Source organism: Manis javanica, chromosome 1, assembly GCF_040802235.1.
Source record: "Manis javanica isolate MJ-LG chromosome 1, MJ_LKY, whole genome shotgun sequence".
Classification (NCBI taxonomy): Eukaryota; Metazoa; Chordata; class Mammalia; order Pholidota; family Manidae; genus Manis; species Manis javanica.
Window position 1 is genome coordinate 56,193,380 of NC_133156.1, and position 286,584 is coordinate 56,479,963.

A 286,584-nucleotide genomic window follows, 5' to 3' on the forward strand; every position below is an offset into this window, starting at 1 on the left:
CAACTGGTGGGGAATGAGAAGATATAAGGGCTGGAGGAGGATCCTAACAGCCCTTCCTTTTCGTCACAAGAATCCATGTCCCATACTTTGGGTAGGTCCTACCTAGGACTATAGTTGCTAATATACTGGCCACTTTATACTGAGCATGGGCTATGTGCCAGGAATTGGCATTGAGCTTTACATACATCATCACACTGAATCCTCACAGAAGAGCTATTATTTCCATTTTACAGAAAGTAAAACTGTCAGGTTACTTATCCATGGTCACAGAGTTTTCAGGATCCAAACTCCCATTTGGCTGACTCTAACACCCAAGCTTTTGCCATTCAGTTGCTGTCAATGCACCACTATTTTGATGAGCCGAGCCAAGCTAGACCTCCTAAGGGCCTGTAGGAGAAGCCAGGGTAGAAAAGGGTTGAAAAAAATAGTAGGTAATAACAATTGTCTATTCTGAGTGGCAAGTGTATGATATTACCCTCTGTGCTTTTTCTGTATTTTAAAACTTTCTCAAAATAAAAACTATTTCAAAAGAAAGATATGAAGGAAAGAAGACAAGAAAGCACAGGACTGGATCAGAGGATGGGGCCAGGGCTCAGACCAGGCCTAGGCTGGAGTGGGGCCTGGGCAGAGGCTCAGAGCAGCCCTTGCACACAGGAGCTCCAGTGTTCCCTGGGCTCGGCTATCATCCAAGAGCAACATGGTCATGGGCAGCACCAGGTGATATCCATTACCTTTCCCCAACTCTGCACCCAGGCAGGTAGGGAGTAGGGCACGGCCTCAGGAGTTCCTCCTGGCCCAACCTTGCACTCCAGGAGTCCAGAGTCTGCAAATCCCTACCTAGGGCCTGGTACTTCACAGGTGCCCCATCAGTATTGGCCAAATGGGCAGTGAGAGCAATGCCCAGACCCAGCCACCCCACACCTTCACCTTTGGGTAAATCTCTACCTTCCTGGGTGGCAGTTATGGATAGGGGCAAAAGGTAGGCTGACATGGTGGGATCAATAATCCCAGCTCTGTGGAGAATCACCCTGAACTCTCCCTTTGTCCCAAAAGATTAGGGTTCAAGTCTCAATTCTGTTGTTCAGTTGCTATGTGACTTCAGACAAGTCATTCCATCTGCCTAAGCTTCTGTTTCCTGACTTGCAAAATAGAGCTAAGAATTCCTACCCCATTTGGCTTGGAGGAAGGAACTAAGGATATAATGCATAAAACACCTAGCTTAGCATGGTGCCTGGCACATAGTAGGAGCTCAGCCAAGGAAAGGACTTCTTCTTTCCTACTTTCTGTTCTGGTGAAACGCATTCCTATCTCTCTACTCACTTCCTCTTGGGGAAAAGGAAGCAGGAGTATGCCCATTTTCTGGAGGGAGAAACAGAAGCTGAGGCAGTCTACAAAAAGGATAAGATGTCAGGTTCTTGAGCCCCTGCGAGGGGTGTGTGAGTGATGTGAGTCTTCAAGAGGCTTAGAGACTGCAAATGTGACTATTGAAAGACTATTAGCAAGAGGGTAAAGCCTCTCCCAGTCTCCTTTTGTGCTTTGTTTACTTACCTCTCCCTACTACTATGTCAGCAGGTCCTTCAAGAGTAGAAGCTGGGTCTATTTACAGCTCTATCCCCAGAATTGAGAACAGTGCATGCCATAAAATGACCCCTTAATAAACACTTGGCATAAGTGAATGAATGAATGACCTTGTGAGAAAGCAACAGATTCTGCAGAAAGGGTCAGTGTGAGAAGTTGTGAGTGTACGTGTGTGTGATGGTGGTGGGGGGGGCAGATAAGGAGTGTGTGGGTGTTAGGGTGGAGGTGTGGGGGCATGAGCTTACCTGTCTAAGGAACTGGGCATCTCAGGAGGCCAGGAAGTTGCATAACCTAGGCTATGGACGCTTTTACTCGCCTTTGGCTCAGGTAAACTGGAGAAGCCCTGGGAAGTTGAATGAAAGCTGTGTGGGGTCCAGCTCCTGCTGGCAGCTCACTCAGCACCCCCATCCCCACCAACCAAAAAAAACTACCCACATTCAGGAAGGGAGGTCAACAGAGGACAAGAGATGGGGGAGTCTGAGAGGTCTGGTGAGGCCCCTCTGAGCAGGAGGCTCCAGTTTGCTGAGCATCCCCAGTGCCAGGAGTGCTCAAGGAAGGACCTGAAAGAAGGGAATCAGGACAGGCTATTTTTAAGATAGTCAATTATTTCTTGGTTTATCTTTGGGAGGAGACCCGTTCTTTTGTTTGAGGAAAGAGGGGGAAAATTGCCTTAATTAATGGGCCTCTTAGTTATGCAAAGTAACAGCCCTATCCCATTGGGAGTAAGGGTGGAGAGCTGGGCACCTCTGCATAACAATGGGAAAGGAAGCTTCTTCCTCTAGGGCAGGGTCTCCACCCTGCAGAGGGATAACTGGGAAGTGAGTCTGAGACCCTAGGTGAGCAGTTTCCTTTCACCTCGAGGAGCCTTCAGAGTGGAGAGGTTGGACGTCAAGTGAGGGTTGGGTGGAAATCAAAGGTCAGCAGACATAATTTGGCCACTGTCTAGATGTTCAGGAGAGAGGTGTTCGCAGGTAGGCCTGACCCAGGTGGGGCAGATCTATCTGGGGGGCACCTATTGTGTGCCGGGTACTTGAGATATAATGGTGAGTTCTGCCTTCTACTTTCAAAATTGTTCAGTTACGAGTCTGGAATGTGTGAAGAAATAACAGGTCCTAAATAATTATAGTTAACATTACAAAGCAAATGCTATATGCCAGGCAGTGTTCCAAAGGCTTACATATATTAACGTTTACTTTTTGCAGCAATTTGTGAGGATGATACTATCATTATACCTATTTTACCTATGAAAGAATGAAGGACACAGAGGAGTAACCTGCCAAGGCCGTGTGATGGTGCTGAGATTTGAGTCCTGAAAACTGTCCTCTGAATCATTTCACTCCCTACCTCTTTCTCCGTGTTTATAGGAGCCAAGGCATCTAAGAGGAGCCTGGCAGGTCCACAGGGCTTCTCTGAGTGGGCCAAGACCCAATATGATGTAGAACTAAGCAGACCTGGAGGGGAAGGATTGTTCCAGGTGGAGCGAACTGAAAGGGTATCTCGCCACGACCCTCCTTACCCCAGAACGACTCAGGAGACACGGGCCCACGCAAGAGAGTTTATTATCTGAAAGAAAATGGCTGCCCCCAGAGAGAGGGAGCAGCAGGTCATGGGTGAGGAAGAGCATTTATAAGGACTGGGGGTAGGGTGTGTTCTGCGTTGGTGGTTGGATCTTAAGGGGTGGCGACCATCTGGTCAGTGGTGATTGGATCTTAAGAGGTGGGGGTCTTAACGCGCCAGAATTTGCTTTCAGGAACCATAAGTGCAAAGGCCCAGAGGTAAGGTTAAGAGCAAGGAATAAATGGATGAAGGATTCCTCTGGAGATGTGGGTAGGGGTCAGTTCATACTAAGATTATGGGAAGCTAGTGGAAAGTTTTAAAGGCGTAGTTGATACAGCCAGATTTGTATTTTAAATGATCACTTTGAAGGTTGTGCAGAGAACAGATGGGTATGGGAGCAGAGGGATCTCCTAGCCACTCTACGGCCATTGTGCAAAACACAGTGGTGCCAGGTTGGGCCAAGGTCTGAGGATGATGGCAGATCAGACTGCTGGGTCTTTTTCCCTGCGGGGTGAAGAGCTAGGGATAGAGTAATGGACCAGAAAACTCGGTCTGGGTGGGGCAAAAGAGGCAAAGTCTGAGGTTGTGTGTAACAGACTTGGTCGGGGCCCTGGAATTGGGTGGGCAGTGTCGGCGACTCGGCTCTGTTGGGTTCGGGGAGTGGTCTCCAGGTGGGCTGGACGCTGTGGCACCCGCAGCCACGCCGCTGTCAGAGTGGCGCTGGCCCAGGAGGGGCGGGCCTCGAGGTGGGCGGGACCCGAGGTGGGCGGGTGCTGGGCTGCCTGGGGCCCAGCCGCTGTCGCGGTGCTTTCCTACCTCTCCCGCCCCGGGCGGAGGAGTTCCCGGCCTGAGTCGGCTGTCATCGCTGGGCGCGAGGTCGGGGCTAGCGGGAGCTCGGAGCCGGGCCGCGGAGGACCCAGGTGAGCCGGGACTCGTGCCAGGAGCCGGGCCACTGAGGCTCGAGGGGAGCAGCGACTCCGTGTAGGCCCAGGCTATGCTCCCAGCCGCCAGGGGGCGAGCGGCGGCGGGGTTCCAGGAGCTGCTCCCTCCCAGCCCTGGGGACCGGAACGTCTGCTTGGCCGGGGGTGAGGGGAAGGTGATAGGATGGGTGGTGGGTGGAGGGGACGGTAAATCAGTAACCAGCAGCACACACAGGGCCTTTTGTCCCTCACTGTCCAAAGAGCACCCTGGCCGCGGACCTGGTTACTCATTGCCCACCTGGGCGGGGTGGGCCGGCGGTCTGCAGCTCCCCCTCGGGACGCGTGACAACTCGCACCTCCCCTTAGGGTGGCCGGGTAGACGAGAGGGAAGAGCCCGCTTGTCTCTCGGCTGCTGGATTGGATCATCCGCACGCCCGGAGTAGAGATGAGGAAGCTGAGGCTCCGAGAGGTGCAGTCATTTGCCCAGGGTCCCCCAGAGCTTGAGTGTGGGAGGCAGTAGGAGAACTCAGGACTGTCTGATGCAGTCAGGCTCTTTGGCTCCACGGTTGGTTGGTCAGCGGCCATGTGTGACCCTACTAAAGGCTGTGAGGTTCTGAGGGCAGGGCAGCCTTGGGACGGGAATAAAAACCCTGGGGCTCCCCAGTCCACTCCCAACTGGAGCAGTGGACTCAGAGAGCTGCCCTCTCTGTAAAGCAAAGCAGGGTGATGGGATTTTAGAGGAAGGACTCTGGAAATGGGCTGGCACAGAGACAGTGGCATCTAAGCCAGGTGGAGAAGAGAAAGAGGGGGCACAGAGGTGTGCACGGGAGAAGACCTGCCTAGTTTTGAAAGCCAATGGCTTTAGTGCTGAAGAGGCTGAAGGGGCAGATGGTGTGACCAAAAAGATTGACAATGGCAGGAAGGGAGGCCCCAGACGCTGGGTAAACAGTGTGGACTGAATCCTAATGGACACAAACAGGCCTTAAGGGCATGTAAGCTGGAGGAGGAGAGGTGGGTGACATGGCAGATGTGTCATTTTTAAAGCTCCTCTGGAGACCAGAGACTGGAGAGCCCAGGGAGATGTTTACAAAAGCCCAACCTAGGGACGACCGGGCCTGCCCTGAATCTAGGCAGGGGAGGTAGAATGGACAGGAGAGAGACTGAGGAGCCAACAAAATGGACTGGAAGTGGGGGAGGACTGAAGAGAGGGGACAGAAGTGATGTCCCAGCTGTGGGGGCAATCCAAGGATGGAGCAGTTTAAAGGGGCTTTGGCCAGGACCAGCTAAGTGCCCCTGCCTCAGACCAAGAGCTGGGTGGGGGCTCAGTGGCTGAGGAGAGAGGGTGCGGTGGGCTTCTGGACAGGGTAGATCCAGAGACACTAGTGCCACCTGTTACCCAGCCCCAGGTTAGGAGCCAGTAGGCCCTTGGAACTGCACTGGTCATCCTCTTCCCCTGCTCTAACTGGGGCTCCGTTTTGGGTGTTCGTTTTGGGAGATGGAGACATCCTTGGTGGCATGTGAAGGAGGGTAACTGGATGGGGTGGGCATGTACATCACGCCTGACGGGAACAGTGCCAGAACTGGAGGTGACTGGCCGAGGGCAGACCCAGGGTAACAGTCATGGAGAGGGCGAGGGGGAGAAGAATATTCCTGCATTCTGTGTGCCCACCTCTACACAGGAACTTTCATTCTCAAAGCAGTCCTGTGAGTACAGAGTCCAGAGAGGGACAAGGACTTGCAAGTTGGTAAGAGTCAGGATTTGACCTTGGCTGTGTCAGATAATAGAGTCTACATTTCTTTACAAGAGGCTGTGTTGCCTCTGATGGAGTTGTGGGGGCACAAAAAAGCAGAGATATCCCCAGGATGCAATTCTGGTTCAGCATGAGGAAGAACTTCTGCTTGCCATGGAATGTGCTGCCTTGTTAGTAGCGAGGACCCTGCCACTGGAGACATTCAAAGGTGGTCATGGAAATGTCAGCAATGCTATAAGGAGTGGGGCTCAGATCAGATAATATCCAGATGCTGTAGTTTGGCCTTGTATTATATTTCAGATGTTTTTCTTTTCTGGCTCTTTAGCAATAAATCCATTTATTCAGCAAAAAATAAATTATGTGTGCTGAAAGCAAGCAGAAGATATGTCTCTGTTCTCAGCTTCCCTCTAAGGAAAGAATCTCAAAACTGCCCTTTCTCTGAACTTGTGCCAGGGTCTCAGCAGGACCCAAGGAGAGCAGGAAGCCCAGCCCTGCCTCCCTGCACAACCTCCTGTGGGGAGACCTTGGGCTCTGGCAACAGCAGAGCTGGTTCCAGTCTCTGCCCTGCTGCTGCCTGGCAGGGGGCTTGGACAAGTCTGCTGACCACTTCCTATTTCAGTTTCCTCATCTGCAAAATAGGAGAATAGTACCAGTAAAGGTTCACACGTAGTAGGAACTCTTCTCCCTCCCTGTTTCAGGAAGGCAGTCGGTGGGAAGCCCAGCCTGGGTCCCTGTGAGCAGCAGGAAGGAGATGCGGCTGCTGTTGGCCCTGTTGGGGGTCCTGCTGGGGGCGCCCAGGGCTCCATCTTTGTCCCTTGAGGCCTCTGAGGAAATGGAGCTGGGTATGGCCTCCAAGGAGGGAAAGGGTGGAAGGGGTGGGCAGCTGGAGGGGCTGCTGGCTGAGTGAGGCTGGAGAGGATCCTGGCCCAGGCCCTGAAGAGGTGGCAGCAGGGCAGGGTCCAACCATTGAGACTCAGTTTCTGGCTCCCAGCAAGCATCTACCTATCTCTGTGTCCACAAGAGAGGATTGGCTTTGCAGGGTGAAGGACCCTGAGCTGGGCTGCACAGCTGGTGGTGAGCCTTTTCAGCTGTGTGTGTGTTATGTGTGTATATGTGTTCTGTGCACTGGATGTGTGGCTTGGGAGGCCCAGGCAGCATGTATGGTATTTGCACTATGAGTGTGATGTGCCCTGGAGGTGTGTGTGCCTTATTTGTGGCAACTACAGCATGTGGCATGTGTGTGTGTATCTTGGGCAGTGGCATGTCCAGTCCAGCTATGCACTGTGCGTGTGATATGTTTCAGAGGCATGGCATTTGCCCTGCCTGTAGTGTGTGTAGCATTTGACTCTGTGTGTGTATGTGTGTGTGTGAAGGAGAAGTGGGTATCTAGCATGTGTCAAGGGGTGCTTGTGCACTGTGTGTGCAGCATGTTCTCCACAGTCAGGTTGCTGCCTTAGCTGAGGCCACAGGGCTCACTGACCTCTGCCCTCACCCCACAGAGCCCTGCCTGGCCCCCAGCCTAGAGCAGCAAGAGCAGGAACTGACCGTGGCCCTTGGGCAGCCTGTGCGGTTATGCTGTGGGCGGGCTGAGCGTGGTGGTCACTGGTACAAGGAGGGCAGCCGTCTAGCGCCTGCTGGTCGGGTACGAGGCTGGAGGGGCCGCTTGGAGATCGCCAGCTTCCTACCTGAGGATGCTGGCTGCTACCTCTGCCTGGCACGAGGCTCCATGCTTGTCCTACACAATGTCACCTTGGTTTTGGATGGTAAGGGGGTCCAGCAGGGGCTAAGGGGTACCTAAGGAGCTATACTCTCTTCATCCTGACCTTAGATGCCTCCCTCTGTCCCTAATATAGACTCTTTGACCTCCAGCAATGGTGATGAGGAACCCAAGGCCCCCAGAGTCCCCTCAAATGGGCACATTTACCCCCAGCAAGGTCAGTATGAGTCCTCAAGGACCCATTTCCCTACCTTCCAGCTGGGTCACTGAGAAGAGACCCATGTGGAAATACTTGGGGTGCTAAGTTCTCCCTTCCCCTTCCCTCCAGCACCCTACTGGACACATCCCCAGCGCATGGAGAAGAAACTGCATGCAGTGCCTGCTGGAAATACCATCAAGTTCCGCTGCCCAGCGGCAGGCAACCCTGTGCCCACTATCCGCTGGCTTAAGGATGGACAAGACTTCCATGGGGAGCATCGCATTGGAGGTATTCGGGTGAGTCTCTGGGTTCCCAGACCGTCTGCTCCTTCATTTTCACTCCCCCACTGGTCTCCTTATACCTATATATGATTCCTTCTCTAATAAGGAAGGTAACTGTGGGCCCTAGAAGGAGCACTAGACTGACTTGGACAGCTCTGGTTCAAGTTCCCACTCTGTCACTCTCCAGCAGGTGACTTAACCTCTCAGCTTTAGTTTTCCTTGTAAAGTGGGAAGAATCATTGACTGACAGGTATCAGATAAGTTTTCGCAGCTCATTCTCATGATGAGACCCTGCAGGTCAGCTTCAGGTTGTGGTGAGGAAGTTGAAACTCAGAGCAAAGACTGACTCACGGTGGTACAGCTAAGAAGAGGTTGAACTAAAAGACTCAAACCCAGGGCCCAGACACTTCTTAGAACTTTCTCCTTTTGCCTCAAGGGCCCTGGCCTAGAGAGCTTAAGAAGATCCCTGTGTGGCAGTATCTAGCTTCCTTATGCCCTGGCACCCTGAGTGGAGATGGCCCCTAATAAATAATTCCCCTGCCCCCAGCTGCGCCACCAGCACTGGAGCCTGGTGATGGAAAGTGTGGTGCCCTCGGACCGTGGCACATACACCTGCCTCGTGGAGAACTCTCTGGGAAGCATCCACTATAGCTATCTGCTGGACGTGCTAGGTGAGCACATGGGCAGGAAGGTGGTGTATGTGGAAGCCCTAATACCCTCAGGTAGGGCCCAGGCTGTCAGGTAACTTGGACTTAGTCTTGATGACTCAAGTTACTCAAAGTGTCCAGCTGGTGGTCAGAGGGAAGCACAGGGCATAGCATGGGCCTGGAGGAAGAGGGGTTGGTTGAGAGGAAAAATGGGAAAGATGTGGAGGCAGAGGGCACAGGCTGAGTAAAGGCCCTGGTGTAATGGATGCAAAGCATTTGTGGGGAGGTATATACCCGTGGTGTGGCATTTAAGTAGGGAGCCAGGCCATAGAGGGTTTTGAATGCTAGGTTGAGATGTTGTCCTTGACCCCAAGGGTAATAGGGAGTCATGGAATGTTTAAGTAGGATAATCAGGGGATGGACAAGGTCTAAGCTGCCTATCAGGAAGCTCCATTCCTTGAGCTAGGTGGGGAGGGCACTGAAGGCAGGTGACCAGGGTGATTCTGTAGGTGCCACTGGTCAGAGTTGATGACCTGTCCTGGCCCCCAGAGCGGTCCCCGCACCGGCCCATCCTGCAGGCAGGGCTCCCGGCCAACACCACAGCTGTGGCAGGCAGCGATGTGGAGCTTCTGTGCAAGGTGTACAGTGATGCCCAGCCCCACATCCAGTGGCTGAAGCACATCGTCATCAATGGCAGCAGCTTTGGTGCTGATGGCTTCCCCTATGTGCAAGTCCTAAAGGTGCAGCCCCCACAGGCCCCTGAGCCTTACTGTTCTCTCACAGGGGGTGGGAAGGTGGGCCCCAGCTCCCTTTCTGTCTACAGTGTGGCCCTTGCTGGGACTCTGAGTGTGTCTCCCATCCCAGACAGCAGACATCAATAGCTCAGAAGTAGAGGTCCTATACCTTCGGAATGTGTCCACCGAGGATGCGGGAGAGTACACCTGCCTGGCAGGCAACTCCATTGGCCTTTCCTACCAGTCAGCCTGGCTAACGGTGCTGCCAGGTGAGCACCTGAGGGGCCTACCAAGAGAGGCTGTGGGAACCCACTCCAATCTAGCAATGAACGGTATGACCTGTTAGGACAGTCTCCTTGGCCTGTAAGGTCTGGGTGAGATGTGATATGTGGATTTGTGTGTCTGATTCTGCATGTAGCAGTCCCTCTGTGCATGTCCATGTGTGACTGTTGGTGTAACCCTCAAGAGCAAGGGTATGAGGGACTGGGTATACCCATAGCTTTCGTGGTGTGTTCCTTTGTGTACTGGGAGCCATAAGGGCTTGAGTTAGGGGGGATGGTGCTGGCCATCTGACCACTGACCAGTCAGTTATCTGTCTGTGTGTGTGTGTGTGGGCAGAGGAGGACTTCACATGGACAGCAGCAGCACCCGAGGCCAGGTACACAGACATCATCTTGTACGTGTCAGGCTCTCTGGCTTTGATTGTGCTCTTGCTGCTGGCTGGGCTGTATCACGGGCAGGTGCTCCGTGGCCGGCACCCCCGGCAGCCAGCAACTGTGCAGAAGTTATCCCGCTTCCCTCTGGCCCGACAGGTACCATGCCATGCCCCACCCCTGTGTCCCCATAGTGAGCCTCTCCGCCTGCCTCCCAGCTCTGCAGGCCGACCAAGCCTCCCACTTTGCAGTTCTCTCTGGAGTCAGGCTCCTCAGCCAAGTCAAGCTCATCCCTGGTGCGGGGTGTCCGTCTCTCCTCCAGTGGCCCCCCCTTGCTTGCAGGCCTCGTGAGTCTAGACCTACCTCTTGACCCACTGTGGGAATTCCCCCGGGACAGGTACACTGCTTGGAGTGAGGGTGGGAATGCAGGCTCTGGGCAGCAGTCATGGCCAGACAGCTGAGGTCGTGGCTTTCTCACATCCAGGCTGGTGCTCGGGAAGCCCCTGGGTGAGGGCTGCTTCGGGCAGGTGGTGCGTGCAGAGGCTTTCGGCATGGACCCTGCCCGACCTGACCAAGCCAGCACTGTTGCCGTCAAGATGCTCAAGGGTGAGTGTGGTGGCCTGGGGGAGGTGCTATGGCCTTGGGACTAACAGAAGGGGCTCATGGTGCTATCAGGTAAGCACTGGAGGCCAGGCAAGGCCTAGGACACAACTCTACCACTGACCCTGGCAAATCAGTTCTGAACCCGTTTCCTCACATGTTAACATGATAGATGCTACCCCTCAGCTGAGGTTTGTGGAAAGTGCTTGATGTATAAAATCCTAACTGTTGGGATGATGATGACTACTAGGATTTGGGTTGATGGGGTTTGATATCCCATGTCAGCCTTGGCCTCAAATAACCTTGCCAGCTTCTCCGGTGTCTGCCTCATTCCTCATGATTCCCTCCCAATCACACCCTCAGCTCCCCCTGGTCGCTTACCCAGTCTGTCCCCATGTCCACCACTCTAGAAGAACAGCCCAAGCAGCAGCCCCAAAGTGCTTAGGACATACATGAAACCTACCGTCAGGGCCTCTTGCTACTGTCCCTCAGCCCCCTCTACAAGAGCAGCCCAAACCACTGTTCTGCTCCCCCGCCTCCCTCCTCTCTGCACAGCTGGGGCCACCTGGCACATTCTGGGAGACAGGGGTTGAGAAATGTGCATTGTACAGTCTGGGGGGGAGGATATGTCATTGGCCCAGGGCCACAGGTCAGCCCTTGGTCCTCAGCCTCCTCAAAAAAAGCTGGAACAGCTTCTTTATAGCCTTCCTGAGCTGTACCCCACCGGCAGCTCCCTCAATTTTCAGGCCAGATAGCTGCCAGGCCCTGGACAGACAGACCTCAGGGCGCCAGCCTGCTTCCAACCCCCAGGAGCTCTCACCCCATTCAGGGACTAATGCCAAGCCCTCCAGACAGAGCTTCCTTCCTGTTTAGGGCTCTTCCTTCTCTCTGTCCTGTTTCCTCGTGCCACTTCCTGGAGGGCCTACCTCTTTTAGATCCTTGATCTTATTGCTTCCTTACAACTGCTGTAAGAGGTAGGGCATGATCTGTTGTCTCATTTCATATAAGAAGAACTTAAGGTTCAGGGAGGTAAGGAAACTTTCAAGGCCATATGGCCTAGTAGAGCTTAAAGCCCAGACCTTCCTGACTCTGCATCCAGCTCTCTGTGTGCTGTCCCCAGTCCTGCAGCCTCTCTTGTGTAGTCACCCTGGCTCTTGTCCTTGCAGACAATGCCTCTGACAAGGACTTGGCAGACCTGGTCTCTGAGATGGAGGTGATGAAGCTGATTGGCCGACATAAGAACATTATCAACTTGCTGGGTGTCTGTACCCAGGAAGGTAAGGCAGGGTGGGTTTAGGTGCAGGGGTGGTTGGAGCACAGAGCCACAGCCTCAGCAACCTCCCTGTACCCCCCTCGCTTCCATAGGCCCCCTGTATGTGATTGTGGAATGTGCCGCCAAGGGAAATCTTCGGGAGTTCCTGAGGGCCCGGCGCCCCCCAGGCCCTGACCTCAGCCCTGATGGGCAGAGGAGCAGTGAGGGGCCACTCTCCTTCCCCATGCTGGTCTCCTGCGCCTACCAGGTAGCCCGAGGCATGCAATATCTGGAGTCAAGGAAGGTATGCACAGTCGGTAGCACTCTAGACCACTCCAACTGCTCAATCTGCATACTTTCTTAACCCAGCATTAAATGTCCCCTAATCTCCCTCTTTCCCCTTTTTGTATTACCCTGTCTAAATGTCTCCAAATCCTTCTGTACCCCCTCATAAATACACAGTTGACACTGCATGTCCCCATTCCTCACACACTCCCTAACTGATAGACAGGGCTAGGGAAGAAGCGATGCAAGAGAGAGGGGATGCAGGCCTTGAAGTTCGCCAGTGTAGGTCTCCCCTCTCTGAACTCAACTTCTTCATCTGTAAAATGAGTAGCTGATCCTTACCACACAGGGTCACTGTGAGCGAGGTAGTATGTACCCAGCTCCCAGCCATGTGTCCTAATAAACAAAGTCCCCTGCCCTGCCCCCAGTGCATCCACCGGGACCTGGCTGCCCGCAACGTGCTAGTGACAGAAGACAATGTGATGAAAATTGCTGACTTTGGGCTGGCCCGTGGCATCCACCACATTGACTACTACAAGAAAACCAGCAATGTGAGGGAGACGGGACAAAGGTGGATGGGGTGGGGGAGCACCAGGATCTGTGGGACTTGGAAGGGCACCCATGCTTCCTCCCCCTGTCCAGGGCCGCCTGCCTGTCAAGTGGATGGCACCTGAGGCCTTATTTGACCGAGTCTACACACACCAGAGTGATGTGTGAGTCCTGGATGTTGAGAGTCTGGAGTGTCTGCCAGCAATCACTGTCCTACCCCACGGAAAGGGTAGAGCACTTGCCCAAGGCCATGCAGCCCTGGGGCCTGAGTGAGACCAAACTCCAAAAGAAGTCCCACCCTGCACCCATGGGCTCCCCAGCTCAACCCCAGGAGCAGGGAGTGAAGCTCTGCCCTGCTGAGCCCTGGTCCTGCCTCTAGGTGGTCATTTGGGATCCTGCTATGGGAGATCTTCACCCTCGGGGGCTCCCCGTACCCCGGCATCCCTGTGGAGGAGCTGTTTTCACTGCTGCGGGAGGGCCATCGGATGGACCGGCCCCCGAACTGCCCCCCAGAGCTGTGAGGCCCTACCCTACTTCACCCACTTCCCAGTCTTCATTCTCCGCCCTTACCTTGGCCTCAGGGTCTGGCCCTGGGGAGTGGTCAGCACCAACTCACTGTTGCCACCTCCTCCCTGACAGGGCCAGGAGGTCCTGGCCTGGCTTCTGTGCCCTCCCACTGAATGGCCCCATCTGCTCCTCACTAAGCCCTGCCCCTTCACACCCACCCTGCAGGGCCATGAGCTCCTCCCCTTACCTGGAGCTTCTGACCCTCTACCCCACCTCTTCCAGGTATGGGTTGATGCGTGAGTGCTGGCATGCAGCTCCTTCTCAGAGGCCCACTTTCAAGCAGCTGGTTGAGGCTCTGGACAAGGTCCTGCTGGCCATCTCAGAGGAGGTACTGCTCCCTTCTTAATTCACGATGCCCCTCTGCCTGCTCCCCTCTGGGCCTCATCTAAGCTGACTACCAGAGCTGACCAGCACTGTTCCCTATAGTACCTTGACCTCCGCCTGACCTTTGGACCCTACTCTCCTGCCAGTGGGGATGCCAGCAGTACCTGCTCCTCCAGTGACTCTGTCTTCAGCCATGACCCCCTGCCACCGGGGCCCAGCTCCTACCCCTTCCCCACTATGCAGACTTGAGCAGGGGCTCTAGGTTGTACAGGCAAGCTGGCCAGTGGCCTTGGCTGCCTGGCTCAGCTATAGCCTAGCAATGCTCAACCTTGGCAGCCCTATGCCATGACCTCAGGGTACTGTCCCAGATCTGTTTTGGTTTTGGAGAAGTCTGTCCTTGGTCTTGGTCCCTAGTTGAGGCCTCCTGTTCCCGAAACTGAGTAAAGCCCCAATCTCAAGACCTACCCTTGCTCTTGGAGTCATGGCCCCAGGGTCCTGATGACCTGAGCATGAGGGTACTGCTTGGCCTTCTGGGCCTTGGCACTCAGTCCTGTTCCAGGGGTTTGGCTGGACCAGGCTGCAGGGCTGTTCTAAACCCCCCTGCTTCCTTATACCAAGAGAGGTCTTGGGTCTCTGAACCCCATTTCCCTAGGCCTCCTGTGCCTCCCTCTGCTGCTTGTCTCAGCATCTTGGTGGGAGGACATTGGCCCCTGTGCTCCTAGCTGAGAGGCTGGAAGCCTGCCAAAGAGACGAAAGCAAATGGCTTTTTATAAATTATTTTTTCAAAATTAAGTCTCTGTGTGCCTGCCATCTTCCCTGCTGCGGATAGAGGGGGAACAGAGTGGAGGGATTTTCCAAGCTTGAAATTTTACCTGGTGACACAGACTGAGGGGTTGTATGCCTTGGGTATACATTCACGTTCATCTGCCTCGGTGAACCCAGGAGCCTGCATGCACCTCTGTCTTGGTCTGCCTGTCTTACCGGCACCATCTTGTGTACGTGATGGTGTTAACAAGCACTAATGGGCAGAGGGGTCCATTTGGAACCATCCCTGGGCAGGACTCTTGTACCCTCTGTACATGCGTGTGTGTGTGTGTGTGCGTGCGCACACATGCCCTGGGACTATCCCTCTCACAGTACCCCTCCCCCATCTGCTCAGCATTAACCAAGCTGACTTTTATAACACAGCATAAAAGTCTGAAACCCAGCTTCGAGGCTGCTGCCCGCTCCCACGCCCTCCAGCTCGGGCTGGGGGTGGGTGGGGGCTGTGCCCGCCCCGCTCCACCCTGGCCAGTCTCCCAGGCAGCAGCTGGTTGCCGCCAGGCTGAGCTGCAGCTGTCCCTGTGTGCCTGGTCATCCCCTGGGGAGGCCATTATGGCCCTGTTCTCAGACACCCTTTGCAGGGGTGGGTGATCAGCTTCCCAGGGCTCTGAGCTTGGAAACTTCCCCAGCTCCTTTACAGCAGTTGCCGCTCTCTAGCCCTGACCCCGGAGTGGAGGTACCTGCCCCAGTGTCTGGGGCTTTCTCCTGCCCTGTCTCCTTGGGACAGGAGAAATGCCCAGCCAGGCAGATCCTTTGGGGACAATGCCTGGATTGCCCCATGACCTCCCAGGGGGTGACAGCTGAAAATATATGCAGGGTCAGAAAAGACTGCATGTAAGAATTTGGGACTAGAGCCCTCCTGGAAGACTGAGCAGCCGCTCACGGCCATGCTTCTCTTCCTGCTCTGGATCCCCTCACCCTGACTATGCGCTCTCTGACTCACTCATGTCCCCCGACCCCCTAAACTGCATATCCTCCACAACTCCATCTCAGAGGAGGTACCAGGCCAGAAAACAAGGACTTGTCCCTGACCACTTCCTTTCCCTCAGGAAGCCAATTCCTTAATGGAGTGGAGAGAACACTGGATTTGCAGCCAGCCACACACTTCAAAGCCTGCTGCTTCCTGTGTCCTGAGGCCAGGTGCTGTCCCTTCTCTGGTGGTCACATTCTTCACCCATATGAGTAAGGTGCTTCTACCTCCCAGGGCTTAGGGTTTAGGATGAATTGAGTCTTGGATGAGCACATATTTGGGGAAGGACACCATGCAGCATTCACATGGGTTATGCTGAGTATCCCACTGAACTGTGCATGGGCTTCATAGCAGCCCTAGTGTCCCCCTCTCAGGCAAGGTCTCCTCTGTCTCCTTCCCTCCCATTCTGTGCATGTTGCTCCAGAGGCAGCTTCCAAAAGCTGCTCTTAGCTTATGCTCCTCCTGCTCTCAAAGACCCTCACTGGCTCCCTGGAGCCCCCAAACTTTCTGACTTGAGCCCCTCTCCCAAATTTTGAATCTTCCCCTGGTGGTCACTGGCCAGTGTATGTGTTCTTCACCAGCCCAGTCAAAGGACAGGCAGATTACTCAAACCCCACCTGGAGAAGGAAAGGGTTGGGAGGCTAGAGCAGTAAGTACAGGGGATGACGAATGAAAGCCCCCATATTCCACTTGCCCACTGTGAGCCCACTGCCCTGCCTGGCTCAGCCACCTACTGCTGTGCTTCACCATATAAAGATGAATCTTCCCAATTTAATGGAGAAACCGAGGGTATGACAGGCACAGGGTCACAAGGATGGGGGACTAAGGAAGAAGCTGAATTGATTCCCTGGCCCAGGTTCCCTTCAGATCCTGTACATGTAGAGGCCAGAGTGACAGGGGCAGCTGTTGCATGGTAATTCCCAGGTGCTAGGAGGGGCTCGGCTGCCCACCCTGTGCCCCCTCCTTGCCAGCATCCCTGGCAGCGCACACTCACTAAGGCCCTTCCAAATTCCCCATGTCCTGTGTAAGAATGAGACAGATGCTGCTAATTCCCCCACATGAGTTTTGCTGCTCCATCTCCCCTCCCTCAGTTTGCTCTGGGCAGCATGGCAGCATCTGGAGCCTGGTACTCTTGTTCCACCTGGGTTCTGAGTAGCTTCCTAGCTAGTAGTGCTGGCCTCGGGAGCCTGTAGAAAAAGCACTGTGTCACCTCCTATCTGCCACTTACTGTTTGCTAGTTGCCACTTAGGGCTCTGGTGGGAGCAACAGATGGCCACTCTAATCTGGGAATTCGGTGCCAAGGGGCAAGAGGTTGCTGGGAGGAAATAAGCACCTGGGAGGCAGGTTAGATTGCCCTGTGTGAGTGTGTGTGTGTGCGCGTGCTATGACCAAAGTTACCCTCTGTGAGCCTGAAACAGGAATGATGATAGGCCTGAGTGGTTATAAGTGCTCAGTCAACAACGGCTGTTGTTGCTACAGCCCAGGGATTAGGAGGGAATGGCCCCCAGGGCCAGGTTGCCATGACCTCATTCTCTCCTTGTGGCAACCCTTCTAGGAAGGCATTCTTGGCCCTGTTGCCCAGATGAGGCTCAGGAGGAGGAAGTGACTGTCCCAAGGTTACACGGGGAGTAGTCGGGGGAGTAGGAGAGTCAGTGCTCCAGACCAGGTGCTCTGTCCCACCGCAGAGCTCATTCCCACAGCCCTCGTGGTCGGCTGGACCATTCCAAGGACCAGGACAGTCTCTGAGTTTGCAAGAAGCAGGGGACATCTGTTAATGGGATGTTCACACACATGGTGGACAGACATTCACAACACCCAAACACAGATGTATGTGCTGGGTGCCGCCCTTTTGAGTTCCAGACCGTGGCCTTCGCCCCTGCCATCTCCGGGCCCTGACATGGATCGTTCCTTCCTAGAGAGCACTCTTTCTCCCTGCCTCACCTGGCCAAGCCCTACTCACCCTTTATATCTCACTCGAACCTCATTTCTAAAAGTGGCCTACCCTGGACCCTGCTTCCAGCTTGGGCATCCCTTCACATTGAGCACCCCCATTCAGGGGCTCTCATCGCTGTAGAAAAGAGATGCTCTCAGTAGTGTTCTTCCAAACTGAGCACCAATAAGCAACCACTGCTTTGATAGATATTTTAAATCAGTAGTTCTAAAATCTTAGTATATATTAGAATCTTCTGGAGGGCTTGGATTGCTGGGCCTCACCCCAGTATTTTGTGTTTGGTAAGTTCAAGGTGAAGCCTGGGAATCTGCATTTCCAATGGATGCAGTTGTTGCTGGTCTGGGGGCCATACTTTGAGAACCATGATTTTAAAGAGGCATAACATGTACATAGTTTCAACAAATTAAACGAAAACTCCAAGGCACAAAACCTTTTCAGTGAAAAACAACATTCTTACACCTACTCTCTCCACTCCCCAGGGGAAACTTCTGCCCCCATCTACTGAGTCTTCTTGTATGGTCACCCCTCCCCTGCTTGCAGTATAGTAGTTACTGTCCTGGCACCCAGTCTGGGACCACACCTGGCAGAACTGAAGTGGAGAAGACCCATCCCCAGGTACAGACACACTCATGTGTGCACACTCAGCTGCCACCGCCCACCCCTTCCCACACTCCAGGACTCTTAACTGGGAGTCCCCCTCCCACCCCTCCACCTGCTGTAGGATTTAGCCTAATCCCAGAGTATGTGCGTAGAGGCAGCTGCAACTCTTTCTGGGGGGAGAAGGCTTCCCTCCAAAGGAAATCTCTTTTTATTCTCTTGCTACCGAAATTTGACCTTCGGCACCTGGGCCCAACTGCTGGAACCTGTCCCCAAGAAGTGGCTGAGGAGGGGGCGTGAAATTGCCAACAGCTGAACTCACCCAGCCTTTCCCCACATCCTCTCCAACCCAATGACTGCTCACATTCCACAGCAGCAGCCCTTTCCGGGCCCCCCAGTGCCAGGCTCAGGTTTGTGTACTGGTACTTGGGGCCCAGCCTGACCTAGCCCTACTGATCTCACTACCTGGCTCTGTGGGGTATGGCTTCCAAACCCCCAGGACTCAGCTCAGTTATCCCCTCTTCCAGGAAGCTCACACTGACCTCACTGCACAGCCTAGGCATTCCACATCTATGCATGATTGGAATGACCCATTTATGTCTCTCTCTGTCCCACCCATGGCAGGAGCCTCTTAGCTTCCACTTCAGAACTAGGCCCAGTGCAGAGCAGGCCACCCTAACGTTTGTCAAGCAACTGAATGACATGGTAAGGATAATTCTGAGGCTTCTGGCCTTCCCTTCCTCAGCTGACACCCTTAGAAAATCAGGTTCCAGGAAAGGAGCGTTGGCTGGCAGGGCTGGAAAAAGGAGACCCATATCAGACAGCACAGCCCTAGAATCTTTTTAAAGGTGCATCTTTCAGGTCCTGGGGTACTGAGATTATTATTACTGCTGGGGGACCCATTGCATGTGCTAAGGAGGGCTTAAGCAACACAGCTGAGCTTTTGCTCCCATGGGCATGAGCCCCTTCCAAGCAGCCCCTAAAGAGACAGGTTTGAGATAAATGATGGATGGCAAGGGTTTTCTGGAGCTGCACTGACCAACAGAACTTTCTGCAGTGATGGAAAAGCTGTGTGTCTGTGCTGCCCAAGGCAGCAGACACTAGTCACATATAGCTATTAAGCACTTGAAATGTGACTTATGTGACTGAGGAATTGATTATTATATGTTAATGAATTTAAACCTAAGAACTATGCATTGACAGGACAGCTCTAGAGCCTGCACAAGTACTCTAATGGGGAATTCTCTCCAACTTACACTGCTGAGGGGAAAATTCGAAGTAGAGTGGTGTGCACAGTGCACTCACATCTGTGTGAAACGCATGCCTAAGCTCGTGAACAGTATGTGATCACAGTGGTGCTTCTGGGGAGGAGAACTAGGTGACTGGGGTGAGAGGGAGAGGACCTTTGTTTCTTTTGATTTTTGTTCCTGGTATGCATGTCACTTATTTATAAAAACTAAAAACTGAAAATTTTTCTGAAAAAATGCCAGAGAAGAAAAGTATCCCCTCTAAGTACATACCAACTTCCAAGGGTGCCTCGTCCAAACCTCAGGCTGCACCAGAGCCACTTTCAGAGCCTTCTGGGCTCAACACCCTCCTACACAGCCACACTGTCTTCCTGTCCATTTTTACACACCAGCCCAGGACCAAGGACTACCAGACGCAGCCTACACTGACCCCTGCACACACTCGAAACTCATCATTTACCTCTCCCCCATCTAGTCTCCAGCCCCAGTGATCTTCTTTCTCTTTTTCTACCACCTCAAGCTCATACACACCTCAGGGCCTTTGCATCTGCAGGCATCTGCCTGGATACTAGTCCCCTGGTTCTTCCGGCTGGCGCTCAGAACAGAGGTCGCCTTCTAAGAGTAGTTTCTCCTGACTACCCTGGCTAAAGTCCTCCCTCTGCTATTTCATTTTTAGCCCTTTATTTGTCTTCTTTTGTAATTATCTTACTTGTTTACTCTTTACTGGCTGCCATCTCACTAGAAAGTGAGCTCTGTGAAGCCTAGGGTCTGTCCTATTCATAGTTGTACCTCAAATGTCTACAACAGTGTCTGGCACATAGTAAATGTTCTATAGATGTTCATGGAATGAATACATGTTGAATGATTTTCCCAAATTCAAAATTCAAATCCAAGGCTGGCGATATGATCTCAAAGAGACTCGCCAAACCCTTTAGGAGCTGGGACAGTGCCCCCCAAAATATACATGTAGTCTCCTGAGGGGACAGTGGTAATCCCCACGGTGTCCACAGAGGGATGGTCATCCCCACCCCCATGCTCTGACCTGGGGCCCAACCCTTATGTGGAGCTGGGAACCCAGAGAGGGCTCAGGACTGCACTGCCCTTAAAGGACCTCCACGCTTGGTGTGCCTTCTTGTCAACCAGCATGGGGACAAACAAGGGGCCAATATTTAAGGAAGGCCTGAAATCTGTAAATAAAAGACAGATGATACCTGAAAATACAAACACAGAGAGCATATGACAAGGCAACTGACTGACAAGAAAACACAAAGGTTAACAAGCATATGATGAGAGCTTGACACTCAGGAAGAGTCCAAGAGATGCTCTCATTTTGCATCTATCAGACTGGCAAAAAGTGAGAAAGCTGGAGAATGCCCATTGTCAGCAGGGATATGGGGGGGCCCTTCTGGACTATGAATGAAGCCATCCCAAATCCATCTGGGAGCCATCAGCTAATTATATAAACATATACCCTATGATCTAGCAATTTTGCCCCGAATATATACCCCCGGCCCAAATCCTCACGACCACATGGGGAAGGTTGAAAGAGGGGTAGGAGGCAATTAGGAGTCCATCACTGGGAGGTGGATCAGTAACGATAAGGGGGACCCAATAGACGTGGAGGGACCTCACAAACCTAGTACTGCTTGGAAAGGGTTAGAAATGGAATGAGCTCTAAATGATAAAGCCATTTGCACAAAAGAAATGGTGACACGACCATCAATAGATGAATGGATAAAGGAGATGTGGTACATATACACAGTGGAATATTATTCAGCCATAAAAAGAAAAGAACAACATGGATGGAACTAGAGGGTATTATGCACAGTGAAATAAGCCAGGTGGAGGAAAACATATAACAAATAATTTCATTTACTTGTGGAGTATAAAAACAAAGCAAAACAGAAGGAACAAAATAGCAGTAGACTCACAGACCCAGAAGGGACTAGTGGTTACCAAAGGGAAAGGGTGGAGGAGGGGGTGGGGAAAGGGGATTAAAGGATACAGTAATTAGCAATCACAATATAGGTCGGTCACGGGCATAGTAGTACAGCATGGAGAACACAGTTAATGATTCTGTAACGTCTTACTTTGTTGATGGACAGTGACCGCACTGGAGGGGGTGAGGACTTGATAATATAGATAAATTGTTGAACCACTGTACTATGTATTTGAAACCAACATAAGATTGGTTTCAATATATCAGTGATACTTTAATAAAAAAAAAAGAAATGATGACACAAAAAACACATGTTATAATGTTACAAGAACATACACAGTCATAGCAAGACTGCCTGAGGGGCAGGGTAATGAGTGGGGAATGAGGATCAAAGGGAATTAAAAAACAAAGGAAGGAAGCCCAGGAGCAGTGGGCACCCAGTGGAGGGGTAAGTGGTGCTTTTCTGCACAAGGTGACGTGGGTGCCCATGCTAAAGAATGAACTCACCAGCAAAAGGAGGAGTTAGTATGTGGTATTGGGCAGGTGAGTACCAGGGGCCAGAAGGCATAGTAAAGCAACAAACATTTATCAAGCACCTACTACAGGCCAGGTACCATTCTAGACCATGGCTATACCATGATGAAGACAGACCCCTGCTCGGAGGAGTTTAAAATGTAGAGGCAGAGACAGATATTAAACCAACACCCGCAAAAGTACTGACTATAATTAAAAACAGACTCTGAAGGTCAATTGGCCACAGCTGTGAGTGTCTATCCAACTCGCTCAGGGAACAGCTCCATGAGGAAGTAATATTTGAGTTGAAGGAGGGGAGTGCTTGGCCTTCTGATGAGTGGTAAGAAAAATGATAGAGGCAGAGGGAACAGTCTCTACAAAGGTCTGGAGGCAGGCAAGAGTGAGGAGAATCTGAGGCCTCTCCAATCCGACCACGTGGGTGAGCACATACAGAGTAAAGGAGAGCATGGTGCCAGAGAAGACCACACTACAAAGAGCCCTGCAGGCTGCGGATTCATTCCCAGGGGAGTGAAGAGACCAGAGATCAAGGGGCTGCTAATGCAGATATGGGGAGATGCGCAAGGGGACCATTGCAGAGTCTGGTTAGGCAGAGCTGGGAACAAAATACACATGTGGTCTCCCAAAGGGACAGAAGTAATGAGCCCCAGACCTTCCACAGAAGGACCGTCCACTTCCCCTCCCATCCTCTGGCCTGGAACCAGCACATCCTATAAGCCAAATCACAGGCCCCCAGTTTGGACCAGAGTGTGGCCAGGGAATGGTGGCAACTGGAAATTAATCTGAGATGTTAGAATCAGAGGGCTTGCTAATGGTGTGAGAGTAAGAGGAATGCGGTTAGGAACTTGCAGGTAGGGCAAGGCGGTTGACCACGTGAGTCCACGCTAGTGTTTCTGGGGCCTTAGGAGAGGCTGCAAGGAATTGCTCAGGGCAGATAATAATGAAAATCTAAGTTAGACCCACAAGCTGTGTTTGACCCTGAAAAAAAAAAAGCCAGCACCATCCTAACTCCCCCCCACCTCCCCATCCCATCCTTGCACCTAGCATCTCAACCACCCTCAGCTCCTGTCCCTTGGTTTCCTCTTCTTTCCTCACCCATCTCTTTCCTCTCTGGTCTCTCCCTTTAACTGCACCCTGGGAGGGATTTCCAGAGAAGGGAGCAGAAGGCAGGGGACATGCTGGGGGTGATGGTGCCACCTCTTGGCGGCCACAACAAGTGCAGCATCCCCCTTCAGCCTGCTGGGATGAGGGGTCAGGGAACCTTAGGCTGTACCCATAGAGGTTTCAGGCCGGCTTTCTGTGAAGAGATGTCTTCCCCCTGCTGGGGGTGATCAAGTCATTCCTGGAGGTCGTTCAGTTGTAGGTGCTATATTTTTTAGAGCAGTGCTGATAAGCCCATTTCCACCCTACCGAAGGGAATTGCTGATGGACAAAACTACTACAAATACCCCTGCTCAAAACCCTCCTACAGCTTCAGATTGGGTCCAAGCTCCTTAACACAGCAGACAAGGATTTCACCCTGGCCTTAGACATGCCTCATTCCTATTAATTTCAAGTCCTACCTCCCCCATGCCGCACTCCTCTCCCCACAGGTGCACCTTGCACTTCCGTCCCTTTGCACAGGTTGTTCTCTCTTCCTGGAACACTCTCCTGTTCCCTATTGACCTTCCAAACTCCTTTCTCAGGTCTCAAATGCCCCATCACTCATGAGGAGACCTTCTAGCACCTCTATATTAACTAGGCAAAGAGGGGAGGGAAAGTGCTTTCAGGCAGTGGGAACAGCATATGCAAAGGCCTAAAATGTCTTCATAGAGCCAGGAGGGGTCTAGAGACCAGAGAGGATGACAGGGCTGGAAGGGCTGCAGTGAGAGACCTCATAGGGCTCACAGGCCCTGGTGAGGGTTTGAGTGCTCAGTAAATGACAACATTTTCTGCGGCAAAGACATGATCAGATGAGTATTTGGAAAGGCCCACGCGAGGTTGCCATGTAAGAAAGGCACTAAAGAGGCTTGAGTGGGTGTGGTCAGAACAGGTAGGAGTTGCATAGGTGAGAGATGATGGGGGCTTGAACCCTTGAGCCCCTATTTCTTCTGGTTGGGTCCTGAGCTGGGGCTTCCAGTCATTGGCTCTAGCCTCCCTGTCTTACCACAGTGTGCTCCACAGAAGCTCTGGCTGCCTCCTGTGACCCACCCCTCACCTCCATCCTCTGCACACACACTTCTCATCCCCCAGTGTTAGGCCCCCAAACACTGCCTGCCTCTTGGAGCCAGCATCTGTGCCTTGGGGGAGCTGCCATTTAATTCTAGAGAACAAGATGCTTTGGCTCAAAGTTGGGGTGTCAGTAGTGCGTGGGAGAGATGGGCTTTGAATCAGGGTCTGTCTGCCTTACTCATCATACTAGGTAGCCTAGCAGTTACAGGCTGGGCTCTGTCACTTGATAGCTGTGTGACTTTGGGTGGGTCACTTTTCCTTTCTTTGCCTCCTCTTCTACAAAATGGGAGTGTCCTCTTCCACAAAATGGAAGCAAGCATAGTAACCTGTTCTATGGGGTTTGTGAAGAATATATGGAATAATGCCCATAAGAGGCCAAGCACAACACCTGGCACACACAGTAGGTTCTCAATAAATGGTTGCTCTTCACATGAATACTGTCCCAGGAACTGAACCTGCTCACTGGAGAAATGTGTTCTGGCTCCTGAATCAGGGGATCTTCAGGAGGGCTGAGAAGGAAGGAGAAAGCATCTTGGGGTAGGTCCAGAGTTAAGCTGCCCTGAGTTCCAAGCCCAGAGCAGGTGCCAAGGGCACCAGCTCTGAAAGACCTTGAATGCCACATTGAGGAGACACCAAAAGTTCTGGAATCTGAGAAGGCACAGCCAGTATCCTAAACCTAGGGATGGGATGCTTTCTCCTCCAAAGGTGCCAGCACTGGACTTGGCGGTCTGAGGGAGCCTGGGCAGCAGAGGAGGGCACTGGCAGCAGGGAGCACATCCACGCTCAGTCTTCACAGAACTCCAGAGTTCAGGTAGCCTTTCCCAGGCAGGAGAACCTCTCCTATGTAATTCCCCAGATAGTCACACGGTGGCAATAGTGTACCAGGAAAGTCTCTTTCCCTGCCCTGTCTTCCAACCAAAATAATAGCCAAGTAACAATACCACCTAGGTGCCTGTAAGAGCTCTAAGAGAATCCTTACATCCCAATGAGATAGAGTTTATTCATACCTTCAATTTACAGGTGGAAATGAGGGCTCAAAGAAGTCCAGAGAACAGTATTGTCAAAATCACCCAACCAAGCTTTGAACTCTAGACTGTATATCAACCAGTCTGGCTGCAGTCTGCCTATCCAGGATGGGCAGCACTGGCTTTGCTGAGCTGACAAGTGGAATCTTAGACAGGGAAAGGAGGACTTTTACTTTGGCTTTCTCTCTGAAGTTTAGCCAACTTAAGTAGCTTTTGCATTTGGGATGAGGTAATGGGACAGTTTCCAACCCTGGGATAAAGAGGAGCCAGGCTGCGAGGCAACTAACTGAGAACCTCTTCTGTGACAGGGACTGTGCCAGACATTCGTTCCTACATGAATGCAGCACACAGTGACAAGGCACCCACTGTGTGCTGGTCACAGTACTCCCAAGCTTTCAGCAGACAGCAATAAATTCTAAATATTTACATATTTATTTTATACATAAAAGATACATTTAAAAATATATTTATACTATAAATGAACACAGAGTTTAATAGATATTTATTGAATGAATAACCTTCCTTGAGCTTGCAGTAACCATGAGACACACAGATGGTAAGTTTGGAGCTCTGGGACAAATCTAGGCTACGGACTAAGACTTGGGCATTTAGGGGATGCCAGTGACAAATGGATTAGATCCTTTAGGGAGACTGGGTGAACAATTAGTAAAGTGGGCCTCTGTTTGCCAGACAGGAAAGAGGAGAGGGATGCCAATAATACGGATGCATAAGAAGAGCTTGTGAAAGAGGTAGAAGGGGGCTAGACAAGGGTGGTAGTCCCTGGAACCTTGTCAGCTCGAAAAGATCAACAGAATCAAATGCTGCCCTTAGTGAAGCAGCAAAAATTATGAAATGCCATGAGATTTGGCCAGAGCACCACTGTTGGTGACCTGAAACCAGAAGACGGCAGTGGGATAAGGAAGGAAAGCCATGGCAGTGGAGGGAAGAAAAGAAAGAGCCTGGCTGCAGGAGCATTGGAATTTTTCTCGTAAGACAGCAGAATCTGTACCATTTGTGGGCCACTGGGAATGAGCAAAAAGACAGGAAGGGTTGGAGGTGCACAGGACTAGGAGGAGAAACATGCACAAAAGCCTAAGGAAGCAAGGAGGAGCCAAGATGGCAGCATGAGTAGGACAGCGGAAATATCCTCCCAAAAACATACATATTTTTGAAAATACAACAAATACAACTGTTCCTAAAAGAAAGACCAGAAGATACAGAAATACAAAGAATTATTAGAGAATACTACAAAAAATGATATGCAAACAAGCTGGAAAACCTAAAAGAAATGGACAGGCTACATCTACACCTGCAAGAATCCAGCGCCTCGCAAAAGGGCAACTGCACGGAGCTCCACAGTGGCCCAGGCAAGAATCAGAGACCCTGTCTGCGCACAACTGCCCAACACAAGCCGCTAGGGGTCACCGTTCTCGGAGAGGAATGCGAGGTGCAAGCAAGAAGGGATTTTGTTCTCCCAGCTGACAAACATGCATCTGCCCATCGCTGTGAAAAGGCAGAAGAAATTGATTCAGACGAGAATCACACAGACATCCCCTGAGAGGGAACCTGGGGAGACAGACCTAACCAATCTTCCTGAAAAAGAATTAAAAATAAAGGTCATAACCATGCTGACAGACTTGCATAGAAATATGCAAGAGCTAAGGAGGGAGAATACAGAAACAAAACAATCTCTGGATGGACTTAAAAGCAGAATGGACGAGATTCAAGAGGCCACTAATGGAACAGGAATCAGAGAACAGGAACGCAGAGAAGCTGACGCAGAGAGAGAGAGAAAAGGATCTCCAGGAATGAAAGAATATTAAGAGAACTGTGGAACTAATCAAAACGGAACAATATCTGCATTATAGGGGTACCGGAAGAAGAAGAGAGAGAAAAAGGGATAGAAAGTGTCTTTAAAGAAATAATTGCTGAAAACTTCCCCAAACTGGGGGAGAAAATAGCCTCTCAGACCACAGAAGCACACAGAACTCCCAACAGAAGGAACCCAAGGAGGACAACACCAAGACACATAATAATTAAACTGGCAAAGATCAAAGAGAAGGACAGAGTATTAAAGGCAGTCAAAGAGAGAAAAAAGGTCACCTACAAAGGAAAACCCATCAGGTTATCATCAGACTTCTCAACAGAAACCTTACAGGCCAGAAGAGAATGGCATGATATATTTAATGCAATGAAACAGAAAGGCCTTGAACCAAGAATACTGTATCCAGCATGATTATCATTTAAATATGAAGGAGGGATTAAACAATTCCCAGACAAGCAAAAGTTGAGGGAATTTGCCTCCCACAAACCACCTCCCTCTACAGGGTATTTTAGAGGGACTGCTCTAGATGGAAGCACTCCTAAGGCTAAACAGATGTCACCAGAGAAAATAAAATCATAGCAAAGAAAACGGAACAATCAAATACTAACTAAAGGCAAAAAATAAAATCGACTACCCACAAAAACAGTCAAAGGAAACACCAAAGAGCAAAAAAAAAAAACACCTAACACACAAAGAATGGAGGAGGAGGAATAAGAAGGGAGAGAAATAAAGGATCATCAGACTGTGTTTATAATAGCTCAATAAGCAGGTTAAGTTAGACAGTAAGATACTAAAGATGCTAACCTTGAACCTTTGGTAACCATGACCCTAAAGCCTGCAATGGCAATCAGTACATATCTTTCAATAATCACCCTAAATGTAAATGGACTGAATGCACCAATCAAAAGACACAGAGTGGTAGAATGGATAAAAAAGCAAGACCCGTCTATATGCTGCTTACAAGAGAGTCACCTCAAACCTAAAGACATGCACAGACTAAAAGTCAAAGGATGGAAAAAGATATTTCATGCAAACAACAAGAAGAACAAAGCAGGTGTTGCAGTACTAGTATCAGACAAAATAGACTTCAAAACAAAGAAAGTCACAAGAGCTAAAGAAAGACATTATATAATGATAAAGGGGTCAATCCAACAAGAGGATATAACCATTATAAATATATATACACCCAATACAGGAGCACCAGCATATGTGAAACAAATACTAATAGAATTAAAGGAGGAAATAGAATGCAATGCATTTATTTTAGGAGACTTCAACACACCACTCACTCCAAAGGACAGATCCACCAGACAGAAAATAAGGACAGAGAGGCACTACTGAACAACACACTAGAACAGATGGACCTAATAGACAGCTACAAAACTCTACACCCAAAAGCAACAGGATACACTTTCTTCTCAAGTGCATGTGGAACATTCTCCAGAATAGACCACATACTAGGCCACAAAAAGAGCCTCAGTAAATTCAAAAAGATTGGAATTCTACCAACTAACTTCTCAGACCACAAAGGTATAAAACTAGAAATAAATTGTACAAAGAAAGCAAAAAGGCTCACAAACACATGGAGGGTTAATAATATGCTCCTAAATAATCAATGGATCAATGACCTAATCAAAATAGAGATCAAGCAATATATGGAAACAAACAACAACAACAACACAAACCCCCAACTTCTGTGGGATGCAGCAGACACAGTCTTAAGAGGAAAGTATATAGCAATCCAGGCATATTTAAAGATGGAAGAACAATCCCAAATGAATAGTCTAAAGACACAATTATCAAAATCAGAAAAAGAAGAACAAATGAGGCCTAAAGTCAGCAGAAGGAGGTATGTAATAAAGATCAGAGAAGATATAAATAGAATGGAGAATAATCAAACAATAGAAAAAATCAATGAAACCAACAGCTGGTTCTTTGAGAAAATAAACAAAATAGATAAGCCCCAGCTAGACTTATAAAAAGAAAAAGAGAATCTACACACATCAACAGAATCAGAAATGAGAAAGGAAAAATCACGACGAACCCCACAGAAATACAAAGAATTATTAGAGAATACTACAAAAAACTATATGCAAACAAGCTGGAAAACCTAAAAGAAATGGACAACTTCCTAGAAAAATACAACCTTCCAAGACTGACCAAGGAAGAAGCAGAAAATATAAACAGACCAATTACCAGCAAAGAAATTGAAGCAGTAATCAAAAAACTACCCAAGAGCAAAACCCCAGGCCAGATGGATTTACCGCGGAGTTTTATCAGACATACAGAGAAGATGTAATATCCATTCTCCTTAAAGTTTCCAAAAAAAAGAAGAGGAGGGAATACTCCCAAACTCATTCAATGAAGCCAGCATCACTCTAACACAAAAATCAGGTAAAGACCACACCAAAAAAGAAAATTACAGACCACTATCCCTGATGAACATAGATGCAAAAATACTCAACAAAATATTAGCAAACTGAATTGAAAAACACATCAAGACGATCATATACCATGATCAAGTGGGATTCATCTCAGGGATGCAAGGATGATACCACATACGAAAATCCATCAGTATCATCTACCGCATAAACAAAAAGAAGGACAAAAATCACATGATCATCTCCATAGACACTGAAAAAGCATTTGAAAAAATTCAACATCCATTCATGATAAAAACTCTCAGCAAAATGGGTATAAAGGGCAAGTACCTCAACATAATAAAGGCCATATATGAAAACCCACAGCCAACATCACACTGAACAGTGAGAAGCTGAAAGCATTTCCTCTAAGATCAGGAACAAGACAGGGATGCCCACTCTCCCCACTGTTATTCAACATAGTACTGGAGGTTCTAGCCATGGCAATCAGACAAAACAAAGAAATACAAGGAATCCAGATCGGTAAAGAAGAAGTCAAACTGTCACTATTTGCAGATGACATGATATTGTACATACAAAACTCTAAAGACTCCACTCCAAAACTACTAGAACTGATATCGGAATACAGCAAAGTTGCAGGATACAAAATTAATACACAGAAATCTGAGGCTTTCCTATACACTAACAATGACTTAATAGAAAGAGAAACCAGGAAAACGATTCCATTCACAATTGCATCAAAAATAATAAAATATCTAGGAATAAACCTAACCAAGGAAGTGAAAGCCCTCTACCCTGAAAACTACAAGACACTCTTAAGAGAAATTAAAGAGGACACTAACAAATGGAAACTCATCCCATGCTCTTGGCTAGCAAGAATTAATATTGTCAAAATGGCCATCCTGCCTAAAGCAATCTACAGATTCAATGCAATCCCAATCAAATTACCAACAGCATTCTTCAACGAACTGGAACAAATAGTTCAAAAATTCATGTGGAATCACCAAAGACCCCAAATAGCCAAAGCAATCCTGAGAAGGAAGAATAAAGTGGGAGGGATCTTGCTCCCCAACTTCAAGCTCTACTACAAAGCCACAGTAATCAAGACAATTTGGTACTGGCACAAGAACAGAGCCACAGACCAGTGGAACAGAATAGAGACTCCAGACATTAACCCAAACATATATGGTCAATTAATATACGATAAAGGAGCCATGAACATACATTGGGGAAATGAAAGCCTCTTCAACAGCTGGTGTTGTCAAAACTGGACAGTTACATGTAAGAGAATGAAACTGAATCATTGTCTAACCGCATACACAAAAGTAAATTCTAAATGGATCAAAGACCTGAATGTAAGCCATGAAACCATAAAACTCTTAGAAAAAAACATAGGCAAAAATCTCTTGGACATAAACATGAGTGACTTCTTCATGAACAATCTCCCCGGGCAAGGGAAACAAAACCAAAAATGAACAAGCGGGACTATATCAAGCTGAAATCTTCTGTACAGCAAAGGAGACCATCAATAGAACAAAAAGGCATCCTACAGTATGGGAGAATATATTCATAAATGACAGATACGATAAAGGGTTGACATCCAAAATATATAAAGAGCTCACACACCTCAACAAACAAAAAGTGAACAATCAATTAAAAAATGGACAGTGGAGCTGAACAGTTCTCCAAAGAAGAAATTCAGATGGCCAACAGACACATGAAAAGGTGCTCCACATTGCTAGTCATCAGAAAAATGCAAATTAAAACCACAATGAGATATGACCTCACACCAGTAAGCACTGCCGCCATCCAAAAGACAAACCACAACAAATGTTGGCGAGGTTGTAGAGAAAGGGGAACCCTCCTACACTGCTGGTGGGAATGTAAATTAGTTCAACCACTACGGAAAGCAGTATGGAGATTCCTCAAAAAGCTCAAAATAGAAATACCATCTGACCCAGGAATTCCACTTCTAGGAATTTACCCTAAGAATGCAGAAGCCCAGTTTGAAAAAGACAGATGCACCCCTATGTTTATCACAGCACTAATTACAATAGCCAAGAAATGGAAGCAACCTAAGTGTCCATCAGTAGATGAATGGATAAAGAAGAGGTGGCACATATACACAATGGAATATTATTCAGCCATAAGAAGAAAACAAATCCTACCATTTGCAACAACTGTGGATGGAGCTAGAGGGTATTATGCTCAGTGAAATAAGTCAGGCAGAGGAAGATAAGTACCAAATGATTTCACTCATTTGTGGAGTATAAGAACAAAGGAAAAACTGAAGGAACAAAACAGCAGCAGAATCATAGAACCCAAGAAAGGACTAGCAGTTACCAAAGGGAAAGGGACTGGGGAGGATGGGTGGGAAGGGAGGGAGAAGGGGGGTGAAGTAGAAAGGGGCACACCATGATTAGCATGTATAATGTGCGGGGTGCATGGGGAGGGCTGTGCAACACAGAGAAGACAAGTAGTGATTTTACAGCATCTCACTAAGCTGATGGACATTGACTAATGGGGTATGTGGGGGGGACTTGGTGAAGGGGGTTTCTAGTAAACATAATGTTCCTCATATAATTGTAGATTAATGATACCACACAATAAAAAAAAAGCCTAAGGAAGGAAAGGGCTGGACTCAGAGCACACAAGGAGGGCCGGCACATTAGTCTTTCTCCTAGTGCTGGGGCAAGGTTGGTGGCACAAAGGGCCTGCAAGGTTGCTGGCTGGATCCGGGGAACGCAAGACATTACCAGGTATTGGCGGCCTTTTCCCAGCACATCCCACGTCACAAAGATCACCTTTGTCAATGAGCTGGCAGCGCAGTCCTTTTAGCCCTCGGCATGGACGCTGCTGATTGGCCCGTGGGACCCACCTGACCAAGCCGGCCAATCAGAGGCGCCCTTCCAGGACTGCGGGCCCCAGTTGGCGGCTCGGAGGAGAATCCGCAGCTGCAGAGGAGCGGTACCTGGTTCCCGCCGATCTGACAGCCAAGAATCCGAGTCCTTTCACGGAATCTCCCTCTTCTTACCAAGGTCTGCTGCTCTGCCCATGTCAGTCCGTCCCCGTCTGTCATGACTGGCCCAAACTGGTGATTTAGTGGAGGATAGAACGAAGTTCAAGCCACTCGCTTACTATGTGATTTAAGATAGGTATTTAACATTGTTGAGCCCTAGGTTCCTCATCTGTAAGTGGGACTTTAAATACCTACCTAGTTGTCTTCGTGGGGATTGTAAAGCTCAGTGCCTAGCCCACGGAGAGCTTCCGAAAGTCATTGGTTTTATTTTTCACGATTGTTGATGTTCTTACCCTCAAGAAACTCACAGTCCTCTTCACACTTGGCCTTATGTTAAGGCTACTTTTTATTCCTATTCCTTTACTAGAATGTAACCTGCTTGTCAACAAGAATGTGCCATATACATTTTTGGTCTTCTAATTCCACAATCCTTTTACTTGGTCTCATGAGGAATTTAACCTACAGAAACAATAATAGAACAAAGTATATACAATTGTGGGATTTATAGTATGGAAACTGTCAGTGGTTAGGTGGGTATACTGGAAAAACATCTTAGAAGGCCAGCTCCATGAGCTCAGGCAGATCTTGACCTCTCTGAGCCTTATTAGAACAATAATCATGACTATAACCACTGCAGGACTCTGCAGGTGCCAAACACTATTTGAAGCTCATATTTATTCTCAGCAACCCCACTTTACATAGAGGACACACAGGCACAGAGAGGTGAGTAACGTGCCTAATATCACCCAGCTATTAGGCAGCCAAGCTGGGGGTTCAACCAGACCTTCTGGATCAGAGTCTGTGCTCATAACTTTGCAGTGTGCTGCCTCTTAGACACCAGCACAGGCAGTTGGCACACTAAAGATCTACCACACAAGAATAATGAGAGGGCTGGGCCTAACAGGGCAAGTAAGGGCTTCCTCATCTAGGAACTAAAAAACACCAGCGTGGTTGAAGGATAGAGAGGGAGGAGAACAGGGTAGGCAATAAGCCTGGGCTTGAAGCAGGACCACATCTTGAAAGAGTGAAGTCATGTGTTCATAGTGAAGAACTGGTGTCAGCACATGAAAGCAAGTGACAGGGTGTTTGTTCTGTGGGTGTTTCTGATCCCTAATTGGCATAGGCCTGGGATGCAGAAGGCAGCAGGGTCTTCTCTCTTAATATGGTTTAGCTAAAGTCCCTGCACATTTGAGAGATACCATTGCCCTAGGTCCCCTGACCACCCCCTGGGATCTCTCCCTGGGCAGGGTTGGAGAGGTCACCAAGTTGAGGACCTTTAGTTTGTCTTTCCTGGTTTCATTTTTTACCATAGGCTCATTAATACAACTAATTAGGCCTTCTGAAGCCAACTGCATCCTCCTATTGGCTTTCTAAGCCCTATGCTTCCAGTTTTGATTATGGAGATGCCCTATTATTTAAGGCTTCTGCAATTCTGTCCTGGACGCTTGTCCACTCTACCCTCATCAAATGGCTCCAAGTGAGGGGCCTAGGATTTTTTTTTGGAGGGGCCAGGCTGAGCTTTTCTTGACTATCAGGCCTCCAGTGATCATCTCATTGGTTTTGTCTTACTACTGACTTCTCTGGAAACTCTGCGATTCTCCCTCTTCAGATTTTCTGGGTTTTCTCACCCACTTTCCCAGTCCCCAAAAGGCTTCAAGTTCCATCACCTCTATGATGACCCTCACAATACTCTCTTATCTGGTTCTTCTTCCAGATCTTCAAACCACAGGTATGTCCAACCGTTAAGCATGATGTCTGCCCAGACGTTTCTCAAGCTCCTCAAACCTAACATGTCAGAAAACTAGTAGCTGCCTTACTTAAAAGCATTCTTTCAAAAACCATTAACCTAAATGAAATTAAGCCCCTGACCTAATGTTTAGTTTGCAGGAAATGCAGGGGCAGAGAAACAGGGTAAATGACACCATGAGGAAGTATCACCCATCTGCAGAACATGGAGCATTCTCTGTCCTGGTCATTTCAAAAGTTAAATGTCATGAAAAACATGAAGTGAAAGCATTCCAGATTATGAGACATAAGAGATACAAGCACCTATATAATATGTGATCCTTAGATTGGATTATAGTTCAGAAAAACCATCTGCCAAGACTTCTTGGGGAAATTTGAACACAGAAAGAGCATTAAATATTAATTAGGAAATTATTATCAGGTGGTATTGTGGTTATGTAGGAGAACATCCTCATGTTTTGGAGAAGTTTGCTAAGTGTTTAGGTAAGAAATATCAGAATGTCTGTAATTCACTTTGAAATGGTTCAGGAAAAGAAAAGGCCTTTTTATCTATAAAGCAAATATGCCAAAATATCAACATACATTGAATTGAAGTGGAACTGGTCATATTTTTCTTTTATCTTTTTCTGTATATTTGAAAAATGTCACAATAAAATATTAACAACAACAAGAAAAGAACATATTTCCCATCCCTGCCCCAGTTATATTCCTTCTGTCTCCCCACCTTGGCGGCTAATGCCTCCATCCCTCTAGCCACCTCATCTGAGATGGAAATCTGGATCCCACCTTAGCTCTTCATACTCTTATGCTCCCATCCACTCTCCAGGTCCTGCGCATTCTGCCTTCTGAAACCATTCTTAGTTCATACTTTATCCCCATTTCCCAGGTCACAGCTACCTCTTGTTTCATGGCCCCAGGGTCCTCCCAGGTCCCTCTGCCCAGACTCACCCTCCACATAGTCCCAGGGCTGTCTTTCTCAATGTTATATGTGATCATGGTACTTCCCATGCCAGCAAATTAAACCCCTGTGCTACGTCTGCTCCTGATGACTTCTTAAAACTCTTCTCTCTCCCTTTCAGCCACATTCAACCACTTGATCCATTTATATCTCCTACATATCCTTTAAGAATATCTTCCAAGACCTTCTGAAAGCTTGAGAATATTACACATCTGCAGATAAAAATGTGCAGCTAGCAAGTCCAGAGACTAGTCAAACTCATGGGGGGCAAGCATGTTAGTTCATTTAGCTGGATCTCACATCTGCCCCCAAGATGGTCTCATCGCTTGCCTTTGCCCCCACCCCAACCATGTTGGCTAGGTAAGCTACCACAAATCATTCCAGCCTCAAAAAGTCATCCATTGGAAGTAGCCCTGCCCAACCGTCCAGCAGCATTCCACACTTTCCTGTGTGTGTCCAGGGATGGCTGGCACTTAGGGTTTAGGAAATGTTGCCTATGGTCAGAGGCCTGTGTTGTGGCGTCTCTCCTGCCTCTGCCAGCCTGGATCCCAAGGCCACAACCCCGCATGCACTCTCTAGTACTTCAACCCTTGACCCTTCATCTGGTACCCCTTCCCAACAGAACCCTGAAAGTGATCCAATCATGAGGAGGGTGCCCACTGCTTAGGTGCAACCCTTGGGTCAGGCCCCAGGGTCACTCAGCTATCCTTAGCTTCCTTGAGTCTGCAGCCCCTCCCTTCCCTCCTACTTCCTATCTCTCTGAGAAAACAGAGGCACTGGGTGGGACCTCCCTCAATTTCCTTCCCTTCCCACTTAAAATATAGCTGAGGCACTACCTTCCTTTTCCCTAGTCTCAGAGGATGTGGAATTTCTCCTCTGCTCTGGGGCCCATCCCTTCACCCATGACCCCATTCACACACCTTACACCTCCTTGATCTCAGTGACCTGTTGGCCCTGTACCTTTAACCTTCCCCTCTCAGTTGGCTTCTTCACAACAGCAATATTTCTTGATTCAATCTACAAATATTTATTGAGCACCTATATTGAACCAGGCCTTATTCTAGGCATTGAGAACACAGCAGTGAACAAGTGCTAACTTCTTAGTGCTTCTATTCTAGACAGTGAGAAAGATGGCAGTAAGGACGAAAAAAAATCAGGCAATCAAGGCTATCTAGTACCGTCATAAAGACAGACTTATTGATCAATGGAATAGATTGAGAATTAAAAAATAAGCACATGCTTTATGGTCAACTGATTTTTCAGCAAAGGTACCAAGATAATTCAAGGGACAGATAGTCTTTTCAATAATAGTGCTTGGACAACTGGACACCCACATACAAAATAATGAAATTGAATTCCTATCTTAAGTATAAATTAACTCAAAATGGGTCACAGTCCTAAATTAAGGGCCAAAACTATGAAACTCTTAGGAGAAAACATAGGGGTAACTTTCCATAGGATTAGGCAATGGTTTATTTGATATTACATAAAGAATAGCAACAAAAGCAAAAATAGACAAATTGGACTTCATCAAAATTAAAAACTATTGTATTTCTAAGGATACTCTCCATAAAGTGAAAAAACAATCCACAGAAAGTATTTGGGGGAAAGTATTTGTCAGTCTTATATCTGAAAAAGGAGTTGTATTCAGAATTCATGAAGAAACTTTTAACTCAACAAGAAAAAAAGACAAATTTCCCAATTTTAAAAATGTGCAAATAATCCTAATAGACATTTTCCCCAAAGAAGATATATAAATGGCCAATAAACACAAGAAAAGGTGCTCAACATCATTAGACATTAGGGAAATGCAAATTAAAAGCATAATGAGATACCATTTTATATTCACCAGGCTGGCTATACTCAAAAAGATATATAATAACAAATGTTGTTAAGATATGATGAAATTGGAATCCTCATACATCGCTGGTGGAAATGTAAAATGGTGCAGCCACTTTAGTAACAGTTTCAAAAAGTTCCTCAAAAAGTTAAACATGGAGTTACCATCCAACTCAGCAATTCTACTCCTAGGAATTTCCAAGAGAAGTGAAAACATATATCCACACAAGAAATTGTACACAAATGTTAAAAGCAACATTGTTCATAATAGTCTGAAAGTGGAAGCAACCCATATATCCATCAACTAATAAACAAATGATCTAGCTATACAGTGGAATATTATTCAGGCATAAAAAGGAAGGCAGTATTGACGCATGCTACAACATGGATGAATGTGGAAAACATTATGCTCACTGAAAGATGTCAGACATAAAAGACAACATATTGTATGATTCCATTTATATGAAATATCCAGAATAGGCAAATCCGTAAAGATAGGGAGATCAGTGGTTGCCAGGCCCGGAGGGGAAGGCCAGGGGTAGGGAGTGGCTGCTAATGGGCACAGAGTTTCACTTCAGGGTGATTAAAATGCTCTGAAATTAGATAGTGGTGATGGTTGTACAACTTTGTGAGTGTATTAAAAGACCACTGAATTGTATGCTTTAAAAGGGTAAATTTTATGGTATTTGAATTGTATCTCAATAAAAAGAAATAGAGAAATAAATAGGGGGAAAATAAGATAATTTCAGAGAATGATAATTTCTATAAGTCACTTCAACAGAAAGATGTGATAGAGTGACTTGGGATGGATGGGGTCTTCTCAAGATGAGGGAAGAGTCAGGTGGGCCTGTATGAACAGGGACTCTTCAGAGTCATGGGATAGCTAGGAGGGGAGTCTTTCAGGCAGAAGGAACAGCAAACACAGGCCCTGAGGTGGTGGACTGCTTTACACAAGACCAAGTTTCGCCTGCCTTCAGAAAAAGCCTTCCCTTCATAGTTCCTCTCTGACAACTGCTGCCTCCTGTTCTACACAGCCATACATTTTTTTTTGGTATCAATCTACAATTACTTGAGGAACATTATGTTTACTAGGCTCCCACCTTCACCAAGACCCCCCCACAACCCCCATTACAGTCACTGTCCATCAGCGTAGTAAGAGGCTGTAGAATCACTACTTGTCTTCTCTGTGTTGCACAGCCCTCCCCGTGCCTCCCCCCACATTATGCATGCTAATCGTAATGCCCCCTTTCTTCCCACACCCCCTTATCCCTCCCTTCCCACCCATCCTCCCCAGTACCTTTCCCTTTGGTAACTGTTAGTCCATTCTTGGATTCTCTGATTGTGCTGCTGTTTTGTTCCTTCACTTTTTTTCTTTGTTCTTATACTCCACATATGAGTGAAATCATTTGGTACTTGTCTTTCCTCGCCTGGCTTATTTCACTGAGCATAATACCCTCTAGCTCCATCCATGTTGTTGCAATTGGTAGGATTTGTTTTCTTCTTATGGCTGAATAATATTCCATTGTGTATATGTACCACCTCTTCTTTATCCATTCATCTACTGATGGACACTTAGGTTGCTTCCATTTCTTGGCTATTGTAAACAGTGCTGCGATAAACATAGGGGTGCATCTGTCTTTCTCAAACTGGGCTGCTGTATTCTTAGGGTAAATTCCTAGAAGTGGAATTCCTGGGTCAAATGGTATTTCTATTTTGAGCTTTTTGAGGAACCTCCATACTGCTTTCCACAATGGTTGAACTAATTTACATTGCCACCAGCAGTGTAGGAGGGTTCCCCTTTCTCCACAACCTTGTCAACTATTGTTGTCTTTTGGATGTTGGCTATCCTAACTGGTGTGAGGTGATATCTCATTGTGGTTTTAATTTGCATTTCTCTGATGACTAGTGATGTGGAGCATCTTTTCATGTGTCTGTTGGCCATCTGAATTTCTTCTTTGGAGAACTGTCTGTTCAGCTCCTCTGCCCATTTTTTAGTTGGATTATTTGCTTTTTGTTTGTTGAGGTGTGTGAGCTCTTTATATATTTTGGATGTTAACCCTTTATCAGATCTGTCATTTATGAATATATTCTCCCATACTGTAGTATGCCTTTTTGTTCTATTGATGGTGTCCTTTGCTGTGCAGAAGCTTTTCAGCTTGATATAGTCCCACTTGTTCATTTTTGGTTTTGTTTCCCTTGCCCGGGTAGATATGTTCATGAAGAAGTCGCTCATGTTTATGTCCAAGAGATTTTTGCCTATGTTTTTTTCTAGTTTTATGGTTTCATGACTTACATTCAGGTCTTTAATCCATTTAGAATTTATTTTTGTGTATGGGGTTAGACAGTGATCCAGTTTCATTCTCTTACATGTAGCTCTTCAGTTTTGCCAGTACCATCTGTTGAAGAGGCTGTCATTTCCCCATTGTACGTCCATGGCTCTTTTATTGTATATTAATTGACCATATATGTTTGGGTTAATGTCTGGAGTCTCTACTCTGTTCCACTCATCTGTGGCTCTGTTTTTGTGCCAGTACCAAATTGTCTTGATTACTGTGGCTTTGTAGTAGGGCTTGAAGTTGGGGAGCGAGATCCTCCCCACTTTATTCTTCCTTCTCAGGATTGCTTTGGCTATTCGGGGTCTTTGGTGGTTCCTTCTGAATGTTTGAACTATTTGTTCCAGTTCATTGAAGAATGCTGTTGGTAATTTGACAGGGATTGCATTGAATCTGTAGATTGCTTTGAGCAGTGTCACAGCCATACATTTTTCAACTATGGTTTTTGCCTAAGGTTTTCACCTTGGGGATATGAAGATTTCCTAGATTATTCTGAGCATGTTTGTTTTTCCAGTCACAGTTTTTGCCTAAGTTCTACACCTGGGGTAGGGTGAAGATTTTCCAGACTGTTCTGAGCATGGCTGGAATTAAGGGAACAAGTTCACAGATCTTTAACTTCCTTGGTCTGCCTCAAAAAGCACCTCTTTCCAATTCTTTCAGATCGTTTCCCACTCAGAAGAGAAAAGCCACATCTTACCCAAATGAATCTCCCAGGTAGGGCACCTCAGAAGAGAGGGTGCTGGGAAGGCCCTCAGAGCTCTCCAAGGACTTTCATCACCAAAAATTCAGGGAAAGATTCTGGCTGGCCTTGTCTATCTATCCTAGAATTAGAACCTAGCAAGGGGATGGTTGTCATGGCATCTGGTTTTGCTTGTAAAGTGGATTCAGATCTTTTCCGTCAGTCAGTTGGCTGAGGGATTTGATGATAGGGCCTGGCTTTGCCATTTTAGACACAGGGGGAATGTTTTCTATAAATCAATAGAGCTGAAACTACAGCCCCAAAGTTTTGATTAAGATGTATTTAACGTGCACAGACAGAACACCAAGAATTGTATTATTTGTAATATATGACTTAAAAGAACAAAATTAGATGCCAACTTTCAAATGTGAGTGGGTCATATAAATATTGTCTTGAAATTATTTAAAGGGGTACTTAATGAAAAATCTGGAAGACCATGTATTTCACTGGCCCCTACCCCAAAGTCTCATCTCTGCCTTTTCTTATCTGATCCTTCTTTTAGTATTTATCGAGCAACTATTAGGTATAAACTCTGTACCATTCTACCACTTGCCACAGTGGGATCTTTCACAAGCCACTTCTTTCTCAGCCTCTGTTTTCATCTGTAAAATAGGGTACTATCTAATCATTACAAGGAGACATGAGTGGGTGAATATAAAACAGTAACCCTCATACAGGCAGGAGGTACAACATCTCTCCTGGCTACACACTGCAACCACCCCCTTTCCCTGACAGCTTTCCCCCAGAGCCCAGCATTCTTCCACTTCCCCCTCCTCCCCTTGGAATCAATATGTTCAGAAATGCTTGGTGGACGCCAAGAGTACATTGAACAATATCTGCGCATGTCTTTTTTTTTTTTTAATCTGTGAACAATATCATACACCAAGAGAAGAAGCAGATATGGGGCATGGGAGGAAGACTGACATGTTGGTTTGAGGAGCCTGGTGGCACCCTGAAGGAGGCACCCAGGGAACAGTTGCTGTGTGGAGGGCCTGGTGCCTGGCCCTGTCTACAGTCACATATTAACCTGTATAACCATCCCTTTTGTGTGGCTCAGGGAAGGAGAGGCACTTGGCCTGGTAAGTAGCTAGCTGCTGTCAGAATCCACATCTATCTGACTTCAGATCCTATAGATTCTTTTATACTTTCTGAAAGCATTGTATGGCACAGGGGCCTGTGTGTTCCCCAAGCATCCCTGAATCCTTTAAGGGAGAGTTTAAGTTTTGCACAACCCATTTGGTGTATAATTCAAACCACAATTCTTCTGTCTGATGGAGACACAAGCTTGGAGATGGGGGGAGGGACATAAGCCTGTGGTAAGAGGTTCACCGAATGGCTGGGACCAGATTTGGAAGCTAATGCTTACTATAGGGGCTCTTTCAGGGAAAGATGACTGCCTGTCAGGGTAGGATCAGGGAAGACTTTCAGGAGGAGTCTTCCAAACTGGGCCCTGAAGGATGAGTCGGAGTTTGCCTGACAGGAAAAAAAGGCAGAGGAAACAAAATGAGCACAGGATGGAATGTGGCCTTTGCTGGCATGGTGAATACACTGGACAGCTGGAAAAGTGGTAAGGGCAAAAGCCAACACACACAGGGCTTTCAAGAGAAAAAAATGTGAAAGAACACTTGAAGGTAGATACTTGAGTCCTTGGGACTGGGGCTACACTGTCAGGTTAGCAGACAGAAGCCTGGTATTTGGGTAGGAAGGAAGCTGATGGAGGGCTGGTATGGCTTTGGATATGGCTAAGTCTTCCTTGATCTTAAGTGAAAACCTGATCTTCTTCTGGTAAATTGCTGGGTGGGGAGAGAAAGGAAATAATTGCTGGACCCCTCCGAAGGGATGGTTGTGGTGTTCACCAGCAGCATTTGGTGATTTGGTAATTACCAAAGGCCTCCCTTCTGCTCCCAAAACTTGGCTGATAGCTGGAAAGCAGATGCTGCTTCTCTCCACTGGGTATGAAGAGCCTGAGCTGGGAGTTAGGGTTGGGAGTTTGGCTCTGAGTTAAGGCATGCTTTCTCTCTGGAAGATGGGGATAACAATACTACTCATTTAATCTCAGGATTAGATGAGAGGGTGTCTTGGAAAGTACAGAGCACAGAAGAGAAGCCACAACTATTATTGGAACAAGATAGTCCTAGCATATTGCAGAGGCAAGACCCTTGGTCATGGTTGTGTTTCTAGAGGAAGTATCGATTTCTTCTGGACGCTGTTGGCAGAGTGAACTTCCTACTGCACAGGTGTGATCCTTAACCTGTTCCTTAACTTTCCATGGCTCCCTACTGCCCTCAAGATAACACCTAAATTCTTTAACTTGACCAAGAAGGCCCTGCATAGGCAGGACTCTATACATCTGAGCACACTTAACTGCAGTAAGTTGTTCCAAGGCCTGTGTTTCTCTGGACTCTTCCATTGAAAACTTTACCTTGTCGCCTCTTTTCCTGGCTATTCCTGCATATCCTTCAGGACTCTACCTAGATGTCACTTCTATGGGAGGCCTTCCCTCACTGCCCCTGAAGCCTCCCCAGCTCCTCCATCTTCTCTCAGTACTCAGCTCTCTACCGTGTTAGTACTTATCTGTCTTCCCCACAAGGCTGTGAGGAGGAGCTCAGTAAATATTTGTTGAATTAGTGAATGAAAGGGGGGGCAATTCTAAGAAAAAAAGGGGTCATTGTATACTGGTCAAAGGTCTTGACAGGTATCTATCTCTTCAGGGTAAGAATTATCAGTAACCATAATTTACAGATCAGAAGACTGAGGCTAAGGTAATCTCACTTTACCTGACACTCCAATTCCTGAGCATCTGTGGGCAAGACATTGTACTGGGCCCTTACAGGTGGTATCTGGGAGGTATGCTGGCTAAGAGCAAGTGATGTGAGGCCAGTTATACCAGGTGACAGTTAAGGCTCTGAGACTTTGCAGAAGAGCTTAAACTTTTAGATCTTAGTTCTTTGTAGGGCGACTAAAGGGTCAAAAGAACTAATGTGCTTCAAGTGCTCAGCATGGTGTCCAGTACAGATTCAGCAAGAATTTATTGATTCTAATCTCTGTCTTAAGGATGGGTCCTTGAGCTGAGATGAAGAGGAAAGGAAGAGTCCTATTCTTTCTTCCCCTACTTTGGACTAAATGTCCTTGTGAGAATATGCTGGCACACTTGTGGTGCTTGGCTAGGGCCTGCTGGATGCGGAGGCTCAAGGGGACTGCTGTTGGTGAGATCTCTGTAGCTAAGTTCTACTCTTAAGAGGCAGGAAAGGCCCCCTGAGGTCTCCTCAGGGAAGTCCAAGAGTTTTTTCCTGGGGTTTCAGTCTTCTCTCTGAGACAAGTCAGTCACCTGTACATCCCCAACTGCCTGTCCCTCTTTCACCCTTACTCATTCATCTTCCAAGGGGGACTGGGAGGTTGGAAAGGTTTCCAATAAGTGCAGTGATGTCTAGAGGTCAGCTCTCGGAGGAACCATTGTATTGTCCCAAGACCCTCTTCATACTTTAGCAGCTTTATGTAACTGTCTTTTCCTTGGGGCATCTCATCCTTTGTTTTCCCAGCACTCAGCATATTGCCTGGAATGCAGGAAATGGTTGCTGGATGGAGCAATGAATTACATTTTAGCATTTATCAAATGCTTAGTCTGTACAGGTCCCTAACACTTACCTTTACCTTAGAGGATTCTCACAGATGGTCTGTGCACTGGAAGCCACAAGTGAGAAAACAGGCTTGGGGCTGGCTGTTAAGTGACTGACTCAAGGCTGTAGAGTGGCAGCTAGTAGGCGCTCAGAGTGGTGGTCCCTGGGAAAGTAACAGGTTGAGAAGAACCTTGATGAATTGTTACAATTGGCAGGGGGTAATTGTCAGCCAGAAATGATTGGTGCAAATTATTAGGTGTGAAGAAGGGACCAGTCAGAGCTTTCCCACTGAACTGCCCAGATGGGGTTAGCAGGTGTGTGACTCCTTAGCAGAACAAAGGGCTTGTTCCTGTAGAGTAGGACTCTGGGATGTAGACCACACAGAACACTGCTGATCTGACTTTGCATCGGGGAACCTTCAGGGTACCTCATTCTCTTCAACAGAAGGAGGCTCCCTGGGGTCACAGTGGCCCCCCTCATCTTTTTGGTTCCAGGGGGCATCTTCTCTCTGAGAAAGTTTGCTTGCTGTCTTGTCAGGGCCTGCATTCCTGCACTCAGGGTGAGCTAAGGACCTGTTTGCCTCCACGTCTGGACTGTGGGCCTTGAGAGCAGGCAACTAGGGGCATCCTGAACTCCAGGCCTGCCGGGGACAGTTTCAGGATCGAGTTTAGGGAACCCTGCAATGGCAAACATGGTCTTTCTCCTAGATGGGCTCAGAGTTAACAGAATCGTGGAGAGTAAACACTCACTGGGGCAATAATATGCACATTTACTAAGCCCTGGGAGGAATGGTAGTCACGTGGCTCTCGAAGGCGGTGCCCTTAACTTTGAGATGAAGTTTAATCACAGAAGGCTTTCTGGAGGAGGCAGAATTTTTAAGGCGGCAGGTATTGGTTTCCTGTGGATAGTGAGGATGTGCTTAGCACCCTAGGGACCAGCTAGTTCCCGAGGTGAGCTTTTTGCAGGGAACAAGACTAGAGTGTGGCTGGGTCGAACCGGGTTGGGGGAAGGGCCTGGGGGGCCGGAGTCACGAGGTCAGATTGGGCTTGTGTTCTGCGACCTGCCCTAGCGCAGTCTTTTATGATTGGATGCGCCACAACCGGGCTAGGCTGGTGCTCCGGGGCTCCCGGACGCTGGGTGCAGGCCTCAACATCTCAGGTGCCTGGGAGCAGAGCGCTCCAGGCTGGGGGTTAGGCCCGCAGTCTTGGCTGGGCGAGCCTGGCCGTCCGCCCTCACAGCGCAGTTTCAGCGCAATTCCGCTGGGGTCCCTCTGCCTGGCCCGCAGGGGCGAGGCGCGGGCTTCCCCGTGAGCTCTGTGGAGCCGGCGGCCCGCGCCGGTGGCACGAGAGGGCCATCTGCCTGGGTGCGGAGAACTGCAGTGTCCGTGGTGCGAGGCGCGTCCCCTCCGGGCCCCCAGTCCGCGTTCCCTGCCCCGCGCGCACACACCTACAAGACGCCCGCCAGCGCCCGCGGCCCGAGTCCCCGTGCCAGGCCCAGACCCAGACTAGGCGGGGGAGGCGGTGCAGGGATTAGTGGACCCCTCCCCCCAGCGCTCCCCTCGCCCCGCCCGAGGCAGCGAAGACCCCCTGGGCCCGGGGGTGGTGAGGGAGCTTCGTCCTGGCGGTGCCCGGGCAGGGGACTCGACCTTACTGGGTGGGGGGCCGCACGGCGGCAGGTCGAGGTGCAGGCGCGCAGTCAGGTTGCCGCTCGGCTTGGGTGCGGGGGGGTGGGCTCAGGGCGGGGGTCGTCTGGTCTTATCCCTCATTCCGAGGCCCCGGCCGGGCGGACAGTGCCCGGGCGGGTAACCCGACCCGACCCGGCTCCCGGTCGCCGTTCACCCCGTGCGGCTGGGCAGGGGGAGGAAGAGGAATGGGGGGGAGGGGGAGGGGAAGAGGTGGTGGGTGAAGGGCTGTGGGGACTGCAGGGCCGAATCCCCGGCCTGTCTGCGCTGCTCTAGGGCGGCAGCCCGCGGTGGCTGGGACGAGCCAGCTCCTTGCCTCGCGGGCGTCGGGCCTGCTGCAGGAGGGAGCCCTGGGGCTGTACAGGCTTGGCTCGGGGAAGCAGACCCGAGCTGCTGCCTCCATTTTGTTTCCTGCTCAGCTTGGTCTGTGGTGGTGGTGGTGTGGGTTTGGGGTGCGGCCGGGCAAGGGGTTCACCTGCAGCTGAGCCTGCTCGGGGCCCGAGGCCTCGAAGACCCCAGCCCAAGCCCCCAGGTGAGACCAGCGGTAGGAGGGGGATTGCCTTGGCCTCGGTCCGAGCCGAGCGGGGCTGAGGGCAGGTGCCCAGTGGATGGGGAGCCCGGGCTGTAACCTAAGATGGAGGCTGGGGCTGACGCGGGCCCGAACGGGGCTGGCGGGGCGGTCGGACAGGCCTCAGCCGGGCCAGGTGTCGCCGGGGTTGGGGCCCGAGACGGATAGGGTGGTGCAGCCGTGTACAGCCCGCGGCCGGCGCAACACCCCGAGGTAGGTGAGGGGATCGGAGTGCCACCCACGACGCCCGCAGGCCCGTACTCTCTCGGGAGGCGCGCGAGGCCTCTGGGGAGCTCGCCTCAGGCCCCGCCCGGCCAGCTTGGCCGGCCCGTAGGCCCAGGCCGCGAGCGGGCGCGCAGAGGGAGGGGAGGGGGCGACAGCGGCGGCTCCGCTGATTGGGCGGCGCGTTCGCGAGCCTGACTTCACCCGCCTTGAACCCCAAAGAGTGAGGCGAGGGAGCGTGCGCGCGGTGGGGGAAGGGGAGCGCGCGCACTCGGGGAACCAGCCGCACGCGGACCGGCGCGAGGCGCTCCGTCGCACGCGCCGCCGCGGGGGCGCGCGCGGTGGGGGTGTGAGGAGGCGGCGGCGGAATAGGCCGGGGCAGGTCGCGCTGGCTGCCTTCTACTTTGAAGAGAGACGCGGGGGGAGGGGGGTGCGGCGAGCGGCTCCGCTCTCTCCCCACCGCTCCGCTCGCGCCCCAGTGTAATGAGGGTCACCCCCTCCCCCCAGCCGGCCCGGGAAGGGGCTCGGGGCACGGTAACTAGTGCGCTGGGCTGTGTGGCGGGCTGGCGCGAGGAGGGAGGCGGCGGCCGGGCGGGGAATATGGTGGTGGCCGTGAGGTGAGGGGCGCGGGGGAGGGCCGGGCGCGGCGCGGGGTTGGTGGCCGGCGGCATTGCAGCCGCGGGCCCCCTCCCCCTCCATCACTACTAGCCGGGCTCAGGCCTAGCCGGCCTTGCTGCCGCGAACTTCCTCCCGGCGCGGCCCGTTCCTTGCCGGCCTCCCGCGCGCACCTCGGCCTCCGCCTCCCCTCAGGTAGCTGGCTGGTGGGCGCGGGGACGGCTGCCCTCCCGCCGCAAACTTTGCTTGCTGCTGAATATTGATGAGTGCGATCGGCCGGGCCCAGAGGTGCTGCCGCGAATGCGGGAAGGAGCGCGGCCCGGGCAGGCGGCAGCGGCGTCGGTAGCAGCCATGTTTGTCAAGCTGTAGCAGCTGCTGCTGCCCAGAGTCGGCTTCACCGGCTGCCTCTGTTTCTCCCTCTGCCGCGTCCCGGCCTCTGCGCCCAGCAGCCGTGGACCGAGCAGGCCTGCAGCCAGGAAGGCGAGCTTCGCGGTTGCATCCGTTTCAGCCCGTCTACCTTGCGGCCTGAGCACGGCCGCTGCAAACGCGCCGGCTGGGCGCAGGGTGCAGGGCTATTGTGACCGCTGCGCCCGAGCGAGCCAGGAAGGGGGGGGCCTTTTTGTGCAGCGTCCGGGAGCCCCCCCTCGAACCCCACCGCTCCCTCCCTCCGTGAGATCCGGCCGCTCGACCCCCAGCGGGGGAGGGGAAGGATGATTCCTGTTTGAGATTTGGGAATTTCTATTGCCGGATTGATTTTAATTTTAGTTTAGCCCCACTGTCCACCAGTCTGCAGTGCAGGAAAAAAGGACGGGCTGTTTCCATGTGGCAAGATCTGCCTGTCCGGGAAGGTGGAGTTTGGGGAGGCTCACCGAGGCCATTTTTTCGTCGCTAGCTGGGGAACTTTTTCCACCCATGAAAGTGTAGCAAAAAGGCATGGAGGCCACTAGGCCTTGAGAAATGGCTGCCATTTTGAAGATAAGAGGCAAAAGGCCTGCTAACTCAGATTAATTGCTGTGTGTTTGGATTCCAGGTTGATGCTGGCCCAGGATGGATCAGATCTGCGAACTACCTAGAAGAAATTGTCTGCTGCCCTTTTCCAATCCAGTGAATTTAGATGCCCCTGAAGACAAGGACAGCCCTTTCGGTAATGGTCAATCCAATTTTTCTGAGCCACTTACTGGGTGTACTATGCAGTTATCGACTGCCAGTGGAACATCCCAAAGTACTTATGGACAAGATTCTCCATCTTGTTACATTCCACTGCGGAGACTACAGGATTTGGCCTCCATGATCAATGTAGAGTATTTAAATGGGTCTGCTGATGGATCAGAATCCTTTCAAGACCCTGAAAAAAGTGATTCAAGAGCTCAGTCGCCAATTGTTTGCACTTCCTTGAGTCCTGGTGGTCCAACAGCACTTGCTATGAAACAGGAACCCTCTTGTAATAACTCCCCTGAACTCCATGTAAAAGTAACAAAGACTGTCAAGAATGGCTTTCTGCACTTTGAGAATTTTACTTGTGTGGACGATGCAGATGTAGATTCTGAAATGGACCCAGAACAGCCAGTCACAGAGGATGAGAGTATAGAGGAGATCTTTGAGGAAACTCAGACCAATGCCACCTGCAATTATGACCCTAAATCAGAGAATGGTGTAGACGTGGTCATGGGAAATGAACAAGACAGCACACCAGAGAGTAGACACGGTGTAGTCAAATCGCCATTCTTGCCATTAGCTCCTCAAACTGAAACACAGAAAAATAAGCAAAGAAATGAAGTGGACGGCAGCAATGAAAAAGCAGCCCTTCTCTCAGCCCCCTTTTCACTAGGAGATACAAACGTTACCATAGAAGAGCAATTAAACTCAATAAATTTATCTTTTCAGGATGATCCAGATTCCAGTACCAGTACATTAGGAAACATGCTAGAATTACCTGGAACTTCATCATCATCTACTACACAGGAATTGCCATTTGTAAGCAGTTTTTGGTACAACTTAAATATATACATAAATGTATATATACAGGCAACTTAAAGGGAAACTTGACTAGTTGGTTTTTAGCTGCTTATCAATTGACAGCTGAAAGCCTATTGATAATGACAGGCTTTTTGGGGAAATTTTGATTCATTTATTGTATGAGTTTGATTATTTTCAGATTTTCCCAATTAACTCTCCATTGAAGAATGGCTAAGAAAACTTTTAAGAGTGTTTGAGTTCAGATTGAATTTTTCAAGATGGAGATATATACATTTGCTAAGCTTTTTTTTTTTTTTCAGTGTGCTTTGGCTTGCTGGTATCATGAGTACATGTGAACCAATTAATTTCCTGGAGTCCTATTCTCTGCTAAGTCATGGCTTTTTTTTTGAGTTGATGAGGTGACTCTTGCTTTAGATTGAAGTGCATTTTAGGCACAAAATGGAAGTACCCAAGATGAGATGGCTTTCTTGGACATCAGTTAAAATTTAAATAAGTTTTTTTTCCTGCTGAAGGTACAGCATCCTGTGCTCTAGACAGCTACTACTATCAGAGTAGACTCTTGAATCATTTCTCATTTTTAATTTTGAAGTATATATATATGTGTGTGTGTGTGTGTGTGTGGTATGTGTGCAGAAATGGAAAAAAATCTTGAGTTAGTGTGCTATTAGTGGTAAATGACAGTTTTTTAATTTGATTTTATGCAGAATTTCTTAGCTGTCTCTAGTTAGCTAAGTGATCCGTTGATTCTCTTAGCCTCAGTTTTATCATCTTTAAAATTTGAAACTGCTTGATGAAAGGTTCCCTTCAGCTTTAAATATTTGATTCAGATTTTGTTCCTACCCAGCCATAGTGTCAGAGTCACCTATAATGTCAGAGAGGATTCCCCGACCCCCCACCAAATAAAATGCCTCTGAAATACTGTGTAAAGATTTAATCAGAAAAAAATTTTATGGTGTTCATTTATAATTTTGAGTGCATTAGACATTCACTCTACTAATAGCCCTGCTGTTCTTTAAAGTTAAGAAAGAGAGACTGTGGGTGTGTTGGTTTTGTTTCTGTTGGTTCATATATTAAATATGTTTTAGTATTCCTTGGTTTCTTAGCAGTTGCAGATTTAAAAAAATTATTTGGCACTTATCTTGAGTCTGTATGGTCCTAGAGGTTTTTTAGGGTGGATACCAATTGGCAGTTGTGTTAGCAATCTATTGGTAGCTCAGAGAAATCCTTTTTTTGGGGGGGCTCACATTGAAATCTGTCTTATATATATAGTTTTGCATTTCTGTTTACATCAAACAGATCTGATGGTGGAGATAGATGTTTCTAGTGGCATACAAATACAATTAGAATTAAAAATCTGGTTCTCATCAAATTGATGTAGTGGATATTGGTTTTTAATAAAAACAACTGGGAATATTGGATCCTATATACAGTATGTTATGCACCTAAAATGGGAGTTAGCAAATCTTTGTAAATGTAGAAATGCTTTTTTTGGGCAGAAAATCTAAATTGCTCATAGACTTTATGGGCTTGAAGAAGCAAGTATCTTTAATTTGTTCTAATAGGCCTTAATTCAAGATAGTGGATAAAAATCTATTGCTTTGATTTTTGCTTTTGATATTTTCAACTGAACTTAAAGTGAAGTCATCTCAGAATGCAAGGTTAGCTGAACAGTGTAGGTTGGGAAAAGTATCATGAAAAATATTCTGTGCAACCTCACACTATTACTAGTCACAATTGATTCATTGATGCAGCTGGTATAGAGCACTTAGTCGGTAATGTGCTCAGAGCTGGAAATTTAGAAAATCTTTAGCGAATGTTGTCTTTTATTCTGTCTGTAATACTGTGATAGAATGTGATTCCCTTGGCTTGAGTAAGAGTAGTTAATAGGGTATAAACCCCCATTGTGGAGTTAGAGAAAGACAATTTAAGATCATATTGTCTGTTGTTTTTTATATCTAGCTGTAAGCAGACTGTTTTCCTCCTCATAAATGAGTAGCCTCTTCAGTTTCCCTGCATGTGCTCTTCAGTTATTTTCTCTGCATACAGTGATGTGAAATGATTGTCATTATAATTAATTCTGACCTGGTGCTTTCATACTTAATTGGGTTGATTCTAATTCTTGCCAGTGTACATATACAGTGTACAGAGTTTTGTACATTGTAGGTGCTTGATAAAATTGTGAAGGAAGGTTGGTTCCTACAGCTCCAAGTTTAAACAGGCAATAACTTACAGTTTATTGAGTGCTCTGGTCTGTTTTATCTGATTGGGTCTTCATAGCCTTGTGAAAAGCCTAGTTAAAAAAAAAAAAGATACAGAAGACATAAGTCATCCTTCACGGCACTTGAGATTATTGGAGATAAGACTGAAACCCTTGATACTATCTAATTACTTTTGGTTTTCAATAGTGACTTCTGAAGGGTCTCTTGACATTCTTGCTTAGGTAATTCCTGGTTTTCTCACTTGCAGGTTGACTTGCAGCAGTTTGTTTTCTACTCTTCTTTGCTTAGATATTTCAAGGAGAATTTACACTATGGCAGTATTCATGGATGTGGGGATCCTCAAAATGCTTAATATGTAGTTAGCCCCAGGATGGTATGATGTACATACTGTATTGGTGGTTCTCTTTTTTTAAAGAAGACCACTGAAAATGAATCCCTTTAAAATGGGAACTAAAATTTCATAATAGAGAGAAAAAGGTTTATTAAAGATTTTATGTTGAAAAGTAAAATTAAGATTAAGAAAATAAGTTATTAAACCTCAATCAAAATTTTGGTTATGATAACTATTTGTTATAATGCAAGAATCAAATAGATTTTAAAAATTTGTCGAGCAAAATTGTACAATAGGGAGATGACATACTTTATTTTGCTTGACTTTCTCATCATGATGGTGAGGAAGATAAGATTTTGTAAAACTAAGGATTTAATCAATTTAAGATTCTCTTTTTATAAATGTCCACCATGGAACACTTCAAGCATGTACCAAAGAACAGATAATAATAGATATCCCCATGTACTTGCCACTCAGCTTAAAGAATTACTGCTATTTTGCCAGTCTTGTTTTATCCTTCCTCCATTATGTCATTCACTAATATTTCTTAAACCTTTGATGTTTATCATAATACTCTTTGAAGCTCCTGTCTTGTTACCCTTGTCAGTGTCACTTGTTTACTGGTTGACCTAGATAATCTTTTCTTTGCCTGTAATTGGAGTGGTTCTTTATTATTTACATTGATGTTAAGAAACAGCATCTTTTTGCCAAATTTGTTTGCAGTTTTAACTTGTAATTGATTTACACTGTTATACTAGTTAGTGCCTCATTAGGTAGCGATAGATACTGTATTTTCCATGGGATGGATGTTGAATAGAGACATTTTTGCTGCTTAAAAATAACTCGTTGTTGTAACAATGTTCTCCTTTTCTCTACAATCTTGGGGATTCAGAAAATACTCAGAAACCACCCCCTGTTCTAAGTTTTGTGCTATGGATGTTTAAGTGGCTCAGGAATTTGAGTGGAGAGATGAGGAAATCTAGAGCAGTCAAGGCTTCAGAGAAGTGGGACTTGATTGGCCTTGGCTGCATTGGGTTTGGTTAGGTTTAGAAGGGTGCTTTGGATATGGAGAATTAAATTAACAGTATTTTCAGAAGATACTTATTGGGAATTGGTTGGATAGGATGGGTGTAATCAGGTAATAGGGCCTGGAAATCCAGATTGTGGCATTTGTTACTAATGTGATAGGAACTGGGAGCCAGCAAGGGATTTTAGCTAAGTGATATGATGAAATCTGTGTTTGGAAAACTGGCTGAGAGAGAGTAGAGGCAATGTTAACATGGAGGCATCTGTTGGCAATGATAATTAAAACTTAGACTTGAGCTGAATGAGTATAGAAAGAAAAGGGGTAAATCCAAAAGTTATTTCAGAGGAGGGTAATTGGCAGCCCTTTTGGGGTTGCTTGGATTTGAGAAATGGTGGAGAGAGATGAGTGTAGATTATGTGTACAAGGCTTGTCTTACTGGTGCCTGGGACAAAAATGTTTCCTCGGGGGTTCTTTCCTCTTATCATCATCAAGCAATTCTCCATTCCCTCCTTTCCCCTCTGAGAGGAAAATTGATCCTATCTCCATACTTCTCAGGTTCTGCCCTCCATCTAACTCCTTCCTTCCCACTGGAGGACTTTGATTCATTCATTACTTTTTCCTCTTTCCCTCTGGGGTCTTAAGTCTCTACTATTCCGCTGAATCATTTTTACTACTTAAAAAACAGGATAATGTTTTGCTGTTCTAAAGGAATTTTCCTGTATTCTGTAACCCCTGCAGTGGTGAATTCCTGGAAAGAGTTGTCTACTTTGTTTACATTTCCTTAAAGCTCTGTGGATTGGCTTCTGTATCTTCTACCGTGCTGCAACTGTTCTTTCAAATTGACAAGTGACACTTTGATACTTATCTATTAGAGCTGCAGCAATTTGGCCACCACGCCTTTAAATGGTCATTTTGAAGTGCTTTCTTTTCTTCCTCTTTCCATCATTTTCTACAGTCTCATCCACTTTCACTGATTGGCTTTACAGCTACTCTGCTGTGTGAATACTCTCTCAGCCTGACTTCAGAGCCTCAGACTGAGAAATACTGAATGCCAACCAAGCTTCCACCTGTATCACATTCATTTTTGAACCATCTCTTACTTCCAAACATGCATTTCCTTCTGTTAATGATGGCGTCATCCTCCTGTTGCATCTCAAGGCTGGAAACCTTGGAGTCACTCATTTATATGATCAAAACACATTTGAATACCTTCTCTATGCCAGACACTGCTAGTATAAAGAAAAAGATAGTCTGTTTTTAAGGAACCTTTGCTGTGTGGGAAAGGTAAGTGTAAACAGTGATAATGCAGAATACTAAGTGGTCTGGTAGGTGTTACAGATGCAGTGTTGTGGGAATGTGGAAGAAGGCATACTTAGAATAATCAGGGAGAACTTTACAGAAGGCTTATGTATAATTTGAGCAGAAACATGCCAGTAAGTAAGAAGGAATAGCATATGCAAGTGGAAGAAATTCCTTGATAGGAATCTGTGAGGAATGGGGTTGTTAGATTATAAAATAGAAAGCTGTATAGGCCTTAAATGCCATTGTATAGAGTTGTTTTTTACGCTATTTCTGAATTTTGCAAATTCCTCTTTTTATTTCTTCATTCCCATTCTATGAGGTGTTAATCACTGGTCTTCATACAGTTTTTCTTTCCAGTCTGTCTAACACAAAATTACCTCTGGCCTCCAAAATAAGAAATAATAGGTCTCTAGTTAAAGCTTTGCCTTCAGTGCTTCACTCCTCTCCCCGTTTGCCTAAAAAATAAAGCCCAAATTCAGCATCTTTTTGATAAGACCCCCCCCTCCTCCTCTTCTAAATCTCATCTACTATACCCTGGGCACACCCTTGGTTCAACCAAACTGAACTGTTAATAGTGCCGTGCTCCACATTCTCCCCGGCTTATGCCTGTCTCCTGATTTATCTTTGCATCTCAACTGTATATATAGCATGGTACCTTCTTTGTAATGGACACTCATTTGTTGAGTGAAAGAGTGAATGGTACTGTTACAGAGGTACAAGTTGTGGAGCGGAGTAAATTTTAGGTAGGAAGGTGAGAAATTTTATTTTTTTCGTCTCCCCGTGTACTCAATTTCTAAGGGCTTTGATTTTGAGCTCCTAGATATCTCAAGCATTCATTTTTTTCTTCTCCAATCTTTCAGTCTTTAGTTAAGGGTATTAAATCATAATGCTTTTAAGTTGGACATACTTCTTGAGTGTGTACTGTGCTTCCTGTTTAGTTGGAGAAGCCCTTTCTGTCTCAGAGGCCTAGTTGCTCATCTGTAGATTGGGTTGTACCTTACATGCACGCTTGTTTGAGGGTACAACAAGGTAATTTATAGGAAGCAGCCAGACAGTGTTAGTTCTAAAGTTAGCGTTCAGTAAGTGATGTCTGTTATTATATGCCAAGAGCCAAACACATTTGGAAGCTACTTGTGAATTTTGAAAAACATCTTGGCATTTTTGCTTTTTTCTCTATTCCAAACTCTTTTCTTCCCTAATTGGTCAGATAAGGAAATTACTGTTGACAGTTTCAGTGTTTGTTTAAAAGTCAGGGTAATTTGATCCATTTTGTTTGGTAATCAGGAGAATTTAAGTGCAGTAGGATCAGTATCTTTTTGTACCCCAACTATTAAGTAGCATAACTTTATTATATTGTTGTTTTTTGTTAGATGTCCTGTGTCATGGTTATAAATGTTTCCTTTCTACCCCTTGGTTTTCAGGGTGGTCCACTGAAAGGAGACACCACCTCTTTTCTAGTGGCAGGTTTGATTTTCATTGAACAGTTGTTTTGAAACTTTTAAAATGATCTCAAATGTAGCCTTTTGAAGAAATTGTGAATCTTTTTAGTTAGAAAAGTAATAAATATTCATGGTTAAAAAAAGTCAAACTTGAAAAGGGAATGTAAAAGTGTATTTCTTTATACCCCTCATAGCCTCATTTCTACCCTTGGTATATTGTTAGAATTTTCTTTATGTATACCTTTTTATTTTTTATTGTAAGAACTTCAAAAAAAATTTACTTTGATATTATTAATGTGCAGTTACATGAGCAACATGTTTACTAGACTCCCCCTATTATCAAGTCCCCACCACATACCCCATTACAGTCACTGTCCATCAGCATAGTAAGATGTCATAGAATCATTACTTGTCTTCTCTGTGTTATATTGCCTTCCTATGTACCCTCCTACCCCTGCTACATTATGTGTGCTAATTGTAATATCCCTTTTTCCCCCTTATCCTTCCCTTCCCACCCATCTTCCCCAGTCCCTTTCCCTTTGGTAACTGTTAGTCCATTCTTGGATTCTGTGAGTCTGCTGCTGTTTTGTTCCTTCAGTTTTTGCTTTGTTCTTACACTCCACAGATGAATGAAATCATTTGGTACTTGTCTTTCTCCGCCTGGCTTATTTCACTGAGCATAATACCCTCTAGTTCCATCCATGTTGTTGCAAATGGTAGGATTTGTTTTCTTCTTATGGGTGAATAATATTCCATTGTGTATATGTACCACATCTTCTTTATCCATTTCATCTACTGATGGACACTTAGGTTGCTTCCATTTCTTGGCTATTGTAAATAGTGCTGTGATAAACACAGGGGTGCATATGTTTTCATGAATCTGGGATCCTGCATTCTTAGGGTAAATTCCTAGGAGTGGAATTCCTGGGTCAAATGGTATTTCTATTTTGAGTTTTTTGAGGAACCTCCATACTGCTTTCACAATGGTTGAACTAATTTACATTCCCATATGTATACCTTTTTTAATCTTTTGGTAATGCAAGTGGCCTGATACACATATTATTCAATACCTTGGTTAATGTGTTACAGACACATTTTCATGTGAGCATGTAGATGTCCATTCTTTTTTGTTTTTGTTATGAAATTTTTATTGAGATAAATGTAGACTCACATGCAGTTTTAAGAAATAATGCAGAGAGATCCCTTGTATATATTGCCTGATTTTGCAATGGTAATGTTTTTCAAAAATGTTGTATCATAGCTAGGATATTGCCATTCATATAACCGACCAGTCTTATTGAGGTGTCCTCAGTTTTTGTTCTCTTGAAGTTTTTTTCTGAGAAAATTCTGTATTTCTGTTAAGGTACATTCCAGATGTCCCCAGTTTTACTGTACTCTTTTGTGTGTATGTCTTATAAGTTCCTTACCTTTTTGTCACCTGTGTAGATTTGTATATACACTACCGCAGTCAAGTACATATTGAACATAAGAGGATCTCTCCTGTGGCCCTTCTCCTTTCTGGCAGCCCTTCTTCCAACCTTTACTAACTACTAATCTGTCCTTTGTTTATAAAATTTTGTCATTTCAAAAATGTTAATGTGAACGGAATCATACATTATGTAGCCTTTTGGGATTGAGTTTTTCAATCAATATTGTATCTCTTTATTACTAAGTAATATTCCATGGTATGTGTACATACAGTTTAGCCATTCACCTGTTAAAGAACATCTGGGCTTATTCTAGCTTTTGGCTTTTAAAAGTGCCATAAACATTTTGTGTGAACGTAAGTTTTCATTTATCTGGGATAAATGCTGAAAAGTACAATTGATGAATCATATGGGAATGGCATGTTTGGTTTTATAAGAAACTGCTAGCCTGATTTCCTGACTGACTATACCATTTACATTCTCATCAGCAGTATATGAGTGATCCTGTTCCTCTGCATCCTTGTCATCATTTGGTGGTGTCACTATTTTTATTTTAGCTATATTTGTAGTTAGTAATGATACTTCATTATGGTTTTAATTTGCATTTTCCTGATAGTTATGATGTTGAACATCTTTTTTGTGTGTGCTTTATTTGTCATCTGTGTAGCCTCTTTGGTAAAACATATTTGTCTTTTGCACATTTATCTAATTGGATTTTTTTCTTTTATATGATATTGAGAGTTACTTATATATTCTAGATGATGACCTGTATTCTTTATAATGGCTATATATGAACCATAATTTTTAAATACTCCTTCCACTTTAGATAATTGGAGAACCAGTAAAATCATACATACTTCTGGTTTCCCCTTAATAAATTAGAGCAGATTATAGTGTTTTTTGCTATTACTAGGTGAGATTATTTTATTAAGCCTCTTCAAGTTCTTTAGAACCTCCAGTGACTTATGTAAAACGCCATAATACTCTGTTAAAGATTGCTAGGATAAAATCCATTTTGGAAGATGAACAATTATATTTACACATTAGATTAAATTAAAAATAATTACTGGTTATATGATACCCCCTCGTATACCAGGAAGAGTCTGAAGATAGTCTTTCTTTGTAAATTATGAGGAAATATTCCCCTTGTCATCACTGATTTCTCTTGATGCTGTAATCGGAGCTGTTGGGAATCCCTCATGAAAGTAGGCAATGTGCAAGTTATATCTGTACCCAATAAAAATAACTGATATTAATGCCATGCTAATTGTCATTGGAATTCTACATCCAAAGGCATTTCTTTAACATTGCAGTTGGTTCAATTGACAGTTTATTGAACCTGTTTTTATAATTAGTCTACCCAGGAATAGTACCTCTACCATGCCATGATCTGTAAAGAACTGCCGAGTATTGTTAAGAGGTAATAAAGTTTTACATTTAAAGTGTTTTTTCAACATACCAGTTTTCAATCAGAAGTGTTAAATACATGTAATTAAACCACTGAAATTGGTTCTTTGGAGTAGATTAGAGTTGTAAGTCTTGATAGGCACCTTATTTATTTCATAGTAATGTCTGAAATTATTTCTTAAGGATAAATTGCTGTTAGTGGAATTGTCAGGGCAATTAATTTTTTTGTGTCTCTTTGATGTACCTACTTCTTTATGGCTTTTCAAAATAATTGTACCATTTTGCATAGTTTTAAACAGTTTATAAGTCTAGCATTTGCTCCAATTTGATAGCAAAGCTAACTTTGTGTTAATGTTCTAAGTTTTTATTAAATGAGTATATAATTCTTCCACAAGATTGATTTAATCAATACTTTATTTTTGACAATGATTTGTTTACTGTTTGAGTTTTTCCTGTGACCTTTGTGAATATCCTTTGTTGATTTACCTATTTGAATTTTAATGTGTTATAAGTATTACCCTTTTTCTCATTGTTTATAATATTCTCAACCTCTTTCTCTGTAGATGTACAGCCAAATTTTCACTTTTCAAATAGCCGGATCTGTGTTTTGGAGATATTTCTTAAATTGATTCAAAGCTTATTTTACTTAAATATTTGATAAACCAACTTTACAGACTTGTGAAAATGTGGAGAAATCATATCTGCTACAGTATTACTGATTTAATAGGGATTTTATTGTAATATCCAGCACTATGCTGATGATTACTTTTATAGTGCCTTTAATATCCTTTTTGAAAACAAATTCTTAGCTGTGGAAGGAATATTTCCCTCTGTAATAGATACCTGTTCTGCCTAACAAATTATCTAGAAATTTAGCAGCCTAAAAGAATATTTATATCGCAGAGGGTTAGAATCAGGGAGTGGCTTACCTTGGTGTTTCTGGCTCAAGAGTCTCATGAGATTGCAAGCAAGATGTTGGTCTGGAATGCAGTAATTTGAAGGCTGTAGGGTTACTCACATGGCTGCTGCCTCTTTGTAGGAGGCCTGAGTTCCTTGCCAGGTGAATCTCTCCATTGTGCTGCTCACAGTATGTAGCTGGTTTCCCCCAGATTGAGTGATCCAAGAGAGGTTGAGAGACCCAAGGGGATATTATGGGAAGAAAATATGCAAAAACATGACTACAATGAAATGGGATCATTGGGGACCAACCATCTAGGGGGCTGGTTACCACACACACCCAACAAGAAATAAATAGTTTTAATTAAGAGGATAAAGCTTAAATAAGTGTATAAAATAGACCACTTTTTATTTTAAGTGAGCTAGTGGACTTTGTTTTTTCAAATTGAATTTTGAATAGGTATATGATTCAAAAGTTATTGATGTGAAAAATAACCAGTGAAGTACCTGTACCTGTTTGCTCAGTTAACACCTTTAATTTCTGTGGCTCTTCCCACTTTATTGTGCAAGCTAATTAATCTAGCTTTTTCACTGAATATATTGTTGAGATCTTTCCCTCTTAGAACATAGTTTTCTCATTCTTTTTACACCTGGATAGCATTCTATTGTATGAATGTTTGCGCATTTTCAATTCAAAATTCCCTTTGCTAAAAGTGAACAACCAACCATTCACATAAATAATTTTGAAAGTATGCAAATACATCTGTAGGATAAATCTCTAGAATTGAAATTTTGGGTCAAAGTTAAATATGTTCATAACTTTAAAAAATATTGCCAAGTGTAAAAGAGTACAGTATTTGTGAGGGATATATTCCAAGACCCCCGGTGGATGACTGAAAGCACAGAAAGTACCAAACCATATGTATAATGTCTTTTTCCTGTGTATACCTACATATGATAATGTTTAATTTACAAATTAGGCCCACTAAGAGATTAACAATAATAACTAATAGAACAGTTATAACAGTATGCTGTAGTAAAAGTTACGTGAGTGTGGTTTCTCTCAGAGTATGTAATTTATTATATTCACCCTTCTTGTGATGATGTGAGATAATAAAATGCCTATGTGGTAACATGAAGTTTGGTGAATGGTAGGCACTGTGAGTAGTAGCATTAGGTTACTATTTAACCCTGATTCATCAGGAGGAGGATCATCTGTGTCAAGCCTGCTATTTAGCTTGGGTAACTGAAACTTCAGAAAGTGAAACCTTGGGTAAGGGGATATTTACACTCCCAGCCAATAGTATATGAATGTGCCTATTTCAGTGGGCATTCTTTAGTTAGTTTTTATTGTGGTAAAATACACCTAGCATAAAATTTACCATTCTAACCATTTTTAAGTACAGTTAAGTATATTCATATATTTGTGCAGCCATTCTCCAGAACTCTGTCCATGTGGCAAAACTGAAACTATACCCATTAAGCAACTTTCCACTTCCCCCTGCCCCCAGTCCTGGCAACCACCATTCAACTTTCTGCCACTGAATTTGTTTTAGATATCTCATGTAAGTGGAATCATACTGTATTTATCTTTTGTGACTGGCTTATTTCCTATGTATGTATCATCTGTCAGAATTTTCTTCTGTTTAAAAGGTACTCCATTGTATGTAAGACACATTTTCTTTATCCATTCCTCAGTTGATGGATACCTTTTGGCTATTGTGAATAATGCTGACATGAACATTTGTCTACCAATCTCTCTTCATGATTCAGTGGAGCCTCTTTATAAAGATACTTCTTATAGCTGAGGGGGGAAAAGGAATAATAAACATTTATTTGATACCTAAGTAACCCAGCATTTGGATATTCTACTTTTTTCCTTTTTCCCTTTTTTTTTTTTTAGTTTTAGTTTCTTAAGGTATTTTTTTCTTGATTAGCATTGACTTTAAAAAATCAGACACCGTTTATATAATTTTACATAGGAATTTTTTCTACATTTCATCTTTGAATGTATGCATGGTAACTGTATTTTTAACATAATTTACATATTTTAAAATTAACCCTCTTAAAGGGTACAACTCAGTGACTAGTACATTTACAGAGTTGAATAATCAGAACCAATATCTCATTTCAGAGCATTTTGTCACCCAAAAAGAAACTCCACATTCTTCCCCTCCCTTAGTCCCTGGCAGCCATTAGTTTACTTTCTGTCTTTATGGGTTTATTTATTATTGATAATTCATGGCCTTTTATATCTGCCTTTTTTCACTTAGCATAATATTTTCAGGTTTATCTATGTTGTATGTATAATTGTCAAATAATACTGCATTGTACAGATATGCCACATTTTGTTTATTCATCAGTTGATGGAATTTATTTCCACTTTTTGACTGTTGTGAACATTTGTATACAAGTTTTTATATGAAGATACATTTTCAGTTCTCTTGGGTATATTCCTAGGACTGGTATTGCTAGGTCATACAGTGATACTATGTTTAACATTTAGAGGAATCACCAGACTGTTTTGCACAGAGATTGTACCATTTTACAATACTCTTTTTAAAAAAAATTTTTAAATTTTCTTATCATTAATCTACAATTACATGAAGAACATTATGTTTACTAGGCTCCCCCCTTCACCAAGTCCCCCCTACACCCCATTACAGCCACTGTCCATCAGCATAGTAAGATGCTGTAGAATCACTACTTGTCTTCACTGTGTTGTATAGCCTTCCCCATGCCCCACCCCATATTTTACATGCTAATCATGAGGCCCCCTTTCTTTTTCCCCCCCTTATCCCTCCCTTCCCACCCATCCCCCCTAGTTCCTTTCCCTTTGGTAACTGTTAGTCCATTCTTGGGTTCTGTGATTCTGCTGCTGTTTTGTTCCTTCAGTTTTTCTTTGTTCTTATACTCCACATAAGAGTGAAATCATTTGATACTTGTTTTTCTCCACCTGGCTTATTTCACTGAGCATAAGCTCCATCCATGTTGTTGCAAATGCTAAGATTTGTTTTCTTTTTATGACTGAATAATATTCCATTGTGTATATGTACCACATCTTCTTTATCCATTCATCTACTGATGGACACTTAGGTTGCTTCCATTTCTTGGCTATTGTAAATAGTGCTGTGATAAACATAGGAGTGCATCTGCCTTTTTCAAATTGGCTTCTGCATTCTTAGGGTAAATTCCTAGAAGTGGAATTCCTGGGTCAGATGGTATTTCTATTTTGAGCTTTTTGAGGAATTTCCATACTGCTTTCCACAATGGTTGAACTAATTTACATTGCCACCAGCAGTGTAGGAGGGTTCCCCTTTCTCCACAACCTTGTCAACTATTGTTGTCTTTTGGATGTTGGCTATCCTAACTGGTGTGAGGTGATATCTCATTGTGGTTTTAATTTGCATTTCTCTGATGACTAGTGATGTGGAGCATCTTTTCATGTGTCTGTTGGCCATCTGAATTTCTTCTTTGGAGAACTGTTCAGCTCCTCTGCCCATTTTTTAGTTGGATTATTTGCTTTTTGTTTGTTGAGGTGTGTGAGCACTTTATATATTTTGGATGTCAACCCTTTATCGGATCTGTCATTTATGAATATATTCTCCCATGCTGTAGGGTAGCTTTTTGTTCTATTGATGGTCTCCTTTGCTGTACATAAGCTTTTCAGCTTTATATAGTCCCACTTGTTCATTTTTGCTTTTGTTTCCCTTGCCCGGGGGGAGATGTTGATGAAGAAGTTGCTCATGTTTATGTCCAAGAGATTTTTGCCTATGTTTTTTTCTAGTTTTATGGTTTCATGACTTACATTCAGGTCTTTAATCCATTTAGAATTTATTTTTGTGTATGGGGTTAGACAGTGATCCAGTTTCATTCTCTTACATGTAGCTCTTCAGTTTTGCCAGTACCATCTGTTGAAGAGGCTGTCATTTCCCCATTGTACGTCCATGGCTCCTTTATTGTATATTAATTGACCATATATGTTTGGGTTAATGTCTGGAGTCTATTCTGTTCCACTGGTTTGTGGCTCTGTTCTTGTGCCAGTACCAAATTGTCTTGATTTCTGTGGCTTTGTAGTAGAGCTTGAAGTTGGGGAGCGAGATCCTCCCCACTTTATTATTCCTTCTCAGGATTGCTTTGGCTATTCGGGGCCTTTGTTGGTTCCATATGAATTTTAGAACTATTTGTTCCAGTTTGTTGAAGAATGCTTTTTGTAATTTGATAGGGATTGCATCAAATCTGTATATGGCTTTGGGCATGATGGCTATTTTGACGATATTAATTCTTCCTAGGCAAGAGCATGGGATGTTTCCATTTGCTAGTGTCTTTAATTTCTCTTAAGAGTGTCTTACAGTTTTCAGGGTATAGGTCTTTCACTTCGTTGGTTAGGTTTATTCCTAGGTATTTTATTCTTTTTGATGCTGTTGTGAATGGAATTGTTTTTCTGATTTCTCTTTCTATTAGTTCATTGTTAGTGTATAGGAAAGCCACAGATTTCTGTGTGTTAAATTTGTATCCTGCAACTTTGCTGTATTCCAATATCAGTTCTAGTAGTTTTGGAGTGGAGTCTTCAGGGTTTTTTATGTATAATATCATGTCATCTGCAAATAGTGACAGTTTAACATCTTCTTTCCCAATTTGGATTGATTGTATTTCTTTGTTTTGTCTAATTGCCATGGCTAGGACCTCCAGTTCTTGTTGACTAACAGTGGGGAGAGTGGGCATCCCTGTCTTGTTCCCGAACTCAAAGGAAAAGCTTTCAGCTTCTCACTGTTCAGTATGATGTTGGCTGTGGGCTTATCATATATGGCCTTTATTATGTTGAGGTACATGCCCCGTATACTCATTTTGCTGAGAATTTTTATCATGAATGGATGTTGAATTTTGTCGAATGCTTTTTTAGCATCTGTGGAGATGATCATGTGGTTTTTGTCTTTCTTTTTGTTTATGTGGTGGATGATGTTGATGGATTTTCGAATGTTGTACCATCCTTGCATCCCTGGGATGAATCCCACTTGGTCATCGTGTATGATCCTTTTGATGTATTTTTCAATTCAGTTTGCTAATATTTTGTTGAGTATTTTTGCATCTACTACCATACTCTTAACAATCTATGAGAGTTCTAATGTCTTCAAATTTTTGACAACCCTTCTTTTTTCATTTTTAAAATTTTAGGTAGCGTAGAGAGTGTGGCATAACCTCATTGTGGTTTTAATTTACATTTCCTGGTGAATAATGGTATTGAGTATCCTTTCCTGTCCTTATTGACCATTTGTATAGCTTCTCTTAAGTTTGTATGTAAGTCCTTTGCCTTAAAAAAAAAAACAATTGGGTAATTTGTGTTTTAATTGTTGCAATATTTCTTTATATATTCTGGATACAAATCCTTTATTAGATGTGATTTGCAAGTTTTTATTTCTTCTGTGGAGTGTTTTACTTTCTTGATGGTATCCTTGAAGCACCAAGGTTTTAATTTTAATGAAGTCGAATTTATCAGTTATTTGCCTTTGCTTGTGTTTTTGGTGTCATATTTGAGAAACCATTTCCTAATCCAAGATTAGGAAGATTTCCTCCTGTGTTTTCTCCTAAAAGTTATATTTTTAGCTCTTACATTTAGATCTTTGATGCATTTTTAATTTTTGTATGTGGTGGGAGGGAGGGGACTAACTTTTTTGCATGTGGCTGTCCAGTTGTCCTGGCACCATTTATTGAAAAGACTTATGTCCTTACTGAGTGGTTTTAGCACCCTTATTGAAAATATATACTGATTTATTTCTGGACTCTGAATTCTGTTCTTCTACTGATCTCTATGTCTATCCTGCAACTGGCACACATTTTTGATTGATGTAGCTTTGTCGTAAGGTTTGAGATTGGGGAGTGTGTGTCCTCTAACTTTTTCATTTTCAAGATTGTTTTTGGATATTCTGTATTTTTATATAAATTTTAGGGTCAGCTTATTAATTTCTGCAAAACAGGGAACTGGAATTTTGATTGAGGTTGTGTTGAATTTCTGAGATCGTTTCGGGCTTATCTTTGCAATATGGTCTCCAGTCTAGAAACCTGGGATGTAGCTTTCAGCATAGAAGTCTTGCATTGCTTTTAAAACATTTCTCCCTAAGTATTTTATTTTTTTGATGCTATTTTAAATAGAATTGTTAATTTTGTTTTTGGGTGATTCATTGTTGGAGTATAGAAATAGAGTGGCTTTTTATATATTGATCTTGTATCTTACAATCTTGCTGAACTCATTTAATAGTTTAAAAAATTTTTTGTAGTATTTTCTATAAATAAGATCATGTCATCTGCAAATGGAGGTAGTTTCGCTTTTTCCTTTCTAAACCTAATGCTTTATTTCTGTTTCTTGCCTAGTTAATCTTGGCTAGAGCCTGCAGAATAATGTTCGGTAGAAATGGCAAAAGTGGACATTATTCTTGTAGGACTGATACAGGGGAGAATGCACTCAGTTATTCACCATTAAATATGATTTGTCTGTTAGTTTTTCATATATGACCTTCAGATTGAGAAAGGTCCTTTTTATTCCTACTTTGTGGAATATTTTTATCATGAAAGGGTGCTAGGCTTTCTCAAACGTTTTTTTCTTCTATTGAGACAATCATGTTGTATTTTCCTCCATTCTTTTAATAAGGTATAATATATATATATATTGATTTTTTTTTTTGGTATGTTGAACCAGCCTTGCATTCCTGGGATAAATTCCATTTGTTCGTGGTAAATTTTTTATACGTTGCTGTATTTGGGTTGCTAGCATTTTCTTGAGTTTTACATCTTCATGCATAAGGCTTTCTTGTGATATCTTTGTCTGGTTTTGGTATCAGGGTAATATTGTTTAACAGAATGAGTTTCACTATAGCTTTTGCGTGATTATTTTTAGAGTAGGAATTACATTCTAAGTTTTCAGTTTTAAGTGACTTTACCAAGTGCATCTTATTGTAATTTGTGTTTGAAAATCGCTAACATTAACTGAGACAGTACATTCATTCATTCACCACTCAGTTACTTTTTATGTGCCAGACATTTTATAAGACAAGAATGTGGTGGCAATTGGTGCAAGGCAGTGTGTGCTAGCTAGGTTGAGAGGAGTATCATTTAGGGTTCTAAGAATTAAAGTAGCTGTTGCTTTGAGAGAGTGATTTCAGAATAGCATGATTAAATAGATGGCTTAACGTGGAAGGGTGGGACAGGATGGAATGATACTGAAGAGGGTAGTCAAAGTGTGGATCTTTACCTAAATTCTCCCACTTTTTTGTTTAAATGGTTGTAGTAACATTTTTTTCCTCTTGTATTTGATTGTGAACTCTGATTTTTGTTATCTAATATTTATCTGTTTCACAATTTTGGTGTCTACTCAGAAAAATGCACAGACTAAATACTATTTAAAAAGGTCATGAATCTTTTAAAACTGTTACTGTGAATTTGTTAAAGTTGACCAAACTGGAAGTCATTACAGTTTCTAAGAAAATGATAGCATTTCTTAGTATTGTATTTAACCTTATTATGTTTGTAGTTTTCTGTAGTAAGTGTGAATTTAATTAACTTCCCCTTCAGTTGACAAATAATGAAAAAGTGATAAAGATGAATGAATGAAGAGTCTTACAGAAAAAGGCAGCTTGGTACTGTAGAAAGAATGTGGGCTTTGAAGTTGGACAGATCTCCCTTGGAGAATAGTCCTGACTCTGTGTTTGCCTTAGACACAAGTGACCTCTCAACTTTATTAATCTGTAGGTTTTAAAAATTGGCTCCTAGCACAGTGCATAGCACAGGGTAGGTATTTGCTATTATTGTTGATTATCATACTTAACATACAGTGACTACCACATGCAGGCAGCCAGGTTCTCTACTATACACATAATAAGTATTATCTTACTTAGTCCTCAGAACAACCCCATGAGTTTCTAGATACAACCATTATTTCAGGTTTACATATAAGGAAATAGAAGCTTAGAGGAATTAAGTTGTTTCCCAAGTGGTGGTGCTGGTAAACCAGCCAGGGATATCTGGCTTCAGAGATTTTTTCTCTCTACTGCGCTGCTTCCTCTGTTGCCAAGGACTATGGGCACTGTTCATTATGTGATATATTTTAAGTAGACTTTTGTCTTGTTGTAAATAGATTAAAATGAGAGGTAGGTATTTGCATGTGAGTTTTTTTTCAAGTTTTTACATGTCATTTGGGCCTAAAAACATGAATAGAAAGACAAGTGTCATCTGCAAATCTGTTCCTGTACTTTAAAGTCAGATGTCAACTGTATCTAGTATGAGGATTTGTTTCTTATTTTTGAGATATTATGTTTACTAATAAATAACCACAATATAAGTGTGACTATGTAGTGAAACCACCACATACCCTATGTTTTCAGATTATACCAGATAGGAATGTTCTATTTAAGAAAGTTGCCTTAAGTAACAGTTTTTTAAAAATGGAGGTAAAAAATAAGTAACAAAATTCACCATTTTAACCATTTTGAAGTGTACAATGGCATTTCTTATATTTATAATGTTGTGCAAATATTACTGCTAATTTCAGAATGTTTTCATCAACCCCAAAAGAAACTCCTTATATATTAAGCATTCATTTCCTATTCTCCTCTCTGCCTAACCCTTAGCAATTACTAATCTGTCTTTATGCAAATGCCTATGCTAGACATTTCTTATAAATTGAATCAAGGTATGTGGCTTTTTATGACTGACTTCTTTCACTTAGCATCATGTTTTCAAGGTTCGTCAATATTGCAGCATGTGTCAGTACTTGATTCCCTTTTGTGGCTGAGTAATATTTCATGGGGTGGATATAACACATTTTGTTTATGCATTCATCAGTTTATGGACATTGGTTTATATCCACTTTTTGGCTATGATGAATGATGGTGCTATGAATAGTTCGGTACAAGTTTTTATTTTAATGCCTGTTTTTTTATTTATTATGGTATAATCACATGAGGAACATGTGGTTACTAGAATCCCCCCATTATCAAGGGCCCCCACCACCACATACCCTATTACAGTCACTGTCCTTCAGTGTAGTAAGATGCTATAGAATCATTACTTGTCTTCTCTGTGTTATACTGCCTTCCCCGTGTCCCCCACACCCTGCTACATTATGTGTGCTAATTGTAATATCCCTTTTTCCCCCTTATCCCTCCCTTCTCACCCATCTTCTCCAGTCCCTTTCCCTTTGGTATCTTGGTTCTGTGATTCTGCTGCTGTTTTGTTCTTTCAGTTTTTCTTTGTTCTTATACTCCACATAAGAGTGAAATTTGATACTTGTCTTTCTCTGCCTGGCTTATTTCACTGAGCATAATACCCTCCAGCTCTGTCCATGTTGTTGCAAATGGTAGGATTTGTTTTCTTCTTATGGCTGAATAATATTCCATTGTGTATATGTACCACATCTTCTTTATCCATTCATCTTACTGACAGACACTTAGGTTGTTTCCATTTCTTGGCTATTGTAACTGGGCTGCTGTATTCTTAGGGTAATTTCCTGGAAGTAGGATTCCTGGGTCAAATGGTATTTCTATTTTGAGCTTTTTGAGGAACTTCCATACTGCTTTCCACAATGGTTGAACTAATTTACATTGCCACCAGCAGTGTAGGAGGGTTCCCCTTTCTCTACATCCTCGCCAACATATGTTGTTGTTTGTCTTTTCGATGATGGTGATCCTTACTGGTGTGAGGTGATATTTCATTGTGGTTTTAATTTGCATTTCTCTGATGACAAGTGATGTGGAGCATCTTTTCATGTGTCTGTTGGCCATCTGAATCTCATCTTTAGAGAACTGTCTATTAAGCTCCTCTGCCCATTTTTTAATTGGATTATTTGCTTTTTGTTTGTTGAGGTGTGTGAGTTCTTTATATATTTTGGATGTCAACCCTTTATCGGATCTGTCATTTATGAATATATTCTCCCATACTGTAGGTTACCTTTTTGTTCTGTTGAACCACGTTCTTTTGATGTTTTGTATTTATGTGTGGTGCTCTCTTGTGCGCAGAAGCTCCAGTCTCTGGAGCTGTTCAGTCCCTAGAGTGAGGTTGGGCTTTGTAGGGGAGTAGAGCTGGTACCTAGGGGGAGGAAAGGTCTGTTCCTGATTCTCGTCTGCGGTGCCTGTCTCCAGTATCAGAGCCAATGGGCTGAGCACACAGGTGTAAGCCTCTGTGCTTCGCATCTCTAGCTGTTGTAGGCAGGGCCTCCCTGTGGCTGTCCTGACGCTAGTGCAGTGAGTGCCGGTTTATGAATTGGTGCCGGTTTATGAATCGGTGCTGGCAGGCTAGGACGAAGCCACAGCAGGCTGCATATCACAGTGGGGGGGGGTCTTGGAGCTGAGTAGCCAGCCAGGGTGATGGATCGCCTGAAGCTACACAAAGTTCCCAATCTGCTGGGCAGAGCGCGCCCAGACAACTTTGTCCCCCTATCCCTTCTCCAGCGCAGCAAGCTCCGTGCAAACCCCGCCCCTTCATTAACCCTCTAACTGCTAGGAAGCCTCTCAGACCACCTGCCTTTCCCTTGTCTCAGAGCGGCTGTGTGTGGATCCCTGTCTTCTACAGACGGCTGGAATCTCTCTCAAGCACTCTGCCTGTCCCAGCTCCCCATCCTCCAGAGCAGCACACAATGTAGGTTTCTGCCTCCAAAGCAGATCTCCAGGGCTAGGTGTTCAGCAATTTCAGGCTTCCACCCGCTCCCTGTTTGGTTTCTCTTCCTCCTCCCAGTGAGCTGGAGTGGGGGAATGGCCTGGGTCCCACTGGATCAAGGGTTTGTTAAATTATTCTGGTTCGTGAGGTCTGCTCTGTTAGTGAGGTCTGTATGCAGTCTGATGCAGCCTTCTCTTCTGTTGCTGTTTTAGGGTTAGTTGTATTAACTATATTTTCATACTGTCTGTGGTTTTGGGAGGAGTTCTCTGTGTCACTTCTCACGCCACCATCTTGAATCTTTTTCCCTCTTTCCCATTTTTTTTTAATTGAAGTATGGTTGATATACAATCTTACATTGTTTTAAAATGTACAACACAGTGTTTCAGCAGTTACCCATATTATTAAGTCATTATCTCCTCTAGTGCAGTTACTATCAACATAAAAATTTGTTACAGAATCAGACTATTATTCTCCATGCTCTACTACTTTTCCTGTGACCAACTTATATTGTGATTGTGAGTTACTGTGCCCCTTTATACCCTTTACTCTTCCCCCTCCCACCTGCCCCAACCCCTTTAGTAACTGCTAGTCACTTCTCAGTACCTGAGTCTACTGCTGTTTTGTTCCTTCTGTTAGGCTTTGTTTTTATATTCCACAAATAAGTAAAATCATATGGTATTTGTCATTCTCTGCCTGGCTTATTTCACTGAGCACAATACCCTCTAGATCCATCCATGTTGTTGCAAATGGCAGGATTTCTTTTCTTTTTATGACTAAATAATATTCCATGGTATATTTGTACCATATCTTTACCCATTCATCTATTGATGGACACGTAGGTTGCTTCTGTATCTTGGCTATTGCACATACTATGGTGATAAACATAGGGGTGCATGTATCTTTTTGAATCGGGTTTTGTTTTCTTAGGGTAAATTCTTAGAAGTGGAATTACTGGGTCAAATGAGATAAAAATTTCTTTTTAGTTTTTTGATGAACCTTCATACTGCTTTCCACAGTGGTTGTACCAATTTACATTCCCACCAGCAGTGTAGGAGGGTTTCCATTTCTCTGCGTCCTAGCCAACAGTATATGGTCTTTTAGATAGTAGCCATTCTAACTGGTATGACATGGTATTTCACTGTGGTTTGGATTTACATTTCCCTAATACTTAGTGATGTGAAGCATCTTTTCATGTGCCTGTTAGCCATTTGTATTTCTTTGGAGAAATGTCTGTTCAGGTCTTTTTGCCCGTTTTTTTTTTTTTTTTTTTTTTGAGAGGACATCTCTCATATTTATTGATCAAATGGTTGTTAACAACAATAAAATTCAGTATAGGGGGGTCAACGCTCAATGTACAATCATTAATCCATCTTAAGCCTAATTCTCGTCAGTCTCCAATCTTCTGAAGCATAACGAACAAGTTCTTACATGGTGAACGAATTCTTACATAGTGAATAAATTCTTACATGGTGAACAGTACAAGGGCATTTATCACAGAAACTTTCGGTTTTGATCATGCATTATGACCTATAAACAATCAGGTCAAATATGAATATTCGTTTGATTTTTGTACTTGATTTATATGTTGATCCCACATTTCTCCTATTATTATTATTATTTTTATTTTTAATAAAATGCTGAAGTGGTAGGTAGATGCAAGATAAAGGTAGAAAACATAGTTTAGTGCTGTAAGAAGGCAAATGTAGATGGTCAGATGATCAGGTGTGTGCCTATGGACTAAGTATTAATCCAGGCTAGACAAGGTCAGCAAGACATCCACGGATGCAGAAGATTTCTCTCAGAGCAGGGGGGGTGAGGTTCTGCGCCTCACCTCTGTTGGTCCCCAAATTCTCACCTGATGGCCCCCCTGCGACTGTGCCTGTCTTAGGTTGTTCCTCCCTTGAGGAATCTTACCCGTCTCTGGCTAACCAGTCATCTTCCGGGGCCATACAGGGAAATGTAAAGTTGGTAAGTGAGAGAGAAGCCATATTGTTTGCAAAGGTTAGCTTTTTACTTCTTTGCAGATTTATGCCCTGTGGCTTCTATGCCCAGCACTTGTCTCGAGGTATCTTTACCACCTGGAGGAATTATGATACTCGGTAAATTCGATATGAGACACGAATTCTATTTAAGGGTTGTAATTAGGAAGGAAGAAGAAAAGCTATAGATGTAGCATATGAAGGAAACATGGGAGGATTGATTATTTCTTTGACATATCTTGTATAGTACCTTAAGTATGTATAGGTTTTAAACTACTAACTAATATCTTTTGCCCGTTTTTAATTGGCTTAGTCTTCGGGGAATGGAGGTGTTTTAGTTCTTTACATATTTTGGATGTTAATCCCTTATCAGATGAGTTGTTTACAAATATATTCTCCTATACTATAGGTTGCTTTTTCTCTTGTGTCCTTTGCTGTATAGAAGCTTTTTAGTTTGATGCAGTTTCACTTGTTCTTTATTTTGTTTCCCTTGCCCGAGGAGATGTGTCCAGGAAAACATTGCTGTGCTTATGTTTAAAGCAGAGATTTTTGCCTTTGTTTTCTCCTAAGGGTTTTATGGTTTCATGACTTGAATTCAGGTCTTTGATCCATTTCAAGTTTACTTTTGTGTATGAGTCACACAATAACCCAGTTTCTTTCTCTTACATGTAGCTGTCAAGTTTTCCCATCACCAGTTGTTGAAGAGGCTGTTTTTTTCCCATTGTATATTCATGACTCTTTTATCGTATATTAATTGACCATATATTTTTGAGTTTAGATCTGATCTCTCTATTCTGTTCCATTGGCTAGTATCATACTGTTTTGATTACTGTAGCTTTGTAGTAGGGTTTGAAGTCAGGAAATGTAATCCCCCCAGCTTTGTTCTTTCTCATGATTCCTTTGGCTATACTTTACGCTTTTCTTGATGAAATGTTTGCATGGTTGCTGTGAACTTTATAGTAGTTTGCCCAGTTCATACAGTTGCTTGTGATAGTTTATTTGCTACTTTTAGGGAGGGACTGGCCTTTGAAGTTCCTTTTACTGCGTTTCATCTGATGTCACTGTAGACACTTTTGATTGTGGCAACCTTTGCTCAAATATTTTGGAGTTTATTTTTTGTACAGTTGATCCTTGAACAGTGTGGGGGCTAGGGGTGCTGACCTATGTTCATTTGAGAATCTGTGTATAACTTCTGACTACCTAAAAACTTAACTTCTAATAGCCTACTGTTGACTGGAAGCCTTACCAGTTACAGTTAACACATATTTTGTATGTTACATGTATTTTATACTATATTCTACAGTAAGCTAGAAAAAATGTTTTTCCAAATTGTTGCAAATTTCCAAAAATGTTTCCAATACATTTATTGAAAAAAAAATTCACGTGTGGGCAGACCTCGGCAGCTCAAACCAGTGTTGTTCAAGGGTCAACCATAGTTGTTCCCAGACTTTCTTAATTTTATGAGGTGAAATCAAATTAAGAATTGAATCTGGTGAAGTTAAACCGGTAGCTAACAGTTTAGTTTCGAAGTGTGACCTGAAATTAACATGAATGGTTTTTACCACGTGATATGTAGAGTCCACTTCTTAGTGGTAGAGTTCGGCAAACTCTGGCCAAATCTGGCCACCATCTTTCTTTGTAATAGCCCATGAACCAAGCCTACTGTTTCCATTTTGAATGAGTGAGAGAAAATCAAAAGGAAAATACTTTCTGTTGGAACATGGCTCTTTTATGTGTTGTTCATGGTGACTTTTGTGCTTTGATAGGAGAGTTGAGTAGTTGGGAAAAAGATTGTATATTGTACAGCATCCAAAATATTATACAATTTGTTACATGGTCTTTAACAAAAAAGTTTATCAGCCTCTTGTGTATACTATCCTGAGTTATTAAATGGTCTTATAAGGGCAATAGTTTATACAAGTTCTGGTGTGTATGTCAAAACACTATTTTGTTGATAGGAACATCCAAGAGTTTAAGTTTAAGTGAATAGAAACAGTAATTTGGTAGTTAAATTAGAATTACAACTTCTGTGGCTAATGGAAAGGATGTTTATAGATAATCTGGTACTCATATTATTATTTTGATTAGTATTTTTCAGTTTTCAGAAGAAGGGTAAAAAGTTCTGTGTACCCAAAATGCTGTTACAACACTTTTCGTAGTATGTTTTGATTATTTTGTGTCCTGTATCCCTCACTAAACTTAAAACTCCAAGCTTGGGATTGTGTTGTCTTTGTTTTGTATCCTTTAGGCCTGGCCACAGTTCCTGATATGTACTTAAAGCAATAAGTATTTGCAGGAGGAATGAATGAATATTCTGTGTGATAAATATCTATACCATTTTTCATTTTGGTCCTCCTGCAGAGAGGAAAGCTAGACAGGTATTTTAGAGATGTAAAAAGAAAACAAAGATTTACCAGAAACTGATGAGTTGTGGATGATTACTATATTCAAGGCACTATTGCCCCAAATAGTTTTCTGCCTTTTAACTCATCAGAGTATATATAGCTTATACATATTTATTATTTAATTGATATTGTTTTGGGGCTATATCATCATAAGTGTGGTCACAAATGATTATGGTTAATTTCTGTGGTGAGTAGAAAGTAATTTGAATACATACATAAGTTAGTTACAGAAAGTAATAACATTTTGAAAGTCTTGGTTACAGGTTATTCCTGGAAGCCAAATAATGTGAAAGCTTTGACTATAATATACAGTATATCATTTAAACCACATGGAGAAGGATACTTTGTATGTCATTAAAAAAAACTACAGGGTAAAGTTTAAAAAATTAATCTCCAGAGTGGGAAATGATAAATCCTGTCTGCAATTTATAGCAAAGTTTGTAATGTGAACATTCAAATGGGAAAATTCTATCTTTTCATCATTTCAGTTACTTCAAACTTGGGAAGTTTGAAATTGAGGGTTAAAAACTAAATACCAGACTATTATATTAGTTTTCAGACTATTATATTAGTTTTCATGATTGTATATCCATTATGGTATCTGCATTTGCTTGAAATGTTTCAAATTGTCTCTTGTTATTACCTTCCCTGATTAGACAGTAAAAATCAAGAAGAGCTCAGTTTTGTAAAGTATATCATGCTTGGAAGAGATATAACAGCTTTTTTTTTTTTTTGTATTTTGCTAAAATGCCTCTGGGTGGTGATCTCAGGATTCTTTTAACTCCAGTGCTTGTCCAGAGTCCACATCCAACCTTTTGGAGAGAGCAAGATGGTAGATACAGACTTTAGGGATCATTCAGAATTGAGCTCAGCAATTAATGGTGTCATGTTGGAAACTTTCAGTTCTGGGTTTCTCAATAGTAAATGGAGGTAATATCTACCTACTAAATTTTTGTGATTCCATATATATTACATGTGAAAGGGCTTGGCACACAATATAAAGTTCTCAGAAGTATTACTTTTCCTTCAGCCTGGTCTCAGTTTTTTAAATGTCAAGGTTTTTTTTTTTTTAATTCAAATACTGGCCCCCAAACATTGGGTTTTCAAATTAGATACATTACTGATCAGTTCAACATACTTATTTGACTCAGTAGACGTAAGACCTCTTGGTTCTTCTTTCATCCAGTTGGTATACAAGTTCATAGTTCACCAGAAACTATGGATACAGAATATCCATAAACCCAATAGGTTTGTTTAGCTTTGAGAATCTAAGAAGTGTGGCTAAACTGGAATACACTGTTTCCTAGTCCCTTCATATTTGTATCAGGGAACCCTTAGCACATGCAGTTGCTTTCTTTTCTCAGTTGCTCTTTGTACTGTGTCATGCCTACCTCAGTCTGGGATTCAAACACTGTACCACTGAAGGAGACTAGTTAAATTTCTGGAATGTTCCTATTAGACTATCTGGAAACTGGACGACAAAGTGTCCATTGGCTACAAAATGCTCATTGGCTACTATTGGTTTTAAATGTGTATGTCACATTCAAGCTTTCACTTTACATTGTGTGCTCTGTTTTCCTACCTACATGTGTTTAAAGTTCCCTTATGTTATTAGGACTGAAGCAGAAAATTAAAAAACTTTCACATTTACAGTATTTCATGAAGTTTTCTTTTCTCTTTCATTTATTCATTCAGCAGCCAACAGATACTGAGCATTAATAAAGTGCCAGACAGTATTCTAAATGCTAGGAACACAGTGATGGGCAAAACATACATACAAGGTTAGCCCTCATGGATCTGCCAGTCCAGGGATGAAGACAAACATTAAGCAAGTATCCCGCAATAGTTAAGGAATTGCAGTTAAACTGAGGATGAGGAAAAGGAAGAGACAGGAACTTTGGACATGTATCTCGTTCTAGACCTGATCTAGTTTGGTTCTCAGGGAGACTTGCCTAAGAAGGTGATAATGGAGACTGTCATCCAAAGATTGAGTGAGTGAATTAATTTGGGCATAAAAGGGGCTGGGAATGTGGGAATGGAAGAAAGGAATTGAAAACAGCATTTTAGGCAGAGGGAGCAGCCTGAGTAAAGGCTAAGGCATGTTAAGAGTAGTTGTGCTAACTTCAAAGGCTGTGAGTTTATGGTTTGAATCCTGCATACCCTGAGGGTCAGCCGTTTGCTTTTTTTCTCTTCCCTTTTCCCTTCCCCCTTCCCTCTTTTCTTTTTTTTAAATTCAGTGTTAGGTTGTGTATTCACACTGAGGGGTAAGAAAAAACTTTTCATAACAACCAATGCTTAGATTTTCTTTTCTGTTCTAATTATAGCTTCTTTCTCTCAAGGTGCCTTTTAAATAAATACTTTCAGTGAAGATTTTAGAGCTATTCGTTTTTGTTTCTGGCTTGAAAATGGCATAACCTAACTAAATTTTTAACACTTACGGGCTTCAAGTTTAAAAGGATTTATAGAGAAAAGCCTTTAAATCACCCAGTTCCCCTCCCCGGCAATTGGTTTTCAGTTTTTTTGTGTGTTACCCTTTCAGATAGTTTATGCATATGCAAGAAAATGAATATACACTCAACCCCAGGTTTTTTTTTTTCATTTACAATGGTAATACACTATACCACTTTTGCACCTCATTTTTTCTCATGTATTATATTTGATGGATCATTCTATATCTGTACATAAAGAACTGCCTTGTTCTTTTTTTTTTATGGCTACAAAATAGGTCACTGTATATTTCTTAATTTAGTCCCTTAGAAATGGATGTTTAGTTTGTTTCACAATCTTTGGTATTGCAAATAGTACTGTAGTGATTATCTTTGTATGTACCCCATTCCATACCATAATGGAGCATGTGTGTATGTAAAGTATAAATTATTTGTTTAAACACGTACTTACTGAGCACCTGCATCGTCTTAAGCTTTGTTGATGATAGTATTTGAGCAGACTTTTTTTGAATGCCTAGTAAGTGCTGGAGTTTAAAAAATGAATGAGATTAAAAAAAAAATATACTGTCCCTGTCCTTGAGACTTTTAGAGTCTGGGATTAATATCAATGTAATGTGTCATTTGTACTCACAAGAGGTATGTACAGGGGAAGCCTTAGGTAGAAGTAATGCAAACTCAGAGAGAGGTTTCTTAGAGTCAAGTCTTGAAGTGTAGGTAGATACTAGCCAGAAGGGAAAGGAAAGCATGCCTTAGAAAAGCAGGATCAAGGGCCTGGAGGTATAACAGCATGAGATTTATGTGTAACTGCAAAGAATAACATGTGATGCAGGTTGTGGTGGGACCAAAATTTGGAGGGTTGAATAGGAATTAGGTCAGGAAGGGTTTTATTTGTTAGCCTAAGAACTTGGACTTGGCTTTGTGTTTTACTTTTTAATTTCAAATGAGACTCTCGTAGGAATGTAGAGTAAAATCCAGTGTAAAACAGGAAAAAAATGGAGCCCCTTTGATTTGGAGTAGAGCAGGCAGGTTTTCTTCTTACTCTCTTGGGCAGCCCTAGAGAGACTACAGAGCACTCTCTTTGAGGAACACAATTGAAACTACCTCTGGGAAAGACTTTCAGCAGAAGGATTTGAGAAGTCCAGAGGGAGAGATCTCTTAAACCAATAAATGTAAAATCCATTGTTAGGGGAAACGAATATGTGTGAAAGAAGGCAAGGGGGAAGGAAAAACCAGTCACTTACATTTGGGCTGTTCTGAAACTGTTCTGTTCTTGAGTAGTCTGCTAAGAGATAATTAACATTAATTTTAAAAAATCCTTTTATAGATATATACTGAAATATTATGAGTGAAATTATGTATTTTGAGATTTGCTTCAGAAAATCCAGGTATGGGGGCTTTGGGATGAAAGTAGATGGGGTTGTAAATGAACAAATTGGGCCATGAATTATTATTATTTGTTGAAGCTGAGTAATGGTTGCATGGGAATTCATTGTACTATTTTTTTTGTATATATTAGATATTTTCCATAAAAATTTTAATAAATGAAAGAATTTGTGCATTTTTTTAGACAAGTGGGAAATTGATTTTTTTACTGATTGAGAATTATGAGTAAAAAATATCAGTATTAATGCTTTAAAAATTTTTTTTAACTTTTATTGAAGTATCATTGATATATAATCTTGTACTGGTTTCAAATATACAATACAGTCATTTAGCAGTTACCTGTATTATTAAATCCTCCCCTGCTCTGGTGTGGTTACTATCTGTCAACATAGAAGATGTTACAGAATCAATGGCTATATTCTCCATGCTGCCACCATCCCTGTGACCAACTTAAATTATGACTGAGAATTTTTGTGCCCCTTTATCCCCCTCACCCCACCTTCCCACCCCAACTTTATGTCCTTCCTGCCACCTCATCCTCACCCTCATGGTAACCGGTAGTCACTTTTCATTGTCTGTGAGTGTTCTGCTATTTTGCTCATTCTGTTTTGCTTTTTTTTAATATTAAAGTATGTCATTGATACATAATCGTATATTGGTTTCATGTGTACAACACAGTGGTTTCAACAGTTACCCATATTAAATCCTCATTCCCTCTAGTGTGGTTACTATCTGTCAACATAAAAAGATGTTACAGAATAATTGGCTATATTCTGCCATCCCAGTGATGAACTTACATTGTGATTGTGAATTACTGTGCCCCTTTATCCCCCTCTCCTGCCCCCCCAACCTGTCCCCACTCCCCGAGTAAGCACTAGTCACTTCTCAGTATCTGTGAGTCTACTGCTATTTTGTTCCTTCTGTTTTGCTTTATTTTTATATTCCACAAATGCGTGAAACCATATGGTATTTGTCTTTCTCGGCCTGGCTTATTTCACTGAGCATAATATCCTCTAGATCCATCCATGTTGTTGGAAATGGCAGGATTTCTTTCTTTTTTTGATGCTGAGTAATACTCCATTGTGTGTGTGTACAACATCTGTAGCCATTCATCCACTGATGGACAGTTGTGTTGCTTCCATATCTTGGCTATTGTAATAATGTGGTAATAAATATAGGGGTGCATGTGTCTTTTTGAATCGGGTTTTGTTTTCTTAAGGTAAATTTGTAAAAGTGGAATTACTGGGTCAAATGGTGTTTCTATTTTTGTTTTTTTGAGGAACCTCCATACTGCTTTCCACAAGTGGTGGTGGAATTTACATTCCTAACAGCAGTGTAGGAGGGTTCCTGTTTGAGATACGTATTTTTAGAAGTGTTTAAAATCTAATTTCAAACTATATGTGAAAAAGCCCTATTGTTTTCTAATGCTTTTCTTGGAAGGAAATTTACTGTAGTTATTTAAAATATCTAGGCATAGTGCTGTATACCTTACTATGCTTTTTTAAAGTAAGCCATTATTAGTAATTATGAAGGAGGATATGAGTAATTGATTTTTTTATATTTTCAGGTGATTGACAAGTTTATTTCTATTGTCAGTTATAAGTTGTATTAGTAATCAAGGGTAAACAGATTAATTTACTGAAGTTTGAGTTGCTTTGGAATTGGTTATAATTCATTAGGAAGCTTTGTTCTAATACTGGCTTAATGTGACTGGCATTTTGATTAAAGTTGTACAACCTTCATATATTGAGTACTCGTAGGAATTTTGACATTAGTTAGGAACTAATCTGGTGTGTTGGTGTTATATATACTTTATAAATTAGCTCAAAGGGAATTAACTGAGTAAGATTACACATCTCTGGTTCTAGGAAATGAATGCTGTTGTAGAGGTTTCATAGGACCTGGAATATCACCACTGTTTATTTGAAGGTCAGGTTCCATAATTGAACATCCCATTCAAATTAAGGCTGGCCTTATTATTGTATAATTTGAGAACAGATTTATACTTTATGCTAGACTTAGTTTTTTTTTAGGAAGTTACTACATCTTAATCACCTCTGTAATCCCAGAACCTAGCCGAGCCAGTGGTCAGTAAATACTTGTAGAGTGAATGACTGAGTGAGTGAACTGAAAGTGCTATTTTGCAGGCTTATCACACTTTAGTCTTATAAAAAACTCTCTCGAAGGAAAACAAAAACTGTACAAAAGTTAAGCTCATTCTTTTGTCTTTGTGAGTCATTTCTTTTTCTTATATTTTTCTAGCTGAGGCAGTAACTGATGTGGAGCAGCCCAGGAGGGGTTCAGGACTTCACAGTCCTGGCACAGGTTGAATCACAGAGATGCTGAAAGTGGATTAAGTGTCTTACCAAAGTTTATGTTTAACCTTATCAGTTATTTGAATTACAAATTGTGGGTGAATTTCAAAAATATTATATGCCAATCATTCATGGAGTTCCCATTTTGTACTGAGCTGTGTGGGACCCTCTGTAGACATTTTTTTCTAATTACATTACCTGCATTTTACAAATGGAGGACTCAAGGTTCAGAGAAGTAACTTGTCAGAATATATAGTCAGCAAGTTTGAGAGTCAGGATCCATTCTTAACAATTTTAGTAGAACACCACAGCCTCTGTCAAAATTCTTGTGTCCTGGGCCTCTCTATTGTATGAGAGGGATCGGTATATATAATACTAAGATGGTAAAGATAGTGTGGCTTTAGGGAAAGTCACTATAGAGTAGAAGGTTAGTTGTACTAGGCATTTTGTTGTCTTGAGGAAATCACTTAGGTGTGTCAGATATCATTTTGTTTTTTTAAAGGTAAAAGTTTAGGTTAATATGAAAAATTGCCTTATTTAACTTGAAAGATTTATATACAGGTTTTTTAATTATGTTTTCTGAAGGCATCTTTGTTTTAAACATAAGCTAACTTCAGACTTGTTTAGTAGTACTCATTGGTGACTTGCCTTTTAACTATATTCATTGGTTTAGACCCAGGTTAAGAGGTATAGTGGAGCACAGATGTATACGATGTGTCTGGAAGAGATCTGGGGCATCCTCTGTTGGTTGAATTATAGTGTAAAGGTGTTGTGAGGAACATTTGCCTGTTGAGAATTTATAAGCAGAATTCCCTAATTGAGCAACAGAGTAAGATCACTAATGCCAAGGTTAAGTACAGTTACCAATATTAAAAGCTAAAACATACTAATGTTTTTATTGTCTTTCTGTATGCGACCTAGAGGAAAGAGCACAGGCAATTGAGGAAAGCACAGACGTGGCTCTCTTTGGCATTTGACCTGCTCGGTTCCCATTTCCTAGCCTCAGATTCTACATCTGTAACAAGGAGATAGTAATTAATGCCTGCCTCATTGTACTATGAAGTTTAAAAGCAAAATAAAACATATTCTTAGAAGTTTCTGGCACTTGGTTATCTAATAAATGCTTCCTTTTTCCACTAGATAGCTCTGTAATTATGTAGCCCGTTATCTCTTCTTGTGTCAGGATCTTACCTCTTTAGATCGTTGTTCTTACCCATTCTTCCAGAAAGAAACTCACTCAGGGCTGTAATTACATTGAGTATTAACTAGCTATATGATGCATTTGTTTTCAAACTTGACTGTTAATCACAATCACCCATGGAGCTTTTAAAAAACTAGGTGCCAAAAGCCTCACCCCAGATGTACTAATTCAGAATCTCTAGGCCCATGGAGTACTGTTGGGGTATCTGTATTATCTTATAAAACTCTTCAGGTGATTCTGATGTGCAACTAAGGTTGAAAACCATTGATTTGCTTCCTCTAGCACTCAGGAAAAAACACCCTAAAAGGCACAGAGTAAAGCAGAAGTCAAAGAAAAATAAACCTCAGGTCATACCCAAAATTGCATGATAATGTAATGATCAATGAGAATTGCTGGGTGTGCTTTAGGTTCTCAAAACACTAAAAAAAAATTACAGGCAGAAAGACTATGAAGAATAAAATTGATTTATGTTGGAATGGTTTGTCACTAGATTTTCTATTGTAGGGAAAATGCCTATAGTCAGTGTTACGAAATTCCCCAGATAGAGAGCCCAAGGAAGGCCCTGAACTAATGTTTGAATCATTCAGTTCCAGTATAACATACAGGTATAACTGCTGCACAGTTGTGTAGCCTTTTGTTGCCTCACACCAGAAGAGTATAGCTTTCCAACCTCCTTTAAACATCCTGTGGTTAAAGAGAGGTACACCATTTCAGGCCTGTCTTCTGCACTACCACCAAGTCTGTTTTATTGTGGGTCTTAGGATATATAAGGCATAAGCCAAAGGTCTGGTCTAGCAGGAATGCCTTGGCCTGCAGGTTTGGTTTCTCTTACACCTCTTGAGCAGGCTGCCCTGTCTGAGCAGCTTCATACTCCAGGCTGGGCTTCCCTAGATGGATTGCTATGTAGTTCTCAGTATACGAGTTTCCATGACCACCCTAGCAGCTTTTCTGTTTTCAGCTTTCACTGTACCAATACCCTGCTTTTCCTCTGTCCTTTTCCAAGACTTCAGTGATTCTCTTTGATCTATTGTCCAGGCTTTCTATTTGTTCTATTGTAGTGGGATCTAGCTAGTGATCAAGGATCATTTCTTACTCAGTAACAATTAACTTTTACACAATGATCTTTAGTCCTTTGCCTTAGATAGCTGCAGGCTAAAACCATAGTGCAGCCTGAGATCATTTATCTAAACTACTCCTTGCTAGATTTGTTTACCTGGGTACCAGGTTTGCTTTGCTTCTCAGTAGAACTTAATACAAGACTGAGCTGCTCTCATACCACCTTTGTCAGAAAGAGAGGATTGGTGGGAGGAGACTTCAAGTGCTTTTTAGTTCACTTTTTTGTTTTGTGGTTGGTGTGTTGGGAGTACTGCTCAGAAGGTGCCTGTACCCATGCTTTTTGCTAAAGGACTGTAGACCTCTGACATGGACACTGTGATCCTGTTGCCCTGTCTGTAAGTAAATACAAGATAATTTCTGTTCTGCCTACCTCACTGGTTGCTTTAATGGATGTTAAGAGCTTTGACAACTAGAATACAAAGTGCATATATTAGATTATGTAGTTGTGAGTGTGGTGGGAGAAACGCACATGGTTATAGTAGTGTTTTAATTGATCATACCATTCTAGAACATCTTTGCAATTTTGAGTGGGACTGGGAAAGGAAATTGACAGTTCTTGTCAGGTAGCAAATTGTAACTACCAAGTAAAACTAGCTACCATTTTTTATTTTTATTTATTTATTTTAAATCTCTAAATTTTTATCGAAGTGTTGTTGATATATAATCCTATATTGGTTCCATATATACAGCACAGTGGTTCAACAGTTACACATATTATTAAATCCAAACCCCTTCTAGTGTGGTTACTCTGTCAGCATAGAAAGATGTTACAGAATCATTGACTATATTCTTCATGCTGTATTACCATCCCCAGGGCCAAATTATATTATGATTGAGAATTTGTGTGCTCTTTTAGCCCCCTCAACTTCCCCATCCACTTACTTCAACCCCTCCTCCATGGTAACTCCCAGTCACTTTTCAGGGTCTATGAGTCTACTGTTATTTTGTTCATCTTGTTTTGTTTTTAGATTACACAAGTGTAATCATATGGTATTTGTCCTCTCTCTTCAGTTTATTTCACTTAGAATAATACCTTCTAAATGTTGTTGCAACCCATGTTGTTGCAAATGGCTGGATCTCTTTTTTTTTTTATGGCTGAATAACATTCCATTGTGTATATGTACCACTTCTTTATCCGTTTATTTGTTGATGGGTTCTTAGGGTGCTTCCATATCTTGTTTATTGTAAATAATGTGGTGACAAACATAGGGGTGCATCTGTGTTTTTGAGTCATGGATTTTGTTTTCTTTGGGTAAATTCCTAGAAGTGGAATTACTGGGTGAAATAGTATTTCTATTTTTAGTTTTTTTAAGAACCTGTATACTGCTTTCTACAGCAGTTGTAACAACTTATATTTACCACTAAAAGTGCAGGAGGGTTCCCATTTCCCCACATCCTCTCCAGCACTTGTTATTTCTTGTCTTTTGGACAGTGGCCATTCTACCTGATGTGAGGTGATATCTCATTGTGGTTTTGATTTCCATTTCCCTGGTGATTAGTGATATGGCCATTTGTATTCTTTGGAGAAATGTCTGTTCAGGTCTTTTGCCCATTTTTTAATTGGATTGTCTGTCCTTGGGGTTTTGAGGCTTGTGAGTTCTTTTTATATTTTGCATGTTAACCTCTTATCAGATGAGTTCTTTATGAATATATTCTCCCATATTGTAGGTTGCCTTTTTGTTCTGCTGGTGGTGTCCTTTGCTGTACAGAAGCTTTTTAGTTTGATGTAGTTCCACTTGTTCATTTTTTATTTTGTTTCCCTTGCCCAAGGAGATGTGTCCAGGAAAAAAATTGCTCATACTTAATTAAGTTCAAGAGAATTTTGCCTATGTTTTCTTCTAAGAGTTTTATGGTTTTATGACTTACATTCAGGTCTTTGATCCATTTAGAGTTTACTTTTGTGTATGAGTTACACAATAATCCAGTTTCATTCTCTTACATGTAGCTGTCAAGTTTTCCCATCACCAGTTGTTGAAGAGGCTGTCTTTTCCCCATGTATATCCATGGCTCCTTTATCGTATATTAATTGTCCATAGATGTGTGGGTTTATATCTTGTCTCTCTATTCTGTTCCGTTGGCCAGTACTAAACTGTTTTGATTACTGTAGCTTTGTAGTAGAGCTTGAAGTCAGGGAGCATAATCACCCCAACTTTGTTCTTTCTCAGGATTGCTTTGGCTGTTGGGGATCTTTGGTGGTTCCATATGAACTTTAGAACTATTGGTTCGAGTTCATTGAAAATGCTGTTGGTATTTTGAGAGGGATTGCATTGAACCTGTAAATTGCTTTGGGTAGGTGGCCATTTTGACAATATTAATTTTTCCTATCCATGAGCATGGGATAAATTCCTATTTATTGGTGTGGGTGTCTTTAATTTCTTTCAAGAGTGTCTTACAATTCTCAGAGTGTACTGGTCTTTTGCCTCCTTGGTTAGGTTTATTCCTAGGTATTTTATTCTTTTTGATGCAATTGTAAATGGAATTGTTTTCCTGATTTCTCTTTCATCCTTATTGTATAGAAATACAACAGATTTCTGTGTATTTTGTATCCTGAAACTTTGCTGAATTCAGTTATTAGTTTATAGTTTTTTGGTGGAGTCTTTAGGGTTTTCTGTGTATAATGTCATGTCTGCAAACAGTGACAGTTTAACTTTTTCGTTATCAATTTGAATGCCTTTTTTTTCTTTGTGTTATCTGACTGCTGTGGCTAGGATCTCCAGTACTCTGTTGAATAAAAGTGGTGAGGGTGGGCATCCTTGTCTTACTCTTGATCTTAGAGAAAAAGTTTTTAGCTTTTTGCCATTAAGTATGATGTTGACTGGGGGTTTGTTGTATATGGCCTTTATTATGTTGAGTTACGTACCCTTTATGCCCATTTTGTTGAGAGTTTTTATCATGAATGGGTGTTGAATTTTGTCAAATGCTTTTTCAGCGTCTATTAATATGATCATGTGATTTTTGTTCTTTTTGTTAATGTGTATGATACTCATTTATGAATATTGTACCATCCTTTAATCTCTGGAATAAATCCCAGTTGGTCATGATGGAAGATCTTTTCGATGTATTTTTGAATTCAGTTTGTTAATATTTTGTTGACTATTTTTGCATCTATGTTCATCATGGTGATTGGCCTATAATTTTCTTTTTTTGTAATGTCTTTGCCTGGTTTTGGTATTAGATTGATGCTGGCTGGCCTCATAGATTTAGTTTGGAAGCATTCCCTCTTGTACTTTTTGGAATACATTAAGAAGGATGGGTATTAGCTTTTCTTTAAATGTTTGGTAGAATTTAGCTGCGAAGCCATGGACCAGGAGTTTTGTTCTTAGGTAGTTTTTAATTACAAATTCGATTTCATTGCTGGTAATTGTCTGTTCAGGTTATCTGTTTCTTCCTGGGTCAGTCTTGGAAGGTTGTATTTTTCTAGGAACTTGTCCACTTCTAGGTTGTCCAAGTTATTGGCATATAAGTTTTCATAGAATTCATTAATAATTCTTTGTATTACTGTGGTATCGTATCCATTGTGATTATTCCTTCTTCATTTCTGATTTTGTTTATGCATGTACTCTCTTTTTTCTTGATAAGTCTGTCTAGGGATTTGTCTGTTCATTTTCTCAAAGATCCAGCTCCTGGTTTCCCTGATTTTTTTTTTCTATTGTTTTATTTTCTATTTTAGTTACTTCTTCCCTCTGTAATTTATCCTTCTCCTAACTTTGAGATTCATTTGATCTTCTTTTCCTAATTTCTTTGTGAGTTTAGATTGCTTATTTGGGATTGTTCATTTCTTGAGGTAGGCCTGTATTGCTGTGTACTTCCCTCTTGGAACTGCCTTCGCAGTGTCCCACAGATACTAGCTTGTTGAACTGATCTGGTGTCTTATCCTGTATTTTTGTTTGGAGCATATTCATCTGCTCCTGCAGTTGACTGGGTTTTCTGTTTTTTTTCCTTTGTGTTAGATGGATCTGCTATGCTTCCTGGTCTAGAGAGTAATGACTTTGCAAAGCAGGTGTCCTGTGGTGCTCTTTACTGTCCAGTGCCTGGTTCTTCTTCATGATATAGCCCACCATGCTGTTGATGGGCAGTAGGAGGAGCTGCCTTTCTGTTTTGGCAGTGGTCTTAGTCCCTTGCATCTGGCAGTTTGCCTCAGCTGGCCCTCTCTGATCAGAGAAGTAGCTTCTGCTGGGGTCATTGTGGATGGGGCTGCCTTCTGCTTGTCTTACAGTGGTGGCAGGGGATGCTGCTGGGCCAAGTGAGCTGGTGTGCCAGGGGTGCGCAGGGAAGTGCCTCCGGGCTTAGCTGCCAGCAAAGGGATATGGACATCTGGAGCTTCTCAGAGTGCCCGAACTGTTGGGCTGAGGGGAGGGCAGGGGAGATACGTCCACCTGCACTTTCTCCTGTGGAGAGAGCTCCATCCAACCCTTGCCCCTCTGGCACCCCTCCCACTGCTGGCAAGTCTTTCAATCTGCTGCCTCTGCTTTGGGTCTTAGGACCAGCATAGTGTGCCTGTCCTCCACAAGTGGCTGGAGTTTCAACCTCCCAGAGTTGTTCCAGTTGTCCCCGGTGTCCAGTCCTACTAATCACCAGAACCCAGTGCACTGTGGATTTGTGTTCCTGGAGCAGATCTCCAGAGCCAGGTGTGCAGAGTTCGTTGAAGAATGCCTGCCCACCCTCCCCACACATGTGTGCACACACACTGTTCCTCCCACTTGTAGACTAGGATGAGGGAAGGCCCTGCCACTTCACCCCTTTCTGTGGGGGGGGTGCCTCTCTTCTTCCCCAGGTGTAGGTGGTTTGTTCTGCAGTCTTCAGGTTGTTTTCAGGTTTAGTTATATTTGCTGTAGTTGCTTCCTTGGTGCGTTTGTGGGAGGTGGTTTCCTCCTTGCCTTCCTGTTCCTCCGTCTTTTTCCATTCCCATTATCATTTATTATTAAATCCCTGTACTAGGTTAAGAATAATCTTAGAATGGATTTAATCAGTACACATAACCTCCTACAAAATAGGAGGCAGTGTTACCCACTTTTACAAGAAAAAGCTCAGAGAGGTAAAGTGAATTTCCAAAATCTCATGGGTAAAGGTAGAGAAGGAATGAAGCCATGTATTTCTATTATAACACAGAGCTCTGTTCCACTGGCATAGGAAGTGTGATTCAGTGTGTATAACTTAATTATAGGCAAATGTAATGAATGTAAGAGATTAAGGAGTTTAAGGATTTAGTGCTTTGTGAGTGAATGCACAGAATAATGTGGATATTTATCTTCTTACCCTGCTTACCCCATAGTCTTGGGCAAGTCCTTCTTTTTTCTTTTGGTCTCTCTGCATTTTACTTCCTTTGTTTTGGAAAATAGTTTATTTCTCAGAGAGGACATTCATTTTTAATAAATTGTAATGTAATGCAAATCTTGTCATTAGATTTCAGCTTGCCTAAAAGTAAAGGAAGTGATATGTAAGCATATTTTGGGTTTGATGGTGTTGACTTAGTGTGTGTACCTATTCTTATTATGTGTTGTAGTTTTCTTTAAAAAAATGATCCAAGATAAGTCATTATAACAGTGACAATAGCTGCATCTCCAATGCAACTAACACACAAGATAGCAAATCAACACCACCAGAAGGGCAACATGTTGTGGCACTAGGTTATTTGAAGAGACAATTGTTTGTCCAACCTGAGTCTTGAAGGAAGCAGGGACAGATTTAGACATAGTGTAAAGAAGGTGTAGGGCACCCAGAAGCAGGAGGAATGCAGTATGAGGAAATATGTGATGCAAATTACACTCTGGTTTGATTTTAAGATGTAAAAAGGAGACTGTATAGGAAAAAAGGTAGGGTGGGCAGATTTGGGCCAGTTTATGGAAAGCTTTGAGTACTGTTTGGGTAAGTGGTATGTACCTGATTTGATTGACTAACAGGGAGGCATCAAGGGTCTTTAAGAAAGATAGTACTTGCAAACTTGTGCTAAATTGTGTTTCCTATTTAAATATTATTGTTTAGATCATTTATTTGGAGTTTTGAATATTTTTCTGTAAACATAATATTAAAAGGAGGTCAAGTTCCTGTATTGTCATGGTAGTTCTTTAAATAATTGAAATAACATACCTCTGTGAAGAAATATACTGAATAATATTCTAACAGTTACTTTTTGAGTTGATACAATGTGCCAGGCACTTTATAACAACTTTATGATATATGACTCCCAAGAGACTATACTTTTAACCATTGTACTAGAAAGTCTCTCAAAAAATGGTCTTATACTAATAATAAGATAAAAAGTAAATAGAACCTTGAATATGCTACTTAAGGTAGAAAGAATCAAGCTCAAATAGAGGAGGACAAACAGGTTTCCAATTTCAAGGCTTTGGAATAATACAGTAGTACCCCCTTATCCATGGAATATGTTCCAAGACCTTCAGTGAATTCCTGAAACTGCAGATAGTAACTATGTATACACTGTTTTCCTATACATGCATACCCATGATAAAGTTTAATTTATAAATTAGGTACAGTAAGATTAGCAACAAGAGCAATAAAATAGAACTATAGCAATGTACTATAATAAACGTTATGTGAACTTGCTTTCTCAATATATCTAATTTAGTGTAATTTAGTCACCCTTCTTTTGATGACATGAGATGGAAAAGTGCTTATGAGATGAAGTGAGATAAGTGATACAGGCATTGTGATGTGGTAGTATTAGGCGTAGGATCTGATGAGTCAGGAGGAGGATCATCTGCTCCTGACTAGGGTTGGCCACAGATAACTGAAAGCACAGAAAGTGAAACTGGATAAGGGTGGCACTTAAGTATTAATGTTTTTACATATTAGTTTATTTGGCACTTAGAAAAAACCCTATGTTGTCGCTACTATTTTTGTCCTCATCTTACAGGTGATGCAGATGAGGCACAGAGACAAGGCACTTTCAAATTCTTTCAAGATAATTCAGAGGATGATAATGCTTATTGCTTTGGTGCATTTTTCTCACTATTGCTAGGAAATTCTGTCCTGTTGCATTTCTCTTCATTTTATTGTGCCTTATAAAAGGAAATGTGTGTTAAAATTTACTTAAAAATACTATGCTAGATAATACTAAAAGTCACTGAATCGGGTACTTTAAAATGGGTAACAGTGACTTCTTGTGATGTGAATTTTATCTTAACATAAAAAAAATCTACTTAAAACACTGTGTATGTGATACATGTTCAGTGTACAGAAACTGGAAAATGTAGATAAGCCAAAAAATCTTGTGGCAGTATCCAGAGATCCAGTTAGCATTCTGACCTCTGTCCTTCCATATTTTTTTCTGTGTATATTTGCATATGAAAATGTGTATTTTTATAAAGTTAGAGATCATTCTATATATGCCTTCTTGTAACTATTCCCCACATAGTATGTATGTGTGTGCATAAAATTTCTGTATAGCATTCCAATATATAGATATTCTATAATGTTTTTTAACCAAGTCCCTTTCATGATACAGATTATTTCCATTTCTTGGCCATTTAGAAAGTGATGAGACTAAGACACATTTAAAGTATTGTGTTTCTAAACTGTGCCATGTTCTCTCAAATTGTTTCTGAGATTTTAGTAATTGCCCATCTTTGCTCAAGAAAGGCTGTGGCAAACTGGGAAATGTGTTGACAGAGGCAAAAGAACAGCTTCAGTGGCGTTCCCTGTGTGAAAAGACTTTTTAAAGTTCCTGTTTGGGGAATACTTGGATTTCTAAAATGTTTGTGAGAATGTGAATTATATTTAAATATGTGGAAAATTCATTTGTAAAGTATAGAGTCCAGTGTAAAGAAAATATTGGATTACTTTCTGGGAATTAGACTGGTGCAGTGTAAAAGACATGTTTACTGGAGTCAGGTTTGAATCCCTGCATTGAAATGTGTATTTTTATAAAATTTTGTTACTAGTTTTGTGACCTGCGCAAATGACTTAATGTCTGCCTCAGTTTTCTTACCCATAAAAAGGAGAAAAATACCCTTATAGCCAGCCTATCCGTAGAAGCTTCTGTTAAATCATGAGATAATTAAGCATTCTATTAAGTGTTCAGCCTAGTGCCTAATAATTTTTTTTTTAATTATCATTGATAAACAATCGTATGAAGGCTTCACATAAATAACATTGCAGTTTTAACATTTACCCATTCTATCAAGTGCTGAACCCCCATTGCAGTCACTTATCAGTGTAGTAAGATGCTATACAGTCATTACTTGTCTTCTCTGAGCTGTACTGCCTTCCCTGTGACCTACCTACCTATATTGTGATTGCCAGTTATAGTGCCCCTTAATCCCCATCTCTCTCCCCACTCACCCTTCTCAACCCCTCCCCTTTGGTAACCACTAGTCCCTTCTGGATGTTTTGAGAGTCCATTGCTATTCTGTTCCTTCTGTTGTGCTTTGTTTTTGTTTTTGTTTTTTTCTTTATCTCAAAACTTTTATTTCCTTTTATTATCTCATCCTTGACCTTGGCTTGTTAAATCTGCATTCTTTTTAAGCCCCATTCCCCTTGCCTTTTCTTTTGTGAAAACTCTCTTAAATCTTCCAACCACCCACTTAATATTCCCTCCTGTGAATCCTGTTCTCTATCTTTTTTTAAATTATAATTAATCTACAATTACATGAAGAACATTATGGTTACTAGACTCCCCCCTTCACCAAGTGCCCCCCACAAGGCCCATTACAGTCACTGTCAATCAGCGTAGTAAGATGCTGTAGACTCACTCCTTATCTTCTCTTGTGTTTGTTGTGCTTTGTTTTTTTTTGTTTTTTTTTTAGAGGGCATCTCTCATATTTATTGATCAAATGGTTGTTAACAACAATAAAATTCAGTATAGTGGGGTCAACGCTCAATGTACAATCATTAATCCATCTCCAGCCTAATTCTCGTCAGTCTCCAATCTTCTGAAGCATAACGAACAAGTTCTTACATGGTGAACGAATTCTTACATAGCGAATAAATTCTTACATGGTGAACAGTACAAGGGCATTCATCACAGAAACTTTCGGTTTTGATCATGCATTATGACCTATAAACAATCAGGTCAAATATGAATATTCGTTTGATTTTTGTACTTGATTTATATGTTGATCCCACATTTCTCCTATTATTATTATTTTTATTTTTAATAAAATGCTGAAGTGGTAGGTAGATGCAAGATAAAGGTAGAAAACATAGTTTAGTGCTGTAAGAAGGCAAATGTAGATGGTCAGATGATCAGGTGTGTGCCTATGGACTAAGTATTAATCCAGGCTAGACAAGGTCAGCAAGACATCCACGGATGCAGAAGATTTCTCTCAGAGCAGGGGGGGTGAGGTTCTGCGCCTCACCTCTGTTGGTCCCCAAATTCTCACCTGATGGCCCCCCTGCGACTGTGCCTGTCTTAGGTTGTTCCTCCCTTGAGGAATCTTACCCGTCTCTGGCTAACCAGTCATCTTCCGGGGCCATACAGGGAAATGTAAAGTTGGTAAGTGAGAGAGAAGCCATATTGTTTGCAAAGGTTAGCTTTTTACTTCTTTGCAGATTTATGCCCTGTGGCTTCTATGCCCAGCACTTGTCTCGAGGTATCTTTACCACCTGGAGGAATTATGATACTCGGTAAATTCGATATGAGGCACGAATTCTATTTAAGGGTTGTAATTAGGAAGGAAGAAGAAAAGCTATAGATGTAGCATATGAAGGAAACATGGGAGGATTGATTATTTCTTTGACATATCTTCTTGTATAGTACCTTAAGTATGTATAGGTTTTAAACTACTAACTAATTTGCACACACATATTAACATAATAGGAATACGGTGACATAAACACAGCAAATCTATAATTACCATCCATCTCCAGTGAAGCCAAGAAAACCATTTAGGCACCCTAGGCATTTGTGAAAATTTATCTATGATATGATGGATATTGTCCAACTGTACTTGAACCATCAGACAAATTAAAGCAGCCCATTTCTGGGATCTGTTCACATCCCATATGTTCTTTTAACCATAGATAGTCTATAGTCATGAGATTTTGGAGTGCTACAACTTGCACCCCTCCCAACTCCTGGTTGAGTTCCAACAGTACAGATCCGGTCAAATTCGTTGTCTCCACTGTATGCACATGCCCGCCTAGACATCTCCCTCCTCATTCCTATGGCAAGTCCAGGAGACGGTGGGCTGGATGCAGCCACAACCGCAGCATTGTCCGGATCCCTGTGGAGGCTTTTTGATGATCATCCCCCGGCACAAGTCCTCCAGAGAGTGCTGATGCTGGAAGCTCCTCCTCATATCGTATCTTAGTTCATTTTCTGGGTATCCAAGCTAGGCCTTGATCTTCTGCATAGAAACAAACAGACCCTTTGCCCACACTTTGACATGCCCTCTATACCACTGTGCAGAACTCATTGGAGGTCAGCACACAGTAACTGCCTTTTTTTTTTTTTTTTTTAATTAAGAGAAAGGAATATTATCAGAAAAGAGTACCTCCATAGCTGATCATCTGACACCCTTTAAGTGATCAACATTAAGGATATTTAAAGCATGTGTTGATCTTTGATTTACCAATAGTTTTATCCTGTTAATGTTAAGGAGTAATCCCCTTTTCTTTCTTTCTTTTTTCTTTTTTTTTTTTTAATTTTTAATCTACCCTTACATGAAGAATACTATGTTTACTATGCTCTCCCCTATATCAGGTCCCCCCTAACAACCACATTACGGTTACTGTCCATCAGCTTAGCAAAGTGTTGTAGAGTCACTACTTGTCCTCTCTGTGTTGTGCAGCCCACCCTCCCCTTTCTCCCTCCCCCCCATGCATGCTAATCTTAATACCCCCGTTCTTCTTCCCCCCGCTTATCCCTCCCTGCCCACCCATCCTCCCCAGTTCCTTTCCCTTTGGTACCTGTTAGTCCATTTTTGGGTTCTGTAATTCCACTGCTGTTTTGTTCCTTCAGTTTTTCCTTTGTTCCTATACTCCTCAGATGAGTGAAATCATTTGGTATTTCTTTCTCCGCTTGGCTTATTTCACTGAGCATAATACTCTCCAGCTCCATCCATGTTGCTGCAAATGGTTGGATTTTTCCACTTCTTATGGCTGAGTAGTATTCCATTGTGTATATGTACCACATCTTCATTATACATTCATCTACCGATGGACATTTAGGTTGCTTCCAATTCTTGGCTATTGTAAATAGTGCTGCGATAAACATAGGAGTGCATCTGTCTTTCTCAAACTTGATTGCTGCATTCTTAGGGTAAATTCCTAGGAGTGGAATTCCTGGGTCAAATGGTAGGTCTGTTTTGAGCATTTTGATGCACCTCCATACTGCTTTCCACAATGGTTGAACTAATTTACATTCCCACCAGCAGTGTAGGAGGGTTCCCCTTTCTCCACAGCCTCCCCAACATTTGTTGTGCTTTGTTTTTATACCCAACAAATGAGTGAAGTCATTTGGTACTTGTTTTTCCTGCCTGGCTTATTTCCCTGAGGGTAATACCCTCTAGCTCCATCCATGTCGTTGCAAATCACAGAATTTCTCTTCTTTTTATGGCTGAATGATATTCTATTGTGGATACTTAACCACAGCTTCCTTACGCAATCATATATTGATGGACACCTGGGTTGCTTCCATATCTTGGCTGTTGTAAATAGTGCATTGATAAACATAGGGGTGCATATGTCTTTTGAATCAGGTATCTTGATTTCTTCAGGTAAATTCCTAGGAGTGGAATTACTGGGTCAAATGGTACTTCTATTTTTAGTTTTTTGAGGAACCTCCGTATTGCTTTCCACAAGATTGAATCAATTTACGTATTCCTACCAACACTGTAGGAGGGTTCCACTTTCTCTGCATCCTCACCAGTATTAGTTGTTTCTTATCATTTGGACAGTGGCCATCCTAACTGGTGTGAGGTGATATCTCATTGTGGTATTAATTTGCATTTCCCTGATGTGGACCATCTTTTCATGTGCCTATCTATTTTGTTTATTTTCTCAAAGAAGCAGCTCTTGGTTTCATTGATTTTTTTCTATTGTTTTATTCTTCTCAATTTTATTTATTTCTTCTCTGATCTTTATTATGTCCCTCCGATTGCTGACCTTAGGCTTCATTTGTTCTTCTTTTTCCAGTTTCGATAATTGTGACGTTAGACTTTTCATTTGGGATTGTTCTTCCTTCTTTAAATAATGCCTGGATTGCTATATACTTTCCTCTTAAGACTGCTTCTGCTGCGTCCCACAGAAGTTGGGGCTTTGTGTTGTTGTCTTTTGTTTCCATATACTGCTGGATCTCCATTTTAATTTGGTTGTTGATCCATTGATTATTTAGGAGCATGTTGTTAAGCCTCTATGTATTTGTGAGCCTTTTTGCTTTCTTTGTACAATTTATTTCTAGTTTTATACCTTTGTGGTCTGAAAAGTTGGTTGGTAGGATTTCAGTCTTTTTGAATTCACTGAGGCACTTTTTGTGGCCTATTATGTGGTCTATTCTGGACAGTGTTCCATGTGCACTTGAGAAGAATGTGTATCCTGTTGCTTTTGGATGTAGAGTTCTATGGATGTCTATTAGGTCCATCTGTTCTAGTGTGTTGTTCAGTGCCTCTGTGTCCTTACTTATTTTCTGTCTGGTGGATCTGTCCTTTGGAATGAGTGGTGTGTTAAAGTCTCCCGAAATGAATGCATTACATTCTATTTCCTCCTCTAATTCTGTTAGTATTTATTTCACATATATTGGTGCTCCTGTATTGGGTGCATATATGTTTATAATGGTTATATCCTCTTGTTGAACTGAGCCCTTTATTATTATATAATGTCCTTCTTTATCTCTTGTTACTTTCTTTATTTTGAAGTCTATTTTGTCTGATACTGGTATTGCAACACCTGCTTTTTTCTCTCTGTTGTTTGTGTGAAAAATCTTTTTCCATCCCTTGACTTCTAATCTGTGCCTGTCTTTGGGTTTGAGGTGAGTCTCTTTTAAGCAGCATATAGACGGCTCTTGCTTTTTTATCCATTCTATTACTCTGTGTCTTTTGATTGGTGCATTCAGTCCATTTACATTTAAGGTGATTATTGAAAGATATGTACTTATTGCCATTGCAGGCTTTAGATTTGTAGATTTGTACCAAAGGTTTAAGGTTAGCTTGTTTACTACCTTACTGTCTGACTTATCTCGCTTATTGAGTTGTTATAAACACAGTCTGATGATTATTTCTTTCCCTTCTTTTTCCTCCTCCTCCATTCTTCATATGTTGGGTGTTTTGTTCTGTGCTCTTTTTAGGAGTGCTTCCATCTAGAGCAGTCCCTCTAAGATACCCTATAGTGGTGGTTTGTGGGAGGCAAATTCCCTCAACTTTTGCTTGTCTGGGAATTGTTTAATCCCTCCTTCATATTTAAATGATAATCGTGCTGGATACAGTATCCTTGGTTCGAGGCCCTTCTGTTTCATTGCATTAAATATATCATGCCATTCTCTTCTAGCTTGTAAGGTTTCTGTTGAGAAGTCTGATGGTAATAGCCTGATGGGTTTTCCTTTGTAGGTGACCTTTTTTCTCTCTCTGGCTGCCTTTAATATTTTGTCCTTGTCCTTGAACTTTGCCATTTTAATTATTATGTGTCTTGGTGTTGTCCTCTTTGGCTCCCATCTCTAGGGAGTTCTGTGTGCCTCCGTAGTCTGAGCAACTATTTTCTCCCCCGGTTTGGGGAAGTTCTTGGCAATTATTTTCTTCAAAGACACTTTCTATCCCTTTTTCTCTCTTCTTCCTCTGGTCCCCCTATAATGTGGATATTGTTCATTTTGGATTGGTCACACAATTCTCTTAATAGTTTCATTCCTCTCCATCCTTTTATCTCTCTCTGCGTCAGCTTCTATGCGTTCCTGTTGTCTGGTTTCTGTTCCATCAACGGCCTCTTGCATCTTATCCATTCTGCTTATAAATCCTTCCAGAATTTGTTTCACTTCTGTAATCTCCCTCCAGATGTCATCCCTTAGCTCTTGCATATTTCTGTGCAGCTCTTTCAACATGTTTATGATTTTTATTTTGAATTCTTTTTCAGGGAGACTGGTTAGGTTTGCCTCTGCAGATCCTTTCTCAGGTGTTGTAACTATCTTGGACTAGACTAAATTTTTTTTGCCTTTTCATGGTGATAGCGGGGGCTGTAGGCAGGTTGCAGGTGTGTCTGCTGGGAGAAGAAAGTCCTCTCCTGCTTGCTGGATGCCTTGCCCTTCTTCGCCTGTGACGGTTACCTGCACTCCTGGAGCAGCCACTGGGTTAGTCCCCTAAGCTGCTGTGGGTAGGGTCTTCGTCAGAGCAGCATGGAGCCCTACGGGGAGTGACAGGCACGCCAGGTGCGCTCCTCCATGTTGGCAGCACTCCTGCCAGGCAGCTGTGTGGCAGCAGCGGCCTTTGGGTTTGGCCCGGGCGGCTGTGCATTGGCTGGGATTCTGGTCAGCTGCTGAGAGCGCACCTGCTCCCTCTGGCTCCGCTGCAGGTGCACGCAGGCCTCTACCAGGCTCCTCTCGCTCCACTGCCGCTGGTGCACGCGAGCTGCACCCAGGCTGTTCGGTCGTGCTGCTGCTGGCTCACACAAGCCTGTCCTGGTCCCCTCTGGCGCCATTGGCGCACGAATCTGCTCCTGGTCCCTTCCGGCGCCTCCTCTCCCGGCGCATGCCACCACTCGCCTGCTACTGGACCACTGTGTCAGGGTCTGCGCCATTTGGAGGAACGACTGGCAGGCTGCTTAGTGCCGTGAGGGGCTTCAGAGCTGCACTGCCTCCCCGGGGTTTAGGGCGCCTTAAGTTTCCCTGGAATTCCCATCTGCTGGCTGAGTGTGCTGGGGCAAGTTCATCCAGCTAAGGGATCCCTGTCTCTTTAAGACTTGCAGAAAGCACTCGCTTTTCTTTTGTCTCAGGGGCGCCGGTTGTGAGGACCTGCCCACAGAGTTTGCTTTTCTGTTTCTCTAATATCCAGCACCCCGTGCACCTTGTGTCTGCGTTCCAGGTGTGTATTTCTAGAGCTGGTTGTTTAGCAGTCCTGGGCTTTCACTCCTTCCCCGTTCCGACTCCTTTCTTCCTGCCAGGTTTTGGGGTCGGGGAGCATTCAGGTCCTGCCTGGCCGTGGCTTGTATCTTACCCCCTTGATGTGATGCTGAGTTCTCACAGATGTAGATGTATCCTGGCTGTTGTACTGCATCCACTGGTTCTCTTTTAGGAATAGTTGTATTTATTGTATTTACATAAATGTATGTGTTTTGGGGAGGAGATTTCCTCTGAACTACTTATGCCGCCATCTTCCCGTGATCCCTAGGATGGCCATTTTGACAATATTAATTTTTCCTAGCCCAGAGCATGGGATGAATTTCCATTTATTAGTGTCGTCTTTCATTTCTCTTTAGAGTGTCTTGTAGTCTTGAGGATATAGCTCTTTCACTTCCTTGTTTAGGTTTTTTTCTAGGTATTTTATTCTTTTTGATGCAAGTATGAATGGAATTGTTTTCCTGATTTCTTTTTCTGCTAGTTCATCGTTCGTGTATAGGAATGCAACAGATTTCTGTGTATTAATTTTGTATCCCGCAACCTTGCTGAATTCAGATATTAGATCTAGTAGTTTTGGGGTAGATTCTTTAGGGTTTTTTATGTGCAGTATTATGTCATCTACAGACAGGGAAAGGTTGACTTCTTCCTTGCCAATCTGGATGCCTTTTAGTTCTTTGTGTTATCTGACTGCAGTGGCTAGGACCTCCAGAACTATGTTGAATAAAAGTGGGGAGACTAGACATCCTCGTCTTCTTCCTGATTTTAAAGGAAAAGGTTTCATCTTCTTGCTGTTAAGTATAATGTTGGCTGTGGGTTTGTCATATATAGCCTTTATTATGTTGAGGTGCTTGCCCTCTATACCCATTTTGTTGAGAGTTTTCATCATGAATGGGTGTTGAATTTTTTCATACACTTTTTAGCATCTATGGAAATGGTCATGCGGTTTTTGTCCTTCATTTTGTTGTAGTGCATAATGTTGATGGATTTTTGAATGTTGTACCATCCTTGCATCCCTGGGACGAATCTCACTTGATCATGATGGATGATCTTTTTGATGTATTTTTGAATTTGGTTTGCCAATATTTTGTTGAGTATTTTTGCATGTATGTTCATCAGGAATATTGGTCTGTAATTTTCTTTTTTTTGTGGTGTCTTTGCCTGGTTTTGGTATTAGAGTGATGTTGGCCTTGTAGAATGAGTTTGGAAGTATTCTCTCCTCTTCTAGTTTTTGGAAAATTTTAAGGAGGATGGGTATTAGTTCTTAAGTAAATGTTTGATAAAATTCAGCAGTGAAACCATCTGGACCAGGTATTTTGTTCTTAGGTAGTTTTTTTGCTGGTAATTGGTCTATTCAGATTTTCTCTTTCTTTGTTGGTTAGTCTTGGAAGGTTATATTTTTCTAGAAAGTTCCCATTTGTTCTAGGTTATCATATTTTTGAATTTGGTTTGCTTATATTTTGTTGAGTATTTTTGCATCTATGTTCATCAGGGATATTGGTCTTTAATTTTCTGTTTTTGTTGTGTGTTTGCCTGGTTTTGATATTAGAGTGATGCTGGCCATATAGAATGAGTTTGGAAGTATTCCCTCCTCTTCTACTTTTTGGAAAACTTTAAGGAGGATGGGTATTAGGTCTTCACTAAATGTTTGATAAAATTTGGTGGTGAAGCCATCTGGTCCAGTTTTTGTTTTTAGGTAGATGTTTGATTACCAATTCAATTTTGTTCCTGGTAATTGCTCTGCTTCTTCCTGGGTCAGTTTGGAAGGTTGTATTTTTCTAGGAAGTTGTCCATTTCTTACAGGTTATCCAGTCTGTTAGCATATAATTTTTCATAGTATTTTCCCCTAATTCTTTGTATTTCTGTGGTGTCTTTAGTGATTTTTCTTTCTCATTCCTGATTCTGGTTATGTGTGTAGACTCAATTCTCTTTTTTTCCTGATAAGTCTTGCTAGGGGTTTATCTATTTTGTTTATTTTCTCAAAGAACTTGCTCCTGGTTTCATTGATTATTCTATTGTTGTATTCTCCCATTTTAAAAATTTCTGCTCTAATCTTTATGTCCCTTGTTCTACTGACTTTGGTCCTCATTTGTTCTTCTTCATGTTTCACTAATTCTGAGCTTAGACTGTTCATATGGGATTGTTCTTCTTTCCTGAGGTAAGCCTGTATTGCAGTATACTTCCCTTTTAGTATGGCCTGTGCTTCATCCCACAGACTTTTGCAATGTTGAGTTATTATTGTCGTTTGTCTCCATATATTTCTTGATCTCTCTTTTTATTTGGTCATTGATCCATTGGTTATTTAGGAGCGTGTTGTTAAGCCTTCCTGTGTTTGTGGGCTTTTTCCTTTTCTTTGTATAATTTATTCCTAGTTTCATATCTTTGTGATTTGAAATGGTGGTTGGTACAATTTCAATGTTTTTGAATTTACTGAGGCTCTTTTTCTTGCCTAGTGTATGATCTGTTTTCGTAAATGTTCCATGTGCACTTGAGAAGAATGTGTATCCTGCTGATTTTGGGTGGAGTGTTGTGTAGATGTCTGTTAGGTCCGTCTATTCTAATGTGTTATTCAATGCCTCTGTCTCCTTATTTTCTGTGTGGTTGATCTGTCCTTCGGAGTGAGTGAAGTGCTGAAGTCATGTAGAATGAATACATCGCATTCTATTTCCGCCCTGAATTCTGTTAGTATTTGTTTCACATATGTAGGTGATCCTGTGTTGGGTGCATAGATAATTACAATGGTTATATCCTCTTGTTGTACTGACCTCTTTATCATTACGTAATGTCCTTCTTTGTCTACTGTGACTTTCTTAGTTTGGAAGTCTATTTTGTCTGTAACAAGGGCTGTGACACCTGTTTTTTTCTCCCTATTAATTGCATGAAATATCTTTTCCATTCTTCCAGTGTATGTCTTTGGGATTGAAGTGAGTCCCTTGTAGGCAGCGTATAGACGTGTCTTGTTTTTTTATGCTTTCAGTGACTCTGTTTTTTGATTGGTTCATTCAGACCATTTACATTTAGGGTGATTATCGATAGATATGTAGTCATTGCCATTTGCAGGCTCTGGATTTGTGGTTACCAGTGGTTCAAGGGTAACTTCCTTACTTTCTAAGAGTCTAACTTAACTCATTTAGTATGCTATTGAAACACAGTCTAAAGGTTTTTTTCCCCCCTCCTTTTTATTCCTCCTCAGTTCTTTATGTATTAGGTATCATATTGTGTACTCTTTGTCTGTCACTTGGCTGTCTTTGGGTGTAGTTGATTTAATTTCGCATTTTCTTAGTAATTAATTGTTCTACCTTCTTTACTGTGGCTTTATTACCTCTGGTGACAGCTTGTTTTGCCTTAGGTACTTTTCAAACTGTAGCAGTCCTTCCAAAATGCACTGTTGAGATCGTTTGTAGAAGGTACATTCTCTCAGCTTTTGCTTATCTGGAAATTGTTTTATCCCTCCGTCAAATTTAAATGATAACCTTGCCAGGTAGAGTATTCTAGGCTCGAGGCTTTTCTGCTTCATTGCATTAAATATATCATGCTACTCCCTTCTAGCCTGTAAGGTTTCTGCTGAGGAGTCTGATGATAGTGTGATGGGTTTTCCTTTGTATGTGATCTTGCTTCTTTCCCTTGCTGCTTTTAATAATCTTTCCTTATCGTTGATCTTTGCTATTTTAATTACTATATGTCTTGGTGTTGTCCTCCTTGGTTCCCTTGTGTTGGGAGGTCTGTGGAGCTCCATGTCCTGAGAGACTATTTCCTTCCCCACACTAGGGAAGTTTTCAGCAATTACATCGTGAAAGACAGTTTCTATCCCTTTTTTCCTCTCTTCTTCTGGCACCCCTATAAGCCGAATGTTGTTCCATTGGAATTGGTCACACAGTTCTCTCAGTATTCTTTCAGTTCTAGAGATCCTTTTTTCTCTCTGTGCCTCAGCTTCTTTGTATTATTTTTCTCTTAATTTCAATTTCATTTATCACGTCCACCATTTCTAATCTGCTTTTAAATCCCTCCATTGTATTTTATAATGATTGGCTCTCTGTCCTGAATTCATTCTTCTGTTTCTGAATATTTTTCTGTACCTCCATGAGTATGTTTATGATTTTTATTTTCAAATCTCATTCGGGAAAATTGAGTTCAGTTTCACTAGACCCTTTTTCTGGTGTTTGTTGCATTTTGGTTTGAACCTGTTGATTTTTGTTATTTCATGTTTGTATGTGGTGCTCTCTAATATCCAGAAGCTTCACTCTCTGGAGCTGCACAGCCCCTGTAGTGATTTCGGGAGTCGCAGGGGATCGGTATTGGTGCCTGGGGAGAGGAAAGAGTTGTTTCCTGCTTCTCGGCTGCTATGCCTGTCTACACTGCCAGAACTAGTGGGCTGAACACACAGGTGTAAGCCTCTTTGCCTTTATAGCTGTCATAGGCAGGGCTTCCCTCTGGCTAGCCTGATGCCAGGGCACAGGCTGCTGGTTTGCGAGCCAGGTGCGGGCTGGCTGGCAGGGAGCAAGGTGCAGCAGGGTGCATATCATGGTGGAGGGCCTTGGAGCTGCGTAGCCAATGAGTGGGGTGGAGCGCCTTAAGCTTCTGAATGTTCCCAACCTGCAGAGCTAGTAAGCCTGGAGAATTATGTGTACCTGTCCATTTTCCTGAGAAGTAAGCTCTGAGGAATCCTTTTTCCTTTAGCAGCCCTCTTACTGTTACAAAGTCTCTCAGACTGCCCACCATTCTTTTGTCCCAGAGCAGCCAGATAGGGATTCCTGTTTACCACAAGTGGCTGGAATCCCAGTCTCTCCAAGTTTCCTGCCTGTCTTAGCTTTCCAACCCCACTAATCACCATAGCACCATGCAATGTAGGTTCATCCTCCCAGAGCCGATCTGAGCTAGGTGTTCAGCAGTCCCAGGCCTCTACCCCCTCCCCGCCCCAATTCTCTTCCTCTTGCTGGTTAGTTGAGGTGGGGGAAGGCCTTGGGTGCCACCAGATTACGGCTTTGGTATGTTACCCTGTTCCGTGAGATCTGTTCTTTTTTCCAGGTATGCAGTCTGGCGCAGCCTTCTTTCCAGTTGCTCTTTCTAGATTAGTTGTATTGATTATATTTTTGTATTATATGTGGTTGTGGGAGGAGTCCTCTGTCTTACCTCTGACTCCGCCATCTTTAATCTCTCTCTGGATATTAACCTCTTATGAAATATATTATTTGCAAATACTTTCTCTTATTCTGTGTTGTTCCTTTTACTCTGTTGCTACACAAGATTTTAAAATGTTAATGAATTCCACTTTGTTTTTTCATTTGTTACCTGTGCCTTTGGTGTCATTTTAAGAAATTATTGCCAAATTCAGTGTTGGAAGCTTTTGTCTTATGTGTTCCTCTGTTTTACGTCTTACTTTTAGGTCTTTGATCCATTTTTAATTGTTTCTTGTGTATGGTGTTAGGTAAGGGTACAACTTCATTCTTTTTCATGTAGATAGCCAGTTTTTCCATTGCCAGTTGAAAAGACTGACTTTTCTCATTGAATGGTCTTTGTTCCCTTGTCAAAAACATTTGACAGTATGTCCAATAAATCCAAGGATTTAATTCTTGGTTCTTCAGTCTATTCCATTGGTTGATACGTCTGTTTTATGCTAGTAGCACACTGTTCTGATTATTGTAGCTTTGTAGTCAGTTTTGAAATCGGGAAGTATTAGTCCTCTTTTTTTTCTTTCATTTTCAATATTGCTTTGACTGTTTGGGTTCCTTTGCATTCCAAATAAGTTTTAGGATATTTTGCATTTCTGCAGAAATTTTAATTGTGTTTATGATAGGGATTGCGTTGAATCTATAGATCACTTTGTATAGCAAGTGACATCATAACAATATTAAATCTTCCAGTCCATAAATGGGCTGTTGCCTTGTATTTATGTTTTAATTTCTTTCTGCAGTGGTTTATAGTTTTCATTTCCTTGGTTAAGTTGATAATCAAGTATTTTATTCTTTTTGATGCTCTCGTACATGGAAGTGTTTTCTTCATTTTTTTTTTGAAGTGTTATAGGAATTCAATTGATCTTTGTTGGCTTTTTATCTTGCTACTTTGCTGAATTTATTGACTGTAAATTTTTTTTTGGCATCGTTTTGACTTTCTACATATAAAGATCTGTGAATAGAGATTCTTTGCTTCTTCCTTTCCAATTTGGTTGCCTCTTCTTTCTAGCCTACTTTGTTCTGGGTAGAACATTCATTACTATGCTCAGTAGAAATGGAGAAAGCAGGCCTCCTTGCTATGTTCCTGATTTTAGAGGGAAAGCTTTTAGTTTTTTACCATTAATTCTGAGGTTCTCCATGGGTCTTGATACATGACTTTTATTATGTTGAGTTAGTTTCTGTTCTTAATTTGTTGAGTGTTTTTGTAATGAGTTAGCATTGAATTTTGTTAAATGCTTTTTCTGCCTCAGTGGTGATGATCATGTGATTTTTATCCTTAATTCTGTTAATGTGGTATATTAAATTTATCAGTTTTCACTTATTGAAAAACCCTTGCATTGCAGGAATAAATCCTTGGTTGAAGTGTATGTTTTTGTTGTTGCTACTGTTTCTGGTTTTTTTTTGCAATATAATTGACATATAAGAGTGTATTAGTTTCAGGTGTACAAAAAAAGATATTTCTGTTAGTGTTTTAAAGTAGAATGTTCTGAAGTTTAGTTTGCTAGTATTTTGTTGAAGACTTCTGCATCAATGTTCATAAAAAATATTGAGATCTAGGTTTTTTTTTGTGTGTGCGTGTCTTCCTCTGTCTTTATTTATCATTATATATGTATTTTCTATTTTGGTACCATTAATATACAGTTACATGAGCTACATTGTGGTTACTAGATTCCCCCAATTATCAAGTCCCCACCACATACCCCATTAGAGTCACTGTCCATCAGCGTAGTAAGATGCTATAGAATCACTACTTGTCTTCTCTGTGCTATACTGCATTCCACATGTCCCCCCTGCTACATTATGTGTGCTAATTGTAATGCTCCTTATTCCTTCTCCCTCCCTTCTGTGAGTCTGCTGCTGTTTTGTTCCTTCAGATTTTGCTTTTTGTTCTTATAGTCCACAGATGAGTGAAATCATTTGGTAGTTGTCTTTCTCCGCCTGGCTTATTTCACTGAGCATAATACTTTCTGGCTCCATCCATGTTGTTGCAAATGGTAGGATTTGTTTTCCTCTTATGGCTGAATAATATTCCATTGTGTATATGTACTGTGTATTCTTTATCCATTCATCTAGTGATGGACACTTAGGTTGCTTCCAATTCTTGGCTCTTGTAAATAATGCTGCATTAAACATAGGGATGCATATGTCTGTTTCAAACTGGGCTCCTTCATTCTTAGGGTAAATTTCTAGAAGTGGAATTCCTGGGCCAAATGGTATTTCTATTGAGTTGTTTTGAGTAACCTCCATACTGCTTTCCACATTGGTTGAACTAGTTTACATTCCTACCAGCGGTGTAGGAGGGTTCCCTTTTCTCCACATCCTCACCAGCATTTGTTATTCCTATTCTTTTCTATGTTGGCCATCCTAACTGGTGTGAAGTGATTACTCATTGTGGTTTTAATTTGCATTTCCCTGATAATTAGCGATGTGGAGCATCTTTTCATGTGCCTGTTGGCCATGTGAATTTCTGCTTTTGGGGAAGTTTCTGTTCAGCTCCTCTGCCCATTTTTTAATTGGTTTATTTGCTTTCTCTTTGTTGAGGTGCGTGAGCTCTTTGTGTATTTTGGATGTCACCCGCTTGTTGGCCATGATATTTATGAATGTATTCTCCAATTCTGTAGGATGCCTTTTTGTTCTATTGATGGTGTCCTTTGCTGTACAGAAGCTTTTTATCGAGTTTACTTTTGTGTATGGAGTTAGACAGTAATCCAGTTTCATTCTCTTACATGTAGCTGTCCAGTTATGCAATACCAGATGTTGAAGAGGCTGTCATTTCCCCATTGTATATCCATGGCTCCTTTATTATATATTAATTGATCATATATACTTGGGTTAATTAATATCTGGACTCTCTATTCTGTTCCACTGGTCTATGGGTCTCTTCTTGTGCCAGTACCAAATAGTCTTGATTACTGTGGCTTTATTGTAGAACTTGAAATTGGGAAGCGGATCCCCCTGCTTTATTCTTCCTTCTTAGGATTGCTTTGGCTATTCGGGGTCTTTTGTGATTCCATATGAATTTTAGAACTAGTTGTTCCAGTTCATTGAAGAATGCTGTTGGTATTTTGATAGGGATTGCATTGAATCTGTAGATTGCTTTAGGTGGCAGTATGGCCATTTTGACAATATTAATTCTTCCTACCCAAGAGCATGGGATGAATTTCCGTTTATTATTATCCTCTTTAGTTTCTCTTATGAGTGTCTTGTAGTCTTCAGGATATAGGTCTTTCACTTCCTTGATTAGGTTTATTCCCAGGTATTTTTGATGCAATTGTGAATTGAATTATTTTCCTGATTTCTCTTTCTGTTAGCTCATTGTTAGTGCAACGGATTTCTATGTACCTTGCAACTTTGTATTAATTTTGTGTCCTGCCATTTTGCTGAATTCAGATATTAGTTCTAGTAGTTTTGGAGTGAATTCTTTAGGGTTTGTTATGTACAGTATCATGTCATCTGTAAACAGTGACAGTTTGACTTCTTCCTTACCAATTTGAATGCCTTTTATTTCTTTCTGTTGTCTGATTGCCATGGCTTGGACCTCCAGTACAATATTGAATAAAACCGAGGAGAGTGGGCATCGTTGTCTTCTTCCCGATCTTAGGTGAGAAGCTTTCAGCTGCTTTCTGTGAAGCATAATGTTGCCTGTTGGGTTGTATATGTCCTTTATTACGTTGAAGTACTTGCCTCTATAACCCTTTTTGAGAGCTTTTATCATGAATGGATATGGAATTTTGTCAAATGCTTTTTCAGCATCTATGGAGATGATCATGTTGTTTTTGCCCTCCTTTTTGTTCGTGGTGATGGATGATGTTGATGGATGTTTGATTGTTTTACCATTCTTGCATCCATGGGATGAGTCCTCCTTGATCATGGTGTATGATCCTCTTGATGTATTTTTGAATTTGGTTTGCTTATATTTTGTTGCATCTGTGTTCATCAGGGATATTGGTGTGTAGTTTTCTTTTTTTGTTGTATCTTTACTTATATTTCATCTTAGAGTGATGCTGGCTTCATAGAATGAGTTTGAAAGTATTCCCTCCTCTTCTATTTTTTTGGAAAACTGTAAGGAGAATGGGTATTATGTCTTCTCTAAATGTCTGATAAAATTAAGTGGTGAATCTATCTGATCAGGTGTTTTGTTCTTGGGTAGTTTTTTGATAACCGATTCAATTTCATTGGTGGTAATTGGTCTGTTTAGATTTTCTGTTTCTTCATTGGTCAGCCTTGGAAGGTTGTATTTTTCTAGAAAGTTGTCCATTTTTTCTAGGTTATCCAGTTTGTTAGCATATAGGTTTTTATAGTATTCTCTAATAATTCTTTGTATTTCTCTGGTGTCCATTGTGATTTTTCCTTTCTCATGTATGATTCTGTTTATGTGTGTAGATTCTCTTTTTCTCTTAATAAGCCTGTCTACAGGTCTTATCTGTTTCGCTTATTTTCTCAAAGAATCAGCTCTTGGTTTCATTAATTTTTTCTATTGTTTAATTCTTCTGAATTTTATTTATTTCTCTGATCTTTGTTATGTCTATCCTTCTGCTGACTTTGGGCCTTACTTGTTCTTCTTTTTCCAGTTTCAATAATTGTGACTTTAGACCCTTCGTTTTGGATTGTTCTTCCTTTAAATAGGCCTGGATTGCTATATACTTTGCTCTTAGAATTGCCTTCGCTGTGTCCCAAAGAAGTTGGGGTGTTGTGCTGTTGTTTTCATTTTTCTCCATATATTGCTTGATCTCTGCTTTGCTTCAGTAATTGTTCCATTGATTATTTAGGAGCATGTTAAGCCTCCATGTGTTTGTGAGTCTTTTTATTTTCTTTATAAATTTATTTCTTGTTTTATACATTTTTGATCTGAGCAGTAGGTTGTTAACAATTTCAATGTTCTTGAATTTACTGAGGCTTTTTTTGTGGCCTAGTCTGTGGTTTATTCTCGAAGATGTTCCATGTGCCCTTGAAAAGAATGTGTATCCTACTGCTTTTGGATGTAGAGTTCTGTAGATGTCTGTTAGGTCCATCTGTTGTAGTGTGTTGTTCAGTGCCTCTGTGTTCTTATTCGTTTTCTGTCTGCTTGATCTGTCCTTTGGAGTGAGTGGTGTGTTGAAGTCTCCTAAAATGAATGCATTGCATTCTATTTCTTGCTTTAATTCTGTTAATTTGTTTCACATATGCTGGTGCTCTTGTGTTGGGTGGATATATATTTATAATGGTTATATTCTCTTGTTGGACTGCCCCCGTTATCATTCTGTATTGTCCTTCTTTGTCTCTTGTTACTTTGTTTTGAAGTCTATTTTGTCTCATACAAGTACAGCAACACCTGCTTTTTTCTCCTTACTGTTTGCATGAAATATCTTTTTCCATTCCTTCACTTTTAGTCTTTGTATTTCTTTGGGTTTGAGATGAGTCTCTTGTAAGCTGCATATAGATGGGTCTTGCTTTTTTATCCATTCTGTTAGTCTGTGTCTTGATTATTTCATTCAGACCATTTGCCTTTAGGGTGATTATTGATAGCTAATGTAGTTATTGCCATTGCAGGCTTTAATTTGTGGCTACCAAAGGTTCAAAGGTAGCTTCTTTACTATCTAACCGTCTAACAACTCACTTATTATGCTATCATAAACACAGTCTGATGATTCTTTATTTCTCTCCCTTCTTTTACTTCCTCCTCCACTCTTTATATGTTGAGTGTTCTGTACTCTTTGTGTTTCACTTGACTGATTTTATAGATAGCTTATTTTATTGTGCATTTAATTTGTTTTTGGCTTGTCTGCTTTCTTTGCTGTGGTTTTATTTTCTCTGGTGACATCTGTTCAGCCTTGAGTACTTCCATCTAGTGCAGTCCCTTTGAAATACATTGTGGCGATTGTTTGCGGAAGTTTAATTCCCTCAATTTTTGCTTATCTGGGAATTGTTTAATCCCTCCTTCAAATTTTAATGATAATCTTGCTGGATGCAGTATTTTTAGTTCGAGTCCCTTCTGTTTCATTGCATTGAATATATCTTGCCACTCCCTTCTGGCATGTAATATTTCTGCCTAGAAGTCTGATGATAGCTTGAGGGGTTTTCCTTTGTTAGGTGTTCTTTTTTCTCTCTGTCTGCTTTTAATACTCTGTCCTTGCCTTTGATCTTTGACATTTTAACTATTTTGTGTCTTGGTGTTGTCCTCCTTGAGTCCCTTTTGTTGGGAGATCTGTGGACTTCCATGGTCTGAAAGACTACTTCCTTCCCCAGATTGGGGATGTTTTCAGCTATTTTTTCTTGAAGACACTTTGTATCCCTTTTTCTCTCTCTCCTTCTGGTACCCCTTTAATGCAAATATTGTTCTGTTTGGATTGGTCACACAGTTCTCTTAATATTCTTTATTTCTAGAGATCTTATCTCTGCCTCAGCTTCTGTGTATTCCTGTTCTCTGTTTTCTATTCCATTAACAGTCTCTTGCACCTCATCCAGTCTGCTCTTAAATTCTTCCATTGTTGGTTTCATTTCTGTTATCTCCCTTCTGAATTCATCCCTTAGGTCTTGAATATTTCTCTAGCTCCATCAGTATGCTTATTACTTTTATTTTGAATTCTTTTTCAGGAAGATTGATGAGTTCAGTCTCACCAATCCCTCTGGTGTTTGAGGGAATTTGGACTGAACAAGGTACTTCTGCCTTTTCATGGTGATGGGAGTGGTCGCCAGCAAGTGGCCCGTATGTCAGCTGGGATAGCAAAGTCCCTTCGTGCTTGCCAGTCTCTGCTGTCTGTGCCATATAACCGCACACAGTGAGCAGCCTCTGGGTCAATCCTCTGAGCTGCAGTGGGTCAGGCAGCCTTTGGGATGGCCTAGGGCACTGGCGGCCATTGCAGGTGAGCAGGGCATTTTCACCACAAGAATGGGGCCCCTTTGTCCCTCCCAGACTCTGCACCAGTCTCCGCTGTCTGTCCCAGTCAACTGCACACAGGGGGCAGCCTCTGGGTCTGGGCCTGCTTAGCCTTGCTCAGGGAGAAGCCTCTGTGTGATTGCTGTGGGTTGACTGCTCCCCATTGTTCTGTAGCAAAGGCAGGTAAGCCAGTTTGCCTCCAGTGCCAGTTGCGGGGAAGGAACTGCAGGCTGCGGGTTTGCTGAATTCAGTTAGTTCTAGTAGTTTTTGAGTGGATTCTTTAGGGTTTTTTATGTACAATGTCATCTGCAGACAGTGACAGTTTAAATTTTCTTTACCAATCTGATGTCTTTTATTTGTTTGTGTTGTCTGATTGAAGTGGCTAGGCCCTCCAGCAGTATGTTGAATAAAAGTGGTGAGGATGGGCATCCTTGTCTTATTACCAATCTTAGAGGAAAACTTTTAGGTTTTCACTTTTAAGTGTGATATTGGTTCTGGATTGGTCATATATGGCCTTTATTATATTGAGGTACTTGTCCTGTATACCCATTTTGTTTAGAGTTTTTATCACGAATGGATGTTAAATTTTGTTCAGTGCTTTTTCAGTGTTTATTGAGATGATCATGTGATTTTTGTCTTTTCTGTTGATGTGGTGTATGATGTTGATGGCTTTCCTAATATTGTACCATCCTTGAATATCTGGAGTAAATCCTACTTGATCATGCTGGATGATCTTTTTGATGTATTTTTGTATTCAGATTGCTAATATTTTGTTGAGTATATTTTCATCTTTGTTTATTAGGGATATTGGTCTGTAATTTTCTTTTTTTGTGGTGTCCTTGTCTGGTTTTGCTATTAGTGATGCTGGAATACTCTCATAGAATGAGTTTTGAAGTATTCCCTTTTCTTCTTACTTTTTGGAAAATTTTCTGGAGAATGGGTATTACATCTTCACTAAATGTTTTATAAAGTTCAGCGGTGAAGCCATCTTGCCCAGAAATTTTGTTCTTAGGTAGAGTTTTCATTACCAGTTCAATTTAATTGCTGGTAATTGGTCTGTTCAGATTTTCTATTCCTTCCTGGGTTGGCCTTGGAAGGTTGTGTGTTTCTAGGAAGTTGTCCATTTCTTCTCGGTTATCCAATTTGTTAGCATATAATTTTTCATAGTATTCTCTAATAAATCTTTGTGGTGTCTGTAGTGACTTTTCCTTTCCCATTTCTGATTCAGTTTCTGTGTGTAGAGTCTCCTTTTTTTTTTTTTTTGACAAGTCTGGCTGCAGTTTTATCTGTTTTATGTTATTGAAGAACCAGCTCCTGGTTTCATTGATTCTATTGTTTTGTTGTTCTCAATTTTGTTTATTTCTTCTCTGATCCTTATGTCCCTCCTTGTAATGACTTTGGGACTCATATGTTCTCCTTTTCTAGTTTCATTAATTGTATTTACACTGTTCCCTTGGGATTGTTCTTTCTTGATGTAGGCCTGTATTGCTGTATACTTCTTTCTTAGAATTGCCTTTGCTGTTTCCACAGGTTTTCAGGTGTTGAATTGTTTTCATTTTTCTCCATGTATTGCTTGATCTCTGTTTTAATTAGGTAATCATACAGTGATAATTTAGGAGCTTGTTGTTAAGCCTCCATGTGTTTGGGCTTTTTTGTTTTCTTTGCATAGTTTATTTCTAGTTCTATACCTTTGTGGCCTGAGAAGTTGGTTGGCACAATTTCTATCTTTTTGAGTTTACTCAGGCTCTTCTTGTGACCTAGTATCTGATCTATTCTGGAAAACTTTCCATGTACACTTGAGAATATTGTATATCCTGATGCTTCTGGGTGAAGTGTTCTGTAGATGTGTGTTAGGTCTAACAGTCTGTCTCAACTCACTATGCCATTTCAAACACAATCTAATTGTACTTTTTTGTTCCTTCTTCCTCCTCTACTCTTTATATATTCGGTGTCATATTCTGTCCTGTTTGTGTATCCTTTGACTCACTCTGTGAGTAGTTGATTTATTTTGCATTTGCTTTATAGTTAATTGGTCTACTTCTTTTACTGTGGTTTTATTTTCTCTGGTGACAGCTGTTTAGCCTTAGACACACTTCCATCTAGATCAGTCCCTTTAAAATACACTGTAGAGTTGTTTTGTGGGATGTAAATTCTCTCTGCTTTTGCTTATCTGGACATTGTTTAATCCCTGCTTCAAATTTAAATGATGTTGTGGAGTAGAGTCTTCTTGGTTGGCAGCCCTTGTGCTTCATTTCGTGAAGTATATCATGCCACTCCCGGCTTGTAATGTTCCTGTTGAGAAATGTGTTGATAGCTTGATGGGCTTTCCTTTATAAGTTATCTTTTTTCTCTCACTGGCTGCTTTTAATGCTCTCTCCTTGTCTTTGATCTTTGGCATTTTCATTATTATGTGTCCTGGTGTTGTCTTCTTAGGGTTCTTTGTATTGTAAGGTCTCTGCACTTCCATTACCTGAGAGACTATGTTCTTCCCCATATTGTGGAAGTTTCTACCAATTATTTCCTCAAAGAGAGTTTTTATCCCTTTTTCTCTCTTCTTCTACTGGTACCCTTATAGTGCGAATATCATTTTGTTTAGATTCATTGCACAGTTCTCTTCTTTTCATTTCATTTCTAGAGATCCTTTTTTCTTTCTGTACGTCCCCTTCTTTGTTTTTGTATTCTCTAATTTCTTTTTCATTTTCCTATACCTCAATCTGCTTTTAAATTCCTCCATTGTATGTTTTATTTCAGATACTGTGTTTTTCAAAGTTTCTGTCTCTTTCTTGAAGTCCTCCCTGAGACCTGAATGTTTTTCTGTGGCTCCTTGAGCATATTTACTATCTTTATTTTGAAATCTTTGTTAAGAAGATTGGTTATTTCAGTTTTACTTAGTGCTTTCTCTGGTGTCTTTTCCTGTAGTTTTGTTTGGACAGATTCTTTTGCCATTTTGTTTTTTAGTGATTCCCATGGAATGATAACTGTAGGCTGCACCCTCTAGTGCCCAGAGGCTCTGTTCCCTGGGGTTGCAGGCGAGCTGAACTGGTGCCTCCTGGGAGGAAAAGGCTCTATCCTTCCTTCTCAGCTGTGATGCCTGCCTTCACTGCCAGGTCCAGTGGGCCGAGTGGGGTGGGAGGGCCTCTCTGCTGTGCCCCAAGGCTGCCATAGGTGGGGCCATTGTTTCATTGGCCTGGTACTCTGCGGGACTGTTGTTTGCTAGGAGGAAGGAGCCTGGAGGCTGCATATGCAGTGGGAGTCTGGGGACAGCGTTGCTAGTCAGTGGTATGGAGTATCTGAAGCTCCTGAGAGCTCCCAACCTGCTGGCTGAGTGTGCCGGGAGGATATTGTCCACCTGCCCTTTCTCCTGACCTGCAAGATCTGTGTTATCTTTTCCCCTTTAGCACCCCTCTCACTGCTGGGAAGGTTTTCAAAGTGCTTGCCTTTCTTTTTGTACGAGGGGGCCGGTTGTGCTTACGTGTTCTCCACAAGCACTTGCAATCTCAGTCTCTCCCAGTATTCTGCCTGTCTTTGCTTTTCAACCCCACTAATATCCAGAGCACCATGTAATGTGGGTTCGTGCTCCAGGGCTGGGTGTTCAGCAGTCCTGGGCTTCTACTTCTTCCCTGCTCCGTTTCTCTTCCTCCTGCTTGTGGGTTGAAGCAAGGGAATGTCTTTGGTACCACTGGAAAGCAGCTTAACTACTTTACCCTTTTCTGTGAAGTCTTCTCTTCTCCCCAGATGTAGGCAGGCAATTGCAATCTTCAGGTCCTCTTTCAGGATTAGGTTTTTTTGCTGTATTTTCATGTTCTTTGTGGTTTCGGGGAGGAGGTTTCTGCCTCACTTTTCATATGCCATCTTTTTCCTAGTACCCTGTATAGATAGGTATTTTTTAGTGGGTTTGCATATATTTTGTTGGGACATCATGATAAATCAATCAAGATAGTAAGGAAAAGTTTCAGGTTTATGAACATCCTTATACATAACACCGTTAGTTTTATAAAATTGTCTCATTTATGTTTCTCAGTGACTTTATTTTTTTGGTCACCATTATAATTTTCAGTATAGTTTGTGAATGTTTGGTATATTGTATGTGTGTCTATGTATTATATTTTTAATACCCTGTAACTGTCTTTTTCATATTTCATTGAGTTGTCAGCATAATTTGTTAAATGTTGTCGTTGGATGTCAGTTTTTTGTTGCTGTAAATAACAGGTTTGAAATATCTTTTTCTATTCTTTTACTTGGATTAAAATACGAGGAGTGGAATTAGTAGTTATTTAAAACTTTATTGTGATAGAGCAGTTATTTTTTTTCTGATTTTTGTGGCTTCAGAAACTGAGGTTGAATAATTCATTAAATAAGATGACACACAGTTTGTAATGGAGTCAAAATACAGAACTCATTACTATTTTGTTTGGTTTTGTGATTCTGGCTTCTGGCTTTACCTGATACCATTCGTGTTCTTTCCTGGTTGTCTGTTCAAGGCATGTGTTTTATTATGGCTACACTTCCTGGATAGTACAATATAATGAACTTGTACTAATATGAGAGGAAGACAGAACTGCCACCGTGTCCTCTGGGATTTTATTGTTATTCGATGGAAAGGCAGCAGTAGAGTTGGGCTTCAGTGTTGTATTGTCCAGGGTTGAATCCTGGCTCTGCCACTTACTAAACAGGTAATTATATGACCATAGGCATAGTAAAATAAATAATAATATAATTATCTACCCTCAGAGGATAAAAGAAGGAACAGTGACTGGCACATCAAATAAATGTTAGTTACTATATTTAAAGTTATTTGGGACTTGAATAAATAGGCCAATTCCATATTGAGCAGAGATTGATGAATGATCACAAATCAGATTATATCAGAAATTTAGGGGAAACTAATGAAACTAGTTTTCAGTACAGGCAAATTAAGACTTATTTTGTCTTCGTTTCTTGGTTTTCAGAGCTAACTGGCTTTGAATTTGTGCTTTTTCTGATAACTTACAACTGGTAAGACACAATAGTGGCTCTTTGGAGCTTTTTTAAAAAAACAAGATGCACTTTCTCAGTTTTTAGTAACTTATATGTAGAACTAATTGCCATAGTTTTAATAAAGGCATTCTATGAGATTTAACTTACTTCTGTCTGAAATCAGAGTATTAAAGTTGAATGGTAAGTTAAGTATCTTTGAGTTGAGCCCAGTCCTTTGATATCCGTGAGCTAGGACATGATTCATCATTTATTTGAATTATTTCAGTTCATTCAGTGTACTGTTTATTGAACACTTAATCTGTTTTAGGCATTATGGGAGGAAAATGGAGTTTGAGGAAGGATCTCATCTTTTTCAAGATACTTCATTTAGAAGAAAATCATATTTGTGCATCCCCTTGAAGTAATTGAAAGAGGTTGTTTTTTGAGTAATCCATGTGCCTGTTTTTGCTAGCCAGAAAAATCTCAGCACACTCGCAACTCCTTTGTGTGATATGCCAGGTAGGAAGCTCAGTCCTACTAAACACAAAGCTTTCTTTCCATCAAGGTAGGAGGTCTGTTTATGGAGTGTTAAAGACACGGACCTGTGTTTGTAGCTAAGAAAGAAGTTGGATATCAGATCGATTTAGGCGTATTTTTGGAGAAAAGCTGCAGCCAGGGTCTCCGGCATTGGATAAGTTGAAGGAACTTGATTTATATTGTATTCTGCACAAACGTTGTCCCTTGGAGTTGGTGCTGTGCACTGTTCTGCATGCAGTCTTTCTTGCATATCCTGGAAAAAAATGCAGGTCTGTTGCACTGACATTGCTAGTCTAGCCAGCAGCTTTTAGGATTATTTCATTAGAGTCATTATTGTTGATTAATTTAAATGAATGTTTGTTTTTGTTTGAGAAGGTTGTAGAATATCACCTGCAGAAGGGACCATAGCACACGTGGGGGTTCCTGACCACTGAGTTTTCCTGGAATGTTAATTGATGTACATCATTGTGTTAGGACCACAGCTTCTTGACATTATTACAAATTCTTTTTTACAGTTTCCTCTATTTTTTCTCCCCTTGATGTTGTGTTGTAATCCAAGGACTAGGGCAAAGATATCTTTTCCTTGGGATGATTCTGTGTGTTTGTCTTAGTCCTCAGCTTTTTATAAATCAAAATAGCTTATTTTTTCCCCAAGAATATAGATAGTTAGGTTACTTAAATAAAACAAATATAAATTGAGTTAAAGGGCTGTGTTATTAACAATTAAGACAAAATAATTTAGTTGTATTTATTTTGTGGTTATTGTTAAGCTGGAGTGTTTTCAACCGTATTTTATTTATTTATTTATTTATTTTTTGAGAGGGCATTTCTCATATTTATTGAACAAATGGCTGTTAACAACAATAAAATTCAGTATAGGGGGGTCAGTGGTCAATGTACAATCATTAATCCATCTCAAGCCTAATTCTCGTCAGTCTCCAATCTTCTGAAGCATAACGAACAAGTTCTTACATGGTGAACGAATTTTTACATAGTGAATAAATTCTTACATGGTGAACAGTACAAGGGCATTCATCACAGAAACTTTCGGTTTTGATCACGCATTATGACCCATAAACAATCAGGTCAAATATGAATATTCATTTGATTTTTGTACTTGATTTATATGTTGATCCCACATTTCTCCCTCTATTATTATTATTCTTTTTATTTTTAATAAAATGCTGAAGTGGTAGGTAGATGCAAGATAAAGGTAGAAAACATAGTTTAGTGCTGTAAGAGGGCAAATGTAGATGATCAGATGATCAGGTGTGTGCCTATGGACTAAGTATTAATCCAGGCTAGACAAGGGCAGCAAGACATCCACGGATGCAGAAGATTTCTCTCAAAGCAGGGGGGGTGAGGTTCTGAACCTCACCTCTGTTGATCCCCAAATTCTCACCTGATGGCCCCCCTGCGACTGTGCCTGTCTTAGGTTGTTCCTCCCTTGAGGAATCTTACCTGTCTCTGGCTAACCAGCCATCTTCTGGGGCCATACAGGGAAATGTAAAGTTGGTAAGTGAGAGAGAAGCCATATTGTTTGCAAAGGTTAGCTTTTTACTTCTTTGCAGATTTATGCCCTGTGGCTTCTATGCCCAGCACTTGTCTCGATTTTCAACCGTATTTTGTAGTCATTTTTTACTCAGAAGGCTAGTAGGAGGATGATACACTGTTTTAAAAGGTTGATTCTTAATTCATGTCCCATGTTTTGTCTGTCTTAAAGTGTCAACCCAAGAAAAAGTCTACACCACTGAAGTATGAAGTTGGAGATCTCATCTGGGCAAAATTCAAGAGACGCCCATGGTGGCCCTGCAGGATTTGTTCTGATCCACTAATTAACACACACTCAAAAATGAAAGGTAATACATGTAGTTGCTTATACATGATAACATACAATATGGAATTTTAAACTTGTAGTTGCCTTTAAATGTAATAAAATTCTTGTGCCTTTAGTTTTGATCATTCTGTGAATGAATTGTGGTTCATGTATTTTGCCTTTTTTGATTTTTTTTTTTTGAGAGGGCATCTCTCATATTTATTGATCAAATGGTTGTTAACAACAATAAAATTCTGTATAGGGGACTCAATGCAGAATCATTAATCCACTCCAAACCTAATTCTCAACAGTCTCCAATCTTCTGAAACATAACAAACAAGTTCTTACATGGTGAACAAATTCTTACATAGTGAATAAGTTCTTACATGGTGAACAGTACAAGGGCAGTCATCACAGAAACTTTCGGTTTTGATCACGCATTATGAACTACAGACAATCAGGTCAAATATGAATATTCGTTCGATTTTTATACTTGATTTATATGTGAATCCCACATTTGTCCCTTATTATCATTATTATTATTATTATTATTATTATTATTATTTTTTATTTTTTTATTTTTATTTTTATTATTTTATTTTATTTTATTTATTTATTTATTTTATTGATTTTATTTTATTTATTTTATTTTTGAGAGGGCACCTCTCATATTTATTGATCAAATGGTTGTTAACAACAATAAAATTCAGTATAGGGGAGTCAACGCTCAATGTACAATCATTAATCCATCTCAAGCTTAATTCTCGTCAGTCTCCTATCTTCTGAAGCATAACGAACAAGTTCTTACATGGTGAACGAATTCTTACATAGTGAATAAATTCTTACATGGTGAACAGTACAAGGGCATTCATCACAGAAACTTTCGGTTTTGATCATGCATTATGACCTATAAACAATCAGGTCAAATATGAATATTCGTTTGATTTTTGTACTTGATTTATATGTTGATCCCATATTTCTCCTATTATTATTTTTATTTTTAATAAAATGCTGAAGTGGTAGGTAGATGCAAGATAAAGGTAGAAAACATAGTTTAGTGCTGTAAGAGGGCAAATGTAGATGATCAGATGATCAGGTGTGTGCCTATGGACTAAGTATTAATCCAGGCTAGACAAGGGCAGCAAGACATCCACAGATGCAGAAGATTTCTCTCAGAGCAGAGGGGGTGAGGTTCTGCGCCTCACCTCTGTTGGTCCCCAAATTCTCACCTGATGGCCCCCCTGCGACTGTGCCTGTCTTAGGTTGTTCCTCCCTTGAGGAATCTTACCCGTCTCTGGCTAACCAGCCATCTTCCGGGGCCATACAGGGAAATGTAAAGTTGGTAAGTGAGAGAGAAGCCATATTGTTTGCAAAGGTTAGCTTTTAACTTCTTTGCAGATTTATGCCCTGTGGCTTCTATGCCCAGCACTTGTCTCGAGGTATCTTTACCACCTGGAGGAATTATGATACTCGGTAAATTCGATATGAGGCACAAATTCTATTTAAGGGTTGTAATTAGGAAGGAAGAAGAAAAGCTATAGATGTAGCATATGAAGGAAACATGGGAGGATTGATTATTTCTTTGACATATCTTCTTGTATAGTACCTTAAGTATGTATAGGTTTTAAACTACTAACTAATTTGCACACACATATTAACATAATAGGAATACGGTGACATAAACACAGCAAATCTATAATTACCATCCATCTCCAGTGAAGCCAAGAAAACCATTTAGGCACCCTAGGCATTTGTGAAAATTTATCTATGATATGATGGATATTGTCCAACTGTACTTGAACCATCAGACAAATTAAAGCAGCCCATTTCTGGGATCTGTTCACATCCCATATGTTCTTTTAACCATAGATAGTCTATAGTCATGAGATTTTGGAGTGCTACAACTTGCACCCCTCCCAACTCCTGGTTGAGTTCCAACAGTACAGATCCGGTCAAATTCGTTGTCTCCACTGTATGCACATGCCCGCCTAGACATCTCCCTCCTCATTCCTATGGCAAGTCCAGGAGACGGTGGGCTGGATGCAGCCACAACCGCAGCATTGTCCGGATCCCTGTGGAGGCTTTTTGATGATCATCCCCCGGCACAAGTCCTCCAGAGAGTGCTGATGCCGGAAGCTCCTCCTCATATCGTATCTTAGTTCATTTTCTGGGTATCCAAGCTAGGCCTTGATCTTCTGCATAGAAACAAACAGACCCTTTGCCCACACTTTGACATGCCCTCTATACCACTGTGCAGAACTCATTGGAGGTCAGCACACAGTAACTGCCTTTTTTTTTTTTTTTTTTTAATTAAGAGAAAGGAATATTATCAGAAAAGAGTACCTCCATAGCTGATCATCTGACACCCTTTAAGTGATCAACATTAAGGATATTTAAAGCATGCGTTGATCTTTGATTTACCAATAGTTTTATCCTGTCAAGGAGTAATCCCCCTTTTCTTTATTTCTTTCTCTTTTTTTTTTTTTTTAAATTTTTAATCTACACTTACATGAAGAATACTATGTTTACTATGCTCTCCCCTATATCAGGTCCCCCCTAACAACCACATTACGGTTACTGTCCATCAGCTTAGCAAAATGTTGTAGAGTCACTACTTGTCCTCTCTGTGTTGTGCAGCCCACCCTCCCCTTTCTTCCTCCCCCCCATGCATGCTAATCTTAATACCCCCCTTCTTCTTCCCCCCCCATCCCTCCCTGCCCACCCATCCTCCCCAGTTCCTTTTTCTTTGGTACCTGTTAGTCCATTTTTGGGTTCTGTAATTCCACTGCTGTTTTGTTCATTCAGTTTTTCCTTTGTTCCTATACTCCTCAGATGAGTGAAATCATTTGGTATTTCTCTTTCTCCGCTTGGCTTATTTCACTGAGCATAGTACTCTCCAGCTCCATCCATGTTGCTTCAAATGGTTGGATTTTTCAACTTCTTATGGCTGAGTAGTATTCCATTGTGTATATGTACCACATCTTCTTTATCCATTCATCTACCGATGGACATTTAGGTTGCTTCCAATTCTTGGCTGTTGTAAATAGTGCTGCGATAAACATAGGGGTGCATCTGTCTTTCTCAAACTTGATTGCTGCGTTCTTAGGGTAAATTCCTAGGAGTGGAATTCCTGGGTCAAATGGTAGGTCTGTTTTGAGCATTTTGATGCACCTCCATACTGCTTTCCACAATGGTTGAACTAATTTACATTCCCACCAGCAGTGTAGGAGGGTTCCCCTTTCTCCACAGCCTCGCCAACATTTGTTGTTGTTTGTCTTTTGGATGGCAGCTATCCTTACTGGTGTGAGGTGATACCTCATTGTAGTTTTAATTTGCATTTCTCTGATAATTAGCGATGTGGAGCATCTTTTCATGTGTCTCTTGGCCATCTGTATTTCTTTTTTGGAGAACTGTCTGTTCAGTTCCTCTGCCCATTTTTTAATTGGGTTATTTGTTTTTTGTTTGTTGAGGCATGTGAGCTCTTTATATATTCTGGACATCAGGCCTTTATCGGATCTGTCATTTTCAAATATATTCTCCCATACTGTAGGGTTCCTTTTTGTTCTATTGATGGTGTCTTTCGCTGTACAGAAGCTTTTCAGCTTAATGTAGTCCCACTTGCTCATTTTTGCTGTTGTTTTCCTTGCCCGGGGAGATATGTTCAAGAAGAGGTCACTCATGTTTATGTCTAAGAGGTTTTTGCCTATGTTTTTTTCCAAGAGTTTAATGGTTTCATGACTTACATTCAGGTCTTTGATCCATTTTGAGTTTACCTTTGTATATGGGGTTAGACAATGGTCCAGTTTCATTCTCCTACATGTAGCTGTCCAGTTTTGCCAACACCATTTGTTGAAGAGACTGTCATTTTGCTATTGTATGTCCATGGCTCCTTTATCAAATATTAATTGACCATATATGTTTGGGTTAATGTCTGGAGTCTCTAATCTGTTCCACTGGTGTGTGACTCTGTTCTTGTGCCAGTACCAAATTGTCTTGATTACTATGGCTTTGTAGTAGAGCCTGAAGTTGGGGAGTGAGATCCCCCCTACTTTATTCTTCTTTTTCAGGATTGCTTTGGCTATTCGGGGTCTTTGGTGTTTCCATATGAATTTTCGAATTATTTGTTCCAATTCATTGAAGAATGTTGCTGGTAATTTGAGAGGGATTGCGTCAAATCTGTATATTGCTTTGGGCAGGATGGCCATTTTGACGATATTAATTCTTCCTAGCCATGAGCATGGGATGAGTTTCCATTTGTTAGTGTCCCCTTTAATTTCTCTTAAGAGTGACTTGTAGTTTTCAGAGTATAAGTCTTTCACTTCTTTGGTTAGGTTTATTCCTAGTATTTTATTCTTTTTGATGCAATGGTGAATGGAATTGTTTTCCTTATTTCTCTTTCTATTGATTCATTGTTAGTGTATAGGAAAGCTACAGATTTCTGTGTGTTAATTTTGTATCCCGCAACTTTGCTGTATTCTGATATCAGTTCTAGTAGTTTTGGAGTGGAGTCTTTAGGGTTTTTTATGTACAGTATCATATCATCTGCAAATAGTGACAGTTTAACTTCTTTACCAATCTGGATTCCTTGTATTTCTTTGTTTTGTCTGATTGCCATGGCTAGGACCTCCAGTACTATGTTAAATAACAGTGGCGGGAGCATGGGCATCCCAGTCTACATCCCGATCTCAGGGGAAAAGCTTTCAGCTTCTTGCTGTTCAGTATAATTTTGGCTGTGGGTTTATGATATATGGCCTTTATTATGTTGAGGTACTTTCCCTCTATTCCCATTTTGCTGAGAGTTTTCATCATGAATGGATGTTGAATTTTGTCGAATGCTTTTTCAGCATCTATGGAGGTAATCATGTGGTTTTTGTTTTTCTTTTTGTTGATGTGTTTGATGATGTTGATGGATTTTCGAATGTTGTACCATCCTTGCATCCCTGGGATGAATCTCACTTGGTTATGGTGTATGATCCTCTTGATGTATTTTTGAATTCGGTTTGCTAATATTTTATTGAGTATTTTTGCATCTACATTCATCAGGGATATTGGTCTGTAATTTTCTTTTTTGGTGGGGTTTTTGCCTGGTTTTGGTATTAGGGTGATTTTGGCTTCATAGAATGAGTTTTGGAGTATTCCCTCGTCTTCTATTTTTTGGAAAACTTTTAGGAGAATGGGTATTATGTCTTCCCTGTATGTCTGATAAAATTCTGAGGTAAATGCATCTTGTCCGGGGGTTTTGTTCTTGGGTAATTTTTTGATTACTGCTTCAATTTCATTGCTGGTAATTGGTCTGTTTAGATTTTCTGTTTCGTTCTGGGTCAGTCTTGGAATGTTGTATTTTTCTGGGAAGTTGTCCATTTGTCCTAGGTTTCCCAGCTTGTTAGCATATAGGTTTTCATGGTATTCTCTAATAATTCTTTGTATTTCTGTGTGGTCCGTCGTGATTTCTCCTTTCTTGTTGTGATTCTGTTGATTTGTATTGACTCTCTTTTCCTCTTAATAAGTCTGGCTAGAGGTTTATCTATTTTGTTTATTTTCTTGAAGAACCAGCTCTTTGTTTCATTGACTTTTTCTATTGTTTTATTCTTCTCAATTTTATTTATTTCTTCTCTGATCTTTATTATGTCCCTCCTTCTGCTGATTTTAGGCCTTATTTGTTCTTCTTTTTCCAATTTCGATAATTGTGACATTAGACCATTCATTTGAGATTGTTCTTCCTTCTTTAAATGTGCCTGGATTGCTATATATACTTTACTCTTAAGAGTGCTTTTGCTGTATTCCACAGTAGTTGGGGCTTTGTGTTGTTGTCGTTTGTTTCTATAAATTTTTGGATCTTCATTTTCATTTGGTCATTGATCCATTGATTTTTTAGGAGCATGTTGTTAAGCCTCCATGTGTTTGTGAGCCTTTTTGCTTTCTTTGTAGAGTTTGTTTCTAGTTTTATGCTTTTGTGGTCTGAAAAGTTGGTTGGTAGGATTTCAATCTTTTGGAATTTACTGAGGCTCTTTTTGTGAGCTAGTATGTGGTCTATTCTGGAGAATGTTCCATGTGCACTTGAGAAGTATGTGTATCCTGTTCCTTTTGGATATACAGTTCTGTAGATGTCTGTTAGGTCCATCTGTTCTAGTGTGTTGTTCAGTGCCTCTGTTTCTTACTTTCTGTCTGGTGGATCTGTCCTTTTGAGTGAGTGATGTGTTGAAGTCTTCCAGAGTGAATGCATTGCATTGTGTTTCCTCCTTTAGTTCTGTTAGTATTTGTTTCAGATATGTTGGTGCTCCTGTATTGGGTGCATATATATTTATAATGGTTATATCCTCTTGTTGGACTGAGCCCTTTATCATTATTTAATATCCTTCTTTATGTTTGGTACTTTCTTTATTTTGAAGTCTGTTTTGACTGATACTAGTATTGTAACATCTGCTTTTTTCTCTCTGTTGTTTGCATGAAATATCTTTTTCCATCCCTTGACTTTAAGTCTGTGCATGTCTTTGGGTTTGAGGTGAGTCTCTTTGAAGCAGCATATAGATGGATCTTGCTTTTTTATCCATTCTATTACACTGTGTCCTTTGATTGGTGCATTCAGTCCATTTACATTTAGGGTGATTATTGAAGGGAATGTACTTATTGCCATTGCAGGCTTTAAGTTTGTGGTTACCAAAGGTCCAGGGTTAGCTTCTTCACTATCTTATTGTCTAACTTAAGTTGCTTGTTGAGCTATTATAAACACAGTCTGATGATTCTTTATTTCTCTCCCTCCTTATTCCTCCTCCTCTCTTCTTCATATGTTGGGTATTTTGTTCTGTGCTCTTTTTTGGAGTGCTCCCATCTAGAGCAGTCCCTGTAAGATGCCCTGTAGAGGTGGTTTGTGGGAGGCAAATTCCCTCAACTTTTGCTTGTCTGGGAATTGTTTAATCCCTCCTTCATATTTAAATGATAATCGTGCTGGATATAGCAGTCTTGGTTCAAGGCCCTTCTGTTTCATTGCATTTAGTATATCATGCCATTCTCTTCTGGCCTGTAGGGTTTCTGTTGAGAAGTCTGATGATAGCCTGATGGGTTTTCCTTTGTAGGTGACCTTTTTTTTCTCTCTGCCTGCCTTTAATACTTTGTCCTTGTCTTTGATCTTTGCCATTTTAATTATTATGTGTCTTGGTGTTGCCCTCCTTGGATCCCTTGTCATGGGAGTTTTGTGTACGTCTGTGGTCTGAGAGGCCATTTCCTTCCCTTGTTTGTGGAAGTTTTCACCAATTATTTTTTCAAAGACACTTTCTATCCCGTTTTCTCTCTCCTTCTGTTACCCCTATAATGCAGGTATTGTTCCGTTTTGGTTGGTCACTCAGCTCTCTCAGAATTGTTTCATTCCTGGAGATCCTTGTATCTCTCTCTGCATTAGCTTCTCTGCGTTCCTCTTCTCTGTTTTCTAGTCCATTAGTGCTCTCTTGCATCTCGTCCATTCTGTTTTGATGTCCTTCCAGAGCTTGTTTTATTTCTGTATTCTCCTTCCTTAGTTCTTGCATATTTCTCTGCAAGTCCACCAGCATGGTTATGACTTTTGTTTTGAATTCTTTTTCAGAAAGTCTGGTTAAATCTATCTCCCCCGGTTCCTTCTCAGGGGAAGATGTAGCAGATGCCAAAGCTGTCTGGGTTAGTCTTCTCTGGATCAAATTTTTTTGCCTTTTCATGTTGATATGTGCTATTGACTGTCAGCTGGGAGAGCCAAACTTTCCACTTGCTACTGGCCTTTCTTTACTGGGGCATCCACGATCCCTAGTGGCTTGTGTTGGGCAATTGCGTGTAGACTGGGTCTTTGTGTCTTGCCTGGCCGGTATGGAGGAAGCTTCCTTGCCGAGGGCGTGAAAAGCCTTAGGCTGCTTCTCTGCTATGGCTGCACCCCGGAGAGGTAATGGACGGGGGGCTATTTGGTTGTTTACCTCTGTGAGGGGTCTCAGAGCTGTTGCCCAGGGGGTTAGTGCGCCCGGGTTTCCTTGGAATTTCCAGCTGCTGGACTGTGACCTGGGTTGTTTCCGTCCAGCTGTTGCATCCCTGTCCCTTTAAGACTTTCAAAAAGCACTCGCTTTTCTTTGTCACAGGGGCATCAGCTTCGGGACCCACTCAGAAGTCTTGCTGCCCTGTTTCCCTAGTTTCCAGCCCTCCATGCATGTACTGTGTCTGCGCTCTGGTGCTGATGGCTAGGGCTGGGTGTTTAGCAGTTCTGGGCTCCCTCTCCCTCCTGGCTCTGACTCCTCTCCTCCTGCCGGAACCTGGGGTGAGGGGCGCTTGGGTCCCGCCGGGCCAGGGCTTGTATCTTACCCCTTTCACCAGGCGTTGGGCTCTTGCACTTTTGGATGTAGTCTGGTTGTTGTCCTGTGTCTTCTGGTCTCTCTTTTAGGATTAGTTGTATTTGTTGGAGATTCCCACTGTCCCACTCACGCCGCCATCTTTGCTCTGCCCTCAATACTTCATTTCTTTTTATGGTGGATAATATTCCATTGTGTAGGTAGACCATATTTTATTTCTGAATTCACTCAATGAACATTTGGTTTGTTGCTACCTTTTGTCTCTTAGGAATAGTGCTGGTATGAATATTCACATATAAGTTTTTGTGTGGACATGTGTTTTCATAAATTTTGTGTATATAACCAGGAGTAGAATTGTTGGCTCACGTGGTAACTGTTTAGTTTTATGAGGTACTGCTAAGACTGTTTTTGAAAAGCTGCTGTACCACTTTACATTCCCACCAGCAGTAGATGAGAGTTCTGATTTCTCCACATGCTCACTGACAATTATCTGACTTGTGTGTGTGTGTGGTAAAGTATACATAACATAAATTTACCATTATCTACATTTTAAGTGTACAGTTTAGTACATTAAGTAAATTCACTTTGTTATGCCATTATTACCACTATCCATCTCCAGACCCTTTTCATATTTCTAAACTGAAACTGTATCCATTTAAGAATAACCTCCATCCCGTCGTAATTAGTGTTCTACTTCTCTTTCTCTATGAATAGTCAAATTCATATGAGGCATGAATGGAATCATACATCTTTGTTCAGTTGTCTCTGGCTTATTTCACTTAGCATAATATCCTTGAGGTTCATCCATGTTGTATTATGCATCAGTATTTCATTCATTTTTAAGGCTCAGTAATGTTCTGTGTATGTATGTATGTGCCACATTTTGTGTATTCATCTATCCTTCAATGGACATTTGGGTGTTTCCACCTTTCGGCTATTATGAATGATACTGTTATTAACATTGTTGTTCAGCTATCTGTTCTTACTTTTTATTATATATAATTTCCTTTTGATAGGTCTTTTTAAAAAATCAAATTTTGTTCTTTTAATTTGCATTGCTACTTCCCTTGTTTAGATTCTAGTCATCTTGGGTGTATACACTGTTTTGGTTATCTGGTCTACCAGGTCTCTTCTCTGTTTTCCTCTTAAATGTGTTATACAGAGATCAAGAAGATTTATCTTTCTAAGGTGCTAAACTGAATCTGTGGTTCTGCAGTTTAAGTGAGGCTCCTCATTGCCAACAGGGTAATAGTCAAACTCTTACATGGCATCAGGCTCTTTTATGTCCAACCACTGTTTACCTCCTCAGTTTCCCTTTCTTTCCAGTTTATGATTTCAATTTCGTTTTGGAACTACTAGCTCCCAGCTGTTTCGTTTGTTTTATTCACTCATGCCGCTACAGGGTCTGGGACCTCATACTGGAATTCTCCCTGTAATAAACTGTTTACCTTTAAAAATTCTGCTCTGATGTTCCATTTGTCTTCCAGTTAATGATTTCCACTTTTTAGTGCTATTTTTAAAAGTGAATGTTTATGTTATCGTAATTATCATGCCCTTTTAATATAATTTGTCCATATATCTCTTAACGCACCCAGCCGATCTTTTCTGTCCTCTGATTGTGCCAGTGTATCTAAGTGTTAAAGTCTATGTTACCTGAGTGTTTTGGAGGATGCTTACTTCTCAAGTTGACCTTAAGAACCTCTATATAGGTACATATATATGTTATTAAATTTTCATCCTCCTTTATAAATAAATGGTTTCTGTTGAAGGATTTAATTTAGTAGGTACAGACTAAGGAGTTCAGTTTTTCACAGAACTGATTTTTAAAATGTACTTAAAAGCAGAAAAGTAAAGTTTGTAGTTTTATTGTTAAGCCATATTTTTATAGAAAAAACAGCCATTTCAGCTTAAGTGTATGAGAGTTCATAGGTACTTCTCATTTTTTAAATGAATAATTTTGAAATTACATTTATAAAGAGGCTGCCATTGAAGTGTATTTGATACTTTGGTTATTCTTGTAAATTCTGTGGAGACGAGTTTTGAAAGTATTCATAGCTCTTTATACTTACTCTAAAGCTCAGTTTTTAAATCTGTTCTCTCTTTTTTCATTCTGAAAGAAGAAGGCTTATAAAGATAACAAAATGAAAACAAACAAAAAAGGCTTTTCCAGTGTTTTTCAAAGAGATGTTTAGATTCTTTTTGTGTTTTGAAATAGGACATGGTTATTGTAGGGGCATTACATAAGATGATTTCCTTTCCTAAAATGAGACATTAAACTGGAAGCCCTCACTATGTATATATTTTATATATTAATTACTCTTGTGACGATTTTTGCTGGTATGAGAAACGTTAAAATACTAAGTGTATGGATGATTTACTAGATAAATTTAATTATCTTTTCTAAACGAGCTTTATATTGTTTGTATTTTTGGTAATTATATGCATAGAACTTTGAATAACCAAGATGCTGTTAGAATAATGGTATTTCTTTTGTTTTTATTGCTGTTGGGATTTCCTTTTTCTCTTACAAATTTTCATATTTTGGAGTATCAAGTTCCACTTTCTTTTGCACAGCCATTGTTGATTCTGCACCTGTCCTGTCTCATTGGGTTTCTATGTCTGTAAAATGGGGATCATATCACTTATTTCTTAGAGTTGGTTGTTGTGAAAAACCCATGCAGAGCACCTAGTGTAGTGAGTGCCTGGCACAGAGTAGCCATTCTGTAAGTGTCAGCACATCATATATGGCATGCTATTGAAGCATTTCTTCTTCCTTATATTTTAGCATAATGTTTTTTAGAATTGATGGTTAGTTGTTGTTACTGTGTTTTTGGAGCTGCAGCTTAGCAGATGCCCTTTGCATTTTCTGGTAACAAGGATATAAGACTTTACAGACTGATGACAAAAGGAACTTAATTGATTGCTATACTTGTTATATGATTAGTGAATCAGCCTCTAACTGGATTGAAATACATAGCGTATCGCCACATCAAACCATTGAGTCCTTTAATAAATTCTTAAAGCATTTTCTTGCCATGTGAATTAAATATTTAAGTTTTTCCTATTTTCTGACCTACCTCATAGTTTCTTATTCTGTAGAATGTTAGCTTGATTTCTGTTTCTTTCTTTCCCTCTCTTCTCCCTCCCTCCCTCCCTCCATCCATCCCTTCCTCCCTCTCTCTCTCTCTCTCTGTAAAGAAAGACTTCTTTGGCAATAGTACAGCTGTTCTTGATGATGAACAGCCACTTTTTAAAAGTAATGACACTGGTTCTTATCCTTATCTAGTTTCCAACCGGAGGCCCTATCGACAGTACTACGTGGAAGCTTTTGGAGACCCTTCTGAGAGAGCCTGGGTGGCTGGAAAAGCAATTGTCATGTTTGAAGGCAGGCATCAATTTGAAGAGCTACCTGTCCTTAGGAGAAGAGGGAAGCAGAAAGAAAAAGGATATAGACATAAGGTAAAAAAAAAAAACTTTCAAATTATCTTCTTGGATCTGGGCAGGGAGGAGGAAAGGGCTAAGTGTTACATTTTTGAAATACAAGTTACTTCTTTTGGTATAGTTGGATATTTGTGAGAAAATAGGTAGAAAGCAAGTTTTTTTGCAGGAGTGATAGGGCTAGCTTTCCAACTATTTATATTCAGTTTGAAAGATGATTTCAGCTACCTTTTGCCATGTCACTTATATGTGATAGTATAAAATGGCATTACCATTCTTCTTTGGTTATATTTTATAAAAGAAGAAAATGACCATCAAAATGAAATATTATAGTTCTCACTCTTCTGGATTGATTATTTCTCTCTAAAAAATAGAAGGCTTTACAAAATTGAAGGAAGAAAATAGCCGCAGACTCACAGACTCTTAAGAAGGGACTATTTGTTACCAAAGGGGAGGAGTGAGGGAGAGGGAGGGAGGGAGAAGGGGATTGAGGGGGTATCATGATTAGTGCACATGGTGTGGGGGGGGTCACGGGGAGAACAGTATGGCATAGAGGGGACAAGTAGGGATACTGTAGCATCTTACTACACTGATGGACAGGGGCTGCAGTGGGGTATGGCGGGGACTCGATAATCAGGGTAAATGTAGTAACTACACTGTTTTTCCTGTGAAATCTTCATAAGATTGTATATCAATGATACCTTAATAAAAAAAAAAGAAATACAAGGCTTTAAACATTTTTGTTTGAATTGTTATTTTTTTGTGTGTGTTATTAATGCTTAAGGTTGCAGTTTCACACCTGGTTGTGTTTTAATGAAGAACATGATGTATTTGTTTTGTTTGATATTTTGTGTTAAAGTTAGCTGAGTAAAGTTTTGGCTTATTTCTTATAATATTCCTTTATAGTCAGTTCTAGAAGGGGACGTAGTTTCTCTTAAATTGGTGTTTCATACTCTTCTGTGTACAATTATTTGTAGACTATTTAATAAAAGTGATAATTAGCATAATGTACAGTCAATATATAGTCTTTGTTATTTTTAACTAGAGTTCTCTGAGGATTAGTGTTTTCATCTCTAAAAGTAGTATAAAATGTACCTTGTAGAACTGTTGTGGGGATTATAAATAATTATAGATATTTAATGTGTTGTAAGATTGATGCTCCAAAAACAACTGATATGTGTTGTTAGGATGAAGGAGGCTAGCTGCATCCTTTCTAATACTTTGGGTGTTAGGCGGCAAAGAGGTGTCAAACCTTTAACTATGTAAGAATAACAAACCACGTTTTCAGAGAGGTTCACTATGTCTTTTCAGGTTCTAGAAAATTGGTTTACTCTGGTCACAGTAAGAGAGTTTGTGTGTGTGCATGTCTTTGTGTGTGTGTAAAATAAAACAGATGGTCAGTTTATTGCTTTTAAGAGGAGGCTACTTATCTGGTGACCTAAATTTGTACATGCTCAGCAGAACATCCCTTTCAGAAGTGTTGAAGTATTTGTGAACACTAACCAATGGTTAAAACCTTGAAAATAACTGATTGTGGAGCCAAGAAAGAAAATAAGAGTATAAAAAATCACGTGTGTTTCACAGCCTCAATGTTCTCCTGTTGTGAGGAATCAAGAAAAGAACGTATGTTATTTCTTTATTATATATGTAATTATACCCAGGGTGTTTTGGTGTCTCTGGTCTACATGATTAAGCCCAGGAGATTAGTTGGTTATAGTCCAGATTGCATATAACCTGTATAGAAGAATCTTAATTAACCAAGGACCTAGTGATACTCAGAGGTTCAAATTTCAGGTCTCCTGTCCTTGTTTTTCCATATTCATTTTCTTTAGCATTTTGCTTTCTCTTTTATGCAACTGAGCAAGTTCTTGGCTTTCATAAGTCAGGAAGAAAATACATCCCTATTTTAAGTTGTGGAGAGAGAAGTAGGAAAGGTCTGGTTATTTCTTGTTTAGTAACATAACTGTGATTAGTAATGTAATGTCCCAATTTACACTCCACTTTTTTGTGCTTATAAAGGCAGGTAGAGTGGAGGGTTTATGGGGTTTATATCTTCTCTAATGATAGATCTGAATGGTAGTGTTGTAGGTTAGTTAAACACTAGGTAAGCTGTGGGTGCTAACCATCTGACTGGTCCTATAAAAGGGCCTTGAAGAAGCACAAACAAGGCTTGGAAAAACTTCTGTTTTGAGAGGTATCTGATCATCTCCCTGTTTCCTCTCTCCTTTTTATGAGAAGTGATCATTTTTTCTCCTTTAAATTTAGGTTCCTCAGAAAATTTTGAGCAAATGGGAAGCCAGCGTTGGTCTTGCTGAACAGTATGATGTTCCCAAGGGATTGAAGAACCGAAAGTGTGTCACCAGTTCAATCAAGTTGGACAGTGAGGAGGATATGCCATTTGAGGACTGCACGAATGATCCTGAGTCCGAACATGACCTCTTACTTAATGGCTGCTTGAAATCTCTGGCTTTTGACTCTGAGCATTCTGCAGATGAGAAGGAAAAACCTTGTGCTAAGTCTCGAGCCAGAAAGAGCTCTGATAATCCAAAAAGGACTAGTATGAAAAAGGCCCACATGCAATTTGAAGCACATAAGGAAGAACGGAGGGGAAAGATTCCAGAGAACCTTGGCCTAAACTTCATTTCTGGGGATGTATCTGATACACAAGCCTCTAATGAACTCTCCAGGATAGCAAACAGTCTCACAGGGTCCAACACTGCCCCGGGAAGTTTCCTGTTTTCTTCTTGTGCAAAAAACACTGCAAAGAAAGAATTTGAGACTCCAAATTGTGACTCCTTACTGGGCTTGTCTGAGGGTGCCTTGATGTCAAAATGTTCTGGGGAGAAGAAGAAGCTCCAGCGAGGTCTGGTGTGCAGTTCAAAAGTGCAGCTCTGCTATATTGGAGCAGGTGATGAAGAAAAGCGAAGTGATTCCATTAGTATCTGTACCACTTCTGATGATGGAAGTAGTGATCTGGATCCCATAGATAATAGTTCAGAGTCTGATAACAGTGTCCTTGAAATTACAGATGCTTTTGATAGGACAGAGAACATGTTATCCATGCAGAAAAATGAAAACGTAAAGTATTCTAGGTTTCCTGCCACAAACACTAAGGTAAAAGCAAAGCAGAAGTCCCTTATTGCTAACTCACATATGGACCACTTAATGGATTGTCCTAAGACAGCAGAGCCTGGAACTGAGACATCTCAGGTTGCTCTCTCTGATCTTAAAGTGTCCACTCTTGTCCGCAAACCCCAGATAGATTTTAGAAATGATGTTCTCTCTCCAAAATTCAACACACCATCAAACATTTCCAGTGAGAACTCACTGAAAAAGGGTGGGGCTACAAATCAAACTCTGTTGCATTCGAAAAACAAACAGCCCAAGATCCGAAGTATAAAGTGCAAACATAAAGAAAATCCACTTGTAGTAGAACCTCCAGTTACAAATGAGGACTGTAGTTTGAAATGCTGCTCTTCTGATACCAAAGGCTCTCCTTTGGCCGGCATTTCCAAAAGTGGGAAAGTAGATGGTCTAAAACTACTGAGCAACATGCATGAGAAAACCAGGGATTCGAGTGACATAGAAACAGCAGTGGTGAAACACGTCCTGTCAGAATTGAAGGAACTCTCTTATAGATCCTTAAGTGAAGATGTCAGTGACTCTGGAACATCAAAGCCATCAAAACCATTACTTTTTTCTTCTGCTTCTGGTCAGAATCATATACCTATTGAACCAGACTACAAATTTAGTACATTGCTAATGATGTTGAAAGATATGCATGATAATAAGACCAAGGAGCAACGGTTAATGACTGCACAAAACTTGGTCTCCTATCGGAGTCCTGGTCTTGGGGACTGTTCTACCAGTAGTTCTGTAGGGGCTTCAAAGGTTTTGGTTTCAGGAGGCTCCACTCGTAATTCAGAAAAAAATGGAGATGGCTCAAAGGACCCAGTCCATCCTAACCCTAGTGGTGGTGACTCTGCACCATCTGGAGAGTTGCCTGCCTCCCTTCCTGGCTTAGTGTCCGACAGAAGAGACCTCTCTGCTTCTGGCAAAAGTCGTTCAAACTGTGTTACTAGGCGCAGCTGTGGGCGATCAAAGCCATCATCCAAATTGCGAGATGGTTTTTCAGCCCAGATGGGAAAGAACACAGTGAACCGTAAAGCCTTAAAGACAGAGCGTAAAAGGAAACTGAACCAGCTTTCAGCTGTGACTCTTGAGGCTGCACTGCAGGGAGACCGACAGAATGGAAGTTCTGAGAACAGCTTCTCAAGAGGTGGGGTGGAAGACGCTGGTAAAAAAGAACCCCTTCAATTAATGGGCCATTTAACAAGTGAAGATGGTGGCCATTTTTCGGATGTTCATTTTGATAGCAAAGTCAACCAGTCAGACCCTAGTAAAATTCATGAAAAAGGTCCCTCTTTTGAAAACAAAAAAGTCCCAGAACTGGATTCTGAAATGAATAGTGAGAATGATGAACCCAATGGCATAAATCAAGCAGTGCCTAAAAAGCGGTGGCAGCGTTTAAACCAAAGGCGCACTAAACCTCGTAAGCGCACTAACAGATTTAGAGAGAAAGAAAACTCTGAGGGTGCCTTTGGGATCTTGCTTCCTGCTGACTCTGTAAAGAAGGGGGGTGAGTTCTCAGAGCACAGACCCCCTCCTTCAGTGAACATACTGGAGGATGCACTGACAGACCCAAATCATGCCAGCCGCTTAGATCCAGTTGGGCCACAGTTGAAGGTTTGTGAAAAATCCAGTGCCAGCATTGAGGAAGTGGAAAAGGAGCCAGGGATTCCCACTTTGACTCCTCAGCCTGAGCTCCCCCAACCAGGTAAGGACTCCTGAACTCCTGACTGTGATAGGGATTAGAGAAAATGATGATAATGATGCCCTTCTAAAGTTGGTCTGTTTTAAGTGTATGGGAGGGGAGAATTACTGCTTGAAGTGGAGAAAGGACTTAACATAGAAGAGTCTGAATTTTGAGGACCAGGTTTCCATATACTTTGAGAAATGACGTTTTACCAGAAGCCTCTTGCTTAAGTCTGAAAAACATTGTTCCTGTTCCCCATTTCCTATCTTTTTAAATCTATGAACTTTTTGGATTCTGAGCCTAAGATTTGAATCCAGTTGTTAGTTTACAGAAAGCAAATAGATTTTATTGAATGTTGGCTTCCTTTGACCACAACTGAAGGAAGGTGCACCTGTTATGTAGACAAAAAGGATATACGTTTTTGAAAACATGGAAGTGTTCTGTAGCACTGATTTGAAGTCTTTAGATGTCTTATTCCCTTTTGGAATGAAGTTTGAGAACACTGAAGTAACTAGGGTGTTCTGCTTTATGAGCAGAGGGAAAACAGATGTTTTTCAAGATACTAATATTATACAGTGTAGTTCTTGATAAAAATTATGAACTCAGGTTTTGTTTATTTTAGAAAGTCTGCTTCACCTTCACTTTTGAAGAAAAATTATGTTGGATATAGTATTCTGGTTGGCAGTTTTTGTTTTTTTTTTAAGTACTTTGAATTTATCATACCATCCTCTTTGGGCCTATAAGGTTTCTGCTGAGAAACCTGCTGATGATCTAATGTGAGCACCCTTTTCCTTGACAAGTTGTTTTTCTTACTGCTTTCAAGATTGTTTTTGTCTTTCGACAGTTTATGTTTCTTGGTGTGGGCTCCTTAGGGTTCATTCTGGTTGAAGATCTTGAACTTCTGAATTTGGATGTCCAATCCCTTTCCCAGATTTGGGAAGTTTTGGCCATTTATTTATTCAAATAAGCTGTTTGTGCCTTTTTCTCTCCTTCTTTGGGAACTCTCATCATGTGCATATTAATCTGCTTAATGGTATCCATAAGTCTCATCTTTCTTTTCTTGATTCTATTTTCTTTTGGCTCCTATGACTTGGTAGTTTCAAATGACTTATCTTTGAGTTTGCTGTTTCTAACTGCGGTTGAAACTCCCTAGTGAACTTTTCGATTCAGTTATTGTATTCTTTAGCTTCAGAACTTGTTTGATTCTTCTTTATGGTTTCTGTCTCTTTGTTGATGTTCTTATTTGTTCATGTTAACATTGTCCTGATTTCTTTTAGTTATCTGTGTTTCCTTGTAGATTGTTGAGCTTCTTTAGGATAATTATTATGAATTCTTTGCCTGATAATTTTTATATATCTCTGTTAGTTTGTGGTTGGTTTCTGAAGATTAATTTTGATCCTTTGGGCCATGTGTCCCTATTCATGTACTTCTTAATTTTTTCCCCGAGTTTTATGCATTTGAATAAGTAACCATTTCTCCCAGTTTTTATGGACTGGCATCATGCAGGGGAAGACTCACTAGTCAGCTCGGCTAAAGAGTCTGGGGACCTGTGGAACCCTTTTTGGAGGATGGGCTTCTTTGGGCTTGTGTGTCCAATTTCCTAATTAGAGCAGTTTATTCTTTTTTAGAGGTTTGTGATCTCTTGCTCCCTCTCCTGTTTTTCTGTGGTCCTGCAGGTTCACTGATGCTTCTGCAAACAAGCTTTCTCACTTTTTCTTAGTGTGGCCCCCAGGTGTTCAAAGCATGCTGGTTCACCGTCATCTCCCAAGAACCAGAAAAGACAGATACTAGTCCCTTGGGCAGTTCTCAAAAAATCTGAATTGCTGAGTGCTCGGTCCACTCTATATCCTTCCTATGTAGAGAAAAGCCAACAGTTTAGTGACTTCTGAGCTGGTCTCTGTCTCATTGCAGGTCTTCTGGTTCCAGTATGCTACTCAATCTCTCCCTTGTTTTCAGCACCTGGAAGCCTGTGTGTTCTGTTAGTGCTCCCAGTTGGGTTATACAGAAACTGCTCCCTCAAGTAAACCTATGAAAAGCTAGAATGTTGGACAAATGCTTCATCCCCCGGGAACTCAGCTGCCATTCTTTGGGAGTGGTGCTGTCACATAAAGAGAATGGGCTCTTTTGACCCCTGTCAATGCTATTACTGGCTTTGTACTTGCTTGGTGTATTGCATCTTCTTAACTGTTTCTAGAGTACTCATGAAGGTATTTTAGTGGATATGTTTTTGTTAATTTGATGTCTCTGTGAGGGAAATAGTATGGGCCCTTCCTGTTCTGTCATCTTGGTGTTTTCACTCTTGTTTCAGGTCTTTGTAATGCCAGTTATATTCCACTGTATGATAAATTATATCTTATTTATTCTTTCATCAGTTGATAGACATTGGGTTATTTTCACTTTTTGGCCTTATGAATAATGTGCTGACACTTGTGTGTGATGTTTTATATGGATATGTTTCCATTTCTACTGGGTATATACCTCGGAGTAGAAATGCTGGATCATTTGGAAGTGACATCTATAACTTCTGAGGAACTATTTTGCAAAGGTGTTTTACCATTTTACATTTCCTCTAGCAGTGTTTGAGGGTTCCAGTTTCTCTACCTTAGGCACACCTATTTGATATAGCTGTCCTATTTGGTGTCAGGTGGTATCTTCTTACTGTGGTTTTGATTTTCATTTCCCTGATGGCTAATGGTGTTGAGCATCTTCTCATGTATTTAGTTGTCAGTTGTAAATATTCTTTGGAGAAATGTGTGTCTAGATCCTTTGCCTATTTTTTAATTAGGCTATTTGTCTTTTTACTACTGAATTGTAAGTATTCTTTATGTGGTGTAGATATAAGTCCATTATTAGGTATAATTTGCAAATACTTCTTCATTTTGTGTGTTTTCCTTTTACATTCTGGATTGTATATTTTGAAGCACATTTTCAATTTTGATGAAGTCTAGTTTGTTTAGCTGCTTGTGCTTTTGGTGTCATATCTAGGTAACCATTGCCTAATTCAGTTGTCTGAGCACCATTTGTGGAAAAGGCTATTTTTTCCCCATTGATTTGTCTTGACACTCTAGTTGAAAATCATTTGTCTATAAATGTGATGGTTATTTCTGGGCTCTCAAATTCCTTTCTTTTGATTGATTTGTCTACCTTTATGTCAGTATAACAAACTGTCTTTGTAGTAATTAGTTATTGGAGCTTTAGAAAGCTTGAGTCCTCCAGTTTTGTCCTTTTTCAAGATTGTTTTGGCTCTTCTGGATCTCTTTGCATTTCTATATTAATTTTAGGACCAGCTTGTCAATTTCTGCAAAAAAAAGCCAGATAGGATTTTGGTAGGGGTGGCGCTGAATCTGTAACTCAGTTTAGGTTATGTTGCTATTAACAATATTGTTTTCCAAACTTGAACAATGGATTACTTTCCATTAATTTATGTTGTCTTTCACATCTTTCAGTGATGTTCTGTAGTTTTCAGTATACAAGTCTTAAGCTGCTTTTGTTCAGTTTCTCCCTAAGTATTTTATGCTTTTTTTGATGGAAATAAAAGTGATACTATTTTAATTCTTAGATTGCTCATTGCAGGTATATAGAAGTACAGTCTATTTTTGTATATTGATCTTATATGTTGTAACCTTGCTAAATCCATTTCTTAGCTTGAATCATTTTATTGTAAATTCCTTAGGATTTTCTATGTGCATGATCATGTCATCAGCTAATGGAGATGATTTTACTCTATCCTTTCTAATATGAATGCCTTTTATTTCTTTTTCTTGCCTAATTGCCCTCACTAGAGCATCCAGTGCAGTGTTGAGGATAAGTGGAGTGAGTAGACAACCTTGTCTTGTTTCTGATCTTGGGAAGAAAGGGTCCAGTCTTTCATCATTAACTACAGTGTTAGCTGTGATTTTTGATAGATGGCCATTCATATTGAAAAAGTTCCCTTCTATACCTTGTCAGATTTTTTTCTGTGTCTATTGAGATTATCATTCCTTTTTATTTCCTTTATTCTGTTAATATGATGTATTCATTTCATTGGTTGATTTTCTTATGGGAGTTTTAATTTCCTGGCCCACGAGACCACAAAGCCAAAGGAGGACCAGTCACAACTTCTCAGTGATTTGTTCTTCCTCCTGCTGCTCTGCTCCCTTTCTACTTTGCACCTCCTTATGGTCTCCTGGAGGTTGGGCATAGCGTAGTTCTGCTTCCCTGTAACTCAAGATAGAGCCCTTGGGGGCCCTAGTTTAATCTCTTTTAAATTTCTGCCCCTTTCACTTTAACAGGATTGCCAAAAACCCTTCAGGACAAAAATCAGTTTCAGCATTCTGTTTATTTCCCTGGGTTTTTATTTTCCATTAGTTTTTAGTTTGTAGTTCTTTATAAGCTTGTCAGTGCTTCGCTTCTTTTTAAGTAGTTTTTAAAACACTGTACATTTTTATTTGTTTTCAGCAGGTTTCTGCTGAGTAACTTGCCATTATTATATAGAGTTATTTGGGTTTTCGTGTGTCCCCACCCTGACCCCCCACCCCCACTTTTACTGCCCTTTAACTCTTGCCTCTGAGCTTCCAGAACTAGAGAAATAGAGATATGACAAGGGCTAATAATCTGTATGTGAGGAGTGACGTTTCTCTTGGTACTCCAGGTTTCTGGGAAAATTCACCATTTTGGTAAAAAGGAGAAAACTATAATTCAGCCTTTGAAGTGACTTGATGTTTCTGTTTTTATAAAACAGCTTTATTCAAGGTATATTTTACATTTTAAGTGTACAAGTGAATGACTTTTAGTAAATTTACTGAATTGTGTAACCATCCCCACAAATAAGTTCTAGAACATTTCCATCACTCCAGTAAGACCCCTTTTATCCCATTTATAGTTAATCCCTTTTTGTACTCCTAGCCCCAGGCAACCGCTATGTATCTAGTCTCTGCATATATACATTTGCTTTTTCTGGACGTTTCATATTAATGGAATCATACAGTACGTGATTTTTGTGTGTGTCTTGCTCTTTTCATTTAGCATAATGTTTCTGTGGTTTGTATTACAGCATGTATTAATATTTTCTTTTTTATTGATGAATACTATTGTGTATAGATAAACTGCATTTTATTTATCCATTCATCAGTTGGTCATTTGGGGTCAATTCAACTTTTTGGTTATTAATTTTAGTTGGCATATGTACACTCCATACTCTAAAGTTACTGCTAGACCTGTCCTGTGTGAGCAATATATTTCCATTCTCCACAGTAGGTCCTGACTCTATGCTAGGAATTGATGTGTATTTCCCAAGAAATTTAGTGGTTGGGCTGGTGGGTGGTCATACTTTGGCTCCTAGTCTGTTTCATATTTGCTTAGTGCCATGTGTTGAATTTTGTGTGATTTATGCCTTTCTCCATTGGCTTTTGTAATTTTCTAACTTTTAATATTTCCCCTGCCCCCAATATCCCAAAAGGGCATATCCCTCTTTTGTTTTGTTCTTGACATTCTTTCCCTCACTTTACAAATCACCTTTTGGTCCCAGCTTACCCATTTGTAGAGTAGTTATATTAGGTGAGTTCTCCAGGCCCTTTCAACCCAAAAGTGGTTTGACTAGGTGAGCATGAACAATCTAGTTTAGGTGAGAACATAGGTAGGGGTGAGAGTGGGGGTTGTGGTGGCAGGTGTGGTTAAGGAAAAGAAGAAACAGGAGCCTAGGAACAGTGAGGAAGCATCTTCAGTTTTAAGTCATTCCATTATGGCCAGGCTGTTTTCATCTACAGTGTGTTATTCTATTGTTCATTTAAGTGGGAACCTGGTGAACTTTTTCTAAGAAGGACATACAGTAAATATTTTAGGCTTTCCAAGCCATACTATCTTCTGTTACTCTCAGCTCTGCGTTTGTAGCACAAAAACTATAGGTCATTTGTAAATAAGTGAACATGGCTGTATTCCAATAAAACTTTATTTACAAAAGGTCCCACTGGTAGTTTGCCAAATGCTAAAACTTTAACAAAAGAATTGTTCTGTATAACTGTGGTAAGGATCAATGCATGTGTTTGTGCAGGAACCTAATAGGTGTGTCAGATGCAGAGGTTCTCACATTGATTTCCAATTATTTGTGCAGTTTGCTGATTATCTTGTGGGTTTTGGGGCAATAGCCCCAAACACCAAAACTGTTAGTGTTTGAAAACTTGGGTGCCATGTGTATAAGAAGAATATATTAAAGCATAATATATTTCACTCTGACTATAAAGTAATTATTAACCAGCAATTGTCATAGGTACAGATGCATATATTTATCCAAGATGAGTTTTGGCTTGCTTCTTTTTTTCAAGAGAGATTTTTCCAGGCATTCTTATTTAAGGGGAACATTTTAAGTGATTGCTTGGCTTGTGGTTTTAACTTCTTTTGAAGTACCTCTGTGGGGAAAACTCCAGTTTGGGTTACTTAAGGTTTATTGTCTAAAACTGAGAAGTAAGGAAAATTCAAGTGGTTGCAGGGTTTAACTATCCCCATAATGATATTCGTAGCTCTTAGGTATACAGTTTGATAATTACTTCAGTTTCTATTATTAAATTTTAATTTTTTATTAAGACTTCATTGTTTTAGATCAGTTCTATATTCATAGCAAAATTTGAAGGTAGAGAGATTTCCCATATACTCCCATCCACACACATACATAGTCTTCCCAGTTATCAATATCCTGCACCAGAAGTGGTACATTGTTACAATTGATGGACCCACATTGACATATCATAATCACCCAACAGCTGCAGTTTACCTTAGGGTCCACCCATGGTGTTCTATATCTGTGCTTTTGAACAAATGTATAATGACATGTATCCATCATTATGGCATCATACAGAGTATATTCACTGCTCTGAAAATCCTCTGTGCTCTCCCTCTCTCCCACTTCTCCCCCTTTCAATTCCTGACAACCACTTTATATTATCTGCATAGTTTTGCTTATTCCAGAATATCATATAGTTAGAATCATATAGTATGCGGCCTTTCCAGATTGGCTTTTTTCATTTGGTAATCTGCATTTAAGGGTCCTCCATGTCTTTTCGTGGCTTGATAGCTCATTTCTTTTTTGTGGTGAATACTTTAACAATGTCTGGATATACCATGGTTTATTTACCCATTTACATACATCTTGGTTGCTTCCAGGTTTTGACAGTTATGAATAAAGCTGCTACAAAAATCCATATGCAGGTTTTTGTGTGGACATGGTTTTCAACTCCTTTTATATTAGCTTTAAGTAAATTAAATGGTATATCACTCCTCTGTTTACTATTATGAAATTATAACAGTTAAAATTAGTAAAAAATTATTCTATACATCTTGTCCTAATGCTGGTTTTATGGTTTGTTTCCATATGTGCTGTCTAAGGAATAAGAGTTTGCCAGATTGCTGTGCCCATGACCTTTTCTTCTTGGTCTCAACTTTTGTGTTACTTGTGAAAGAGTATCAGTATTGCCAACTTGAGGCAGGAACAGCTTCCTCTGAAGTCATTGTGTCATGAAATGCCTCTGCTCCCAGAGAGCTTACAGTGTAGTAAAATGACTATACCATATTAAGTGTATTAAAATCAGTACAGAGTTTTATAAGAAAATTATAATTGATATTTTTTTCACCATTTAAATCAAAGAAAATGATTTGATACTGTGGCATTTTGACTGGAAAATGACAAAAGTTTTTTGTTTTTTAAACCGAATACCCAAAATTGTGTATTTTTATCTTAATTCTGTCTTTGGTATACATGGCGTATATCTTTTATGTCATTGAGGTAATGATATATGTATCATTAATTACATATTTTTTGATGCTTCTGTTTTAGAAATATTTCTCAGTTTTCTAATGTGATATGAAGTATGTGTGTAAAGTACTTCTGAAATTCATGTGGTAGGGCTGAGTAGGTAAATATTTTACCTGAATATCTGTCCAGTATTCTACATAGTCTAGAAAAAGTTACTTAAAATAATTCATGGTATATTTTTTTAATTGACCTGATTTAGAATATTTATTTTAATGTTAGCTGTATCTGTCACTATAGACACTATTTTCAATTTAATCTCCCTAAGATTGGATGGACTGTATGTGTGTATATAGAGCAACAAGTCTCCCCACTTCCAACTTTTGCATATGATAAACCATAGCAAAACATTTTTAACCTCTGGGAGTTGAAGCCCTAGTGTTTTTAGGTTTCCTATCTATGTACTTTTGGGAGTGTATGGATCGTTGACATGAAAACAGTGAGTTTTCCTCTGGTTTTTTGGTTAATACTGAACTCCTTCTCTTTTTAGCTGTGCGATCAGAGAAGAAGCGCCTTAGGAAGCCAAGCAAGTGGCTTCTTGAGTATACTGAAGAATATGATCAGATATTTGCTCCTAAGAAAAAACAAAAGAAGGTACAGGAACAGGTACACAAGGTATGTTCCAACATTTTCATCGATCCTTTTAAGATATTGCAGTTTTTGCCTTCAATATCATATTTTGTCTTCATGGGACAATAATTTCCTTAACTGGAATCTTGCTTGTTCAGTTTTTTATCTCCAGTTTCTGGCCCAGTACTTACCATATTATTTATACAGGAAATGTTTAAATGAGTCTACGTACTGTGTGTATATAGTGTGTGTGTCTATCTCCCACTTTGCTTTCAAAGTGTATTTAATGATTTAAGGATATTGTTATAAAATGTTTGTTAAAAAACATAGGATAAATGCAGGATGAATAGTAAAAAATTTATAGTATATGATCCTAACTTTTTAAACAAATGTTATGATACCTTATTTGCTTTACTTTAAAATTCAGTTAGAGACATTTTGACTTCCTATCCCTAAATAATATGCATCTCTAAAAAAATAGAACATTTTCCTTTGTAACTAATTTAATATTCTCACATATAATAAAATCAGTTAACCTAATAACAAATCCATATTCAGATTTCCTCACTTGTCCCCTAACCTTTATATTTAGCTTATTCAAACCAGGATCCAGTCTAGGACTACTCATTATATCTGGTTGTTATATTTCTTAAATCTCTTAAAATCTAGAACAGCCCCCTTTTTTCATGACTCTACTTATCTAAGCACTAACAATTGGATAGATTCAAGGTAAACGTTCTTAGTGAAATTATATTGTATGACATTAGAAGGTATTTAACATCCAGTTGTCCGTAGTAGTGACTGATTCCTTTAAGTTATATTTTACCCCTTTTGATCAGGAAGCACATATTTGGAATTACTTTGGCTCCAAGACAATGTCCTGTTACCCATCAGTTACTTCCCTAAATCAGTTGAAAATCCTTGCCTATATCAGTAATTTCATTGGGGGTACAAAATTAAGACTTCTCAGGTTTTATTTTATTATTTATTATTTCTTCTACTTTTATTAGCTGACAATCTCTTCCAATAACTGAATCGTCTTACTATTCTGAAATACATGAAAGACTAAGTACTTTTATTTCTTTAACTTAACCATTAACTTACATTGAGTTCATTATAAGCTGCTTAATTGGTGACGTGTTAGGGAATCTACCTTTCTTTGTATTATCACTATGGCCTTAATGAAGTTATATAGCTTCAGTGCATCTCAATCAAGTGCTATTTTTTCCCTTTTTAAAAAATTACAGTAAAATATATATAAAATAAAATTTATAATCTTAGCCATTTTTAAGTATACAGTTCTGTGGTATTAAGTACATTTACATGGTTGTGCAACCATCACCACCATCTATCATCTCCAGAACTTTTTCATATTCCAAAACTGAAACTCTGTACCTATTAAAAAACAATTTCTCATTTCCCCTTTTCACCAGCTCTTGGCAACCACCATTCCATTTTGTGTCTCAGTGAATTTTACTATTCTAGGTACCTCATAAGTGGAATCATACAATATTTGTCCTTTTTGTGTCTGGCTTATTTCATTTATCATAATGTCGTCAAGGTTCATGTAGGATGTAGGCTATAGCATGTGTCAGAATTTCATTCTTTCTGACACCCAAATTAAAACAACTTTGGCCTATGGATTCTGTTTTTGTTTTTTGCTCTTAGGTAAGTTCCCACTCTGAAGAAGAAAGCCTTTTAGCCCGATGTCGATCTAGTTCTCATAACAAGCAGGTGGATGAGAATTCTTTGATTTCAACCAAAGAAGAGCCTCCAGTTCTTGAAAGAGAGGCTCCGTTTTTGGAAGGGCCCTTGGCTCAGTCAGAACTTGGAGGTGGACATGCTGAATTGCCACAGCTGACCTTGTCTGTGCCTGTAGCTCCAGAAGTCTCTCCACGGCCTGCCCTTGAGTCTGAGGAATTGCTAGTTAAAACATCAGGTAAGATGGGGATGGGGGTCTCAGTATGTAAGTACATATGGTTAGAGGAAGTAGGATCTCTTAGTATGTTTTGATGGAAAGCCAGTAGTGTATCTATACAACAAACTACCTACTTTTTTCCTGGGAAAACCAAAAAATTCTGGCTAATTGGATGTAATTACTAACCATAAATTGGTTGTACACTGTCAAGAAGATGTTTTCAAAAACTATCCTCCTCATTCCATTGTTGCTCTTCATGATTGTTGATGAACATCAACACGCAGGATAAGAGTTTTGGGGAGAGGCACCACACGCTAATGGAGTAAGCACATAAAACTTAGGCTTCAGCTACTGGCTTCACCAATCATTGTGTTTACTTGGGAGTTGTTCAGTCTCTTTGTTTCCTCACGTATAAAATGGACATATGTAATAATATAAAATGTTATTTACCTGACACATAGTAAACAACTAAGTATACCAATACTGCTTTTTACCTTATCATTTTTTTATGTCACCTGGTGAGAGATGGATCTAAATATCCTGTCTCTAATTCACCTTTTGACTATTGTAATCAGCTAAGGAAAATTTGGGGTATAACTTCTTTACATTCCTAACGATGGCTTGTGATGTTACTCCTTAACAAAAAATATCCCAATTGTGCTTAAGTAAGGCAGAATCAAAAATACTTTTTAAAGAATAATAATGATAGTTACTGTTTCATTACCTATTATTATTAAACTTTTTTTCATTTTTCTTATTTTTCTTTTTTCTTTCTCTTTCCCTTTCTCTTTTTCTTCTTCCTCTTTGTTTCTCTTTCTCTGCCTCTCTGTTACCAAACTTTCTAATATAATTCTTGAGAGCAATCCTGCAAAGTAAAGAAATGTCATTTATTTAGGAACAAACAAAAATTCTATTTCTGGTCCATTTATGCCTAGAATTCTGATTCTACTTCACTTTAGTACTACTGTCCTAACCACCAATTAATTGCTATAAAGGCAGTTCTGCCCTTTTGATTTCTCTCTTAGTTCTTTTGATATATAATATATATGTTGACATAAGAACCTCTTCATGATAGTTTGTGTCTGTATTGAGATCTATTGTTTTATGTTAACTCATATTTTTAAGTAAATTTCTACTCCTTCCCATAAGATGATGTGAAAAACAAAATATGGCAACTCATTTTTTTCATGGTATACAGATTTTTTTTTTAATTAGCTTGTGCCATTTCTAAATCATCTAATGAAAAGATACATGCATTTCAGGAAATTATGAAAGTAAGCGTCAGAGAAAACCAACTAAGAAACTTCTTGAATCCAATGATTTAGACCCTGGATTTATGCCCAAGAAAGGGGATCTTGGCCTTTCTAGAAAGGTATGTTATTTTAATCAATTCTAAAGTAGAGTTAAACCCAGGAAATACGGGATTTTAAAAATAGACCTTTTAGTAATACAACAGTGATAGGAAATTACAGAATGTTAGTGTACTTTGTCAGTCTGAGAGATGAGTCTAACTATGGGAATGTCCTGTCTCTTTGTCAGCATACACTGTCAATCTGAGAACCTGTAGTAAAAGACTTCTTTTGGCATCTGTATGGACCTGTGTATGTGTTTTATATTTTCTTTTCAAATGAAAATGTAAAAAGCTTTTAAAATTGAGAGTACAATTTGTGTTTGTTACTTATTTTGTGGGCTCAAACCCTCTTACCTGATTTCTACTTCACCTCTGTCTCTATAAGCCACTAACCTACTCTATCCCATTGCCCTGCCTGCATAACATCTCAGAAAAGGTCCAGTTCAGCTATAATCCAGGCAGAAACATTTGAACTTAAGTTTTTGAGTTGCAAACTTGGTATCATTAGCCACAAAAGCATCATTAAATAGTAAATGGAAATAGAAATTTATTTTCTAATTCTATAATGGATAGTAGCTGGATATTAATTCCTTAGGAAACATCCTGCTTCCCTTATGTGTAATTGAATAACTCAGGGTAAATGTTAGAAATTTACTTGTAGGATGGAAAGATTTCCTATTTAAATTTTTTCTTCTTTAAAGAAAAAAATACAGATTGTATCACTACAAATAATTTTTTTTGATTTTTTTTTTCCTTAGCTCATGCAGACTTTTTTAATCCTGTAGATTTTTTGTTAGATATACACCCATCTGGATTAGCATCAGCATGTAAAATTTAATTTATGTTTTCATGCCTTACTTAAAAAGCTGCATTATATGACTAACATCTTACTATGTTGATAGTGACTGCAATGGAGGGGGTAAGGACTTGATAATATGGGTGAATGTTGAACCACTGTGTTGTGTATTTGAAACCATCATAAGATTGTATATCAATGATACTTTAATTAAAAAAAATCTTCCTTCCCCTAAAAAAATTAATGAAATAAAAAGCTGCAATATATTCTTTTCTGTTGTTGTTATTATCATTAATCTACAATTACATGAAGAACATTATGTTTACTAGGCTCTCCCCTTCACCAGGTCCCCCCACAAACCCCATTACAGTCACTGTCCATCAGTGTAGTAAGATGCTGTAGAATCACTACTTGTCTTCTCTGTGTTGAACAGCCCTCCCCATTCCCCGTGCCACATTACACATGCTAATCGTAATGCCCCCTTTCCTTTTCCCCCGTCCTTATCCCTCCCTTCTCACCCATCCTCCCCAGTCCCTTTCCCTTTGGTAACTGTTAGTCCATTCTTGGGATCTGTGATTCTGCTGCTGTTTTGTTCCTTCAGTTTTTCTTTGTTCTTTATATTCTTTAATTCTTTTATTCTGTTCAAAGCAGTCTTGCGACATGAACTGCAGTTATTCTGAGGCTCATCTCCTGTCCTCTGAACTTTCTCTGTGGTTGATCATCATCTTCAGTGACAATATCATGTCTCCAACTTGCCATCCTCACTATAGATTACATTCTTGTAAAGGCTGTAATAAATTCCTATAGTGCTTTTTCTCCTAGATTTGTCAAAATCAAATCTTAGCCACTTTGCAAGATTGTTGGAAGAGGTATATGGGAACAGCTAGGGGAACTGGGATTCAGTTTGAGAAGAAAGTAAGAATTTGGGTCAGATAAGTGAATGATTTTTCCCCATTTTACTGAAATATAGCTGACATATGTAAGTGAATGATTTGAAGGAATAAGGTGAGTCCTCGATGTTGAGATTGGATTACTTAAAAAATAGTATTAGTTTGTATAATTTTGCTCTATCAAATGTAGTTTTCTAATCTAAAATGTGACTTTTCCATATTTGTGGGTTAATTTTTTTCCTAAGGGAATAATAATCATGATTTAATTAATATGCTTACTTTTAATTTATGTAGGTTAATGTATCCCAGAATTTTCTTTTTTAAAATTGAGATGTACTTTACACAATAAAATGCACTGATCTTAATTGTTCTTTTTGATGGCTCTAAACAATTATATGTATCATGTAAGTATGCCCTAATTAGGTATGCTCTATATCCATCAACCTTGAAATTTCTTATCCTCTTTTCAGTCAATTCACCATTCTTATCTTTTCCAGAGGCATTGCTTTCTTAACTTCTCTCGCCATAGATTAATTTTGCGTATTATTATTATTATTACTTTTTTTGAAACAGAGTAAAAGCTTTATTTAAAGTTACTTAGAGAGAAAGAAGTGCAGGCGACCTCAGAGAGAAGAGCACCCTGAAAGGTTGGGGTTCCCTCTTCTAAGGATTTTTCAGGAATGTGACAAAGGCTAGGGTGTGGGTTTGTTAAGTGGTCTCAACTATCTTTGATGAGGCATTAAGTTTCTTACCAGTCAGTCCTCTAGGTAAATCTGCAAAATTAGCTTATCAATCAAGACTGTCTGCCCTTCCTCCAAGGGGGGCAGAGTTATTTGTTTGCTAAAGAGTATGGTAAGAATCTTTCTTCTTAAACTCCCTGGGTTTTTTTCAAAATGCAATTTTGGCTTTAAGGTGGGATCTCTTTTGTCTTTATTATGCTTTTTATAGGTGGGCCTTTTAGTAGGCTACAGTAAATCTTAAAATGATCTAATTGACACAGTGAAGACATGGGCTGTGTTCAGATACTTTTCTTTATCTGGGGAATATTCAAACGTTCAAGGCCAAGTTGCTCTTGCCTTTTGAGCTTTAACTGATTGACTTTAACTCTGAGTCTTCTGGCTTTCTAGTTTTAACTGGTTAACTCTGAGTCCTTTCTAGTGGGCTTTACTGACCTTGTTGTTCTCTTTTCACCCGACTCATATCTATCTTCCTGCCTAACATTCCCCCCTTAAGCAGTTGGGACCCAAGTCATTGGGGCTAGGGGTGATGACCACTCTGGCTACTTCCTGCTTGTGAGGGACAGTGTAGTTATTTGGGTCCCCCTGCTTGCTGACTGTCGGGATGGTGGAGATTAGGACAGTAAGGGCACCCAGTTAGGGGTTTAGCTGCTTGCTGTTTGGTTTGTTGAGGCAAGGAGGACTCAGACTGGCTGTAGGGGTGTCCATCAAGTGGTCCTATGAGGTTGGAGGTGTTGTCATTGGAAGGTACAGGTTGGAATCCTTGTCTTATGACCATTTGCAGTTTGATTGCTTCTAGACAAGAAGACACAAATTGGATTAGGAGCTTAAGTAAGCAGGGTCTGAATATGAGAGCTAATACTATTACTCCAAGGAGGGGGATGAAAGGTGCTAGCCAGGGCCACACCCACCCTGTGAGGAATTTAAAGATTTGGTTTAGTCAGGAGAGGAACTAATATAATAAGGTGAGGGTTAATAATAGTAATGATGGCATGTTTAAGGCAATTTTCTTTTTAAGGTTTAAACCTAACAAGGGTAGAAATATTGCTGGCTAAAGGAAAGGGATTTCACAATAGCACAGGAAATGAATAATAAGTCCCACCCTCACAAGGATGCCCAGAAAGAGTTAAGGAACTGGAGTTTCGGAGCACTTATCTTAGGTGGCTGTCCCTTGAAGAGATATTTTAGATTTTCTACAGTCTTACAGGTTTAGCTGGATTCTTGGGTCTCATGATTTTGCACTGCTGGATTTTTCCACCGCTTTACACAAGAAAGATGGAGCCACAGCAGGCAACTTTAGGGACCTTGACAGCTGAGGGGTAGACATAAGAACTGGGTAGAGTCCTTCCCAAATAGGCTGCAATTGAGATTGGGGCGACCTGTATTAGATATATAGGTGTGGCATATTCTGATAAGGCACTGGCCTCAGGAAGTTGGCCGACTTATCAGTTGGTAGGGGCTTGAATTTCCAGGACAACAGGACTTTAATCTCAAGGGACTGTAGTCTGGAAGAAATAAATTTAGTTAAGAGGTTTAGTAAGCATGGTTTACACAGTGGGGCTAGTAAAAGCATTAGGAGTTTAGCAGAGGGTAGTAGCCAGGATGCCCAGTTCTAAAAGTGGAACTGAACTCCTTATGATTCTGAGAGCCTCTGATGAATCTGAGAGACTTGATCAGCTAGTTTCTTTGCTGTTCACTGCTTGTCAGAGGTTGAAATCCTGTCTGAGCAACATCTGGAGTTGGACTTTCCATTCTGTAAGAACAAACGACAAGGAGATTAAGAAAGCATGGCCAAATACAAGGATTAGAATAGTAAGATTTTTAACTGAGATGGGAGAAAACTGGGAACATTTGGAGAGTTATAGATAGCTATTTAAGGAAACTAGAGTTTAGGATTTAGTTTATTTCATAATGACTAGTATTAGAATCTAGTATAGATAAAGCTGTATCATTGAAACAATACTTTTCTCTCTAAAGTTACCCACATTTTTATTAGATGTAACCATATTAAGAAAATAAGTTCAGCTTCAGAACACTTGGCTTGATTATTTACATAAGTGCAGCAAGAAAAGCAATTGATCACATGGGATCTTTTAAATGTGCTCTGCTGGAACTTTTCACAAGGAATTTCAGATTGAGCTTTTAAAGGCCTCTTGAGGCCAGGAAAGTCAAGCCAGATTTACCATCAGGTTTTGCCTGCAGTTCCTATAGATTTGGGTGAATTTTTCTCTTCTTGAGGTCCCCAAAACATTCTGAGGTTCCTGCACTGCCAGACAGTGACCTTCCTTACTCATCTGGTAAGGCTGCTGGGAACCTGGTAATAAGCAAGGTACCAGGCCAGTTCTTCCAAGGGGCTTTGTTGGCTCCATAAAGTCAATCTTAGTTCCTTAAAGCTGTCTGATCATATCTGAGTGTATGTATGTGTCTCAAATGACATTCCAGTCAAAGCCTTGACAATAACCAGTGTTTTCAGTTGTGTCCTGTTACAAGGAGAGCAGATTCTTATTGAACTTATGCAAATAATAACATTGCCATAAAATATGAAAGTAGTTACTGAGAGTTTCTAAATTCTGGAGGGATCAAATAGAAAGAGAAAGATAAATGTTTCAATTTTGCTTTAAAGGTATAATTTACTAAACTGTTGTAAGCCAGATTAAGAGTTTAAAACACTTTTTCTGTTCAAGAGATTAGCAACATTTGAAACAAAATGTCATGAAAGTTGAAGTTATCCCCTTTAATTCACACAGTCTTAAGTAATTCTTGCTTGGCTTGAATCTAGATATTTTACTAGTTTTAGAATAAAACAGCAATTATAAATGATAAAAGACTTAGAAATGGCTATGGTTAACACAAATGACAAGGAAATTTGGTTATTTCTATAACGTGTAACAGTTTAATCATCTAAGTTTAGCATCATTCATTTGACAGTGGTTCCCGAGTAATTACATATTAAATGTATAAGCTGAATTAGCTGAAACATTTTCCTGTATGAGGAGAAAATTTTCTGACTTTTAGAAAATCTTGGAGTTAACTAGAGGTAAAACTACCTTTTGAATTTGATTTTGGGAAGAAAGTTTTTAAGGCACTTGCTTAAAATAAGATAAGTTGTTAAAGAAATAATATTTAGTTATTCATATAACCAAAGTGATAATAAAAGATTTTAAAGGCAGATACAGAAGGTCACATAGTTGTTAGCAGAACTTAGCTTTTTTATTATTAATACTTTTGTCTTTTCCAGTATGGAAACATATTACTGAGACATTAAGCACAAGAATAAGCTGTTGTAAACTGTTACACTAGAGTTCTTCAGCCCTGTCTTACAACTTCAGTTAGGATTTACTGAGGGAGCAGCAGTCTTTCTAATGGGAAACTTAGTATCAGACAAGTGAAGGCTGCTAGGAGACTTACAAGACTCTTTAATTAACTCTTGCTCAGCTAAGTTTAGTTTGTAAGCAGACATTGGAGCAGAAGTAAAGAAGGGAGAGGAGCAAGGAGAGATTTGTATCAAGTTTGCAAGCTTGGCAGAATTCTTTCTGGCTTCTGAGATAGAAGCAAGCCTGAAAGTAAGGGACCTCTGCTCAATTGCCCACCCACTTACAGTTTGAGAGTCTCAGGGTTGAATTGGGATCAGTGGCAGAGAATGCAGCCTGACAGTGTGGCTCACCTAGGAAGAAAGGAAATTTAACTCTTCCTGTCTCGGACATCTCTGAGAGCAGGACAGGACTATACTGAGGAATAGGTTAGAGAGCCCAGTGTCCCAGGGTCTATTCCAGAGGTCTTGGCACAGCCAGCTGCCCAGGACCTAACGTATCCCGCCTCAGACGTCTCTGAGTGGGATATGGAGTACTAGAGTCTCATGGCTTCCTAGTGAAGGTTTAAAGGGGGCTTACCACAGGTGGTCCCATGAGACTTGACAAAGGCTGACAGCGAGGTCTTATGGGAGCCTGAAAGAGGCCCAACCAAGCTAGGCAAATAGCTAGAAAGCTGACTTGTAATAAGCAGGCTAAGGGAAAGGCCAATGAGAGAACAGTGAAGGAGGTGCAAGTGCAGAGGAAATGGGAGGATTCTAGAGTAGAGATTTTTAAGGAAACTTTTGTCTTTATACTTACTGAGTCTTAATTGGTTAAGGTTTTTTAGTAGTAATTACAGGTGCCAGGATAAGGGTGCAAGAAGGGAAGAGCGGCAGCTCTTAACAGCTTTTAGGGTTAGCAAAGGGCATAAAGAAGTGTTCTGGCCAGACCAGCCTCCTGGAGATTTGAGAGCCTTCTCAGGGGACCATAGGGAGGACAAGGTCCCTGGGGAGGCTACTAAGCTAGTTAGGAAAGATCATCTCATGGTTGCTTGAGTTGAAGCAGGCATCTGTGAAGGAAAAAAAACCTGCTTTGCTGAGGAAGAGGTTTTGGCCCTAGGCTATGGTGCTCCTGCAGGCTGCAGGCTAGGCCTGAGAGGTAAGTCCTAAAAGGGGGGTCAGAGTTAAGTCAGACCTGCAGATCCCTTCAGAGTAAAAGTCTGTTTCCCTCTAAATGGAAAATAGGACAGACATGATGATAGAAAGAATTTAGTACAAAAGGGACAAATGGTCATAGAATAGAGGCAAGTGAGAAGTCTCTTAGCTCCTGCAGGGAGCCGTTGGAGAAGAAGAGAGTAAAGGGAGAAATCTCCTGGTTGCTCTGGGTGACGTTCCCTAGGACCCCGTGACTTGCCTCCTCGGGAGTGGTTCCCTGCAAGGCAAGCACAAGTGGGTGCTTCCTCCAGCTGGGTTTGGTGGACATCTCATGGCCAAGGAGATTATGAAATATGGGGGTCCTTGAGGTTTGCCCCAATTAGCTGACCAGCAGATAATGTAAAAAGCTTGGAGAAGGAAAGAAGAGAAATGCAGCGAGTAGGAAAGAAATCTGAGAACACAGAAAAGAAAGCCTCTGCGTGAACATATTAAACCTTGCATGGGGACTTGCTGCGGCATTGGACGTGGGTGGTTTAACAGTGTGCCTCCGTTGCGTGGACATTGTCTTGCGGTTGTTGGAGTGCCTAATGCAATCTTCCCTGGTCCACGACCAACTTACCTGTCACGGAAGTCTTTTGGCGAGTGCCCCCTGGCCTTTACTGCTCAACATGTGCCCCGAGTGCTGCTGTTTTTGGTCCAGGAGAGACAGAGGAAGGGAAGGATTCTCAGAGAAGAGGTAGATAGTGAGTGAGTGAGTGAGTGAGTGAGTGAGTGAGTGAGTGAGTGAGTGCCTCCAGCTAGGGGGCGAGGCACATCTGGCTTAGGGGGGTTGGAAATCCATTCGAGTTGCGCAGTACCAAATCTGTTTTTGGGAGAGGTCCGTTCGGCTTAATGGGGATGGAAATCCATCCGAGGCAAGGCACCAAATATGTTGGGGGGGAGACATTGTGTATTTTCCTCAGTTCTTGTCCCCGCCGTGACAAAGAATTGAAAGGGCAGAGACACAGTAGTGAAGCAGAGTAAAAGTTTTATTTAAAGTTACTTAGAAGTGCAGCCGACCTCAGAGAGAGAGAGGAGCTCCCTAAAAGGTTGGAGAGAAAGAGTTTAGGATTAAAAGGTTACACACTTAGAAAGTGCAGGTGACCTCAGAGAGAGGAGTGCCTAATTTTCCTTGTTCTTGAATATCATATATATTGTTTTGTTTTTGTTAATCTGGCTTTTTTTGTTTGACTTATGTTTTTGAGATAAATCCACAAGAATGCTATATCAATAGTTCATCCCTGTTTATTTCTGAGTAGAGTTCCAAGTACAATTTACTGATCCCTTCTTCTGTTGATGCACATTTGAGTGTTTTTATTTTGGAGGTGTTAATCTTGAGGCTGGTATGAATATTCTCTGAATCTTTCTGAATATATTTTCATTAATCATGGTATAAATACTTAAGAGTAGGATTGCTGGCTCATGTTTAAAGAAACTGCCAAACAGTTCTCCAAAGTGGTTTTATAACTTCACACTCCCACCGGAAGTATTATGAGTGTTCCAGTTGATCCGCATCTTTACTAGCATTTGTTTTTTCAGTCATTTTAAATGTTGCCATTCTGGTGAATATGAAGTGATATCTAATTACGGTTTTTAATTTGTATTCCCTAAAGATTAATGATGTTGAGCCCCCCTTACTATGTTCTTGTATTGTTATAAAGCAAATATTCAACCATACTTGTGTTTTTGATTGGGCTATTTATCTTTTTTATGGTTGCTTTTCAAGAGTGTATTTTATATTTGGGTTATAAGTTGTTTGTCAGATGCATGTATTTTTTTCCTAGTCTGAGGCTTGCCTTTAATTTTTTTGGGAGAGGTCCGTTCGGCTTAACGGGGTTGTGTCTTTGATGAGAAGAAACTTTTTAATGTATTAGGTTTTTTTTTTCTCTTTTTGTGTCTATTTCAGAAAATGTCTTCCCTATGGACACAAAGATGTTCTTCCTGTATTTTCTTATAGGAGTTTTATGGTTCTGGATTTTATATACAGGTCTTTGTTCCATTTTCATTTTTTGAGATGGAATTTTGAATGAATTTTTTTTTACTTATATGAATGTCCAATTGTTTTAGCACCACTTGTTAAAAATCCCTGATATGTATCTAACTCTTTGTCTTTCATAATTATGGGCTTTTTAAGCATTAGCTATAATTAATGACTCTGTCACTGCTGCAGTTAAGCTTTTTTTATTGGGACAAGGGCATCAGATAGGACAAGTAAAACCAGGATTACTGGTGATGGCTAGAACCAGGCTCTAGAGAAGAGGAGACGTCTTTTCTGTTTTAAGGTAACTTTATCTGACCTGGTCACCTTGATAGTCCTGGTCACTCTGTGGTATATTTTGTCATTGAGTTGAAGCCATGATTCACTTCTTGGGACTACACCATGAATTACCAGGCAGGCCATCCTGTCTATAGATGGATCAATTACTGGGTTAGAGAAAGGATTATCCACTGAGATAGTAGTACCCTAAGGGCACACTGGCTTTAATACATATCCACACCAGACTTTGTATAAAGTAAGTTACTGGCATCTTAGTCATGTCCTCTGAGGCAAAGTTCTATGATCTTTTTCATTCTGTGCAGAATAGGTAGATTTTTATTCATGTAGTGTGATTTTTTTTGTGGTGTGTGTGTGTGTGCTATTATGTGTGTTTCAAAAACTTGTAAAATTAATGAGGTTGGAAATGATACTTTCTGCATTGTTCTCTGACTATAGTTTTGGGAATTTTCTGATTGTTTTTGCTCCACAGCATTTGGATAAGTATTAAACAATGAATTGTAAGTTGGTTATCTAAATAATATAGATGCTATTTTTCTTTAAATTAACCAGATCTGTTTTGTGGGTTTGTCTACTAGTTTTTTTCTTCCATTCAACTGGATGGCTAATATTTGCCCCTTCATTTTATTTGGCGTTGTAAGATTCTGGTCTACATTGAACATGAGGAAAGTTGTCTTCATATTCATTAATACATGTAGTGGACATTTGGAAATTCACAGCAAGAATTTTGTAGCAAGGATCACATCCATTATGTTGACTTCTGTTTTGTTTTACAGTCAATGAAGAATATTTTTCTTATGGGAAAAGGCTTTTTCTTGGAACTAACTCATACAGGCATTAGTAATAGAAAAATAAAATGTGTAAGAAATTGCTCTTGATTTCGTAAATATTTTGTTGCTTTAATTTATATTTACTTAAATTAGAAAGACATTCCATGAGTCAGCTTTTTAATATTTAGAATTATCGAGTAAAGTCTTTAAAATCTAATGGCTATAAATAACAGTCTTAAGAAGATAGATTTTGAATACAGGGTGTTGTGGAATAGAACTCAAATGGTGGGTCTCTGGGTACATAGTTCTTCTCGTTATCTCCCACTTCAGTCACAGAAGCAAGCATTCTGTATCTGTTTTAGATATTGGGAGTCTTTGGGTAAGCTTCCCCTTCCCCCACTTTTTTTTTTTTTAAAGGAGTGTGTGGTGGTCATGAGTCTTTTGCTGGAATTTTTTTGATTCTGTATCTATGGCACTAGACAGTTCAGCTTTTGGCATATATTGTAAAGGTTTTATTTTCTTTTCCTTGTAAATCATCTTGCATTTTACTTATTTGTAGTGTTACGAAGCTGGTCACTTGGAAAATAACGTTACTGAATCATGTTCTGCATCTCATTGTAAAGAGTTTGGTGGAGGTGAGTATTTTTAAAAAATACAGTGCAAAAATAACTAAAGCGTCTTGTCAGTTAATTAGAAAAGTTATTACGTATTTAAGCAAGACTAGTGAGGTTTTGAGTTCCAAAACTTATTTCTCTAAAAATGCTTCCTGAAACTATGCATGACACTAGAAAATTGTATTTTCATTTTCAGCCTTCTGTTGAAATTAGTTAAATGGAATTAGAATTACATTAGAGTAAGAATATGTTAGAACCAATAGAAAAAAATGAGCTGCTTAATTTTTCATAACAGATAATTCTTCAGACTGTGTCGTTACTTTCTTGGCTTTTATTCCATTTTTATTTCTATAGGACAGCAAATATGGAACCTGAGTTGAGAGGGAAATTACAGATCATTTAAGCAAATCTTTCAGAAACGGTCTTAGTTTATTTTAACACATCTGTGACCATGTGCTTGAAAAAAAGAGCTTACATTTGAGCCTAGTTAGTTCGTTTATTCGTTCATTCGTTCGTTCGTTCCTTCCTTTCTTCCTTCTTCCTTCCTTCCTTCCTTCCCTCCCTTATTTTTATTTTTATTTTTATTTTTTTATTTTGGTATCATTAATCTACAATTACACGAGGAACATTATGTTTACTAGACTCCCCCCATCACCAAGTCCCCCCCACATAACCCATTACAGTCACTGTCTATCAGCATAGTAAGATGCAACAGAATCACTACTTGTCTTCTCTGTGTTGTACAATCCTCACTGTGCCCCCACCCCTACATTATGTCTGCTAATAGTAATGCCCCCCTCCTTTTCCCACCCATCCTCCCCAGTCCCTTTCCCTTTGGTAACTGTTAGTCCATTCATGGGTTCTGATTCTACTGCTGTTTTGTTCCTTCAGTTTTTTTCTTTGTTCTTATACTCCACAGATGAGTGAGATCATTTGGTACTTCTTTTTCCACCTGGCTTATTTCACTAAGCATAATACCCTCTAGCTCCATCCATGTTGTTTCAAATGGTAGAATTTCCTTTATTCTTATGACTGAATAATATTCCATTGTGTATATGTACCACATCTTCTTTATCCATTCATCTACTCACGGACACTTAGGTTGCTTCCATTTCTTGGCTATTGTAAATAGTGCTGCGATAAACATAGGGGTGCATATGTCTTTTTCAAACTGGGCTGCTGTATTCTTAGGGTAAATTCCTAGAAGTGGAATTCCTGGGTCAAATGGTATTTCTATTTTGAGTTTTTTGAGGAACCTCCATACTTCTTTCCACAATGGTTGAACTAATTTACATTGCCACCGGCAGTGTAGAAGGGTTCCCCTTTCTCCACAACCTCGCCAACATTTGTTGTTGTTTGTCTTTTGGATGGTGGCAATCCTTATTGAGCCTAATTCTTAAGAGCTTTGGAATCTTCTAGATTAAATTAGAATCTGACTTCTGGAGCGTCTACTTGTTGATCTTGGGTCTGCCCAGAGAAGGAATGAGCAACCCTTTTTAGTAACAGGTATAATGACGATAGTTTGAGTATTTAACTCTAGTAAGTCTTTGTGCAGGTCCTTTGCTTAGGACTGTTACTTCTAATCCATCTAAAGCATTACAAAGAATTTTAGAGTTTCATATTATTCCTGTTTTAGATAAGAAACATGAAGGTGAAAGAGGTGGCAGGGTAAGGAAGCTAAAACCAGACCTCACCAGATTCATGGCCACACTACTGTCTTTGTTTTCCACTTTACATTTTCTCCATGCCGATTCTTTCTACTACTTTGGTCATTTGTCTGTGAAGGCCATTCATTGATTAATGTCATTCCTGAAATAATAGCCCAGACTTGAGCACAATGTGCATCAGATATGATCTGCCAGCGAATGAACACTTCTTTAAATTTGACCTGTGATTAAGTTTTCTGACAAGTAAATATAGTAATATGTTAGCTTCAGATAACCTATGGCAATTATAATCCCATAGGTTCATCAATTTTGCTTGCTTTTGGAATAAAAACTGCTTTCAAAATAATACCATCTCTTTTCCTATACTTTTGTACTTCAGTTTTTATAACACAGCCTGAACTCTACCCTTTGTAAATTTCATCTAAAGTTTAAGCTCTTGAGAATTTTGAACCTTTATTCTGTCGTCATATTAACTCTTCCTTTCCTCTTAGATGGCCAACCCCTTTGTTAGCAGAGTTCTCCATCAGTATCAGGCAGTCCAAGAAGAGAGCACTGTAAAGCTGTTTCCCACGTCCAGTCTTCATTTTGATACCTAGCCTAATAATCCTGGGACATTTTAGGAAATACCATTTTGGATTTCCTCTTGATGTTTCTGTAACAAAGAGTTGAAATACATAAAATATAGAAAATGACGAGGCTGGAATTTGAATTTCTAAATATGCCAGGTTTTAGACCATCCACTAATTATATTGAATGTTCAAGGTTATAGTATCAATGTAGGAATATCTGTTAAGCCACTAAAAATATTGAGAGAGGTCTTTTCCCCTCCTCCTGTAAGCCAATACTTAACACATTTCAACTTTTTGGTTTACCTTAATCCTTAAATCATATAGTGATATAATTTACTGTCTTCAATCTTGGAGGCCAAGTTTTTATATCTTTTCCTCACTACTAACTGCATTTCCTCCCCATGTATAGGATACTGAAGTCCTTTGAGGAACTAGAAAATCTTGTCATTTCAATTATGTAAAATGAAATTGCTTTAATAATAACCTTCCCACACATTACTATTTGATCTGTCAGAGGCAGAATATATATATATGTAGCAATTTCCTCAACTAGTTACAGTGTCATGGGTAAGTCTCTCTTCTTCACTGCTTCTGTTCTCCTCATCTACAGAGTTGGAGAATTAAATGGGTTTTCAGGTTGGTTTTTATTCTAACATTCCATAATTCTTTGAGGACCTTTAGTTGAGAATAGGAGTTCTTGGAACATGTGCATGATTAGCCAGCAGGTAACACCTGTTTTCCTGTCATAGGCACTACCAAGATATTTGATAAACCAAGGAAGCGAAAACGACAGAGACATGCTACAGCCAAGGTGCATTGTAAAAAACTGAAAAATGACGACTCATCAAAAGAAACTCCAAGCTCAGAGGTATTACTCAGTTCTTCATCTTCTGGCCTTCCAAAAGCAAAGCTCCGTTTCACAGTAGAAGCCATATCCCTCTTTCCCTTGAGTTTACTTAAGGATAGTATTTTACCGAAAGAGCTAAAAGCCTTAAGGAATCCTGGAGGAAAAGGAGAGCCTGATCCTAGTAAAAATAAGGCAAGGCACATATGGCAGTTGTGGCTATGATCTTTTCAAAAGGTCACATCCTATGCTCTAGGTACCAGATGAGTTACATAACTGTTTCATCATGAAGTAAACTTTTTCTAATACCAGAGGGGACAATATCAAGTAACCATATGATCTGAATGATCTTGGATATTGCCCTTTAAAAGTTGAGACTGCTGTGATTAAGGGGAAACTCATTTGCATAATTTTTTGAGACTGTCAGCTGCTCAATTTTAGAATAATGTCTATAAACATCAGCTTTAAGGAAACAAAGATGGATTTAAAACCATTTCCTGACAGAGCATCAGTGCATACATTGATGCTCTCTCTGGCTTTCCAACTCAGGTTAAAAGAGAATTAGAACAAGTCAGGTCAGCATCACACATTGTGATACAGAGTGTTTCTTTCCAGGACAGTTTGAATAGAATGCCCAATGGGGGCATTATTTAGGAAACACTGATCTTGGAAGGACAAATAAGTAATCAAATAAACTTAAGAATGTTTTCTCTCCCTTAGTGAAACCTTAAAATGGAACAGCTCAAAAAGTTCCAGTGGAACAGCCTCAGAGCAGTTAGTGGCAGGGATGAGGCGCCCACTACCCGTCCAATCACAGCAGGGTTAGAACTAACATTGCATGCAGTCCGCCCACGTGATTGGCTGAACATCTGTAAGTGCTTAATGGCTAGACAAATAGCAGCCCAGAGGGAGGGGGTCAATAATACAAATGTGGAACATTATTTTTTCTCTGCAAGGGAGAACTGATGACACATGGGACGGCTGCAAGCCCCAAGGAAACTGTTGAGGAGGGTGTAGAAAACGACCATGGGATTCCTGCATCTAAAAAACTGCAGGGTGAACGAGGTGGAGGAGCTGCACTCAAGGAGAATGTTTGTCAGGTAGAAAGTTTTGCCCACTTGCATTTTGATTGCATTCTTATGTTTTGTGAGAGGCCCTCTCCATCTCTTGATGTCCCAATCATGGTTAGAATAAAAATTCTCTTGGATGATCCCAGGGGAGTCACTTCCCTTTAAGGATTTAACTCTTCACCCTCCCCACAAAAAGAGAAAGAAAGAGAAATATTTAGTATCAGTGAACCACTTACCCTTATTGCCCAGGAGTAAATGCCCTGAAGCAGATCTGAGTTGGGGGAAGTGAGTCTGTGGTTGTGCAGTCAAGGATCATTTTCCTGTACATCTCATGGTTTGAGAATCTTCAGGTTTCAAAAAAATTTTAAAGGGTAACTTTTACTTTGAGATTTAATTTTGCTTAAAATTAGTGACTTTAGAGAAACCTGTCACTTACATTTTTCTATTTAATAAACATTATACAGTATTTACTGTGTGTCAAGTATTGTTCCAACTGCTTTATAAATTTTACATCATTTAGTCATAACAATCTCATAGATTACCATTATTACCCTCATTTTATAGATGAGGAAACAGAGGCACAGAGATGTTAAATAGCTTGCTTATAGCACACAGTGAAGCCAGGATTCAATCTCAGTTAGTCTGGGTTTAGAGTCTTAACCACTTAATTGTGTTGCCTCCTTGTGAGATGTGACTCCACTTTATTGTTAGAGACTTTATTCTTATTTGACTTGGAAGTGGAGTCAATTAAAAGGATGTTTTGGTTATGTTCTCTTTATATAGTCTTGATTTACCTTTTGTAAATTCTTATAAACTGGCATATAAAAAATTCAAGATACTTTTTTTTTTTTTTTACTTTTTTCTAATTGAAACAGCTAAAAAATAAAATTAACCCAGTCCCAGAATATTGTATTATGGCCAGTATACTTTAAATTCAATTTCTTTATCTATTAATTTTTATTATTGCATAAAGAAAGTTGATTGAGACCACTTCCCACAGTGTTAGTCCTCAGAGACTGTTATGCCCACAAAGGTTATCCACAAAGTATGAGTAAAAGTATGGTGACCTTGTGGTCCTGGCTTGTTTGGATCAGTTTTTGTTTAAATCTTTTGTTCCTATATAATTTATTAATAATATCTATTACTTTCATTCTCAAGTGTCCCAGTTTGACAGATGAATTACGTGGTCATCCCACTTAAAGGGTCAGTCCATAAACATTTGGTTAATTTGAAAAAAGTTATTCTTTGATACATAATGTAATTGAAATTTTTATGTTTTAATAATAAAAGTGAACTTGCTTATTATACATTATAAAGCTGATGTCACTGACATTTTGAATATACAAACAAAATATATTATGGCACTTGTCAATTTTTCTATGTGAATGGTGGATAATGGGAGAGCCAAACATCTGAATATAGCTCAGAGTACAGGTTGATTAAGACTTTGGGGTCCCCACAATCCCCTGACTGCATCTGGCTTTCTCTCCCCCTCCCCCTTAGTTCATATATTTAAGCTTTGGTGTTCAGTGCCATGACCTGTTCTCTTTCCGTGAGGTTCTGAAGATACCAGATTTGTCTAGGCACCTTAAGCCTTTCTTGTTTTACAGAATAAATAAAAGACTTTCTTTCATTTTTAGCAGTTTTCTTCTAATTACTGTGGGAAAACAAGTCCGGATATTAGAGGGGTGAAAAGTATCAAAGGTTGGCAATTTGCAGACTTTTCGTAAATTTACAGTGTTTTCAAAGCAGCAGATCCAGATCTTTATTTTATTTCTTAAGGCCCTATTTTAATTGACACCCTGTCTGAGATGAGATCTCACAAAGGTAATCTGAGTTGGTTCTAGTCTTAAGTGTGTTCAACCTTAATCAAAGCCCTTTTGAGATTGTTGTGACCTAAGTCCAGCCAGCCAGTATCTCTTGTATGAACCATTGCAGTAGTCTCTTAATGGTCTCTGCTTCTATTCTCACATTTCTTACTTTTGAACTAGTTTTCCATGTAGCAGTGAGGGATGGTTTTTAAATGAGTACCTGATTTCAGCCTTCCTTTATTAAAGCTCTCTAATGATAATGGCATACTTTTTTTTGTTATCATTAATCTACAATTACATGAAGAACATTATGTTTACTAGGGTCCCCCCTTCACCAAGTCCCCCCCACAAACCCCACTACAGTCACTGTCCATCAGCATAGTAAGATGTTGTAGAATCACTACTTGTCTTCTGTGTTGCACAACCCTCCCCATGCCCCTCCCCCCCATTATACATGCTAATTGAAATACCCCCTTTCTTTTTCCCTGCCCTTATCCCTCCCTTCCCACCCATCCTCCCCAGTCCCTTTCCCTTTGGTAACTGTTAGTCCATTCTTGGTTCTGTGATTCTGCTGCTGCTTTGTTCCTTCAGTTTTTCTTTGTTCTTATACTCCACATAAGAGTGAAATCATTTGGTATTTGTCTTTCTCCGCTTGGCTTATTTCACTGAGCATAAATCCCCTCTAGCTCCATCCATGTTGTTGCAAATGGTAGGATTTCTTTTCTTCTTATGCCTGAATAATATACCATTGTATATATGTACCATATCTTCTTTATCCATTCATCTACTGATGGACACTTAGGTTGCTTCCATTTCTTGGCTATTGTAAATAGTGCAGTGATAAACATAGGAGTGCATCTGTCTTTTTCAAACTGAGCTGCTGCATTCTTAGGGTAAATTCCTAAAACTGGAATTCCTGAGTAAAATGGTATCTCTATTTTGAGTGTTTTGAGGAATCTCCATACTGCTTTCCACAATGGTTGAACTAATTTACATTGCTACCAGCAGTGTAGGAGGGTTCCCTTTTCTCCACAACCTCGCCAACATTTGTTGTTGTTTGTATTTTAGATGGTAGCCATCCTTACTGGTGTGAGGTGATATCTCATTGTGGTTTTAATTTGCATTTCTCTGATAACTAGTGATGTAGAGCATCTTTTCATGTGTCTGTTGGCCATCTGAATTTCTTTTTTGGAGAACTGTCTGTTCAGCTCCTTTGCCCATTTTTTAATTGGGTTATTTGCTTTTTGTTTGTTGAGGTGCGTGAGCTCTTTATATATTTTGGATGTCAAGCCTTTATCAGATCTGTGATTTATGAATATATTCTCCCATACTGTAGGGTACTTTTTTGTCCCATTGATGGTGTCTTTTGCTATACAGAAGATTTTCAGCTTGATGTAGTCCCACTTGTTCATTTTTGCTTTTGTTTCCCTTGCTGGGGAAATATATTCATGAAAAAGTCGCTCATGTTTATGTCCAAGAGATTTTTGCCTATGTTTTTTTCTAGGAGTTTTATGGTTTCATGACTTACAATCAGGTCTTTGATCCATTTCGAATTTACTTTGTATATGGTGTTAGACAGTGATCCAGTTTCATTCTCTTACATGTAGGTGTCCAGTTTTGCCAGCACCATCTGTTGAAGAGACTGTCATTTACCCATTGTATGTCCATGACTTCTTTATCGTATATTAATTGGCCATATATGTTTGGGTTAATGTCTGGAGTCTCTATTCTGTTCCACTGGTCTGTGGCTCTGTTCTTGTGCCAGTACCAAATTGTCTTGATTACTGTGGCTTTGTAGTAGAGCTTGAAGTTGGGGAGCGAGATCCCTCCCACTTTATTCTTCCTTCTCAGGATTGCTTTGGCTATTCGGGGTCTTTGGTGATTCCATACGAATTTTTGAATTACTTGTTCCAGTTCATTGAAGAACGCTGTTGGTAATTTGATAGGGATTGCATCAAATCTGTATATTGCTTTGGGCAGGGTGGCCATTTTGATGATATTAATTCTTCCTAGCCAAGAGCATGGGATGAGCTTCCATTTGTTAGTGTCCTCTTTAATTTCTCTTAAGAGTGTCTTACAGTTTTCAGGGTATAGGTCTTTCACTTCGTTGGTTAGGTGTATTCCTAGGTATTTTATTCTTTTTGATGCTATTGTGAATGGAATTTTTTTCCTGATTTCTCTTTCTATTAGTTCATTGTTAGTGTATAGGAAAGCCACAAATTTCTGTGTGTTAATTTTGTATCCTGCTCTGTATTCTGATATCAGCTCTAGTAGTTTTGGAGTGGAGTCTTTAGGGTTTTTTATGTGCAATATAATGTCATCTGCAAATAGTGACCATTTAAGTTCTTCTTTATCAATTTGGATTGGTTATATTTCTTTGTTTTGTCTAATTGCCATGGCTAGGACCTCCAGTACTATATTAAATAACAGTGGGGATAGTGGGCATCCCTGTTTTGTTCCCGATCTCAGAGGAAAGGCTTTCAGCTTCTCGCTGTTCAGTATGATGTGTTAGCTGTGGGTTTATCAAATATGGCCTGTATTATGTTGAGGTTCTTGCCCTCTATACCCATTTTGCTGAGAGTTTTTATCATGAATGAATGTTGAATTTTGTCAAATACCATTTCAGCATCTATGGACATGATCATGTGGTTTTTGTCCTTTTGGTTTATGTGGTGGATGATGTTGATGGATTTTCGAATGTTATATACCATCCTTGCATCTCTGGGATGAATCCCACTTGGTCATGGTGTATGATCCTTTTGATACACTTTTTGAATTCGGTTTGCTAATATTTTGTTGAGTATTTTTGCATCTATGTTCATCAGGGATATTGGTCTGTAGTTTTCTTTTTTGGTGGGGTCTTAGCCTGGTTTTGGTATTAGGGTGATGTTGGCTTCATAGAATGAGTTTGGGAGTATTCCCTCGTCTTCTATTTTTGGAAAACTTTAAGGAAATGGGTATTATGTCTTCTCTGTATGTCTGATAAAATTCTGAGTTAAGTCCATCTGGCCTGGGTTTTTTTTTCTCTTGGGTAGTTTTTTGATTACCACTTCAATTTCTTTGCTCGTAATTGGTTTGTTTAAATTTTGTGTTTCTTCCTTGGTCCATCTTGGAAGGTTGTATTTTTCTAGGAAGTTGTCCATTTCTCCTAGTTTTTCCAGCTTGTTAGCATATATAGGTTTTCATAGTATTCTCTAATAATTCTTTGTATTTCTGTGTGGTCTGTCATGATTTTTCCTTTCTCGTTTCTGATTCTGTTGATGTGTGTTGATTCTCTTTTTCTCTTCATAAGTTTGGCTAGAGGCTTATCTATTTTGTTTATTTTCTCAAAGAAGCAGCTCTTGGTTTCATTGATTGTTTTCTATTATTTTATTCTCAATTTCATTTATTTCTTCTCTGATCTTTATTATGTTCCTCCTGCTTACTTTGGGCCTCATTTGTTCTTCTTTTTCCAATTTCGGTAATTGTGACGTTAGACTATTCATTTCGGATTGTTCTTCCTTCTTTAAGTATGCCTGGATTGCTATATACTTTTCTCTTAAGACTGCTTTCGCTGCATCCCACAGAAGTTGGGGTTTGTGTTGTTGTTTCATTTATTTCCATTATTGCTTGATCTCTTTTAATTTGATCATTGATCCATTGATTATTTAGGAGCATGTTGTTAAGCCTCCATGTGTTTGTGGGCCTTTTTGCTTTCTTTGTACAATTTAGTTCTAGTTTTATACCTCTGTGGTCTGAGAAGTTGGTTGGTAGAATTTCAATCTTTTGGAATTTACTGAGGCTCTTTTTGTGGCCTAGTGTGTGGTCTATTCTGGAGAGTGTTCCATGTGCACTTGAGAAGAATGTGTATCCTGTTGCTTTTGGATGTAGAGTTCTATAGATGTCTATTAGGTCCATCTGTTCTAGTGTGTTGTTCAGTGCCTCTGTGTCCTTACTTATTTTCTGTCCGGTGGATCTATCCTTTGGAGTGAGTGGTGTGGTGAAGTCTCCTAAAATGAATGTATTGCATTCTGTTTCTTCCTTTAATTCTGTTAGTATTTGTTTCACATATGCTGGTGCTCCTGTTGGGTGCATATATATTTATAATGGTTATATCCTCTTGTTGGACTGATCCCTTTATCATTATGTAATGTCCTTCTTTATCTTTTGTTACTTTCTTTATTTTGAAGTCTGTTTTGTCTGATACCAGAATTGCAACACCTGCTTTCTTCTCTCTGTTGTTTGCATGAAATATCTTTTTCCAGCCCTTGACTTTAAGTCTGTGCATGTCTTTGGGTTTGAGGTGAGTCTCTTGTAAGTAGCATATGGATGGATCTTGCTTTTTTATCCATTCTATTACTCTGTCTGTGTCTTTTGATTGGTGCATTCAGTCCATTTACATTTAGGTGATTATTGAAAGATATGTGCTTGTTGCCATTGCAGGCTTTTGATTTGTGGTTACCAAAGGTTCAAGGTTAGCTTCTTTAGTATCTTCCTGTCTAACTTAACTCGCTTATTGAGCTATTATGAACACTGTCTGGTGATTCTTTATTTCTCTCCCTTCTTATTCCTCCTCCTCCATTCTTTATATGTTGGTTGTTGTATTCTGTGCTCTTTTGTGTTTCCTTTGACTGCTTTTGTGGGTATTTGATTTTATTTTTTGCCTTTAGTTAGTATTTGGTTGGTCTTCTTTCTTTGCTGTGATTTTATTTTCTCTGGTGACATCTATTTAGTCTTAGGAGTGCTCCCATCTAGAGCAGTCAGTCTAAAATACCCTGTAGAGGTGGTTTGTGCGAGGGAAATTCCCTCAACTTTTGCTTGTCTGGGAATTGTTTAATCCCTCCTTCATATTTAAATGATAATTGTGCTGGATACAGCATTCTTGGTTCAAGGCCTTTCTGTTTCATTGCATCAAATATATCATGCCATTCTCTTCTGGTTTCTGTTGCGAAGTGTGATGATAGTCTGATGGGTTTTCCTTTGTAGGTGACCTTTTTCCTCTCTCTAGCTGCCTTTAAAACTCTGTACTTGCCCTTGATCTTTCCCATTTTAATTATTATGTGTCTTGGTGTTGTCTTCCTTGGGTCCCGTCTGTTGGGAGTTCTGTGTACTTCCGTGGTGTGATCGATTATTTCCTCCCCCAGTTTGGGGAAATTTTTAGCAATTATTTCTTCAAATACACTTTGTATCCGTTTTTCTTTCTCTTCTTCTTCTGGTACCCCTATAATGTGGATATTGTTCCTTTTGGATTGGTCACACCGTTCTCTTAGTATTGTTTCATTCCTGGAGATACTTTTATCTCTTTCTGCGTCAGCTTCTCTGTGTTCATTTTCTCTGATTTCTATTCCATTAATGGCCTTTTGCACCTTATCTGGTGTGCTCTTAAGACCTTCCAGAGATTGTTTCATTTCTATAGTCTCCTTCCAGACTTTATCCCTTAGCTCTTGCGTATTTCTCTGAAGATCCATCAGCATGGTTATGACCTTTATTTTGAATTCTTTTTCAGGAAGAGTGGTTAGGTCTATCTCTTTCTCAGGGGTTGGCTCTGTGATTTGGTCTAGATCAGATCATTCTGCCTTTTCATGGCGATAGAGGTAATTGTGGGCAGCTGGTGCGTGTGTCGGCTGGGAGAATGTCCCTTCTTGCTAGTTGTGGCCTTCCTCTCCTAGGAGAACAGCGACCCCTAGTGGCTTGTGCTGGGAAGCTGCACACAGAGGGGGTGTTTGATTCATGCCTGGCTGCTGTGGAAGAAGCTTTGCCTGGTTACTGTGGGCGTGGCGGCCGCTGCCGCAGTGGCGGAGTCGCGCTGGAGGGGGAACATGCGGAAACCATGAGGGGCATCCGAGCTGTGCTGCTGCCCAGGGGGTTGGGGCACCCGGAGTTTTCCAGGTTCCCAGCTGCTGAGCTGGTTGTGCTGGGACACCTCTGTCCACCTGTGGGGTCCCTGTCCCTTTAAGACTTTCAAAGGACACTCACTTTTCTTTGTCCCAGGGGCGCTGGCTGCGGGGACCTGCTCACAGGTCTTACTGTCCTATTTCCGTAGTATACAGCACCCCACTCACTGTGTGTCTGCTCTCTGGTGTGGATGGCTAGGGCTGGGTATTTCAGTCCTGGGCTCCCTTTCCCTCCCCACTCTGACTCCTCTTCTCCTGCTGGGAGCTGGGGTGAGGGGTGCTCGGGTCCTGCTGGGCTGCGGCTTGTATCTTAACCCCCTTCGTGAGGTGCTGGGTTCTCGCAGGTGTAGATGTAGTCTGGCTGTTGTCATGTGTCTTCTGGTCTCTCTTTTCGGAATAGTTGTATTTGTTGTATTTTCAAAAATATATATGTTTTTGGGAGGAGATTTCCGTTGCTCTACTCACGCCGCCATCTTGGCTCTGTGTAGTACTTTGATTCTTGAATGATGTTTTAAATTGTAGTTAAGGCAAATACCTTAATTGAAGCTTCCAGAGAGATGCTCAAGGTTATTTCCTCCCACCTCTTCACACACAGTTCAAACAGGTGCCCCATTGAAAGAGAGAAGGAGGTGGGGATGACTACAGTGCAGGAGGAGATGATGACCTCCAAGGTTGGGCTGAGAGCAGAGGATGGGGGCAGCTGGCCTTAACCTCGAATCACAGCAAAAGCAAACTGCACATGAAAACAAAGGGGCTCAACCCATATTTTTGTAACAAGAATAAAATATGAGGGTGTGATGATCTGTAAGGCTACACCAACAGGCCCTTGTTTCTTTCTCACCTCATCTACTGCTTCTAACTTTCATTTACTTAGTTAGTGACACTGGCTCCCCTTGTGATTCTCAGAAATGCCATGGTTTTTCTTAGCTGTGAAGTTATCTCCTTGTTGCCTTCCTAATCCTTCCTTTAACTCATGTGGCTGAAATGTCATTCAGAGTGTGAGAAGCCATTCTTAATCACCCAATCCAAAGTAGCTATTTGAATTCTCTACCTAATGCTGGTTATTGTCTGGTATCTTTCCGGTTGATTTGTTTACTTATATTTTCTATTCCTTATAATGTAAGAAGTATGAGTGCCAGGGACCTTGTGGTGCCTGGCATAGAAGAGGTAATCATTAAATTCTGGCTGATTGTATGGTGGAATTTCTTGTTTATGGCAAAGCTGCTTCGTAATCTTTGCCTTCATAAAGGCCTTCCACTTGGGATTTTTATGTAGACAGATCTGTTTTCTTTCTCTTAACAGAATTGTGAGAAACTGGGTGAGCTGCTGTTATGTGAGGCTCAATGTTGTGGGGCTTTCCACCTGGAGTGCCTTGGATTAACTGAGATGCCCAGAGGAAAATTTATCTGCAATGAATGTCACACAGGTAAAGTAGATAGAGAAGGGTCTTTTTCCAAAGAAGGTTTGAGTTTTTCAAGTTCTTTTGTGGTGGTGGGGGTGGAATTTTACTGGAGACACTACTCTGTGGCAATACTGAGCGGTTGGTATAGACACAGAGATAGGTAGGTGCTGTATGGTCTTTGCCCTCAGAAGGCACAGCAACTGCACAGTGAATGAATAGCACAATGTAGTGCAAAAGTGCTATAGTGGAGATACATTCAAGTGCTTTGTGAACAAAGATGAGCTGATGCCACAGAGGAAGAGTTTGGCTTTAAGAGAGAAATATAAATTATGTAGGGAGGGAAAGGACAGAAGGTCCAGTAATGAAAGCATGAAATATTTGGGAAATAGGAAGTATAAGTCACTGTGTTGAGAGCTTAAGAAATTTTAGGGAAGAGGCACTGGTAGTAATGAGGAGGGCTCTGGATTACTGGTAATGTTTTTATATGTCACTGAGTGGTGATTATATATGCACGTTTATTTCATGACTGCTTAGGAACTGTATACTTAGGATGTGTGGATAGTTCTTAGTGTACTTTTCTGTGTTTATATCATATGTCAATAAACATTTACCAAAAGGAGATCTGGGAGTGTTGTAATATGTAATTTGGTCCAAAAATAGGAATGATTAGACTAGCTGGACTTCTTCTGTAAAGCACCTTACGATTGTGCTACGGAGATTATTCTGTTTTCGGCATTCTGTGTGCATGCTACAGCATTTCAATAGTGAAGAAATGGGGCTGAAGGTAGAGATCTTATACTCTTAAGTCATTAAAACCATTGGTATGGATGATGCTGCCGAATAGGAAGCATCTGTGGAATGAGAAGAGGGCTAATGACAGTACCTGATTATACCCTCCTTAAAAGGGACTGCTGGAAGGGTGAGGAAGAGCTAGTCAATGAGTTAAGGCCAGGGGAGTAGGATGTCATTACCAGAGGCAGATACAGCAAAGAGACCAAGGAGATTCTATAGTGAAAAGAGGTTGTTACATTTGGTAGTAAGAAAATACTTGACTTATTTCCAGAAGGTGCCACACTAACCAAGTTGAAGGGTGAATGAATACCAGTATACACTATTTCTTACAGAAGATTGATTTCAACAGAAAGAGGGCAGTAATTGAAGGGAGGAGGACGTCATAAGGTCAAGAGGAAGAACATCTTGAGTGTTTTGAATGATGAAAGTCAAGAACTGTGTAGGGAAATAAATTTCCACAGCAGGAGAGGGAATAGTGGAGTACAGTCACATAGAGGATAAAGCTGAAGAGATAAATTAAAAAATGGAATATACCATGGAGTTGTGATCTAGAAGAAGGAAGCTGAAAGTCTTTTCTTGGCTTGGTGAGAATGATGGGAAAAGGCACTTTCTAATTGGAAAGGAAGATTGTAGATTTAGAGTAGCCCCTTTGGGAAATGAGAGAGAGAATTAACTTATGTCTGTAAATAGATGGCTGTATCAGATTGAGTTATTTCATCTTTCTGCTGCCTCTTTCAGCAGTGTAGAGGAAAAAGCTGAAAAAACAAGATACTTTACCTTCTACACAGTTGAGCTTTTGGTTATTAAGGGGAGTAATACTATTCCCCCATAAATGAAATTTAAACAAAATGTTTTAGGTATGTGCTTATGTATTTCTCTTATCCTAATCTTAGAAAGATGTTGCCTTTTTGCCAATGGTCTAGTTTTACTAGTCTTATTTTTATTATAATATAATACTCTCTGAGTAGGTTACAACAGCAAAGCTAAAAAATCAAATTTATAGAAATAACTTACCTACTAGAAAATGTGCCCATTTTTCTGTTTTTTGTTGTTACACATTAGATTTATCTTTTTTGGAGTTTTATATAAGTGAAATCAACTTGTATGTAATTCTATGTGTCTAGCCCGGCATAATGTTTTTGGGCTCATTTATATTGATAATGTGTATTAGTAATTCATTCTCTTTCTTAAAACAGCTTTATTGAGGTACATTTGAGTTGTTCTCAGGTTTGGATATTATAAATAAAGCTGCTCTGAATATTCAAGTCTTTGTATGGATAGATTGTCTTTTCTCTTGTGTTAATAATACCTAAGAGTAGAATGGCTGCATCATATGTAGGTATATGTTTAACATTTTAAGAAACATCTAAATTATTTTAGAGTATTTGTACTCTTCATTCCCATCAACAATGTTGTGATAGTTTCAGGTCTTCTGGATCTTCAACAACACTTGGTATTGTCAGTCTTTTCACTTTCAGCCATTGACAGATGGGTAGTGGTATCTCATTGTAGTTTTACTGTGTCTTTCCCTAATGCCAAATGATAATGTGCATCCTCTTCTGTGCTTTTATTGCCGTCTTCTGATCAAGTATGTTAAGATCTTTTTTTTTTTCAAGTTGATGTGTTTATATCCTTACTGCTGAGTTTTAAGAGTTTAGATAGATGAAATATATATGTATATATAAATATATACAGTTTTTCTGGATACAAGTTCTTTATAAGATTATTCTTTTCAAATTATTCTACCAATCTATGGCTTGTTTTTTTCACTTTTTAAGATGGTCTCTTTTGAAGAGCAGAAGTTTTTATTTTGAAGTCCCATTATCAGTTCATTCTTTCTATGGACTTTTCTTTGGTGTCATAAGACATTTTGCTTATCCTGTTGTCAAAGATTTTCTTAGTTTTCTTCTGAAAACATTATAGTTTTAGTTTCACACTTAGGTCTGTGATCTTTTTTGAATTAATTTTGTATAAGACATGAGGTAAAGAGAGTTTATTTTTGAGAATAGAAAATTTTACATAGTTGTTAGTAAAGATGAATGGAGTAAAAATAAGGAATAGAGTTATGTCTTACTTCTTGTGGCTCATCCTGTTTTCCTACAATAGGGCAACCACACCATAATTCAGGTTATTCTAGTTTAATATTGGCTGCCATTTACTCAGCATTAGGTGGTAGTTTACTTCTTTCCAAATACATAAAATTTTTTCCTGAAGTCATTACTAGCTGGGTAATCTCACTGTTTATAGATGAGGTGGATTGTTTTAATGAGTTCCTACTGTTTCCAGCAAGTGCCTGAAGCAGGATTCATGTTCATGTCCGTCTGTCTTTCGAGCCTGGGCTCTCTCTCTTACATTGCATTGTATTCTCAGAGAGAGCTCTCTGTGTGTGTGTGTGTGTGTGTGTGTGTGTGTGTGTGTGTGTGTGTGTGTGTGTGTGTGTGTGTGTGTGTGTGTGTGTGTGTGTGTGTGTGTGTGTGTGTGTGTGTGTGTGTGTGTGTGTGTGTTTTCTTTTCTTAACCTTTTTATTACAGAAATCCTCAGACATAATACAAAAGTAGAGATAATAGTGTAAAGAATCTCCATGTATTCATCACTTAGCTTGAGTGGTTATCAACTTTCTGACTCATTTTACCCATATATTTCAAAAGGTCTTTCTAACATTTACAACTTAAAAGTCCAACATGTAGAAGAATTATACAGTAACTCCTATACATAATCTGCTACCCAGTCCCATTTTCAAATTTCCTTACTTGTCTCCAAGATGTCTTTTCAGAGTGTTCTGAATCAAGATCCAAATAACGTCCATGTATTATTATATTTTTTTATATGTCTCTTAAATTTCTCTTAATTTACAATGGTATTACTCCCTTCACCCTGTTCTTTAATGTTTGTTGAGACAGTGGGCATTTGTCCTGCTAAATTTTCACATTGTAAATTTGGTTGATTGCATCCTTGAGATGTCCCTTTAACCTTTGCTCTATCCTTCAAATTTCCTGGAGACTTTTAGTTAGCTCTAGAAGCTGGATTAATTTCAGGTCAGTTTTCTTTTGGCAAGATGCTTTGTAGATACTGTGTACTCCCTATTGAGTCATGTCCCCAAACATGTACTGTTAATGTTTTCCACTTAATAGTGATCTTAAGATTGTAGAGTGGGTTCATGTCGGCCTGGTCAGTCTATTATAAAGGTTCCTTACTGCGATTAATATTTCTTGTTATAAATCACAATATTTGGATTTTGTCCAGTTTCTGGTGCTAAGCTCCTTTGAAATCCCTTGGAGTTTTTTAAAGTGAGCAGAGTGATAAAGATGTCTTTGTATATTTTTTTGTTATGTTAATGAGGCAACTTTTGGACACACCTAAGGATGGTTGCTGCTCTCCAGGAGTACTAGCCCTGTGATTAGAGGGTCGGAACTTTCAGTCTCGCCTCCCTCCCCCACAACCCGCTCCCTGCCCCATGGCTTCTGGGGAAGAAAGAGGGGTTGAACTTGAATGAATCTGTAGGGACCAGTCATTTTATCAACCATTCCTGTGTAATGAAGCCAAAGGATTCAGGTTCCGGAAGCTTCTGGGTTGGTGACAGGAGAATCAGAGAGAGTGGCATGCTTGGAGAGGTCGTGGAAGTTCTGTGCCCTTCCCCCATACTTTGCCCTACACATCTCTTCAGTCTGGCTGTTTATGAGTTTCATCCTTTTCTAATAAACTGGTTATGTAGTAAGTAAAAAGTTTCTCTGAATTCTGTGAGCCACTCCAGCAAATTTATTGAAACCAAGAAGGGGGTTGTTGGAACTTCTGATTTATATAGCCAGTTGGTCAGAAGTGCAGGTAATAACTGGACTTATGACTAGCACCTGAAGTTGGTGGGGGTTAGGTGGACAATCTTTTCGGCCTGAGACCATACCATTTGGTACCTGATGTTATCTTTGGATAGTTTACTTGTCAAAAGGACAACTAGCTGGTGTTGGGGAACCCCTTGCCCCAATGTTGGAATTTAATACAGAATAGTGTACTCACTAACTTTTCACCTTATAGTTTAGCATTGGGGGTGAATTCTTGAATTGATATTAATTTGTAACCTTTTTTGTCCTTTCCAGGAATCCATACCTGTTTTGTATGTAAGCAGAGCGGGGAAGATGTTAAAAGGTGCCTTCTGCCCTTGTGCGGAAAGTTTTACCATGAAGAGTGTGTCCAGAAATACCCACCCACTGTCATGCAGAACAAGGGCTTCCGGTGCTCCCTACACATCTGTATAACCTGCCATGCTGCTAATCCGGCCAGTGTTTCTGCATCTAAAGGTATGGATTTCTCATGTGGACCAAATTAATTGTAGAGCCTCAGTTTCATTGGCAGTGGATATTTCTAAATGAATTCTAATAAGTCTCTTCATGGCCTCTCTAGCTTTTGTCAGAGTACCAGCATTTTATGTGAGAGAGAGAAGAGAGTAATATACTAGTTTAGGAATATGATGGTATTCCATGGAGCCTGGGCATTATGTGGTAGTTTTAAATATTTGGATTTCATCTGAGATTTAGTTTGAAAAAGTGTTCTGCTGCATATCTTCCTCCCCTTATGAGACCAGTGTATTCTTTTCCTTTGGCTCCTTTTTACCTATGGTTGTCAGATGTGGTAACATTCAGACAAGCATATAGAGCAGAATTGAGGTTTTTGTTTTGTGTTTATTAATTTTTTTAAATGGAAATTCCTGTCCTGAAAGTGTTTTCTGCTGAAGTTAGGTTGAGAGCTGAGGTTTCCTAAACTGTCTGTGGGTGTAGGTAGTCTCAAGTTTTAGAAAATCTGTTTCCTTGGGAAAATAATAATTTATTTTGGTTCAGTAATAACAGGTCTCCAGTGATTTTCCTTAAAGTCAAATACTGTGTCTCCACTGTTAAATGCTTGTGTACCCAGAGCCCCTACTTCTCCTATAGGGGAATTGAGCAGGAAAAATTTAGTAGTGTTGACACCTCTTTTAATTAGACTAGTAATAATATTTGAAAGATATTTCCTGGCCCTGTAGATCTCATCAGTCTTAAGTATAGTAATTTAACTTACTTGATCAAAATTGCAGCATAACCATCACCTACCTTCCCTTTTTCTATTGCTATTGTAGATTTAGGTGGTTTGGTGATGGTTTTTAGTTGGTGGAGTGTGTTAGAGGACATATTTCATCTGAAAGGCTTTGAGAATCACAGTACTGGGCACCAAAAGCAAGCGATAAGTTCCCTGTCGCTGGCCTTTTGTTCTGATTGTGCACACACTGGCTTTCTCACCCTTTCCCTGTTTAGTTTGAAGCTAAATCCCGGTTTCATAGGAGTCTGAGCATTAGTTTGAGTAGGGCTTCCCTTGGTGAGGTAGGCTCACTTAATAGTTGTGGGATCTGAGCTTCCTAGTGGCAGCTTATCACATAGTTCCCATCTGAGCTATTCATAGTGAATTGAGTGTTTAAGATCCCTTGTCCAATAGTGTATACTTCTATATGTGACATTTTCTCACCGTTAGTAAATAGACTTGAATAACTCACATTATTTTTATATTTAATCTCTGTTTTTCTTTTGTTCCTCCCTGGTTTTCCTGCTTCTTGTATTTTTAGGTCGTCTGATGCGCTGTGTCCGCTGCCCTGTGGCATACCATGCTAATGATTTTTGCCTGGCTGCTGGGTCAAAGATTCTTGCATCTAATAGTATCATTTGCCCTAATCACTTTACACCCAGGAGGGGCTGCCGAAATCATGAGCATGTTAATGTTAGCTGGTGTTTTGTATGCTCAGAAGGTAAGACATGACTTCTTGATGTATGAATAGTCTATAAAGAGATGAATATTTTTATTGCAAAAAAAAATGGTTTTCCCATTGCCAACAAGGAGAAATATTAGGAAGTGATATCCTGAATTAATAATAATGTGGTATAACTTGTAGACTTGGTTTTTGTTCTCTAATAGGGAGAGGCTTTATTTTTTATAGTTTGAATGCCTTGATTTTTATTAAAATAATAAACAATTAAAGCAATAAAGAAAAAGAAAAGAGAAAGGAAACAGAAGCACCTTTGGAAAATGGGTGAATGTGGTCAGATGGTAGAAACTTTCAGTTATAAGGTGAGTAGGTTTGGGGGATATAATGTACAACATAGTGACTGTAGTTAACAATACTGTATTATATATTTGAAAGTTGCCAAGAGAATAAATTTTAACAGTTCTCACCACCAAAATAATTGCAACTATGTAAAGAGTTCGGGTAACTAACTTTATTGTGGTAACCATTTTACAACATATGCATATATCAAGTTATTATGTTGTATACTTTAAACTTACACAATGTTATAATGTCAATTATATCTCAGTAAAGTTGGGGAGAAAAGAAAAAAACTACAGGTAAAAAAATAAAACAAGGAAAATAAAACCCAAATCATCCCAAGTCCCATGATTAGAAAAAAACCATTGCTTAATGTTAAGTGATATTAATATAGACATCTGTGTGTATCTGTGCTTAAAAGCAGATAGAAGTAGTAGATACCTGAATATAAATAATTACAGAAGATGATATATAATTGTGTTCTTTCTTAAGTAAATTTTTATGAATTTAAAGGGAAGAAACAAAGGGAAAGTGAAGACATTTATGAACTTCTGTAAATATTTCCTCAATGTAAGGGTTGTTAGTACCTGAAATGTCTTCTAAAGTGGAGGAAAAATTAATTTTATATCTTTATATCTTTTTTCCAATTTTATTAAAACATACTTCTCCTTTAGAAGAGAGCCAGTTTATTATTATTAGACATTTTCTTTTCTTTCCTTTGGCTTCCTCACAGCCTGATATTTGCTGCTTGTGTTAAAGTGAGGATTTAATACTTACTGCTCATCTATTTACTGTAGTGCTTGCTTCTATTCTTCATTTTCTTGTGCTTCTAAGAAGATACTTGTAACAGGACAATTTAAGGAAAAGATAGACCTACTGACTGGGATTTGTACCAGGACATAGTTTCTATCTTCAAACTGTGGTGTTTATAATATAGAGTAAATTTTAAAAATACTAAGTGTGGTTATATGCGTGGAACTTTGATGTGGTTAGGGCTTTTTTAATGCACAAAGAGGACATTCTTTTCTTGGGCTTGTAATACCTGTTGCTTATAAAACTGGTGAACCCTGCTGCCTATTTATCATACCACCTTTGTTCTATTTAGAAGAAAGTTAAAGACAGTTTTGGTATTTAATAGCATTTAAATATAAGTTTATATAATTCTACTCTTAGAATTAAAACGAATGCCTCTAGGAGGCTGAAGTGCAGGCTCCAAGATTTTTCCACATTTCTTGAATATGGGAAGATGAAACAATTTTAGCATTAGGCTGTTTCTAATTCCCGAGTGGGATGAGATGAGTGAGGTGGTTTCACAGTGTGATCCATGAAATCCTGGGAAGATGGGAGGGCCCAAAAACGCTTTCATAACTCTTTTCATAGTAATACCAAGATGTTACTTGCCTTTTTTACTTTGTTGGCATTTGCACTGATGGTTCAATACTAATGGTGGGTAAAATCGCTGGCAATCTACCACAGTCAAGGCAGTGGCTCTAAAAGCTGTGTAAGTAAAAGCAGTCACTATATTCTTTGTTATCATATACTTGGAGTCAAAACCATGGAAGTTTCACATGAGAATGTCCTTGAGAAATAAATGGTATTTATTAACTTTATTAAATCTTGACCCTAAGGGAAATATTGTTTTAATATTCTGTTTGATAAAGTGGGAAGTACATGTAAAGTGGTTACACTGTATACGGATGGTTATATCAAAGAGTTCATGCAGTTGAATTGCATCTGAACTAGCTGCCTTATTTGTAGAATACTATTTTTAGTTAAGAATTAGTGACAAACTGTGGCTTTTCATACTGGGGTATTTGTCAGTTATGTTCTTAACAGTGGGTAAAAATGAGCCTATCAGTTCAAGGAAATCAACTGACAGAAATTGTTACCAGTGATCAAACTTGAACTTTTAAGTGAAAATTAGAATTTTGAGAAACTATTATGTACCACCCTAAAGCTTAACAGCTTCCTAGTATTAACTGATGAAATCATGGTGGTATTAATAACTGTGACATTTTAATGTTACATAATAGATCAACATTTGGAAGATCTACCTGACTCAGTAAACCAGTATTTTCCATATGTATGTTAAAACTGTGTATATATGAAAGATCTATTCAAAGTACAAGGTAGATAAATGAATTTTAATGTAATAGTACTAAAAGTTGACTGATATGGTTTCAGATTCAACATTGCAACTTAAGTTTACCTTGTGGAGTTTTATTGTATGTTATCAAAAAAGAAATGTGTAGAGTTATTGAACAAGTTATTAAAAGACTCCTTTTTCATATACAAAATGGGGTGTGTCCATAACAACTAAATATTATTCAGCCATGAACAGGAATGAAATACTGATACATGTTACAACTTGGATGAAACTTGAAAATATTATGTTACATAATATTAACATAGGCCAGACACAAAAGATCACATCTTATTATGAGTCCCTTAAAATGAAATGTTCAAAATAGGGAGATCCATAGAGACAGAAAATAGATTAGTGTTGGGGGAAGTGATTGCAAGTGGGTACAGGTTTTCCTTTGGGGATGATAAAAATGTTCTAAAATTGATTGTGGTAGTGGGTGCACAACTATGTGAATATACTAAAAACCATTGAATTGTATAATCAAATGGGTGAATTGTACAATATGTGAATTACATTTCAACAAAATTATTAAAAATAAACCATATAGATGATGTCTGGCTAAAGAAAACTCCTTTTTCCAGCTATCTGTAAGAGCTCAGATTTTCTTCATGTACGTTTACCAAACAACATTACAACAAGCGACGTTAAAAGTATTCGCAAAATTTAGAACACTGAGTTTACTAAAAAGTCATTTTTCATAACAATGTTAATTATGTTTAACAGATGTATTATTATTTAAAATGAATGGATACGTATTTTTTAAATGCTTAGATTTTTTTGGACTTTTTTTTTGGTATCATTAATCTACATTTTCATGAAGAACATTATGTTTACTAGGCTCCCCACTTCACCAAGTCCCCCCTACATATGCCTTCACAGTCACTGTCCATCAGTGTAGTAAGATGCTGTAAAATCACTTGTCTTCTCTGTGTTGTAGAGCCTGCCCCGTACCCCCCCTCCATATTATATACACTAATCGTAATGCCCCCTTTTTTCTTTCCCTGCCCTTATCCCTCCCTTCCCACTCATCCTCCCAGTCCCTTTCCCTTTGATAACTATTAGTCCATTCTTGGGTTCTGTGGTTCTGCTGCTGTTTTGTTCCTTCAGTTTTCCTTTGTTCTTATACTCCACAAATGAGTGAAATCATTTGGTATCTGTCTTTCTCTGCCTGACTTATTTCACTGAGGATAATACCCTCTAGCTCCATCCACGTTGTTGCAAATGGTAGGATCTGCTTTTTTCTTATGGCTGACTAATATTCCATTGTGTATACGTACCACATCTTCTTTATCCACTCATCTACTGATGGACATATAGGTTGCTTCTATATCTTGGCTATTGTAAATAGTGCAGTGATAAACATAGGAGTGCATCTCTCTTTTTCAAACTGGGCTTCTGCATTCTTAGGGTAAATTCCTAGAAGTGGAATTCCTGGGTCAAATGGTATTTCTATTTTGAGCATTCTGAGGAACCTCCATACTGCTTTCCACAATGGTTGAACTAATTTACATTCCCACCAGCAGTATAGGAGGGTTCCCCTTTCTCCACAACCTCGCCAACATTTGTTGTTGTTTGTCTTTTCGATGATGGTGATCCTTACTGTTGTGAGGTGATATCTCATTGTGGTTTTAATTTGCATTTCTCTGATGACAAGCGATGTGGAGCATCTTTTCATGTGTCTGTTGGCCATCTGAATTTATTCTTTAGAGAACTGTTTATTCAGCTCGTCTGCCCATTTTTTAATTGGATTATTTGCTTTTTGTTTGTTGAGGTGAGAGGTCTTTATATATTTTGGATGTCAACCCTTGATCAGATCTGTCATTTATGAATATATTCTCCCATACTGTATGATGTACCTTTTTGTTCTATTGATGGTGTCTTTTGCTGTACGGAAGCTTTTTAGCTTGATATAGTCCCACTTGTTCATTTTTGCTTTTGTTTCCCTTGCCCAGGGAGATATGTTCATGAAGAAGTCACTCATGTTTATGTCCATGAGATTTTTGCCTATGTTTTTTTTCTAAGAGTTTTATGGTTTCATGACTTACATTCAGGTTTTTGATCCATTTGAATTTACTTTTGTGTATGGGGTTAGACAGTGATCCAGTTTCATTTTCTTACATGTAGCTGTCCAGTTTTGCCAGCACCATCTGTTGAAGAGACTGTCATTTCCCCATTGTATGTCCATGGCTCCTTTATCATATATTAATTGGCCATATATGTTTGGGTTAATGTCTGGAGTCTCTTTTCTGTTCCACTGGTCTATTACAATCAATACCAAATTGTCTTGATTACTGTGGCTTTGTAGTAGAGCTTGAAGTTGGGGAGCGAGATCCCCCCCACTTTATTCTTCTCAGGATTGCTTTGGCTATTTGGTGTTGTTGGTGGCTCCATATAAATTTTTGAACTATTTGTTCCACTTCATTGAAGAATGCTGTTGGTAATTTGATAGGGATTGCATCAAATCTGTATATTGCTTTGGGCAGGATGGCCATTTTGACGAAATTAATTATTCCTAGCCAGGAGCATGGGATGAGTTTCCATTTGTTAGTGACCTCTTTAATTTCTCTTAAGAGTGTCTTATAGTTTTCAGGGTATAGGTCTTTCACTTTGTTGGTTAGGTTTATTGCTAGGTATTTTATTCTTTTTGATGCTATTGTGAATGGAATTGTTTTCCTGATTTCTCTATTAGTTCATTGTTAGTGTATAGGAAAGCCACAGATTTCTGTGTGTTAATTTTGTATCCTGCAACTTTGCTGAATTCCGATATTAGTTCTAGTAGTTTTGGAGTGGAGTCTTTAGGTTTTTTTATGTACAATATAATGTCATCTGCAAATAGTGACAGTTTGACTTCTTCTTTACCAATCTGGATTCCTTGTATTTCTTTGTTTTGTCTGACTGCCGTGGCTAGGACCTCCAGTACTATGTTGAATAACAGTGGGGAGAGTGGGCATCCCTGTCTTGTTCCCGATCTTTGAGAAAAAGCTTTCAGCCTCTCGCTGTTCAGTATGATGTTAGCTGTGGTTTTATCATATATGGTCTTTATTATGTTGAGGTTCTTGCCCTCTGTACCCATTTTGTTGAGAGTTTTTACCATGAATGGATGTTGCATTTTGTCGAATGCTTTTTCAGCATCTATGGAGATGATCATGTGGTTTTTGTCCTTTTTGTGGATGTGGTGGATGATGTTGATGGATTTTCAAATGTACCATCCTTGCATCCCTGGGATGAATCCCACTTGGTCATGGTATATGATCCTCTTTATGTATTTTTGAATTTGGTTTGCTTGTATTTTGTTGAGTATTTTTGCATCCATGTTCATCCAGGGATATTGGTCTGTAGTTTTCTTTTTTAGTGGTATCTTTGCCTGGTTTTGGTATTAGGGTGATGTTGGCTTCATAGAATGGATTTGGGAGTATTCCCTCGTCTTCTGTTTTTTGGAAAACGTTAAGGAGAATGGGTATTATGTCTTCTCTGTATGTCTGATAAAATTCCGAGGTAAATCCATCTGGCCCGGGGGTTTGTTCTTGGGTAGTTTTTTGATTACCGCTTCAATTTCTTTGCTCGTAATTGGTTTGTTTAAATTTTGTGTTTCTTCCTTGGTCTGTCTTGGAAGGTTGTATTTTTCTAGGAAGTTGTCCATTTCTCCTAGGTTTTCCAGCTTGTTAGCGTATAGGTTTTCATAGTATTCTCTAATAATTCTTTGTATTTCTGTGTGGTCCGTCGTGATTTTTCCTTTATTGTTTCTGATTCTGTTGATGTGTGTTGAGTCTTTTTCAGTTCATAAGTCTGGGTAGAGGCTTATCTATTTTGTTTATTTTCTCAAAGAAGCAGCTCTTGGTTTCACTGATTTTTTTCTATTGTTTTATTCTTCTCAATTTTATTTATTTCTTCTCTGATCTTTATTATGTCCCTCCATCTGCTGACCTTAGGCCTCATTTGTTCTTCTTTTCCCAGTTTCGATAATTGTGACGTTAGACTATTCATTTGGGATTATTCTTCCTTCTTTAAATATGCCTGGATTGCTACATACTTTCCTCTTAAGACTGCTTCTGCTGCGTCCCACAGAAGTTGGGGCTTTGTGGTGGTGTTGTCTTTTGTTTCCGTATACTGCTGGATCTCCATTTGAATTTGGTTGTTGATCCATTGATTATTTAGGAGCATGTTGTTAAGCCTCTATGCATTTGTGAGCCTTTTTGCTTTCTTTGTACAATTTATTTCTAGTTTTATACCTTTGTGGTCTGAAAAGTTGGTTGGTAGGATTTCAGTCTTTTTGAATTCACTGAGGCTCTTTTTGTGGCCTATTATGTGGTCTATTCTGGACAGTGTTCCATGTGCACTTGAGAAGAATGTGTATCCTGTTGCTTTTGGATGTAGAGTTCTATAGATGTCTATTAGGTCCATCTGTTCTAGTGTGTTGTTCAGTGCCTCTGTGTCCTTACTTATTTTCTGTCTGGTGGATCTGTCCTTTGGAATGAGTGGTGTGTTAAAGTCTCCCGAAATGAATGCATTACATTCTATTTCCTCCTTTAATTCTGTTAGTATTTATTTCACATATATTGGTGCTCCTGTATTAGGTGCATATGTGTTTATAATGGTTATATCCTCTTGTTGGACTGAGCCCTTTATCATTATGTAATGTCCTTCTTTATCTCTTGTTACTTTCCTTATTTTGAAGTCTTATTTTGTCTGATACTGGTATTGCAACACCTGCTTTTCTCTCTCTGTTGTTTGCATGAAATATCTTTTTCCATCCCTTGACTTCTAATCTGTGCCTGTCTTTGGGTTTGAGGTGAGTCTCTTGTAAGCAGCATATAGATGGCTCTTGCTTTTTTATCCATTCTATTACACTGTGTCCTTTGATTGGTGCATTCAGTCCATTTACATTTAGGGTGATTATTGAAGGGAATGTACTTATTGCCATTGCAGGCTTTAAGTTTGTGGTTACCAAAGGTCCAGGGTTAGCTTCTTCACTATCTTACTGTCTAACTTAAGTTGCTTGTTGAGCTATTATAAACACAGTCTGATGATTCTTTATTTCTCTCCCTCCTTATTCCTCCTCCTCTCTTCTTCATATGTTGGGTATTTTGTTCTGTGCTCTTTTTAGGAGTGCTCCCATCTAGAGCAGTCCCTGTAAGATGCCCTGTAGAGGTGGTTTGTGGGAGGCAAATTCCCTCAACTTTTGCTTGTCTGGGAATTGTTTAATCCCTCCTTCATATTTAAATGATAATCGTGCTGGATACCATATCCTTAGTTCAAGGCCCTTCTGTTTCATTGCATTAAATATATCATGCCATTCTCTTCTGGCCTGTAAGATTTCTTTTGAGAAGTCTGATGGTAGCCTGATGGGTTTTCCTTTGTAGGTGACCTTTTTTCTCTCTCTGGCTGCCTTTAATACTCTGTCCTTGTCCTTGATCTTTGCCATTTTAATTTTTATGTGTCTTGGTGTTGTCCTCTTTGTGTCCCTTCTGTTGGGAGTTCTGTGTGCTTCTGTAGTCTGAGTAACTAATTCCTCCCCCAGTTTGCAGAAGTTCTCAGCAATTATTTCTTCAAAGATACTTTGTATCCATTTTTCTCTCTCTTCTTCTGGTACCCCTATAATGTGGATATTGTTCCTTTTGGATTGGTCACAAAGTTCTTTTAATATTGTATCATTCCTGGACATCCTTTTGTCTCTCTCTGCATCAGTTTCTATGCGTTCCTGTTCTCTGGTTTTTTGTTCCATCAATGGCCTCTTGCATCTTATCCATTCTGCTTATAAACCCTTCCAGAGGTTGTTTCATTTCTGTAATCTCCCTCCGGATGTCATCCCTTAGCTCTTGTATATTTCTCTGCAGCCCGGTCAGCATGGTTATGACCTTTATTTTAAATTCTTTTTCAGGAAGAATGGTTAGGTCTATCTCCTTCTCAGGGGTTGTGATTTTGGTCTGTATCAAATTATTCTGCCTTTTCATGGTGATAGAGATAGTTTGCGGAGCTGGTGCAAGTGAGGGCTAGGAGAACGTCCCTTCGTGTTGGTTTGTGGCCTTCCTTTCCTGGGAGAACAGCGACCTCTAGTGGCTTGTGCTGGGCATCTGAGGGCAGATGGGGCTTCTGATTCTTGTACGGCCGCTGTGGAGTTTAGCTCCGCAGTTCCCGTGGGCATGGCCTGCCTTAGGCTGCTGCTCCCGTATGGCAGAGCCGTGTCAAATGGGAAACAGCCGGGAGGCTGTTTATCTCCGTGAGGGGCCCCCGAGCTGCACTGTTGCTCAGGGGTTTAGGGTACCCAGAGTTCCCCGGGAATCCCAGCTCTGGACTAAGTGTCCCGGGATGCTTCTGTCCAGCTGTGGGGTCCCTGTCCCTTTAAGACTTTCAAAAAGCACTCACTTTTCTTTGTCCCAGGGGCACCGGCTACAGGGACCCGCTCACAGGTCTTACTGTCCTGTTTCCCAAGTTTCCAGCACCCCACACACGCACTGTGTCTGCGTTCTGATGCGGATGTCTAGGCCTCACTATTTTGCAGTCTTGGGCTCCCTCTCCCTGACTCCTCTCCTCCCACCAGGAGCTGGGGTGAGGGGCGCTTGGGTCCTGCCGGGCCGTGGCTTGTATCTTACCCCTTTTGCGAGGCGCTGGGTTCTCTCAGGTGTGAATGTAGTCTGTCTGTTGTCCTGTCTCTTCTGGTCTCTCTTTTAGGAAGAGCTGTATTTGTTGTATTTTCAAAAATATATGTGGTTTTTGGAGGAGATTTCCACTGCTCTAGTCACGTTGCCATCTTGGCTCCCTGTTTAAATGCTTAGATTTTATTTTTGTTTGGTAGACATCAGTATTTTTAGCCTACCTAAACTAAAGTTTTTTGGATAGCCCTTATTTTTCAAGAGTATAAAGGAGTCCAGAGGCCAAGAAGCCAGACAACTACTGATCGCACTATCTCAGATTATTGTGTTAGAGGACAGGGAAGAATAGAGTCTTAGGATGGTTTTTTGTCTGTGTATAGAGAACTGAAGGTGCTTATCCAGAGTATTAGGATAATAATATGGTAAATTGCTAAGTTAAAAGGAATCAGTTCCTGGAATTCAGCAATATGTTTAAAGTTTATTTTCTTTTAGTCTTTTCCACCAGCTGCCACTTTTTCATCTTTTGATTTCTTTTGATAGGTCAGATGGTTTTCCCTCCTCTTTCTCTTGTACACCAACAGATAGACTTTCCTGCCTATCCTCCCATCCATTTACCGAGACTCATCCTGTTGATTTGTTTCCTCATATCCACTCTCATCTCATATCTTATCATGTCCTTCCTGCAAAAGTGATGTGCTTACCACTCTTTCTCTCATCTCTGACCCTTTGCCTTTCTTCACTGGGTATTCTGTGTAGATTTCTTCATGCTATATATCCTTTGTTGAAGACCTAATTGAAATGTTTTGCTGTACATAACAAAATTTCTAGCGTGTCATGAATGCCAACTTAATAAGGAAGGTTTTTGTGCCAAGTCTGTGTAGTTTGCAAACTGTGCCATCAGTGAAATCGTGACTCAGCAGAAAAACTAAGTATAGATAGGAATGTTATAAAAGCATTCCATTATTGGGACAATTAAACTTTTTGACACCACATCACTCTTAATGTCCAAACAACGATAATACTACTTGACTCATCCACAAAATGCACAAGAATAACTAAATCTGAATTTCAGAGCATAGACTACAGGCTATATGTATTGAGTAAACAAGTTCTTCAAACTTGTTTTCCAGCAACAGACTTTTTTCTAAATGAAATCACACTCAGAATCTGAGCTCCAGTATACAACACAGATAAAAGCAGAACTTCTCTAGTTGAAGAAGGAGTTGTGTCTCAAGCATATATCCCTAGCCTTATCAATACAAACCTATACCCCAAAGCTTGTTTTAAGATTCTGCTGTAGGTTATTGAGAAAAGGAAAAAATCAGCACAAGTAGAAATTGTATAAGGATGGTATTGCAAAGTTAAATTTTTGGTAGGATTTTACAAGGTAAAAGAAGAGGCATAGGAGACCAAGATGGATGTGGACAGGCATATATATTGCTATGGTGTGTTCCTCACTTACCTCTTCACAATGAAATTTTGAGTTAACGTGCTTGAGTCTAGCATGTTTAAAGCATGCTCATTTCTGACATAAGATAAATAAGGCATTTATTTTATCTTTAAATATGAATCCTTTACCTGATATTCTTTATTATCTGTAGTCATGAGAATCTCAGAGTCAGCTAGGTAAATTGAGTCACTTTGAATGACAGATCTTTAAGAAGTGAAAATTCATTTCACTGCAATATATATAATTAACCTCCTGTTTTTAAAACTTAGATGGAGAGGGGGGAACTTAAACTAGCTGAGGCTTAGTCAACAAACAACATTAATACTTGTGATTTTTGTTCAACAATGAAAATCATAGATATTATAGTTGTAGTAGATATCTTGAAATATATATAATCATTCTACTGCTAGATCTTATTATTTATGCATTACAAAGAAACATAATCTCTTGTTCTAACAGTTTGATCATTATATTTTAATCTTTTTATGTTAAATTTATGTATTTATAAATGTTATTCTGACGAGGGCCTGTAGATGTCATGAGAGTGCTAAACCTAAAAGAGACAAAAAGGTTATTTAAGAAGAGGGAAAAAACTGACCTTATGGAGACTACTGATGTGTCAGACACTACTAGGCAGTTTCTTTACTTGTTTAGTCCTCAAACAGATGTGATTATTTATTGTTCATTGTAGAAAATACCTTAACATTGAGGCAGTTGCAACTCAGCAAGAAAAGTGAGTTCCCCAGAGTCATATGATCTTAGAGCTCAAACTGACATGAGTTAAAACTTGTGCTCTTTATACTCTGATCATTGTGTGTTGTTGATACACCCTTTATTTAGTGTAGTGTCTTTTAGTGAAAAGGAAGAAATCTGTGTGTGTACATACACATACATGACTTTCAGAGGTTTACCTCTAACTTCAATGTTCTAGCCTAATTTTGCCAAGATCTCAGTGTTGGTTTGCTGTGTATATAAGCACAGCAGGGCAATTCAGGAATATTGGAGAGGGAATACTCTTCTAGAAAAATCTTTTTTAATAACTAATTAAATTACTAAGCCCCTGGCTTGGAAATAAATAATTGGTTTTGAGCTGAGCAAAAGCTGTTTCACCTGGGTCCTTACATGCAGTCTTGTGATTCTGAGAGCCAGATTTTTTTTATTCCACAGGAGGCAGCCTTCTGTGTTGTGATTCTTGCCCTGCTGCTTTTCATCGTGAATGCCTGAACATTGATATCCCTGAAGGAAACTGGTATTGCAATGACTGTAAAGCAGGCAAAAAGCCACATTACAGGGAAATTGTCTGGGTAAAAGTTGGGCGATACAGGTGAGTAAGCATAAAGGGGATTGGCACTCATTTCTTTTAACATCCTGTTTCTTGAGATCTCATAGATACGGTGCTTATCTTAAAAAAAAAATACCCTCCCTGATTAAGCAACATCCACTCCATCCTTTAGCTTTCCATTATAAAAGAAAAAAACTTGCCTAACATTTTGCGATTTTAAGAATAAAACATATTCTCTGTAGAATATTCATTAATGGAAACAAACTCATAATTTCACAAACAAGGAAGATACATTGCTAACATTTTGGCATATTTACTCACAGACACACCAGTACATAATTGTTTTTATAGTTTATACCCAGGTTGTGTTTCGCTTTTTCTTTATAAAATTATTTTTATTGAACCTGGAATGTACAAAAGAATATTATAACATGTGTGATTTTAAAAAATAAAAGGAACACCTGTGTGTACCTCCCAGTTAAAGAAATAGCACATTGCTGGCACTCTTGAGGCTCCCACCATACCCCCTGTGTGAATCCTTTCTCTCCTTGCCCCTAGCAGTAACCACCATACTGCATTTTGTATTGTTCTTTTTATTCCCTTGCCTTGCTGTATAGGTTTACCACATTTGTTCTGTATGATTTAGACCTTTATATAAATCAATTATTGATATGTTTTCCTGTAGTTTGTCTTTTTCATTTACCATTATGCTCCTGAGGTTTATAGTGCCATGTTCTAGCTCATTCATACTTCACTATTCTACAGTGCTCCTTTTTTTAGTCTTATAGTGTGGGGTAGCTCATTTATCCATTCTCCTGTTTGGGCTACAAACACTTAGTCAGTGTTGCTTGGTGTACATGCACAAGAGCTTCAGTAGGGCATTTTCAGGATAGACCAGCAAGATAGGGCTTCTCACTTTAATAGTTAATGCCAAATTGTGTTCCTAAAGTGATTGTGTTAATTTCTGTACTCTTACTTTAATTTTATTTTGAGGGGCATTTCATGATGTCATTTTTTTATACCCCCTATAGTATTTATGGAAAGTTTCCTTTTTAAAGACCAAATTGTATTTCATTGTATTGTGTACCATAGTTACTTTATCATTCCCTTCGTGTTGAGGATTTAGATTGTTTCTAGGTTTTTATTCTTACAGATAACACTTCAGAGTACATAACAGTCATAAAGCTTTGTTCATATCTAATTAATTTCCTCTTACAGAGTTCTTGAAATAGAGTAAGTAAATCTAAGGGAGTGTGGGTGTGCATGCAAGCATGTTCATGAGGGTGAGCATTTACAGCTTTCTCCACTTAACTTTAGTTCTCTAGTTAGATTGTAAGAATTCCCTAGGTCAGACTTTAATGTGGAGAGACAGACCTACTATTCCTTATTCCTGTCCTAAAACTAGGTTATTTTCCCAATGCCTTGCAGCCTTCGAGAGGTTTCCTTCCTTTTTTCACATTTCCCAGGTGGTGGCCAGCTGAGATCTGCCATCCTCGAGCTGTACCTTCCAATATTGATAAGATGAAACATGATGTGGGCGAGTTCCCTGTGCTATTCTTTGGGTCTAATGACTATCTGTGGACTCACCAGGCCCGAGTCTTTCCCTACATGGAGGGGGATGTGAGCAGCAAGGATAAAATGGGCAAAGGAGTGGATGGGACATACAAAAAAGGTAACGTTATCCTCTTTGTTTCTCAGATGAACACAGACCTCCGTTGCCTAAGTATCTGCTCTGTTACATGTTAGAATTCACAAATGCAGTATTAGCCAGCTGTGTTCTGCTCTCTAGGGCAGTATGTAACTGCAGCTACAGGATTTTGCATGGAAGTGATTCTCATAGCCCATTATTACTATTTTTTTTATTTTGGTATCATTAATATGCAATCACATGAGCAACATGGTGGTTACTAGATTCCCCCCATTATCAGTCCCCACCACCTACCCCTACCCCATTACAGTCACTGTCTATCAGCATTGTAAGATGCTATAGAGTCACTACTTGTCTTCCCTGTGCCCCCTCCCCAGGTTATGTGTGCTAATTGTAATGCCCCTTACTCCCCTTTTCCCTCCCTTCCCACCCACGCTCCCCAGTCCCTTTCCCATTGGCAACTGTTAGTCCATTCTTGGGTTCTGTGAGTCTGCTGCTGTTCTGTTCTTTCAGTTTTTGCTTTGTTCTTATGCTTCACAGATGAGTGAAATCATTTGGTACTTGTCTTTCTCCTCCTGGCTTATTTCACTGAGCATAATACCCTCTAGCTCCATCCATGTTGTTGCAAATGGTAGGATTTATTTTCTTCCTATGGCTGAATAATATTCCATTGTGTATATGTACCACATCTTCTTTATCCATTCATCTACTGATGGACACTTAGGTTGCTTCCATTTCTTGGCTATTATAAATAGTGCTGTTATAAACATAGGGGTGCATATGTCTTTTTCAAACTGGGCTGCTGCATTCTTAGGGTAAATTCCTGGAAGTGGACTTCCTCGGTCAAATGGTGTTTCTTTTTATAGTTTTTTGAGGAACCTCCTCCTTACTGCTTTCCACAATGGTTGAACTATTTTACATTCCCACCAGCAGTGTAGGAGGGTTCCCTTTTCTCTGCATCCTCGCCAGCATTTGTTGTTCCTAGTCTTTTCTATTTTGGCCATCCTAACTGGTGTGAGGTGATATCTCATTGTGGTTTTAATTTGCATTTCCCTGCTAATTAACAATGTGGAGCATCTTTTCATGTGCCTTTTAGCCATGTGAATTTCTCCTTTGGAGAAGTGTCTGTTCATATCCTCTGCCATTTTTTAAAGGGGTTATTTGCTTTTTGGGTGTTGAGGCCTGTGAGTTCTTTATATATTTTGGGTGTTAACCCCTTGTCAGATATGTCTTTTACAAATCTATTTTCCCATATTGTAGGGTGCCTTTTTGTTCTGATGGTGTCCTTTGGTGTACAGAATCTTTTTAGCATGATGTAGTCCCTCCCATTTGTTCATTTTTTTGTTTTGTTTCCCTTGCCCAAGGAGATAATGTACAGGAAAAAGTTGCTCATGTTTATATTCAAGAGATTTTTTCCTATGTTTTCTTCTAAGAGTTTTATGGTTTCATGACTTACATTCAGGTCTTTGATACATTTTGAGTTTATTTTTGTGTATGGGGTTAGACATAGCCCATTATTTTTTAGTCTAACCTTTACTAATGGAATTGCCTTGAGGGAGGTTTCTTTATCTTACCAGTTCTGTTTTCTCAGCATCTCCTCAAATACTGGAACTTTAAGTCCTTGTGGCAACCCTTTAACTTAGATGCCACTATCCTTATCTTACTGATGAGGAAATTGAGGCACATAAAAGTTAAATTGCTTGCTCAAGGTCCCAGTGCTGGTAAGTGATGGAAGGTTTCAAATGTTAGTAGTTGGGCTTCAGAATCCAAATTCGTTACTGAATTTTTCACTTTCTTCACTGACAATGAAGAAGTCTACAACTTAAAATGTTGCAACAAGATAGCGCATATGAAAGCGAGCGCACATTGAATCTAACTTGCCAAGTTAGAGACCTCTAAGTGTTTGGTATAGTTTAAAGCATGGGGGTTTGGCTATTTTGCTTGAAAAGATAGCTTAATTTGCATTGGCAGAATAGAGTTTTAGAAATCTTAGTCTGAGTGGCATATCAGGACTATAGAAGGTGAGGGCCACAGGCAGGAATGTTAGTGAGATGTTGTTTCCATAGTTCGGGGCAGACATGATGGGACAGTCACAGGCAAGTGTCAGGGGGGTGGAGTTTGATGGGCACTGGACAGACACTACGTAGATAGACTAGGCAGGGCATGCTGAATAGTAGGATGAAAAAAGGAGAGACTAGAAAAATTTAGAGAACTGGCAGTTCGGACTCTGCTAGATGGTGACAGGGAAATGGAGAAAAGGGGATGGATCAAAGGAGACAGACACTCTTTAAAGAATTGACAGAGCAGAGCATTGGGGAAAGCCACAGAGAGGAAAGAGGGAAGAATTGGAATTTTTCAGAGTTTTTACCCTATGTCAAGGATAATGAATTAAATTTTTGTTTTAACTGAAGAAGAATGAGAATCTTAAGATTTTGTTGGACTTTCTAAGATATTACAATCTTAAAGATACACATTCTTTTAAACATGTAAAAGAAAGTACAGGACTTCAATGCAAATTGGCTGTGAAGATCTCTCTTTGTATTGTTACAGCTAATACTTGGTATTTACACAGTGGAAGCTTACTAGAAGAGTAGGACAGATGTTCTAGAGAATAGGCAGGAGAGAAAAACTTAAGCTTTGAATTTCTTCCAGAGGAACTTGGCATGTTAACCTAGGGTAGTTAGGAAACAAGATGTTTCTGGAAGCAGGAAGTTCAGTACTGAGGAAAGAGGCTTAAATTAAAAAGGTGACTTTGCTGAGCCGATATAGTCTAGTTGTTGTTAAAACACGTTTTTTACGTGGGCTTTTTCAAAACACTTAGCTGAAGTTGTTTTTGTTTTTGTTTTTCCTCTGAGGCTGGTAATCTGTGTTATGCCATTTGGTGATGGATTATGTTTTGTCTTAATGCTATATCTGAATACCCTAGGGAGTATAAACTTGAAAATATAAGCCATGTATACTTCTTAATTTTCTATATAGTTTTGGTTATTTTTCTTTATTAAGGTGTCATTATACACACTCTTAAGAAGATTTCACAAGAAAAACAATGTGGTTATTACATTCACCATTATTATCAATTCTCCCCCCATAGCCCATTGCAGTCACTGTCCCTCAGTGTAATAAGATGCCACAGAGTCCCTACCTGTCTTCTCTGAGCTACACTGTCTTCCCCATGACCCCAATGTGCACCAATCATGACACCCCACAATCCCTTTCTCCCTCCCCCACCCCTCCCCTTTGGTAACCACTTGTCCCTTCTTGGAGTCTGTGAGTCTGCTGCTGTTTTTTTTTTTTTTTTTTTTTGAGAGGGCATCTCTCATATTTATTGATCAAATGGTTGTTAACAACAATAAAATTCAGTATAGGGGGGTCAACGCTCAATGTACAATCATTAATCCATCTCAAGCCTAATTCTTGTCAGTCTCCAATCTTCTGAAGCATAACGAACAAGTTCTTACATGGTGAACGAATTCTTACATAGTGAATAAATTCTTACATGGTGAACAGTACAAGGGCAGTCATCACAGAAACTTTCGGTTTTGATCATGCAATATGACCTATAAACAATCAGGTCAAATATGAATATTCGTTTGATTTTTGTACTTGATTTATATGTTGATCCCACATTTCTCCTATTATTATTATTATTTTTATTTTTAATAAAATGCTGAAGTGGTAGGTAGATGCAAGATAAAGGTAGAAAACATAGTTTAGTGCTGTAAGAAGGCAAATGTAGATGATCAGATGATCAGGTGTGTGCCTATGGACTAAGTATTAATCCAGGCTAGACAAGGGCATCAAGACATCCACGGATGCAGAAGATTTCTCTCAAAGCAGGGGGGGTGAGGTTCTGAGCCTCACCTCTGTTGATCCCCAAATTCTCACCTGATGGCCCCCCTGCGACTGTGCCTGTCTTAGGTTGTTCCTCCCTTGAGGAATCTTACCCGTCTCTGGCTAACCAGTCATCTTCCGGGGCCATACAGGGAAATGTAAAGTTGGTAAGTGAGAGAGAAGCCATATTGTTTGCAAAGGTTAGCTTTTTACTTCTTTGCAGATTTATGCCCTGTGGCTTCTATGCCCAGTCTGCTGCTGTTTTGTTCCTTCAGTTTTGCTTCCTTGTTATACTCCACAAAGGAGGGAAATCATTTGCTATTTGTCTTTCTCTGCCTGACTTATTCCACTAAGCATAATACCCTCTAGCTCCATCCATGTTGTTGCAAATGGTAGGATTTGTTTCTTTCCTGTGGCTGAATAGTATTCCATTGTGTATATGTACCACATCTTCTTTATCTATTGATCGACTGATGGACACTTAAGTTGCTTCCATATCTTGTCAATTATAAATAGTGCTGCGATAAACATAGGGGTGCATATGTCTTTTTGAATCTGAGAAGTTGTTTTCTTTGGGTAAATTCCTAGGAGTGGAATTCCCAGGTCAAATGGCATTTGTATTTTTAGGTTTTTGAGAAACCTTCATATTGCTTTCCATAATGGTTGAACTAGTTTACATTCCCACCAGCAGTGTAGGAGGGTTCCCCTTTCTCCGCATCCTTGCCAGCATTGTTTTGGTTGATTTTTGCCTAAAACATGGATTCTCTCCAACTTAACAGGGAGTTTGGGAAACTAAACAACTCTACCCACAGAGTAAGTTACTTGGGTTTTTTGTTTTCTTAGCTCTTCAGGAAGCTGCAGCAAGGTTTGAGGAGTTAAAGGCCCAAAAAGAGCTGAGACAGCTGCAGGAAGACCGAAAGAACGACAAGAAGCCACCACCTTACAAACATATAAAGGTGAGAAAAGACCTCAGGAGGCTCCATCTCCAGGAGACACCATGTAGAGCTTGCTGTCTTCCCACTTAGTCCATGATGAAAACTGGAAGCACATACAAAGTTGCTTTTAGGTAGAGGTATGACCTTGAATAAAGATAAAGTGTCAGAGCACCATTCTTAGCACATTGTATGCACACTTTAAAAAATCAGTTGAGCACATTCTTCTGTTGCCTTGGAAAGTTTCCTCATACAAGTAGATTGGACTAGATTCTATTCATAGCCAGCATCTTGCAGTTTGAAAGGAACCAAAGAGCCACGATAAAAAATAAATGGCCCTGAGATAGTGGTATGAATAATACACATGGTAAACCTTCTTGGTGATGGCTGTGATATTTAAGATATTTTAGGTGACCAGTAGGACTATGATTCCCAAGGTCAGGAGAATTCATGTTATGTATACTTAATTTTTACTGTGCTAAAGTCATTTTTATGAATAATTTACAGGCCTAAAAATAAAGGAATAGTAAAGAACAAATTTATTAGACATTTTAGTAAGAATTTGTAAAACCTCCTTTTAAAAACCTTCTTATCAAATTAGTTTTGGTGCTCAAACATCAGAAAACAGAAGAATACTGTTAGCTCTGTTAACAAAATGAGATTGCCCAGGTTCTTGTGGCAGAATATTTGTGATGATGTCATTCCTGGATGCGAATACCGTATTTTTTTTGTCATTAGAAATGTATTATTTGTGAACTCATTGATTTTTGAGTTTCTAAAGTCTTGTAGTCCGAGATTTCACTTAAAGATTACTTTTACCACATCTTTAGAATTCAGTGTATTTTAAGTATGGCCCAAAGATTCCATAACACATACTTAAACTAAAGAAAACTATTTGTTTATCTGAAATGCAAAGTTAATTGGGTATCATGGATTTTTATTTGCTAAATCTAGCAACCCTACTAAAAACAGATTACAAAGATGTTACCTCTGCTTTTCTGTGCTTTCTAGGAAGATGGTGTGGTACCTCGGGCAATGCAGTACGAAAGCTAAAAAGTGACTTGTTCTACTGTTGCACTTGCTTTTGTGGTGCCACCATTCGTGTTTTCTTATTAGCTTTTGTTTTAGCGTGGTTTGGAATTATTGATGAATAATAATAAGTAATGGTGAAGTAGTAAAATGTTACAAGAGAAAAGGAAAAGAAAAACAAAAATTCTTTAATAGGTTATATTTATAAAAGAGTCTAATGGATCTACACTGTAGTTGCACACAGAATGAATTTTATTTCTTTTTTTTTAATAAATTTTCTTTTCATCTTTGGAAGACCTAAGAAAAAATAAAAGTCATAAAATATCCTTACAAATAGTTAACACTTCCGAAAAAAATCTCAAAACCTCAAATTGGTTCTAAATGGATCTTGTTGGTATACCAAGAGTTAAGTAGAGTACTGTGCATGGAGACATAACACTGAAGTGTAGTTATTAAGCCTCAAAAAAAGGAAAGTAGTAATAGATGTTGAATTAACAGGAAGGCAGGCACTTCACAGTAGCACATTAACTATCTTGAGCCCGACTATTGAGAAAGCAACTTCCTGTGAGTGACTGATTTAATCACAGAATGTAGAGGCAAAAAACTTCTTTCCTACATCTTCCTCCCACCCCCTGCCAAATAAAAAACAAACATATTTCTGGGAAAACGATATAGATCAAGAATTGGCAAGCTATGGTTCATGTTTCAAATCTAGCCTGTAAATGGATGGGGAAAGTTTTTTTGTTAAAGAATATTTCCTGACGTATTAAGATTATATGAAATTCAAATATCACTGTCCAAAAAATGTTTTATTGTTGCAAAACCGTGCTTATTTATTACGTATCATTTGTCATTAAATTGGTTCTCTAATGAGAGAGTGGAGTTACTCTTGCAACAGCAGAGATCTGTGGCCTGCAAAGCCTAAAATATTTACTGTCTGGCCTCTCCAATCCATGATCTAGTATTTACCTATAATTGCATATCTATGTTGTGCTTACTTAATCATGTGTCTTTTTGTCTTTTATTTATGTTTCTAAAATTTTTATTGAAATATAGTTGATATAAAATATTATTGGTTTCAGATACACAGCATACTGATTTGATGGTTATATATATTACTAAATGCTTAACCACAGTAGAAGTAGTTACCATCTGTCATCATATGATATTACAATATTGTCAACTATATTCCCTATGTTGTACTTCATCCCTGTGACTTATTTCATAATTTGAAGTTTGTACGTCTCTATCACCATCACTTATCATATCATCCTTCTGCCATCTGTGTTGTACCCACCCTCCCCCAACCCCTCATAATAACCAACACATTATATGTGTTTATAAGTCTTACTTGTTTTGTTTGTATTTGTGTTTTGTTTTTCAGATTGCACAGAAAATGAAACCATATGGTATTTGTCTTCTGCTGATTAACCGTGTGTTTTTATTGTTTTTTTTTTTGGCTGTATGTTGTATTAAGCAAGAAACTTACTTGGGATTACTAGCAGGCTGGATCAAATATCAACAAAGAGTAGTTGAAATACACCTTTTCATAGAGAAAAGGAGTAGGATGAAATGTTTTTTGGGGGTACAGCTACTCAACTTGAATTAGAGGTGAAAGTTTAATGCTGTATGTAGGAACTATAGGGTCAGGTGATTGAGGTCAACCTTTTTCTTATATCCCCTTAGAACTTGCCTTACTCAGTAGGTTTGTGGCTTCAGTTGAATGAGGTGAGAGTATTCCTCTATTAACAAGAAGTTTACAGTTTTTTTACAAGTATTTTGAAGAATCTGGTAAGAGATCTGGCAGTGACACTTAAACTAAAGTTGTTACAGCGTTTTGAGGACAGTATATTTCTACAAATAGTTTGTAGATTTTATAATATTGTTAAGGAATAGGAGGCAAAGTGTTAGAAAGGAAGCCATTTGAGAATTTAGAGGATGGAAATAACTGTTGAGATAATCTATGATTAGACTTGACAATCTAAATATTTGCTATGACAAACAAATATAAGGGACATTAAAAGAAATAGAAATTACAATAACGTGTATCATGTTTAACAGGCCACAAAGTTCTGTACTAGACAGTACATATATTTCTTACTCTCACAGTAAAGTCTTACAAGTAAAGTAATTTATCAGAATCACTCAGTTACTGAATGGGATGGGATTTTGAAGACTCCCAGTTTGATTGTTTCCAGTGAAGTAATATTAAGTAGGGGAGACTCATTTTCAGAGGGCACAAACCCATCTTGTTATGGAATGTCAATTTTTTTCTCAGCATTGTTACTAGTATTTGTAAAAGTTCTTAACGGCTTCAGTATCACAGCAGCTGTTTGATCTTTATCACACTAGATTTTCACTGTAGTTTTCAATAGCAGCACCATTACTAAGTAAATGCATGAGTGACTTTGCTGTGATCTCTTTAAAAGGTTGCAGATTATGAGAGCAAATATTAAAATAGGAGCCCGATTACCCATTTTCATGCTAACTGCTTACCAACTTCATGAATGGTGGTTTTCTTTAACCTCGCATCTAAAGTGGTGCCATCATGTGGCAACTGCAAAAACCTAGTTTACAATTCACTTGGTCTACCAGCTTTGAAATTAAGACTTTTTAAAAATGATTTCTAATTTTTGTTTTAGATTCCTATTTTGTATGTCAGTTAAGCTTTTATGTCAAACTGCCTGATCTTTATTTTGTTAAGTTTTTAAATTTTGGTAAAATACATATAATAGAAAATTTACCACCTTAACCATATTTAAATGTTCACCAGTATTAAATGCATTCATACATGTTTGCAGCCACCATCTAGAACATTTTTTTCAGATTGTAAAACTGATACTGTATACCCATTATATAGTAACTCCCCATTTTCCTCACCTCCCTGTTCCTGGCAACCACTATTCTACTTTCTGTCTCTGATTTTAACTACCTAAGTACCTTATAGAAGTAGACTTGTATGGTATTTGTCTTTTTGTAACTGGCTTATTTCACATAACATAAAGTCATCCAGGTTCATCCAAGTTGTGGCATGTGTCAGAATATCCTTCCTTTTTAGGCTTAATAATATTCCATTATTTGTACCACATTTTGCTTATCCATTAATTTGTCAGTGGACACTTCCACATTTTAGCCATCATGAATAATGCAGCTAAATCTTGATAGTTCAAAATCATGGAAAATGTGGCATGCAACTTTAAGGGAAGGAAATCTGCCTCTTATGGAAGGTTCTGAATTATCTCTTGTTGACTTGCCTGTTATACTATATTATTATATGTTTCTTCTCCAGGTGAATCGCCCTATTGGCAGAGTACAGATCTTCACTGCAGACTTGTCTGAAATTCCCCGTTGCAACTGTAAAGCTACTGATGAGAACCCCTGTGGGATAGACTCTGAGTGCATCAACCGCATGCTGCTCTATGAGTGCCACCCCACAGTATGTCCTGCTGGAGGGCGGTGCCAAAACCAGTGCTTCACTAAACGCCAGTATCCAGAGGTCGAAATTTTTCGCACGTTACAGAGGGGCTGGGGTCTCCGGACAAAAACAGATATTAAAAAGGTGAAAACTTTTCTTAATTTGAAAATTTTTTTTCTTTTTTGCAATTGCTTAATATGAGTAATTCTTAATGAATATGAGAAAATAAATCATAGAGGAAAATGATATAGGGGTTAACCTTATTAATCCTTCCAGAATTCAGAGGCTTGAGAGTAGTCTCCTTTATCTCTAAAATCCTTAGTTCATTGTGTGTGAGGATGATAAAAGGAGAGACATTCATAGATAGCATGGCCTCATTTGCTTTTGTGGAAATTCCAGAACCTCTTGTTAGGGGAGAGGATAGGGAGTGTGTGATACAGAGATGTTAGTCACTTACTAATCCGTTTTTACTGTGGGAAAGTAAGTTTGGGTTCATGGGACATGAAGGAGAAGAGGATTTGGCTTTCTCTAGTGAAAATGCAATAACATCTTCAACTTCAAATTTGGGAAGATTTGCAAGTTTCTAATAAATAGATACTACTGTACAGTCTCTGTATAGAATAAATCTTATTTGACATTTTATTAAACCTTACTCTGGCTATACTTTCTGAAGATTTTTACTGAAGTTTGTTTCTAGGAAAGGAAGTAAATAGGGGTTGGCCTGTTTAGTCATTTGCTGTGTAGCTCATAGATACCTGCTATGTGCTGAGTGTTGTGTTGCAGACGCAGGGATCAGTAAAAGAGACATGGTCTGTGCTTTCATAAAGTTTACATACTAGGGAGGGAGAGACATTGAACAAGTAATCACACAGTGTGGAAGCACGGGGTTTTGGAGGCATGTGGCAAAGGACCTGAAAATAGTTTGATCTCTGAGAATATTTTCAAGTTGAGACTTGAAAGATAAGTAGTTGTCAGTTAGGCCAGTTGAGTATTAAAGTGTTGCAGGTAAGGGGACAACATGAGTGAAAACCAGATTGATTGTAGTGTAGGGAGTCGGGGGCAGTGGTATGAATTGTGGAAGGGCAGAAGGCAAGGAAAAGGAACATAGTTTAGGGAAACTGACTTTTAGGTTCTTTTGTGGGCAAAGGGAACAATTATCCATTACCACCATTACAACAGAGCCTTAGTTTACTTTCATTTTTGTTGGTCTTCAGTGTCCTGTGCATTCCAGTCTTTCTCCTGGTGGCAGCGGTAGGACCTGGGAGGTAGTTCTCATTGTCAGTAATTGAAGTATCATATTTATGTTAATGTTTCTTGATAAACCTTTGTTAAAGTGACAACTCACATGTACATCGACTGCTTTGGAGATTTTGTTAACTTCATTATTTCTTTAAAAATAAGGTGTACCTGTGAACACAATTGTGCTTTTTGCCACTAAGTCAAGAGTTATTTCTTCTTTTAGGGTGAATTTGTGAATGAGTATGTGGGAGAGCTAATAGATGAAGAGGAGTGCAGAGCTCGAATCCGTCACGCCCAAGAACATGATATCACTAATTTTTATATGCTCACCTTAGACAAAGTAAGTAATAGAAAATGTTTTTTCCATTGTTGTAAGATTGTGCAATTAGTGTTTTTTTAGGCGTGTTACGTACTGCCCAAAGTAGTCTTTCCCTCATGTTCACAGGGATTGCTTGATGAGGATTCTGGAGTAGGTAGGTAGGTTTGCTCATCTCTGGGCTATGCACTGATGGCCAAAAGCAGTAAAGTTGCTTTTAACATTCTTTTTGAACTGTCCTTTATAAGTTGGGGATAATATCCTTTTAGTATTGTTCCTATAGGATTAAAACTTAAAGCCAGAAAAATAATCATTCTTTTACCCTTTTATAGATTGAGAAACAGATTTGTTAATACTTAATAGTGCATTGAGAATATCATGTAAATTGATTATGAAACTCAGTTTATGAACCCAAGTCACCTTTCCAATTATAGGAATTCTCTGGTGAGTTTCATTTCATTAGTGTCTAGAATTATGTTTGATACTTATTCCTAATTTCAGCATCCATCCTAATGTGTTCATCTTCTGAATATCATCAAAAGATTCTCCTTTGTATGTGAATATTAGGTTCTGCTACTTTCTTTTTTCTTTCACTAACATAATAGAACCCTTTCCTAGTATGAAACTTTGTGAACATTGATCAAGTTGTACCCTCATGGTTTGTAAGGTCTTCACCCCCAGATATTCTGATGCTCATTTGGAGTGGTGTCTTGGTATCAGTATTAAAATCTCCTTAGGTGATTTCTAATGTATAGCCAGGGTTTAGGACTACCTAATTAAGAAGAATGAGTCAAGTTGCTGCTTCTAGGGCAGTAGTCCTCAAACTTCAGCATGTATCAGAATCACCTTAGTGTGCTTGTTATAACACAGATGTACAGAATTCAGAGTTTCTTCTTTAGTATATCTGAAGTGCAACCCAAGAATTTGCATTTCTAGCATATTTCCAAATGCTGATACTAGTGCTGGTTTCAGGGACCACACTTAGAGAAAACACTTATCGTTAGAATACTTAAGAAGTATCTGATAAGCAGTATCTCTTGGGATTCTAGGACCGGATCATTGATGCTGGTCCCAAAGGAAACTATGCACGTTTCATGAACCATTGCTGCCAACCCAACTGTGAAACACAAAAGTGGTCTGTGAATGGAGATACCCGTGTTGGCCTTTTTGCCCTGAGTGACATTAAAGCAGGTAAGACTTATTGAAGGATTTTGGAGCTGAGACCAGAACTTCAGATTTTATCATCTTAAAAAATCCCATGTGTCCTTTAATTCAAAATGAGCTTTGCAAACTCCTGAGGATACATAGAAGACTTCCCAGGTGGTAGTTGGCATGGAATATTTTTTGTTGTTGGTGGTGATATGGTAAAATACATATAACATAAAATTTATCATTTTAGCCATTTTTAAGTGTACATTTCTGGGTATTTAAGTCCATTCACATTGTTGTGCATCCATCGCCTCCATCCGTCTCCATACTTCTTTTCATCTTTCCCAAGTGAAACTCTATCCCCATTACTCCTCCTGACCCCCTCTCCAGCCCCTGGCAACCATCATTCTACTTTCTGTCTCTATGATTTTGATTATTCTAAGAAGCGCATATAAATGGAATCATACAATATTTGTCCTTTTGTTACTGACTCAATTCACTTAGCATAATGTCTTAAGGATCTGGGCATGGATGGTCTTAAAGGAATAAATTTCCAGACCTTTTCCATAACTTTTACATGAACTCCCTGAATTGGTCTGGCTTAGAAAGCACCAGCAGTCCAGATCTCCTTTCTTACCATCCCTTTCACAGTTGACACTTAACCCACTTTATAAATCAGAGATCATCTCTCACCCATCCAGATTGTATGGTTTGTGAGCCAAAGGTTACTTTAAAAAAAAACAGAAACCCCTCACATCTGGGATGCCAAAGAACTGGACATTTGGAGAATGTATAGTTCTGCTAAGACCTGCCTCAGTGCCTATGTTTCTAAGAATTAAGAGTGCAGAAGTGAGGTATTTGTAACCAAGACAATGTTAAGACATCTTGAAAGTGAATTTGATATGGCCAAGAAGGTAGAGGTAGTTATATAATGATTATTTTCCATAAGTTAAAGGAGCTTAATCTGTAGCGTTATGGTTTTGATGAAATTATTTTAAGCACATATGTTTATACATATGAGACCCTCTAAATTTTAAATTGATTTAAAAAATATTTAGACATATATGAAGTCTGAATTTGGTCAGCAAGGCAGTACATGATTTTTCAAAATGAGTTTTGCAGGGACGTGAGCAAGACATTGAAAGATCACTCTCCTATACTCAAACTAAGATGGAACTGGCCTAGGTAATTTGTAATTGGCAATAGCATAGTCCAGTTATGTTGAGCAGAAATCCCATATGAACATTCTGGAAGATCAAAGGTCTCCTTTGCCCAGTCGTCGTTTTATCTCAGGAAGCATCAATCAAGATGAAATAAAGGGCAGTTTGGTCAGCTTTTGGTCTGTTGCCTTTTTTTTTTTTTTTAATTTGTGGACACTACACCCAGTATGTCATTTTCTCTCCTAGTAAAATATACTATCCAGTAGTCTTCTTAGGCTTTTCAGAATTTTAATCATTCTAATAATTTCCATATTTTATAAGTTAACCACTAGTTCCTTTCTCTTGTTTTGCATTGTTTCACACAAAGTATTAAGTGATGAAGGTACACAATTGAGCATCACCGTGTACTGTGTTCCACTGAATTAATTGATACTAATTTTTAAAATGCTAACTTGTATCAAGTTTTTGGAATGGATGGCTTCGGAGTAGATCGGGTAGATTTCTGTTTTATACCAAGAATCATCAAGTGAATGCTATAAGAGCTATTTATTGGATGCCAGACATTGTTCCAAACATATTATCTCATTTGATCCTTTCAGAGGTGCTGTAATATATGTGGTGTTATACTTGCACTACTTGGGTTCTGGGTCTAACACTTTTCTCATTCTTTTTTACATTTTTTTCACCAACAACCAGCGGTGTGAGTTTCTTCTATATTAATTACTCAAATGTTAGTCATATAATTTCAGTTCTTATATATCTCCTGACTGCTTTCAGCACTACACTTGCACTTAGAACTTAAGTCTGTGTCCATGAGGCTGGCCTTCCTCTACCATTGCTAGCTACAAATTTCTCTTCTTTCCTCTCACACTCAGCTCAAGTAGCTTGGTGTAGGAATTCACAGATATTTTTATCATGAGTTAATTTTCAGTCTGCATGTGTGGGACGGGTAAAATGAGACAGAATGTTTAGTGACATGGGGAGTGTCTGTAGGAGCTGTGACCTTGGCAGGTCACAGCTTGCCTCTCCTCCTTACTCATCCATCTGCCTGGGCTTTTCACATACCTATTACTTTCTCCCACATATGTCATACTCATTCCTTGTTTATATCCTCTCTGGTGCCCTTTGCCTTCCCCAGTAAGTGTAGACCTCTCAAGGATTATTGTATACTAGACTCTTTTCTAGGATGGTGTGAGACTTTATGCACAACAGATACCTTCTGATTTATCCCCTTGTGTGGTTATGTTTACATAGTGGATGCTTAGTGAGCAGCAGGTTCTGTCAGGTGTCCTGCTGTCTTATACTTGTGTATATGGCTGAGTTGCATTATAAGCACATTAAATTTATGAAATTTCATTTATACCCTCAAAAGTTTGTTTAATAAGAGGAATAGTGAGTAGAATTACCCATCATCAATCTTTTAAGTTCACAATGGGCATGAGAGAGAAGATGTAACTTGCTGTTGTTACCTTGGTCAGTTTCGGTTCCTGCAAGCTGCTTGTGGTTGTGAGCCTCTCACCAGCCCTTGCTTGAGTGGTACTAGTATTCATACCACTTGGACCCCTGAATTAAGCCAGCTGCTTTATAATTTGCTCAAGAAACAATCTATTCCCAACATTAGATGAAAACTATATATATTAATTTATCTCACTGATAGATGATAGGTCAGTCTGTAATGGGAATCTTAAGACTTGACAGTTTGAACAAATGTCACTTTATACATTAATAGTAAATAAGCATTATGCCCAACCACAGACAACCTCTTTGTATACATATATAAAATTCTTATATTTGTTAGGCCTTCCCTAACATGCTTTGAGTGTGAGTGTTTGTGTGTTTCATTTGCTCTTTCAGTTTTGATTAAATGCTCTTTTGACAGAAAGACATTTTGTACGTGAAGTCTACACATCTTCTTTTATGTTTACAAATCACTGCTGTGTGCATTATGATATTTACTCAATAAGTTTATGAGATTGTTACTTCTCCATTTAACAAATGTACTCAGGGCTCAGCTCCCCCAGCTAGATGATGATGTAACTGGGGTGTAAAGCCAGGGCTTAGGTCTGTGGTCTAAAGTTCTCTAGTATTACTCTGTATGGAGATGTTTCTCTTGAACGCTCCCAAGGTAGATTTGCTCTCTTTGGCACAGACCAATATATTTTCTTCATACCTGTGTTCCCAGTGCCCAGCATGTTGTTGTACAGGCTGTTGGTTTGTTTTTGGTAGTGAGTTTATATATTTTCAATCTGAATGGTTAGAAAACAAAAAACAATTTGCGATTAACAACTCTATAGTAAAAGTTATTTTAAATATTATGTGTTAAACCATTTAAGTTTATTGGTCACTAAGTTGTATTAGCTGATTAGTAATGTCATAGGATTAGAATTTATTAATATTAATATCTTATTCATATGGTGGTGTTAGTGTTAATAAATTGATTTTATCCTTTTTTAAAAATTAATCTGTTCTCTTGGAAGTCAAGTATCCTTTGTGATTGATACAGAAAAAAATGTAAATAAAACCATAGATAGTGATATTTCCATGGTCTCTTATGCAGGCACTGAACTTACCTTCAACTACAACCTAGAATGTCTTGGGAATGGAAAGACCGTTTGCAAATGTGGAGCCCCGAACTGCAGTGGCTTTTTGGGTGTAAGGCCAAAGGTACCTTCCAAACGTTTGCATCGGGAATAATGATGTGGTCCTCCCTACCTAACCAGTGGCATGGCAGAATCTTTAAGAAGATGTCTCTTTGAAATAATGACATTGTACATTCATATTCTGATGCTCAGTTTGGTCAAACAAGAGAGGATCTTTGGTATTGTTGAAGTGTTATGAGCAATCTGACTTCTAACTGATGATGCCTTTCTAGCTAAAAAAAAAGCTGTGAAAGATGAATCTGTAAAGTAGGTTATTTCTATGTCTTTATTGGTCTCAGCTAATCTTGATCATATTTCCTAATTAAGCTACTTAAATTCTTGATATCTTTGTCTCTGTCTGCCTGTGTCTGTCTTTTTAAAGATATCAAAGAATCTGATGGTGAAGTTAAGATTCTAAATGTAGATAAACATAGGACTCTTAAACTTACCATTGTAACAAAGTATAAACATTGTTGTGTCTTACTTCCTGGGTATTTATGTGTACTCTAACTGAATTACAATTCAATAACTGTTAAGACTTGTTTATAAGTTTATATCCTGCTTTTTAAATTACTATTAAAAAATTCCCCTTGCTTTTACATAGTCTTCTTAGCCATTTCTAGTGACTGTTAAATTTTTTATATAATGGGTGGACCATAATAGATGAACATCTGGATGTATCCAGAGTTCTGTATCTTAAGTAACAGCATACCATACTGAAAATTGAAGTTTAATTTTGATGCAAAGTAGACTACAGAATGACTCCAATTGGTTACTTCCCATTATGCTTTTTTGATTTATGAAGTAGGCATTAAGAACTGAAAATTGAAAGCTATCATAAAAACCAGTAACTAAAGAAGATAATGATTTTGAGCAATAGCACATAAAGATGACAAACACCCACTAATTATTCTCATTTTTATTAAATAAGGAAAATTATCTTTATATTTTATTGGGTTTTGTTTTGGTTTTTGTTTAGTTGGTTGGTTAAATGGTCTTGTTCCTAAAGATGTCAAGTTGACTTATTCCATATTAATTAAAATAGTAACTGAGTTTAAACCAAGTTTAATGGTGTTACATTTACTGGGGATGTCAGTTTCTGCATCTTTAAGGTCTACATAGCATTTCACACGTGAATCAGAGAGAAATTTGATTAGTGTAAGTTTAGAAATGGGATATCACTGTAGGCTAGTAATAAATCAGATTGGTTCTGGATGTTTTCTAGGCCAAGATAAATAATGTGATGAAAACCATGGGGTTTGGTGAACAAGTGTGTGCTACAGGGAGCACAGATGCTGCACCAGAGTCTGTCTTGGGGAGAGGTCGGGCATGAACTTAATTTGACTTAGATAAAAATGCATACATAGCTTGTGGACAGCAAGGACCAAGAATTCATTTTCTGTGTCTTCTTAGTATGTGGCTCATACTAAGTGCTCAGTGAAGGTTTGTTGAGTAGAGTAAGAAATGTGTGTGCACACACCAAAAGAAGTCTTCCTTAGTTTGGAAGTTAGACAAACATAAAAATAAAACTTAAAAAAGTGTGATCTTTAACACCAGCTTTGAGTTTAAACAAAAAGAAAGATGTTTCTCTTTTCTTTCATTCATGTGGCAGGAGTAGTTGATAATAAAGTTACAGTTCAGTCATTTCTTGGGTACCTATGATGTGCGTGCCAGGTGCCTTTCCTGCATTTTCTTTTCTTTACAACAGTCTATGAGGACTGTCTCTTCCCAGAGGAGAGACTGAGGCTCAGAGAGGATAGTTAACCTGGTCAAGATCATACAACTAATGTGTCTACAGAATGCTGACTGCTCAATATCTGACCTCTAGAATCAACCAATTGCCACGGAAGAAAAGTCAAAGAAATTCAAGAAGAAGCAACAGGGGAAGCGCAGGACCCAGGGTGAAATCACAAAGGAGCGCGAGGATGAGTGTTTCAGCTGTGGGGATGCTGGCCAGCTTGTCTCCTGTAAGAAGCCAGGCTGCCCAAAAGTTTACCATGCAGACTGTCTCAATCTAACCAAGCGACCGGCAGGTTGGTGCAAAATCCACCAGAAGTGCTCCTTGTTTTCTGTCAGAATACAGAGCCCTTTTTTTCTTTGCATGTGTAGTGTTGAAGGGGGTACAGTCCATGTTCTCATAGAAAAAAATGACAACAAACATCTAGAATCCTAGGTTATAGAGAAGGGACAAACTCACTCACTGTGTGTTAAGCACTTTATTTACATTTATGTTATGTTATTTTATCCTCCCAGCAACCCATAAGATGAGACCTTTTCACCTTCCCATGATGCAGATGAGGAAGCAGAGTCAAGTTTGGTGAGATGATTTGTCACATTAGAGCATACAGATGGTGGAGGAGCTGGATTGAAAGCCAGGTTTTCTGACTGCAAGGCCATTAAATCATGTTCCCTTTCTAAAGAAAGAGAGATTGAGACAGAGTGGAGCTTGAGGTCATTCTGATCAGTAAGGTGGATGGATACCTTTTTAGTCCCCTCCAAAAGGAGAGGCAGTTGTATCAGCTAACAAGTAAGAAAGCTGGTTAGGGTAGGAATTTGTTTGGAGAAGTCACTAACCTTTGGGTGGTGATTTGGGGTTAGAGGAGTTTATAGAGATTGGATATTCCTTTATTTTAAATGACAGTGGTGTGAAACAGGTAGAGAGCCTGTTACAGGCTTACTAATGGCCTGCTTCCAGAAATTGCAGAAAGAGGGTGGGAGTGTAAGGAGTTTGTCCCTTCATTAGCTTTCCTACAATATGTAGTTGTCTGAGTAATGAAATAATAGAAACTAAGGTTAGTGTGGGGGCAAAGCCACAACATTGACCTCTCAATGCCAGGAAGTGGAAATGGGGAATTGTTTGAGATCCAGTTACTCAGGGCTATAGCTGGCACAGGATGTGATAGGACCAATTCTGCCTATGAGCTAAAAATGAAGTCTAGTATAGTTTAGAAGGAGCCAGAGTGGAAACACTATCCATGGCAGACTTTAAGGTGTCATGAAATGGAGGCAAATAGATTAGCAGCTCAGGTTAGCTTTGGGTCTTTTCCACTTATTCTTGGTGAACAACAGGTAAAGTTTTTACTGGTTTCAAACCTTAAAATTGAGCAAAGGTGAGTCTGCTTCCATTTTTGCATTTGTATATCTGTTCCCTACTCCTACTAATAACCACATAAGCAGGAGTTTCAATAGCTGAGATTTCCTCTTGAGAATTGAATATTTGAGGCTGTATAGGACAAATGGAGTGTATAAAACTGTGAAAGTAATATCTTGTCATTTCATCTGTGGGGAACTCTGGGTTGGTCCGTCCCCCCCACCGCCACCGCCACCTTGTTGGAATAGTTGCAAAAAACAAGGAATTAATCCTGTCCAAAAATTTAGTTGATATTCAGTTGCTACTTCATACTTAGCTGTTTATTTGTATTTGTTGTACACTAGAAAAAGCACATTCTGGGGCAAGGGAGTTGTCAGGCAAGTGGCATGAGCTCTCTGCAAAAGGTGGCAGTTTGAAATCACTTCTTTGATCCATTCCCAGAGCCATGGCCAATCTCATGTGCATCTGTTATTTTACTAAATAAGCTTTTGTTTCACATCTGTGTTTTCAGGGAAATGGGAGTGTCCTTGGCATCAGTGTGACATCTGTGGGAAGGAAGCAGCGTCCTTCTGTGAGATGTGTCCCAGCTCCTTTTGTAAGCAGCATCGGGAAGGAATGCTCTTCATCTCCAAACTGGATGGGCGATTGTCTTGTACTGAGCATGACCCCTGTGGGCCTAACCCTCTGGAACCTGGGGAGATTCGTGAGTATGTGCCTCCTCCAGTTCCGCTGCCTCCAGGCCCAAGCACTCACCTGGCAGAGCATTCATCAGGAGTGCTTGCTCAGGGGCCCAAGATGTTGGATAAGCTGCCTGCTGACACCAACCAGATGCTGTCACTGTCCAAAAAAGCTGTGGCAGGGACTTGTCAGAGACCACTGTTGCCTGAAAGACCTCCTGACAGAACTGACTCCAGGCCCCAGCCTGTAGATCGGGTTAGGGACCTTGCTGGGTCAGGGACCAAACCTCAATCCTTGGTATCCAGCCAGAAGCCATTGAACAGACCACCTGCAATGGCAGGACCAAGACCCCAGCTATCTGACAAACCCTGTCCAGTGACCAACCCAAGCTCCTCACCCTCAGTCAGGTCCCAGCCATTGGAAAGACCTCTGGGGACAACTGACCTGAGGCTGGATAAATCCATAGGTGCTGCCAGCCCAAGGCCCCAGTCATTGGAGAAAACTCCAGTCCCCACTGGCCTGAGACTTCCACCACCAGACAGACTGCTAGTCACCAGCAGTCCCAAACCCCAGAGTTCAGACAGGCCCCCAGACAAATCCTATGCCTCTTTGTCCCAGAGACTCCCACCTCCTGACAAAGTACTGTCAGCTGTGGTCCAGACCCTGGTAGCTAAAGAAAAAGCGCTGAGGCCCGTGGACCAGAATACTCAATCAAAAAATAGAGCTGCTTTGGTGATGGATCTCATAGACCTAACTCCTCGCCAGAAGGAGCTGATAGTTTCTCCTCATGAAATCACACCACAGACTGATGAGAAGATGCCAGCTCTGGAGTCAAGCTCCTGGACTGCCAGCAAAGGTCTGGGGCAGATGCCACGAGCTGTTGAGAGACCTTGTGTGTCAGATCCTGTCCTTCAGCCACACGGGAAAGCAGTGGCCCCTTCGGAGCACCCCTGGCAAGCTGTTAAATCACTTACACAGGCCAGACTTCTTTCTCAACCCCCTGCCAAGGCTTTTTTATATGAGCCAGCAACCCAGGCCTCAGGAAGAGCACCTGCAGGGGTGGAGCAGACCCTAGGGCCTCCCAGCCAAGTACCAGGCCTGGTGAAGCACGTGAAGCAGATAGCCAGAAGCCAGCAACTACCTGGACTTGCTGCCAAGAGTGGGCACTCCTTCAGGCCTCTTGGGAAGGCCCCACCCTGCCTTTCCACTGAAGAGAAGTTGGCAACCACAGAACAGAATCCTTGGGCCCTGGGAAAGGCCTCACCAGGGCCAGGGCTTTGGCCCATGGTTGCTGGACAGACACTAGCACAGTCTTGCTGGTCATCTGGGAGTGCACAGACATTAGCACAGACTTGTTGGTCTCTTGGAAGAGGGCAAGACCCTAAGCCAGAGCAAAATACACTTCCAGCTTTTAACCAGGCTCCTTCCAGTCACAAGTGTGCAGAGTCAGAACAGAAATAACACCAGTAAATGCCACATGACCAGACCAGCTGCCCCCCCAGGGTTCTTGGGGAAGGGAAATCATCTTTCTTCCCCACCCCCCCCCTTAAGAAACAGACCCCAACACTTTTCCACTGTTACTCTTTCCTTATATTCCAACACTCAGAACCCTTCTGACATTAGCCAGTGGGGGCTTGTGGTGGTGTGAACCATGTATGGAAATCCAAGTGGCCCCCAGCCAAGGAGGGAGACAGACTTGGGTATCTTTCCCCCAATCTTTACATGTGGTAACTTGAAATAAAAAGTCCACTCTGGAGTCAAGCATGGGATTCAATTCCACTGTTCAGGTTGGAAGGTAGAGGGGGCTCTCAAAGCTATTTCTCGAGCCCTTCAGAGCGCCCCACTGAGTGTACCTGATGAACCCTTGGGAGGAACTGATATGCATTCATGTCAGTGGTGATTTCTTGAGCATTCACAAGTGCTAAGCCAGGCACTAGTCACTGACGGGTGATAGATAAGATCTGATCCCTGTGAGCCTAACATGCCTGCTTGGGGTCCCAGGCTGTTCTCAAGAACCCTTGACCAGGAAGTAACGGAAGTTCTGAGGGGGCCTGGCACTCCAGACCTATTTTGTAATGTCCTTTGTGGCCCCAAAAGTGGTTGTGTTAAAAGTGTCTGTTGATTGGGTGTGCATGCACCCTCAATGTGTAGGTCTCCTCTCTGGGTGGGAGGAGGTTGTATTGAGGCCAAGTGGGGCTATTGGCTGTGCAGCCACTGCTGCTTCTGTCAGGTCTGTGGAGTTTGAAGATCGGTCCTAGGTGGAACAGCTCATTGTGTGGGTTGGGCTCTACAAGGACATAGCTTTCCCACAGTGTAAGGAGGCATTTGGCAAGCTTATCTTTCTTTCCTACCAGTTTTCTTCTTTTTACATTAATCCACCCCATGCCTACCCCCCAAACACAGGTGCTTTCAGATTTCAGAGTCTCGGGCAAAGGCTGTAGAGAATCACTGGCAAGCTCTGGGCTAGATCCACCACCAGCTCAGGTAGAGTGCCAGATCCTGATGGAAGATCTTCTCTTCTGACACTTTACCCTCCTACCTGAATGGATGGAGTCCTCTTCTTCGCTAGTGGATTCTGCTGCCCTCTTCCTGGGAATTGCTGTGCTCTGTATGGAGAGTGCCTGCCCACTGACATAGCTCAAAAACAAACAAGAACCCTTCCCCTATAACTGGCAAGATGTGGCATTTAGACCAATGTCTAGTCTAAGAGATGACTCCTCATAACTGCTGATTATCTGTTACTGCTGCCCTGAGCTGGGGCCCCAGGGCTGGGAAATCTGTTGGTGCTACCCTGCCCTACCGTTCACCCAGCTCATCAACTGCCAACAGGAAGTGCTGTTTGGCCAGTTCCTTCCCATTCACCCACTCCTCCTTTGTCCCTAGACCAAATGTGTTCCTTCCCATTCACCCACTCCTCCTTTGTCCCTAGACCAAACGTGTTTACCTCTCTCCTTTGCCAACTTTGCCAACAGCTTTAGCCAACAGGCCATCTCCTGGCCCAAGTGTCTCCTGGCCATTCTGTCTCTGTTATGGCTTTTACACCCTCAACAGGAGTCTATATTTTGTCCCAATTTCCTCCTCCCAAGTTCCTATTGAGGCTATTCTCATCACTTCTAAGGAGGGAACAATAGTTATATGGAAGCATTTGCGCTTTATATATAAATTAAAAGAAAATTTGCTTTTATTTCCCAAAGTCTGTCTCGGGTTGAGACACTTGAACTCAGGCAGAGGCATGAGGCTGGACAGGATGCCCTGAGCTTAGGGGCCTATCCCTGCATCTCACTTAGACCTCGGAATCTCCTCTGTGAATTCCATCTGCCTAGTTCTCCCCTTTCATCCTCTCTTCCCACATCATCAGAGAGGGAAAGCTCTTTGTTCAAAAGGAAGAGAAAACAAAGCATCTTATTTTCTTTTTTAAAAAATTTTAAACCATGGAAAAGATATTTTTAAAGAACCCCACCCAGAACATAAAGTTCATTATATTAAGTATTTATCATGTGTGAGAATATTAAGTATATAACTGCAGCTAGTAGGACCCTTTCCCTAATCTCTTAGGTTGTATGAGTAGGGTTTGCTTGGTGCCAGTCCTGTGCCCTTTTCTCTCCTGTCATCTCTAGTTGTGATCAGAAAAAGATATCCGCACTGCATTGTCAGAATCTCCTTTCACTATGTTGTGTGTTAAATTACCGTAGCTCTTTGTTTCATGAAATAAACTGTGAATTTTTTTGCGGGGTGTGTGTGTGGCGGGGGGAATGTGTGTGCAGGCTATGTACAATTTTTTAAGTGGAGAAGTTTGATCTTGAACTAGCTTCTCTAAAGTAGGCTTTGGTAGATAATTGACTTGATAGACGCTCTAGATATGTCTCACAGGACAGGAAGAAGTGAGGGAACAGTGGGCCATGATTGGCCACTTCGTGGTTTTGTTTTGATTCTTTCCATTCTTCACCATTCACTGGAAATTTCCTTCCAGACCTACCTGAGCATTTGGGGTGGGAGACAGGCAGTTTTCTATCTAAATGGTTGGACAGCCAGGCTTCCGTGAAGGCCATTGAAAGACACTCTCAGGTTGAATGGAAACTAGAAATTCAATTATCAGTCCACTGATAGCGCAGCATCTGATACAAGGTGTTAACAAGAAAGCAGTCACCATACAGTTAGAAGCAGAGTCGGAAGGGCTATTGGGAAGTGAGACTAGTTTGAAGGTAAGGTAGGAAGGGAGTGGCCTCGCCAGCCTTGGGGACTCTCCTGGAGCTATTTATGAGATTTTTTTCTCCAGGGGTTGTGAATTGGCAGTTAAAAGGAAATCCTTTCTTACAAACTCCTGATCTTTATACAGGATGGTTTGGTGTCTGTCTCAAAAGAGAGTCTGCCTCTAAGCCATATCCCCAGGGAGCCTTTCCAAGAGGAAGCTATAGCTCCCACAAGTGGCTAAAGAATCAATACCTCTCCTAGCCCTGTTAAGCCAGAAAAAAATTAGGGAAACAACTCAAAGCCTCATTTGCTTCTGCTGGAGCTAAACCATTCTAATAGCAAAGTAGCTGTCATTGCTACAAAAGCATCAAGGTTTTAAATGTCTGCTCCCCCCTGAAGTTACTGAGTTTGAGATGATATAAATCACTGTTGATCTTCTGAACAACTACCAAATCTACAGTTTTATCATTGATATAAATAATTTATTTTTTACATCCTTTACCCCCACACTACAGTCAGGGCACAAAGGGCATCAGTGATCCTTTCCCAGGCTCGGCAGCATCTACTCACTGGAGCTGGACTCCCAGGTTGCATTGTGTGAACAGAGTGGCAGGAAGTCTGGTCCTGGCAGCTTCCCCTGTGGAGAGGAATCAGGAGAGCACTGAACATGGATGGATTTTTGCCTTCAGCTCCTATAAAGCAGGTTTTCTCTTAAGGCTTTTTGGGGGGATTTTGTCAGCCAGGAGGTCAGAGTGGCCGTGTGTCCTACCCAACCTTTCTGAGAGCTTGGCAGGGAAAGAGCTGCCATAAGCCCCTTTTCCTGCTGAATGATGTTTGGGCTGTACCGTGTGTTAGACATTCCAGATCAGTTAGAGCTAGGTAGCTGCTCCATGAGGCTCATTGGCTATGGCCAGTTAGCTCTCAGCTGAGCTTCCTAGGGCCAGTGCGGCAGGGCCAGAGGTTGCTGTAGTATAAATTGAAATAATAGATAATTGCTTTGTATACACAAAAAAAGTAATGATGGTGCTAATCTCCTGGTATAAATAAGCACTGCCAAGGGTTGAGGGACTGGCAACTTGAGAAACCCAGGTTCTTGTTCGGAAGGAAGAGATTTTATGTAGAATGTTTTCTTTGAGGCTGTATTAGAGAAGAAGGCAGAGCCTAAGGAAGCCTGCACCTGACCTGGGAGTGGTACAGCACAGTCCAGTGGAAGAGATGCTGTATCCAGATGCAGGTGGTCATTGAGTTTTTCTCAGGGCTGCTATTGCCTTGCCCATAGGCTCCATCCACTGCCTGTAACATGTTGGTAGAGAACTCTTGGTGTGGGGTCTCCTCTCTGCCCCTCTCTACCTCTTCCATTCTCATGGGAGCACTTCTCTTGCTTATGAAGATTAGGGGTAGTATTTCTTAAGGAAGTGGAGTTTATTTGAATTAGAACCTACAGCCTGGGAAGAAATGTTTCCTACCAACATAAGCAAAAAACATTACATTCTTACGTGGTCCCTTTTCTAGAGCTGCTTTCCCATGACTTAACACAGGCTGTGGAGGGGCTTCAGATACATACAGCACCCTGGAAGCTGAGCAGAGCCTTGGACAGGTGAGCCCAGGGAATAGATGCAGAACTGAATGATTCTGGTGCTTTAGACTTCCAGGGTAGGGGCAGAGAACAGGTGGTCCCCAGGTCTGAGGTGGGTGCTGCCTGTGTGTGCATGTCGGTGAGAGTGTGTTGAAGATGGGTGAGTGCAGCACAGAGGAGCTCATGGAAGAGCAGCTTTGTGAGTCTTGGCAAAGAAACAAGCTGACAATAGAAACCTATCTTTATATTTTTAAGAAAGGGGTGGGGGGTGTCAGCTGAGGTCCATCACTGTTTTGGGTTTTTTTTTGCCCTCCCCCTCCCCCCCTATACATTGTCAGCTGTAAGTGAAACTCCTAGTGAAAAAGAAGGGAGCCCTGTGCTAGGAGCCCCATAAACATGTACTGTAATTCTTTGTATATAGAAAAAAAATTACTGTAAAGTAAAGTGTAACTTTACTCTTAATGGCCCTTGCCCTGTGTTTTGTTTTGTTGTCCGTGGGGACATGTAGCTTAATAGGAGGGAGGATGGGCTTGGGATAAGAGCAAAAGCCAGCCCTAGATAGTTCCCAGGTGGGGCCATGGTGGAGCTGAGCCCTTCACCCAGGCACCTCAAGTGAGTGGTGTGGGTTTCCTTCCAGTAGCCACCAGCTGTCAGAATGTCTTTCACTCCTCTTGGTGTCTGTTTTAGCTCATATACAGGAAGCCTCCATCACCAGTGAAGGAAGGGTATTTTGAGGAATTGGTTTTTAAAAAGGAAATGGAACCAAAAGCATTTTCTGAGTGTGAGTCTGACCATCTTGGCCAAATTTTTCATGCTTCAGGGGCAAATAGGTGCTGGGCACTGTGAGAAGAACTGGCTCAGGCCTAAGGTGGGGAATCAGAGGTAAAGGGGCCAAGCCACATTACTGGAAGGGCTACACATGCTTCCTTTGGTTGAACATGTCAGCCCTGCCTGCAGGAACACCTGATATTTAGGAAATAGTTGGACTTCCACAGCCCAGAAATACACTTAGGAGGAACCTTTTGAGTCTCTTTCTGCCCCTTCAGCAAAAAGCACTCCAGGGACGAGTGTGGTAAAACAAGCATTTAGTCCTGGAGTTCTTTTCACCTAAGGTAGGTAGCTGTCACTTCATTTTGCAGATGAGAAACTCAGGCCAAGCCTAAGTCCCTTCTCTAAGTTAGCAGCTGAAATGGATCCCAGTCTGACTCCCTAAGGCCTTTTCTGTCTGGCAAAACCTGATTTTTCTACCATTAAAAAACATTGTAGGATGTTGCTGGGAAGCTTAGGATCTGAGTGAGCCACAGACATCACTTATGAACCTAGACATGACAGAGTAGTAGTGGTAGAGCCAGTCTAAGGTAGCAGTGCTTGAGTCTTTGATCGCTGGATACCACCTGAATGTTTGTCTGCTTCTCTCAGCACCAAAAAGGAATTAGGAGCTTTGCAATATCCCAACCCCAGTGTCTAACCCTATCTTGGTCTCTTACTAAAAAACAGAGAAAGGCCCTCAGAAAATTTAAGAGCTGGGAGGAGCCTTACTATAGGAAGTGAGGCCAGCCAGGTGGCCCCCGAAAGAACTAGGTGTCTTGACACCCAATTCATACAACAGGGAAAGGGGCTGAGTGTGATTCACAGTGCATTGATTTTATTTACAAATCAGAAGTCACTTAATCTGCAGACAAAAGTGCTGTCCAGGGCAGAAGCCTGGGGTCCAAATCAGCCCTTAACCGTCCTCATGCCCATCAGTCAGCCCAATACTGCCTCCATTCCATGGGCCAACACAGGCAGGTGTCACCTCTGTTGCCATGGGGACCTGGGGTAGCTTAGACGTTTGACCACCCAAGCCCAGACGAGCTAGGTCCAGCCCCTCTGGGGGAATTCCTTTAATTCTCCCAGACCAGGTGAGTGTGGTGACTTAGTGATGACAACAGCTGTAGAAGTAGGGGTTTGCCTTCTGGCTCAGGTCCACGCCTTTGTCCTCTGTCAAAGAGAGAGGTGGCAGCTCAGCACCCTTGTGTTGGGGGATCAGGTAACTTGTGGAGTAGGCCAGATGCTGTGAGCCTAGAGGAGGTCTCCAGAGAGGCTGGGGAAGTACACACCTGTCATCACCTGGAAGGCGGCCACACTGATGTAATCCTCTGCCACTTTCTGGAAGAGCTCGTCTGGCAGGAAAAAGGATGACTAGTGAGGGTCCAAAGCCAGCAGCCCTGGGATCACCCAGTGACCTAGCCCTCTAGGCCCTTCTCTGCCTCCTCTGGTGCCCCTGCCGATTACTACTGTGAGGCCAAGGACAGCACTCACCCACACTCTGGCCTGTCTTGCTAGATGTTTCAAAGAGCTGAGCATTGATATCTGTAAAGAGAAGTGACTAAAGCCTCATACCTGAAAATCAGGTGGACACAAAGGGGAAGGCTAGCAGTTAAGGGGATCTTCTGGACCCTGCAGGTTTAGGGAGGCGAAAAAGCCTTCCTGAGGGATCATGCCATAGCAGCCACTTCCCTCCCCCACCCCCAAGGAGCTGAGGAGCAGCTACTGTCTGCATAGTCCTGGACATCATGGAAGTCCACACGGCGACGCCGTCTGTCTTCCTCCAACAGATCACTCTTGGTGCCACACAGGTAGATCTGACAACCCTAGAGTAGAAAACAAGGTTAGGATCACGCCCACAGACCACCAGAGCCTCAGGAACTTGTCCTCTGGTTAAGTCTGGCCACCTACCTCTTCTAGGTTGCGCAGCTCCTTCACCCAGAACTTTGCTCGCTCAAAGCTGCTGCTGTCTGTGAGGTCTTGGTATTGGAGACAGGAAACACAAGGATCACGGGCCTCTTAAGGCCAGCCAAGCACCCACCTCTTGTTTGAGAAACAGGCAAGGGTCCTCCCCCGTCCATCCCACCCCTTACCGTAGCAGACGATGGCAGCCTTGGCGCCCCGATAGTAGATGCGGCTCATGGCCTCGTAGCGCTCAGAGCCTGCTGTGTCCTAAAGGACAAGAGACGGCTCAGCCCTAGAGTAGGTTACGAGCTACTCAAGACTTCAACTAAATACCACGTCCTCCAGACCACCATTTTTAACCTGGGGTCTAGAGAAGAGACAGGTCCTCTGAAGGCACAAGTCAGCCAGTAATAGGGAGGATCTAAGCCTCCTCAGGAAACAGGTTTTCCCAGAACTACTCGCCCAGGGGACTTACCCAAATGCCCAAAGTCACCGTCCGGTCTCCAACGGACATCACCTTGGCCACGAAGGCGGCCCCGATGGTCTGCAACCAAAGAGAGGCTATCAGGGCCCCGGGTGCGAGCTAGCCCCCTCCCACCCGTGTTGGGCCCCGCGGGGTACACTCACATTCTGATAGGGCCCCACGAGGAAGCGGTCGTGCACGTATCGCTCCACCAGGCTCGTCTTGCCCACGTACTCTTTGCCCAGCATCACCACCTTGACGTCCACGCGCTGCCCGCTCATGCTCCCAGGGTTGCCTCACCCACGTCAGGGTCCTGAGCGGGGGCGGGAAGCAAACCCGGATCTCTGCTCCAGCAGGCAGCGCCCAGGATTCAGTCGGCCACCTACGACTCGAGACACCGCGTCGGGGTCAAGCTCCAGCAGCGCCCCCGTCTGTCCCGGTTCTTCGGCACCGGGAGCTGTTCTCCCTGGAAAAGCCCAGGACCCGGGCCGCACGCCACGGCCCAGCTCGAACGCTTGCTCCGTCGCTCTCTCGCCCGCCCGGCTCAGGCGCTGCTAGGGCACGGATTCCCCACCCGACCTAGTGGCCCCTCCAACCTGGCTCCCGTCTGCAGCGCCGCGACTCCCGCGGGGGGAGGGGGGAGAGGGCCGGACCTGGGGGTCACGTGAGCTGGCGCCGGAAGTGGGTGCGCGCGGCTGCGCCGGAAGTGGCGGGTGGCCCGACAACTCATGGCGGCGGCGGCTTGGGCGTGCCACAGTGGTAACTGAGCTTCCAGTCTGGCAGGCGTACGCCAAGCCCCGGCCCTGCCTCCGCGTGCCCCGGGGCCCCGCGCCCCTGATGCTGCGTGGGTGCTGAGCCCGCACTGGCCGGGACGATGGTGAAGTATTTCCTGGGCCAGAGCGTGCTTCGGAGTTCCTGGGACCAAGTGTTCGCTGCTTTCTGGCAGCGGTACCCGAATCCCTATAGGTACGTGTCCCTAGAAAAAGCAACTCTGCCCCCTCGCTGTTTGGCGATGGAAGTGTGGGGCTAGGAAAAACTCGACATGGAGTTCGGGGTAGGGGATCCCCTGAACCGTGGCCGCCTTTAGAGGAAGAGGACCCCATCCGGGAAGCGGCGAGGCTAGGCCCGCAAGTTACTAGGAGGAGGCTGGGCTTGAGCAGTGGTTTAATTGAGGCCCTCGTCCAAGGTTTTCTCAACTCGGTGGTGAGACAGGAAGAGGTGGCGGCACAGCAGTTGGGAGGGATGTTGGGGTTGGACATGCGGGCGTTTGACTACCACTCTCTGCTTGTGGCACCCTCCCGTGGTGTAATAAATCTTGAGGTCCAGCCCTGCTGGGAAGCCCAGGAATCCAGGCCAGCGAGGGGGCGGGAGTTGGAGTTTGCCCTCAGATAAGCTCCAGGGATTGTAGTTCAGGTCCTAGCCACAACACAGATCACTCAGCAAGTTTGGAAGAAGGCATGGCCATTCTGGGCAGGGAGGCTCCAAATGGAAACGCCAACAGGCAGTCTCTCAGGGGCAGGCTCCGCGGGTCACCTTCACTCTGACACCTGCAGCAAACATGTCTTGACGGAAGACATAGTACACCGGGAGGTAACCCCTGACCAGAAGCTCCTGTCACGGCGACTCCTGACCAAGACCAACAGGATGCCCCGCTGGGCTGAGCGACTGTTTCCTGCCAATGTTGCTCACTCGGTGTACATCCTGGAGGATTCTGTTGTGGACCCACAGAACCAGACCATGACCACCTTCACCTGGAACATCAACCATGCCCGGCTGATGGTGAGATCACCCGACCTTGGGCCCCCCAGAAGTAGAGCACTCTAGGTACATGTGGCTAGGAAGCCATGAGGGGAGCCTCTAATGGCCTGAGGCAGATCTGGGTTACTGCAGCATGATGGCTCTCCAGTACAAATTAAAATGATCTTTCAGTGGGTCAGCCTCTCTGGACCTGTCTTTTTACTCATTCATACAGTGGGGGAAGGGGACATGTTCTTCAGAGTTTGCAAGTACTAACTAAATGTGGAACCTCACACTGCCTGGCACATGCATAGGTTGGACCCCCAGGAGTGACGCAGAGGGAAGGAGGCAGTGGTTTTCAAATAGAAATCTGTCAAGCTAAAAGAGTGTTGTGGATGTGCCTCAGGAGAAAGGATTGGGGCTCCTTGCACCACATCAACTAGAGTCATTCCACTTTTAGGGTCTTACTGAAGTTTCTGCCCGAGATTTTGGGGAAAAGGAGTTCCACATACCTTTGCTCTCTTGCCCTTAAAAAAGCTTGAAAGGCCATGGTTTAAGGAACATTCTGCAGTAGTCTCAACATGTAAATACTCTAAAAGCTTTCAGAGAACTCTGAGTCTCTTTCTCTGCTAATCTTCACAATAACCCTGGGAGGGGTTTCTACTGTGCAAAAAGGAAGTAAGGTTCAGAGAGGGGAAGTGACATTAAGGGCACAGTGAGTAAGCACCTTGATGCTCTGCCCCAGAGTTATCCAAAGTCCTCACAGCTAACTTTCCTGAGGGCACTACACTTGTGTTTTGTAAACTAGTAATCTAGCTATGAGAAATGACTTCTAAGTCTTTTGGAAGTCCTGATTTATTTTCTCCTTTCTGATAGAGCTATAGTGATGGCTAGATTTTCATTTTTATTTGCCGCTTAAGAGCGGCAGGCTAAAAGCATTTCACATGTCCAGACCTAAAAGTACAAAACAAAATCCAGGACCAGGAGAGAGTTGTAAGGCCCTCTGCTGATCTCAGAAGTCCATGTGCCTTTCAGTTTAAAGGATCAGAGGAGAGGTGTTAGAAGAGTATAATGGCCTTTATGTTCTTACTCTCTTCCTTGAAATGCAGCTTGGGAATGCAGTAAGGCCAAAGGAGTAGATGTTCAATTTGCTTTCAAGAGGCAGGGGAATGAAATGGCTGTGCAGGTTGCAAAGAGAAAGATTCCCACATGGTTGTCGTTGGCCCGACAGATGGTGGAGGAGCGATGTGTTTACTGTGTGAACTCTGATAACAGTGGCTGGACCGAAATCCGCCGGGAAGCCTGGGTCTCCTCTAGCATATTTGGTGTCTCCAGAGCTGTCCAGGTGAGGAGTGTTGTGTGGGTACTGGGGCCCATGGCACAGAGGTGAGCTAGGGGTCCATGAGCAGCTCAGAATCCTTTCTCTTGTCATCTTTTGCCAGGAATTTGGTCTCGCCCGGTTCAAAAGCAATGTGACCAAGACTATGAAGGGTTTTGAATACATCTTGGCCAAGCTGCAAGGTGAAGGCTCTGGGCACAAGCAGAGGGTGGGGTCCAAGTTCTAGTTGCCTGGGGCTATGTGGAGCCTGGGGCTACTTGGAGCCTGGGGCTGTCGCCACCCCCACTCTAAGTCTGGGACCTCTTATCTGTACCCTGGGCAAATACTGCCTTTTTGATGGGGCACAGCTCACTGGAGGTGATGTTTGGAGGGAGGTGGTTAGGTGTGTCTTGGTGTCTTCTGAAGCCAGCCCCTGCCTCTTGCTGCAGGTGAGGCCCCGTCCAAAACCCTTGTGGAGACAGCCAAGGAAGCCAAGGAGAAGGCCAAGGAGACGGCACTGGCAGCTACAGAGAAAGCCAAGGATCTTGCCAGCAAGGCAGCCACCAAGCAGCAGCCACAGCCACAGCAGTTCGTGTAGCCACAGCCCTGGCATCACCCACCCCACCCCTACTGCCCCAAGACTTTATATTAAAAGTCAACTTCCAGCCCCCTCTGCTGTCTGGGTGGGTCGGGTGCAGGTGTCCTGTGTGGTGGCTACAGTGTGCCAAGCATGCTAACCGACATCTGGGCTGGGCCTGCTTATTCCCGCATCGGGCGGCTAAGGACAGGTGCCGTGACTTGCCAGGTCACAGTGTGCAGGGAAGTGACAAACAAAAGACTAAGCTCCATGGGGCAGGGACCTTTGGTCTGTTCTCTGATGTGTCCCAAGTACCTAGAACAATATCTAGCACATAAAAGGCATCCAATAAATATTTGGAGTCAAGACAGCTCTGGTTGGAATCTTTACTCCACTTGTTGCCTGGCTCTGGGCTTCTGAGCTGTGAGGACTGAATGGGCGCTGCTTGGCGTGGTCAGCAGTGTTAGTGGTGGCTACTGATCTCATTTCCTCTTTTCCAGTTTGTGGCTGGGAGTTTCCCCATTTTCATCAGGGCAAGATCATGGATAGGAAGTTAATAAAAAAGCTTTTAATGAAAATACTGTACAGTATCTGTGGACAAAGGCCATGGGACCTTGTCTGGGAAAGAATGTGAGGGCCCAAGAGGCTTCCTGTCCCCATGGGGACAGCTGAGCCAAGTGCTACAAGAAAGGCCTGGAAGGGCCAGGTGGCCCAGGCCCAGGCTGCATGCCCCCCAGGGCTTGGGAGGCCCAGGTGCCCCTCCCCTAGGAGAAACTGAACAGCAGGCAGTGGGGTGGGGAGAGCACCTGTTCCCAGGCAAGGAGCCTCTCAGTTCATTCCAGGAGGAGGTGACTCCCAGTAACCCGAGGCTTGGGGAAGGCTCCTGCCTGGCAGAGCGGAGGTGGTCTAGGCCAGAGGCCTGCTGCAGGGTGGTGAGGGTCATAACCAGGTGCCGCTGTGTGAGTAGCTGTGCTCCTGGCCTGTGCTGAAGCCCCGCAGCAGCTCAGCCTCGCCCCCGAACACCAGGGTCTCCACGTCCACCTCCTCTGCACAGGGAGGGGTCCAGTCAGGAGAAGAGATGGCCTACATGGCCTGTGCGGCTCGCACATCCACTCGGCTTCAGGGCACTACTCACCTTGGTCTGAGTCGGAGCGCTCCGAGGAGAGACCTGAAGAGTCCAGGCTGTCCGCCCGCGGCCGCTCCCGCTCACCTGCCCCTGGCGACCCCTGCAGCTGCTCCAGCTGCTGCTGTAGGCTCTGCTGCTTGCTGCGCAGCTTCTCCTTGAGTCTCCGGGCCTGCTGTTCCTGCTCTTCCAGCTTCTGCAGACCCCAGGGAAGTCAGGGTGGGGTCAGCTGCTGGGGTGTTGGGGCCTCACCCCAACACCATTCAACAGCAAGCATGGTCACTTGGAAACTGCTGCTCCATGCTCCAGGTGGAGCCCACTAAATTTGGGTCCCAAAGGATTGCTCCTGCAGTCTCTCCAAAGCTAGGCCATCCTGCCCTCTTGCACCATGTCAATGGCCTGTGAGAATTCTGTCTAGGTTGAGGGAGGAGGGAGGCCCTAGAGGAATACAGTATTTGGTGTCAAGCATCAGATTGGAAGAGACTGTGGCTATGTGCGAGTATGTACTCTGGATCAGGGGGGGAACCACCTCCAGTTCCAGCCAAGTACTGCCATGTGGAAACAGGCCCAGGATTGCCAGGTTTCCCAGTTTCTTTAAGAGAAGCTTAGAAAGTCAAGATTTTTTTCAGGTCAAATGCCTTTTGAAGTGCTAACAGCTAATTTAAATTTTTAGAAACTACAGACCAAAAAAAAGCTACCAGTTTGTAACTTCTGGTCAAGACGCTCCCAGGAGCCCTAAGCCTTCAGCATTAGTCCCCTCCCCCAACCCTCACCCGAGCTCTGCCCACCTTGAGTTCTACAGACTAGAGGGCCAAGGGTTCTCCCATGGGAGCCCTCAGTGGGCAGAAGCCTGCTTTCAGTCTACAAGAAGGGGAGAGGTAGGTGAGAAGGCATTTGGACTGGGAGTGGAAGGATGAGTAAGAGCTGCCTAGGCGAAGATGGGGAAGAAGTATCCAGGCAGAGGGAAACAAGTCCATGAAGAGGTCAGATTTTAGCAGGAGACAGACCTAGACAGATCTATGTGCTGCACAGAACATTCTAGGGCAAGGTGGAGGACAGCCTGGTGGAGGCAAAACAGGAAGCTCCCAGGCCATCCAGCATCAGAGGCACACACATCAACCAGGTCAGGCAAGCACCATGTTAAGAAACAGGCCCACTGCCCAGCCAACATGTCAGCCACAATGAGGGGAATGCAAGCACCTAGGGAACAGTGCAGACAGTTCCCACACCATGACTGATATACTGCATGGCCTAGTGATCTGTCCCTGCCATGGTCCCCTGTGCCAAGAAAGGGCCTGGAAGAGCAGGTGCTTAATAAATACTTGCTGAAGGAAAGAATACAACTCAGTCCCTGGACCAAGGTTCTGATTTTGCTTCTTATAGCTATGCTGCCTCTTCCTCAGCCCTCTGTGCCTCCATTTCTTCCTATGACAGGCCATTAGGGTAGGGAAAGGCTTGTTTTTTTCCTGGCGTCTTCTAATCCCCACTCTGGGGTTGCCTCGGGGATGCCTCGGGCTTGAGTCAGCACACCCCACTCCTGACCACCAGGGGGCGCTGAGAGCCCAGACAAGCCGCAAGGGCCCTGGGAGGACAGGTGACTGTTGTCCTCTGTCCTTTCCCCTCTTGACCTCTGGAGCTGCCTTCCAAAGTGGCATCAGGACAGACCACCCAGAACAGGAGGTCTTGAAGGACGGGAGAGAGGGAAAGTGAGGACCATCCATCTGCAGTCCGGAGGACCATTGTGCCGTGACCTATCACAGAATCTTTTCAACAGCCATGCACCCGACACAGAGGAGGAAATGAAGTCCAAAGAGGCTAAGTGACTTGTCCGGGGGCCCACAGTTGGAATGGAAGTAATAATAACTGTAATAACAACAGTGAACATTTACTGGGCAAAGGCACTTAAGCCTCAGAACAATCTTGAGTTATTTTCTGCTTTTCCTTCTACTTAACAAATTTGGAAAATGAAAGCAGAGAACTGTCCCATGTCATACACTTTGGAATATGATCTCAAGCCTCTCTCCCCAGTTCCACCCAGCCCATGCCTACTATACCTTTCCAGCAATCCTGAAAGGTGGCCCCAGGGCACTGGGGTAGCTCTTTACCTGGATGTGCACCCTGGCCCAGCGCAGAAGGCTCAGTGTGGTGTGTCGGGCACAGTCAGCCCCCAGGGGCATTTGCTGTTTCAGCTGCTCCAGGCATCGCTTCAGCTGGGCCCTCCTGGGGGGAAGGGGTCTGAGGGCAGTGCCAGCCCAGCCTTGCTGGCCACAGGGACAGCAGGGGAGGGAAGAAAGCCAGAGAGGAAGGTGGTTCCTGGGATTTGATGCAGTTAGGGCAGGGCTGGGACTCACCTGCGCTTCTCCAGCTCATTGTGCACAGACCTGCCAATGCCAAGGAGGATGGGGTTAGGAAGGTCAGCTACTGCCTACACCCTCAATACCAGGGCTCCCAGGGGTTCAAAAATCCACTATGGATGTCTGCCCCAAATTAGCGCAGTGTGGCCACCTTGTGCTGGCTTTTGTCACCAGAGTCCCCAGGCAGAAGCAGACATACAGAGGCCACTTGCTGAGCAAGGCCTGCCCAGGTGGCTGTGGGGTCCAAACGAGGTCCCCTACTGAGCTATCAGGAAGAGCTTCCTGGACAGACAGTTGAGCTGAGCCAGAAATACAAGTTACCCAGTGGAGAGAGAAGCATTCAAAGTGGAGGGAACCATGTGCAAAAGGTTGAGACAAGGAGTTAAAAGGAGGAAGCCTGAGGGGGAAAGCGAGTGGTGATACGTGGAGTGTACCAGCGTGAGTGGAAACAGGACCCAGAAGTGCCTTGTTCACAGTTCCTGACATATCAGCGGTGCTCAAGAAATAGTCCTTAAATGAACAGGAAGGTGTTTGGGGGTGGTGGGATATGGCAGGAGGGATCTGAATGCTTCCAGAGTAGGGTTAGGGTACCTGGCCCAGAAGATGCAACAAGGAGGAAGTGGACAGTGGAGGGGCCCGAAGAGGGACGGCTCCCATCCCCCCACTCCCATTCCCCACTCCCCCCAGCCCTCCTCACCGCCCACTGTCCAGCGCGGCAGGAGCCTGGGGGGATCTCTTCCTCCTCCTGTGGACGGGGCCCGGACTCCGGTGCGGGCACAGGGACGCATAGCCATGCTCGGCCTCTGCCAGAGAGAGCCCCCTCCCACATCAGGCTGGGGCTGCTCCCAGCTGGCGCCCCTGGCACTGCACGGACGGGGAGAGGTTTTGGCGCCAGGGCCATTTCTCCAGCCTGACCACCCGCGGATCACTCTCGAATTGATGGTGGCGGCGAGGTTGCCCCGGGGCTACTGTCCTAAGGCCACGCAGCCCTCGAGTTAGAATCCAAGTCCAGCCCAGACCTGTGTCAGCAAGATCGTTGCGAGGAGTGTGGCCAAGGGTTCTTCCTCACCTCTCTCTCGGCGCTCCAGGAACTCGGCCGCCTGCAGCAAGACCTGGATGTTGCTGGCCACAGGTTCCATGTCGGCGACAGCTGGCCACAGGGGGGCCTAGGGTGCTGGCTGGAGGAGCTACTGCACCACTTTTGTTACAATGTAACTGACACGATGCAACAAACACAGGCGCGCGGCCCCGCCCCCGGGAGCCCCGCCCCCGGGACGGCCCAGCTCTTGGCCCCGCCCTTCCGGGAGTGGGAGTCGCAGCCCACCTTTCGCGAGCCCACAAGTCCATTTGCACTCGCTCAGGGCCAGCCAGTAAGGAGGCCGACTTCAGACCCGGCCCTTCGGCGAACCCCCGGGGTGGTAATTGCTGCGTCTTCCCGCCTCGCTCGGAGACCACTTTCTGATTACTTGGCGTCTTTGGGCCTTTCAGCCCCGCGCTGGTTGCGAAAACCCCGGACCTAGATTGGTGCGCTGGAGTTCGGTGGTCCCCGGGAGGCCCTGGGTTCCGCCGCTGCACGTGGGCGCCGCGGAGGCGGGGCTGGCAGGCGCCCTAAGCCCATTTGCCCATTGCCTCCTGCAGCTCGCTGCTGACACTTTAGGGGCGGGGCGTGGCAGTCTCTGAGGCACTATTGGCCGCGTGCGGCCCCGCCCGCTCCCGCTGCTGGTCAACACTTTTGGGCGGGAAAAGGAGGTTTCAAATTTGAAAACCCAAGCGATGGGGGCGGGGTTGAACCGGGAACAGGACCTCAGTGCGCAGGCGCCAGGGGAGGGGGCGCGGATCTCGCTCCTGCGCCCGGGGGTCTGTGTCCTCGCCTTCCTGCCATCTTCCCCAGTAGCCCCCGCTGGCGTCAGCTTCCTATTGTGGCGAGTGGGAACAATCTCCTCCTCCACCTCCTCCTCCAGCTATTGTTGCTACAAAAACATCAGTAGGGTACTAACCGTCCCAAGCTAGCGAACTGGCTTGCTAGGGAGCCCTGGGTTCTGCAGCCCAAGGAGCTGTGTTCCTTCCGTCACCGCTGCTTCTCAGCTGTGCGGCTCGGGAAGACCTCCTCCTGTAAGCTTGGAAAGCACAGCAACAGCGTTATTGAAGGATCAGAGACCATGTCCATGCCGTGCCCAGCACCGTAGGAGAACCCCTGGTTATCTTATAGTTCACAAGCCCTTCCTTAACATGACTCTCTAACCTCCAGGAGTAGCTGCAGTGACTTCTAGGAGCAGCACCAGCAGGTGTAGCCACAACCTGCTGGGACAGTGAAAGTCTGAGTGTGGAGACAAGAAGATGAAAGCAGCTGTTACAGGGTGGAGCATTACTGCCGGGTTGGGGCTGAGTCTGCGACCCAAAATGGAGAGGAGGGCCTAGATTCTTTATAAAGAGAGAATCCTGGGTAAACAGGTACACTGCACCATCCACCCATTCACCCAGCAGTACACGCACACAATATTTGCAGAGAACTTACTGGATCCCGGGCATTGTGCTGGGGACCAGAGAATACAACAATGGGTAAAGCCAGACAAAAAGGGATAGAGGTCCACATAGTAATCACACAATGGAGTTACAGCTTTGATGAGTCCTCACAGGAAAAGATACATGAGGGCAATTCGTAAGGAGCATTTGATCTCATCAGGAAGATCAGAGAAAGGTTTTCTGGAAAAGAGGATGAACAGGTATCTATGTACAAGAGGGATGTAGGAGAATTCCACACACCGGAAGAGCAGGTCCACAGGCCCTGAGGATGAAAGGAATGTATACAGACTGAAAAAGGGGCAATGTGGGTAGCATGGAGAGAGCACGGTGCAAGCCAATACTAGAGAGGCAGGCAGAGCCCAGAACAAGCTGATGGATTCCCCAAACCTCCACCCACAATCAGTAAAGTGTGAAGAAAGTCGTCAGAGGCTTGTGAATTTCCAATTTTATTTCACAGAAGTCAGTATCCACACAGTGCAGGCACAAACCTCTAGTCAGACATCTGGGACCCAGGTGGCTCAATCTTGGAGCACGGGTAGGGTTGTGGGGTGGGGGTTCTGAGGGAGGAGAGCTCCCAGCAGGGGGCTGGACTGACTACACTGAGGAGCTTGGACGTCATCCTAAAAGCTATGGATAGGACATGAGCTTGGGAACAACATGCAGGCTAAGGTCAGCCAGGCCTTAGGCCTCCCATGAAAGTGGGTCAGGGCCACTGGCCAGGGGGACAGGAAGTAATACCTCCCAGGAAGCAGGGCACATGGGGAGGATGTGCCTTTTTCCTCTACCTGCTTTCAATATTTTCTATCTTTGGTTCCCAGCTGTTGACTATGATACCCGGGGAGTGGTTTTCTTTGTGTTTGCCTTGCTTGGGGTGTTTGACCTTTGGAAAGTTTGTCAGTCCTTACTTCTAAAAATATTTTTTCTTGCCCTAATCTCTTTTCTCTCTTACTTTGACCCCAGTCTCATGTATGAGTTCCCAGTTTGGTATTAACTAACCATTGCTGCTGCTGTTTGGGAGTGGTTTTAGTTTTGGTTTTAGTTTTAATGTTTCTGCTTCAGTGTGGTGAGTTCTATTTACTTGTCTTCAAGTTTGTGTTCTATAATGTCCAATTTGGTGTTTAGCCCATCATTGTAGTTTTTACTTAGCTATCATATTTTTCATTAGAATTTCCACTTGGTTCTTTTCTTTTTCTATTGCTATCCCAGAATATCTCATTACCTCATCTATTAATTTCTTAGGGCTGCCATAACAAAGTACTATAAACTGAGTGGCTTAAAACAACAGGAATTTACTCTCCCACACAGTCCTGGAGGCTGGGAGTCCAAAAGCCAGGTGTCATCAGGACTGGCTCCTCTGGAGGAGCTCTAAGCGAGCATCTGGCCGAGGCCTCTCTCCTCATGTATGGTGGCTGCCAGTTGTCCTTGGCTTCGGACAAGCTTATAGGGACCCCTTGGCATATAGGTGCATCACTTCAGTCTCTACCTCCATCTTCACCAGGCATTTGCCCCTGTGTCTCTCTGTGTCCATATTTCCCTCTTGTAAGAACACCAGTCACTGGATTGGAGCCCAATATAATCTCATTTTAACTTAACTAATTATATCTATAAAGACCTATTTCCAAATTCTGAGGCAGACGTAAGTTTTTGAGGGACACATTCAACTCATATCCTTTCTCTATCCCAGCTGTTATTCTTTTCCCATTAATTATTTTATATATTTATAATAGTTGTTTTATGCCTTTATCTGCTACTTCCAATAATGTGGGGCTTTTTTTGTCGGACTTCTATTGACTGTGTTTCCTCTTGATTATAAAGCATATTTTCTTGCTTCTCATGTTCTGCAATTTTTTTACTGATTGTAGAATACAAAAGTGGGAAAAAATATAATGGAGTATAACTATATCGAAGTATATGTATATTTTATTTTGTTTTTGTTTACTTTCCTTAAGAGTGCAAATTTTTACCTATCTGGCAGTCAGACTGAAGATCTGAGCATTCTTATTTCTCTCAGGCTTTGTGAGCTGTTCAGCCAACTGTACGGTTAGAGGGAACACAGTCCACATGAGACCATTGGCCAAGGGACGGAGCTCTGGAGTCTGGGCAACTATGACACCTGGTCCTCCCATGCCTGTGCCTGTGCACAGACCACATACTGTGCTGGGCTAGACTACCAGCAGCAATGCTGGTCTAGCACATATGACCCCGTCAGGATATTCCCACTCCTGTGGGGTAGGGTCACATGGGCGCAGATCAGGTGGCCTGTCCCTACCACTAAACAATATAGCTGCATTCACTGTCAGCCCCAATTTCACCAGATGGGGTGAAGGCACACAGCAATGCTGACATAAAGGGCCAAAAGTACGGTGAGTTCCTTATTCAGGGCTCACCCCTGCTCTTGGCACCTGCAGTTGCAGCCTGGTCCTGGGACCTCTGCATCAGGTAGACAGAAGAAGTTGAGGTGATGGAAAAAGAAAAACGTGTAGTTATACTAGCATCCTTCCCAGCACCTCTTCCCCAAGTACCCCCAAAAAGCAGAGGAATCTAGTGGGGACCTTCCCTTGACCTGCTTATGTTGAATGTGAGCATGCACTCATGAAGGTATGCGAGCCAGCCCTTCACAACTTTATTTCTTCCCATTTTAGACAACAACAATAACAAAAGTTTAAATTGCCTGTTCCAATTCTCCATCAAACCACTACTCTGAGGGCATATCTCTCTGCCTACTGTTGACCATTATGGGCTGCAAAATGAGTTCCTTGGTCTGAAGATAGGTGACCTGGCAGTCCAAATTGTTCTGCTCCAGCCTTTTATTGTACCCCAAACATCTGCATCTACCACAGGGTAAGCTAAGCCCAGTCCAGAGTAACTGTCTATTCGGTCAGGACCCATCTGTAAGCACACCCCCTGGCTTTACTGGCATCAGTCTGACTTGCCAGCTACAAGTGGGGCCTTCCCTGGGGGAGTCTGCCCAGAGGCACAAATTGTCTTTCTTGCAGCACACGGAACAGTTCTTGTTGGCATTTTGTACCTCAGAGGGTACAGGAGGAACACATCTCGGGTAGCCCATCTCTGCATTGCTGCAGCCCCCGGCTTACTCTCATTTCAAACAAGCTGTCCAATCAGTGCGGAACTGCTGCCCACAAACCAAGCAGCTTTGCTAGTCAGTGGAGAGCTCTCAGTAGGGTGCTGCCCAAGTGACCAGTGGCCACAGGATACAGCTTTTCCTCATGTGGTTCCAGAGTCAGCCCTCGGGGAGAAAAGACTCCTTGCTTTTGAGTATCTTCTCAAATTCTCCCAGTAGCATGTTATAAACCATTTCCGTTTAACAATGGAATACTTATGGGCATTGCCCTCCCCATTAGAGCATTTTGCCAACATCACCCAAGGCACTGTGTGTATTTCGAGTTTCAAGGTTAGTTTATGTCCTTCGGTCAGAGCAGAAATCTCAAAGTCCAAAAAGCAAGCTAGTTTAGTAATTTTCTCTCAAATAGGAATTTTGTTCCCAAATTCCAGAAGTTGCCACTAGGTGGCACTCACAGGCTTTTGCCATAAACTGTAGGCAGGCCTCCACCAGGGACTATGGTATATAGAGAATTAACCGGCATGGGCTCCAACAATCTCTTGGGTTCCAATCTGGTATGTCTAATCAATATGGGTGGAAGGGCAGGTTTCCATGCCTTCTGTTTTACAATACTAGGTAGGGGAAGCTTTCTCCAAACGCAATAGCCATCCCCATAATATATGCAAGTAAAGGAGGAAGACTATTTCACATGAAGTCCTTCCAAACTTTTCAATTTTCATCCAAACTTTCGCCTTTATCCTGTCAGCCACTGCATTCCTGTATCTTCCCAGTCAAGCCATAGTGCCCACTAAGAATTCACAAACAGGTCTTGGACTCACAGTGCATAGGGGTCCCATGTCACGGAGTTCCAGAAAGGTTTCTTTCGCATCCTGTTTTACCCAATGAAGTTCATTACGGCCTTGGGTGCCCAGCAGGAAGGGGTCAGTCCTTATCTCAATTACATTGCCCAGGTGATTGGATGCCTGGTTGCTCATAGCCATCTTTGCCTTCCAGCTTTTGAAATTCCTCCATACTAGAATGAATAAAGCAGACTTGCTTAGGGCCCTTCAAGACTGGGGGACGAGCAGGGGCTCCCATCAGTCCACAGGACTTCCAAGTCCCAAGAGTGCTATGCTATGACTTTTGTTTTGACCTCACAAATGTTCACCTTATTCATCCCATTTCTTAATAATCATTTAAAGATCTCTACACTACTGGGAAGAGTCCTGGGATGCTGTTTCCCCCGATCTCTTGTGACTCATTACAAACAACGATCTCCACTGTTTGTTGTTTCAGCATTATTTTTCCCTTTGTCAGTGGCCCTGGGACTAGTGGCTGTAGGTCAGACCAGCAGTTATCCAAGCTTGGCCCAATCTCAGGATCTGCCCAACACTCTGTTTTGCTTTCATTGTAGCTTTTGCTGATAGCAATGATCCAGTGATGGTATATTTTGCTTGTTTCTTGCCACGGTCCATTTTCCTTACGTAGCCAAGTGAACAAACTCCTCAGAGATTAGATCCATCACTTCTGAATTATTGACTTGCCTCCAGTACCTGACTGAGGCACAGTTGCAGCTCTGTATCATGCTAGGCCACCACTCTCTTGGAATGAAAGTTTCCTCATACCCCACTCGCTCATCCAATTCCTAAAGACAGTGAACAACCAGTCCAGAGCCCAGACCCCACTACTTCATTTATCAGGCCCTTAAACTCTGGGTCACTCTTCCTCTGCCCTGGTCACCCCAGAGCCAGGTACCCAACAACTCAGGACAGCTCCTGCATCCCCAAGCCCACTGACATTGTTCAAACTAGCCAATTCTAGCCATTTACTCTGCCTCACCAGTTCCTTCCTGCAGAAACCACAATAAAGACTCTTGCCCACATTTGCCCCCTCTCTCTTCCTCTGCATCCTGACCGACTCTTTTAGTTCCCCATGTGGCCCTGCATGGCAGGGCCTGCTCCCTGCTTCTAGAGAACTGTAAATGTAAATTTATTCCTTTATAACAGTCACTCACTTCTGTGTCTGTGTCTTACCATCCCTGATCAAGACAAGTCCTGGGTATCCTAACAATGGGTGCAGAGAGCAGGATGGTTCACCACCACATAGAGATGCTATGTCCTTAAAGTGCTCTTTGCTTATTAACTGGATCCAACAGGCAGCAGCCATTGCCCTGGGAACGCACTGCTGGCTGTTGAAGTGCCTGCCCCGCAGTGGCTGCTGTATTGTGTTGCTTTTTGTGGGGCCTTGCTAAGGATTCCCAACCTATACTGCGGCTCTTGGGCAGCTGAGTCCTCCCTGAGTCACTGCATAGGCTATAGTGTCAAACGTCTGAAAACTGAGTGCCCAGGAGCACTCAACATCCTTCTCTGTGTTGGCGAAGCACCCAGGCTCCAGGACTCAGTGGGATGTCAGGAGTCCAATCCTGGAGACTACTGGCTCAACATTTAAACAGAGGAAAGGAAAGTAACACCCAGGTTTGGCTCTCCCTAAGCCCTGAGGGTGTGGTTCAATTCACATTTGCAGGCAGCAAGCCCAGCCTGAGAAAATGTGATTATCAGAAGCCCAGATCTCTCAGGAATGACAGTTTGGATTACATTACCCAAAGGTAAGCCATCAAAACCTGCCAAGCAAATAGCTGAGGGTGAGGACAATTAAAATGCACAGTGGAGGATGGTGAAGATGACAACCAGTGTGGCCCTGTGGACAACTGCAGCAACAGAGACAATAGTTTGCTTCACTAACCTTCCTTTTCTAAGTTACACTCCTGCCAAGAAAAGAGGCCAGCAGGAACCATAAGGAGCTTTTCTGAACCTGTACATCTGTGTGGTGCAACGGGTGGACTTTAGTCAGAGGCTGTGAACACAGCCCCACCCCTTCCTCTCTGGACCCACCACCATGCTTTCACAGGGGCCAGATGTCCCCAAGCTGAAGACTGAGCACAGGGTGGGTGGAAAAGCGGGTCCACTCCAGCATGACGCAGGAGTCTTCTGCCTTGAGAACTTCCCTGTCTGTTTGACTGAATCTTTCTTGGAGCCATGGGCTGCAGTCCGAGACCTCCCCACCTGATCCTTCCTCCTCTCCTTGCACTGGCGTCTGGCCTGCATCGTGGTCTGCAGGCTCTCCCAGACTTCTCCTATACTATGCTTTGACTTCCATCTGTTTGATTCCTGTGGCCACCTCACAATTTCTTCCAAATTGTTTACAAGGGTATTATTTATTGGACTTCCCAACTTCAACAGTATTTTAAAAAATTTAAAACTTTTAATACTTCCTGCTATAAAGTTCTTGGGTGTTTTCTTTGTTAGATGCTTTGATTTTTTTGTTATCATTATCTAGTATCTATCTAGTTGATCATTGCTGCTGTGGAGAAATGCTTTTGATTGTTAGAAATATCTTATATATGGCAACTCTTATTAATTCTATGACTGTATTTTATTTTTCTACATTGTTGGTCATTTCATTCGCAAATAATTAAGTTCAATCTTTCCCCTTCCACATTTTCTTGCTACTTAATTCATTTTCTGTCTTCTTACTTCAGCCAGAACTTCCATTACCATGTTGAACTGTATTGGTAGAGGTGGCATCATCCTATTTTATTCTTAGCCAACAAAGTAAGATGCTGGCTTTTTAAATATGATGTTTATAGCATTTGCAACATTAAGGAACTTCCACTCCATTCCTTCTTTCTGTTTGCTTGTTTAAAAAAATAAAACTTTTTTTCAGCCAAAGAAAAGAAAAGTCAATTTTCTCCTTTAGTTCACTAATTTAATGAATTACACTGATACATGTCTGCTCAGGGTATATTATTATTAATTCTTTATTTTCTGTTGCTTTGCTAGGAAAATGATACACACTCCCCACCACCACCACCCAATTTTCAGCTGGATGTAAATCTCCCTCAAAGTGAAATGTGGCCATGTGACTAAGTTCCAGCCAATTGGATGTTAGTGGAGACGAGATGCACAAATTCTAGAACAAGTTTTTCTAAAGGGGACATGTCACTTTCCATCACCTCCTTCTGGTGGCTGGAGTGTGGGTACTGTGGACAAAGGGACACTCTAGGGATCCTGGTGCAAAAGACAGAAGGAGCCTGGGTCCTAATGCTGGAGAGACATCAGACCAGCCTTGGACTGTTATGAGAGAGAGAGAGAGAGAGAGAGACATTTCTACCTTGTTTAGAGCTCTGGGTGGGAGAGGGAGAGGCTCTGTTTCAGCATCCAAAACCTGAATCCCAAATAAAACATAACCAACAGTTACCTAATATTTTGCTTGGAGTTTTTCATCTATATTCACAAGTTACATAGACTTACAATTTTTACACACTCCTTATATGGTTTAAACTTCAAGTTATGTCAGCCTCCCCAAATGGGCTGGGTAGGGAACAATGGATTGGCTGTTCCCCTGGGGTAGGGAACAATGGATTGGCTGTCCAACAAGACCCCACCTCCCTCTCAGGGTGCTCCCTGTACTGCCCAGGCCAGAAACGGAAAGTGTCATGCAGCTAGAAGTCTATTTGCAGTGAGAAATGCCCAACAGAACACACAAGGGCCCCACTTCTGCTGTTTCTGCTGCTCTCGGTGGTAAGCATTCAAAGGCCCAATAACCAGGTCTGTGGGTGTTGAGAAGTGGCGTGGGACATCAAGTTTTCCTGTGTGCAAATCTGGCAGCCCACGACCCCAGAGCCAATGCCTACAGCAGAAGTACATCCACATTTTCTTTATCTTGGATTATCTGGGTTTATCATCTTACCCTTTTTCTAGTGTTTTGCTTTATTTTTTAACAACACAGTTCATCTCTCTTTATCTTCTTGTCATTTTATTTAAAACAAAATTTCCCTCAAACTTCTGCTTTAGCCATGTCCCACAGCTTTCCTTTGTTAGTCCAGGGCTTTCATTCTCTAATCGCAATGTTATTTGGTAGTATGTATATTTCAGATACAAATAATTTTAAGCTATCTTTTTGTTGTTGATTTCCATTTCTATTTGCCTATTTCTTCATTTCTCTTTATAAATGTCCATGTTTTTATCACCCTCGAGGTCTTCTGGGATGCTTGATAGATCTTACAACTTACTAGTTTGTATATAATATCTGTAATTAATAACATTAATAGGTTAATGTTAATATAAATTAAAAGGTAATAGTAACTAATTTTGTTATTCAGCCCATCTACTGAGGTCTTTACGTCAATGATCAACAGTTCCAGTCCTGTCTGGTTCTTCTTTCCAACTGCTTGTTTTCTCTCCACATCCCAGCAGCCTCCCTTATCTGAGGCAGTCCTTTCTTCCAGCAGGCCTCTTCGTTTGACTTTAGCTGTTCAGATTTCATCTTGCCCTTGGAGCACCTCAAGAGTCTCAACAGCCCTGGGAGCTGACAATCCCCAGGACCTGCCAGAGGCCACGCCTTTTCAGCTTCCCCTGACAGTGGGCCCGCCAGTGGTACGGAACACACCTCAGGATAGAGGGTCCCTGTGGTACATTTTGGCCCCAGTCATTCCCCATTTTCTGATCCCTGTTTGTTACCAGAAGTCATTTTCTTTGAACCCCACTGTGTGAGTCACTGCTAGCTTCCTCCTGGCTCTCCTTCCTGCAGCTTCTCTGGAGAAGCCTACCTAGACTGCAGGCTGGGGAGACCTGCTGTGGGGAACGTGCTACTCTGCATGCCCTCAGATCACTCATGGCACCGAAACACACATGCATAACTTCTTAAAAATTCTTTTTTTTAGAATTTCCCCTCAACTTTTTTCTCTTGAAAAATGCCTGCACAGTATAGCACAGAAAAGACAAGTAGTGACTCTATAGCATCTTACTACACTGATGGACAGTGAATGCAGTGGGGTGTGTGGCGGGGGAACTTGATAATATGGGTGAATTTAATAACCAAATGTTGCTCATGTGAAACCTTTATAAGATTGTGCATCAATGACACCTTAATAGAACACACACACACACATATAAATAAAACATCAAGCCTACAGAAAAGTTGGAAGAATAATGTAATAAGCATCTGAATACAGGTACACCATGGAGATCCTGAAGGTTCAGTTCCAGACCACCACAATAAGGTGAATGCCATAATACTGCTAAGCCAGAGAATTCTATGCCTTCCCCATATATATAGAAGTTGTTTACAACATGCTGCAGCCTAGTAAGTGTGCAACAGCATTATTTCTAAAAATAACCATGTACATACCTTAAATTATAAACTTTATTGCTATAAAATGCTAAGCATCATCTGAGCTTTCAGTGAGTCACAATCTTTTTTCTGGTAGAGGATCTTGCCTCCCTGTTGAGGGCTGCTGACTGATCAGGGCTGTGGTTACTGAAGGCTGGGGTGACTGTGGAAATTTCTTAAAAAGCCAGACAACACTGAAGTCCGCCACATCAATTGACTCTTCCTTTCTTCTCTTACAGAGTGAGTTCTCTATAGCATGCAATGTTGTTGGATAGCATTTTACCCAGAGAACTTCTTTCAAATTTGGGAGTCAACACTTTAAAACCCCACCACTGCTTTATCAACAAAGTTTCTGTAATAATGTAAAGCCTCTGCTGTTAACAGGCATGAAAATCAAGTTAATCTCATTGTATGTGTCCATCAGAATTCTTGAGTGACCAGGTGCATTGTTAAATCTCATGACCCAACCTCTGCTAGCTTCAAACTTTTCTTCCACAGCTTCCTCACCTCTCAACTTTCATAGAATTAAAGAGAATTGGGGCCTCACTCTGGATTAGGCCTTGGCTTAGAGGAGTATTGTATTTTCCATACAGATCATAAACCTTCTCCATATCAGTGATACGGCTGTTTCACCTTATCATTCAGGTGTTTACTGAAGCAGCAGTTTTAATTTGCTTCAAGGGATTTTTCTTTGCACTCATAACTTGGCTAACTATTTGGCACAAGAGGCCTAGCTTTTGGCCTATCTTGGCTTCTAACATGCCTTCCTCACTAAGCCTAATCATTTCTAGCTTTTGATTTAAAACGAGAGGTATGCAACTTTTCCTTTCACTTGAACACTTAGAGGCCATCATAGAGTTATTAATTCACCTAATTTCAATATTATTTTGTCTCAGGGAATAGGGAGGCCCGAAGAGAGGAACGGAGACAGGAGAACAGCCAGTCGGTGGAGTAGTCAGAAAACACACATTTATTAATTAAATTACCTGTCTTACATGGGTGCTGCTCACGGCACCCCAAAACAGTTACAAGAGTAACATCAAAGATCACTAATCACAGATCACCATCCATATAGTAATGAAAAAATTTGAAAGAGTGAAATTTATCAAAATGTGACAGACACAATGTGAGCAAATACTGTTTTGGAAAAATGGCATAATTAACTTGCTTAATGCAGGATTGCCATACACTTTCAATTTATAAAAAATGCCCACTAAAGCGAGATACAACAGAACAAGGTGCGCCTGTACAGGCTTTGCCGCCTCCACCATTCCTTGGAGAAGCCAACCTGCTCATCCTGTGAAAACGTCAGGGAACCAGAATTCCACCAGTGAGGTGAGAACCATCACCATGTTTTAAATCTCACATTACTCTGCTGTGCAGTGCTATTTGGCACGTTTTTTTCTGCAGAGGTGACACAAGAGTTGTTCTTTAACACTTAGAGACAGACAAAATTTACCTTGGCACTGAGGCTGGGGCTTAGTAAAGCCCTAAGGGTCATTGTTTTTACAACTTTTATCCAGCCAGAAGTATGTTAAGGTCCTTATCAATTCCTACATTTTGCATTCAGGAACTGAGGGCTATCACACTAGCTGCTACCAAGTTTCACAGGCAGAACCTTTAAGAGGGGCATCATCTTTCTTGAGATCCCCGTTCACCATTGTGCTCGACTTGCCAGCAAGTGACTTCCTTACTGCCCGTAGGCTGGGACTTCATGGGCCATTGAACAAACAGCAGGCTGGCTTCCTGAAGCACCTTTTCCATGGGAGGTCAGAGAGCGCTGGCCAGCCCTAAGCAGGTAAGACACAGCTGGGCTGGGACATGGCCACAAGTCTGGCTTATCCTGCAACAACCTGGTAGAAATAAGGGCAGACTCTAACCGAGCTTATGTACACAGTCAGAGTGTCATGGAAAGTAAAGCCATTGTTTGGCAGTTCCTCAAAAAGTTAAGTGTGGAATTACTACATGACCCAGCAATTCAGGTATTTGTGCACCCCTGTTCACAGCAGCATTATTCACACTAGCCGAAAGGTAGACACACACACACACACACACACACACACACACACACACACACACACACTCAATTGGTCCCAATCACAATATAAGTTGATCTTGAAAACAACATAAAATTGTATATTAATGATACTTAAAGTGTCTGTTAGCAGATGAACAGATAAACAGAATGTGGTGCATCCATACAGTGCAAAATCATTTGGCCATAATGACCTAGTACAGGCTAACCTTGCTGTCCTTAAAACCCTACCTAACCTTAAAAACATGCTCAGTGAAATCAGCCAAACACAAAAGGATATTGCATGAATCCACTTATATGAAGTACCTGATATAGGCAAATTTAAAGACAGAAAGTAGAATAGAGATTACCAGGGCCTGGGGGGAGCAGGCAATGCAAGTTAGTGTTTAATGGGTACAGGGTTTCATGTCAGGATGATGAAAAATTTCTAGACATGTATGGTAGCAATGGTTGCACACACTGTGACTATACCTAATGCTACTGAGCTGTATGTGTAGAAGTAGCTAAATGGTCTTAGGTACATTTTACAAAAGTGATTTTTTTTTTATTAAGGTATCACTGATATACAATCTTATGCTCAGACTTCACATGAGCAACATTGTGGTTACTACATTTCCCCTATTATCAAGTCCCCACCATATACCCCATTACAGTCACTGTCCATTAGCATAATAAGCTTCTCTGTGCTATACTTCCTTCCCCGTGCCCCCCCATAGTATGTGTGCTAATTATAATGCCCCTTATTCCCCTTATCCCTCCCTTCCCACCCACCCTCCCCAGTCCCTTTCCCTTTGGTAACTGTTAGTCCATTCTTGGGTTTTGTGAGTCTGTTGCTGTTTTGTTCCTTCAGTTGTTGCTTATAAAAATGATTTTTAAAGGAGAATGACTTACTACAGGCAGTTTGTTTAACACTGACCACTATTCTAGGTAGTTTTGTAAATAAGGCAAGTTAGTATGTCATATTTTCAAAGAACTGTATCTTATTAAGATCTTCTGATAATTCATTAGCCTATATGATCTTTCAATGCATAGTTTTCTTTAATAATGGTTACTTTAACTTAACTGGAACAAGATAGCATTCAAAGAGTGTTTCATTCCAGTTTGTGTAAGATATATCCTGGTAAACTAAAGATGAGAGATAGGTCAAGAAAAAGATCACGTCTCTCACAAAAAGAACATTAAAAATACCAGCTATGTATGTTATGCATAAAAAAGTCATTAAAAATACCGAAATATAGCAGTAGACTCACAGCCACTGAGAAGTGATTAGAGGTTACCAAGGGGGAGGGGTTGAGGCAGATGGGGGAGGGGAGGGGGCTAAAGGGGCACAATAATTTGCAATCACAATATAAGTCGATCATGGGGACTGGTAAACCACTGTGATGTACTTCGAAAACAACATAAGATTGTATATTAATGATACTTAAAAAAAAAATACCAACAGTACCCTAAACAAATAACCTCAATTGGTTTTTCCCCTTGTTTATCACACAAACAAAAAGGAAAAATATAGTGTCTGAACAATAGAATAAGGCAGTCTATAGTCATATCAGACCCCATCTCTGAAGACTAATTATAAAATTACAATATATGAGCCTATCTACAGAAATGAACTACATTTTACATCACAAAGCAAACCTCAACTGATGGCCAAAAAATACAGACCAGACTTGAACAGAGGCACATGCATTTGATTCTCCTCTTCCCCAAACCCATCAAACCCATTAAACACACACACACACACACACACACACACACACACACACACACATGGTGTGTTCAGACCACACAATTTTGAGAGAAATTTCTAGAAGTTGGATACAGATTGACAGAAAAACTGAAGCAGAAAAAAAACCAGAACCCCAAAAGCCACAAGATAAGACTGTTCCGAGGTTATCTGTCATGCCTGGGAGAATAAATGGGCAGTGACTGCCCTGGACAGCACTCAAGGAAACCATAACTAAAACAAGACACTGGTTTTCACCTCTGTGGTTTGGAGAGATGGATGTGTAATTTGCTTTACAGACAATGAGCGATCCCGGGCAGACTAGAGAGGCTGGTTCTCAAGTATCCCAGGGGAGTAGAGGACAAAGCACTGAAAACCTGGGGAAATGCCAGCTAGGCCTGCGGGATGGGTCCGTTCAAGGCGTCTTTGCTGACGGAGGTAAAAAGAGCTGACATGCCTTGGCCAGAATAGAAAGGCCCCAGACATAGAAGTAGAAATGCAGGTGGGGTTCCTGTGGGAGTACCAACAGGATAACCAAGCAGCTGCAAAAAGCAAACTGGCCCTGTCTCCCCAGGTGCCCTGATACAGGATGCACGGCACCGCAGCTGAGTGAAAGGCAAGCGCACTAGAGATAACAGCAGAATTGTAAATACCTTCCATGAAATGCAGGCCCTCCTTTTCTACTTTTTAATAGGGCTTTAACCTTGCTGGGCAAAGAATTAGGTCCCAGACACATTCTTGGGCAAATGTAAATTACTTCATACTTAACTAAGTTAAAAAAAATCAGTTTCTAGGGGACTCTTCAGAATCATTCTTTAGGAAAAGTGGTATTTAACAATAAGAGTTTCTCAGACATCTCTTAGAAACTGAGTGAGCTTGCTGGTGACAGAGGCCAACCTGTGGCTTAAGGAAGTAAAAATTTGTTTCTCTCATGCAAATGAGGTATTCAGCATGAGGAGCATGGGGCTGGTAGGATGGCAGTCCTTCTGCCCTTCTGCTAGGCCATCTCAGCACAGGATGTCTGTCCTGAAGTTCACCTGACAGTCCAAGATGGCCATGCACTTCCAAACATTAGGTGGACATTCCAGGAAGGAAGAGGTGTCAGGGTGGAAAAGTGACTTCTGGCTTAGCAAGCCCTTTCAAAGAACATTCTAGAAACACCAGCAGCTGACTTCCACTAATTTCTCCTAACCACCACTAGGAAGAGAGCTAGAAAATGCATTAAAATCCAGGTTCTGATAGGTGGGAACAAGGAGATACTACAGATCAAGGAGACAGCTAGCATTCCCTCAGGTGGGAACATAAGACTACCTGTGGGAATTTCTTCCCTCCCTCCCTTCCTTCCTTCCTTTTCTTTTTTGAGACAGTAAATCATTTATTGTTTGAGTATTTTAAAAAAAGCTTACAGATACAACTGCAAAGATATTTGCTCAGATTAAAAAGTTAAGGGGGCTGTTGGATTCCAATGAATTCAAAATAAAAATTTCCTTTTTTTAGGAGGAATCAGAAAATATAACAGAAAAGATTTAATAAACTAAATGTAGTTAAACACACAATAAAATAACTAGAATAAAATTCAAGAACTATTCAGAAAGTTTTAGACAAAAAACAACATAAACTTTATTGAAAGACACAAAAATAATTTGCAAAAATGAATAGTCTGTTACTAAATGGAAAGAACCAGCATAAGACTAATTTGTAATAATGGCAACAGCTTATATATACATACTGAATGCTTGATCTGTGGCCAAAGTTAAACTCAGCTTAATGGATCATGCATATATTACTCTCAGCAGTTCTGAGGCAGACATTAACATGATCCCCAATTTAAGATGACACTGAGACACAAAAGGAGCTGAACTTGCCCCTTTCTTACACCTAAAAAGGGATGGAGGAAGGATTCAAGCACAGCTAGATGTCTATAGCCATGGCACTCTGTCACTATCTCAATTTATCTAAAATTTTATGTAAGCAGAGCCTTCAATAGTTCAGTTGGTAGAGCACAGGGCTGTAGTGGAATAAAATTTCATGTAATCCATGCCATCTGCCCCCACCCCCTGCTTCATTACGATGTAAATGACGTATGACATTGTGTAGGTTACCCTTCCTTACAGTACAGTATGTTTGTGAAGGAGTGGCATGGGAGAATGAGGGTGCACGTAACAAGCTGAAGCAGAATGTTTAAAGTTCTTTTCTGTGTTATTTTAGAATTGGGAGGAGAAACAAATTGCTAGGAGAAAGAGAACCCAAGGCCACACCAGGATTTGGAGTTTAGATTCTAGCAAAACCAGGCAGCTGTATCTGGAAAGTGAGAGCCTAGAATGCAGAAGAATTGGCTCCAGTTCAAGAGGGCAAAGAAAGGAGGACCTGGGCATGGATTTGTGGCCATCTTGAGACACAGGGGCATGTCCAGGAAAGGAGGTGACAGCAATGTGATGGAGTTAAAAAAGAATTGAGAAATTGTATACAGGAAATAATCAAAATTAAAAATGAGGCAAGTATCAGAGGAAGGCAGGAAAAGATGGCAGTGTGAGAAGTGAGGCAGAAACCTCCTCCCAAAACCACAGATAACACAAAAATACAGCAAATACACCTAATCGTGAAAGAGTGACCCAAAGACTGCAACAGACAGCCTACATCTACATCTGGGGAAAAAAGACCTCACAGAAAAGGGTAAAGTAGCAAACTGTGATCCAGTGACACCCAAGCCCTCCGCCAACCCCAGCTCACAGGCAGAGGAAGAGAAAGGGAGTGGGGACGGAGTAGCGGCCCAGGACTGCCAAACCCCACCCCTGGAGATTTGCTCCAGGAGTACGAACCCCAATTACATGGTACTCTGGAGATTAGAGGGGTTGGAAAGCAAAAACAGACATAATACTTGGAGAGATTGAGACTAAAACCACTTATGGAGAACAGGTGCCCACTGCTGGTCACTCCAGAACAAGGAAGGGCAGGAATTTTGAGAGACTTCTCAGCACTAAGAGCAGTGCTGAAGGGGCAAAGATTACCCAGAGCTTGCTGCTCAGGAGAAAGGACAAGTGGACAAAACTGTCGCAGCACACTCAGCCCAGTGGATTGGAAACTCTCAGGAGCTTCAGGTGCTCCGTCCCTCTAACTAGCAACACAGCCCTGAGGCCCCCCACCATGATATGCAGCCTAAAGCTCCTTCCTCCCTGCCAGAACCAGTTCTCAAAACTGCTGCCCCTGGCATCATACCAGGCCAGCCAGAGGGCAGCCCTGCCTAGGGCAGCTACAGGGACATAACACAGAGGCTCCTCTCTGCATGCTCGGCCCACTGGCCCTGGCAGGCACTGCAGCTGGGAAAACAGGAAAGAGCACTTTTTCCTCCCAACAGGCACTGGTGCCATGCACCTGCAACCCCCACCATAGCTCCATGTGCTGGGCAGCTCCAGAGAGTAAAGCTTCTGGGCACTAGAGGGTGCCACTGACACAAAGTTATTGTTCCACAGTAATCATTAGAATTATGAAATGGCAATTTTCTACAAACCAAAATCCCTAAGACACCAGAAACATGGCCAAGTGAAACTGAAATCACCAATCTTCTTGATAAAGATTTCAAAATAAAAATCATAAACATGCTCAAGGAGCTACTGAAAAATATTCAAGATCTCAGGGAGAACTTCAAGAAAGAGATAGAAATGTTGAAAAATACAGTATCTGAAATGAAAAATACAATGAAGAGATTTAAAAGGTTAAATGAGATGAAGGAGATGGTAAGTGAAAGATAAATTAGAGAACAGGAATACAAAGAAGCTGAGGCACAGAGAGCAAAAAGGATCTCTAGGAATGAAAGAATAATAAGAGAACTGTGTGATTAACCCAAATGGAACAATATTTGCATTATAGGGGTACCAGAAGAAGAAGAGAGAGAAAAAGAGACAGAAAGTCTCTTTGAGGAAAAAATTGCTGAAAACATCCCAAATTTGGGGAAGCAAATAAGTCTCTCAGGTCATGAAAGTGCACAGATCTCCCAACACAAGGGATCCTAGGAAGACAACACCAAAACATGTAATAATTAGAATGGCAAAGATCAAGGCCAAGGACAGAGTACTAAAAGCAGCCAAAGTGAGAAAAAAAGATCACATACAAAGGAAAACCCATCAGGCTACCATCAGACTTCTCAGCAGAAACCTTACAGGCCAGAGGGAGTGGCATGATGTATTTAATGCAATGAAGCAGAAGGGCCTCAAACCAAGAATACTCTACCTGGCAAGACTGCCATTTAAATTTGAAGCAGAGATTAAACAATTTCCAGATAAGCAAAAGCTGAGGGAATTTACCTCCCATAAACCATCTCTACAGTATACTTTAAAGGGACTGCTATAGATGGAAGGGCTCCTAGGCCAAATGGCTATCACCAGAGAAAATAAAATCTCAGTAAAGGAAGTAGACCAATTAATTACTAAGCAAATGCAAAATTAAATCAACTACCCATAACATCAGTCAAGAGATACACAAAGAGAACAGAATATGCTGTGACACCTAATATACAAAGAATGGAGAAAGAAGAAAAAGAAGGAAGTAAAAAAAAAAACCTTTAGATTGTGTTTGAAATAGTGTAATAAATGAGTTAAGTTAGACTGTTAGACTGTTAGATAGTAAAGAAGCTGTCCTTGAACCTTTGGTAACCACAAATCTAACACCTACAATGGCAATAAGTACATATCTGTCAATAATTACCCTAAATGTCAATGGGCTGAATACACCAATCAAAAGATATAAAGTGGCAGAATGGATAAAAAAACAAGACCCACCTATATGCTGCCTAAAAGAGACTCACTTCAAACCCAAAGACATACACAGACTAAAACTGAAGGGATGGAAAAAGATATTTCATGCAAATAATAGGGAGAAAAAAGCAGGAGTAGCAGCACTTACATCGCACAAAATAGATTTCAAAACAAAGAAAGTAACAGGCAAAAGAAGAACATTACATAATGATACAGGGGTTGCTTCAACAAGAGGATATAACCACTATACATATCTATGCACCCAATATAGAGGCATCTAAATATGTGAAACAAATACTAACAGAATTAAAGGGCAAAATAGAATGCAATGCACTCATTCCAGGAGACTTTAACACACCACTCACTCCAAAGGACAGATCCACCAGACAGAAAATAAGAAGACAGAGGCACTGAACAACACACTAGAACAGACGGACCTAACAGACATCTACAGAACAATCCACCTAAAAGCAGCAGGATACACATTATTCTCAAGTGTACAGAACATTTACCAGAATAGATCAGATACTAGGCCACAAAAAGAGCCTCAGTAAATTCAGAAGGCCTGAAATTGTACCAACCAGCTTCTCAGACCACAAAGATATAAAACTAGAAATAAACTATACAAAAATAAATCCTGGAGGAGATTAAAGATGGTGGCGTGAGAGAAGAGACAGAGGCTTCCTCCTAAAATTGTATACAATTAGAAAATATGGTTGGTGCAACTAATCCTTAGAGAGCAACAGGGAAGAGGACAGTGCCAGACTGCACACACCTGGAGAAAGAGCAGACCACATGGAACAGGGTAACGTACCAGAGCCGTGGCCCGGCGGGACCAGAGCCCCTACCCCACCCCAGCTCACGGTGGGAGGAAGAGAAACAGCAGGGAGGGAGTGGAAGGCCTGGGGCTGCTGAATACCTAGCTCCGGAGATCAGCTCTGGGAGCACAAACCTACATTTCATGGTGCTTGCATGATACTTGTGTGATTACGGGGTTGGAAAGTTAAGACAGGCAGAATTCCTGGAGAGACTGAGATTCCAGCCACTTGAGGAAAGCAGGAAAATATTAGCAAACCGAATTCAAAAATACATCAAAAAGATCATCACCATAATCAAGTGGGATTTATTCCAAGGATGCAAGGATGGTACAATATTTGAAAATTCATCAACATCATACACCACATCAACAAAAAGAGGACAACAATCACATGATCATCTCCATAGGTGCTGACAAAGCATTTGACAAAATTCAACATCCATTCATAAGAACTCTCAGCAAAATGGGTATAGAGGGCAAGTACCTCAACATAATACAGGCCACGTACGACAAACCCACAGCCAACATTATACCTAACAGTGAAAAGCTAAAAGCTTTTCCTCTAAGATTGGGAACAAGACAAAGATGCCCACTCTCCCCACTTTTATTCAACATAGTACTGGAGGTCCTAGTCACGGCTATCAGACAGCACAAGAAATAAAAGGTGTCCAGATTGGTAAGGAAGAAGTTTAACTGTCACTGTTTGCACATGACATGATATTGTACGTAAAAAATCCTAAAGAACCCATCCAAAAACTACTAGAACTAAATAACTGAATTCAGCAAAGTTGCAGGATACAAAACCAATACAGAAATCTGTTGCATTCCTATATCAGGAAAACAATTCCATTTACAATTGCATCAAAAAGAGTAAAATACCTAGGAATAAACTTACTGAAGGAGGTGAAAGACCTATACCCTGGAAACTATAAGACACTCATGAGAGAAGTTACAGAAGACACCAATAAGTGGAAATATATACCATTCTCATGGATAGGCAGAATTAATATTGTCAAAATGGCCATCCTGCCTAAAGCAATCTATAGATTCAATGCAATTCCTAACAAAATACCAACAGCATTCTTCAATGAACTAGAGCAAACAGTTCTAAAATTTATATGGAAAAAAAAAGACCCCGAATAGCCAAAGCAATCCTTACAAGGAAGAATAAAGCAGGGGGGATTACATTCCCCAACTTCAAACTCTACTACAAAGCCACAGTGATCAAAACAATTTGGTACTGGCACAAGAACAAACCCATGGATGAATGGAACAGAATAAAGAGCCCAGATATAAACCCATCCATATATGGCTAACTAATATATGATAAAGGAGTCATGGATACACAATGGGGAAATGACAGCCTCTTCCACAACTAGTGTTGACAAAACTGAACAGCTACATGTAAGAGAATGAAACTGGATTACTAAGTCCATACACAAAAGTAAATTCAAAATAGATCAAAGACCTAAATGTAAGTCATGAAACCATAAAACTCTTAGAAGAAAACATAGGAAAAAATCTCTTGAATATAAACATGAGCAACTTTTTCCTGAACACATCTTAAGCAAGGGAAACAAAAGCAAAAATGAACAAATAGGACTACATCAAGCTAAAAAGCTTCTGTACAGCAAAGGACACCATCAGCAGAACCAAAAGGCATCCTACAGTATGGGAGAATATACTCATAAGTGACATATCCAGTAAGGGGTTAACATCCAAAATATATCAAGAACTTACATACCTCAACACCCAAAAAGCAAATAACCTGATTACAAAATGGGTGGAGGGTCTGAGCAGACACTTCTCCAAAGCAGAAATTCAGATGGCCAACAGGCACATGAAAAGATGCTCCACATCCTTAATTATCAGGGAAATGCAAATTAAAATCACAATGAGATATGACCTCAAACCAGTTAGGATGGCCAACATAAAAGACTAGGAACAACAAATGCTGGCGAGGATGCGGAGAAAGGGGAACCCTCCTACACTGCTGGTGGGAATGTAAATTAGTTCAACCATTGTGGAAAGCAATATGGAGGTTCCTCAAAAAACTAAAAATAGAAATACCATCTGACCCAGGAATTTCACTCCTAGAAATTTACCCTAAGAATGCAGGATCCCAGTTTCAAAAAGACATATGCACCCCTATGTTTTATCATAGCACTATTTACAATAGCCAAGAAATGGAAGCAACCTAAGTATCCATCAGTAGATGAATGGATAAAGAAGATGTGGTACATATATACAGTGGAATATTATTCAGCCATAAGAAGAAAACAAATCCTACCATTTGCAACAAGAGGGTATTATGCTCAGTGAAATAAGCCAGGCGGAGAAAGACAAGTACCAAATGATTTCACTCATCTGCGGAGCATAAGAACAAAGCAAAAACTGAAGGAACAAAACAGCAGCAGACTCACAGAATCCAAGAATGGACTAACAGTTGCCAAAGGGAAAGGGACTGGGGAGGATGGGTGGGAAAGGAGGGAGAAGGGGAATAAGGGGCATTACGATTAGCATACATAATGTAGGTGGTGCACGGGGAAGGCAGTATAGCACAGAGAAGACAAGTAGTGTCTCTATAGCATCTTACTACGCTGATGGACAATGACTGTAATGGGGTATGTGGTGGGGACTTGATAATGGGGGGAATTTAATAACCACAATGTTACTAATATAACTGTATATTAATGATACCAAAAAATAAAAAAATAAAAAACCACAATGACATATCACCTCACACCAGTTAGGATGAACAACATCCAAAAGACAAGGAATGACAAATGCTTGCAAGGATATGGAGAAAGGGGAACCCCCCTACACTGTTGGTAGGAATGTAAATTTTAGTTCAACCATTGTGGAAAGCAATACAGAGACTTCTTAAAAATCTAAAAATAGAAATACCATTGGACCCAGTAACTCCACTCCTAGGAATTTACCCAAAGAAAACAAGATCCCAGATTCAAAAAGACATATGTACCCTGATGCTTATTGCAGCATTTACAAAAGCCAAGATATGGAAGCAACCTAAGTGTCCATCAGTAGATGAATGGATAAAGAAGATGTGGTAAGTATATACAATGGAATATTATTCAGCCATAAGAAGAAAAGAAATCCTACCATTTGCAATAACATGGATGGAGCTAGAGGGTATTATGCTCAGTGAAATAAGCCAGGTGGAGAAAGACAAGTATCAAATAATTCCACTCATTTGTAGAGTATAACAAGAAAACAAAATTGAAGAAACAAAACAGCAGCAGACGCATAGACTCCAAGACGGGACTAGCAGATACAAAAGGGGAGGGGTGGGGAGGAAGGGTAGGGAGGGAGGGAGAAGGGACTAAGGGGCATTGTAATTAACACACACAATATAGGTAGGTCACGAGGAAGGCAGTACAGCACAGAGAAGACAAGTAGTGACTCTGTGGCATCTTACTACACTGATACAGTGACTGCAATGGGGTGTATGGGCGGGACTTAATAATATGGGTGATTGTAGTAACCACAGTGTTGTTTATGTGAAACCTTCATAAGATTGTATACCAATGATACCTCAATTAAAAAAAATGAGGCAAGTACCAACTAAAGGAAAAGTTCAAAGCCACACAATCAGGGCACTGGATTTGGGGTGCTCTACCTGGATCAAGAATGCAATACATTTGTATACTGAAAATGACCATTTAGCTAAATATAGGGATATAATCATATTCAAAAGTTGGAGAGAAGATGGGCTGTAAAAGCTAATAAACATCAAGTATCATACAAATAAATATACAATGCTGAAAATTTTTAATTAAGATAAAAACACAGCACTTAGAAACTTAGAAATACAAAAGTATTAGGAGAAAGAGCTAAGAGTTGAACATCACTGCTTCTGTATCATGGGAGAGTAGTTCTTTTTGTTGTGGCTAGGAGTCTTTGATATATTTGATTTTTTAATTATTGCATATATTGCTTGATACATTTTAAAATAAAAAAACAGTATTGATACTACCTATAAGTTATTTCAATTAGCCCACACAATTATGTCTTTAGCTGGGATTTTTCTTTGTTTGGTGAAAAAAATAAGTTCCTAATGTGATGTTAGGTTTCTACTTTGAGAAAAACCTCATCCTTGGTTTAATAGAGGGGGCAAGTATGCCCTTAGGCCCATGTCATGAACGTGGATCGCACAGTCCTGAGGCAATGGGAAATGCCTGTTTTCCAACAGTCAGATGACTGCAAGCACAAGAACACAGACGACCAGGGCTATGGCAACATCGATGGCCTCTCCCTTCCTGTGCCTCCAACCGGAGTTCACTAGAGATGGAGAGGACTGCTGGGGATTGTGTTTGTGTGTTTGGTCTAATCATCTATTGCTATAGAAAAGGCCAACCCGAAGCTTAGACGTATAAAATAACAATCATTTTTATGTTCACGGACTCTGTGGTTTGGGGATTTGAAGACACAGGAATCTGTGAGCTCTTCTCCACTCCATGATGCCTGGGCTTTTGCTAGGATGAATAGCTGCTGTGGGAGCTCAGATGGCTTCTTTTCTTGCATGTCCAGCACCTCGGCCGATGGCTGTGGATGGGCACCAGTGGCACTGTCAACAAGAGTGCCTGCACAGGGCTCCCCAGCATGGGGTTTCAGGTCGTGGGGCTTCTCACATGGTGGCTCCAAGAGCTAACGTCTCAGTCAGTCAGGCGAAGCGGCCTGGCCTCTATGACCTGGCCTTGGAATCGCAGTGCATCACTTCTGCCACCCTCCACTGACGGAAACGATCACAAGCCTCCCACTCAAGGAGAGGGAACAACCTACCTCTTGATGGGAAGAAGCATCAAAGAATTTGGGGGCAGTGTAAAACTGTCACAACACATCAGCAGGAGAGTAAATAATAAATGATAATAGAAGAAAATTTCCCAGAGCTGAAGAAATGCTTGAGTTTCAAACTCCTTTAAAAAGGACCCTAAGTGCCAAGTAGGAGAAAAAAAAAATAGATTAAAATCTGGACACATCTGGACGGTGTTTCAGATCACCGAAGGTAACTATTCCTAAAAACTTCCAGAAGGAAAAGTAATCTATTTGAAAGAAACAAGAATCAGAAGATGATATCAGACTTCTAATTGGTGACAACAAACAGAAGTATAAGAGCAAAATAAATCCATTTTCAGGTAGAGGAGAGCACAGAATGATTACCTCATCAAACTGTCTCTAAGGTTTCTAAAGGGATCACAAAAAACAAAAACAAAAAATGCAGAAGATACAGCACAGAAGAATCAGAGGGCAAAGAGACCAGAATTGCATTAATTTAAAAAATTAATACCAATCTTGGAACCCAAATCCCAAATAATTTGTTGGTTTCTTGTTCTGCCCTCTCAGGATAGTGGTGACAACAGGCTAAAATTGCTCCCCCAGGATCCCAAGAGAATCCAGGTTCAAGATTACTGATTTCTAGAGTTTCCAGCCAAGCAGTGGTATCTGAGGAGCCAACCAGCTAAGACTGGGAGGACGTACCCTTGCCCAGACACCCAACCCATGGCACCCAGCTTGAGTTCTGCTGGTCCACCTTCACTGCATAACTTCCCAAGTCAGCCTGGGTTTGGCCCTCTCCCTTCTAACATTCTCTCACACAAGATCCCACTCCCTCCTAAATTCTCACTGACCTGTGACACTTCTCCTAAACTTACCAACTTAGCCATTAAAGTATTTCCCTCCTTCTACCTAATAGATTCCCCCTCTGATCAACATGCTGACTCACATGAGTTAGGATTAGGTTCTACTCTGAGTAAAAGAAAACAACACACACACGTTGATTCCTCTTTGTGCAAATGCCATCTGCGGTGGTGGCTGATCGGGGACGGGGCATGCTACTACCCTCCACTGGTATGTGTCCAGGAGCCTGCTCTCTGAAGGCTATTCAAGCATTATCTCTAAGTCACAAGCCCACATTCTATACTCTGTTATATGCCTAGTCTGGAACCCTGGGAACTGTTTCCCAGGCTCCTTAGTCAGTCAGCCTCCTGCTGGGTTCTGCTGGTGGGAGGTACTAGATGGGGATTAGAAGGGGAAAGGGGGGAAAAGGGTCTTCCTTTTTTCCAATGCCAGCAGCAGCAGCCAGTTGGCTCGATTCTTCTGCACGGGCCTTATCCTGCCATTAGTACCATATTCCCTCCCCAGTGGGAATGTACCTCCCTTGCAAGTCCTGGTGACCGTCAGGGTCCCTCTTCTCAGAGGTTTTCAGCACCACCCTTAGGGCACTTCAAGCTCTGAGGTTCTGGTAACATCACCTCTTCCTTTTGTTCCTTCTGGGAGGCATCTGCTTCCTACACTGAATTTCTGGGACACCTCAGGGCACCTTTCTGCTCTCTCAGCCTTCCCCATCCCCCAGGAACCAATACCCCACATCAAACCCCCTTGGTTTGCAATACCTAGTGTGGCCTACGTTTCCAAACTAGATCCTGAATCATACTGTCTTCTCAGCCAGACTTAGCACTCCATGAAGGCAAGAATTGAACCTCTGCATCCTTTGACTACTGCCTAGTACATACTAGTTTATAATAAAGATTCATAGAAGTAATTAGTTAGCCTTTAGTCCATGATGGAACTAAAATTGGAAATCAAAATGAAGCATGATAAAACTTCGTAAAAAGTTTCCATGAAAGCATGGGGAAGCTTTCCATGCTGGCGAAGGGGTCCATGTGGTGTTGTTCTGTGGTCCCATCCTAACTTAAAGGGAAACTTTCATGCCCAGAGCCCTTGATGTTATGCAAATTAGGGAGGAGGATGTCCTCAAATTCCTTGCAGCAGAAACCCACTTTGCTGGCACCAACCTTGACCTCCAAATGGAACAGTACATCTACAGGAAAAGCAATGGCATCTACACCATAAATCTGGAGAACCTGGGAGAAACTTCTGCTGACAGCTTGTGCCATTGCTGGCCATCGAAAACATGGCTGATGTCAGTACCACAGCATCTAGGAACACTGGCCAGCAAACTGTGAAGTTTGCTGCCACCAGTGGAGCCACTCCCGTTGCCGGCCGCTTCCCTCCAGGAACCTCCACCAGCGAGCTCCCGGCAGCCTCTGGGTGCTGAGACTTCTGGTGGTCACCAGTCCCAGGACTGACCACCAGCATCTCAGAGAGGCGTCTTAGGTTAACCTGCCCACCAGTGCCTTGTGCACCACGGACCCTCCTCTGCACTGTGTGGACACTGCCATCCCGTGCAACAAGGGAGCTTACTCGGTGGGTCTGATGTGGTGGGTGCTGCCCCGGGATATTCTAAGCGTGTGGAGCACCATTTCCTGTGAACACTGTGGGAGGTCATGCCTGATCTCTACTTCTACAGACACCCTGAAGGACTGAAAAGGAAGAGCAGGCCGCGGCTGGAAAGGCTGTGACCAAGGAGGGATTTCAGAGCGAAAGGGCTGCTCCTGTCCCCAGGGTCACTGCTGCCCAGCCTGAGGTCGCAGACTGATCTGAAGGCATGCAGGCGCCCCCTGGGCTAGTTCAGCAGTTTGCCTCTGAAGACTGGTCCACAGCTCCTGCTGCTCAGGCCTCCGAGTAGGTAGGAACTACGACTGAGTGGTCGTAGGCTGTTCTTCCAGACTCTTCAACAAAAAAGGAAACAAGGCTGATGGAAAATAAAGTTTCCACAAGTTGTGTCTGTTTAAAAAAATTAAAAATTAAAAAAAGAACAACCATGGGAAAGATTATTTCAGTGCACATATGGATTGTCAATACTGTTGACAGAAATCAAGAAATGCCAGGATCTGTGCCAGCGGGGCCCGGTGCCTGTCTCTTTGGGGGCCACCCTTTGCCTGACGCCCCGCGGATACCAGGCTAACAATGATTGCTTCAGCGCTTCTATTGTATGTGTACAGTAGGCAAATGAACATAAAATCGAATGAACACACAGAACAAGGATAAACTGACCCAGCTTAACAAACCCAGTCTCTCACCTGCTGTGTCCTGCCTGAAACATGAAAAAAGAAATCACTGGATCATAAGGATTAGTAGAGCAACAGTCTCCATTAACAACAATGAAGGGAAGTATAGGGATAATTTGCTTGATGTGGAGACTAACAGCCTAACTGCTAGTCTAATTTTTAATACTGTCTCTTCTGCCAGTTTTTTCCTAGTCAGAAAATAAAAATAACCCGTGTATTTGCCTTGGAAGATATCAAAAGTTTGTAGTGCAAACAAACATTTTAATTTTGCTTTGTTTTGTTATCTGTCCCACTAGAAATGAAATATATGACTGAGTATTTTTCATCTTTTATGTAGTGAATATTATCGTTGTATAAAACATTATGGTTGTAAATTTTGATGTGGTAAGAGCAGAAACTCCAAAACTACTACTAATAATATTTAAAATGAAATCTGAGAGATTTTTCAATATTTAAAAATCTATGAAAACATTAGCTAGTTTCTTCTCATCACATAACCTGAATATTATTAAAGGTCTTTAGAATTTACCAATGAATAAATGTTTGTTAATCTCACTGCTGCAGCAGAGTCATACTATTGATGAAAGAAGTCTTATTTTGGAATTAGCACAAGGATGGGAATAGAAGACTTTTGTATACTAATTTGTGATAATTAAATATGGAAAATAAAGAAATTTCTTACACTGGTAAAAAAAAAAAAAGTCAAATACTGGTCATGAAATTCTTACAACAAAGCTGCCCTTTTGATGTGCATATATTTATTTTAAAATTAATATTTAAGTATTATATATGGAAAAATGCATAAATCTTTTAAGTATACAGCTCAATGAATTCTCATTCCATATCCTGCAGGTTGGTGGCCAAATCACAGGTCCTTCTCCACCTTCATCTGACTCTTCTTACTCACTTTCCTTAATCCCCTCCACCAACAACCACTGTTATGGGTTCAACTGTGTTCCCCAAAAAAGCTATGTTGAAATCCTAATTCCCAGTATCTAGGATATGACTCTACTTGGAAACAGGGTTTATTTAGATCAAACCAAGTTACGATGAGGTCATGGGGGTGGCTAATTCAGTATGACTGGCGTCCTTATAAAAAGGGGACATTTGGAGATAGAGGAGGACAATGTGAAGACAGCCATGTGACAATGGAGTCAGAGCCCGGAGAACTGTATCTATGAGCCAAGGATGCCAAGGATACCAAGAATCTCCAGAAGCTAGGAAGAGGTGAGGAGGGAGTCTCCCCTAGAGCCATCAAAGGGAACACTGCCTTGATGCCCCAAGCTCAGACCTCCAGCCTCCAGAACTACAAGAGAACACATCTCTGTTGTTTACAGCCACTCAGTTTGTGGTACTTAGTTACATCAGCCCTAAGAAGCAAATACAAGCACTACCTGATGCAGCACATTTTCTACTTATTTCACCTGATTTCCCCACGAGATTTGTCCCTTTGGCTGTTATGTCTCAGTGCATAAAACAGTATGTGGCATACACTGGGCATGCAGTCATTACCTGTGATCCAGAGCAGACCCATACATGTTAGAAAACTTGACACGTACATGAGAGGGGAGAGAGGCAAGCCTATTTGTAGCCAGAAGTAACAGAAAACACGACTCACAGTAGTCTGAACAAATACAGATTTATTCTTTCCCATAAAAGCCCAGCGGTCAGCAGCCCAGGCTGGGGCAGCACCTCAGCAGATGTGCTAAGAACCTGCACTCAGCTCCAGTGTTCACTTCTGGCCCCATGGTCCCAGGAGGCCTCTCTGCACCTTCAGGTGTCACCTCCACACTGCAGCAGGAGGAGGGGGGCAGGCAAACGGCCACAGCAGCTGCTGTCTGGCAAGTCTTACTGGGGCCTCGTCAGCAGACTGCTGCTCGCTCCTCAGCAGGTACAGCTCTCACAGGGCCACACTAACTGAGGAGCTGGGAGGGTGGCTGAGTTTAGCCTCCTGGCCAGGGAAGAGGAGGAAGGTGGGGGAGCAGTGTCAGGATGGGGCTGCATGGGCCAGCCACGTGCTTGCTTCAGTGGGGCTGCTGCTTGTGCAGAAGGATGAATGTGTCAGTGTAAGCGCCAGGACAACTAGCTGGACACGGCGGGGAAAACTAGATCCCTAAATCACACCCAATACAAAAAATTAATTCCAAGAAGATGATACACTAAATTTGAAAAACAGAATTTTAAGACTGGTGCATGAAAAAATATTTGGAAAAGCTTAGTAAATAATATTAAAATGCAGGCTGTACATCAGATGACACCATTAGAGAAATAAGACAAGCATACTGGGAGGCATCTGCAAAGCACACAACCTGACAACCAGGATGCAGGAGCTCATATACATCCACAAGAAAAAGCAAGGAGCAAAAACCAAACCACCATGGAGGAAACACAAAGTGTCTTTGATGGCACAAAGATCCTTGACCTAACTAGTAGAGAAATTCAAATTAAAACTATTGCACCCTCGTACTTACTACACTGATGGATAGTGACTTCAGTGGGGCACGGGGGAGGACTTGATAATATGGGTGAATGTAGTAACCACACTGTTTTTCATGTGAAGCCTTCCTAAGAGTGTATGATACCTTAATAATAATTTTAAAAAACTATTGCACCCATCAGACTGTCACCAATTAAACACTTGACCAGTATCAAGTGCTAAGCAGTGGGCAGGGATCTCAGATGCCCAGGTAGGAGCCAAACAGATACAATCCACTTTGGAGAGCAACGGGACATCTAGTAAAACTGAAATGTTGCACGTAACTTACAACTGGGCAGTTCCTGGACACCGAGGGACAGAGATGTGCTCAAGAGTGTTTAGAGCAGTGCTCTTAAGAACAAAAACCTGGACACTGTCTAGCCACCCAGCAGTGATTGACTAAATGGAGAAACTGGAGTCCACTCATGCCATATCCTGAGCTATATGCAACCCAAACTTACAAACAATGCTGAACTTTAGTAGGAATTGAGGAATACAGTCTGGGTACCATTTATAATTATTTAAAATGTAAAACAATACTGTGTTTGGGGATATATACCACCATGGTAACTTTTTTAAGAAATATTAAGAGTGAGAATCAGCAGAGATCACCTCCAAGAGGAGAGGCATGCATGTATTTAGGGCAGGGGACAAATAGGATGAAGTCTGTCAGCAATATTTTATTTCTCACATTGCACAGCAGGTACATGGATATACAGCTCTACTTAACTTACCACTGGTGAAATTACTGAAGGTTTAAATGCCTGTGGCAAAAACGTAGATTATGGTGTCATGACCCACATGTGAAAAGACTGATGTAAGAACATACATCTAACCTTCCAGGGAAGCACCTCTAGGCATGAACTTTGAAAGGGATGCAAGCAAGACCCTGCCAGCCAAGAACAGACCATGATCATCCTAATCTATGTCTTCAAATCACTTGTCTAACACCTGCTGGTTCTCAAGTCTGTATATTCATCAGTTGATGGTTCTTTTGTAACTGCCCTTGCCCAGGCCTCACCAATTCTTAAACCAGAACTAGAGAACAAGGGAGGCTCACTTTCATTCTCCAGGTGACTCTAAAATGTAGCCAAGGGAGACAGCCATCCAGTATGCTGCCAGTTTGCCTAATGATTCAGGAATTTGTGGAAGGTAAAAACAGAGCCAAAAATTAAAGGCCAAGCATGGTAAGCATGGTGCTGATGACATGGTTACAGCAGACATGCAAGTTCCAGGCTCCAGGCCCCACCATCCGCATCAGTGTGGACACAGTGCTCCCCACCAGGAAGGAGATGGTCAGCAAGGCAGCAGCCATGAGGCTAAGTGCTGTGGAGCAAAATGCGCTAATACACTGAACTGCTCAGAACCACGCATAATGACATATGGTAATGAAAGTTACCTATTTTCAAGAAACAAACTGTTTGGGGAAGCTGCTCCATAAATCTTTCAGTAAGGAGGCTCACATTTACTCTCACAGCTACATGGACAGGGCCCCAGACCTCTTGGTCACTGTGAGCCTGCAAACAATTTCTTAGCATCCAACCTATCATAAGAGGAGTCCTGTATACACACAGGAAAACATGGAGAGGCCAAGAGACAGCTAATAGTAGGCGATGAAAAGCTCTAGAGAGTGAGAAGAAAGACCGAGGGGAAAATAAAATTCTTACTCTTCACTTCATCTTCTCTACTACCTGTTTTTTAGAATAAGAATCTAACTGATAATGTTAATTACGAAAAGCCTGGTTGCAACAGAAAGACAGGGCTGCTCTGCCTTTAGGATGGACACACAAGTGTAACAAGAGGCAAGATGCTGAAGATGGCTCTGGACTGGTTGGGACACAAAGTTTTGGGGCCGTGCCAGGGTCAGGGGTGGTGAGGAGGGGATGACTGGGTGCAGCGGCAGGCCAGGGCCAGGGTGGGGGAACCATGAGAGCTGCCAGAAGGCAGGGTTTTCCTCAGCTGCTAGCTTTCTTCACTCTGTGCCATCTTTGTCCACTCAAGGCCCCCACAGGGAATACCATTACTGACCAATATGTCCTCCTGCACCCACAAATCCCATCCAGATCATCCTGGAGCCTCCTCAGCCAGCGTTCCCTAGAGTCTCCTCGGGCTCAAGTCACACCCTCTGCATGGCACCGGACATCTTCCTCAGAGGCTCAGAGCACACAGGAGATGGCACAGGGCCCTGTCCCAGGACCCCACTAGCTGTGTGACACAAGGCAAGTTTTGCTTGACCTCTGACAACTGTGTGCTCCCTGACCCGGGAACGGTGGGCGGGTCGGAGAGCACACACCTGCCTCTTGGGGCTTTGCCAGAGGGCTGAGGGTGGGAGCCAACAGCCGAGAAGCCCTGGCCACCTGGAAGTTATTTTAAGAAAAAGAAAAGCAAGCCCCTGAGGACATTCACATAGCGGAGGTTGGTTATTTCACTTTATTTAGCAAAGTCACACTCTGGGTCCCACCTAGCTGCTCCTTCAGCCTCACTCCAAGGTCTGCCTTGGGAAGAAGCTCAGAGGGCAAACAGGAAGGCCAAGCGTCCTCAGCTGACCTCGCTCATCACACACACTGCACATCACAGAACAAAATCACTGCTCGAGTCCTCAGGTGCCCACCCCACTGCGGCTGGGGGTTCTCCAGTGTTCAACAGCCACCTGCTGGGGCCTTGGCCCAGCTGCAGGTAGACTCCCCCTACTCTTGAGATGATCTCAATGGCCAGAGCCTCTATCCCCAACTATGGGGAGGCCAAACTCTATTCCCCAGCCTGGAGCCTGTCCCTGCTGGGCAAGAAGCAAAATGTACGAAAATACTTTTAATTATTTCTTTGAGACAGTTAAGAAATAAGGTCGTCTTGTTTTTCTTTTACAGCCACAGTAAAAAAAAAAGTTCACACTCATGAAGACCAGGCCCTTCCCAGAGCCAAGTGCCAGCCACTCAGTAGAAGCGCTTGTTCCGCTCCTGCCGCTTCTGAAACACCACGGCCCCCACCACGGCACACACGATGATGCCCAGGAGCGCACACAGCAGGAGCAGGAAGACCCGCCACCCCGTCAGGGGCCCGCTGCGGAAGTTCCCCGTCGGGTCATCCACGTTGTCTGAGGGAGAAGAGAGGGGGAGTCCAACAGGACCAGGCAGGGGATGGGCCCGTGAGGGCCCCACACCCACCTACAGGAGGACGCTGGGGCCTGCTCACAGCACCAGTGAGGGACAGGCCAACAGAGAGAGGGAAAATCCCACTGGAACTGAGGTTCCCAGGGATCGAGGCCCTGGGTGCCCTCTGCTGCAAGAAACTGATGAAAACAAGATTTGGGGGCTCCCTCAGAGAGCCTGAGTCTGCTTTCACAAGCCCCACCCACCACCCTGCACAGCATCCAAGGTCCCCATCTGGAGAAATACAGCCCTGGCCAAAGGCTGCCTGACTCACACCTGGGAACACACGGAGGCTCCCAGGGAACCGCCCAGGCTGCCAGCCTGCTACCCTGTCCCTCTGCTGCAGCTACACCGCTCCTCTGTTCACTGACACTCACTAGCCCCAGGCCCTGACAGCCGGCTATCTCCTGGAGTCCAGAGCCCCCTGGGCTGTGGAGCTCATGGTCTCCTTTCAGAGGCAGCTGTGAGCAGTAGGAGCAGACTTCCGCAAGTTTGTCAGTCTGTGGGCAGAGGCTGGCATCCAGACTCCACATCCCAGGCCCCTTCCTGCCACTCCGCCTCCACCCCCCAGCTATGGCCCTCTACTTTGCACTGTGGGGTCCACTCAGGCCTGCTCCCACTCAGCCCTCTGCCCCACGCGTGTTTCTCAGCTTGCCGGAATGCGAGTCAGAGCTCACCTACATCCTCCCTTCTGCCAACCTGACCTGGGCAGGCCCACTGACCTAGTCTTGCCACCAGCCTCCCTACCTCTGCCCTCTTCTTTGCCTCAGTTACTAGACTGAGCCCCAGAGCAGTGCCCAGGCCATGGCCAGGCAGCAACCATTTGCTGAAGGAATGAATGGATCAATGAGTCTATAAATAAGCTAATTCCCGCCAAGCCAACCACATGGGGTTCTTGGGTGGGTCAGAGCAGATGTCTCTGAAAGCCCTTGGCAGCCAGAAACCGCCAACCAATGATTGCAGAATAGTATACAGTAGGATTTAACATACCTAAAAGCACTTTGCATCTTAAAAAGGTGAGATGTCATATAAAATACTGGGTTTCACTCTGGCTAATACTCTACATGGTGACCTTGGGCTAGGCTGAGAGCCCCTCAGGAACCCTGCCCCAATGAAGCCTGTACTTCATCACCCACTGGGCACACAGATGCCAACTCCAGGGTTCTTGGGGTGGATTTCTCCAAACACCAGGGCCTTGCTTCTCCAATAAGAGCACTTGCACTGAGAGAATGGAGTGGTTGCTGGTTAGGGCCTTGGGACGGGCCCAGGCCTTGGAGTTTTGCAAAAACTAATTTGAATCCTGCCTTTACTTCTTTTTAGCTGAGGAAACCTGAGGGATCAGTTCCCCTGGCCAATGACAGGACCTATGTGCTAGACTGCTCATCGAGGTCACACACCTGTGGCATCAGAGCACTCTGCTCACCGCCCATACCAACAAACGGTCCACTTTGGCTTTAGTGGCCACTGTCCCAGCACTGAATGCAGGAGGAAGCAGGCCAGGTGCTCTTAGCGTCTGCTCATCGGCACTGACTGCTGACCCGAAAGTCCAGGCCACAACCACAGCCGGACAAAGCAAGGGCAAACAGATCATGGGCAAGAGCCCAGGCCACAGCCCTGCACCAGGTCACCCAGCCCAGGCCAGAAGGGGCCTCACGCACATACCTTTGGGCGATTTGAGGAAGTTGACGCTGGGCTCAATCTTGGTCCAGTCAATGTTCTCCTCATCAGGTGTGTGCTCTACCATCAACTGGAAGAGCTTCATGGAGATGATGTCATGGTTGTCTGTTGGACCAAAAATTAGCTTATAAGAGTCATGGAGCCTGCCTTGGGGAATGTGGCCCTTGCCCCTCCCCAGAGAGAAGCTGCTACCCCAGCCACACGAAGTGGCCTAGGGAGAAGCCTGCTTCTGCCCACTGCTGGGCCTGTTTTCTTGCCAGCGACCTCCAGCTGCTGCAGCAGGCTATATTCCAGGGGCTGGAGTACCTGCAGAACACAGCAGGCAGAAACCCAGGAAGAGGCAGAGCGGACAGAAAAAAGCATGGGTCTCACAGTCAGTCACCTGGGTCTAAATCGCAGGTGAGTTTCCCATTTGGAAATGGAAGCGATAATCTCCATCTTGATAGTTATCGTGGATAGTAAATGAGAAAGTAAATACAATGTGGAAAACATATTGCCAGGCAGGTGGCATTTACCTGAAAACGGAACCAGATAAGGACCCACACATTGTTCTACAGGTGGTTGAGAAGCCTGAGCCTCCCTAAGGTAGGGAGGCAGCTGCCAGACATTCCTGTCAGAGACCCAGGATGGGGTGCAGACGAACAACTCGGCCACTGGCTGAGAGCTCGACCCCATGCATGGTCAGTGACTGTACCTGAGGAGACTTGGGAAAGGCCCGGGTCTAACCAGTCATTGATCACCTCATTTTTGAGATGTGGAAGTTAAGGTTCAGAGATAAGATAGAGGTCCTGGTCAGCTATCAGTCCAGCAAACCCAATGGAACCTGAGGAAAGGCCCCATTTCATGAAGAACTCTACAGCCTGGAAAAAGAAGATCCTATAGAGCAGGACTGGCAGCCTGGCATGGCAGAGCCCAGGTGGTACCTGACCACACACAACCTCTGGAGGCTCAGGAACAAGCACCACCCTGAAGGCAGACTGCAGTCCTCTGGGTGTGAACCTGAAGCAACCCCTCCCTTCAACTCTCAAATGCCCAATGGTCTCAGTTGTGTAAAAGAGGAAGAGACTGCTACCTACCTAGGAATATTTCACATGATTTTATCTCTGAGATGCCTGGTGCAGAGGCTGGCATTCACAACCCTTCAATTGACGGCCCAACACTACTGCGCAAATGGCCATCTCCAACACTCTTCACTGGGCCTCTCCAAACAGCCTGAGAGAGATCCACCTACATCTTTGCATCTTAAAAAGGTGAGATCCAGAGCCAGACAGACCTGGCTTTGTTCCAGAACTTTCTCATGACACACACTGAAATACTGCTAGATGAAATTCAAGGTAACCTGAAGGGAAGGGTTGTGGTAGATCTACAGATGAAGCAAGAATGGCATTGTCATAACTCATGACCAGGTAATCAATGAGCAGGTAATGATTACCTGAAGGTGAGTAACAGGAATGAGGTGGCTTACTGGGCTATTCTCCCCTTTTTGGGTACACAATTAAAATGTCCACATTAAAAACTTTAAAACTTCTAAACAATGGGCACTCTGGGGAATGAATGGACCCAGACACTTCATGGTGAAGGGGAGGTTCCTGGGCAGTGGCTAGATTACAGGCCCTAGTAATGTCTATCCTAAGGATGAACAAGCCTTTTGTCTAGTCCTCCACATTGCTTCCAATGGCAGGAGCTGGCCCTGGGCCTAGGAGGCCCTGAGAGGAGGACACAGGACCATGGCCAAGGGCCACAATCAAGTGCCACTGAGACCTGGTGGCCCATTGAGGCTTACTCAGGCTGGCGCCACCCCAGTGCTCACAGAGCACTCACTGTGGGCCAAATGAGACAGAACCCTGGCTCTATGGAGCTTACAGTTCAGTGGGGGACACAGACCATCCAATAAATATGATATAGTAGATTCCAAGGTAGTTAAATGCTATGAAGAAAAACAAAGCCAATAAAGGAGATAGGGAGTCCTGCAGGGGACTAACGGGTGTATGTGCAATATTAAATAAGGGAATCAGGGAAGGCCCCACTGAGGAAGTGACTTCTGAGCAAGATTTGAGACAAGGATGAGGCATAAGAACAAAGGCCCGCAGCAGGAGGGCACTGAAGTCAGGACGGCCTGAGCAGGGGTGGGGGACACTTAAACTATGCAGGGAACATGGACTCATTGATGATGGAGTGGAAGGGCTGGCACGTGGGGCCTGGCAGACCAATGGTGGGACACGCACTGGCCTTGACTGCATGACTGGAGAGGTGTGGTGAGACCTCACACAAGTATTAAAGTGATCACTCTGGTGCTATGCTGGGGAAAGAATTCTGGGGGCTGGCCTGCAAAGTGGGGGCCACTTGGGGGGCCCCTGCTGTTGTCCAAGTGCAAGAGGATGGTGGCCTGGCCCCACCAGGTTGTAGGGGAGGGAAGTGGACTGCTGCACTGTGAAGACAAAGCCACAGGATTCGCCAGTGGATGAGAGGTGGTGTGTAAGAGGAAAAAAGAGTCCAAAATGACACCAAGGTTTTTTGGCCGGAGCAATCAGAAGGACAGAGATACCATTTATGTCTTAGTAGTGAGATGCGGTCCTGAGCAGGCTGTTGGTGATCTAAGTCTGGAGAGGTCTGGACTGGAGATGAAAATCTGGGATTCTACAGAGGCCAGATTCAAAGCATCCCAGCATCTAAAGAGAGGGGAAGATCACTGGGGAGGAACTGCTCATGGAATAAGCCCAGGGTGTGCCGACCTACACAGGTGATGGAAGATGAGGAAGAAACCCAGGCATGTGTGGAACCAAAGGAAGAAAGTTAAGAAGGCAAGCAACTTTATCACAAGCTCCCAACAGACCAGAGAAGGTCAAGAATGGGACCTAATGCCTTGCTCAGCCCAAACACTCACCAGACAGGTCGCCAGTGCCAGCCGAGGCTCCAAAGTAATAGCCAGTGGGCAGACGCACTCCTGTGATGTCAATGCAATTCTTCCACTCGTTCTTGTCCTCCAGGTCAGTCATCACCTGCAGCCGACCAGTGGGTCAGGCACACCCAAGGCCTGAGCCCACCCACCTCCTCGAGACCCTGCAGAACTGGCACAGGCAGAGCCGGGCCCCTGTCCTGCCTGCTCACCGTCAGCCGGCCCCGGGAATAGCGCACAGCCAGGAAGGTGTCATGGTCACGGTTGCGGAAGTCAGCCGTGCAGCCCGCCAGCTCGGTCCAGCGGCCATCCTTGCTGTGGTCGTAGGACAGGGAGCCATTGTTCACCATCACCGAGATGTACGGGAATACACGCTGAGACCAAGACACTAGTTACTCCAGGGCCAGCCCAGCCTGTAGAAGGCCACAGGGTACCCCACCACGCTGATCCCCAGAGGCTCCTCTGTGCCAGGACCAGAGAACCAGCCAGCTACCCAACGCTTCCTGTCCTGCTCTGAGGGAGAGAGCAGGAGCCTACCTCTGTGGTCTCATCATTGGGATACGTGTCCAGAAAGATGGCTAAGCCATGGAACTTGTCTTTGCTTCCAAACACAGGTCCTGGAATTAGAGGAGATGCTCTCACAATGGGGGAAATTAGAGTTGTCTCCTAAGTACCTGAAGGACAAAGTAATGCGAGTGCGGGCAGGGGCAAGAGGGGTTCATTGTGGTTGCTCACCCAGGAAAAAGAGGGGACCTCTAAGGGGAGGTCTGCAGGGGTGTGACACAAAGGACTCAAGTTTGAACCCTGAACTGTGAGGGGACAGCACCTAGTTGTGTGTTCTGAGGTGTCAGGTGACAAGGGGATAACCCAGCCTGTGAAAACAGGTAGCTAAGCAGGAAGGACCCCTCCAGAGCAAAAACGCAGGGGTCAGCAATCTTCTGTCAAGGGCTATAGAAGAGACATTTTAGGCTTTTTGGACCACTATGGTCTCAGCCACATAGTCTTCCTCATTTTTGCTCCCTTAAATAGAACAGTAAAAACCATTCTTAGCTGGCATATGACACCAGGCCACAGCAGGGTAGAGCTGAGCTGCAGGAACCAGCCACTCCTCTTCCCAAAGGAACACTTCCCCTAAGCCAGCCTGAGATCCCAGGTTTCCTCTACAAGGAGCAGGAACACCCTAAAAGGAGCGTGCAGAGTAGAGGCTCCTTGACCAGAGATGCTCCCACCTGCGCGGGCACCACCCTACCTGGCACCAGGCGGTCGCGGGTGTACCACAAGGCGATGCCATCTCCATGGAGATTCTTTTTCCCTGCACCGTGAACTTTGAAGTGGACATGCATCTCCCAGTCCTTGAGGAAGCAAGGCTGGAGGCAGAGCAAAAAGATCTGCTAGAGCTCCATGAGCCTCCCTGCCAGCTGGAAGGAACCTGGCACAGGCCCATCTGCCCCACCCAGAGGGCACTCCTTGATACCAGGATAGCAAGCAAGGTCACCAGTGCCACTGACCAATGGAATGCAGCCCCACTCCCAGTGTTCTCATCAGGAAGGGAGGGGGCTGCCAGACCCTCCAGGGGAGAAAGGGAGGCCACAGTGTCCCAAGGCTGCTGAGGCCCAGACTTCACCACCCCAGCCCCAGTCTCCTCCTGGCCTGGCCACAGGTTCTCACACCATGACTCCCTTTTCTTCACATCAACCAAACCCACTGGTGCAGCTTCCTCTCTCCATCCCCACTGCTCCTGCCCTGGGACCTTGTGAAAGGATTACTACCTCTATTTGAGCCACATATTTTACAAAAAACAAAACACATTCAAAGGCAAAATAATTTGTCCACGGAAGGTAAGTAGTTGGTCTTAATCACACCTAGCTCTGACTCAGAAAGCTGTGCTCTGTCTTCTACATCTTCCATGGCCTTCAGGACTTTAACACAAACTGCACCAACTCCTTTCTAGTCTCCCACCTCCTTGTGACCACCTTCCAAATTGAGACTCAAACCAGGTCTGGCTTAATCCAAACTCCAAGCTCTTGGCCAGCACACCTCCCGCCTCTTGCAGACCTAACCAAGCCCCAGTGGTGACAGGGAGGAAGGGTCATGTTCTGGGGCCTCTGGGCTACCATAATTTAAATGAAGAGCCGCTACCAAGAAGACAGATGCTCCCTGGCATCCAGAAACACCAGGTGCAGAACAGAGCACCTCCCAAGGCAAGGGAAACAGCCTGCCCTCACTCACCAGGAAGTTGCTCAGGAAAACTAAATTGTCAACATATACTCTGACAGGAATCCACTGTAGAAGAAGTCTGCAGATGGGTGCGTGAGCGTGATTAAACAAAGGCTCATCAGAGAGACAAACTAAAACAAGGTATTGTTGACTTATCAGATCAGCAACTATTAAAGAGATCATTAGCACCGATGTGAGGTTGGACAGAAACACAAACTCTCAACCAATGGGGCTGTGAATGCTCCCACCCTCTTGGGGACAGTTTGGTTGTTGCAGCCTTTTAACAGAATGAGGCAGATCCATCAGCACTTACACTTAACGATATCAAAGATACTAAGAGAGGAAAAGCAAACTACAAGACAGTATCAGTGCTGTGTTCTCATTTTTGGAAAAAAAAAAAAAGGAATTAGTATATATAGAAAGAAAGCAAAAAAAATCATAGAAACATGAGCCAACATTAATGATAGGTGACTTTGGTAGGTAACTACAGGCAATGTTTACTTCCTGTTTGAATTCTGTATAATGAACATATTAGTTCTGTAATCAGAAAAAACTCAAAAATAAAAGCCTTTTTAACCCATCATAGGTGATCTGGCTTGTGCACTCACTGATCCATCAGACACTGTTCTGGCTCTGGGCACCAGGAACCCAGGTAAAAAGACCCAGCTCCAGCCCAAGAACATGGAGCTAGCAAGTACTGCGTGACAGCTTACACACAGTGTGAAGTCTCAGCCTTTCCAGTTTTCTATAGTTCACCAGCTCTGGGAGAATCTGCAGTTCTACAGGGGGCAAGTGAGAGGTGATGCGACCGGCTCTCGAGGATAGATGGACAAGGAATCTGAGCCCAAGACCAGCTAAGGGAGAGGAAGGCCTGGTGAATTAATATTACTTTGGGTTGGAACCCCAAGACTGCAGCCCAAAAGTAAAGTGAATGAGAAAAGCCCTCCCAGGGGCTGTAGCTCAGCTCTGAGTCCTCCCAATCACTGAAACTGGACTAAGATGACTCACCCAGCCCTCAAAATTTTTTAACAAACAATCTTATAAATATAATATCTGGCACACAATAAAAAATAACCAGGCACACAAAGAGACAGGATATGAACAAAAACCACCGGAAGGCAGGCAGGCAGGCAAGCAAGCAGGCAGGGAGGAAAGGAGGGAGGAAACAGGTTGACAAGACTCCAGATATTGGACTTTCAATTTAACTGGCTTACTATGTTCAAGGACAAGATTGAGAATTTGGGGGAAATAACTGAAATTTTTAAAAATAACACTACAAAAAATTCCAGAAATAAAAGAATAAAATAACTGAAATTAACAATGTAATGCATAGGTGTAACAACAGATTAAACACAGATGAAGAGAGAATGAGTGAACTCTTAGGCCAGTCAGATAAAAATATCCGGAATGAAACCGAGGATAATTTAAGAGTGATAGAAAATTGTGGATAAGAGAGAGGAAAGAGTGAGAAAGTCTAAGCTATGTATAACTGGAGTTTTAGAACACGAATCAAGAGAATAGGGCAAAGGAATACTTAAAGAGATGGCCAAACACTTACTAAAACTCATTCAAAGACATTATACCAAGGGGACATAAAAAAAAAATACGATGGTGTATCTTTGCAACAGAATACTATGCACCCATGAAACAGAATGAGGTACCCTCTTGCTACTGTCAAAAAAAAAAAAAAGACATTATACCAGAAATCTTCAATCTTACAAACTGAAAGAGATGAATAAAAAGAAAACCATATGTAGGCACATTTAAAAAAGAAAGGGGGTAGGAAAAGACAGAGCAAAGAAAAACAGACACTCTTAAGAGTAACCAGAAGGAAAAAAGAAAGATTACCTTCAAAGGAGCAAAAATTAGCCTGAAACTGGACTTCTAAACAAAACACTGGGAACAAGAAGATAACAGATTGATGTATTTGCAGTTGAAAGAAAGTAACAACCAACATAGGATTCTATACTTAGCAAATGTATCACTTAAGAATGCAAGTTAAATTAAGACATTTTCAGAGAAGCAAAAACATTAAAACTACCTTTCATTCTTTAAAGAGAAGGAAAATGATCCAGAGACAGATATGAAGTCAGAGATTCAGGGAGGAATGAAGAACAACAAATACAGTAAATATGAGGGTAAAAATCTAAATAAATATTTGAGTGCATAAAACAATTTTCATGTGATCCAAAATAGAAAAGATTAAAATAAATGACAACAATGGGCAAATGGAATTAAAATGTTCTAAAATCCTTGCATTGTCCAGGAAGAAGGTACACATTTTGATTTTCATTTCTCTAATAACTAATGATGTTGAGCATCTTTTCATGTGCTTGGTAAAAACATGCCTGTGTGTTTTAAACTCCAGAGTAACCATTAAAAGAACTGGGAAACAAGCACACAACTTTCAAATTAGAAGAGCAAAAATGGGATAAAAATCAACCAACACAACAGGGAAGGCAGGATAGCACAGAGAAGACAAGTAGTGACTCTATAGCATCTTACTATGCTGATTGGCAGTGACGGCAATGGAGTATGTGGGGGGGCTTGATAGTATGTGTGAATATAGTAACCACAATGTTGTTTATGTGAAACCTTCATAAGACTGTTCATCAATGATACCTTAATTAAAAATATATAAAAAATAAAAAAATTAACCAACCCAAAAGACCAGAGAGAAATGCAGCACAAATACAAAATAAACAGGATGGTAGATTAAACCCAAATACATCACTAATTTTACTAAATGTAGACAGACCAAAGGCTGGTAAAGGTACACAGGCTCTCTATTATTTCTTACAACTGCATGTGAATCTACAATTCTCTCAAAATAAAAGTTCAGTGTAAAAATCAAATAAAGGATCAAAGACTGAAACTTAAGAGCTAAAACTATTTAAAAAAAACCTCTTAGATGAGAACACGGGAAAATATTCATGACAGACAACAAAAAAATTGATAAATTCGATTCATCAAAATTTAAAATTTTTGCTTTTTGTTACTTGACCAAAGAACATCAACAGAATGAAAAGACAACCCACACACTGGGAGAAAATACTTCCAAATCATATACCTGATAAGGGATTAATATCCAGAATAGAGAATCCCTAAAACTCAACAGCAACAACAAAAAAAGTATTCAAAGATGATTAAAGGACTTGAATAGACATTTCTCCGAAGATATAGAAATGGCCAATAAGCATATGAGAAGATGCTCAGCATCACTAGTTATTAAGAGAAACGCAAAATGGAACAAGATACCACTTCACATCCATTAGGATGGCTATTTTTTTTTTTTAATGGAAAATAAGTGTTGGCAAGGATATGGTGAAATTGGAACCCCTGTGCATTGCTCATGGGGATGTAAAATGGTGTTGTCCTATGGCAGTTCGGTAGTCCTCAAAAAGTTAAACATAGAATTATCATATGACTCAGCAATTCCATTTCCTAGTCATATACCCAAAATAACTAAAAGCAGGGACTCAAACAGACACTTACATACACCCATGTACATAGCAGCATAATTCACAATAGCCAAAAAAGTGGAAACCCGTGTCCATCATCAGCTGAATGGATAAACAAAACATGGTGTACACACACATACACAGAAATATTATTCAACCATGAAAAGGACTGAACTACTGGTACATGCTACAACATGGATGAACTTTGAAGACATAATGCTAAATGAAGTAAGCCAGATATAGACAAATATTATGAAGTAGTACCTAGACTAGTCGAATTTCGAGACAGAAAGTAGAATACTGGTTATCAGGGGCTGTGGGGAGTGAGGAATGGAAGGTCATTGTTTAATGAGTACAGTTCCAGTATGGGAAGATAAAAAAAGTTCTGGAGATGATGGTGGTGATGGTTGCACAAGTTTCATGTACTTAATGCCACTGAACTGTACACTTAAAAATGGTTAAGATAGTAAATTTTATGTTATATACACTGTACCACAATAAAAATGTTTGAGGAAATTTTCTTTTGCATGTACAGATACATAAATACAATAACCAAAGCTAGTTTTTGTAGATATTCATTACCTTCTTAAGCACTGCTTCAATGCCAATGAGTATCCTATTGAAGAAAATGGTTTCATAAATTAAATTATTTAAAAAGGAAAAAAAGTTAAAATGGTAAAATTTGTTATGTGTGTTTTATCACAATAAAAATAAACTAATAACCCCCAAAACCTAATTATATGCTCTTCACAAAAGACAACTCTAAAATATAAAGAAACGCAAAAAAGGACAGAAAAAGATAAAACATGCAAACGCTAACCAAAAGCAAACTTATACAGCTAATTCAATAAAAAGTTTAAAAAGGGGCTTTTCTTAGTGACAAAAGACTTCATTTACCAGGAAAATTTTAGCCTCAGAATATATAAAGCAGAAATTGACAGCATTAAAAAGATGAAAACAAATCCATACAAAGAAATTTTAACACTCTTCTTTTATTAACTGTTAAAAACAAGCAAAAATGTCAGGAAGGGTATAGATTTGAACCCATTCAGCAAACTTGACCTAAGGACCTAAACGGCACACTATATTCAACTAGCAGAGAAGAGAAGCCACATTCTTTGCAAGCACACAAGGAACATTTTCCAAAAACCTGACCACTCCTAAGTCTCAACAGACCTTCAAGTACTGAAATCATAGAGTATGTTCTTTGACTGTGACAAACTTAAACTAGGTATCAATAACTTAATTTTTTAATAACGAAGCCCTTATATATTTAAAAAATGTTTCACCTATATAAAAGTCAACCCAGAAACCAGATTTCAAATTACCTCTTTGGCACCCAGGAGTTTTCTGCACATGGGAACAAAGCGCTGTGGTAAGAGTCCAAGCTGGGGCGAGGTGTGCCTCCAAGGAGAAGGGCAACTGTGAATGGAGAGATGGGAAAGGAAGACCTCCCCTCCTGTCCCTGGCATGTTCGCACGCAGATTAATCTCAGGAAAGAGTACACATGAAAGCTGAGGACTTGAAAACTGATTCCTACAAGACTATCTTGGCCTTAGAAAGTCTCCACGTTCTGTAGATTGAAGACTGCCAATCAGCGGACAGAAATAATACAATACACACAATATAAAGCCTTTGAAGGATTTTAAGCAGATGAGGTACAGGCTGCAACTGATTTAGAAGCTGCTTTGAGGGGCAGAATGTGACATGGTCATAGTCCTCCACTTTCGCTGCACAGCTAGCCACTTGTGAAACTCAGAAACCTTAATACCCTGGCCCTCCTCCAGGCCAACTAAATCAGAATCACCTGGCAGTCAGTCTTTCACAATTCGGTTTCCATGTCTTTGCTTGCAACAAAATGGAGGGCAGGGCTAATCCAATATCATCTGATATATTATTAAGTATTTTGGTAAAAGATCAATCACTACATGATTTGGGGTTTTAAACCAAAACAAGTTCAAAATATTGAGTGGCCCTGTTTTAACAAAATTCCCTGCCTCTCCATCTAGCTAGGTGAACAAAGATTCTCAGCAATCACATCTATAAAAACAAAAAGCAGGAGTGGTGCTGAGGTCTGTCTCTTCGGACAACATTCATCCAGGAAGGGGTAGGGAGACAACACTGAGATGCATTTCAATAAATTTTTACTTTTGTATAGTAACTATTCAAAAATCGTGTAATGAGCAAAAATGCATTTATTTTGATTAACTGTGTTCCAATAATTAAAATAATTCCAAGGAAAATACTAAAATATCTTAGTTTGAAGGTCCCAACAAAATTTAAATTATTACACTTATTTTAGTTACAGAAGAATGTGATAGGCTAATCAGTAAGAAATGTTCAAGCATTAAAAATACTGAATTAGGATAAAACTCAATGTGGAAAATGAAATGAAAATACAAGTTAATTAAAAAAACTGATGTACAATTTGGGCTGACTCATAGTGTTTATTATAACAAAGCATGGATATCAAATTGCAATGTTTAGATTCCACTGAATACCCTTAGGAGTACTTACCACTTTTATTTTTAAATGGCAATATTTAAAGTACATTGGAAACTATTTCCTTTGCAAATATTTTAACTTATGATAAACAATTTTGGATATCAACTTTTAAAAAATGCAAGGGAGCCAGAGACGGGTAAGATTCCTCAAGGGAGGAACAACCTAAGACAGGCACAGTCGCAGGGGGGCCATCAGGTGAGAAATTGGGGATCAACAGAGGTGAGGCTTAGAACCTGACCCCCCTGTTTTGAGAGAAATCTTCTGCATCCGTGGATGTTTTGTTGCCCTTGTCTAGCTTGGATTAATACTTAGTCTATAGGCACAGACCTGATCATCTACATTTGCTTTCTTACAGCACTAAACTATGTTTTCTACCTTTATCTTGCATCTACCTACCACTTCAGCATTTTATTAAAAATAATAATAATAATAATAATAATAAGGGAGAAATGTGGGATTCACATGTAAATCAAGTATAAAAATCAAACGAATATTCATATCTGACCTGATTGTTTATAGTTCATAATGCGTGATCAAAACTGAAAGTTTCTGTGATGACTGCCCTTGTACTGCTCACCATGTAACTTATTCACTATGTAAGAACTCGTTCACCATGTAAGAACTTGTTCGTTATGCTTCAGAAGATTGGAGACTGACAAGAATTAGGCTTGGGGTGGATTAATGATTGTGCATTGAGTCCCCTGTACAGAATTTTATTGTTGTTAACTGTTAACAACCATTTGATCAATAAATATGAGAGATGCCCTCTTAAAAAAAAAAAATGCAAGGGGATATATATACTTTCAGATAGTACATCGGCAAAAAAAATGTCAACACCACCACTGCAGCCTCCACACAAGACCCTGTCAGGGTGTAGCCCAGCCAGTCCCTGTATTCTGTGCTCAACAGAGCTCTAGTCACCTCTGCGCCACTCCTTGTTCTGGGCTGCCCCCTGTCGCAGCAGGAGCTGGGTCTTATCTCTGCTTGGAAGACAGCAGGTACTCAGGGTGTTTGCTAGTTTAGTTTAGTTCCTGTCCCAGAAAGAGTGAAGGCAGCAAAGAAAAGAAAAAGTCCAGAAAGCATCTCTATGGCCCAGAAAAGGAAGAGCATTGCTCTTGGGAAACACTGGGCATAAAATTCTAAGAATTCCAAGCAATTTCTTTAAGGAATTACAGGATTCACTGCAACCCTTCAGTGAGTATCAGAGGAGTCAAATAGGAAGGTCCCTGGAGCTAAATGCAGAAGTGGGGGAAGGAAGACAGTTATATTCCAGCCTGTGAAAATTCTATCAAGGCAGGTGCAGAATCCTCTCCTATCACTTACAATGCCAATCTCCAGCTACCTACAACTGTAATTACTTGTGACCAAACCAATTCCTAAAAATTTCAACACTGCTTGTATCTTACTTAAAAAAAAGTTACACTGAACTCATTTCCATGAAAAATATAAGGCTACATTATAACTTTTAAAATGATCTGAAAGCCCTAATAATGTAACAGAATGTGACTTGGGGGAGACAAGGTAGTTAATGAAGTTCTGAGTGAGTGGCACTCAAGCTGAGACACGCCAGATGAGAAGGAACCAAGCAGGCATGAAAGGCCAGGAGGCAGTGTCCTAGACAGAGGGAACAAGTGCAAGGGTCCTGAAGCGAAAAGGCAGCCAGGAAAGCTAGAAAAAAATTAACAGGCTGGAGATACCAGGCATCAAGGGCCAGGCTGTTATATTCCTTCAAAAGGCGCATTTATTCCTTCACAGGAGACCCCAGGCTCAGAGAATCAGATGAAAGCTGATGAGGCAACACAAGGACAGTGTGGGCTCCCAGAACTAAACAGGGCAGTCACCCAGAGGACCAAAGAGCAAGACAGTAGAGAAAACTAGGACACTAGTCAACAACACAAGCTGTGGGAAGGGTTGGGATCAAGCAGAAAGGGGCAGGAGCAGGTTCTGCCCCAAGCTGTGACCCAGCCCAAAATAATTCTCCTCTCACCTCTTCCCTGACCTACACTTCCTCGCCATGGAATCTGTGTAGCGACCGAACTTGGCTACTGCTCACGTTTGACATGACAGTGACACTGGAAGCTGCCTGACCTCTGCGGCAAAGGTCACAGAAATTTAGAACTGCCCACAAGTCCAGCCCCTCTATATCACTGATGACAAGACACTCAAACAGAAACTGAGGGAGATCTGCAAGAATTTCTAAGGTGTAAGGTTCCTACCCTGTCCAGGGGGAGGGAGTCAAATGTAGTGAGTGAACTGCTAGGCTTGGAGATCAGACAGATCAGTCTAATTACTGTTTATGCCATTCACTGTTAACTCTGCATGAGGACGGCCATCTATCTCAAACAGCTTGTTTAAGAATTAAATGCATTAAGGCATTTTAAGGATGCCTAACACACGCACAATGCCCAGTAAAGACCTGTTTATTCCATTTATTCCACTATTGGGAAGATTCAATTCAGAGAGTCTGACAGCCCCACTGCTTATAGGCCATGTGACTTTGCCTAAGGCACTTTCAATTCTGGGCCTTACCTTTTTGGTTAGTTAATGGAGATAACACCGCTTACTTCATCTGGCTTTTGAAGGAACTAAGTGAAAAGGCTGTAAAGCGTCAAGCACAGTTCCTCACACATAGTAACTTCAATAGCCATTGTTATTACTGGGGGTTGTGAGCAAGATGGGGAAGGGGAAGGGGAAAGACGGGGTGGGGAACCAAGATCTCAGGTCCGGGCTGCTACGGAGGCTGGTAGCAGTGGTTTACTTAAGGGTATGCCTAGCTTCTTGGGAGCCACTCACCTGGTGGTTCCAGATAGAGCCCTCTTTGCTGCGCTCGTCAGGGGTCAGACGCACGTACTGGCTCGTGAGTATAGTGCTGCCTTGGAAGTCCCAGAGGGGCATGGAGCTGGAACCGACCCCTGTGGGCAGAGACCGGCACAGACAGGAGCGTAAGAGGCCATGCCAGGACTGGCACTGCCATAGGCAGAAAACCCACAGGAGAAAGGGAACTCCCTTTCTCAACTCTATACAGCCTCGCCCTCTCCCCGCACTCATTCCCGCCCCTGGCCTCACCTTGGTAGGGCTTGATAAGCGAATGCTCCCTCTTGAGGTGTTCACTGTTGCCATCAGTTATATCCGCAGCCACCAGCCCCAGCAATAGGAGAAGAAGAAACAGAAGTGTAATGGGGCCAGGGCCGGGGCCGGTAAGCCCAGACCTTCCCGGGCACTGCCGGCCCCAGCCCCAGCGCCAATTCCAGCCTCGCATCGCCATTCTCCGTCCCTCTGGGCCACTTCCGTCCTAAGACTTCCGCCTTCCGGGTGTCCCATCTAATGGCCTCCGACCGGAAACCCTTCAACCCTAGGGTCACAAGGGAGTTAAAAAGCAAACCCTTGCAGCCGCGGGGACGGCGGCTTTATATGCTGAGCAGCCTCCTATCCTAGCCCAGCACAGTTCCATCTCAGCGACCCCGAGGCACTTGCAAGCCAGCCTCAGCAATGGGTTCTTACGAGCGACAAGAGCTGCAACCAATCATGGAACAGCACGTTAGGCCTGTGAACCAATGGGAAACAGAGAGATGGTTTGAATCAAGGGCAGCGCAAGGGTAGTCTCTGTAAAGAGGAGTGCTCGAACTTGTAGTTTTTGTGGGCTTACCGCGCGGGCTGGACAGACGAACACTACTACCACGCACGTAGCGAGCTGCCACTGATCGTGTGTGTGTGTGGAGTAACCTTACCCATTCAGGGGATAAGGACCTCTAAGTTGAAGGCGGAGGCCTGAATTCTAACTCCGCCAACACCTCGAATTTACTGGGTGACCTTGGGCTAGTCTTTCTTAAGTGGTTTCCAGCCAGAACCGTCCAGGCTAGTCTCCACGCCTATGGAGACGTAGAATTTCCAGCTATTCGAGGGCGTTCACTAGCACCATCTCCTCTGACCCTGTCGAGTTTTAGCAGGAGAAGCAGAACCGAATCTTGACTGAGCCCCCGGTGATGTTTGGGACCCATTCAATCAAAGCCATTGTAGGGCACACCTGGTATGGCTGGAAGCACCAGTAAGAGATCCAAGAAAGCTGACTGTAGACCCAGAGGTAGAAAACTGGTGGCCTGTAGCCAAATAGAGCTCTGTTTTATCTGCTCGTGCTATTTAAATAAATGATTAATTATCTATAGTTTTAAATCGAGAGACTTAAACATGAGAAATTCAAATTTCCTGTTTTCTCTTGAAAAATACAGAAATTCAACTGCACTAGGCCCATGAGGCACTATCAATGCCTTCCTCTTCTAGTTTCCACCCTGGCCACTAATTTACAGCATCTTCCTCACCATATGAATTAATGACCCCTGTTACAGATCATAGAGTGACACTGAAGTAGGCCAGAGACAGGAGACATCATGATTAATTTTTCCTGCCTATGATGAAAAATGCTGAGATATAAATAGTATAGTAAGAACAGGAGACACTCCATCTTAAGGCTAAGATTCCATTTTAAAAACCAGAATTAGGAGGTAAGATTCCTAAAACATTCTTTAGTGATCAGACAATAACCTACCCTATCTTAAGGCAAGGCAAGCACTCTTAACTAATATGTTACCAGTGGCTCAGGGAAACTACTATCTTAGAGAGGGACTGGATCAATAAATTCCTTGTGTTAAGTTTATCTTAAAGAATCATCTAGAGGGCTGACTGTGGATAGTGACATAATGTCTCTCATCAGAGAGAGATATCATGAGACCACAAGTCAAGCCTACACCCAATAACCCCCACTCCCTGCCACCCTTGCCCCATTCTTGAAAGCCTTAAAAGACAAAATCCTAAGCCCTTAAGTGTGCCTCCTCTCTGAGGTTGCCCTCACTCCTCTTTCTTCAAGTGTGTACTTTTTGCCTTTAAAAACTTCTCACTGCTCAACTTACTGTGTTTTTGTCTCTGCACTCCTGCAGTAGTGTCTTTGTCACTTTGCTGTTACATTCTGTTTTCCAAGCTTAAGCACGAGTCTTCATTTTGTCTGTACTCTACTTCAGATAAGTAGAGAGGAGCTATGGGGAGCTCCAGTTTAGGCTTGCAAGTTTCTGTTGCCTGGGTGACCTGGACAAGACTGCAGCTATATGATCATGCTCTTTAGTAGTCTACCCAAAAATCTCCTTTCTTTGCCCTTGAGAAGTTCTCAGAACATAGTGTCACCCAATCTAGTGCTCTGCGGCTCCCCTAAATCCTAAGGTAGTAGGGACTTAGTTCTCACATCATGCAGATCGAAGCAGATGCTGGACAGCAGGTGACCCTGGCTTTAGAAGTTCACGAGATTTGCCCTATGCCAAACAGGAGTTCAACAAGCTTCCTTTCTCTTTCTCTTGCTCTCTGCTGCCTGCAAGGCAGCTGCCATTCCCTGTCATTCTCACTTTAATGAATTCCTTCCTTACCTACACTCATCTAACCTGCTCAAAAATTATATCTCGTTCAGAATCAAGAATACTCTCCTATCCAGGTTGAAGTTTTCCTAGTGTTTCACCTAGTATGCAGAGAGAAACGTCCCCAGACACAGCTGCCTGGCAACAGGATCACTGGTTAGTTGCCCCTTTAAGAAGTTGTCCTTTTGCATGAGTGAACTTACTCAGGATTAAGTGCTGAGACATCTTTTATGGTCGCATATTTTTAATTAGCTTTTTTGATATTAAAGTAATATGTTGATATATGTGGTACAGACATATGTGTAATAGCAAAAGTCCTCTGCCACCACCCTCCCAAGGGGTATATTCTTCCAGAATTTTATCTATACAAACAAGGATATGTACATTTCACTAGACCTCCCAGAAGGCTGGGATTTTTGTCAGCTATGGTCACTACTGAATCCCCAGCATCTAGACTAGTACTTGGCAGAGAGGAGGTGATTAATAAGTAACTGGTTTTTTAAAAATGTCATAGGTAAAAAAACATATTTGTTCTCGAACCTGGAATCAGGTCATGATGAATGAGTAGGAGTTTACCAGAAAGGGGAAAGGCATTCTCAGCAGAGGGAAGAGGAAAGGCAAAGGCCAGGAGGGATGCTGGAAAGCATAAGAAATGCAAGCAGTTTGAACTGGCTGAGGTGTGGCTGAAGCCAAAACTTGAAGGGCCTTCAATTCCAAATTGAAGAACACAGTCTTTTTACAGGAAGCAACAGGATGGTTTTAAGCATAGGGGTGGCCAAGGTGGGTTCTAAGGGTATGGTGAAGAGAATTGAGTTGAGGGGATAACAGGTAGAGAGACTGAATAGATCATTATAACCAAATGAGAAAGGGCAAGGCCTGAGCCATGGAGGTCTCCACAGGGAAGGGGATCAGAGGTCCCACAGTGAGTCTATATATCAGTAATTGATCCCCTGTGGGAAGCCAGGGAGAGATAAGTAGAGAACAGTTCTCTGTGGGGTAGAGGTACCCCACCACTCTTAAGGAGTGGAGAAAACTAGATAAGGGCTATGAGATGGGAAGTCCCAAGGTTGGCTGGGGTCCCTTGGTTGAATATGTGGTCAGAGCTAAAATTGGCATCCATAATAGAGAGGTGAAGAGAAGCATCATTGCCGTAGTAGGAGAGGATGACCCTAGAAGGGGTCCCAGGCAGAGCCTGTGACTGGTCCTCTGCAGCAGGAAGATGAGCTGTTGGCACCTGGGCTGGTGTGGCCCAGGCCCAGCTCCTGGAACCCCAAGCACACATATTCAAAGCTTGATAGATCCCTAACTTGATGTGTAACCTTGGGCAACTCACTTCTCTCTAAGTTTCCTGACCTGGAAAATGGGAATAATGAACACTACTCACAAAGATGATTAGAGGATCAAATGAGGTCATATTGGGAGAAGACCTACAAACTGTAAAGTCCCCTATGAAGCCTAGGCCTGCACTGACCACACAACAGAAGGCAGGCAGTCTCCACTCACATCACACACACTACAATCCCCTCCCAAGTTCATTGACACTGACATGTACCTTATTAAGACCACCTTTGGCAATGCTCCAGGCCCAAAAGCAACCCCAAAAAACATACCAAATCTGGCTGAATCCCTCTGTCTGGGTGTCCTGGATTAAGGTATCTGGAAATAGGTGAGTTGGTGCTGGGTGAAGAAGTATGTTAAGGAGGGTAACACTAGCTGCTATAACAAATATGTATAAAGGCTCAATGTTTATTTCTTGCAGTGATCCTAGTTAATGGGTGGCTTGCCTTTATATACTAACAAGAAGACCCAAGCTCCTTCCTTCTGTGTTTCCACTATCTATCATCTTCTGCACCCAGCCAGCTAAAGGGGAAGGAGAGAATGTGGATGACACATACTACTTAAAAGCCTTGGCCCAGAAATGGCAATATCATTCCACTCACATTCAACTGGCAGGACCAGTCACATGGACACATCTGACTGCAAGCAAACCTGGGAAATTAAAGTTTAGCCATGTGCCTGGGAAGAAGAGGACATGAATTCGTGGTGAATAGTCATTCAGTTCCTGCCTTTGAAGGGTTCAGGTCATAGCTCTAGAGGTACAATATGGAGAGGGGAGTCACCTTGTCTCTGTAAACAGAAGGGCCCCAACCAGAATGATGGTTTAGAGTTCTAGCCCATGTGTAGAGTAAAATACAAGTCCTTGTGGGTACAGCCATGTGTTAAAAAGAGGACTCTAACTAAAGGGCCTGAGTTCATCTGGCACTGGGCCAGGACAGAGAGTGAAGGGTGTCACTCTTCACTCAACATACACCAAGGGGGTGTTTTTATGTGAGTGAGTGTGAAGGCACCTGTCACATGCACCTGTCTAAGGGATGGTACATACATGTGACTGAGCCCCCAGGTGCTCCTCATGAGAGAGAGCCTGTGTGTTTATAACATACACACCTGAAAGGTCCGTGTGTGTGACCACACATGCAAGGTGTCCATCTGTCTGTACACCCAGGCACATCCCTGGGAAGTGTCTGGGAATAAAGGGAATTAACAACTGCCTGGGGGAGGAGTGCTTGATATGCACACACCCAGCACACAGCAGGTGTGGGATAAGTGTGTGCTGCTGAGTAAAGTGAATGTGTGGATATTGGTGCATGTGTACATGTGTCTGAGGGAGCCCTGCCAGGGTGTCCAAAAGCGCCTAAGTGTATGAGCGTGCATTTCTGTGTGCTCAGATGGACCTTGGAGCTCCCAGCTGGGCCAGATCAGTCTAGGCTCCTCGCCGGGTCCACAGAGGCCTCTCTGCTTGTTGGTGTCTGCGTGGGGCACTGCCAAGGGTGCACTGATGGCGCGTGTGTTTGCTTGTGAATGTGTGTGTGTGTGTGTGTAGGAAGAGGCGTTCGCTCTCTTAGACCTTGCTTTTTTCTGTGGTTCGGTTTCTATAGAGACACTTCCTGTGGCAGAGAAAAGAGGTAGTGAGCTGGTGTTTCAGGATGTGAGGGCCCGCAGGAGCTGAGCCGGGCTCTCTCAACTACTGCCTGCCGCCGTGCAAGCTCTGGCCAGCGCTGCCCACAGTCCCCATGGTGGGCGCCTCTCCCGGCCGGGACCTGTGAACAGCAGCGGCATGCCAGGGAAGCCCAAGCACCTGGGCGTCCCCAACGGGCGCATGGTGAGTGTGGGCTCCAGCCCAGGCCCACGGGGAGAGGGTGGGCACACCCAGGGTGGAGCCCTGGAGGCACACCCGGTAGGGCTGGGACAAGAGCTTGCATGCTGCCAGCCATCAGGAGAAGGTGGGTACAGACAGCAGCAGGAGGTGGGACCTGGTACTGTCACCCCAGGACTTCCTGATCATCCTGCTGAGGCAGTCCTGGGCATGAGACCAGAGAATAGCTGGCATGGGCTTGGGAATTAGCCCCTCGCCTGCTACCTTGGCACCATCTGGGGCTGCCTGCACCTAGGGTAGCAGGGACACCTGGCATGCCCCTTGCCCCCTGCACACCCCTAAAGTGGCCCAAGCCCCCACACCTCACTTAGCCTCAGCTCTCCCTTCCTAATCTCAGGTCCTGATGCCTGAGGTCAGGTAAGGGGCAGTCCTCACTGGGTCACTCTAGCTGGACCTGCTCCAGAGGCTTCCTGCCGGAACCAGCAGTCCTTGGGCAGCTTGGGATGGTCAGCAGGGTCGGGTCAGGTTGGGGCAACTTCTGTTTTATTCCACAGCTACCAGGAAGGGTGGGGGTTGCTAGGCACTAGGATGCCCCTGGCTGCTGCTGTCCCACCCCTTCAGCCCTCTCCCTGACTAATTGGCCCCTGGGTCAGAGCTGCCTTCTGAGGGTCCAGCTTCTTTATATATTCAGCAGATGGGACAGGCTGTTGCGGGCTTTTCTTCTCTCCCTAGGATATTATCCCCCTTAGCAGAGTCCCTCCTAACAACCCAGGAAGGCCAGACAGTGTCCTACCCTCCAATCCAGTCCCAGCCTAGTACTGTGGGACAAAGCTAATGGATCTAGAGAGACCTGAGTTCCAGTTTTGGCTCTGTTTTCCCTTACTATGGGGTTCTCTCTTCCCTCAGTTTCTTCACCTGTAAAATGAGTAGATTGGAATGGATCTCAAAGGCTTGTTGAGAGAATTAAGTGGAATGCTGACTACAAGGCCCTTGACCCCACTGTGGGGACTTCATAAATGTCAGCCCAATGCCCCCTTTCATTCTCAACCCCTCTTCAAGGATCCCAGAAGCTGAGCCACCCCCACCCCCACTTCTGCCTCCTAATTCCCAAGGCCGATCTATCTCCACCTCTCCTTCTACCAGCATCTCTTCATTGCCCAGTAGCAGGCTAGCTGGTGGGAAACAGACAACCCCCTCCACGCTGGTCCAGTCCTCCACATCACTCTCGATTGACAACCTAACTCCGGAAGTTCAAGAACCCATGGGCCTAGCACTCCTACCCAGAAGACACGACACTTGGGCATCCAGGCCAAGGAGGAGCACACCCATGCCCATGTCACCCCAGAGGGCAGCTGGGTTGGTGCTTCTGAGCAGTGCCCAGAATGGCAGGGCAGCTGAGGGTGTGCCCCCTAGACAGATCCAACCTCTGCTCCTCCCCCATCAACCCATGGCTTCTCTACCCAAGTCATCAGAGTAGGGGTGCCCCCAACCACAGCAAGCCCCCAACCCCAGCAAGCCCACCATTGCCTGGCTCCTCCTCACACACAGGTTTATCTTTGCCCTCCTTGGGCCCATTCTGATCTACCCATGCCACCTCTTAGAATTCTGAGGAGTATAGAATTGCTGGCCATCAGCAGCTGTATGAAGCCATGCTCAGCTGAGATTGGGAAGGGGTAGAGAGGTATGAGAGTCTGTGGCAGGGATGTGGCAGGTCCATGTGACACATGGACCAGGCGTCTGGTTCCTTCCATGAGCTACTCTCCAAGGAGGCTCAGAGGAGTCAGTGATGTCCTGAGAGCAGCTGGTGAGGAGAGAGGCCTGCATTTGAATCCAGCCAGTCAGACTGGATGTCGGTGCTCCACCACCTCCCACAACTGCCTGTCTGCCCCACCTACCACCACTGTCATCCCTGCTGAGGCAGTTGCATTTGTCAGCTTCGTCTTTCTGCCACTCAGTTTGTCAGGCAGTTGCAATGAAACCTGTCACTTAGAGATGACTCCCAGCCCCCCTCCCAGAGATGTCTTCATGCCACCTCAGTTGTTGGCTGACTCATTCATTCAACAACCGCTCCTTAGGGCCTGCTCTGTGCTCGTCCTGTCCTGAGAACTCCAGACCCAGGCCCATCACCCTTGCCTTCAAATAGCTTCCAGTCTGGCAAGGCACAAAAGACATGGCCACAAACACCAGATCTGGGTAAGAGCCACGGGTCAGGGATAGAGAAAGCTTGAGGCAGACCTGGGAAGAAAGAACTAACTTTTCTACTCACTTGGTGCACTGTGGCATGGGAGATGTCCTGAAAGGCTGGAGGAGGGGATGCCATGGGGAAACACATAATGTGTGAACAGGGACAAAGCCCAAGGGGAGGCTCAGCCTAAAGCTGAAGACAGGTAGCTATCTTGCCCTGTCACTTTCATGGGGCCCAGCTAGTCTTCCCACCAGGGGACGCCTGCAAGGCAGAGCCCACTGTACCTCTGTCTGCATTCCTGGTGTCCAGCTCAGGGCTAGGGCTCAGCTCCACAGGGCTGGCTCATGCTGAAGGAGACAGTCACCAGGGTTCTCTGTGGGCATACCCAGAGAGGATCTCACGGCCTCATTTTCCCCAAGCTAGGATGAAATGAGAGTGCCCAGCGCAGAAGATGGTCAGTAAACTGACCCTCCCTTCAGGGCTGACCCTTTCAGAGGGAAGAGCTCAAGAGGCCCTTTACCCTATTGACCTTGTCTGCCTGTGCCCCAAGGGCTGAGGCCCTGGGCCTCCCAGCTCCTCCATTTCATCTCCTGTCCACCCAGGGAGGCAGCTTAGCAGAGGGGAGACCTCAGACTCCAGAGTCAGGCACACTTGAGTTCTTACTGCAACTTGACCACTTCTCAGCTGTGTAATTTCTTTGGTCCTACGTTTCCTCACGTCTAAAATGGGCTAATAACACCTGCTGCACAGATTCAGGGTGTGAGGATAGAATAGGGTCATGGATGTGTGATGTCAGAGAGTGCCATCACAAAGCTGGAGCCCAGGATGGTGGGGCCACCCTTGCCTTAGTATTCTCAGATACCAGTGGCTCTGCCAGGGCCCATTTCCTAAGAAAAAAGTATGGCAAACTGAGGCCAACCATGGGTCAGGAGTGTCACTGGCCACCACCCTTCCTCATCCTTTCTTCCCCTTTTCTTCCATTCACTTACCACTTCTCCTCAAGCAGCGAGGGCGGGGCAAGGCCAGCCCTGCTCAGTACAACTTCCCCAGGCCCAGGAGCCTGGGCAGGTTGGAGCCCCTGCCAGCGGCATCAGCGTGAGGTCAGCGGAGTCCTTGGTTACTGAGTGCCTGCTGCTCTCGCACACTCATTCACCCGTCCCTGGGCCCCAGGAGGTCGGGAAGGCTGAGCCTTTTGCTAGCCAGGGGGAACCATGGCCCAGAGAAGGCAAGTTGCCTGCCTTGGAATGATGGAGCTGGAACTGGACTCCACGTGCACTCCTTCCCACCCCTGCGCCTCTGTGCCTAACTCATCTCAGCCCCAACTACGTGGATCAGCAGCAGTGAGGCAAGAGAGGCCCAGGAAGGTGAAAGGCAGGCTGCAGAGACAGGGCATTCAAAGATGGGGTATCCCTGGGGAGGGGGCTCTGATGGTGCTAGGGAGCACCAGGGGTGGGAGGGTGCTTTGTGGGAGGGGGTTCAGGTTGCTTCCCTGCTGCAAACCAGGCCTGCCCTCCAGGAGTTACTGAGGGGCCAGACATGGCTGAGTATAAGTGTGGTGGGCAGGGGGCGTTCAGGGCAACTGGTGTTTGAAGATAACTGATGTCAACAGGCAGAGACTGGAGAGCCATTCTGTGGGGGGCATCAGAAGCAGGTACCCAGCTTAGAAAGCAGCAAAGCAGGAAGCAGGAGTGTGAAGGGCTGTGGGAAAAATAGAAAAGTTTGATAGAATGTTGGGTGGAAGTGAGGGGGAGGGAAATGGAGAAGGCTGAAGGGGTTCAGTAGCCAGGCCCAGGTAGAAATTCAGGGGTAACGGGGCCTCTGCTCCACCTCTCAGGGCAGGGAGTGGGCCCAGGATAGGACCTGGGAGCCGGCCCTATCTAAACCAACAGTCAGTTCAATGTAATGTAAAGAAACAACACAACAGGGGTGTGGGCTGGCTTGCCCTCCCTAGGGCTCCTGGCCTGGCCCAGCAGCTGATGAGGTGGGGAGGCAGGTCTGAGCTGGGGAGAAGCCAAATCCCTAGTGAGAGGGCAAACCATGCAGCCCCCAAGGAGGGAGAGGGGACTTAAGAAGGTTCCCAGAGACTTGGGTGGAGGGCACCACCACTGTGGCTGGGTCCTGAGGCTGGGAAAAGCCGCAGGGTGGCCTCGGTAGGCACATGCAGGACAAGTGGAATGGCCAGGAAGGGAAAGAGCAGTCTGGAGGGGGCTTCAACTCATTGTCTGTCCTACAGCTGCAGGAGGTGACTTGGTGAAGCCTTCAGCTGGGGGAGAGCAGAGGCAGGAGCGTGGTGACTGGGGCTGGCTGGATGGGCCTGTAGCCCATGGTGAGCAGGGAAACCCATTCCATGCCCAGCCATGCTCTGCACAAACTTCCTCTCATCCTCAGCAATGGCTCATATCCATGCTCCAGGTGGTAGGCTAGGAGACTAGGTTCAGGTCCAAGATTTGAATCTGGGTCTGAAAGACCCTGACATTTGTGCTCTTTCCTCTATGGCAAGGCTCACAAACTGAATGCAGAGCAGAGTGGACACTAATACTAATGCAACAATAATAGTACCATTCCTTGAACATTTACTATATGTCAGATAGTGTTCTGAGTTCTTATATATACATAACGTATTTTGTCACAGCAGCCCTTTGAAATCAGGACCATTATTTGCCCCATTTTTACAGAGGAAGAAATTGAGGCACAGAGAAGTAATATGCTGTCACACAGCACAGATTTTAACTCAGGCAGTCTGGAGCAGCACCTGCCCCCATAGGTCACATAAATCCATCAAACTGGCCTCAGAGATCTCTGAAGAGAGTGAGTCCCTTCTAGGAAAGGCACTGACTGCTCAATGCCAGCCAACGTTGCCATGCTGGAAAGAAGCTCAGGGTAGCTGGGCCATCATAGTCTTATAAGAGGAGGCAGAAAGGTCAGGTTTTATGTAAAACTCCTGATTGTTTAAATGTGGAAACCCCTTTAAAATTAAAAAGAAGAAAACATTCTGAGGATCAAGATATTAATATCTTACATATCTGCAGGCTAGCTCTGGCCCAAAGATGTGTAGCCTGATGCTTCCAGGTGAGAATGCTGAGCAGAGAGGGAAATCCCAGCCAGCAAGACAGGGAGAGCTTTCCTGGGGGAGATGTTTGAAGACTTGTTTCCAGTGGGGATGTAATGAAGGGGCAGATGGCAGAGGCTCCCTTACAGGGTCTAGTGAAAATGTAAGAGGTGAGAGGGAGAGAAGAAATGGGATTCAAGGACTGGTGTTGGGAAGAAAGACAGGATGTAGGGGTGCTGGTGCAGGTGCCCTGCCTTGGTGATGAGAGAGGTGGCTTCCACTTGGGACTGGCTGAGTTGGAAGGGCTTGTGGGACAGGTGGGCAGAGATGTTAGCAGGAAGGTGGCTGGGGAGATGTGGGAGGGAGAAAGGGCCCAGGACAGAGTCAGGGAGGGTTAGAGGCCACCTTGTGTGGGTAGGAGGTGACAAGGAAGCTGGTGGAGTTGCTAGGAAGGTAGGAAAACCAAGGGAAACCACTGCAAGAGTCATTTTGAAAGGAGAGTTTTTCTGTTTCACTAATGGTTGGGATTCCCAGAGAAGTCAGAGGTGTGTGTGGGGGTTGCAGAGAGAGGATGGAATTGGTCTCTACAGCAGTGTTAGTCATACTGTGTACCACGGACCAGCAGCATCAGTACTACCTGGGAGCTAGTCAGAAGCAGAGATCCGCAGGGCCATCTCACACCTGCTGAACCTCAATCTCTGGAGGTAGGCTCCTCCTGTTCATTCTCATGCACACTAAAGTTCAAGGACCACTGCTCTGTACTACAAAATAGCACCCTGTGCTCCACCCAAAGTGGGGTGGACCCATGGGAGATCCTAGGCCCCAGAGGAAACAGTTGCAATAAGGAGATCATCAGCTACAGGAACACCTTTCCTTCCTCAAAGATATCAGCAAACATTGATAGAGCATTTACCACAGCTCGCCACTGCTCCAGATGCTGGAAATGTCTTAAACTGATTTGATCCTCACAAAAGCCCCAGGAAGTAAGTTACTGTTATTATTATCATTTCCTGTTTACAGATGGAGACCAGCAACTTACCCAAAGTAACAGTTATTAAGTGACAGAGACAGGATTCAAAGTCTGTGCTGATACCCACCTTGCTGTATACCTGGGCTCACCCAGCATATGCTGAGGGAGGAGGGAACCAGGGACAATGGAAGGTATTTGGCATGATCCCCAGCACCCAGGGTTGGCACACGACAGAAAGGGAGCCCAGGCAGCCTGAGCAAACCTAAAGCAAGCAGTGACCTGGCTGGGAATAGCCCTCCAGGCAGAGGAGAGCACAGTGCCAGTGCTGGGGGCTGGGCCTGGAACTGTCCCTTGAGAATCCACCCTGAACTTTGCTCTGACTTTCTATCTTGGGTCTCTTGTAGGTTCTGGCTGTCTCAGATGGAGGTAAGTGACAGGTGGTGCGGACAAAGCCTGCTTGGGGAAGGGCGGGCGGAGGGATATGTGGAAACAGGGTGGGGACACCCCTGCCACTTGCCATCTTTCCAGGGAAATTACCTGCAGATGGGGCTGGGCCAGGGGCTGAGGAAGGCCACAAGGCTCACCTCCACTTGTCCATCCCCCTGCAGAGCTGAGCAGCACGGCAGGGTCCAAGGGCGAGTGCGAGGGCTGTGGCAGCTCCCTCAGC

General features: G+C 42.1%; 7 protein-coding genes, 1 long non-coding RNA gene and 1 pseudogene across 33 annotated transcripts in view; 5 read left to right on the plus strand and 4 right to left on the minus strand.

The window, feature by feature from the left end:
• The first annotated feature begins 3,891 nt into the window (after window positions 1–3,891).
• On the plus strand, window positions 3,892–14,406 carry FGFR4 (fibroblast growth factor receptor 4). 10 transcript variants are annotated; one of them, XM_073232679.1, is made up of 18 exons: window positions 3,923–4,055; window positions 6,505–6,648; window positions 7,306–7,569; window positions 7,660–7,740; window positions 7,852–8,018; window positions 8,551–8,674; window positions 9,200–9,390; window positions 9,515–9,653; window positions 10,003–10,196; window positions 10,289–10,434; window positions 10,522–10,643; window positions 11,804–11,914; window positions 12,003–12,193; window positions 12,603–12,725; window positions 12,817–12,887; window positions 13,103–13,240; window positions 13,513–13,618; window positions 13,717–14,406. In XM_073232679.1, the coding sequence occupies exons 2-18, from the start codon at window positions 6,558–6,560 to the stop codon at window positions 13,861–13,863; spliced, it is 2,406 nt and encodes an 801-aa protein (XP_073088780.1). In that variant the 5' UTR covers window positions 3,923–4,055; window positions 6,505–6,557; the 3' UTR covers window positions 13,864–14,406. The 10 variants fall into 10 exon arrangements, with proteins under 10 accessions (XP_036851098.2, XP_073088780.1, XP_036851093.2 ...); XM_036995198.2 differs by having other exon boundaries at window positions 10,003–10,384; XM_073232684.1 differs by lacking the exon at window positions 10,289–10,434 and having other exon boundaries at window positions 10,003–10,042.
• Window positions 14,407–32,054: 17,648 nt separating this feature from the next.
• On the plus strand, window positions 32,055–209,480 carry NSD1 (nuclear receptor binding SET domain protein 1). Of its 10 annotated transcripts, none has more exons than XM_073232718.1 (24): window positions 45,447–45,577; window positions 47,481–47,594; window positions 48,335–48,424; window positions 116,205–116,340; window positions 127,884–128,056; window positions 130,301–132,872; window positions 141,122–141,246; window positions 142,870–143,140; window positions 144,382–144,491; window positions 154,981–155,056; window positions 158,021–158,139; window positions 159,072–159,215; window positions 168,172–168,295; window positions 173,155–173,355; window positions 174,648–174,827; window positions 186,478–186,634; window positions 188,059–188,264; window positions 192,915–193,027; window positions 197,322–197,591; window positions 198,910–199,026; window positions 200,052–200,193; window positions 203,869–203,975; window positions 205,779–205,983; window positions 207,553–209,480. In XM_073232718.1, the coding sequence occupies exons 2-24, from the start codon at window positions 47,565–47,567 to the stop codon at window positions 209,178–209,180; spliced, it is 7,296 nt and encodes a 2,431-aa protein (XP_073088819.1). In that variant the 5' UTR covers window positions 45,447–45,577; window positions 47,481–47,564; the 3' UTR covers window positions 209,181–209,480. The 10 variants fall into 10 exon arrangements, with proteins under 10 accessions (XP_073088812.1, XP_073088819.1, XP_073088796.1 ...); XM_073232724.1 differs by lacking the exon at window positions 45,447–45,577 and adding an exon at window positions 45,646–45,826; XM_073232729.1 differs by lacking the exon at window positions 45,447–45,577 and adding exons at window positions 46,097–46,369; window positions 206,204–206,267 and having other exon boundaries at window positions 47,481–48,424; window positions 207,553–207,789.
• Window positions 40,608–45,223, minus strand: LOC108398431 (uncharacterized). Its single transcript, XR_001853416.3, has 3 exons — window positions 45,015–45,223; window positions 43,393–43,527; window positions 40,608–43,301 (listed from the first exon to the last, which is right to left on the minus strand). It is a non-coding gene; the product is annotated as an uncharacterized lncRNA (long non-coding RNA).
• Window positions 209,481–212,370: 2,890 nt separating the features above from the next.
• Window positions 212,371–217,286, minus strand: RAB24 (RAB24, member RAS oncogene family). 2 transcript variants are annotated; one of them, XM_017675045.3, is made up of 8 exons: window positions 216,826–217,286; window positions 216,674–216,742; window positions 216,387–216,465; window positions 216,205–216,272; window positions 216,020–216,119; window positions 215,788–215,838; window positions 215,586–215,648; window positions 212,371–212,547 (listed from the first exon to the last, which is right to left on the minus strand). In XM_017675045.3, the coding sequence occupies exons 1-8, from the start codon at window positions 216,940–216,942 to the stop codon at window positions 212,477–212,479; spliced, it is 618 nt and encodes a 205-aa protein (XP_017530534.1). In that variant the 5' UTR covers window positions 216,943–217,286; the 3' UTR covers window positions 212,371–212,476. The 2 variants fall into 2 exon arrangements, with proteins under 2 accessions (XP_017530534.1, XP_017530535.1); XM_017675046.3 differs by lacking the exon at window positions 212,371–212,547 and adding an exon at window positions 215,110–215,466 and having other exon boundaries at window positions 216,826–217,282.
• Window positions 217,287–217,370: 84 nt separating this feature from the next.
• On the plus strand, window positions 217,371–220,661 carry PRELID1 (PRELI domain containing 1). The gene is made up of 5 exons (XM_017675044.3): window positions 217,371–217,627; window positions 218,215–218,440; window positions 219,630–219,743; window positions 219,841–219,919; window positions 220,166–220,661. Exons 1-5 carry the CDS (start codon window positions 217,536–217,538, stop codon window positions 220,312–220,314), a joined length of 660 nt encoding a protein of 219 aa, XP_017530533.1. The 5' UTR covers window positions 217,371–217,535; the 3' UTR covers window positions 220,315–220,661.
• A 178-nt stretch (window positions 220,662–220,839) lies between these two features.
• On the minus strand, window positions 220,840–225,070 carry MXD3 (MAX dimerization protein 3). 3 transcript variants are annotated; one of them, XM_073232769.1, is made up of 6 exons: window positions 224,840–225,070; window positions 224,468–224,573; window positions 223,768–223,797; window positions 223,471–223,636; window positions 221,429–221,612; window positions 220,840–221,339 (listed from the first exon to the last, which is right to left on the minus strand). In XM_073232769.1, the coding sequence occupies exons 1-6, from the start codon at window positions 224,907–224,909 to the stop codon at window positions 221,233–221,235; spliced, it is 663 nt and encodes a 220-aa protein (XP_073088870.1). In that variant the 5' UTR covers window positions 224,910–225,070; the 3' UTR covers window positions 220,840–221,232. The 3 variants fall into 3 exon arrangements, with proteins under 3 accessions (XP_073088870.1, XP_017530536.1, XP_073088881.1); XM_017675047.3 differs by having other exon boundaries at window positions 223,522–223,636; window positions 224,840–225,062; XM_073232780.1 differs by lacking the exon at window positions 223,471–223,636 and having other exon boundaries at window positions 224,840–225,067.
• Window positions 225,071–248,629: 23,559 nt separating this feature from the next.
• On the minus strand, window positions 248,630–274,617 carry LMAN2 (lectin, mannose binding 2). 3 transcript variants are annotated; one of them, XM_017675041.3, is made up of 8 exons: window positions 274,230–274,617; window positions 273,957–274,075; window positions 264,230–264,347; window positions 263,518–263,597; window positions 263,193–263,354; window positions 262,969–263,083; window positions 260,070–260,189; window positions 248,630–249,805 (listed from the first exon to the last, which is right to left on the minus strand). In XM_017675041.3, the coding sequence occupies exons 1-8, from the start codon at window positions 274,426–274,428 to the stop codon at window positions 249,654–249,656; spliced, it is 1,065 nt and encodes a 354-aa protein (XP_017530530.1). In that variant the 5' UTR covers window positions 274,429–274,617; the 3' UTR covers window positions 248,630–249,653. The 3 variants fall into 3 exon arrangements, with proteins under 3 accessions (XP_017530530.1, XP_017530531.1, XP_017530529.1); XM_017675042.3 differs by lacking the exon at window positions 248,630–249,805 and adding an exon at window positions 254,409–254,736 and having other exon boundaries at window positions 274,230–274,607; XM_017675040.3 differs by lacking the exon at window positions 248,630–249,805 and adding an exon at window positions 255,922–258,352 and having other exon boundaries at window positions 274,230–274,598.
• Window positions 251,583–252,765, plus strand: LOC118967798 (small ribosomal subunit protein uS2 pseudogene; annotated as a pseudogene).
• Window positions 274,618–279,569: 4,952 nt separating the features above from the next.
• Window positions 279,570–286,584, plus strand: part of RGS14 (regulator of G protein signaling 14) — a 14,513-nt gene continuing 7,498 nt past the window's right edge. The window contains exons 1-3 of one of the 3 annotated variants that reach the window (XM_036995155.2): window positions 279,570–279,719; window positions 286,322–286,343; window positions 286,526–286,584. The exon at window positions 286,526–286,584 is cut by the window's right edge and continues 120 nt beyond it. In XM_036995155.2, the coding sequence (XP_036851050.1) occupies window positions 279,675–279,719; window positions 286,322–286,343; window positions 286,526–286,584 (126 nt within the window). In that variant the 5' untranslated portion in view covers window positions 279,570–279,674. The remainder of the gene's footprint in view (window positions 279,720–286,321; window positions 286,344–286,525) is intronic. The other 2 variants (XM_017675038.3, XM_017675039.3) reach the window with 2 other exon arrangements.

What these genes read in the sequence shown, in the direction of transcription:
- RAB24 (XM_017675045.3), bottom strand. Translation starts at nt 216,942, where the DNA reads ATGAGCGGGCAGCGCGTGGACGTCAAGGTGGTGATGCTGGGCAAAGAG. An exon ending in TCGTGGGGCCCTATCAGAAT is followed by an intron (nt 216,743 to 216,825) that starts GTGAGTGTACCC and finishes CTTTGGTTGCAG; the next exon opens with ACCATCGGGGCCGCCTTCGT. An exon ending in TGTCCAGGACTATGCAGACA is followed by an intron (nt 215,839 to 216,019) that starts GTAGCTGCTCCT and finishes TTCTCTTTACAG; the next exon opens with ATATCAATGCTCAGCTCTTT.
- FGFR4 (XM_036995198.2), top strand. Translation starts at nt 6,558, where the DNA reads ATGCGGCTGCTGTTGGCCCTGTTGGGGGTCCTGCTGGGGGCGCCCAGG. An exon ending in CCCCCTTGCTTGCAGGCCTC is followed by an intron (nt 10,385 to 10,521) that starts GTGAGTCTAGAC and finishes TCTCACATCCAG; the next exon opens with GCTGGTGCTCGGGAAGCCCC. An exon ending in TACACACACCAGAGTGATGT is followed by an intron (nt 12,888 to 13,102) that starts GTGAGTCCTGGA and finishes TCCTGCCTCTAG; the next exon opens with GTGGTCATTTGGGATCCTGC.
- NSD1 (XM_073232711.1), top strand. Translation starts at nt 47,498, where the DNA reads ATGGATCAGATCTGCGAACTACCTAGAAGAAATTGTCTGCTGCCCTTT. An exon ending in ATCTTGGCCTTTCTAGAAAG is followed by an intron (nt 144,492 to 154,980) that starts GTATGTTATTTT and finishes ACTTATTTGTAG; the next exon opens with TGTTACGAAGCTGGTCACTT. An exon ending in CACCTTACAAACATATAAAG is followed by an intron (nt 193,028 to 197,321) that starts GTGAGAAAAGAC and finishes TTTCTTCTCCAG; the next exon opens with GTGAATCGCCCTATTGGCAG.
- PRELID1 (XM_017675044.3), top strand. Translation starts at nt 217,536, where the DNA reads ATGGTGAAGTATTTCCTGGGCCAGAGCGTGCTTCGGAGTTCCTGGGAC. An exon ending in TCAACCATGCCCGGCTGATG is followed by an intron (nt 218,441 to 219,629) that starts GTGAGATCACCC and finishes TTGGCCCGACAG; the next exon opens with ATGGTGGAGGAGCGATGTGT. An exon ending in GTGTCTCCAGAGCTGTCCAG is followed by an intron (nt 219,744 to 219,840) that starts GTGAGGAGTGTT and finishes ATCTTTTGCCAG; the next exon opens with GAATTTGGTCTCGCCCGGTT.
- LMAN2 (XM_017675040.3), bottom strand. Translation starts at nt 274,428, where the DNA reads ATGGCGATGCGAGGCTGGAATTGGCGCTGGGGCTGGGGCCGGCAGTGC. An exon ending in GCTTATCAAGCCCTACCAAG is followed by an intron (nt 274,076 to 274,229) that starts GTGAGGCCAGGG and finishes CTCTGCCCACAG; the next exon opens with GGGTCGGTTCCAGCTCCATG. An exon ending in CTTCCTCAAATCGCCCAAAG is followed by an intron (nt 258,353 to 260,069) that starts GTATGTGCGTGA and finishes CTTCTCCCTCAG; the next exon opens with ACAACGTGGATGACCCGACG.
- MXD3 (XM_073232769.1), bottom strand. Translation starts at nt 224,909, where the DNA reads ATGGAACCTGTGGCCAGCAACATCCAGGTCTTGCTGCAGGCGGCCGAG. An exon ending in AATGAGCTGGAGAAGCGCAG is followed by an intron (nt 223,637 to 223,767) that starts GTGAGTCCCAGC and finishes CCTTCCCCCCAG; the next exon opens with GAGGGCCCAGCTGAAGCGAT. An exon ending in CTTTCAGGATTGCTGGAAAG is followed by an intron (nt 221,613 to 223,470) that starts GTATAGTAGGCA and finishes TGGGGTCTGCAG; the next exon opens with AAGCTGGAAGAGCAGGAACA.